The 279,342-nt window shown below is 36.5% G+C and overlaps 1 protein-coding gene and 1 long non-coding RNA gene across 9 annotated transcripts; one reads left to right on the forward strand and one right to left on the reverse strand.

Moving 5' to 3' along the window:
- Window positions 1-125,284: 125,284 nt before the first annotated feature.
- SNCA (synuclein alpha) lies at window positions 125,285-238,537 on the reverse strand. Of its 7 annotated transcripts, XM_030819126.1 has the most exons (8): window positions 237,188-237,273; window positions 236,975-237,017; window positions 236,693-236,761; window positions 235,771-235,916; window positions 228,465-228,506; window positions 222,627-222,769; window positions 128,426-128,509; window positions 125,285-125,892 (listed from the first exon to the last, which is right to left on the reverse strand). In XM_030819126.1, exons 4-8 carry the CDS (start codon window positions 235,889-235,891, stop codon window positions 125,860-125,862), a joined length of 423 nt encoding a protein of 140 aa, XP_030674986.1. In that variant the 5' UTR covers window positions 235,892-235,916; window positions 236,693-236,761; window positions 236,975-237,017; window positions 237,188-237,273; the 3' UTR covers window positions 125,285-125,859. The 7 variants fall into 7 exon arrangements, 6 of the variants coding, with proteins under 6 accessions (XP_030674986.1, XP_030674988.1, XP_003257587.2 ...); XM_030819128.1 differs by lacking the exons at window positions 236,693-236,761; window positions 236,975-237,017; window positions 237,188-237,273 and adding an exon at window positions 238,474-238,537; XM_003257539.4 differs by lacking the exons at window positions 236,693-236,761; window positions 236,975-237,017 and having other exon boundaries at window positions 237,188-237,424.
- On the forward strand, window positions 236,534-242,501 carry LOC115836715. 2 transcript variants are annotated; one of them, XR_004031738.1, is made up of 4 exons: window positions 236,534-236,966; window positions 238,483-238,625; window positions 241,541-241,601; window positions 241,915-242,195. It is a non-coding gene; the product is annotated as an uncharacterized LOC115836715 (long non-coding RNA). The 2 variants fall into 2 exon arrangements; XR_004031739.1 differs by lacking the exons at window positions 236,534-236,966; window positions 241,541-241,601 and adding an exon at window positions 237,764-237,926 and having other exon boundaries at window positions 241,915-242,501.
- The last annotated feature ends 36,841 nt before the right edge of the window (window positions 242,502-279,342 follow it).

Raw genomic sequence — 279,342 nt, forward strand, 5'->3', positions numbered from 1 at the left:
TTCAAACTTGAAAAGAAGTTTTTGGAATTATTAAAACTTTTTTTTTAATGGCATAGTTTCCCCAGAATAGTATATAATTGCTTTTGCTTTCTCCCCTTTATACCCAGTCTCTTTCCTTCCCATATTCATATATTTCTTTCTGTATCGATATAAAAGAGAAAAAAATGGCTGTTTAAACTGCACTGTATCTATTTCATGTTCTTGGCTTTGAAAACTGTCTTTCATGCTATGTGCTTTTCCAGAAATAGAAATAATTGGATACTGCTGTAAGTTAAAATGAAAAGTACATCTAAGTATTTCATAGGAGCAAAGGATGATAAATTGTAGAAAGAAGTGGTTTTTCATGGGCAAGTAATGCTCAGTAAGTACCGCAAAACTTTTCAACAACAAAATTCAAAACACAATACTTTTCAACAACAGAACAACAAAAATGTGAAAAAGTTTTCACATTTGACTAATGGCAATTTTAGTTTACAGTCAAGAGATAAAATCCCCTCTTTTTAAAAGGAATCTCACTTAGACACATTTACCATACCCTTACAACCTCATGGGCTATCTTTGACTTAAACTGTATTATGACTTCCTCTCTTTATTAATATTTCAGCCCTAGGGGCTAATATGAAAAATTTATTTTTATTCAATCTAGAACTTCCTTAACTTTTTTGTTTCTTCATACTTTACATATTTAGAATATCATTTGCTAGGATCTGATCTTCCCACCCAGGAAACTTCTGTGCCAAGTTTTCCTCTTTGCTTCTAATGCACCAGTCTCCTAATATTTGAAATGTGTTACTTTACATTACAAAAAGAGAAAAGTAAAGCATAACATTGTATTTTGTTATTATACCTAAATGCTAATAATTTCAGGGGTCATTTCTGCATTTGGGTTATATAGAAATAAGGGCATTTAAATTATAGCTATACTGGGATTAAAGATTCAGTGCAGAATAGCACCAGAGATAAATTTCACATATACCGTTGGTCAAATACACCTACCGTTTAGTTAATAGGTAAAGAATATTAAAGGATTGCTAGTTAGAATGTACAATACTCAGATGATTGTAGAAAAACAAAAGACTTGGACATTTTAAGGAAATTACTATCTAGTTAAGGTGATCTGCCAGGCGTGGTGGCTCACACCTGTAATCCTAGCACTTTGGGAGGCCGAGGCAGGTGGATTACCTGAGGTCAAGAGTTCAAGATCAATTTGGCCAACATGGTGAAACACCATCTCTACTAAAAATACAAAAATTAGCCGGGCTAGGTGGCAGGTGTCTGTAGTCCCAGCAACTCAGGAGGCTGAGGCACAAGAATTGCTTGAACATGGGAGGCAGAGGTTGCAGTGAGCCGATATCATGTCACTGCACTCCAGCCTGGGTGACAGAGTGAGAGTCCATCTCAAAAAAAAAAAAAAAAAAAAGGCGGTGTATTAAAATAAATGAAGAAGAAAATCTCCCATTAAGCAATAAATCAAAAAGATCAAATGTAATACAATATGATCCCATATCTAGGTCCAACATCACAAAAATACTTCTTGGAGGGTGTAGGCAGTCATAAGAAGCCACAGTAGCTGGAGAAAAGACAGAAAGAGGAAAGATAAGAAAAAGATACAGGGAGGAAGAGAGAAAGAGACAGACAGAGAAGAAAGCTCAAGACAATTTAGACAACATTCAAAGGAATGCATTACAATAGGGTATTGGCAGTCATCTTTTTTCTTTCTGGCCTACACAGGTTTGGAGATGAGGGGAGCTGATGTTGAAAGGAACAAAGATCAGTTTTAAGAGGCTAATAAAGATATTTTTGGAGGAAATTTTGGGGGGCTATATATTATTATAAAACTATGTGTGATATATTATAGCTAGGGTAGATATGAATATAGCACAGCAGAAGTCATACTATGCAAGCCACATTGTAGAAAATGAAGCCAGAGTTAAGAAGTTGGAGATTCAATCTGACAGATCTGTAACTAGAACAGTGGGTTCAAAAACAGAGAGGACTAGTAAATTAATAAGTACTGCAGTCCAGATAATCAGAGTGTAGAGAGTGAGTAAGCCAGAACATAGCACACAGATTGCCGGTAAATACGTTTAGATTCATCCATTTTTAAAAAATGGTGTGGGAGCATTAAATTCGTATATAGTAGATACAGAAAAATGATTCTCATAATCATCACAGACATTTCTGTTTCACAAGAAAATTATATTTTACATAAATTATACATAGTCATTTAAAAAGCTCAAATAGTGCAAAGAAAATATGGAGAATTACCTAAAATCATCCTACCATGAGAGAAAACCATATTCACCATTTGGTGATTATTTCTGTTAGTGCATGTCTTTACGCATACACATGTGCACATGCATACATAATATTATACAATTTATATCACATGAAATATACTACTTTTGCAAAACTTTAATTTTTCAAGTTTTTTTTCCTAAACTTTGTTCTTCCTGTTCTCTTCCTTTTTCCCGTCCCTAGGTTATCTATGCCATAAAACTCATGCGTATCTTTCCATGTATATCACCATGCTCACAAAATCATATATATATGAGGTTTTATTTCACTGTTCATTTAAAAAAAACTGAAATTATATAATACAGCCAGCCCTTTATATCCATGGGTCACACATCTGAGAATTCAACCAACCACAGACACATATTTTTTAAAAAATAACAATACAACAATAAAAATACAATACCGCAACTATTTACTTAGCTTTTACATTGTAGTAGGTATTATAAGTAATCTAGAAATGATTTAAAGTATATGGGAGAATGTGCATAAGTTATATACAAATAATATGCCATTTTATATAAGGGACTTGAGCATCTGTGGATTTTGCAGGGGGTTCTGAAACCAGTTTCCTGCGGAAACTGAGCAATGACTGTATACATGTTTCTACAACTTGATATTTTTGTTGAAATTCTTCTAATTGACTTTATGGGGCTCTAGTGCATTCTTTTTTATGGTTGTACAAAACCCCATGGTAGGAATGTTCTACAATCTACTCAGCCATTTCCCTACTGAATATTATTCTCTTTGTTTCAGTCTTTCATCATGATAAAATCTGGAATAATCATCCTTATATACATAACTTACTAATGCTTTTATTTCTATGTAATTATTTCCCCGGAGTAGGATTACTGGGTTTAAAGACATGTGCCTTTTAAATTTTTAATAGACACTAGCAGGTGTCTTTCCGAAAAGCATACAATTCACATTTCTACCCTTTTTTCCTACATCCCTGTTGGCAGTAGGTATTACTATTGTTTCATTTCTAGCAGTCTTATGGGTAAGCTGTTATTATTTTAATCTGCATTGTCTTAACTACTGGTAGCTGCCTGTTCATATTCTGGTCTATTTTTATTATATATCTGAGTATTAGTATTTAAATAAAAATAATTTAATATCCTTTTGTATCATGAGAAATACATGTAACATGTGAAGGAAGATAAAATTGTTAAATATACTCTGTGTAATAACAAGCATCCCATAAACAGTTATGATATCATTTAATGCTAAGGCAATTAGGAAGACATTTCCAAGGCTACTCTACTGAGATCCAGGGAGCATAGATGAATAACTTTGAGGGAATTCATTCCCTGGTAGAAAGCTGAACTCAAATAACATCTGTTCTGTGGGGTATACACAATTTTAAAAATAATAATACGTGTTTGGGTCAGAGAGTTTAAAAGATAGAAGGAAGCAATTTTATGTGTTGAAGGTAAAGGTCATTGGCCCCAGCATACCAACACAAAATGCACAAATCCTGAGAGGGAAAGTGCAAAAGGGAGATAACCATTCCAGAGACATGGTTAACATGAAAGTCCACAGGGCAGAAACTAGGGAGAGAATGTCCACATTCGCATGTCGACAGTGGACATTTGTGCTGGAGGTATCTTTGGAATGCTCCACTCCCCAAGCATCTCTAATTCTGCTGCAAAGCCAATGCTTCGCAGTATGGCTTCTGACAGTGAGACCTACCATGACCATCTGACTTCTCAACTCCAAGGCTAGTAGATTATTTTGTTACCTTTTAGTTGGCTATTTGCAAAGTAACTAAACGTTTTTAAGTCAAGTACTAGACTGAATTATTCTTATCAGTTCACATGTTTGACTTGCAACTATTATAGATTAATATATTTGTGTATTTTTAATTAATTCAAAGGTGAATTTTTCAAAAGCAGTTTGGCTGCCTGGCTTCTTCAAAAGCAACAAAATGCCTTTCACACACCACAGATGAGAGCACTCGGGATTCCTTAAGCTTTGATAATTCAAATGTGTCTTAAAGGTATTGATTTTATACTCAACATGACAGAATTTTAAGCAAAGAGATTTTTAAAAAGGAATAATAAAAATGAGTTGAATAGAATATTAAAAAACAAACAAACAAAAAAACCCTTATACTACATGCTTTGATTAAAGTTTGAAAGCATGCCTTCACACACAGATCCCCTTGGCAAGGGTGGAATAAGCAAGGCATTAAAAAAATTTTCTGGTTGATCATTGGATGCCTGCCCAGGTTATTTTGACACAAGAGTGCCCCATAGGTTTCAAAATAAAAACAAGACCTTAAGGGAAATAAATGCTAAGCAGAGAACTCAGTGGCTATGGCCATATGCTGTAGGAAATACAAAATCTACAGAATTAGCCCAGGAAACTCATCAAACAAATAAGCAGCAACAGCAAAAGCAACAATATTAAGAACAACAAAATGAGCAAGGAAAACCAACTATTATGGGAGAGGGATCAGATACTAGAGTTATTACAATGTTCTATCTAAAATGTCCAGTTTTCAACAAAATTTACAAGACATGAAGAAATAGGAAAGTATGCCACACACAGGGAAAAAGAAAATAGCCAACAGCATATATCCCTGGGGGAGTCCATATGTTGGAGTTAGAAAATGAAGACTTTTTTTTTTTTTTTTGAGACAGAGTGTTGCTCTGTTGCCCAGGCTGGAGTGTAGTGGTGTGATCTCGGCTCACTGCAAGCTCCACCTCCTGGGTTCACGCCATTCTCCTGCCTCAGCCTCCCAAGTAGCTGGGACTACAGATGCCTGCCACCACACCCAGCTAATTTTTTATATTTTTAGTTGAGATGGGGTTTCACCATGTTAACCAGGAGGGTCTCAATCTCCTGACTTCAGGTGATCTGCCCACCTCAGCCTCCCAAAGTGCTGGGATTACAGGTGTGAGCCACCACACCTGGCCAGAAAATGAAGACTTTAAATATGACCCAAGAACTAAAAAACTATGGTTAAATAATCATAAGAAGGTATGATGACTGTGGCTGGGCACAGTGGTTCATGCCTGTAATCCCAGCACTATAGGAGGCCGAGGCAGGTGGATCAGATGAGGCCGGGAGTTTCAGACCAGCCTGACCAACATGAATAAACCCCATCTCTACTAAAACTACAAAATTAGCTGGGCGTGGTGGCACATGCTTATAATTCCAGCTACTCGGGAGGCTGAGGCAGGAAAATAGCTTGAACCCAGAAGGCAGAAGTTGCAGTGAGCTGAGATTGTGCCATCACACTCCAGCCTGGGCAACAAGAGTGAAACTCCATCTCAAAAAAAGAAAAGAAGAGAAAGTATGATGATGACTATGTCCCACAAAATAAGAAATGTCAACTAAGATAGAAAATTTTTCTAACAAAAGAATCAAATGAAAAATTCACTAGTGGGACTTCACAACAAATTTGACCTGGCAGAAGAAAGAATTGGTGAACTTGAAGAAAGATCAGTGGAAATTATCCAGCCTAAGGAACAGAAGGAAAATAAAAACAGTAAGAAAATGAAGATTTTCAGAGGTGTGTGCAACACCATCAAGCATGTCAACATATGCTTAACAGGAGTCCCAGAAAGAGGGAGGAAAGATAAATGAGAAGAAAACTATATGAGGAAATGAAGGCTGAAAACTTCCCAAATTTGATGAAAATGTTAATCTACACATCCAAGATATTTAATGACCCCTAAGTAGAATAACATTAAGAAAACCACACCAGGAAACATCACAGTCAAATTAATGATTACTAACAAAGAGAGAATCTTGAGAGCAGCAAGAGAAAAAGAACTTACATCATACAAAGGACTTTCCATAAAATTAACAGGTGACTTATTAGAAACCACTGAAGCCAAAAGACAGTAGGATGACACCTTCAAAGTGTAGAAAGAAAAAGACTTTCAGCCAAGAATTCTACATCCAGCAAAACTCTCCTTCAGAAATGAAAAAGAAACTAAGACATTCTCAGTCTTAGAAAATTAGAGAGAACTAGGCGGGCGCGGTGGCTCACGCCTGTAATCCCAGCACTTTGGGAAGCCAAGGCAGGCGGATCAAAGGTCAAGAGCTCAAGACCAGCCTGGCCAACATAGTGAAACCCCATCTCTACCAAAAATACAAAAAAATTAGCCAGACTTGGTGGCATGCTCCTGTAATCAATCCCAGCTACTCCGGAGGCTGAGGCAGGGGAATTGCTTGAATCAGGAAGGTGGAGATTGCAGTGAGCCGAGATCACACCACTGCACTGCAGCCTGCGCAACAGAACAAGACTCTATCTCCAAAAAAAAAAAAAAGAAAAAGAAAAAGAAAATTAGAGTTTGTCACTAGTAGTAGATTGGTGCCTTGAAAAATGCTAAATAGTATTTTTAAACAGAATTCGTTAGACTGAAAAAAAAAAGGATAGTAGATGGTAATTTGAATCAATATGAAGAAAAAAGGGAGCACTGGTAAAGGTAAGTGCATAGGAAATATAAAAAACCAGTATAAATATATTTTTGTTTGTAATTTTTTTAATTTAAGAACAACTGCATAAAGGAATAATTATAAAATTGTGTTGATGGATTTAGTAAGTATAGATAGTGCATATGACAATCATAGAGCAAAGAATGTGGGAGGCTATGGAAGTATACTGGAACAAAGTTTTTGGAAATGATTGAAATCAAGCTGGTCTTAAACCAAACTAGATTATTTTAAGTTAAGATGTTAATTGCACTCTTGAGGACAACTACTATTGCCTATGCATTCATGGATCAAAGGACCAAAGGGTAGAAGTAAGGATGGCAGTGATTAAAATTACTGATTCACTTGCAAAATGTATTATTCCTGATCTGAAGTGGGCTGTGCTAATTTAGTACCAGTTATTGGTCATATGTCATTTTTCAAGTTACTTAAACTCTCTTTGCATTGAGTATCTCAACTTTGAAATAATAATACTAATTGTCATCATCATCATTATCATCATCATACATTCCTTATGTTGTTAGGAAATAACCACAAATTATTATTATTTTGGAAATATATATATATGGGAAGAAGGGTGGATGGGTATATAAAAGTATGGAGTACATCAGATGTTTTTTCCTGCCTTCTCTACAGCCACTTCATCTCTTTAACAGCACTCTGAAATCCTTCTAAAGAGTTACTTCTTTCTGACTGGATAGAGTCTGCTCGGACAATCAGGTACTCTACACTCCCCTAGGCTATTGGAGGCTCCTGACCTGGAATTCAAAACTTGAGAAAAGGGTAGAGATAAAAAATAGTTGGAGTTTATTTCTTCCAAGAGCAGTACCTAATTTGTTTCTGCTGTGATCACTCCTGCAGTTCCTGCTTCCTGATGCTCTGGAGCTGCTTTAGTTCTAGTCCTCCAGCCTTTCTGTCAACTCTGTGGTTCCTAATACTCTCCCAGTAAATTCCCATTGACTAATGTTAACCCAAGTTGGTTTCTCTTCTTTGCAAAGAAGAAAAAACCAAAAGCAATAACTATATTGCACTGAGTTCTACAGAAACAGATCTTGAGATGGAGTTTGAACATCAAGGCATTTATTAGGGATAAATATCTGTAAAACGGAAGGGGAGTAAGAAGGATTGGGCAGAGGGAGTCAAACCAGGATGCAGGCCAGTCAACCCCATGGGGAACTCTGTTACACATAATGCCTGTCAAGTAGTTTTTGGTTAACTGAAACAGCCAGTTTCTTTATGTTATCATCTTGGTTAGTCACTGGTTATAAGGAGCTCCAAGACTAATGAATGTGCCCATGGGGTAGGTGGCTCTTAGGAACTCCTGAAGGAGCTGATAGCTGGAGGTCATCTGCTGAAAGCTGGGACGATGAGTTCTTCCTTGTAGAGGGATCTGATTGGCACCTCTCTGGGCCCACCAGTCTACATCTTGCACCATTCAGATTCACTTCTTTATTTCTAATCTTCCTAGAGTTCTGGCTGGCCTCTCTTCTTGGGGAAAACTGGGAAGAGAAAAGTTATCTGGGTAAACTATAGCTCTTACCACTGTAGGTGATCTTGGAGGCACAACCGGCAATCATTACTTTTCTTTAACATTCTTCATTTTAAACTCCTCTCATCCTCAGCTATCACCTCGGCTGGTCTTGGTGGCAGTGCCTTATCTTGATATCCTGGTTTACCATGCCAAAGGGGTCTGAGCCTCTTTCTGATCACCATGGCATTTTGGGGTCAGGATTGCCATACTTATCTTTACTATCATAACTGGGCAAGGGAGTACCAAGAGGCACCTAAGTGGATCTGAGTGTCGCCCAAATTTCCCCTGCCACCATTGTGTAACAGTAGCCTGAACTCCTCCTGACAATCGTGGTCAATTACCACTGCCAAGTGGTGACTCTTTTCCTCGTCTTCTCATTCTTGGACACAAGGAGGTCAAAACACCAAGGCAGCAGCCATTCCTTATTATTTACTGGGACTCTTGCTATGGCCAATGGAGAAAACATGCTCACGTTGGGCACTAGGATCACTAACTTTGCAGATCCCAAAGTCATGGGAATGGAAACCAGAAAATCTCCCAGAGGGATGGAATTTGGGGAAGTACAATGACGTATTTTCCATTTCCATCTTCATGTGTTTGTTATAAACTACCAATGCAAGCAAATAAAAATGCAAGATTATACTCATATCCACTTTACACTTGTTTTCATATTCACATAGGAAATTGTTGTGCACCTGCTTTTATTGCTTAACTTGAAATAACTAATTAAAAATGCACAGTGTTGGTCATGAGGATAAGGGAAACATTAGGGTAGAAAAGCATTGGGATTTTGAGTGCTCTGTTTTTACATTTTATACATATTTTGGGTATACAGAATTAAATCCAACTGCCTTGTCCCTTTGTAACACATATGCACATATTTGTATAGGGAAAACAGTCTGTAAATTTATTAAATTTGCATTTTTATTTGGTAGGTCAGGAGGTTGCTGAAAATAGTATGTGTGCATCCGTTACACAGACAGAAAGGAAAAAGAAAGTTAAGACTATGTAAAATATTAATGCCAAGCACAATGACCATTGTACCTACTATATTTGTTTCTAACCTAATCTCACAGGAGGCCTTCGGGGAAGGCATTTTTAATAGTAATTTTGCTGATGAAGAAATTGGTGTTCAGAGAAAGAGAAGGTGGGTAACTTGACTAAGGTCATGTGATTTGCAAGTGTAACTAGATATTAAAACGGGACTCATTCCATCTCAGGTAGGCCACAAATAACATCATATGTTAGATATGCTAAGAGATTTTAAAATGGGTTCTTGAAGCATTGTCTCTTACAAGAATGGCACCTGACCAGTTGAGAAAGAAGGTTCTCTTGAAAAGAGTAAATGGTGGGAGTAGGGAGGGCATTTTCCCTCACCTTAAGCCAAGGTAGGACCCTAACCAAGAGGTGCAAAGTGGAATAGCATCCCTGGGGCTGAGGAGAAGTCAATATTAGTGAGCCAAAGAATACTGTCATAAAAATTGCAACGTTTCAATGCCAGATGGCAACACGTAAAACAGACATGAATTCTTTCTTCTTTTGGGATAACAACTGAGGAGTGGGAAATGGCAACTAATAAACAATGCTAGAGCTGGCAGGATAAAGAAAGTTCTTCCTCTAGGACCAGGCCCTACTCTCCCACTCTGGCTCCTCAGCCTGAAGGAGCATGAAACTTGGGAAACAGATAACTCTAAGTGGATTAAGGGTTTGGTGTTACCAGCTGTTAGTTAGGCCAAACTAGAGGTTAAAGAGATTGAGGTTATAGTCTTCCAGGTGGCCAAGTCCACCTAAGACCATTGACAGTAACTGTGAAGAGTTTACCAAACTGCAAAATCAGAGAGAATAATCCCCACAAGACTGCCTTCATTTCAGACACCAGCTGCAAATTCAGGGGTCCCTGGGGCCACCCTTGCTTCTAGCCAGCTGGTTATAAATCCAATAATGCCCATGGGCTCCCTCAGGTTTGATAATTCAGTAGAATGACTCACAGAACTCAGGAAAGTGCTATACCTATAATTACAGTTTTATCACAACAAAAGGATACAAATTAGAATCAGCCAAAGGAAGAGATGCAAAGTGCTGATTCTGGGACTGGTAGGGTTCCAACCTTGAATCTCCCAGCATCATTGATGTGTGCCAACCAAGAAAGCTCAACTGGACACAGACCCTCTGAAGGAAGCAGACTGCTCCTGCAGGACTCAGGAGGCCCACGCCCCCACCCAAAACTGCATGCCCCAACTGCAGAAGTGGGAAAGGGAGACCCTCCTCTCCTGAACACACGCCCCCACTGGAGAAGCTGAAGGTCTGTTTACAGGAGAAGTTTCTGAATTTATGTGGAGCTGGGTTAGTTTGGATAGCTGAGTGAAATACAGGGGTAGAGGAAGTAGCAGAAAGGCTCTGGGAGCTCACTGTGTCCCCTAGCAGCCCATTCCTGCCTGGCACCACAGGGATTCATCGAGTGAGTGACCAAAGGAGCAGGGGCAAAACTCCAGAGGGAGAAGGAAATCTCTAGCTGAACTTTGTAACAATTTGAATAGGGTGAGAAGCCTCCTGGCCAGAACTGGGAGGAGGGTGCAAATCGGATGTGCAGACTCCACAGTGGGGGAAGAACTAAGCCCTTTTCTTTCCCAGCTGGGAGGCAGGTAGCCTGGGGCAGGTTTTCAAGCCCATATTGCTCTCCACCTGGAAACGGTCTGGGGGCAGTTGTTAGGGGCACCGTGGAAGTGAGACCAGCCCTTCGGTTTATGTGGGAGCTGGGTGAGGCCTGTGACTGCCAGCTTTCCCCCAACTTCCCTGACAACCTGCATGACTCAGCAGATGCAGCCATAATCCTCCTAGGTACACAACTCCAGTGACCTGGGAATCTCACCCCCATGTCCCACAGCAGCCACAGCAAGACCAGCCCAAGGAGAGTCTGAACTCAGACATGCATAGCCCACCCCCACCTGATAGTTCTTCCCTACCCACCCTGGTAGAGGAAGACAAAAGGCATATAATCTTGGGAGTTTTAGGGCCCCGCCCACCACCAGTTCCTCCCCATAATACCACAGCTGATGCTCTATGGAAAGTGCCACCTCCTGGCAGGAGGCCAAGCAGCACAAAAATAGGACATTAAACCAGCAAAGCTAAGAACCCTCACAATGGAGTCCATTGCAGCCCCCACCACCTCCACTGGAACAGGTACTGGTATCCACGGCTGAGAGACCCATGGACAGTTCATATCACAGGACTCTGTGCATACAACCCCCAGTACCAGCCCAGAGGAGGATAGACTCACTGGGTGGCTAGACCTAGAAGACAGACAATCAATGCAGTTTGGCTCACAGGAAGCGACATCCATAGGAAAAGGCAGAGAGTACTATATCAAGGGAACACCCTGTGAGACAAGAGAATCTGAACAACAGGCTTCAGCCCTAGGGCTTCCCTCTGACAGAGCCTACCCAAATGAGAAGGAACCAGAAAACCAACCCTAGTAATATGACAAAAAAAGGCTCTTCATCACTCCCAAAATATCACACTAGTTCACCAGCAATGGATTCAAACCAAAAAGAATCCCTGATTTACCTGAAAAAGAATTCAGAAAGTTAGTTATTAAGCTAATCAGGGAGGGACCAGAGAAAGGCAAAGCCCAATGCAAGGAAATCTAAAATATGATACAAGAAGTCAAGGGAGAAATATTCAAGGAAATAGATAGCTTAAAGGAAAAACAATTAAAAATTCAGGAGTCTTTGAACACACTTTTAGAAATGCAAAATGCTCTGGAAAGTCTCAGCAATAGAACTGAACAAGTAGAAGAAAGAAATTTAGAGCTTGAAGACAAGGTCTTTGAATTAACACAATCCAACAAAGACAAAGAAAAAAGAATAAGAAAATATGAACAAAGCCTTGAAGAAGTCTGGTATTATGTTAAATGACCAAAGCTAAGAACAATTGGTGTTAATGAGAAGGAAGAGAATTCTAAAATCTTGGAAAACATATTTGGGGGAATAATCGAGGAAGACTTCCCCAGCCTTGCTAGAGACCTAGACATCCAAATGAAAGAAGCACAAAAATTCATCACAAAAATATCTTTGCCTAGACACATTGTCATCAGTTATCCAAAAGTATCTTAAGAGCTGTGAGACAGAAGCACCATAAACTATAAAGGAAAACCTATCAGATAAACAGCAGATTTCTCAGCAGAAACCCCACAAACTAGAAAGGAGTGGGGCCCTATCTTCAGCCTCTTCAAACAGAACAATTATCAGCCAAGAATTTTGTATCCAGCAAAACTAAGCATCATATATGAAGGAAAGATACAGTCTTTTCCAGACAAACAAATACTGAGAGAATTCGCCATTACTGAGCCACCACTACAAGAACTGCTAAAAGGAGCTCTAAATCTTGAAACAAATCCTAGAAGCACATCAAAACGGAACCTATTTAAAGCATAAATCACACAAGACCTATAAAACAAAAATACAAGTTAAAAATCAAAAACAAAAAAACCAAAGTACACAGGCAACAAAAAGCATGATGAATGCAACAGTACCTCACATCTCAAAACTAGCATTGAATGTAAATGGCCTAAATGCACCACTTAAAAGATACAGAACTGCAGAATGGATAAGCACTCACCAGCCAACTACCTGCTGCCTTCAGGAGAGTCACCTAGCACATAAGGACTCACATAAACTTAAAGTCAAGGGGTGTAAAAAGGCATTTCATGCAAATGGACGACAAAAGTCAGCAGGGGTAGCTATTCTTATATCAGACAAAACAAACTCTAAAGCAACAGCAGTTAAAAGAGACAAAGAGGGTCATTATATAATGGTAACAGGCCTTGTCCAACAGGAAAATATCACAATTCTAAATGTATATGTACCTAACACTGGAGCTCTCAAACTCATAACACAATTACTAATAGACCTAAGAAATGAGATGGACAGCAACACAATAATAGTGAGGGACTTCAGTACTCCACCGATAGCACTAGACGGGTCATCAAGACAGAAAGTCAACAAAGAAACAATAGATTTAAATTACACCTTGGAACAAATGGACTTAACAGATACATACAGAACATTTCATCCAACTGCTGCAGAATACACATTCTATTAACAGCACATGGAACTTTCTCCAAGGCAGACCATATGATAGGCTGTAAAACAAGCCTCAGTGAATTTAAGAAAATTGAAATTATATCAAGCACTCTCTCAGACTACAGTGGAATAAAACTGGAAATCAACTCCATAGGGAATCTTCAAAATCATGCAAATACATGGGAATTAACCTGCTCCTGAATAAGCATTGGGTCAAAAACGAAATCAAGATGGAAATTAAAAAGCTCTTCAAACTGAACGGCAATAATGACACAACCTATCAAAACCTTTCGGATACAGCAAAGGCAGTATTAAGAGGAAAGTTCATAGCCCTAACTGCCTACAATGAAAAGACTCAAAGAGCACAAACTGACATTCTAAGGTCACACCTCAAGGAACTAGAGAGACATGAACAAACTAAACCCAAACCCAGAAGAAGAAAGGAAATAACAAAGATCAGAGCAGAACTAAATGAAATTGAAACAAAAAAATTACAAAAGATAAATGAAACAAAAAACTGGCTCTTTGAAAAGATAAATAAAATTGATAGACCATTGGCAAGATTAACCAAGAAAAGAAGAGATAAAATCCAAATAACCTCATTAAGAAACAAAACAGGAGATATTACAACTGACACCACTGAAATACAAAAGATCATTCAAGGTTACTATGAACACCTTTATACACATAAACTAGAAAACTTAGAAGAGATGTATAAATTCCTGGATAAATACAACCCTCCTAGCATAAATCAGGAAGAATGAGATACCCTGAACAGACCGATAACAAGCAATGAGATTGAAACGGTAATTTTTAAATCACCAACAAAAAAAGTTCAGGACCAGATGGATTCACAGCAGAATTCTACTAGACATTCAAAGAAGAATTGGTACTAATACTTTTGACACTATTCCATAAGACAAAGAAAGAAGAAATCCTCCCTAATTCATTCTATGAAGCCAACATCACCCTAATACCAAAACCAGGAAAGGACATAACCAAAAAAGAAAACTACAGACCAATATCTTTGTTGAACACAGATGCCAAAATCCTTAACAAAATACAGTGTGGAGATTCCTTAAAGAACTAAAAGTAGAACTACCACTTGCTCCAGCAATCCCTACTACTGGGTATCTGCCCAGAGGAAAATAAGTCATTATTCGAAAAAGATACCTGCACATGCATGTTTATAGTAGCGCAATTCACAATTGTAAAATTGCGGAACCAACCCAAATGCCCATCAATCAATGAGTGGACAAAGAAACTGTGGTATATATATGCAGTGGAATACTATGCAGCCACAAAAAGGAATGAATTAACAGCATTTGCGGTGACCTGGATGAGATTGGAGACTATTATTTTAAGTGAAGTAACTCAGGAATGTAAAACCAAACATTGTATGTTCTCACTGATATGTGGGAGCTAAGCTCTGAGGACACAAAGGCATAAGAATGATGGAATGGACTTTGGAGACTTTGGGGGAAGTATGGGAGGGGGGTGAGGGATAGAAGACTACAAATGTGGTGCACTGTGTACTGCTCGGGTGATGGGTGCGCCAAAATCTCACAAATCACCACTAAAGAACTTACTCGTGTAACCAAATAACACTTGTACCCCAGTAGCTTATGGGGAAAAAAAAAAAAAAAGAAAGCTCAACTGACTTTGGTACCTAGAGATTTTATTGAGGTTTCCTTACGTAAGGAGGATTGATGGAATCATGGCCCATGGCCCACGGCCCACATGGTTGAACTGCATCTCTAGCCTCCTCCCTCCAGAAGTCACACTTATATTGCCTGGTTCTATGTTCCAACCATCTAATCACATGATTGTCTTTCTGGCATGACCAGCCTCCATCTTAAGACTGTGGGTGTGGCCAGCCTCACCCTGAGTTATCTACTTAGCATAAACTATCAGGTGTAATCCAGGGCCTCACCATGAATAACAAAGACATTCCTATCACTTGAGAAATTCCAAGAGTTTACAGATTACCTCTCAGGAAGGAGCTGGAGCTATGGCAAAGGTTAGATTTCTCTTTGGGTAAGATTAATCTTTCACTACATAGATATTACCCTTCTTTTAAGAGGTGGCACCTTCATGTTGAAATGGCATTCTTCTTGTGAAATGTGACTAAAAGTGATTAAGAAATTCAAAGACAGGGAAAGAACTAGCCCAATGAGAGGATTTGAAGGGTCAGTGGGGGAATGGATGGTTGCTTTAGATTATGTCCTCTTGAGTTCACTTCTTCATTACACCTGCTGCTTAAGAAAGGGAAGCATATTTTGAACCTGAGTTTGTACATCAAAGTCCAAAATCCAAATTCCTTTCATTATGCCATGTGGTGATATTTTATTTTTCTACAGAAATAAAGTTATAGTTTTAGATTCAGTAATGCATACAATTCCTTGTGCTTCACTTTTCTTATTCAGAATATAAAATGTTTATGAATACATTAGAAATGTTTCATTGTGTGGTTTTGTTTTTGTTTTTGTTTTTTTGAGACAGGGTCTCCCTGGAGTGCAGTGATGTGATCTTGGCTCACTGCAGCCTACATCTCCAGGCTCAAGTGATCCTCCCACCTCAGCTTACCCAGGAGCTGGGACTACAGGCATGCACCACCACGCCTGGTTAATTTTTATTTTTTTATTTTTTGTAGGGACAGGGTTTTGCTGTGTTGCCCAGGCTGGTCTCTAACTCCTGGGCTCAAGTGATCCACCCGCCTCAGCCTTCCAAAGTTCTGGGATTACAGGCATGAGCCACAGTGCTGGCGTGTGTAATTATTAACCGATTACAGGACACTACTGTTGTGCAAACTTCATAAATAATTCATAGGAGTTTCTTATGTTAAAAATAGAAAGACTAAATTAGCAATATGCCTCAATATAAACTACTTTAAAAGTCGTTTTGTGAAAATAAATTTAGAGACAGAATAGTGTTAATACTGCAAGATAGACACAACCCTGTTTATATCGCTGCATAGTCTGAATATCATCATTAGTGTAAATAAAAGTTGAGTGGGTCAGAAAGCCAATCTGCAAGACATATCGAATAAGCTCTAAGTTAGTAAACGCATCTCATCATGTAAAAAACATCATAGACTATAGCCATGTGAGAAGCACACATTGTCTTCATGTGAGCAAAAGGAGTTGATAATGAAAAAGATTGCTTTCATTCGACATGTTCATAATTTTTTTTAGGAAAACATATGAGATATTAATTTTAATTAGTGTGGGATAATTTGAAAACAATTCTTCAATTCAATTTAATAAGTACTAAATGTTATGCCTTCTTCCTTTGATAAACTGTCAATATTTCAAAGTAGAAGTTGTTACAACTATGAATTTCATATTATAAAAACAATGGAGTAGAATTCTCTATAGGTCTTTTTTTCCATTGTAGTATTTGATTTTTTTAATTGACACATAATAATTGTACATATTTATGGGGTACATAGGGATGTCGTGATACATATCTAGTGATCAGATAAGGATAATTAGCATATCCATAATCTCAAACGTTTTGAATTTGTGTTAGAAACATTCAGTATCCTCCTTCCAGGTATTTGAAACTATATATTATTGTTAACTATAGTCATCCTATAGTGCTATAGAAAACTAGAACTTACTTCTCCCGTGTAGCTATAATTTTGTACCTTTTACCAAATCTTTCCGTCTTCCCCTTCTCCTGACTCTTCCCAGTCTCTAGCATCCTCTGTTCTAATTTTTACTTCTATGACATCAGCTTTTCTTAGCTTCCACATATGAGTGAGAACTTGCAATATTGAACTTTTGGTCCCCGGCTTATTTCACTTAACATGATGTCCTCCAGTTCCATCCATGTTGCTGCATATGACAGGATTTCATTCTTTTTTATGTCCAAATAGTATTTCATTGTGTATGTATACCACATTTTCTTTTTCATTCATCTGTTGTTGGGCACCTAGGTTGAATCCATATCTTGGCTATTGTGAATAGTGCTGCAGTAAACATAGGGGTGCAGAAATCTCTGTAATATAATGATTTTCTTTATTTTGGATAAATGCCCAGTGGCGAGATTGCTGAATTCTTACAAAAGTCTTGTGTTGACTTGCCCATGAATGGGATACCAGGTGGCAAGGCTATGCCTTTAACTGACCCATGAAGAATGTTTATTCTAAGGAAAATCCGGAGGTTGATTTTAATCTGTCTTACTGCAGTATTCCACCTGCAGCTTCCTTTCCACATCTCCTCTAGCCATATCCTCTGCTTTTGCTTCAAGTCCAGTGGTTTCAGGCTGTCCCTAAGCCCAAGCATCTCTCTCTTTTGAATGTCGCTGTTCAGGGACCAACATTCTCAGGACACTTCCTGTCTGTGTTCCTTCTTATTTAAGATATTTGCCTGTTTTCAGTGCATTGGGCTCTGAGAATTAGGCTCATTGGTACAAATTGGTGAAAGTGCTTATCCATTCCAGATACCTGTTTGAATTTTAGCGAAGACAATATTAGAGTGAATCTAAATGCAGGAAGCTTCAGGTGCGGGAGCAGAATTCTTACATAAAGCAGAATTACTTTTTCTACTTGGAATTTACTTATTTCCTACTCATCTGAGTAGCTTTATGAGGCAGAGTTTAAAAGATTGGCTGTTGTCTGAGTATACAGCTTCATCTCTTATTAGCTACATGACCTCATGAAAATTATTTAAGCTTGTTATGCTTAATAAGGTTACCTATCTCATAGGTTTGTGGTAAGGATTAAACAAGATAATATACATAAAGTGCTTCTCTTGGTATCTCCTACACAGTAAATGCTCAATAAAGGTTAGCTGTTGTCATTTCTATTTATGTATCATCTTGAAGCACTTGGGAATACTAATGAATAGAACAGAATTCAGTCTTACTTTTTAAGTTCAAGAAATACCTATGTTGCTCTGGTTCAGCTAGCAAAGGTTAAATAATTACTAGATTGGAGCTGCTTGAAGAAGCATGTGACTCATGTTTTCTGCTCTGGTAGCCAGGAGTTTGGCTGCAGGTTTTTCTTATTAGCTGCTGCAACTTGTGCTCTGCGTAATATGATGGGGCCCATGCTGATTTGGATGCTTAGTGTGTGTTTGCGCATGTGAAGGGAATAATGCTGTCTTCTCCAAGATGAAAGGCAAAATTAGCTTTTGAATTGGAGTTTGCATTATAAAGAATAGTACAACTGTTCGCCCTGCCTCTTATTCCAGGCATATGTTAAGTAGGTGATTAAATATCTCTATTTCTAGTCCTAGTGCAATTTTTAATGTCTATTCTTTTCTTCACATAGTTCAAGTTGTTGTGAGAGTCATATGTTTACCTTAAAATGTAAACAATGATTAATTATTTGCCAGGAAATGTACTGTGGTAATAGAAATACAATAAATGCAAATTAATGCTGGTTATTCACTTTATGCCTAATCTAATGGTGTTGAAAAGGCTAAAGTCGCAGGCCTTGTTGCTTACCTTCATAGAATTTATATATAGTATTCCTGAAAAAGCACTTATAAAGTATACATTTTTTCCTCATTTAATTTTCCATAAATTTAATGATGGCTGCCTGAAAAAAAAATGTATACTATTCTGGCACAGAAGTTACCACTGAAATGAGTAGAAATGAAGATTTTTGAAACTAGATATTAAGTTCTTGAGCCATTTTGTTGCCCTGTTACCTAAAAGGATACCCTGTTCCTAGTGAGGCAAAAAAAAATCTGTTTATTATGATGATGATGTACCATTCAATAGCTATTTTCAGGTTGGTTGATTGATACAGCTCTGACCCTCATGAAATTCCTTAGCAATAGAGCCCGGAGCATGGCTTGACTCCCTCCTGGGAGCTGTGGTTATTAGGAACAGCAGCTCTTTTCAGATCAGTTGCTAAATATTTCATCTACTTTCAGAAAACCAGACTAAAACACAGTTCACTGCTCTTCAAGCAGTATAGGCTCTTACCATGCCTTCAGGGATGCCAAACTGCTACTGCTGTGGGGATTGCGGCATTTCAAAGGGATATTAAGACATAACATATTACATTATATGGTAGCAATGGGCCACTTCTCATTTCTTTTTTAAATAAAAAGAATGTAAAAGTGAAGAAAATGTGAGTATATCCCTAGAAGTAAAACTATATCTTTCTGATAAAATATCCCTAGTAAATTCAGAATGAGGAAAAGATTAATGTTTTGGCACTCTGGATAAATGGCTAATCTTTGTGAAAAACATAATTGTGGCAACCTAATGAAACACATTTATAATACCAGGTAGACAAAGCCAATAAGATTTATATCAGATTTTCTCACCCTGATTCAGCAGAAGAAAAATATTAGTTCTTCTTGTGACTCTGGTTCCATTCCAGCACTTGGTAGATACTACTGGTTTTTGTTCTAAGAACTATGCAGGTAATCTTGTGATAAAGAGAAGTAGACACAGCTATAACAAAACAAAAGGTAAAACACAACTACCCCCACAGGTCTATTTGCCTGTGTTTTCATTTTTGTAGAATTTCTGCAGTGGAACTCTATTTTGTCTTCACTAAAGACCAGTCCTCCTGTAGGCAACGTCTACTGCTACCTAATTATCCATGTACTCTTTTAAGATGTCTCTCCTTTTTGCTGAATTGAAGCAATCCTTTCAGGATGAACAATTTTTATTTTATATGACTTAACTTCATTTGCTTCTAACTTTGAATTTATGTAGTATTTCTTGTGAACAAAATCATCACACTGAAAAGGGTAGAAACCATTTTGGGAGGGCCCTCAAGTGTAGAGCAAGTTCTCCCACATCAGGCTCTGCTCACTCCTTTCTTTGCTCTCTTTAGGGACTTCAGCCTGGGCTTTTTCTAAGTGATTGGCTTTCATTACTTAAAGAGTCAAAGAGATGCCTCTTCTCGTCACCACCAGAAAAGCTTCTGCTCTGTGCTCACAGCTTTCATTTCTTTGAAGCCTCTGTGCACTGTTTCCTCTTGACCAAAACCACAGGGAGTTCAATTATCAAAGAATCACTCCCTTCTGAGAATTCTTAAAGAAAAACACTTCCATTCTGAGATAAGACAGCAAATGCAATAAGTTCCCCATTCACTCTGTAGGTTGCTAAACAATGTCAAATTGAATTCTCTGTAGTGGGAAGTTTGGAGTGGATTTTTTTCAGCTACAGAATGGTCAGGGCACATCCATATAATGTCAGTGGGGGCAATATTGCTAATCCATCCTTGTGTCAACTCTGGGACAATTCTGAATGCCAGACTGACTTCTCCCTCTGCCCAGGACATTATTGAGCCACTCTCATGGCTCTGCATTGGCACACTCCAATGCTTCCTGTCAGCAGGGCTAATGTCTTATTAAAAAGGGGTGAGGGGAGGAGGGTGTATCTTGTGATGGAGCATACCATAGTTGTTAAGATCAACACTTATTGAAACAAATATGCTTTGAAATGACACTTGGGGATCTTCTTTACTAATACAGAGATTTATATTTCAATAGAATTTTGAAAATTAAAGAAGAAAAAGACACTATGATTTGTTCAAGGTCCATTATATGTCAGGCATTCGTTGTCTCATTTAATCATAACCACAGTCCTGTAAGGTAGACGTTTGTGTTTCACTCTTTATGAAGGAGAAAAGGGCTCCAATGAGCTAAAAACCTTGCCCAATATCACAAGAATCAGTCTTTGAACCCAGGCCTCCCAGATTACTCATTCTGTGTGCATTTCACTGACCTGCTCACTTACACTAACATTTTAGTGCTAGGAAAATAAATCTGTCTTATAAAATTTAGACATTACAAAACCAGATTCTTGGTTACTGTATGCAGATCTGAAAATACAAGAACGCAGAATCTGTAGGTGAGAGTACTATGTTCATTGTTCTGTGAAGAATACAATTAAATTTGAAGACACAGACCAAACAGTAAAGTCGATTCTCAGGATATTCCCAGGAGTGTGGCCAAATAATAAATGAGAATCACCTCTTTGATTTTTTTTTTTTTTAGGAAATATGGCTATCTGTTTAATGTTCTAATTTAGTAATTAGAGTAAGAGTATACATACACACACACACACACACACACACACACGCTTTAAAGGGACACATCATATAGAATGTTGTCCATTCCAGTATCTCCAAACTCCCACTCAAAATGAGTTGTAGCTATGAATGTGGAGTCTAAAGTCTGCCTATTGGATCATCCTGATGCCAGCATTTACTAGATGAATGACTTTGGGAAAATTATATAGGCATCTTAGCATGGTTTTTCTCTTGTATTAAACCATTACTATGGTTTTCTTGTTGCATTAATAGTAATGCAAAAACCACAATTACCTTTGCGCAAACCTAATATGAAGTAGAGGTAAAAATAGCTAACTCATATGGATGTATATCAGATAGAATGTATGTGTTTTGAGCAACAGAAATCTCAACTAAAAATGATAATTTTACCCTCATGGAAGTGAATATTCCAAAAATAGATCTGGTTTGAGGTGTGATTTCACTCAGGACTCAAACAAGGTCATCAGAATCCACTTCTAGAATCTGGTTCCTTTCCATTTTGGCTCCAAAAACAGGCATACAGTGGGCTTCTGGCAAATATTGACTACAGCAGTTTCAAGCTCCAAATCCTTATGTCTGGTGAAGAACATATGAATCTATGCAGTCGAATTTCCAGAGCAAATATTAAGGCTCATTCTTATTTAACTAGCTTACATTATATACTTATCCCTAAATCAATTACTGTGATCAGTTGATAAGATACTCTGGTTTTAGCTATAACATTCTTAATAGAGGACTGGGCTGAATAGCATATAGAGGGTATTTAAACTTATAGGTTTGGATACAATCACTACAGAAGTATAGTGTCAAACCAAATAACAGACAAAAGAAGCTCTTTAAAAGAAAATAATATTTATTTGGGTATGAGCATCGAAATGGGAATGTGTGTACCATAGTAAACTATGTGGGTATTCTGGGTGATAAAGACAAAGTTTAAAAAAAAAAGGAAGATTCATAATTGTTTTGAGATAATTATCCTGGACTACAAGGATCAATAACAAAGGTTGTGCCAGTTGGAGATTGGACAAGCAGTTGCTGAGCAGATATTCTTGCAGAAATATTTTTTGTGTAAGGTTGAGATGGCCTTTGTGCAAGGTTGTAATTTTTAAGTCTTTTGTGATAGTTCTTATTATCAGACATTCATGCATGAGAAGCCTCTCTTCATGGCTTTCCCCAGCTTAATTTGTCAGAGCTTTTAACACAAGTGATTCCATTTTGATTTTGACAACTTTCATAGTAGATAGAGAATAAAGAAGGCCCAGAATTTGAGAATTATAACACTTTAATATTAAAAGGTTGAGAGAAGAGAAACCACAAGAGGAAACCAAGAAAGAGTAATCAATGAGGTAGGATAAAAACCAAGAGAACATGTTATCCTCAAAGCCAATTCAGTCACTTATAGGAGGACAGAATGACTAACTGACTGAAATACTACTGATAACATTAAGCAAGAGCAGGACCTACATCTAAGAAGTAACGAGATCGTTGATGACTTTGATAACAATGATTTCTGTGATGTGGTGGGAGCAAATGTCTGATTGCCATGGGTTTATAGAAAAGAGAGGAGAGAAATTGGAAAAATAGATAGACCTTTCAAGAGGTTTGTTGCAAAAAGGGGCAAAGAAACGGGAGCTGGTGAAATGGGTGGAGTAATGAAAAGTTTTCTCTAAGATGAGATAAATAACATTATATTTCAATGATGGTAAGAATATTTGGTAACGACTAAAAAGTTATTGATGAAGGAGGGAGGGGAAAACTACTAAAGTGACATACTAAAGGAGGTGAGAGGAGATGGGATGCAGTAGAGGGATGGGCTTTGGATAGAAGCATGGACACGTCACCTGAAGTAGCTGGATAGAAGGGTGGGTGGCAGGTCTGATAGGTAGGTGGCTAGATATCATGGTGGGAATCTGGTGAAGGTGCCTGTGGTTGCTCCAAGTTTCTTTGTGAAGTAAGAAGAAAGGTCATAAGCTGAGAGTGAGAATGGGGAAAGAGGTATCTGGGATTTTCAGAGAGGGGAGAAATCATAAGATGTATATATATATTTTTAGGACAATGGGAGACTGAATGGACACAGGGGATGTAGAAGATGATTATTGAGCAGCATTTTAAGGGCCTATAGGTAGCTATTTTCATGAATTTAAAATGAGGTCTATCAGCTTAGTTGCTTGTTTTTCCCCAGCTACATCTAATTTCTTAAGTACAGGCATGGAGTTAGAAAAGAGTTAGATTTAGCCAGGGCTGTGGTATCAGCACTATAATGAAGTGGAAAAGAGGCGACTGAATCAGGGAGTGAGGGATTTCATGTCACCTTTTTGACTTAAAATTCTGACTTCTCTTACTAAAATTACTGCAACAATTTCCTAAATGACATCTTTGCCTTGACCCTGCTCCTATTACATTCCTTCTCAGCATTAGAGCCAGAATTATTTTTCTGAAGAACAAATTTGAGATTGCTCTCTTCTTTAAAAGTCTTTAATAGTTACCCACTGCCATAAAGATAAAGTCCAAAACTTCTTAACATAGTTTCTATGGACCTTTTTGATCTGGCCTTTGCTTAGTTTTTAAGCCCTATTTCTTTCCATTTCCTCTTCACACTCTTGAATTCAACCAAAATTAATGGATTTTAATTCCATGCTCTTTCTAGCTTCTGGAACAATCTTCTCTTATGTTCACATTCTTTTCCTGGGTAACTCCCATTTGTCCATCAGGACTCAGCTTAAAACATTGATTCATTGGCTGGACATGGTGGCTCACGCCTGTAATCCCAGCACTTCGGGAGGCCGAGGTGGGCAGATCCCGAGGTCGGGAGATCGAGACCATCCTGGTTAACATGGTGAAACCCCGTCTCTACTAAAAATACAAAAAATTAGCCGAGCGTGGTGGCAGGCGCCTGTAGTCCCAGCTACTCAGGAGGCTGAGGCAGAAGAATGGCGTGAACCCAGGAGGTGGAGCTTGTAGTGAGCCGAGATAGGCCACTACAGTCTGGCCTGGGCGAAAGAGCGAGACCCCGTCTCTAAAAAACAAACAAGCAAAAACAAAAACAAAAAACATTGATTTCATCCAGGTGGTGTTCTCTGCAATCCCAAGGCTGTTTGTGGTCCTCCATTCTTGTTGGCTTTTACTCAAAAGATTTCCTTCGAAGAATGTTTTTGCCCTATTTAAAAATGAATAAAAAACAAAACAAAACTTGGAATAATACTAATCTAGATTCTAGATTAATCTTTTCATTTCACAGGTTCAAATCCATAGGTAATTAGTGGGAGAGCCAATTATCTCAGCAGCCTCAATTTGTTTTTCTTTCATTCCAGTTTCCTTCCACTCATATAACTGTGATCACTCCCCTGACTGCTGCAGTTTCTTTATTCTCAAAGATTCACGCTTACAAAGTGCATGGTACCATACCTAGACCTCTGGCAAGCAGGATCATAGCTGCTTTCAAAGAACTTCTAAACTCACAGGGAGAGAGTTATCAACTAATAATTATTACCTCATGGGGGAGGTGCAATATTAGGGATATGCATAATGTGTGCGTAATTTCTAATTCTAGTTTATTGCTGATTATTTTCTTGTGTGTTGATTACATTGATCAAACTGTAAATTCTTTGCATGCAAAGTGCATCTTTGTTTTTTTTTTTTGTATCTTTCATCATTTCTGCTTAATGTCTAGGATAGGGTCTGCCTCCTACCAGGACCTTAATAAAACTTACTGATAGAATGGCACTAATTCACTGCTTTCTAGTTCCCGTAAAGCAATGAATGTTTGGCTATACCAAGCAAAGAATGTAAAGAAATTTCTGAATCAGGTTGCCTCTAATCCTATTAAAAACGATAAAAATTATATTGAAGAAAGTTCAACTTAAAAGAGATAGTGATATAATACTAATAATTTCTAACACTGAGCCATGTGCTCCCCAAAGTACTTTATTTATACAACTTAATTTAATGGTCACAATGAACCACTTCTGTCATTATTATTATTATCACTACCATTTTACAAATGAAATACTAAAGCACAGAGACTTTGAAGAACCTTTTAAAATCACATGGCCAAAAAATTATGGAGCTGGGATTTCAACCCAGGCAATCTGACTTACATGCACATATTTAATAAAGTTACTGATCTCCTTCAGGTTCCAGTTAGCAGACCAGAACTTCTTTTCAGGCACTGTTTTTTCAAAAACTTACTTTGTCTTAGGCAGGAGGATTATATCTGGTATATATATAATAGTATATTATACATACTACAGTCAAGTCTGATTAGAGACATTTCCTTATATTTTGAGCAGCATTTATAGTTTTACCACTGTTGGTATTAAAATGATTACAATGCATGTGATCATTTACATTTTCTGAAGCTGATAATGAAATTAGAAAATTTGAAAATCAGATTTTTTTTCCTGGAAGAATTGAAAAGAATAATTGAATCGGAAGAATTGAAAACCTGATTAATCTGCATAAAATGCAATTGAGTATTTTCCCCAAATAAAACTATTACTAATTTAAAATCCTTTCTGCATCATGAGGTCAGTCTGTTATGCAGTGATTAATAGTTAAGGCAATTTGTTTTCCATCACGCAGAAGCTAATATTAGATAACCTGTACTCATACGCAGACAGGCTACTTTAAGCTTTCCTTTCAGAACTGGGCCAACTCTCCAGAGAACCCAGGCTCCCTTATTTGGAGATGGATCTATAAATTGACTGATACTCACACATACCAAAAAGGCTCTTGGGAAGGCCTTTGAGAAGGTCAACCCCCCACAGGCTACTCGCTGAAAGATAAATGAAGGAAAACAGCTTTTATTAGACATTTACTTTTTTGGATGAAGGTAGAAGTTCGTACTCACATATAGGATCTTATAGCATACTATAGTCACACCTAGAATCCTCTCCTACTTACAGTATACTATCTTATATTCGTGAATTTAGGCTTAGAATTCATTTTTCTGCTGTTAGGACAGACCTATGATACACATTTTCCTGAAATATTTAAGGTGTCTTAGAGGTGTTTCAGATGTTTTAAACAGCTACCCTGGCCTTTCAGTCAGCTAAAGGGCAAATGGAAAGCACTATTGCCACTGATAAAGAAAAAAGACTGAGAATATAAAGACGATAAAGATTTTTAAAGAACAAATGGCAACTTAACAAGACAAGCAGCTGTCAAATGTGCAAGAAAATCAGTAAAAAGCTATTGCTTTTTGAAACATCAGAGAAGTTCCTGCTTTAAAGTCTTAATCTTGTTAAGATAAGAATTTGTCAATCAGCTCAGTGGGAAAATTGGATTATACTTTGACCCATGGTTGGATGAGTTGCGGATTATCTTTCAGGACAAGAAATTAAATAAAACTAAATTCAATAAATTCAATTCTTCCTTGATGTAGGACATAAATATTCTCTAGCCACCATCTTTTTTTTCTTTTCTTTTCTCTTCTTTTTTTTTTTTTAACCAAAAAAGATAAAATGCTGCTTATACAAAGACTTTCTCCAGGGAATAAGCAAAGTCACTCTCCAGGAAAAATAAATAAATAAATAATATAAATTCCTCTACCCAATTGTCTGAGGCGTTCAAACCAGAGTGACTCCATTTTTGAATGAGGGCTAGGAAAATTAGATTGAGACCTGCTGGGCTGCATTCCCAGAAAGTTAGGCATTCCTAGCCTCCAGATGTTTACAGTTAAGGGAACAAATTAATAGTGTTTACTAAACAGATCCGGACTTGGGAGTGTCCAGATATCCCCATATCTGAAGAACAAAGGCATTCCTAATTTTGCTTTAAAGATAATAATATCGATTCTTGCAAAATATAGTGGTTAAGAAAATTAATCCTTTATCACAAACCCTTGTAGCAGAGCACATCTCCCCATATAAACAAGCATTGTACCCATGGTGGACGCGTTCCTCCTCTTACTTTCGGGAACATCCTATTCTGTCTATGGAGTAGCTGTTCTTTCAATACTTTACTCTCTTAATAAACTTGCTTTTACTTTGCTCTGCAGACTCGCCCTGGATTCTTTCTTGCTCAAGATCCAGGAACCCGCTCTTGGGTCTGGATTGGGACCCCTTTGCTGTAACACAATTATTGCTTAAAATCCTTCCACTATTGTTGTTTTCTTCCCTCAATTATAGTCCCTTGCATTTACATAGTCTTTTTTATTTTTCAATAACTCTTATAGACATTGGTGATTGTCTGCTTAAAGGCTATTTCCCTCTTCTTCTTACTAATGAAACTCTTCTGTTTTTAGGTGTTAGTATTCCTTTCCCTGAAGAAAAGGAAAGCTTCAAGAAAGGCTGGCCTTTGCCACAGGGCAGAAATCTTGATAACCCAATTATGTTTTTTTAGATAATTATGGCTTGACTAAGCCAATGTCGGTAATTCCATTGCCTACTGACCAGAATGAGTTAAGAAGTACCATGTGACCTAATTCAGGCCACTGGAGACCTAATTCTCCAATGAAACATAAGGAGATGGCTAAGGATTCAGAAAAAGATTTTTTAGATCTTAAATGATACACAAGGATTTGTTTTATTTTCCCTCTTTTTTTCACCTCTGGACATTGCTGTTTATGCATGTACTGCTATACCCATTTTGAGCCCCGTGATAAGAGCTGGCTGACAAAATGAGAATAGCAGAATGGAAAATAAACCTTTGAGTACTGATTTATTTTTTCAAAAGAAATCAAATTTCATCAAAACAATTTGAAATGACAGCATGAAGAAATAAAATCAATGTTTATTGATAGACATAAAGAATTTTTCAAGTGGTTTTCAGGGTTAAAAGAGAAACTACACAATGTCAGAACAAGCCAAGGAAATACATTTCTTCATCCTGTCTGGCACACAGTAGGTTCTGTTGGGGCTCAGAACTCTATTCCCCAAAGACTGGCAGTTGGATGTGATGGAAGGCCTTGGAAGCTGCCACAGAATCAAGGTCTTTCTAATCTTGTCTCGTCTCTTCCCTTCTCTCTAAGCACAAGGAAGGACTTTCTGGAATCTACTTATCTGAGCAAGAAAGCTTCTTTCCAAAAGAAATGCAATTGTCTTGAGACTTCTTCCCTAGGGATCTGATCAACTAACCAGAAAAGAGCAACCACCAGAGAAGAGACTGAGTTAAAACTACACCCCAGCGACTTTTTATCTATTCTTCTGAGGGCAGCTCCAACAGTTTATCTGGGAACTCTATCTGTATAATAAGGGTACCTTTGCTCCTAAGCAGCACTGTCCCTCACCTTTCCATAAGGTTTGTCTCCCACTTTCTAGGTTTATGCATCTCTCTTCTATGAAGAGAATATTTAAGCCCAATCACCTGGCTCCTCTTCAAGTTCATATTTTGTCTGGCTTCCATGAACACTTGTGCATGTAATAGTTGTGAATTTGTTCTCCTTTTCCCTTGTTAGCCTGTTTTATATTATAGGGATGTTTGCCATAATCTTTTACAATGGGGAGAAAAAAGATCATCCCATGTCTTCCCCTATAATTTTCAATATATCAATAATTAGATTCTTGTTTATCCTTTTTGTTTTGGTATTTTGTTGTATCTGGATGCCCTGTAAATGTTTGATACTCTTGCTTTCCACATAGAGAGTCCTCTGAGTTAGGTCAGTGCTGTTGGATTTTAGTCAGTGAAGAATGTGTCAGTCAGGAATGTGCATAAAAGCACCTTCCTACCTCTCCCTCTTCATCTTCTATGATTCCTCATACCCATTTGAATCTTTAGCTAAACACCACCAGTATATTTCTTTGACATTGATATCCTCTCTTCTGCTTCAGTGCCATTGTCTATTGTACGTGACGTAACCCTAAGCTACTCTGCTGCTACTATCAGTGGATGTAGCCTTCAAATGATATTCATGGGATTTGTGGAGTTACTGAACAATAGAAAAATCTGTTGTCAACTCTGATTACAAGAATGTAATGATTCTTCCTAAAAGGAGAAATCTTTCTCTTTAGCAACATGGGAGAAGATAAAAACAAAAATACAGCTACTGTTCTGAGCAAAGAGAAGAAAAGCCATTTCAAGGGTTAACAAGTAAAGTTTTTATTAAGCAAACAATTTCAGAGCAGATGGGTTGGGGGAGGATAAGGGAAGAAAGCAAAGTCTTTGTAGAAACCATTTGGTTAAGTCTTAGTTCTTGAAACAAACTGAACAATAGCAGGGACTCAACAGTAAGTCTTCTCACAGGATAAAATGAGGTTCCATCGCAGACAGCATGCGTTTGTACACTGGAGTGCACCAGGAGGAGCAGAACTTGGAAGATATGGTTTCTCACAGCTTCCTTAACTCAGTGGGTGATTTCAATAATTCTCAAAAAGTTCTTGCTGGCTGGGCGGAGTGGCTCACACCTGTAATCCCAGCACTTTGGGAGGCCACGGCCGGGCTCCCAAATGTCAGGAGTTCAAGACCATCCTGGCCAACATGGTGAAACCCCGTCCCTACTAAAAATACAAAAGTTAGCTTGGCATGGTGGTGTCCACCTGTGATCCAAGCTACTTGGGAGGCTGAGCCAGGAGAATTGCTTAACCGGGACCCCGGAGGCGGAGGTTTCAGTGAGCCGAGATCACACCACTGCACTCCAGCCTGGGCTATAGAGCAAGACTCCATCTCAAAAAAAAAAAAAAAAAAAAAAGTACTTGCCGTGTTCACAAAATTCATCCAGGTATTTTGAAGCATAAGTACTTTTACTGGGTACTTACTCCTACTGTTTTTAATAGGTGCTATAAATTAGCAAAATAAAATGATTAGAACTCTGATAGGTCAGTGTCCCATTAGGAAACAAAAAGCTATCAAAATAGGGTTCATTTGAGGAGCGGTTAATAAAGGGGACATTTATAAAAGTACCAGCAAGAGAAATCACAAGAGAGTGCTTGGGACCTTTCTAAACTCCCCCTATCATTCTTTTATCTTTTTACCTGGCTGTTCATTTGTATCCTTTAAGATATCTTTTGTAATAAACTAGTAATCTTATAAGTAAACTGTTTTCCTGAATTGTGAGCTGCTTTAGCAAATAATGGAAAGTGAGGAAGGGGTCATGGGAACCTTCAGTTTGTAGCCAAGTTGAACAAAATATTGGGCAACCTGGTGATCTACCACTTGAAGTTGGCCTCTGAAGGTGGGGAGGGGTGGGCAGCCATGTGGGTCTGAATCCTTAACCTATGGAGTCTGTGGTAACTACAGGCTGTTAATGTCAGAATTACTTTTATGGGAAACCCACATATCTTTTGTCAAAAGTGTTCCATGTTGAATGTGAGTATCAAGAAAAAAATAGTTTTTTTATACAGTTAGTAACAGCAGGATGCTACTGCCACCGCTAGTTCTAAAGGGACAAAGGGACAGAGAAGTCACTGGAACCCAGAGAAGAGGGTCACCTGTCAGGAGCCATGACCATTGGTAGAGGGATTCTCATAGGGTTAACAAGAATTGCCATAGTTTTTAGGCAGAATTATAGTTAGAAACTGACCGGGGTGTGCTTTGACCCTGAAGCTGCTGAGTAACAGAGAGTCATGCAGCTTGCTGACCACCTAATCCCTCATTGTTCCTATAGATAGAATCTCTGACACTGGACCTTTTTACCCAAGAATTGCTTAGAGTGTTTTTCAGATCCCGAATTTGCAGAATGGCTGACATCAGCCTGTCTGAAGACCCCCACCAAAGACCTGACTCAGCACAGGAATGCAATTTCGTCTTCCTGTCCCACAATTTCACCCCTCACTTCTCAACCAATCAGTGATCCCCGCAATACCCATCACCTGCCCAGACCCTTTAAAAGCCCTAACCACAGACCCCTAAGGGAGGCAGATTTGCGGTTTCCTCTGGTCTCTTCAATTGACTGCATGATGGTTGATTACTAAACTCTTTCTCTGCTGCAAGCCTCAGTGTCTCCATATATTGACTCACTGCATCAGGCAAAGGACTCGTCATGGTTATAGTATGCAGCCAGTCCTGACTGGCTCTTCACGGAAGAAGCTGAGGGAATACTTTTCCTAAACCTCCCTCTGTTTCTTCACTCTGATATTCTGCTGGTCCTTCCTATTGACTGAACCTAGCCAGAATGACAAGAGGCAAAGGAGCTTGTTGATCCAGTTCATGGAGGTCAGCCTGCTGCAAGATAGGGATAAGGGGAAACTAGAGATCACTAACGTGATTCATATTAGGATACCTCCTTCATAAGCTTTAATGGTTTAAATCTGAGTGTACTTGCAGTACATCTGAACATAGTATTTATTCTACCCAAAATGCCTCTTAATTCTCCAGTCTTCTAAGTCACAGCAACCTCCCCTCTGCTAACCCAAGCTCCATCTGGCTAAAGGTCTAGTTCAAGACTTAAATCAAGTGTTCCCTTCCTGAGAAGGTAGGGTCTGTTTGTGTCTATTCTTGATGACTAGCTAAACCAGTTAGAATTAAGATCAGCTGCATAAAGAAAAACACCTAATAGGAGAATGGCTTAAATGTGATAGAAGTTTATTCCTTACTTATGTAAATTTGATCTACTTAGAAAAACCTACAAATCTCAAGGATTTGTCCTGTAGAAAATGAATGAACTCACCGCATTTACTAGGATCCCAGGTTGAAGCAGAGTTGGTCTACAAAGCTCATCGTAGTCAGCTCACAACTTGAAGATGGAGAAAAAAAAACTAGTTTCTACAGACTTGTAATAATGTCCAAAGAATAATATAAAATAAAAAAAGTAATAAGAATAATGGTGAGAGAAAAGGACTTGAGAAACATTGCAAACACATTTTTTTAATAGTACACAAGAAATGTAGAGAAAAGGGGATCTGGTCATGCCAACTCTTTGAAAACAGCTCTCCAAATGATTTCTTCTCCAATAAGGGTAACCATTGCCCAATTATATGGTTCTCCAATTACAAGTACATTTGAGGAACTGGCACAGGAGGATAGGAAGATTTCTGCTAATGATGGTCAATGTTTTCAAACTACATAAAACCTTGAGTAATAGTTGAATGGAGACACATTTACCAGTTAACTTGGCTAATTGTACTAACTGCCAAGTAAATGGGGATACTGTAGCCCTGCAACCAGACATCACAAACAGGAGAATCATCTGTTCTTTGGTCAAGTAATATCGGACTTCATTTGAAAAAGAGGTAACACTCAGATATCTTGCTATCTGGTGTTACTGCCCTGGATTTTATCCAATTATATTGGCTACTCCATTTCAGTACTAATTTCAAGAATGTGCTATTCAAAGGACTGAGAGGAGAGAGAAAGAGCTGTGTCACATGCTTCTTCTTCTCAAAAAGATAACTTCAGAGCAAGTTAAATTCCATTTTAAAATGAATATTACAGACAGTCATTTTGGAGGATCTAATTTTGCTCATTAGTATTTTTTCAGTGACTCTTACAATGGTGGGGGCACTTTGTATGAAGACTGTGTTTATACTCTGGAATGTGGTTGGGATTTTTTCAGTAGGCTAAACACTTCTGCTGTGGCTTTCGTGATGGCTCTTGCTCCTGCTGTTGCTCTCTCCATTCCTTCCCACCCCATTTCCCCCAAATTCTGCTTATACCTCATATTGAGTAATATGCAGAGTTTTAAAAATTATTTTCTTTTGTGGAGAAGTAATCTAAATATAGCTTCTGGAAGAAAATAATTTGAACTCTCAGGAGAGAGAAAGGAGGTTGAATATTTAGATAGGTTCACACTTGAACACCAACTTTATTAGCTTATAAGAATCCAAGAAAGAAAGGAAAGAAAAGAAAGGAAGAAAGGGAGAGAGGGAGGGAGGGAGGAAGGAAGGACAAGAGTAAGGATGAGTGGGATGGAGGGAGAGAAGAAAGAAAAATATCCTTCAAATCACAGGAATGTTTGTGAACAACTAACTCAGTGAACTGATCCTGACCAGTACTGTGGCATTTGAGATTCGAGATAGCAGTCACATCATAACTTTTGAAAGTTATTTTACAAATCAATAAAGAAAAACTTTCAGAGAGAAATGTAATATTGCTCCGTAACATTTAGACATTTATTTGGTAGAATTCTGAAGAATTTCATTCAACTGGCAGAGACTTAACACAGTATACCTATCCATTAAATCTGAAGAGAAGAGATGAGAATAAAATTCTAACTAGATTTTTTACTGCTTTTGTTGCCATAAAAGGAAAATATATCTCTCTACTGATTCAACACTGTTGTATGGCTTGTTTTATAGAACCGAATTTAAATTAGTCTTGACTATGCAGGAGTTTTCTACAGGTGTTCCAGAAAAGAAGTATGAATTCTGGTTTAAATGTTAGTTCCCAAATAAAAAAGTGCCAGGTTTGCTTTCATATGTCTTGGTGGAAATCAGCTAGAAACAGTTTATCTGTCCTTGAGAAAACATTTTTAAATTGGCTGTAAAGTTTCATCTTCCAGATGGGCAGCCTTAAGCGGGCCCTGCTGAGATGGCACATTAAAGGCCTAAATATGCCATCCGTCTACACATGAATTCCCCAGGTTGACAGTAAATATTTAAAGAGTTGCTGGTGTGTCACGAAAACAGAACTGCACCTTGTGTCTTTGTAGGATGGTTTATAAATAAATCTGTTTTCTACTTTTTCTTGTCTAATCATTTTTATTTAAAGGAGCTGAGCCAGCTGCATTTTAAGGGCTCACCAGTACCTTGAGCCACATAGCTGAATTACGTCACCATTAGAAGCTACAAATAGCTGCCATTGTGTTCTATGGATGCTAGCAATATTCATTCATGTTTTCAGTAGAAAACACTGCTCTCTCTTATGGACATAAAATGATACCACTTGCTCAGCAGTGAGACTATAGTTATATTCACTCATGCACGTGCAAACACTGTTCTAGGCTCTGTTAAGTACTGAGTCTACAAAAACAATACTAGCAATCATGATAATGATAATATTTAGATCAACAGCTAAGCAACCACTGTCACCATTGAGTAACCATTGTGTGGTAGGCATAGCCTTTTACTTAATGCTTATGTAGGATTTTATTTAATCCTGTCCAAAAGTCTTTGAGATGGAGATAACCTCAGTTTTATAGACCTGAAATCTTCAGCTCAAAGGCAATATTATTATTGCTATACAATGGTCAACCATAGAACTAAGATATGTTCTTCTAACTGGAAACTTACTGTATTTTTCTGTTCATTTTAAACAAGTCAGTTACATTGATTTAAGGAAGGCACTTCCATCTGAGACAGATTGACCCATATTGAATTATGACAGACAGATCCCAAAGGCTGTAGCTATATAGGGGAAGGTGACTGCTAGGTGCAAAAAAATAGGAGAAGGCAGATGAGAGAAAGCAAAGTGTATTGATTCAATGAGGAATGGTATGCATAATGAAAGATACAGAGTGATACCAATCTAAGTCTTCATTCGGATTTCTTCAAAGTTTTAGACTCTAGAATTACCAAAGACTTCCTTTTAATTCTGGACAACAATAGAAAGACTTGCTGCGGCTTATTGAGTGCTAACTCTATATTAGGAACTGTACCAAGCGCTTACATACTACATTCAATTCAATCCTACCAAATGCAGTTCTGTGAGGTAAGTATATGTGCTCCTATGATTTACTAAGTCTTGGTGAGATAAAGCAGCTGCTTTAAGTTCATATAGTTTGTAATTGCAGACCCAGGATTTGAATCCAGTCGGTGCTCTTCACCACTATGCCTACTGCCTCCTATATAACTACATAACTAAGACAGGAGAAGAGTTATTTGACACAGAATTATATTCCACCCTTGCCTTAATCTCTATCACCCTGAGACATTTCAGATAGGAATCAAATATAGAAAAAATTGTGTTCACTCAATGAATGTATTGTGAGATGACTTTTTTTTTACTAGCAGTCTAAATTTCAGTGTTCAAAACTCCATGTTTTGTGTATGGGAGGTGATGGCAAATTTTAATATAGGATGTATTTAGTGCATCTTGAGTTTAACTCCCATTTTTAAAGGCAATAATCTATTGTATGGTATTTTTTAATGTAAGAAGCAAATTTCTAGACTTGCTGAACAGACAACTGCATATCAAAAGACAATATTTTGCCAGCAATTAAGCTAATTATAATAACAATTAATGTTTATTGAGGACTTACTACATGATAAGCCTTCAGGTATTTTATTTAATCTTGACAAAATGATTATCAGGAACATCTGAAAGCTGTTATAAAACAAATATTTTTGAGGACCTACTATGTGTTCATGAAACTCATATTCTAGAAGATGTTAAAGTAGTTAACTAAATATCTCAAGGTGAAGAATTAAGTAATTGAGCAAAGAAATCAGAAAAGAAGTCATTTTTTTGTGCCTTACTATCTTGAAGTCCTCTCTCTGAAATAATTCACTTTAGAATAACTTTGGGGCCAGTGATAAGACCAAACTTCACATTGAAAGATACACATAATTCACACACATAATAATGCAATAATGACTTTGCTGTTTCAAAAGGTAGAACAACCTACCGTTGCTTTAAATATGTTTTGTTAAAAAGAATTGAATGTGTTCCAGTGTTCAAATCTGATAAGTATAAAATTATTTATGTAATTGAAATATTCTTATTTTAAATAAAGTATTAAAATATCCTTTTCAGTAATACAAAATATTTCAGCAAGTGGGTGAGAAGCAGAAACAATTTGAAGATGATGCCACAACAAAACTTCTTTCTAAAATTCCACTACTAGGATATTTTTTCTTTTATTTTTGTCTAAATTAATGCACATGAAGGTTGTACTTACCTCTCTCTGCTTTTGTTGTCATTTTTACTACCAGTGAAATATCACTAAGTTGTCAAATGTTGATCTTTTGTGGAGTTCAAATGTCCTTTGAGAGAATATTCAAGTGCAAACAGAAGGGAGATGCATAACCAGCAAACTGGATCAACTGTGCAGTCTGAAGGAAAATAGCTTTGGTTGCTTTTTTTGTTTCATTCATATTACATACAGTATTCATTGAAGGAAGAGCAAATAATCACCCCCAAATTCTGCTATGAAATAACTACAGAAACATTTATGTTTATTATGGCTCTCCATCCTTTTTTAATGCATATAAACACAAAATATATGCAATATATATGGAAATAGTAAAATTGATTTTTTATTTAATATTTTATAACATTTTTTCAATATCAATGAATATAAAACTACATCATGAGTTTTTTCTCTATGTGCATAGCATTCTATTTTGTCATAGGATATTAATCATCTTTATTTGCAGATCTTTGTTTTTCCCCCAAATTTTCAATATTATAGATAATATTATAGCAAAAGTATTATACGTAAATGTCATTATATAGAAACATACATTTATATATATAAAACAACATTTTTATATAACTATGTAAGTAGGCATATAAAACAAAATTTACCAGAAGTAAAATTGTTAATTCAAATAATACGCTTACTCAAATGGAGTAATACCTACTACCAAAATGTCTACCAGAAAGATGGTACCATTTTATATCCCTAACAACAGAGTATAAAAGTACTGTACTAATGTTACTACATCTTGCTAAGACCTGGTATTACCATGCTTTTAAAACTCTTCTATACTGAGAAGTAAAATATAACATACTTTTCTTTTAAATGTGCATTTATTTAATTTCTAGTGAATTTGAACATACCATATAGTTCATGAATTAGCATTTTATATATGGGCCCATTGTTTTGTCTTTTGTTGAATAAACAAATTATTTGCCATGTGTATTGCAAACATACTTTAGTTTTTCATTTACACTTATTTTTATGGTAGTTTTTGTTTCAATAAAAATACTTGAACTTGTTCAATCTAATTTATATTCCTAACCGATAGTTCATTGCAAACTGCTTAAAATTAAATTCATAAATGGGATCATGTGTGATCAAATGTGCTTTGGCACTCGAGTCTGACACTCCTTGAAAACTTTTCACTATTAGTAGATTTTTCTACTATCGTTAGCTAGAGCATTAAGAGAACTTTGCTATCATTTCCTAATATTTTCCATGCTCAGTCATTAAAAATTCAAAAGCAATGGTAGAAAATAAACTGAAACTTCATGGGTGATGAAATAAAATTGAGCTAGTTATAAATACAACATTTTTTTTTTATATTAACTTGGTGCACTTGCCTCACTAGAAGTCTGGTTTATCAGCCCAATCCTTTATACTTCAAATTTTAGATTCCCCCTTTACTAGTTAAACTCATATTGTTATATAATATTATGACATTTAAATACTTTAGAGATAACTTGTCTTCTCATTTCTCAAATGACATTAACAACTTGCATAAGTTGTTAATAACTTGATCAAGATTACTCTGTAGCAAGACTAAAAACTAGGTCTTTTGATTTTTACACTGCATTATACTTCTCTTCCATGGGTCAACATTGGCAATATTTGCTGATTTTAATTTCAACAAATTGTTTGAATTTTGAAAAAAACAAAAAACAAAAGTAAAATTGTGTGGCGTGATCAACACATTATGGGATAATCCCAGAAAGAAATATGTTCCTTTGTTGACCAGAGTCCAGAATAAGGCTTCTCAGTTGCTTTATTGCTACTCCCAGCCCAGGAATCCAGGTTTTAATCAACAGTCCTAAGAGAAAGAGGGACCATACTTGAGAAAGAAATAGAAACTGAATTCACATTTTTTAATGAAATTCTTCATGAAAGATTGAGATATTATAAAATAAACAAAATTTCCAAAACCCTGTGCAGAGGACTAGAACTCAGTCTTATGGTTCAGGTGATTTGAAATATATCTGCAAAAGGAGCACCAAAGTGTAGCTGATGAGGGCAAAATAAAGTAAGAGTCAGGTGCAAAAGTAGGGATTTTGGGCAGGTCAAATGGATAAAAGTTGGCAACAGAGTCAAAGGTAGATCAGAAAGTAAAACTGGGTAAGACGTTCCATAAGAAAGCATTAGATCAATTGGACTGAGGTTCTGGCTTCAATCATCTCTTTCTTCACATGGTCAAGGGTTGGATGCCATGGGGGAGATTCTTGGTTACTGGCAGTCCAAGTCTTTCTTTTTTGTTGTTGTTTTTAGAGACAGGATCTTGCTCCATTGTCTAGGCATTGGAGTGAAATGGCCACCATGCTTGGCTAATTTTTTTTAAAAGTTTTTGAAGAGATAGGGACTTGCTATGTTGCCCAGGCTGGTCACAAACTCCTGGCCTCAAGAGATCCTCCTGCCTTGGCTTCCTAAAACACAAGGATTATAGGCATGAGCCACAACACCAGGTCAGCCCCAGAGCTTTCATTTGAGATGACCATTGTTCTTAGTCCAGTCACTTGGATGCCAATGAGCTAATCCTGCCCTCATTTGGTGTCAGAAAATCTCAGGTTCAAATCTCAGATTCACTGTATTATTAACTATGTGATGTATGGACAATTTGGGTATAGTCTTTCAACCTCAGTTTAGATAAAAATAAGTACCCCACTGGGCTCACATTAAAAATATTTGTATAATGTAACAAACTATATATATACATATATATGGCTTAGCTTCTTAAATGGCACATAGTAAGATCTCAATAAATAACCTGTAGAATGTTAGGACTCTTTCTGTAATAACTTTCATGTATCAAACTTTCAGATTGTTTTAAAATCTTCTAGTTCACACTCAGTGGTCCAATTAGGTTTCTTTTTATTATACTTTAAAGGTAAGTTTTTAAAAAAGTAACATAAAGTTAATGAAAAGATAAAAGTAATTCTGTTTTGGCTTACGTTTTGTGCCCCATGTTTACTTTGGTGCATGAATGGAAACAAATGGAAACAAATAAGATATTAATTCTAATTATAAAGTGAAGCTAGAATTTGAACAAACACAAAACAACCTCCCAATTTCCTAATAAGTCACACGTCTCAAGAGAGATGAATAAATGGCATCTTAGTCCTACAGTCATGTACATAATTCTCTTTTAAATTTCTGATTATAATTCTCTAATTTGTACAAATGATGAGCATTTCCCTGGTGGGGCTTGAGTTGTTCAGGACACTAATAACAGAAGACTTGCCTTCTTGTATTTCAAGATAAATTTTCATTGCAAATACAGAAGAGCCACATGTCCCTGGAATTTAGATATTACAATCACAGACACTGAAAAACAATAAGTAAATTTACTAAAGGCAGACACAGTATAAAACTGAATGTGATGAGAAAATAAATTCACTTATCATACAAAATATTCTATTAGTAATTGATTTGTATAACATTCATAAGTCTCTCTTGAAATTCAGATATAAAATTTATCAGACTCGGGCGTGGTGGCTCGTGCCTGTAGTCCCAGCACTTTGGGAGGCCGAGGCGGGTGGATCACGAGGTCAGGAGATCGATACCATCCTGCCCGGCATGGTGAATGGTGAAGCCCCGTCTCTACTAAAAATACAAAAATTAGCCGGATGCGGTGGCAGACACCTGTAGTCCCAGCTACTCAGGAGGCTGAGACAGAAAAATCGCTTGAACCCTGGAGGTGGAGGTTGCAGTGAGCCGAGGTTCTGGCACTGCACTCCAGCCTTGGTGACAGAGTGAGACTCCATCTCAAAAAAAAAAAAAAAAAATTTTATCAGACTCATTTTCTAATCTGTTTTATTCAGGTGTCATGAAAATTCTTAAATTATTAAAAGGCTTATTAGTCCTTTCAACTTTTGACTACTCAACAAGTTGTGAATTTTCTTTGAATAGTAAACTAATGTATAGTGAAATGATTAATATTATTATAATATATTACATGTTTATCCTCTTTTAATGACCACCAATATATCTTATTAGTGATATATTTAATATGCATATGTATCTTCTCCCTCTCTCTCACTGACTCAGACACACAAAATCACTACAATTTCCAAATTTAGGTTTAGAGCTCCAAATTACATTAATATTTTCTTTGGCATAAAGAGATTTTCTCAAGTTTCTAAGATAAATCTATTTTTAGAGTTAACATAATTGTAAAGAGGGAGGTTATTGCTACATGGCCGTACATTTTCTTTCCAGCATAAGAAAGGGAAAAAGGAAAGGAGGAAAGAAGGGAGGAAGGTAGAATGGGAAGTAGGAAAGGAGGAAGGGAGGGAGGGAAGGAGAGAGGAAGGGAAGGAAGGAAGGAGGGAAGGAAGGAAGGAAGGAGGGAAGGAAGGAAGGAAGGAAATAAATTATTTTTAAAGACAGAGCCAATCAGGAGACATGAATTTCAACTTCACAATTATAATTAAGTCTGGTGAAATGGGTGGGAAAGTAAATACAAAATAGGACCAACTTTCTGGGGGCAATTTGAAACTCTCCATCAATCTTCTTAAATTTTCATATATATATATATATATATATATTTTTTTTTTTTTTTTTTTTTTTTTTTTTCCGAGATGGAGTCTGGCTCTGTCGCCCAGGCTGGAGTGCAGTGGTGCAATCTCGGCTCACTGCAACCTCTGCCTCCCAGGTTCAAGCAATTCTTCTGCCTCAGCCTCCTGAGTAGCTGGGACTACAGGTGTGCGCCACCACACCTGGATAATTTTTTTGTGTATTTTAGTAGAGACGGGGTTTCACCATATTGGTCAGGCTGGTCTTGAACTCCTGATCTCGTGATCTACCCTCCTTGGCCTCCCAAAGTGCTGGGATTACAGGCACGAGCCACCGTGCCTGGCCCAATTTTCATATATTTTGTTAAATTAATTCCACTTCTAGAAATGTAGTTAATAGAGAAAGATCAGAGATGTACCAACATATTTATGAAAAGATAGTAAACATATCAATACTTTACTATAACAAATTGAAACATCTGAAGTATTTATTAGTATGGAATTAAATAAATTTTTATTAGGTCTGTTTACATAATGATAGGGACAGGAGGCAGGGAAATTTGGGGAAGAAGAGAGCGGGTCCCTGGCAAAAACCCCAGCCTCAAGCCGAAAAGCCTGATACCATGGCCCAAAGTGAGAACTTACATCCCTATTTTCCTGCTCGAATGTTGCCTTTTCCAAAACCACACATGGCCTGCCCCACCCCCTATCCTGTGCCAGTGAAAACCCCATCCTCAGCTGGCAGAGATAAGAGAAGCAGATGAACTAAGGCTGGACATCAGAGAGAAGCAGCTTGACTTCAGGGGGACAGCTTGACATTGGTACTTTGGAGAAGAATCTGACCAGAGATGGCCGGATTTCAGGGGAAAATTACCTCCCTATCCTGTCCCCTTTTCAGCTCCTCTTCCCGCTGAGAGCCACCTCCATCACAATAAAATCCCCCACATTTACCATTCTCCAATTCATTTTGTGACCTCATTTCTCCTGGATGCCGGACAAAAGCTTGGGTGCCACGAGTGCGGATACAGAAGGCTGTCACACTGACCCGTTGCCCTCGCTGGAGGAAGGCAGCTGCCTCACACAAAAAAACAGAGGGCCCCGCTGAGTTGTTAACACTTAAGCTGTCCGCAGACAGCAGAGCTAAAAGAGTACTGTAACACTTCTTCTGGGCCTCCAGGGGTCGCAGGCATCCCCCTAGAAACTGTTGCGGGGCCGGTATGGAGTTTGCTCCTGCTGGTGCCCAAAAGCTATCGCCCCAGCTCCTGCACTCGTTCACCTGCTTGCTCCCTCCAGCAAGCAGCGGAATGCAGCAGGTCCGAGTGAATGGAGTTTGCCCCCACCAGCACCGAAGCAGCTGGCTAGTTCCTGCGCTCATGTACTCCAGTTCCTGCCCGCAAAGGGGTCAGGGAAATATCCCGCTTTATCAACACAATACTATAGAGTATGTAACTAATTTTAAATTAATATCTAGGAACATGGAAATATGCTTATGATAAAGAGTTAATTGAAAAAAGAGAATGAACAGAACATTATAACCTCAATTTTGGAAGAATATCTGCCAAAATGTTAACCCTTATAATTATTAACAGATGATGTCATTAGGAGAAGCTTTTATATTCTATTTATACATTTCATATTTTCTGCAATAAACATATAATTTATCTAATCATAATAAAAAATGATACAGATGGCATGTAAAACTTGTACCTATAGCTACAATCTCTTACGAGCACTGGAACTTAAATTGGCAAATGGCTTCTGATATCACACTACAGATTATTTCTCTGATTAGCTCAAGCTCCACATATCCCCCAAATCTGCTATTTTTCAATAATTTCCTAATTCTGTTGTTTTAACTACCATCTGCTTGGTCACCCAAGTTAGATATTTAAATTCATCTTGATCTGTTTGTCATTCATCGTTCAGAAAAATTAGCTCTAAATTCTAGTGCATTGTTTCTCCTAAATGGCTAAGTACGTCTTCTCTGTAAATTAACGGCACCTACAGTTCTAAGCACGTTATAGAAAGTTAACAAATACATATTTGAATTCTATTTTTTAGAGAGTCCAAGCCAGACGTGTGCTTCAACCACACCAAATTCATCATTTCCTAAGCAAAAAAATACTGTTCTCCTTAAAATTTTTACTCACTATATAAAACAGCAAAAGTGTCCCCTCTCCCGTATTTTCCTCTGGGTAATCTTGGCGTTCAATCCTGGTAAACTGAACCAATTTTATAGCACCCCAAATACTTAAATGCACAACCTACTTTTAAAGAACTCAGCATATTGAATTGCGATTTTTTGCTTTCTGTAAGTTATGTTCACTAGATTGTGGTCTACTCTATAGAAGGGATCATGCTTTGAACCTCATCTTGAAAGGAGATTCAATCTATCCTTCCTGCTCCTAATACCAACAGAGGGTGGAATATATGGTAGGTATTCTGTAATTATTTTTCTTTATTACATTATTTTGGTTGTTACTCTATGTTGTACTCCTAAATTCAAACTGCAAATTTCTATTGATTTCATTGATAAACACATCTATTTCACTATAGTCTCAGTTCATACAACTCTTAGAATTTATATTGATGCCATTTAACCATGAAAAAAGTGACTTCCCTTTATGGAAGTTATCATTAAGATAATTGTAATAACTTTGGTAAGGAAACCTATCTTTCTTGAAAATTTTCTAAGTACCAGGATTATGCCAGACACTTTAGAAATTTTTTTTTTCTTAATTCCTACTTACAAATGAGGCAAGTGAGGACGAAGATGTTAAAAAAACTGATAAGGTTCACAGCCAGTAAGTGTCAGATCTATATAGGACCAAGTCTGTATCATTAGAAAACCAATTTTCTCAAATGAATTAAATAGAAAGTTTTTGTAATAAATAATACAAATTTGCTTATACGAGTGTTATGTGGGCATATGGGTATTTTCTGAGCTAGACCAGAAAAACTGTTATGGGGCAAGTAATACCAGTACTATAAAATTTCAATTATTTTAATATTTGTGGGGAATATTACTCAACTAAATAATAAATGTCTGATATGATCCTGAATTCTCTTATTTCCCCTTTGTGTCTGCAATTGACAAGATATTTGACAATGTGTCTCAAGATATCTTTTGGAATAATACAAAGAAATATGGGCTAGATGCTAATGTAATTAAGGTGGAAAGAAAGTGCTTATATTATCACACCAAGAAGCTATTAATATGTTGATTCCAATCTGTTGCCATTTTGCCCGTAATGAAGAATTAGAGAGTATACTTAATACATTTGCAGATGATAAGATTCATTGATATGACAAAAATACACTGGAAAAGCAGAATCAAATGATATATAGAGATTTGATGAATGGGCTAAATCTTCAGAAACTGCATTTGAAAGGAATTACTATGAATTCTTGTCCTTTGTTTCAAAAACCTAAGTAGCATATTCGGAAAAGATAATCACAAGCAGAGATGGAGAAATTCGAAAATTAGGAGGGTGTGTTGTTTCCTTTAGTTGTCACCTCAAGGTAAATCAAAAAGGTAATGTGGCTGCCTCAAACAAACACAACCATAGGCAAAAGAAAACTAGAATTTCTGTGTAACACAATCTGTGAAGGAATCATTTTCCTTAATAAATATAGAATCCTCTAGGCTTTAGAAGCTAGCAGCAAATGAGAACTCTCCAGGTGGGGAAGGGAATCTGACAAAAACAGATTTTACGAGATTGTCAATACATTTGGCCTTTTCCTTAGAACTCAGCCACTTAGAATACAGCTGCCTTCAGGAGGTTGGATAACTTGCACTGTTCCCCTCCAATCCAAGCTAGGACAAAAATATTTATTTTGCATATGCATCTCAAAATTGAGCCTGGTTGGAATTTTCAGAGATTTTTCTGAACACTAAGGGAAAAACAAAAGAGAAATGGCCAGACACCAAGAAATACAGAAGTAGTTTGTCTCAAAGATGCAAGCCCAAGACTCAGACTCTGCCTTAATCTACCGTTGTTCCAAAGTAGAGACACCTGCCTACTCTTCCAAAAGTTTCCTGGAGCTTAGTAGGTGCAAGGCCAAAGTTTCCTCTTTGAGATCCAAAGTTAGCTCTCGCTCTTGGTGAGCCTCCCATTGAGGAATGCCATTTTTTGATTCATTTTTCAGGAACCAGCTGCCTAAATACCTTATTTTCCTGCTGCATCCTAATCTTCTGTTCAGTTCAGCATTTAGGTCTGAGGAACATAAATCTTCAACAATAATTAGGCAGATTTACGTTGCATGAATAACTTCAATTTCACCTTTCAGGTGATTCTGTATTTCCTATACTTGGAAAGAAACTATACTTTTTCATGCACCAAGAGTAACAATATTCTAATTCAAAATGTGTCCTGCAAGACACTGTATGAAAAGTGTCTGGTGTCAAAAAATTTTGAAAACACTGCTCTGTGTTTATCCCTCAAGGAGTCTTGGACACAATTATAATAGCATCTTAAGGGTCTAACATGGCCTGCAATTTAAAAATCTCTTAAATTTAAATGTTCTAAATCTCAAGTTAACTGAAAGTTTTCCAAGCTAATTTGACCAGAGAACAGATTATGCATATAAATTGTGTTGTGTGTTCATATAGCACCTATTAACCTCCCATGGAAGGTAGTTTGTACAACACTGCTCTTACCAAAGAAGTATATAGTCAGATTTTACACATAACATACGATAAGCAGATCATTGCCTCTCAGAAGTTAGTTTCTGAGTCAAATCAAATGGGTCCTGCTCTATATGTTCAAATACATACTATTTCAGTTTTGAGAACCATTTTTCCTAGTAATCTGGACATGTATGATTTTTTTAAATGAGAAGAACTAGATTTCAAAAAATGATTGAAATCATGCCTTATGATATATATTTGGAATAACTGGGGATGGGATATCTAGTATGTAGAAGAGAGATGCACAGTGGGAAAAATGTCATTGAATACCTCAGTATTTGCAATTGACATAAATCTATGTGAAACCGGTTTTGGGGGGCCAGATATGGTGGCTCATGCCTGTAATCCCAGCACTTTTGGAGGCTGAGTTGGGCGTATCACTTGAGGTCAGGTGTTTGAGACCAGCCTGGCCAAAGTGGCAAAACCCCATCTCCACTAAACATACAAAAATTAGCAGGGTGTGGTGGTGCACACCAGTAGTCCCAGCTACTTGGGAGGCTGAGGCATGAGAATCGCTTGAACCCGGGAGGCAGAAGTTGCAAAGAGCCGAGATTGCCCCACTGTACTCCAGCCTGGGCAACAGAACGCAACCCTGTCTCAAAAAAAAAACGAAACAAAAAAAAAAAAACAGAAAACAACAACAAAAACAAAACAAAAAACAAAAACAAAAACAAATTAAAAAACCCAGAAGTTTTTATGTATTATCTCAAGATAAAGACAAGGGACACGAATGGCCACTATTTACAGCCCAGTATAACAATGCTTTGTAACAAAGCTATTAAAAATTTAATATGCTGACTCTCAAGTATGTATGGATCTTATTATTGGGGAAGGTTCTTTGATTCACCTGTATCCCAGGTGCTCACACAACTCCTGAAAATACAAAGGTGATTTCTACATATGCACTCTTAAGCCAGAAGCACACACATCACATACAGGCATAAAAGTATTCTCTATGGCTTTGACAAAGACCTTTTCAAAGCTCTGTAAATCTACAAAAGAGGGAGTGGTTAGTTCTAACTAAAGTCCACACCTGCTTCGCAGATGGTGTTTCAGCACACTCTGAAATATTTCAGCCAAAATACTGCAGAAAAGAATCTAGCTTTAGTGTTATAGTTGGATGATATGATTTTGAGATCTCTTCAAGACCTACTTATCATCAAATTCTATTTATTATTCTAATATTATTTTTAGTATTTTAAAACTATACCAAGTCTAATACTTTGATTTTTACCATTCATTTGCATTATTATATTCTTTCTTCTCCTACTGAATTTTATCAGATAAGAATGAGCAAACAAAAACTAACTTTCTAATTTGAATGAAATGTAACAATTAAATCCAAAGAAAATCCACAATTAATTATCTTATTGTTCAGGACTTCAGATTTTTCTTAAAAACATTTTCTTCTACTGTACTTTCCAAATGCAATCTTAATGAATACCATTTTTAAAAATGTCTATGTAAAGGAGAGGATAGACGATGAGAGATTTTTGGAGATGGAAGAATAAAAATATTCTTTTTCTTTAAAGTTAAAATATCATTTACTCAGTGATTTCATTGAAATCTTGGGCTGAAAGTTAAACGTGAAATTTTATTTTTTTGTATATATATTTTTATTATACTTCAAGTTCTAGGGTACATGTGCACAACATGCAGGCTTGTTACATATGTATACATGTGCCATGTTGGTGTGCTGCACCCATTAACTTGTCATTTACATTAGGTATATCTCCTAATGCTATCCTTCCCCCCTCTCCCCACCCCACAACAGGCCCTGGTGTGTGATGTTCCCCTTCCTGTGTCCAGGTGTTCTCATTGTTCATTTCCCACCTATGAGTGAGAACATGCGGTGTTTGGTTTTTGGTCCTTGTGATAGTTTGCTGAGAATGATGGTTTCCAGCTTCATCTATGCCCCTACAAAGGACATGAATTCATCGTTTTTTATGGCTGCATAGTATTCCATGGTATATATGTGCCACATTTTCTTAATCCAGTCTATCATTGTTGGACATTTGGGTTGGTTCCAAGTCTTTGCTATTGTGAGTAGTGCCACAATAAACATACGTGTGCATGATTTATAATCCTTCGGGTATATACCCAGTAATGGGATGGCTGGGTCAAATGGTATTTCTAGTTCTAGATCCCTGAGGAATCGCCACACTGTCTTCCACAATGGTTGAACTAGTTTACAGTCCCACCAACAGTGTAAAAGTGTTCCTATTTCTCCACATCCTCTCCAGCACCTGTTGTTTCCTGACATTTTAATGATTGTCATTCTAACTGGTGTGAGATGATATCTCATTGCAGTTTTGATTTGCATTTCTCTGATGGCCAGTGATGATAAGCATTTTTTCATGTGTCTGTTGGCTGCATAAATGTCTTATTTTGAGAAGTGTCTGTTCATATCCTTTGCCCACTTTGTGATGGGGTTGTTTGCTTTTTCTTGTAAATTTGTTTGAGTTCTTTGTAGATTCTGGATATTAGCCCTTTGTCAGATGAGTAGATTAGAAAAATTTTCTCCCATTCTGTAGGTTGCCTGTTCACTCTGATGGTAGTTTCTTTTGCTGTGCAGAAGCTCTTTAGTATAATTAGATCCCATTTGTCAATTTTGGCTTTTGTTGTCATTGTTTTTGGTGTTTTAGACATGAAGTCCTTGCCCATGCCTATGTCCTGAATGGTATTGCCTACTGGGTCCGTAACTAAACGAAGGCAGAAATAAAGATGTTCTTTGAAACCAGTGAGAACAAAGACACAACATACCAGAATCTCTGGGACACATTTAAAGCGGTGTGTAGAGGGAAATTTATAGCATTAAATTCCCACAAGAGAAAGCAGAAAAGATCTACAATTGACACCCTAACATCACAATTAAAAAAACTAGAGAAGCAAGAACAAACACATTCAAAAGCTAGCAGAAGGCAAGAAATAACTAAGATCAGAGCAGAACTGAAGGAGATAGAGACACAAAAAACCCTTCAAAAAAATCAATGAAGCCAGGAGCTGGTTTTTTGAAAAGATCAACAAAATTGACAGACTGCTAGCAAGACTAATAAAGAAGAAAAGAGAGAAGAATCAGATAGACACAATAAAAAATGATAAAGGGGATATCACCACCGATCCCACAGAAATACAAACTACCAATACTATAAACACCTCTACGCAAATAAACTAGAAAATCTACAAGAAATGAATAAATTCCTTGACACATACACCCTCCCAAGACTAAACCAGGAAGAAGCTGAATCTCTTAATAGACCAATAACAGGCTCTGAAATTGAGGCAATAATTAATAGCTTAGCAACCAAAAAAAGTCCAGGACCAGACGGATTCACAGCCGAATTCTACCAGAGGTACAAGGAGGAGCTGGTACCATTCCTTCGGAAATTATTCCAATCAACAGAAACAGAGGGAATCCTCCCTCACTCATTCTATGAGGCCAGCATCATCCTGATACCAAAGCCTGGCAGAGACACAACAAAAGAAGAGAATTTTAGACCAATATCCCTGATGAACGTCAATGCAAAAATCCTCAATAAAATACTGGCAAATCAAATCCAGCAACACATCAAAAAGCTTATCCACCATGATCAAGTGGGCTTCATCCCTGGGATGCAAGGCTGGTTCAACATACGCAAATCAATAAACACAATCCAGCATGTAAACAGAACCAAACACAAAAACCACATCATTATCTCAATAGAGGCAGAAAAGGCCTTCAAAAAAATTCAACAGCCATTCATGCTAAAAACTCTCAATAAATTAGGTATTGATGGGACATATCTCAAAATAATAAGAGCTATTTATGACAAACCCACAGCCAATATCATATTCAATGGGCAAAAACTGGAAGCATTCCCTTTGAAAACTGGCACAAGACAGGGATGCCCTCTCTCACCACTCCTATTCAACATAGTGTTGGAAGTTCTGGCCAGGGCAATCAGGCAGGAGAAAGAAATAAAGAGCATTCAATTAGGAAAAGAGGAAGTCAAATTGTCCCTGTTTGCAGATGACATGATTGTATATCTAGAAAACCCCATCGTCTCAGCCCAAAATCTCCTTAAGCTGATAAGCAACTTCAGCAAAGTCTCAGGATACAAAATCAATGTGCAAAAATCACAAGCATTCTTATACACCAATAACAGACAAACAGAGAGTCAAATCATGAGTGAACTCCCATTCACAATTGCTTCTAAGAGAATAAAATGCCTAGGAATCCAACTTACAAGGGATGTGAAGGACCTCTTCAAGGAGAACTACAAACCACTGCTCAACAAAATAAAAGAGGACACAAACAAATGGAAGAACATTCCTTGCTCATGGATAGGAAGAATCAATTTTGTGAAAATGGCCATACTGCCCAAGGTATTTGATAGATTCAATGCCATCCCCATCAAGCTACCAATGACTTTCTTCACAGAATTGAAAGAAACTACTTTAAAGTTCATATGGAACCAAAAAAGAGCCCGCATTGCCAAGTCAATCTTAAGCCAAAAGAACAAAGCTGGAGGCATCACGCTACCTGACTTCAAACTATACTACAAGGCTACAGTAACCAAAACAGCATGGTACTGGTATCAAAACAGAGATATAGACCAATGGAATAGAACAGAGCCCTCAGAAATAATACCACACGTCTACAACTATCTGAGCTTTGACAAACCTGACAAAAACAAGAAATGGGGCAAGGATTCCCTGTTTAACAAATGGTGCTGGGACAACTGTCTAGCCATATGTAGAAAGCTGAAACTGGATCCCTTCCTTACACCTTATAGAAAAATTAATTCAAGATGGATTAAAGACTTAAATGTTAGACCTAAAACCGTAAAAACCCTAGAAGAAAAATGTTCTTTAAAGGACCCTAGAAATAGTTCTGTTAATTAAAATGTTAACTGAAATGAAATACAAATTGATACACAGTTGTAGAAATCTCCATCAGAGCTCTCTGGCCCAAAAGCCTCAAATCCCACAATCACGTAATGAAATACAGAGGAAATATGAAGTTCAATTGAAATACAGAGTTCAATGGAAACCAAGAGATCTCAGAACCCATCAACTTCTGGGTACCTGGAGAAAAATAAAGGGAAATATGTCACCATAAAAAATCTGCAGAGATACCCTATTCACAGTGATACAGTTATATCTGGCCTATGATTGCTAGATACTGAAGCTGAGAACGTAGTTACAACTTGCTAAAAATATAAACATTGGCAAGGGGAAAATGGATATAAAGTTGCAGTATCTGTAATTAGAATAAGCATTACATTTTATTCTGGGCAGACAAAGCATGATGTATCTCATGTGAACCTTTTACATTGATCTTTATTTTTATGAATGGTCCTTCAAATTCAGAAGGAATAACACTACGACACTATTTGGGAGAAATGACCATGATTCTCTTGTATCAAGTAACTAAGGAAAACTATTAATTCATGATCAATTTTATACCAGCAAAGTTTGATTCAAGTCCAAATATAAACTAAGCTCTTCCTGTTTATAAATACATGTGTTTATTTACCTATTCAGAGGTAGTATATTTCATCTTAATTGTAAAAAAGAATAAAGGGAAATACCCACAAGATCAAATATCTGTTTTTTTCAGTCCGATTAATTTATATAAAATAATTTATAATTGCTTTCACCAGCTCTCACATTCAGATATGTCTTTTGGCCTACAACAAAAATAATCGTGTAAAAAGTAGTGAATTACCATGACAATGGGAAATTTTGCATTCTGTTTCTTTTTGGGAAAGCAGAGTAAAGAGATACTCATGTAAAGATGTGCAAGTTTTTCAGACAATTTGGTAAACAGAAGGAGAGATGGATTTTTAAGAATGCAAAAAATTGTTTAAAAAATTAAAAATATTCTATCAAGAGGTATTCATTTAGTGTTAAGTTTTTGTCTATAAAACCTAAGGATGGTGAATGTGTTCATGTGTGTGTTTGAGTGTGTATGTGTATTTGTGAATTACACACATGGAGAAAAGGAATAGAATTATATACTGTACTTTTGTAGGGATGCAAAATGTGTTATATTTTTTAACTTCTTCAGAATTTTCAAGATGTTGTATAATAAGCACATATTTCCATCATGGTTAAAAAGAAATTTTGTGCAACTATGTCTATTCATTTTTCATTTCATATATTTATTAATATATATCTCCCTCAAAAAAATGAAACACATACACGTTTGAAAAACATGCCAAACAACTAAGTGTAAAAGATCAATTAATTGGCCAAGGTAGAATAATAATTTTGACATTTTAATTTACACATCTATTATTTTAATAGTTAGTTGTTTGGTTTCACAGTGCAGGGACAAATAATATCTCTGTACTGGGAAATGCAAGATTGTCTTCTAGTCACTGAGCACTTGACACATTAAATTGATGTGAGGTGTCTTTTGGCTCAATCTGCTTAGGCTACTGATCATGATGTTGTTGCTGTCTGTCCCAAGTGATGAGTAACAAGGCAAAGTTAGTATGTGTCTGTTAAATCACCTTTTCTCAGACTTAAAAGCAACCAAATAGAACTTTTTATTCAAAGACTTCCAAACAAAATGAGAATTAAGTAATTAAATGTTAAATACAGTGGGTTAAATAATTAAATATTAAACACAGTTCTTAGAGGTTATTTTATTTAATGTTTCATATAAATATATACACTAGTCCCCAAATAATTCTACAAAGATTAGAAATATAATATAACCTATTCATTATTTTTCTGATATATTCTTACTGGAATTATTTATAGTAGTTTGTTGACTCCAAAAGAATATAATTTTCTTCCTAAAATTATCTATGTAATACATTTTTTCTTAACATTCAGAAAGGTAAATTTATTTCTAAGATAATTTTTATATATAAAAGTTCTCAAAAGGGTTTCCATAAATATAATCAACAACTTTCATAACCATCATGAATTATTGTTCCATTTTACTACTGCAATAATAAATATACATTTATACTTCAAATTAACTAATAATTATTTTATTAGTAAATATTAATAAGTTATTTTAGTAAATATTAGTGCATTATTTTATTAGTAAAAATTAGTAAATTGGTCCAGCACGGTGGCTCACACCTGTAATCCCAGCACTTTGGGAGGCTGAGGTGGGTGAATCACCTGAGGTCAAGAGTTCGAGACCAGCCTGACCAACATGGTGAAACCCTGTATCTAGTAAAAATACAAAAATTGGCTGGGTCTGGTGGCAGATGCCTGTAATCCCAGCTACTCAGGAGGCTGAGGCAGGAGAATTGCTTAAACCCAGGAGGTAGAGATTGCAGTGAGCCAAGATGGCGTCATTGCACTCCAGCCTGGGTGACAGAGGCTCCATCTCAAAAACAAAATTAGTAACTTATTATTTTACTAATAAGATAATTATTAGTAAAATAATAACTTTTATTTTACTAATAGGTTTCCACCCCATTACCTATATTTTAAAGTGAATAATGAGACATTAACAATAAATCTGAAGTGCCTATTCTTGCTCCTTTTTTTTAATATCACTGTTATTTGCTTAGATATGATGACAGTCTACGTGGTCATATTTATCTGATCACATTCATCACACACCTGTTGGAGATGACAGAAATATTGCAGCAGGCATTTGGCTGTTTGGACTTTCAAAGAATAAAAGCAAAGATGAACCCAAATGTTAGATTTTGACCAAATGCCAGAGTCTATAACCAAACTTTGACACATTCTTAAATTAGGTCTATCCTTTGGCAATTGTCTCCCAGATCACCATAAGAGTTGGGCAGTACTGCTCCAACACAAAATTAACAAAAAATCACTTGGATAAGTAGCACTCCTTGACCCAATGCTAAGGGCTTGCAAATATGACTTGATTGACTTGAACAATGTGTGCATATCTATATGTGTTCCCTGAAGCCAATGTATGTTACTTGAATGCTGTATTTATCTCAGTTTGCTTGCTATGTACTGTTTTTCTTTTACAGTCATTTTAATTTTTTTAGGTGTTAAAGTGAATTATAAAGTTGTAGAGTTAGCTTTATTAATGTACCTTCTATAATGAGATATTGAAGCTTTATTTTTTAACCCAAGCAACAGTAATATATTGTTTATTTTTAATATATTGTTTATATTTCTCTGCTGACAGAAAAAAATAATTCTTAATTCTGAAGCACTATTTTTAAAAGCTTTCACTATCAGTTCCCATGGAACCATTACTTGGACAATTTTTGAAATTACTAACAGTTATTTTTTAAACCCAGCTCTAAGTGATTACTCTGTCTCTTGCTTTTTGGTGTATTTAGACCAAGGAATTTTTTTTCTTTTTTAAAGGCAGCATTCACCCTGATCATTGACCTGGATTGTTTTAAATGCTCGGTTGGCATGGCTCAGTAAGTATTGTAGTATGTTTGGCAGTCATTGAGCCATAGGCCTAACAACCTGTTTTCAGAAGCCTCACTAGAGAGTGAATGGAAAAACCTCATGTTATTATATGTAGCTGTAGGCATATCCATTTTAAACCCTGCATTTGTGCTCCATATCTTGCCCTTTGACCTATTTGGATTCATGTGGGAATGTGACCTCTGCTTGAATAGGATGATGACATTTTCAAAGAAGCTGTAAGTATCTTTCATGAATATTTAGTCCAAAGATCAAAATAGTTGAACATTCTAAATATCCTCTAGCCTGAGTTTATATCTCAGGTTTATGTTTATATGGTCAAGGCAGGGTATTTTCTCTATTGTACATAGAACTTTCAACTTTTGATGCATTGCTTAGCTTAGCTGCTGTAATAAATTCCAAGGGCTTAGATGTCTTTAATTCACTTGCCAGTAAGAAATGCAATTGCTGTCTCTCAGGTCTTTGCCTACCCTAGCATATTCATAAAGCACATCCATTCAGAAGACACAGAAATAATAAGACAATGGGAAAATTTTCCAGAAGTGAATGAAAAAAGATTACATAAACTGACAACTAGAAGGCAACATTTAACACTGTACTAGAAAAATATTCATTGTCACCAGAATCTGTTCTAGAACTGACTCCCTCATATCCTGCAAAAACAAACAAAAAAAGCTAATATTCCAGGTATTGCTTTTAGCTTTCAGTGTATAATAATGAATTCAATGTAAATATCTAAATGTTTAAGTATTTTACTTAGCTATATTTAGAAAACTCATAAGTTTTTCTCCAAACAAAAACCAAACAAACCACATTAGCTAGTTTATTGTATTTTCCCTTTGGCTTATTTTTTCTTTAACTTAATAATTATTTATTTTCTGAGAATTTTTAGAATAGAATGAATAATTTACATTTTTTGCTTTTTTCCTGGTTCCAGTTTATTGATATAAAACCATTTTTTGTCCATAGTATTGTTGATTTTTTTTTATCTTTCTGTAGTGACAGAATTTTAGAAATATCTACACTTCCATTTTTAGACAAAAAGAATCAATTTGGAGAAATATTGATAACTAAGTAAAACCACAAAGATCCAAAAAACAAATATTATTTTAAAAACCTGTAGTTTTGAAATAAAGTATTGTTGATTATTTTTTAAGAACTATCATTATACATTTAAGAAAACACGTGGTAGACAACTTTTTCCTCAAAAAGCAGTTTTGCCACAAGGATACTTATATTTTCAAAAACAAAATGATATACAATTAAGAAATTAAATATATTTTTAGAAATATATATTTCTGGAACTTTATATACTTATATTTGCACTTTCAATGTATTTTGTTTAAATAAGTTGATTTCTTCTTTCTTTCTTTCTCTGTCTCTCTCTTTCTTTCTTTTCCACCAGAAATCTTACCAAAAATCAGATTCTGGTACGATTGTGATCAAGTAGTATAATAAAGCTAATTGTGGCTTGCAGAAATGGAAACTCCGCACCTGGACCCATTAATGCTACTTTCCAACTAAATGTGCCAACACAATCAGCCCAGGTAACACGTAAATTTGGAAATACTGTGGGAAAATTGTGTTCCTGAGGCAAAATGGTGTAGTGCAAAGGCCGCAGTTGCTGGGGTCAATTACAAGCATTTCTGCCTCCCTCAAATTCTAAGTGTTTAACCAGGATAATTTATTCTTATATTTAAAATAGACATTTAAAATAAACATGACAGGCAGGCCGGGTGGCTCTCACCTATAATGCCAGCACTTTGGAAGGTGAAAGCGGGCAGATTGCTTGAGGTCAGGAGTTTGAGACCAGCCTGGCCAACATGGTGAAACCCCATCTCTACTAAAAATACAAAAATAAAAATAAAAAAATAAGTTTGGTGTGGTGGTGCGTGCCTGTAGTCCCAGCTACTCAGGAGACTGAGGCACGAGAATTGCTTGAACGAGGCTGCAGTGAGCTGAGATCACGCCATTGCACTGCAGCCTGGGCGACAGAGTGAGACTCCATATCAAAAAAGACAAATTAATTTAAAAAAATAAAGATGACAATTCAGAATTTGAAAAAACACATCATGTATCGAAAACCTAGAACAAAATAGTATGTAGTATATTGTTTACAAAAATTAGTTCCCGTGCCGTTACATATCTAAAAACTGGCAAAGGGTGGCTACACCTTTAATATGATAGTCATTAATTAAAGTTTGTAGCACTATATGATACCAGTAATGACAACAATAACAACATTACCACTACTAGGAGGACACAAAGAGAAGGAGGAAAAAGGGAAAGAAGAAGAAGAAAAAAAACAAGTAGAAATAACCAGGTTAACTGTTAGTCACTTTCAAAAAATAATTTTGGATTTTTCTAAATGGTTGCCATCTAATACTTTGCCTTCTGTATTACTGGTACACAATTAGATTAATATGGAATTTAGGGATTGTATTATTCTTCTCGGGCTGCCATAACAAAATATCATAAATGAGTGGCTTAAACATGACATTAATTTTCTCATAGTTATGAGGACTGGGAGTCCAAGATCATGGTGCCAGCAGGGATGCTTTCTGGTGAGGATTTTCTCCTTGGCTCATAAGCAGTCTCCTTTTCTCTGTGTCTTCACAGGACCTTTCCTTTGTGCACATGACAAGAGAGAACACTGGTGTCTCCTCTTCTTGTGAGGACATCAGTCCTGTTGCATTCCTCCCTTATGACCTCATTTAACCTTAATTACCTCCTTAAGGCCATATCTCGAAATGCATTAACATTGGGGGTTATGAATATGAACTTTAGGGGCACACAATTCAGTTTATAACAGGGATAGACAGCAGAAAGGGGGGTCATAGGTGAGAATTTAGTTACTGCAAAATTAAGGAAACTAGTTAGACATGAATATAGTTTCTCTAATGCACAATTATTTACCAACCTCCTGTTCTCACAAAGGAATATTATTTAAAGGCTTGTCACGTATTGTTTTGTTTCATTGTATCATTTGCAAATAATAGGCCCTTTAAATTTTCATTTTTAATTTAACTTGAGAAAATTAATTAACTTAAGAGAAATTAGAATGTCAGTAAGGAATTTCTCATTGGCTTCCCATAGCTGACACCAACATTTGCAAAATGACCTTTTTCTCCCCCATTTTAAAATGATCATTTCCATTGGTGTTTATTACCTTTATCTCCAAAAGCTGTGGTGGTATTACACACTGCCAGTCAAAAGCTCTCATTGCCATATGGAAAATGTTTGATTTTAATGAAAAATCTGGATAATCGTTATGGGATGACTTAGCTTGATTAGTGACAGTAGCAGCTTCATATCACTTGAGATAGTGTTTTTCTGGACCCACTTTGATTTTAAGTTGTCTGTGAGGGCTCTTTAACCTGGGTGGCAAATACTGTGCGTGAATCATAGGTGTGCAGCTCGGCCTGCATGGACTCCACTGCTGTACTCTATGCTGTTGACTGCTAAGTCTCAGTTTCCACTACTTGGGAAATTTTCTTCCTTGGAAGAGAAAATTGAGTCTTGACTGTTCTACACTCATTTTCTATCCCCTCATGCATTTAATAAAATTTGTATCCAGCGTTTGATGAAGATGTAGTTATTATAGTAGTTCAATTATTTCTCCTCCTACATATTAGTGTTTACTGCATATTTTACTCAACTCTAACAGCAAACTGAACTTTATCACCATCTTAATTAGCCCAAAATTATGAAATGATTTTCTTCTTCAAATATTGATTTGTGTCTGTAATGTAGACTGAGTGATCAGAATGATCAATGTTCAACTCAAGCAGCTGATATTTTTAATATTCTGTTTTCCCATAGAATTATTACACTCAACCCTGATGATGAGCTGAGGGAAAAGGTTTTTACAATTTTTAAAAAATTAATCCATTATTGTGATGCCTTAAATTATTTTGAAAATAAAATTAAGTTTTGCCTTATTAGAAAACTGAGATTTAAAACATTTATGTTAAAAGCAATATTGAGTCTTTGAGATTCTCTAATCTGAAATTTATTTGACTAATTGCTAATCAGTTTTAGATGGATCTAAAACTCTGCAGCTGATTATATCTGGGGATTGTAATGAGGAATTGTAATATGGTTGCCTAGAAACTGTATTATTGACAAACTGAAATATTAAGGTCCCCATAATTTTAAGATTCAGTGAACAATGAAAGTGCCCGTAGGGGCTGCAGACCTCAGGAAGATAATTATCACGGGGTTGAATTTGAGACTGTCAGCCAAACTCAGATCCAATTGAGATATAATAAACCTGTCTTGTAAATATTTACTGACATGATTTTTATAGGAAAGTTACCATTATATTCTAAAGCTTTAATGCACTGACATATAAATTAAGCTTTTATTTGGGATATGCCATTGTCATCTAACTTAGCTGTTTTCTTTGTATTAGTATTTAAATCAATTCGTAGCCTGAGCCATGCAGCCTGATGCTTCCTTCTCACCACTGAGCCCCATACTGACAAATATACCAAGCAACTAACAGCCCCACCATTCTCCTAGGAGGAACAAGTCATTAATGATGGTGGCAGTAAAGATTCTATGTCCTGCTACCTTATTTTATTAGAAGCTAAAGTATTTCTTCTTATGTTGCAATAATATAAAAGACTATTTGGTGCCTTTAATTTATTACATTTCAATACAAAATTTTTCTACTAAAAAAATAGTTTAAAAAAAAGTTGGAGAAAGCTAATGAGCTTCAAGTCCTCAAGTTCTCAGTCACTGATAAAGATAATACCATTATTGAATTGAAACAGCTTGTGCTTTAGATCGGGGTCAGCTTTTAGCTCTTCACTCAGCTCTCATATGAGGGTGAAAAGAAGAGAATGGAATTAGGCGTGATGTGAGTTCCCACCAACATAAATTTTGCTTGATTCTGTCCTTTTAACGACAATTGAACCAGTAGATGGCACTATGTATTTCAGTGAAAACAGTAGACTTTCAGTGCCATAAAAATAAGCAATTAATTGCTGAATGTGAAAATGAGTGAAATGCTTCACATCTGATTGTGAGTTTCCCCCAGTTGATTTGTATTCAAATGCCTGAAAGGAACATACAATCAACACATATTTCCTTATTTAAGAATGAAGAAGCATACTTGCTTCTGGGACTTTGTATATGTTTTCAAAATAATGATGTACAAAAAGACAATACATTTAAAAATGTTAATTTGAGTGTTTTGTTATTAGCCTTGAAAATCTAAAGTACATGTATATACATATATTTATGTATAATATAGTTTTAAATATAATTCACTTTTATATAACTAGAAAATTGTTTTCTGAATGCATCAGCCAAGACAGCCATTTTTGGAAACAAGACAAAGATCTTTGCAGACCAGAAATGGAACTGAAACAGTGCTAAATGAGACAACATTCAGCTTGCCAGGATGTGGGGCCAGAAGTGAGCCTTTGCCACCAAAAAATGTTGATCCTATGGGATGATGGAAACTAAATCCATCTCCGGTGGGATAGGGGACAGAGCCCTCTTCAATATTTGACACCAAAGTCTTCCATTTAGGGGGAAGAAAACTCTGGAAATATCGCTGCTGCACTGGCTGGAGGAGGAGGAAGTAGGAGGAAGCTTCTCAGTTACCACCTGAGTGAAACTGCCTACTTAGTTCAATGACTGGTCTGAGATATTGTTAACATCACTCACTGAGGCACGGGAACTCCAAATCACCAGTTCTGCACTGGTTCCTAGGCAGAAGTCACTGTAAAACTTCTGCTGGAGGCTGGAGGGATGAAACTGAAATGAAAACTTCCAGTCAATATTAGCCTGCAAACCAATATTCCTGACCATATGAGGAAAATTTAGGAAAGACAGCTAACACTAAACAATTAAAATAATAAAACATTCTATTTTAGCTTTAAAAGAGAGGAACAGAATTCAAAATTTTAATAATTATTTTCCAGATTTGAATAAGTATATAAGTCTTAATTTTGGCAATTCATTTTGAGGGCTAAGAAGGAGAAATAAAAATAAGTCTACCAGACACATCCTACTGAAACTTCAGAATACCAAAAATAAAGAAAAAAAAGACACCCTGAAATCTATCAGAGGAGAAAGATTTCCACAAAACAACCATAATTAAACTAACGATAGTCTTCTCAGGTGTAACCAAGTGTGCCCCCAAACAATGATAATTTACCTTTAAAGTGCTGAGGGATGCCAATTGTCCACCCAGGATTCTATACATAATTACAGTGTATAGAGTATGCATAATTATACTGTAAATAAGTAATTATATTTTAAGCAGGAGGGAAAGGAAAATATATTTTCAGAGACATGGAAACTAAAAGAGTTTACTAACCATACTTTTCCAGAAAGAATGACCAAAAGATGTATTATAGCAAGAAGATGAAACCCAGAGAAAAATAATAGGAAGCATGAAAAAATAGTGAATATAAAAACTGGTAAAATATGTTGGCAAATTTAATTAACTACTGATGACAAAATAAAAGTTTTAGAGCTACAAAAGGTGAAACTGAAATACATGTTAATGAAAACAGATTCGTTTGGGCAGAATGGGGTTGGGATGGTAAAGCCAAGATCCTTGCCTGCTCTGGGAGGAAGACAGGTGTAAGGAATATGTATTACAAAGTATATATCCATTTAAGGAGTGAAGAATAAAGAGGGAAAATAGAGAAAACTTTACAAATGCATGGGAAGAAAAGATGAAAAATGAATGGGAAGAACCCACTCAGAACAGTGACTGCCTCTAAGGACAGAGGGAAAATCACAATGCAGGGAGTGAAAGGGAGGCTTCGAGTTATGTCTTTAACTTTTGCACATTAAAAGACAAAATGATACAAATTCAATATGCCAGAATGTCAATATTTATTTGTTGAACGTGGGTAGAAGTCATAAAGGCGTTCTTTATCCTATTCTCCATACTTTTCATGTTGACTGAAGCATTGTAAAATGTAAAATAAATGCCAAGGGGGAAAAAAAGAAAAAAATCATCTCAATGTAAATTAATCTATTCTTCCACTTTCTCAGGCCCTGCTGCTAAAGTTTGAGATATAAAATATGTACCTGGAGCTAATATAATGGAGATCCCTGAAAAAGTTTTCCTAAAAAAAAAAATTTAAAAAAAAACACAATGAAAGAAAAATGAGAGGTAAAATCTGCTCAATTCCTTGTGTATATTGTTTGTTTGTTTTACCTTTGAAATCCTTGGTTCCATGTTCATTTTACATTTGTTTCAACTGATTCCAGCTAATTAAGCAGATTATCTTAGGGACTCTGTGCTACACACACAAGTTTATCTGCCTGTGTAAGTGCAACTTGAAGACCTTTCTGCAGTGCTAAATTTGCCTTAGGAAAAAATACTGGAAGAATTATAATTCTGTATTTCTGTATTTGTGGCATTTGCAAAAACACCTACGTCAGCAGTATTACTAGTGAAGACAAGTTAGCCTTCTCTCAAATTTAAGGCTTACATGATACACATGACTAGTTTAGAACATAGCAAATCTAAACTTGGGCACACTAAAAGATATTAGGGATGACTCTTAGGTAGCAGATTTTATCCCAGTACCATACAACCTCTAGTTCTGATATGAATGAGATTTTTAGAATTTCAGCTTGAGTAAAACCAATCAATAATTCTCCCATGGAGGGAAAAACTACCTTGTTTATTTTCAGAGGCAGCCACAAATTATGCTTGGACCCTAGACAAAGTGAAAAAAATAACATAAAACCTTATAATGCCAATATGGTTTGAAAGGCCTTATGGGAAAAAATTAACTAGGATAAATAAATAAATTTTTAAAAATCAGTCGCCTGACTCAAAATGACAGATTGAGCAACGCACATTTATTCACTTTTCTGCCAGCCAATTCTACTGATGTAACAGAAAGAAAATATAATTATAGGGAATAAACCTGAAAAACAAGGACGTTTTTCAACACTAGGCCAGAAATTGTGAAAAATCCTAGAAGCTAGAAAGTAGATAGGATCAAATGTTAAAAAACAAGGACAGAGAAAGCTACAGCCAGAACGTACGCAGTGACAAGGTATTGGATGGGAAAGGGCAGCTTATTTCCCAGAGAAATTCCATGTTCAGAATAAACAAAAACATAAAGCAGGAAGGACATCTAGAACAACAACCAGGATTATTCAGCAAAGGCTGCTATCAACACAGTCCTTCAATTTAAGTGGTTTACATTGTGTTAAATAGGATTTATAAAATAGGAGTTATAATTAGACATGTCCCAGATAACTTTTAGAAACCTAATGTATTAGTTTCCTAGGACTATCATAACAAGTTACCATGAACTGAGCGGCTTGAGATAACAAATTTATTCTCTAACAGTTCAGAAGGAAGGAAGTCTGAAATCAAGGTGCTGATTCACTACTGCTGCTCCCTCTGAAGGCTTTAGGGGAGGATCCTTTCTTTGCCCTTTCCTTCTGGTGGTTACCAGAAATTCTTGGCATTCCTTGACCTGTAGACACATCACTCCAGTCTCTGCCTCTGTCATTACACGACATTCTCCCTGTGTGTGCCTATATTCAAAATTCCCTTTTCTTAGGATTCCAGTCATTGGATTAGGGTCTGCCCTAAATCGGTCTGACCTTCTCTTAATATGATTATATCTGCAAAAACTTTTTTTTCACAGGTACTAGAGATTAGGACTTGAGCCTATTTTAGGAGAAAAGTTCAACTCCTAACACCTAAGAATAAAAAAGCTCCAAAATCTTTCAGAATGACCATCACCACCAACAAAAATATAGGTTACCTGTACAGAAACAAAAATTAAATTTGCAATAGCCTTCACATCAACAACACAGCATACAAGAATAAAATGGAGTCAGGTCTTCAAAGTATTGACAAGATATAGCTTTAAGCTAAAATACGATACCAAAAACAAAAACAAAAATTATTACTCAAGTTGAGGACAAAATGCATACTTTTTTTTTTGGTATGTATGTCATCTAAAAGTTAGCCTGTTGGACAAATTGCTATTTCTTTGTGGACCCAATCCCCATTCCCCATTTTTTTTTCCTCATATTGCCCATGTATAATTCCAGCCAATGATAAGTGGAATTTTGCCATAAGATTTCTGGGAAAGTTTCTGATCTACTGATGCACATGCTACTCTTCTTTTTGTCATTTTTCCAACTAGAAAGCTTGCCTAAGATCTATAATGGTATCTATTCTGCAACTATCAGGAGAAGAAAATTGTAGACATAGTGGCCTGATACGTAGCCCTGAACCAAGTGTAGCAGCCATCTACATCTAGTCTTCTAGTTACAAGAAACAAGTACATTCCTATATCTAAGTTACTGCTATAAGGGTATCTTAGTTGTAGGTAAAGATGTCCCTAATTAATACATTCCCATTAGATCCTTTTTGAAATTATTATTTTAGAATTTACTTCCCAAAAGGAAAAGAGAATCTAAGAGAAGGATAAAATGGAAGGCAAAAAATAGTGATGAGCAAGAAATCAGTAAATGTATAGCTAACATTATGCAAGTGTTGATTGAATTATGAACAAATTAGTAACAATTTTGAATTCAAATCCAAGACACTTTCAAATATGTGAGGTGGCGATTTGCGAGAGTAGCAAAGTACAAATGGCATAAGGCTTTTGTTGTATTTGGAGGATTAATATTAATTGTTGTTATGTAGAATAAAATACAAGTTTAATTTTTTATTAAAAATTAAGATGATCACTAAAAGAATAAGAAATGGATTTAAGTTCCAAAACAATAGAGAGAAAAGCACAATAAGTAAAAAATTATTCCAACGAAGGTAGAAAAAGTAGAACAGGAAAACAAAATCATGCTGAATTAAAAAATATAAAACAAAATGCAGAAAAAATTTGAAACATTATCACTTCCCATAATAAATATTTGTCAAGTTACTCAATTTTTTAAAGAAGGGTTAATCACACTTGATAGTGTATGAAATATACAGCTACAAGCTATTTGCAGGAGCATAATAATATGACTTTATTACAAATGTAGCATTTTTTTGGTGGTTACTTGAGAATATTGTGCTAGGGTCCTTGAGTTTTAGAGGAGTGGTCAGGGTGAGTCTGAAGAGGGACTTACTGAAGGGCCAAGAATTGGGGAGTCCCTGGAGTGAAGGCAGGGAACAGGATCAAAGGGCTGCCGGGAAATGTTGGTGAGTTTTCTTGGTTTCCCCCTTCTTGGTTTGTTGGGCAGATCAGATAGACCAAGTCAGTTGGAATCTCATTTGATTTAGGTAGAAGGCCTACAGGCAAGGGAAAAGATTTCTGCCTTTAGTCCCTGGGGTCTTTCTTTAATAATGAATTTTCTTGGAGATTAGACTTGGAATATTAATAAGCTCATTCTGCTTGAGGATCTTAAAGAAGCTTTTTAGTTATTCTACCCCTTATTGTATAACGTGATTTTCTTAGCCTTTTTCTACTTTCAGGACAAGAGCCAGACACAATCGTGAGATGGGAAAAGTTTGTTTTTGGGTATCTTTTCCAAATTCATGCGACTTGCTTTCTCGCACCTACTCCACCAAATACCTGGAATATGCATGCGGCCTCAGCCCCATGTACATAGCCTCCTGTCATCATGATTGTTTTCCCTTGTCCATTCCCTAGCTAATCACTTCAAGGAATAATCTTTGCAGGTGTTGGAGGATGCTAAAAGTCAATGTACTATGCCTAGCAGAGCTGTTTACATTTTAGCTAAAGATACCTGAAGACTGAGAAGCCTTCTAATGTATAAATGAACCTTCAAAAGTAGAAATTCAGGTACCTGGGCTGGCTATGGCAGAGTTTTTTAAGCTTGAAAAAAAATATTTTGTGTGTGTGATTTTTTTTTTGTTTATTTGTTTAATCTACAAAACAGAGAGAACTGGGCCAGAATTGCTTTACAGGCCGTATGGTAACTAATACTATTTTGATCTGTATTACAAACGGAGTTTTGAAAAAATGTATTTCCTCAGGATATTCTCCTAATCCTAGTACAAAACAGTGCCGTAAAGCTGCACACTTCATCTGTGCATAAGGCTTACTCCAGCTACTGGCATCAGATATACAATGCAAACAATGCCAACAAATGGATTTTACCATTCTCTACCTTTAGGTCAAGAGAAGCCATATATTCCTCCATTATAGTTTTCAGGAGAGACACAAGAATACAATTCAACAGACTTTACAGTTTTCCTTCATTATGTTGGAATAGTTTTCCTTTATTTTGAGAGGAAGTCCAGAAAGGTGATGGCTGTGATAACTCACCTGGTGAATTAAAATAGCCACCTGTTTCAAAAAATAAAAAGCAATCTCAGAGGATCAGAAAGAAATATAACAATTATAGCCAAGATTGGTATTTATAGTAATTACATTCTTATTTGAATAATCCCTTTTTGTCATTCTTCAAAGCACAGTACATTCTATTTTTTTCATGACACATTTCTATCCAACTGCCTCCTTTAAACATGCCCAAACTAACTTCTGATGACTTCACCATTGCTAACAATTTAAAGATAATTCCCTGATTGACATGATTTTTATCAAAACACTAATTCCTCAACAATGAATGGTATCTAGTTTAATATCAATCACTAATTGTTGAAAAAATTTCTTCTAACAAAATTTAAGCCAAACCAACTAGTTAGTGATCTTCTATCATGCATTCACATTGGGATAACAAAATATAAAATGAAAGAAACCAATAGTTCCTGCATGTCTACTATGGTTCTAACATTTAAACATAAACAACCTCACTTCAAGTCAGAGAAGCCAGCTTCCCAAAGTTACATAGATATATAACTTTGAAGTATTAGATTCAGGGTTTGACTTCAAATCTGTGCAATTTGAAGACAGAAAAAAAAAAACAGCAAAGCATGCTGCCTCCAGCTATAAAAAGATCTGTCGAAGTGTAAAACGCTAGGGGTAAGACTAAAGAGCAAAGAGAATGCCTCAACAATCCAAAATATTTCAGACGATGGACAGAAGAAAGAAAATATTCCAATTGTCTATAATTCTGTGACAGGAAATGTAGTGGATCTTGCCCTTCTGGAAGTGGGGAGCAGAGGCAGGGACTTCCTATGGATCCAGATCCTGAGGGCCCGAAGTATGAAGTCTGTAGCTGAAAGAATGGATTCAGTGTTAGGACAAGAGGTGCTCTTGACATCGAAGATAAGCCAGGAGTGAGAAATACTGTCACGAAGTCTCTGGGATGCCCCTTGCCAGCACTACCCCATGAAGGCAATGCCAAACTTAAGGTTGTGTCTCCTCTCCAGCATCACAAGTAATCAGTAAGATTGGTTCTTTGGACATAGGAAGAGCAGCAACCTCTCGCTGGAGTAGTAGGAGAGGCCTGTGTCTGAGCACAGCATGTGGATGGTATAGATCATCTAGCCATGCCATATGCATGGAGAAAATAGATATCTACGTAGAAGTAGAGAACTAAAAATGCTGTACTTGTGAAATGCCCTAACACAGGAGGCTCAGGCCTTGGGTGGCATGGAGTGACTATAGCTTAACATAACTCTGGGAAAGAAAGGCATCTTTTCCCTTTCCCGAAAGGCTGCGGAGCTACTATTAGACCAGCAGTTCTGGTTTATGATTCAGTCACCTCAGGTGGTTGGTCCACCGCCCTTGTCCCACAGCTATACTACACAGCCTTTAGAACAAAACAGAAACAAGCAAGGGGTCTCGCCCGACGCAAAGGGCTGCTCAGATGATCTGCTTTTCCGTTGTGGGAATGATACTAATGAGGACAAATACCTTGGATTAAGAAAGTGCTAGAATCCTGTTATTTATCAGGGAATGTGGGCATGTAGAAAAGATGACTCAGAGCCACTTAGTTTTATATATTAAAAGTGACAGTTTGTAGCCCAAGCTTGTAAGTGCAACAAATCAGTTATAGTAGGTACCTTCCTTCCTATAGTATCTGTCTCTCTATTTCTTATTCAAATATTATAGCAAGCCAATCTAAACAGAAGCTTGTGAATATTTCTGAACTTGAACCCCAAATAAGAAATATATCTTAATTGTGAAGCAGAACACACGTACATATGTTTTAAATGGAAACAACATCTTCTGAAAACAATACTTTCCTTGATCACCTGCAGGGCACTCTGATATTTTCTCTCCTATTTTATTTTCTTTTAAGTATTGGTTAAGTATGTTGCTACCTGCAGTTTGAAAATCACTGGCTTAGATTAGTTCATTAAAAAGAAACTAAAACTATCTCTGTGTGCTTTGAATGGGTTTCATGAAACCATCTTATTTTCAAAGTGCTCATAAGCATCTTTACAGTAGATTCTTCTAGAATTTGGAACAATGTTAATTTCACTTAAAATTAATATTTTCCTCTGTTAGACATCTAATTTTTAGTCCATCTCTACCTTCCTACGTGTTTTATATTCATATACTCAAATTGCACTAACTCTACTTCTATGATAATATCTCAGTCTTCTTTAAGGCCCTACTTTATCAAAGCATTTTATTTGTGCATCTAAACTTATTTATCCAAGGAAGTTAATTGTTCAGCTACAATTTTTTAAACTAAATTTTTCTGTTCTTTCTAGCATGAAGTCATTACTGATCTGATTTTTTTTCAAAAATAAAATGTGGGGCTGGGCGCAGTGGCTCACGCCTGTAATCCCAGCACTTTGGGAGGCCCAGGCAGGCTGATCACGACATCAGGAGATTGAGACCATCCTGGCTAACACGGTGAAATCCTGTCTCTACTAAAAATACAAAAAAATTAGCTTGACATGGTGGCGGGTGCCTGTAGTCGCAGCTACTCAGGAGACTGAGGCAGGAGAATGGTATGAACCTGGGAGGCGGAGCTTGCAGTGAGCTGAGATTGCACCACTACACTCCAGCCTGGGTGACAGAGCGAGACTCCGTCTCAAAAAATATATATATATTTTATATATATATATATATATAAAATTTCAATTTGTCAAGAGTATATTTTGGATATTTTTGCAAGTTATTTTCTTTTCTACAAAAATCTGTCAACATATTGTTCAGGCTTCTCTCAGTAGCCACTTGAGAATCTTCACTGAAATTTTCCTACTTAAAGTTTTAGATATTTCACAAAACCTAAATAATAAACATTACAGCTTATAAAGATATTGATCATTTAAAGCTCATATCAGACAAATGTTTTTCTTCTTCCGAATTGTCATTCATACAATTATTTGGTAATTGCTAACTATTCATAAATGTTATTTATTTTTGTCATTTAACATTGTATATACTGATGGTGCTAATTTCCCCCCAAAAAAGTTTTAAATTTCCTGAGAAGAGGAAATAGTATAATACCATTCAGTTCAGGGTGAACTTTTAGGAATTTAAAAAAAAATTGATGTATAATTTACATACAGTAAATGCATTTCCTAAGTGTTCTATTTTGACAATTGTGGATACAACCTAAATAAAGAAATAGCACATTTCAATTAAGATGTTTCAATTTCAACCTTGAACCACAGAAAGTTCCTTCCATTGAGCCCCTTTCCAGTTACTCTCCTTTCCAAAGCCACTCACTTTCTGATTTCTGCATTGAGAACTGTGAAGGGTCTGTGATCTCACCCTTCTTGAAAGCTAATAAGTTATCCTGCTACAGTTTAACAGATTCTGGCAGAACACATGAGTTGTGATAATAATGAAACAGCCTCGGATTCTAAGCAAAGGAAGCACTAAAAATGATTAGGGCCATTAAAGCCAACCTCATAAGGGGTAGTGAGCAAATAATAGGAGTGTTCAAAGAAACATCATGGATTAGTTTGATGTTTAGCCAAACGACTTCTAAGATTCTAAGTTTCATCATTGGCTTCTAATCTTATTTTGAACTAAATTGATTTAAAAGGCAAGAGTCCAATTTAGCATACAACAAAATTAGAAAGACATATGTGAAATAATATGGTCTTATGAGTAACATTTTCCCAATTTACACATATAATAGCGATCTAGAAGTGCCTGAGGTTGACAGCACATGACAAGTCCTAACTGAGGTGATTGTCATCTCAAAAGGAGTCGGTGGAATTCATGGCTCAGGTAATTTATTTGGGTTAATCTATAGTTGTGCCTAGAAGAAAGGCATCTGACAATGTATCACATATATATCAAAACATCACATGGTACTTCATAAATATATACAATTATTATTTGTCAATTAAAAATAAGTAAATAGACATCTGTCTCTTTTCGTAAGAGCTTTCTAATTTCATTTATTTTTACTGACACATAACAAATGTACATATTTTTGGAGTATATTTGATAATTGATACATTCATATGATGTGTAACAATCAAGTTAGGGTAAAGGGAATATCCATCACTTTAAATATTTATCTTTTCTTTCTGCTGGGAACATTCCAATTATTCTCTTCTAGCTATACTGAAATGTACAATAGATTAATTTATAGTCATCCTACTAATCTATCAAACACTAGGTCTTATTTCTTCTACTTGAAAGTATATTTGTAGGCATTAATCAACCATCCCACCCTTTCCTGGCCTCTGGTACAGGCCAGAGGCCTCTACTCTTTATCTTTATCAAATCCCCTTTTTTAACTCCCACATATCAGTGAGAACGTGTGATGTTTGTCTTTCTGTGCTTGGCTTATTTCACTTAACATAAAGACTTTTATCCCATCCATGTTGCTGTAAATTACAGGATTTCATTCTTTTTTTCTTTGCTGAATAATATTCCATTGTGTATATATACCACTTTTTAAAATTCATTCATCCATTGATGGGCACTTTGGTACAGACTGAATTTGGCTATTGTGAATAGTGCTGCAATAAACATGAGAGTTCAGATATCTCTTCTATATACTGATTTCTTTCTTTTGGATATATATCCAGTAGTGAAATTGCTGGATCATATGGTAGTTCCAGTCATAGCTTTCTGAGGAATCACCATACTGTTTTCCATAGTGACTGTACTAATTTACATTCCCATCAACAGTGTAGGAGAGTTCCCCTTTCTCCATATCCCCACCAGTATCTGTTATTCCCTGTCTGTGTAATAAATGCCATGTTAACTAGGGTGAGTGAAGTCTCATTGTGGCTTTGATTTGCATTTCTTTCATGATTAGTAATGCTGAACATCTTTTCATATACTTGTTGGCCATTCGTATGTCTTCTTTTGAGAAATGTCCATTCAGATCTTTTGCCCATTTTTAAATTGTTCTTTTCACTGTTCAGTTGTTTGATCCCCTTATATGTTCTTGTTTTAATCCCTTGTCAGATGGATAGTTTGCAAATATTTTCTCTCATTCTGTGGGTTGTTTCTTTATTGATTGTTTCCTTTGCTGTGCAGAAACTTTTTAGCTTGATACAATCCCATTTGTCTATTTTTGCTTTTGTTGCCTGTGCTTTTGAGGGCTTACACAGAAAATTTTTGCCCATATCAATGTCCCTGAGTACTTCCCCAATGTTTTCTTCTAGAAGTGTCATATTTAACTCTTACACAGAACTCTTTGATTCATTTTGATTTGATTTGATTTTTGTATATGAGGAGAGATAGGGGGTCTAGGTTTTTGTTGTTGTTTTGAGATGGAGTCTTGCTCTGTCACCCAGGCTGGAGTGCAGTGGCATGATCTCGGCTCACTGCAACCTCTGCCTCCCAGGTTTAAGCAATTCTTCTTCCTCAGCCTCCTGAGTAGCTGGGACTACAGGTGTGCGCCAACATGCCCGGCTAATTTTAGTAGAAATGGAGTTTCACCATATTGGCCAGGCTGGTCTCAAACTCCTGACCTCGTGATCAGCCCGCCTAGGCCTCCCAAAGTGCTGGCATTACAGGCATGAGCCACCGTGCCTGGCCAGGGGACTAGTTTTATTCCTTTGCATACTGTTATACAGTCTCCCTCCTCTCTCCCTCCTTCTCTGTCTCTCTCTCTGACTCCCTTTCCCTTTCCCTTTCCTTTCCCTTCCCTTCCCTTCCCTCCTTCTTTTCAGAGTCTCACTCTGTCACCCAGGCTGGAGTACAGTGGCGCAATCTTGGCTCACCGCAACCTCCGCCTCCTGAAAACCAGATGATTTCATGTCTCACTCAGCCTCCTGAGTAGCTGAGGCTACAGGTGTGTGCTACACTAGGCTAATTTTTGTAGTTTTAGTAGAGACAGAGTTTCACCATGTAAACTCCCAACCTCAGGTGATCCTCCCATCTTGGCCTTCCAAAGTGCTGGGATTACAGGCATGAGCCACTGCACCCAACTGATTATCCAGTTTTCCAGCACCATTTATAGAAGAGACTCTCCTTTCTCCATTGTATATTTTTTGACACCTCTGTCAAATATGCTTCCTGTAAATGTTGGATTTGTATCTGGGTTCTTTATTCTGTTCCATTAGCCTTTTTGTTTTTTCAAGGTGTCTATCTCTTGACACTTGGCTTTGCAATATTTTTTCTTCAAATTTCAAAGTACTTTGTTTCAAACATGTTTTTTAAATATTAAAGGGGATGTACAGAATGATAAGTTGCAAAGTCAAGGACAAGGGTGTTTCTGAAAATTTAGCATGGCTTTGAATTTAAAAAGGGTTTAAAACAAAGTGAATGAACTAGCCTCCGAGTTTATGTTGGTTTATTCAACACTGAACACAATTTTAAAAGCCAAGACAAGTGAAGATCAAGATTCTATGTTTTCTTATTAAGCTTAAGGCATTTTGAGAGGGGTGTAAGTTGATCAGCATAATTGCTATTAAGAACTGAGATAACTTATAGAAAACTTATAAGGGCCACAGGGAAATTGAAGATGGCCAAATAAGAACAGAAACGGTCTGTAGCTCCCAGCGAGATTGACACAGAGGGCAGTTGATTTCTGCATTTCCAACTGAGGTACCCGGTTCATCTCATTGGGACTGGTTGGACAGTGGCTGCAGCCCATGGAGGGCAAACCGAAGTAGGGTGGGGCATCACCTCACCTGGGAAACTCAAGGAGTTAGGGAATTTTGTCCCCAACCCAAGGGAAGCTGTGAGGGTCAGAGCCTGAGGAACTCCAGCACAGATACAGCACTTGTCCCACGGTCTTCACAACCCACAAACCAGGAGATTCCCTCCGGTGACTACCCCACCAGGGCCCTGAGTTTCAAGCACGAAACTGGGTGGCCAATTGGGCAGACACCGAACTAGAGCTAGGTGCAGGATCTTTTCTTTCCACACCCCAGTGGTGCCTGGAATACCAGTGAGACAGAACCATTCACTCCCCTGGAAAGGGGGGCTGAAGCCAGGCAGCCAAGTGGTCTGACCTGGTGGGTCCCACCCCTACGGAGCCCAGGAAACTAAGATCCACTGGCTTGAAATTCTCACTGCCAGCACAGCAGCAATCTGAGATCCACCTGGGACAGTAGAGCTTGGTGTGGGGAGGGGTGTCTGCCATTGCTGAGGCTTGAGTAGGCAGTTTTACAGCCAGTGTAAACAAAGCTGTTGGGAAGTTCGAACTGGGCGGAGCCCATTGCAGCTCAGCAAGGCTGCTGTGGCCCAACTGCCAGATTGCTCCCCTCTGGACAGGGCATCTCTGTAAAAAAGGCAGCAGCCCCAGTCAGGGGCTTATAGCAGACTTAAACATCCCTACCTGATAGTTCTGAAGAGAGCAGCAGACCTCCCAGCACAGTGTTTGGGCTCTGCTAAGGGTCAGTCTGCCTCCTCAAGTGGGTCCCTGACCCCCATGTATACTGACTGGGAGACACCTCCCAGTTGGGGTGACAGACACCTCATACAAGGAGAGCTCTGGCTGGCATCTGGCAGGTGACTGCTGGGTTGAAGCTTCCAGAGGAAAGAACAGGCAGCAATCTTTGCTGCTCTGTAGCCTCCACTGGTGATACCCAGGCAAACAGGGTCGGGAGTGGACCACCAGCAAACTCCAGCAGACTGGCAGAAAAGGGGCCTGACTGTTACAAGGAAAAGAAACAAACAGAAAGGATTAGCATGTCCACTCAAAGTCTCCATCTGAAGGTCACCAACATCAAAGACCAAAGGTAGATTAATCCACAAAGCTGGGGAAAAAAACAGCACAAAAAGGCTGAAAATTCCAAAAACCAGAATGCCTCTTCTCCTCCAAAGGATCAAAACTCCTTGCCAGCAGGGGAACAAAACTGGATGGAGAATGAGTTTCACAAATTGACAGAAGTAGGCTTCAGAAGGTGGGTAATAACAAACAACTCCAAGCTAAAGGAGTATGTTCTAACCTAATGCAAGGAAGCTAAGAACCTTGAAAAAAGTTAGTTGAATTGTTAACTAGAATAACCAATGTAGAGAAGAATGTAAATGACCTGATGGAGCTGAAAAACACAGCATGAGAACTTTGTGAAGAATACACAAGTATCAATAGCTGAATCAATCAAGCAGCAGAAAGGATATCAGTGATTGTAGATCAACATAATGAAATAAAGAGAGAAGACAAGATTAGAGAAAAAAGAATAAAAAGGAAAAAACAAATCCTCCAAGAAATATGGGACTATGTGAAAAGACCAAATCTACGTTTGATTGGTGTACCTGAAAGTGACGGGGAGAATGGAACCAAGTTGGAAAACACTCTTCAGGATATTATCCAGGAGAACTTCCCCAACCTAGCAAGACAGGCCAACATTCAAATCCAAGAAATACAGAGAACACCATAAAGATACTCCTCGAGAAGAGCAACCCCAAGGCACATAATTGTCAGATTCACCAAGGTTGAAATGAAGGAAAAAATGTTAAGGGCAGCCAGAGAGAAAGGTCAGGTTACCCACAAAGGGAAGCCCATCAGACTAATAGCAGATTTCTCTGCAGAAACCCTACAAGCCAGAAGAGAGTGGGGGCCAATATTCAACATTCTTTTTTTTTTTGAGATGGAGTCTTGCTCTGTCGCCCAGGCTGGAGTGCAGTGGTGCAATCTCGGCTCACTGCAAGCTCCGCCTCCCAGGTTCACGCCATTCTCCTGCCTCAGCCTCTCCGAGTAGCTGGGACTACAGGCGCCCGCCACCATGCCTGGCTAATTTTTTTGTATTTTTAGTAGAGACGGGGTTTCACCGTGGTCTCCATCTCCTGACCTCGTGATCCGCCCGCCTCCGCCTCCCAAAGTGCTGGGATTACAAGCGTGAGCCACCGCGCCCGGCTCAACGTTCTTAAAGACAAGAATTTTCAACCCAGAATTTCATATCCAGCCAAACTAAGCTTCATAAGTGAAGGAGAAATAAAATCCTTTACAGACAAGCAAATGCTGAGGGATTTTGTCACCATCAGGCCTGCCTTACAAGAGCTCCTCAAAGAAGCACTAAACATGGAAAGGAACAACCAGTACCAGCCACTGCAAAAAATTCCAAATTGTAAAGACCATCAATGCTGTGAAGAAACTGCATCAATTAACAGGCAAAATAACCAGCTAACATCATAATGACAGGATCAAATTCAAACATAACAATATTAACCTTAAGTTGAATGACTGAATGCCCCAATTAAAAGACACAGACTGGCAAATCGGATAAAGAGTCAAGACCTATCAGTGTCCTGTATTCAGGAGACCCATCTCACATGCAAAGACACACATAGGCTCAGAATAAAGGGATAGAGGAATATTTACCAAGCAAATGGAAAGCAAAAAAAAAAAAAAAAAAAAAAGCAGGAGTTGCAATCCTAATCTCTGATAAAACAGACTTTAAACCAACAAAGATCAAAAGAGACAAAGAAGGCCATTACATAATGGCAAAGGGAACAATGCAGCAAGAAGAGCTAACTATCCTAAATATATATGCACCCAATACAGGAGCACCAAGATTCATAAAGCAAGTTCTTAGAGACCTACAAAGAGACTTAGAGTCCCACACAATAATAGTGGGAGACTTTAACACCCCACTGTCAATATTAGATGGATCAACGAAAATTAACAAGGATATTCAGGACTTGAACTCAGCTCTGGATCAAGCAGATCTAATAGACATCTACAGAACTCTCCACCCCAAATCAACAAAATATACATTCTTCTCAGCACCTCATAGCACTTATTCTAAAATTGACCACATAATTGGAAGTAAAACACTCTTCAGCAAATGCAAAAGAACAGAAATCATAACAGTTTCTCAGGCCACAGTGCAATCAAATTAGAACTCAGGATTAAGAAACTCACTCAAAACCACACAAATACATGGAAACTGAACAATCTGCTCCTGAGTGACTACTAGGTAAATAACAAAATGAAGGCAGAAATAAAGATGTTCTTTAAAACCAATGAGAATGAAGACACAATGTACCAGAATTTCTGGGACACATTTAAAGCAGTGTTTAGAGGGAAATTTATAACATTAATGCCCACAAAAGAGAGCAGGAAAGATCTAAAACTGACACCCTAACATCAAAATTAAAAGAACTAGAGAAGCAACAGCAAAGAAATTCAAAAGCTAGCAGAAGACATGAAATAACTAAGATCAGAGCAGAACTGAAGGAGATAGAGACATGAAAAACCGTTCAAAAAAATCAATGAATCCAGGAGCTGTTTTTTTTTTTGAAAAAGAAAACAACAACAACAACAACAAAATAGATAACCCACTAGCCAGACTAATAAAGAAGAAAAGAGAGAAGAATCAAATAGATGCAATAAAAAATGATATAGGGGATATCACCACTGATCCCGCAGAAATACAAACTACCATTAGAGAATACTATAAACACCTCTATGCAAATAAACTAGAAAATCTAGAAGAAATGGATAAATTCCTGGACACATACACCCTCCCAAGTCTAAGCCAAGAAGAAGTCGAATCCCTGAATAGACCAACAACAAGTTCTGAAATTGAGGCGGTAATTAATAGCCTACCATCCAAAAAAAGTCCAGGACCAGATGGATTCACAGCCGAATTTGAGGTATTGCTCTTCACACTTGAGGGCATTAGCTGCGGGGGTCTGCCTGCAGACCCTGACCCAAATGACGGATGAATAAAACGTACACTGACACACAGATACTTTGTTTTGCCAGTTCAGCTGAGTGTCCAACCACCTGCACATCAAGAGAGGTTTGTCACTGTTGCCGGCTAAAAACTTTCAATAAACTAGATATTAATGGAACATATCTCAAAATAGTAAGAGCTATTTATGACAAACCCACAGCCAATATCATACTGAATGGGCAAAAGCTGGAAGCATTCACTTTGAAAACTGGCACAAGACAGGGATGCCCTCTCTCACCACTCCTATTCAACATAGTATTGGAAGTTCTGGCCAGGGCAATCAGGCAAGAGAAAGCAATAAGTGGTATTCAGAAAGGAAGAGAGGAAGTCAAATTGTCTCTCTCTGCAGATGACATGATTGTATATTTAGAAAACCCCATCGTCTCAGCCCAAAACCTCCTTAAGTTGATAAGCAACTTCAGCAAAGTCTCAGGTTACAAAATCAATGTGCAAAAATCACAAGCATTCCTATACACCAATAACAGACAGAGAGCCAAATCATGAGTGAACTCCCATTCACAATTGCTATTAAGAGAATAAAATACCTAAGAATCCAACTTACAAGAGATATGAAGGACCTCTTCAAGGAGAACTACAAACCACTGCTCAAGGAAAGAAGAGAGGACACAAAGAAATGGAAAAACATTCCATGCTCATGGGTAGGAAGAATCAATATGGTGAAAATGGCCATACTGCCCAAAGTAATTTATAGATTCAATGCTACCCCATCAAGCTACAACTGACTTTCTTCACAGAATTGGAAAAAACTATTTTGAACTTCAAATGGAACCAAAAAGGTGCCCAAGTAGCCAAGACAATCCTGGGCAAGAAGAACAAAGCTGGACGCATCATGCTACCTGACTTCAAACTATACTACAAGGCTACAGTAACCCAAACAGCATGGTACTGGTACCAGAACAGATATATAGACCAATGGAACAGAACAGAGGCCTCAGAAATAACACCACACAGCTACAACCATCTAATCTTTGACAAACCTGACACACACAAGCAAGGGGGAAAAGATTCCCTATTTAATAAATAGTATTGGGAAAACTGGCTAGCCATATACAGAAAACTGAAACTGGACCCCTTCCTTACACCTTTTACAAAAATCACCTTAAGATGGATCAAAGACTTAAATGTTAAGACCTAGACCATAAAAACTCTAGAAGAAAACCTGGGCAGTACTATTCAGGACATAGACATGAGCAAAGACTTCATGTCTAAAACACCAAAAGCAATGGCAACAAAAGCCAAAATTGACAAATGAGATCTAATTAAACTAAAGAGCTTCTGCACAGCAAAAGAAACTACCATCAGAGTGAACAAACAACCTACAGAATGGGAGAAAATTTTTGCAATCTATCCATCTGACAAAGGGCTAATATCCAGAATCTACAAACAACTTAAACAAATGTACAAGAAAAAAACAACACCATCAAAAAATGGGCAAAGGATATGAACAGACACTTCTCAAAAGAAGGCATTTATGTAGCTAACAGACATATGAAAAAATGCTCATTATCACTGGTCATTAGAGAAATGCAAATCAAAACCACAATGAGATACCATCTCACACCAGTTAAAATGGCAATCACTAAAAAGTTATGAAACAACAGATGCTAGAGAGGTTGTGGACAAATAGGAATGCTTTTACACTGTTGGTGGGAGTGTAAATTAGTTCAACCCTTATGGAAGACAGTGTGGCAATTCCTCAAGGATCTAGAACTGGAAATACCATTTGACCCAGCAATCTCATTACTGGGCGTATACCCAAAGCATTATGAATCATTCTATGATAAAGACACATGCACATGTATGTTTATTGTGGCACTATTCACAATAGCAAAGACTTGGAATCAACCCAAATGTCCACCAATGATAGACTGGATTAAGAAAATGTGGCACAGGTACCCTATGGAATACCATGCAGCCATAAAAAAGGATGAGTTCATGTCCTTTATAGGGACAAGGATGAAGCTGGAAACCATCATTTTCAGCAAAATATCACAAGATCAGAAAACCAAACATCGCATGTTCTCACTCATAAGTGGGAGTTGAACAATGAGAACACATGAACTCAGGGAGGGGAACCTCACACACTGGGGCCTGTCGGAGGGGTGGGGGGCTAGGGGAGGGATAACATTAGGAGAAATACCTAATGTAGGTGATGCGTTGATGGGTGCAGCAAACCACCAGGGCATGTGTATACCTATGTAATAAAACTGCACATTCTGCACATGTAACCCAGAACTTAAAGTGTGTGTATATATATATATATACACACACACACATATATATACACACATATACATATATATACATAAAACTTATAAGGAATTTTTACACAAAAAAAAGTGCTGGGTAAGAATAGGATATGTGGACAGACTAAGAAACAATCAAAAGATGAGTGGGCTGGGTTTGTGGTGGCCAGGTTTGTGGAGCTGATTAAGACATTGCTTTAAAATGATATTGTTTTTAATATAAATTACTGCCTATATGAATATAATCCGTTCCAATTCCCCCAACTTTTGTAATTTTATTAAGGAAGTGATTTTAAGTTTTAATTCAATTTCTGTCAGTTTGGTATTTTTTGATCACAGACTACAGGGTGCTCAAATTTGGGAGAAGGAGGTTATGCACATATATTCGTATTTATTTATTTATTCACTTGTTCATTTTATTTTCCTGCAGTTTAGCGATCAATTTTGCTCTTTTATGGTACAAAATGGCTTTCTGCCGCCTTGGTAAAGAAAGCCAATTGTCTTTGAAGCTGGTAGTGGTCAGATGACAAAGCCCTGATCAATGATGCTTAAGTGGAAGTCAGTGGATGGTGCTCTCTCTGGGAGCTTTTTAAAAGGATCTGATTTATCTGGTTTGTTTAAATGGAATTATAATCAGAGAAATAATTTCACCATCAGAAATTAATTAAAGAAGGCCAGAGGACAGCATTTAAAGTGAAAATCTAAAGGACATAATTGGAAAGAAAGAAAAAAAAAACAACAGCTTGGGGGAAAATGTCAAGTGATGGATTTGTGGGCATTTACTAAGGCAGGGGGCAAGCCATTATACTAAAGAAAGTACATGGCAACTGAAAATGATCTTTCCACATAGAACTTCTTTCAGATGAAAATTTTTATTGTGTTTTTCAAATCTTATTTTTAAATTTTTGTCTCCTTTATCTCTCAGTATATGAGTGATTTGTTGAAAATCTCCCACTATGACTGTGGAACTATCCATTTCCTCTTGTAATCTGGCTATTATTTGTTTTACATATTTTTATAGATTCAACATTATAGTATTTTCTTGATGATTTATTTTATTGGTATAAAATGTTCTTCTTTTCCTTCTTAATATATTTCATCTGAAATTTCATTCTTTTCTGACATTAATATTGATGTACCAGCTTTTTTCTTATTAACGTTTGCATGCTTTCTCTTTTTTCTATTTTCAGCATTTCTGTGTTACTGCATTTGGTGTTTCTCTTATAAAGGATATAACTGGATTTTGTTTAGGTAATCTGACATTCCTGGCATTGGAAAGGTGGGCTTAACTCCTTCTGATTCTTGATGACTGTTCAGATGTTTTGACTTTTTTCAGCATTTTAGTTTATGTTTTCTGCACCATGCCTTTGCGTCTGGAAATGGTTCCTTCTAGTGGGTTCTTGGCCTCGTTGACTTCAAGAATGAAGCCACAGACCCTCGTGGTAGTGTTCCAGTTCTCAAAGATGGTGTGTCTGGAGTTTGTTCCTTCAGATGTTCACATGTGTCCAGAGTTTCTTCCTTCTGGTGGATTCATGGTCTCGCTGGCTTCAGCAGTGAAGCTGCAGACCTTCCTGGTGAGTGTTACAGCTCATAAAGGTGGCGCTTCCGGAGTTGTTCATTCCTTCCGGTGGGTTCGTGGTCTCGCTGGCTTCAGGAGTGAAGCTGCAGACCTTTGCAGTGTTACAGCTCTTCAAGGTGGCACATCCAGAGTTGTTCATTCCTCCCATCCAGAGTTGTTTTGTTCCTCGTTCCTCCCAGTGGATTTGTGGTCTCGCTGGCTTCAGGAGTGAAGTTGCAGACCTTTGCAGTGAGTGTTACAGCTCTTAAAGGTGGCACAGACCCAAAGAGTGAGCAGCGGCAAGATTTATTGCAAAGAGCAAAAGAACAAAGCTTCCTGAAAGTGGAAGGGGACCTGAGTGGGTTGCTCCGGTGGCCTGCTTTTATTCCCTTATTTGGCCCCACCCACATCCTGCTGATTGGTCCATTTTACAGAGAGCTGATTGGTCCATTTTACAGAGTGCTGATTGGTCCGTTTTTACACAGAGCACTGATTGGTGCGTTTACAAAGCTTTAGCTAGACACAGAGCGCTGATTGGTGCATTTACAATCCTTTAGCTAGACAGAAAAGTTCTCCAAGTCCCACCTAACCCAGAAGCCCAGCCGGCTTCACCTCTCACTTTTTCTGTCCATTTTTCCCTTACCCTATATTCTATCGATCCAATGAAGTCATTTCTATTCCCCTTTTTTCCTTTATAAGTTTAGAAGTTATGTACTTAATTCCAAAAATGCTGAGTTATTCAGGGATAACTCAGCATTTTTTCACTTATATATCATATTTATATTTTCTAATATTACCTAGAACCAGTTAGTCTGTATTCTTTCAAAGCAGAGAGATGTTACATTCTGGACTAAATCATGCTCCTATCTTCCATAATCACATGTGGAATATTTGTTACACATTGTTTTAAGCACAAAATACAGCTTTTCTAATAGTCAACGTCTTATTTTAATTTGTGAACATGTTTTGCTGCTTATTTTGAATAACTTTTTTCTCAATATTTACTCTTATTTGAGATCATTTTTATCTTTTTGCTGAAGTACGTTCTATAGTTATTTTTCAGTTAGTACATGTGATCAAAAACTGAGTATCTGAAATGCTTATATTTTATGCTCACTCTCGAATGATGGTTTACTAGGGCATAGAACTCTATACTGACAATCATTTCCTTCTAAAATTTGAAAATATAACTTCTAGATAAGGGAGGGTTCCCAGAGAATCTCTGACCTGCGCCACAAGTGTTTACATTAGATGCTTCTGTGCAAATGAGGGACCTGCCAGGGGCTTTGTCTGGGCATGCCCACAGCAGACTGGGGGCCCACCTGCGTACTGGGAGAGTGGGGTGGAGCCACCGGGAATTCACGCCTGATGCCCGGGGAGGAGTCTGGCCTCTTCAGCTCCTGTGTGGTGGCCTGATATTCAGTCTGTGAGCTGGGAGCCTGTTGGCAGGTCCCTCTTTTTATTTTCGCTGAGAGCTTTCTTTTACTAAATGCCACTATCCTTACCTTTCAATGTGTCTGCGTGCCTAATTTTTCCTCGTTGTTAGACAAGAACCCAGATTTTAGTTGAACTCTGGAGCAAAAATCCTGCATCATTTGTAGGTAATGTTTGTTTTCTTTGGTTGCTTTTATGACCTTCTCTTTATTCCTAGTATTTGGGCATTTCACAGAAACATTTATAAATTTGAATTAAAAAACAAACTGACCTTGCCAAGGACCCTACTGATCCCTTTTCATATAATTCTATCTGCTAGGTCTTGTGCTGCCTTCTAAGTTAGTTCATCAGTTCTATACTTCAGTATTTAATTCTATATTCAGCCATGTTATCAAATGTTTATTTCAACCTTTGAGTTTCTCATTTGTAATAGTATTTTTTCATTTTTATGTTTTTAAGAGTTCTTTTCTATTTTACTATTTTTGTTTAGTAACATTCAGTAGTTGATGCATAGAGTTTATTTCATCTTTATGTTTTTGAGATGTTTGCATAACACATTTAAAGACAATTACATATTGTTGTATGATTTCCATTTCCTTGGTCAAGAATTCTCCCATCTATTGCATCTCTGAAGAGTTTCCCAAGGTGGGTTAATCTTGAATATGGTAAACTTGCTCCCCTCAGTTTTTTCGTTTTAATACTTTATCAGTTGTTTCTTGTTCTTTTTTTTCTGGGCATATTATTACATCATTTGAAAATAATGACAATTTTGGCCTTTCCCTTTCAGATTTTGTAACTCATTTTCTTTTCTTTTCACATAGAGTTTGATAAGGCCTCCAGTACTTTGTGATATAGTAGCTGTGGTGGTGGTCCTTCTTGTCTTACTGCTGATCTCAAGTAATACGATCAAAGCTTCTCCATTATGTTTGTAGCAAATTTTTGCTACATGACTATTACAAGTTTAAGAGGTTACCAAGAGTTTTTATTATAAATATTTTAAATCTTAGCGAAGACTATAAAAACTGAGATAAACATGTTTTTCTTCTAAATAGGAATCATTTAGACAAATCACAAATGTGATATCAGATTAATGCATCCTACACTGTATGGAAACTGTAAATTCATGATCTTCAAAAATTGTAGGTAAATATTTATTTTACAAAATAATCTATCCATCTTGCTTTACCAAGAAAAGGCAAGGTCTTGTTTTTCTTTCCCTATGCAGTAGTAATGGCTCTTTGGTATAAAAACTTTATAGGACCTAAAGTAAAAAAGAAGACAAAAACCAGTTTGTCTTTCAAAGTCTTCAAATATTTTATTAACCTCATAGTGCCTGATCTCTGTCACCAAGGAAATAGTCTGAACTATTATTTTTCCAAGCTCAATTCAAACAGGTAAAGTTTTACTACAGTTATATCTGGCCGTCACTACAGTGTTTTCTCCAATCACTTCCAAAACATACCCCTTTTCTTTATCATACTGCCACCTATATTGCATAATACAGAGCTTAGCTAGTGAGGTACAAGTGATAAGGATTATCTCCCCAGAGTCTCCGGGCCTTGATAATTCCGAGACCACAGCACCATGCATTAGGTTATAGTCACAGGCCTCTATATAGTCTTCCACATATCCCATTACCTTTTAAATCCTATGCATACCCTTTATATCCTACACTTATCTGTCAAAATTCTAAGGTATAAGATTTTTTTGTGTGTGTATCCCTGCTGTTTAATTTTGAAGAAAGAAAAATATAAAAAATTTTTTTAAAAAGAGGCCTTTATGGATATCAAAGAATGCCAACAATAATGCTGAAGAAAGAAGTTATTCTCCAGCAATGAGGCACAAAGAAAAGAGTTTTGTAAACATTAGCCTCTTGGTTACTGGAGAACTATAACTTTTATGTAGTCATGCTTGGAAAACACTAAAGGGGAAATAGAGTCTATTTGACAATATTCTGTCTTCACTGTTATTCATATGTGTTGGAATATAACGTTCTATACAGTTAATATGAAGTTCTCTTTAGCATTTAAAACATGATTTGCATTTTTATGAGGTATTTTGGCTAATTTTATTGATTTCCTTATATTTCATAGTCCTTAGCCTTATGAGAATCTTACGTTTCTGTATGTTTTCTATGATGTAGCACAATTTCTGACACACAAAACATAGAATAAACGTGTTAATTTTTCTATCAAAGTCAGAATTTATTCATAAGGAATCTGGAGTAAGGTGTACTAAGCTTGTTTATGGGTTAAGTGATATAGCCAAATTCAAAACTTTACTTTTTATGTTGGTCTAGAAATATCTCAGATTAAAACATATCGCTTCTTAATTCCAATTAGATAAGGGAAATCTTTTATAGTAATGCCAGGATTGCTATAATCTGATAGGAGACAGCAATTTCATTTTGCTACAGGAAAATTTGGAGGACAAAAAAAAAAAAAGAAAACATAAGACAGAGGGGAGAAAATAGTAAGATGAGGAAGAAGCGAAAAACACAAGGCATTTAGATTTCTTAGGAAGGAATTCAAGTCAGTCAATAAAATGATAACTTTGAATTGTCTGAGAAAAATATACTCAGAACAAAATCAGGCACACTAAAGGTAACCATAATCTACATTACTAGGCTAAAGGTAAGTACAAACAAATCTACATGGACTAATTGTATCACAGACAAAAAGGGTAGCAAAATCCAGTAATTCCAATGGAGTAATAAAGTTGCAGACAAAGGAAAATTAATGTGTGCATTGCTTGAGATATGACTGAAATGTCATTAAAATAAATTCTAAGTTATGAATATTCATTTGAAAAGTTACAAAGTACACACTGATTTATATTTCAGAAGCAAGGATATATGTTTCTGTATAACTTAGTCCTAAATATAGTTCGCTTCCTATGCGAATGCTTTTTTCCTTCTTCTTACCTTCTTAGGTCAACAAGAGGCCAGGGCCTCCCAAGAAAAGCTTTACTAATGTAATAGCTTTGGCCAAGTCCACCCAGTATATTTTCCTCTAGGCAAAGAGAAACAAGCTATTGTCTCATCCTAGATTTCCTCTTCTTCCATGCCACTGTTATTCATGTTCAAATCCTGCCTGTCCTTCAGGGTCCAATTCAAATGATTATCGCCATTTTCAACTAATGTCATTTCTTCCTATTTTCTACCTTTTGTTAGCTATGTTAAAGTGTTTCTTTACCAACATCCCCCATACATTGTGTAACACAGTGCCTATGGCTTACTCATTTTTGAATCCTTATCATGACCTGACATAATGAAGATTCTTAGTACATAGTGATACATGTAAATATGAGTTAATTAGTACAAGATAGACTTGATTTCCAGAATGATTTTGTATAGTTGAATTGTGTAGTAAGGGGACATATGTGAAATTAAGACTTTAGTCAGTATCAAGAAGATATTTTCAGTGACTTCACATACCTGCCAATGATAAATCTAGAAACAATAGATGCTTGGGTAGGCGATTTCCTTTTGCCTTCTTTGTCATTGTTTTCCCAGTATTTCTTACATTCATCTAATTTCACTGGATGCCCATATACTTTATACTGGCTCTTCCTGTGAGGTTTGAACTGGTCCAGTCCATTTGTTTTCAGAATTGATTCATCTGGAGGGTCATCTCCTATCCTCCCAATGATATACCAGTCTGAGGACTGTGTAGAAGGGACTTCTCTTTCTACTCAGTATGACCAAAATAACTCAATTCTAGCTGTGGTGTGTGATTTATGAATATTTTCTCCTTTAGTTTGTGTGAGCCAGTTTTGTGCCATAAGAATTTTAGCCTCCTTTTCTACAAGAGTGATTTAATCAAACAAAAGTTGACAATCAAAGTTGTACATTTGTGTGACAGTGATTAAACGTGGTGTTTTTCTCTTAGCAGTCTGAGCAGATTTGGAAATGCCCATTCTGTTCTCAGAGCTCCTCTGCTTTAAGGGGGATGGACTTCCTGTACCACTATGTGGTGCATGAATGAGTGCCAGCCACTGGTATCTAGAACTGTGATTAGTGAGGAAACACTAGGAGGAACAAACAACCCAACTCTTTTTATCTAATCTGTTGACTCCAAAGGGAACTTCTGCTTATTCCAGTTACAACTCAAGTTGCAATTCAAAATGAAATCAGTATCTTTTTTCTCTACTTGTCAGCCAAGCAAGATGCTACCTTATAATTACCACGTAGCAATCAATCGCAAACATAGTGGCTTAAAGCAGCTCCTCTTTTAGCCTACATATCTGCAAACTGACAGTTTGGACTGAGCTCAGCTGGATGTTTTTTCTGAGCTGATCATGTGTGTAGAGTCTGCTGCTGGCTGGTTTAGACTGATGGTGGATGAGAAACCACATGAAGAAGAGAGGCATGATGGTGGCAGAGTTCTGAAAGAGTCACACAGAAGGCCCTTGTGTTCATGGCTTGAAAATAGCATCCTGTCATTTCTACCACATTCGATTTACCAGGCCAGCCCAGATAAAAAAGTGAAGAAACAGTCTCCATCTCTTGATGGGAGAAGTTGAAAATCAATGGAAAAGGGCATGGACAAGGAAAGGAGTGATGATTGTGGCCATATTTGTAATGGCCATATTTGATACCCTTTTCAGTTTTCCTAGCCACACTTCTCATTGGCCAGGAAAATTAAATGCATGTCAACACTGAAGAAAACAGATCTTGGCTAAAAGCAATGATGTAGCTAATATCCCATTCAGGTAAAAGATTACTTATATAGTGTGAGACAGGCATGAGGCAGAGAAGTGCTTACAGGTTGGTTTCTGCTTTGTCAGCAGATTTACTTTTAGATCATGTACTACTTTGCTGTTACTATTTTATTGAGAAAAAATAACAAATATTTGCAAAATTTTGCAGCATGCAACTCAGTGCTTCAGTTGGCATTCAATCAAAATTTCCTTGAAACAAAAAAAGACAAGAGAGAGACTTGGAATTATGACTATTCTAGTAGATTAGCTCCTTCATGTCAAAATCTGTCAAGTTTATGATTTATTCAGATAGCACTTGTTTTTGGTGTAATAACTAAACTGTTCCTTTAGAGTCTACTACATTCTCCTCTATTATTTGGCATTTTTCTCTTTATTATTTTGTTCAAGTAGGATATTGTGCTGAGTTGAACCATGAAATGAATTGTATTGAGCAACATCAATAACATAAATGTTCTGGGGTGTCATCTGCATTTTCATATCTGGCTGTTCAAATTCTTTTTACAGCTATAGCTTTGGTAATAATGTAATAGTATAATTTTTTTCTTTAGATATCAAATCATAGAAGAAGACAACAAAGATGTGTTTAATAGTTTAATATAAGGAAACAACAGCATCAGTAAAAGCATTGAGCACTAAATATCTCTTCCATTTCAGTTCTTTTACAGAAAGCTTTTGTTACGTGTTGTCAGCACATTGCTGTGATGCTCAAGGATGGCTCTTTTAACGTGAAAACCTGGTATTTGGGCATGGCTTGAAGCAGGTGAGAGAGTAAGCCATGCAGTTATTAGGGGAAAGGAATAATAGTAGCTGGAAAGATCCAGAGTTAGGAAGCTTCCTGGTGCCCTCCAGGAGTAGCAAGCTGGTCACTGTGGCATGAGAAAATTGAGTTAGGGAAAAAGAAGCAGATTAGGTCAAAGAGGTGAAATGGGAGGGAAGTCATGTAGATGTTGTAGGCCACTGTGATGAGTTTGATTTTACTCTGCAAGACAGGAAGACAACAATAAAATTTGGCCCATTAGAGTGAAATAATTTGTCTTTATTTTAAAAAGGATCACTTTGTCTCCTCTGTTGGAATGGAATGTGTATGTACTGGAGGGTGGTAGTGGATAGACAGCTATAATGGAAGCTGGGAGACAAATTAGAAAGCAACTGTTTTCTCCCAAATTCATTCCCTGCCCTTCCTCTAATTACGTCTATATCTTAGAGGTCTAATCCCTACAAAATATATTTCCCAGATTCTCTTGCTAATTGGTTTCAAACTAAATTTGGTCAAAAAGAAGCATTGTCATGAAGTTCAGGGCACCAAGAAGGACAAGCTGGGACATTGCTCCCTCTCTCTGATTGCTTTGGGTTGTGCCTGTGGTGACTGCTGCATGTGCCCCATGGCCAGTCCCTGCTGGGCAAGCTACTGTGATTGCCATTTGTATTGGGTGATCTCAGCTTTTCTTTTCCAATAATACCATCTCTAGGGGCAGCAGCTGGCTATAATAACTAATGTCTGGATTATCCTAACTCTTCTATTTGTTCTTTCAGGTATTTAACAATTTTGTGACTAATCGGCTTCTATTATTTCCCTAGAGTAGGTTCTGTTATGACCCTGGAATATATTTGTAATAGAGTGGGCTATTACAATCATGTAGGCTAAAGATTATGGTGGCCTGGAATAAGGTGGTAGCAATGGAAGTGATGGGAAGTCATTAGATGCAGAATATATTTTATAGATGGAATGTGATAAAATAAAAAATAAACTCGACTCTGGTTTCCAGCATATAGCTCCAAAAGACTGAAATTGAGTATTTGGAGTAATAGAGTATCTTTTGTATGGTAGTGAGAAAAGTGGTGGTTGGGAGCCCTTAGAAAGCTTCAGCATGAGGGTTAGTCACTGGAAAAACTATGACATGATCAGAGGGCTAGAACTTTCAGCCTCACTCCCTGACCTCTGAGGAGAGAAGACAGGCTGGAGATTGAGTTCAATCACCAATGGCCAATGATTTAATCAATATCATGCCTACATAATGCAATCTCCATAGAAACCCCTAAACCATGGGTTTCAGAGAGCTTCTGGGTTGGCGAACATATCAGGAGAGGAGCTGTGAGGTGGGCAAGCCTGAAGAGGGCTTGGAAGGTCCTGTACCTGCCCCTTTTCTTTGCTTTATGCCTCTCTTCCATGGGCTGTTCCTAAGTTTTATCCTTTATATTGCCAAAAAGAGTTTTGATATAGGTTGTATGAGTGTTTTAAGATAAATAGAAGTCAAAGATGACTCTAGTGTTTTTCCTGAGAAATTGAAAATGGCATAATTATTATTAACTAAGAAGAAAATAATGTAAATAAAACAAGTCTATGCTGGGAGAGATCCGGGGTTCAGTTTTATACATGGTGTGTTTAAGATGCCCATTAACTATCTAATTGGAACTTTTAAATGATCAGTTGTGTATATATGCATCTGGAGTCAGAAGTCCAAACTAGAGATATAAATTTAGGAATCAACAGCTTTTATTGTTGTCTATTCGAAGTTATGAGACTAGATGAGATCATTCCAGAAAGTGAACATATATAAAAAAGAGATTACCAACAGTGAATGAGGCCTCCATTTACTATACCTTCAATTATTTAAAATCTTATAAATTGGTGCTGTCCAATAGAACTTCCTGCAGAGACAGAAATGTTCTATATTTGCACTATCTGAAATAGTAACTGTATTAGTTTTCTATTTCTACCACAACAAATTGTCTCAACTTTAGTGGCTTAAACAACACTAGTTTATTATCTTATAAGTTCTGTAGATCAGAAATGCACCATGGTCTCACTGGGCTAAAACCAAGGTGTCAGCATGGTTGCATTCCTTTTTGGAGGCTCTGGTGGAGAATCTGTTTCTTTGGTGGATCTAACTTCTAGAGCCCACTTGCATTCCTTGGCTTGTGGCTCCCTTCCTGCATCTTCAAAGCTAGCAAGGCATGTTGAGTTCTCACAGCTCATTACCCTTATCTTTTCTTCTATCTTCCTCCTCCACTTTAAGTATCCTTGTGATTAGATTGGAACCCTTGTGGATAATCCAGGATAATCTTCCCATCTCAAGGCCTTTAACCTTAATCACATGTATAAAGTCCCTTTTGTCATGTAAAGTAACATATCCATAGGTTCCAGGATTAGAATGCATACATTTTTGGGAGGCCATTACTTTGCCTACCAGCGTGACCATTATCACCATATGGTGATTGGGCATTTGAAACATGGCTAGTGGAATTGAGAAACAACATTATTTTATTTTAACTAATTTAAATGGAAACAGAAATACATATAGGTAATGGCTACCTTATTGGACAGCACACATCTAGAAGAATAGGAGAGTAAATAGACTAGGGACATGTGGTATGATCACAGACCAACATTAAGAGCCTATGTATGATTTGTAGTTATAAATTTTAAGTAAGACTTTAGCATAGTTGTATTTCTACAGCCATGTTAACTACTGATGGCACTCTGTATTAGTCCATTCTCACACTGCTATAAGGACATACTTGAGACTGGGTAATTTATTTTTAAAAAGAGATTTAATGGACTCACAGTTTCATATGGCTGGGGAGACCTCACAATCATGGGGTAAGGCAAAGAAGGAGCAAAGGCACATCTTACATGGCAGCAGGCACGAGAGCATGTGAGGGGGAATGGCCTTTTATAAAACTATCACATCTCATGAGAACTCACTCACTATGACAAGAACACCATGGAGGTAACCACCCTCATGATTCAATTACCTGCCACCAGGTCCCTCCTATGACATGTGGGGATCATGAGAACTACAATCCAAGATGAGATTTGGGTGGGGACACAGCCAAACCATATCACACCCATAAAATTGCCTTGAAGATACATTATCAAAAAACGATAATTATAAACCAAGGGAGAGAAAGTTTTGAATTTAAGAAACAGTGATGAGCAAAGAGACCAGAAAAATTTCTCCTAACTCTAAATAATTGTTGAGGCTACCTCTCCAAAAATTAATATAACTTTTTTTTAAGATGAAGTCTTGCACTGTCACCCAGGCTGGAGTGCAGTGGCGCAATCTTGGCTCACTGCAATCTCTGCCTCCTGGGTTCAAGTGATTCTCCTGCCTCAGCCTCCCAAGTAGCTGGGATTACAGGCACCTGCCACTACACCCAGCTAATTTGTTGTATTTTTAGTAGAGACAGGGTTTCACTATGTTGGCCAGGATGGTCTCAACTCCTGACCTCAGGTGATCCACCCACCTCAGCCTCCCAAAATGCTTTGATTACAGGTGTGAGCCACTGCACCTAGCCCAAAATATCTTAAGTAGATGGGGTTTTGCCATATTGGCCAGTCTGGTCTTGAACTCCTGACCTTGTGATCCACCCACCTTGGCCTCCCAAAGTGCTGGGATTATAGGCATGAGCCACTGTGCCTGGCCATATAATTTTTAAAAGAAGATTCATTAAACAAAGGATCCACAATATAATAAAGAATTCCAAACTATCAAAAGCCAAATGATTATTCTTGACACTTAGGAAATAAACAGACTGATTATTTTGTTCCGAATTTCAGAACAACCAATAAAATAAGAGAAATAAGATATAGAATTTGCAAATCATTAGAAAGAAGTAACAAAGTTATAAACAGGGAAGTATTTTTAAATGACACTTGAAAACGCAAACGAAAGAAAACATAACACACGATGGCAGCAAAAAGTTTAAACATATTATGATTATAATTATGATTAGATAAGTTCCCCTGTCAAAGACAAAGAACAGTAATTAGTTGTTTGTAAGAACTACACTTAAATCAAATGACACACAAAGGTAAAAATTGAACAAGGGAATGAGAAGCAAAACAATACCTAGAAAGAGATTTCAGCAGAAGTGGGAGTCATTCTTTCCAGTATAGGTTTGAATTCACAATACCTGCAGGGCCTGAAAAAGCTCAAATTAAAATTTAATGTAAAGTGGCCTCCAATTAGTAGTTTCCCAGGATGTCTTGCAGAAGAGGCAATACAAATTCATTCTTTTTTTCTTTTCCCCACAAGGTGGGTGTCATTGTGACTGGCTGCTACCTCCTCATGAGTCTTCTAAAATAAAACCTGCAAATTCACATCTTCCCCATGCTTCCAGAGAATGCATATTCTTCCTTTGAAAAAAGAAAACCAGGTATGGTTGCATGTGCTTGTAGTTCTAGCTACTCAGGAGTACTCAGGAGGCTGAGGTAGGAGGATCACTTAAGCCTAGAAGTTCAAGTCCAAGTCTAACCAAGACATATGGAGACCCTCTTTCTGGGGGGGCGGGGAAAGAGGGCAACACTTAGGGAAACAGATTTATGTAGAGAGGGACAATAGAATTCTCAATTTATAACAAGGAAAAAAATGACCACCAGACACTTGTAAGACGTCAATAGCACAAAAGAGAAACACAACCAGATTATAATTTTTTGGTCAAAGATCTATAAAACGCTGGCTAATTCTGAGGATATGGTGCAAAAAAATATGATTTTGTTAATCACAACAAAAAGAAAGGTAAGAAATGCTAGGAGAAAGCTAAACACTCCATACTAAAATAATGGTCTTAATATTAAGCAAAGTAAAATGTGGTATGATTTTGAGTGGTCAGCAGAGTGTAAGAATAAATAATCTATTTGCACTTGATACTTTCAGCTATCACAGAGGTCATAGAATTGGGCTTATTGAGAAGGAAAGGTAAATGCTAGTACACTACTTGGCTCGGAAGTGAACAAAAGTGCAGTTTGCTCAAACAACTCTATAGGAAAAAGTCTAATCATCTGATGTAAAAATGGGCAGAAGATTTGAATAGATATTTCTCAAAAGAAGACATACGAATGGCAAACAGACATAGGAAAATGTACTCAACATCATTGATCATCAGAGAAATGTAAATCAAAACTACAATGAGATATCATCCAGCTCCAGTTAAAATGGCTTTTATCCAAAAGTCAGGCAATAACAAGTGCTGGTAAGGATGTAGAGAAAAGGGAATGCTTGTACACTGTTAGTGGGAACGTAAATTAATACAATCACTATGGAGAACAGTTTGGAGGATCCTCAAAAAACTAAAAATAGAGCTACCATATGATTCAGCAATCTCACTGCTAGGTATATACCCGAAAGTATATTGAAGAGACATCTGCACTCCCATGTTTGTTGCAGCACTGTTCATAATAGCCAAGATTTGGAAGCCACCTAAGTGTCCATCAACAGATGAATGGAGAAACTGTGGTACATATACACAATGGAGTACTCTTCAGCCATAAAAAAGAATGATATTCTGTCATCTGCAACAACATGAATGGAACTGGAGATCATTATGTTAAGTTAAATAAGCCAGGCACAGAAAGACAAACATCACATATTTTCACTTATTTTTGGGATATAAAAGTCAAAACAATTAAACTCATGGAGATAGAGAACAGATAGTTGGCTAGGAGGAGGAGTGGGGAGCGGGGAGTTGGTGATGGTTAATGGGTACAAAAAAATGGTTAGAAATAATAAATAAGACTTAGTATTAGATACGACAACGGGAGGACTATAGTCAAAAATAATTTATTTGTACATTTCAAAGTAACTAAAAGAGTATAATTGTATTATTTGTAACACAGGATAAATGCTTGAGGTGACGGATACCCCATTTACCCTGATGTGATTATTACACATCATATGCCTGTACCAAAAGATCTCATGTACCCCATAAATACATACACCTACTATGTACCCACACAAATTAAAAATTTAAAAAACTTAAAGAAATTACAGTTTGTTGGTTTTGAATATTTGACCAAATTTTTTACTAAGCACAGATGGATTGAATATAATTTTATCATCCTTTTGACATTATGATAATGAAGGCATCTACACAGAAGTCTGAGATGAGAAAAAAATGATTCAATATCCACCTACTACATGGTGGGTAGTTTATATACTAAAGTTATTGTTATGAGAAAGAATGGCTTAGGAATATTATTTAAAATTACTAAGGAGTGTTAAAAATAAAATACCAAATGTAAAAATGACAAAGGCAAGAAGAAACAGTAGATAATGTGAGTAAATCTTAATCTTTCCAAGAGAGGAGACAGTATTAATGTGTAAAATTGTTAAACCATAAAATAGAGATATAGTTATTTTATTCATAATTAAGGAGATAACTACTATAGCACGAAATAGTGCCAAAAATGGTTGCCTCTGGGAAATGTGATTATAGAGATTATAATATTTTGGACTATCAAAATCTGCTTTTAAGACAGAGGAAATACAAATAGGACAATATTTATTTGAAATTTGTATCCTCAGGGAATGTAAAGAAATTAATGTATCCACAAAATAATAATAGCTGCTATTTGAAAACATAGTTTTCTTGAAAGTTAAAATAGTGATAGTCTTCTAAAAATTTTGTTAGTTTTAGTTTTCTCTTTAATCTGAGTTATGTAGAAAAGTGCTTATTTCAAATTAGGTAGGCTTATTTTATTCCTTTTTCCGTCTTTTTTCTATCAACTAGAGTTTTATTGTGTTCAGAAAATGCCATGCATTAAAAGACTACTTTTGAGAATTTCTAGAGATTTTCTTTGTTACTAAAGAGATTTTTGTAATTGTTACATGGGATTTTAAAAAGAATGTAAATTATCCTTTTTGTCAAGTATAATGATTTCTGAAACCTAGCTGTGTCAGAATACTGTATAATACTGTAATACTATATTGTTTTTGGCTATGTGTACTTATTTCTTAGAGTGGTATGTTAAAACCTCGACCTTGTGACTTTGTTTATTTCTCTCTTTACATCTAAACATTTCCAAGACATGTTATTTGCAATACCAAGACCATAACTATTATGTATTTAATTGAAATAAAATATTTCAGCCCTTTATAATTCACCTTGAACTTTATTTTGTTAAATATAAATGTTGTCGATTATACAACCTTTCATTATCAATGCCTACATTTCTAATCCACTATAATTGTTTTAAAATAAAAGGAGAAGGGAAGGTTGTAGTAAAACCCTCCCCAAACTCCTCCTCCATAAAAGTAATGAGGATACTGGCAAAAAAAAAAAAAATTGTCAAAATCAACTTTTTCAGAACTCTGGAAACTAGCTGAAGCCTTTCAACAATCTGAGGAATTTTTATTTTAGAAAAATAATTGGATCTTGGTAACAATGAGCTTTGTGGTGCTGGAACTTAATTTATGCCCATTCAAATTCATGATATCCTTTGAGACCAATAGATTCACACTCACAGTAACTGAAAAACAACAGCCTAGCAGTCACTGGATTGGAAGAAGGGTTTAGAAATCACCCAAATCCACATGCGAAATGACCATTTGACCTGTGTGGAAGCTACCGGAAAAACTTCATTCTCAAGGTTTATTATTATTTTATTTAGTTAGTTATTCAGAGAAAGAGTCTCACTCTGTCACCCAGGCTGGAGTGCAGTGACATGATCATGACTCACTGCAGCCTTGACCTCCTAATTTCAAATGATCCTCCCACCTCAGCCTCCCAAGTAGCTAGGACTACATGTGCTTGACCAACACCTGATTAATTTTTTGTTTTTTTAAAGACAGGAGTTTTGCTATTTTGCCCAGGCATGTCTCAATTTCCTAGCCTCAAGTGTTCCTCCCACCTCGGCCTCTCAAAATGCTGGAATTATAGGTGTGTCAGGTTTATCTTTATTTGATAAAGGCCTGACTTAGAGCTTTCTCTGTGAGAATAGCCAAATTCCCAGGTGTGTGTCTAAAGCAACTATTGGCAATTGTTTAACAAGACAGCTTCCTTAAGCAGAGATCCCATTTAGGGCTAATAAGGGGCTATGAAACTTAAAAGGAAAAACTAGGGAATAAAAGGACTTTAGAGGATATTTAAAAGCTCCACACATTCCTGGGAATCTAGAAGGCCACATGCATGTGCAGGACTGTGAACATGTACAGAAAACACTGGAGAAGGCCTTAATTGCTCACCTATGGCTGACCTTTAGTTGCTGTAAAATCAAAAGTAAAGGTTAAGGCAGAACTGTAAGTTATCTGAAGTGTTGAAGATGTTCCTGAACATAAACACAGAGTCTGTCAGCAAAGGCTGTGAGACTTATTGGTCCAAGGTACATAAGGAGATCCCTGTCCGATCGCTAGCTGATGACTAAATTAAAGAATACAGACTTGACAGAATTAGTCCAGGAAATCACAAATAAATAAAAGAAAAATAAACAAAGAGCGGCACAACAAATAGCAACAGTATCAAGTCCTGGAAGTCTTATTACCATCTGATTTCCAGAGTTGCCACAATATGTTTATTTTAAATGCTTCACTTTTCAATAAAAAATCTTGAGATACCCAAATAAATGAGATAGAGGTATGCCCTTTATATAGGGTGTGGCGGGAAGAGGTGGAGGAATAAATAGTCAATAGAAACTATCCCTGAAAAAGGCTACTGGACTATTAAGACCTTGTACTTACTAGTCAAAGATTTTAAATCAGCTATTATAAATATCTTTGAGAACTAAAGGAAACCATGTTTTAAAAAATTAAATAAAAATATGTGACTATCTCAAATAGAAAATATCAATAAAGTGGTAGAAGTAATTTTAAAGTAGAAATAATGTACTTAAAAATTAAAATAAATGACATAAAAATTTACTAGAAGGACTCAAAAACGTATTTGAAATGGGAGAAGATGGAATCAATGGAGCTAAAGATAGATGAATTGAGATTATCAATTCTAAGGAACACAAAGAAATATGAATGAAAAAAGTTGAGCAGAGCCTCAGGGATATGTGGGACATCATCAAGCACACCAACGTAAGCATAATAAAGTCCCAGAAGGACTGGAGTGAGAGAAAGAGGCAGCAAGAATATCTAAAGAAATCGTAGTATGAATTGTTTCCTATTTGATAAAAAACACTAATTTGCACATTCATGGAGATTAAGGAACTCGAAATGGAATCAACTAAAAGGGATCCACACCTAGACAAATCATAGTAAAATTGTTAATAGCCAAGGACAAAGACAGAATTTTGAGAACAACTTATCACCTATAAGTGATCAATAAAATAACTTCCTATCTGAAACCATGGTGGCCAGAAATAGAATAACATTTTCAAAGTGTTGTAAGAAAATGATTGCCAACAAAGAATTGTATGCCCAAATAAATTTTCCTGTGAAAATAAAGGAGAAAATTAATTCCCAGACAAAAATTCTAAAAAATTAATCCCTAGCAGACCTGCCCTAAAAGAAATACTAAATGGGGCTTTCTAGACTGAAATGAGAGATACCAAAGAGCAACTCGAATTCACATGAGACACAAGAATTACTGTTAAAAGTTAACTACATAAATAAATATCAAAGACATTATAAATATATTTTTATTAGTAACTCTTTTCTTCTATCTGATTTAAAAGGCAACTGCAAAAAGCAATAATTATAAAAAAGTGTTGATGGGCTTATAATGAATATACCAATAATTTAAACTGATTTTACATTTAAAAATTATTAATGAATTCATTTATGGATTAAATGTTAATGCAGAAATTAAAGTAGACTTCCTCATCTTTACATGGGATATTTATAGAAAGAGACATATATATCACAATTAATAATAAACTATCAAATGTTTCCCATTAATATGAAATAAAACAAGAATTGTGACTACCATATTACTGTTATCATTCAGTATTTTTCTGGATTTTCTAGTGCATTCAATCAGACCAGTAAAAGGAAAATAAAGAGAGATATAATTATTACAAAGGAAGCCACAAAGCTGCAATTATTTTCAAACAATGATTTAAAAATACGTTTATTAGAAAATAATTTTAATGAAAACCCCCCAAAAGTTAGTGCTAATAGCTTAAGTAGGTGAGTTGACAAAATATTAGCTAAATATACAAAACCCAATAGTTTTCATATACACAAGTCATTACCAACCAGATAATACTGAAAAACAAATACGTAACTCACAATAGTACCAAGTGCATAAAATATCTATGAATAAATAAGAGCCCAGAATGAAATATGTGCATCCTATATAGTAGATTAAGTATTAATAAACATCCAGTAGAAATCAGCATATCAGGAAAATAGTACTTGTAAGTCAATAAGATAAAAGACACACAATACAGTAGCAAAAAAGCAGAAATATACAGGCAAAATTTCTTAGATTAAATAATTGATACTGAACAATAAACCACTTTAAAAGTTATAAAAGATGATCAAGCTTGTAAATAAACCAGATCCCATTCCGGGTATAGTTATGCAGTTCAATATGGTAAACACTAGTCACATGTGGCTTTTTAAATTTAAATAAAATTAAAAATTTAATATCTTAATTGCATCACCCAAATTTCAAGTGCTCAGTAGTCATATATAGCTAGTGGCTACTATATTAGACATCGTAGATATAGAACATTTACATCAATGCAGAAAATTCTACTGGGCAGAACTGGTCTACGAGATTTAAATTGGTTATGTGGGAAATGGGCCCTGGTTCACTATTGGTGGGAGCATAAATGTGTCCAGCTTTTATAGAGCGAAATGTGGCAATATTTGTAAAAGTTAAAAATGGATTAAGAACATTATTTTCTAGTGAGCTATCATTATATTTGTACATATGTACAAAAAGATAGTAAAAGGACACTCATAACATTTATAATACATAGCAAATAATTGGAAATACTCTAAATAACATTGACAAATATAGTTAGCTAATTTACATAACCTATTAAGTGAAAAAACAAGTGACAAAACAATATAAATAGTATATTATGTGTGTATGTATGTGTGTGCATTTGTGATAAGGTGAGACTTTGTGTCCCCACCCAAATCTCATCTTGAATTATAATCCCCATAATTATCATACTCCCCATGTGTCAAGGTGGAGGTAATTGAATCATGGGGGCAGTTTCCCCCATGTTGTTTTCATGACAGTGAGTGAGTTCTCACAAGGTCTGATGGTTTTATAAGGGGCTCTTCCTCCTTTGCTCCGCACTTCTTCCTTCTACCTTGTGAGGAAGGTGCCTTGCTTTCTCTTCACCTTTCCCCATAATTGTAAGTTTCCTGAGGCCTCCCAGCCATGCTGAACTGTGAGTCAATTAAACCTCTTTCCTTTATAAATTACTCCATCTTGGGCAGTTCTTTATAGCAATACAAAAATGGACTAATGCAATTTGTAAAATCTGTGTGTATTTGTAACTGGAAGAAATAGGCTTTCAAGGATGCTCGATAAACTTTTATAATAGTATTATATAATAGTTAACCTTAGAGAGAGTTGAAATTTAAAAGATAATGTCATGTTTTGCTCTTCTGCATTGTTAGAGTTTTATTCCTTTCATAATTAAAAAAAAGAAGTTTAAAGAAACCGTAGTAGTAGAAGCAGTGCCCTAAGTATTTTTCCCACCATTTTAGAGATTTCATCCATTTCAGAGAAATGGTTAACATTGTCACAAACACTAAGAAAATTATTAGTGTCATACGTCCACTTTCCTCAAGTAATGGCTGCAATTCAGATATGGAATTCTGAATAATAAAAAATTATACATAAGAAAGAAACATAAAAAATACTTTTATATTTTCTAATGTATTACTAAGTTCAGTGAATTCAAATAGAATCCAAACTGTGGCTTGATTGTATCTATACTGAAACAACAGCAATTTTTCATCTTTAACTGTTGTGTGTGCTATTAACTTTAAGCCTGATTCATCTCTTGAGGGCTGAGGTGACATACTCATGTAGAGCTATCCTAGAATACAGCCAAGAGCATGGAAAACAAATCTAATTGTTTTTGTAAAAGTGAGAAATATACATATATTATTTTAGCTGGAACTTTCAGTCAACTGGTAGAAAAATTCAAATTTCATTCTAATATCAGAACTTACAGTTAAAGCACTAAAACATATTTATCAGATTCTCCTTTAGTATACACAAATGATTTCTTGTGGGTATGAACATTTTATATCCTATATGTCTCTATCACTTGGCATGTCAGTTTTAATAATTTTAGCATGTTTTTGATAAAAGTCACACCTAACATTTACAAAGAATTTAATTTTACTATATAAATAACCATTTTTATATTTTCTCATTTAAATTTCATTAGTACACTTTCTGGGAAAATGCTGTCTTTGTGCTATTAATATCATTATGCTGATTAAGAAATACATTGGACAAAACAGTAAAGTAGTAAGATGTATTTCTAAGATGTCTTCTCTTAAGCCTTTTCAATATTTCTCTCCCTATTTTGGTCTACTGTCTTCCTCCCCCTATAACTCAAGCGTTCTGTGTTGTTTCCCACTGCAATGGCCTATGAAGACCAGTTCTTTCTCATCACGGCTTAATGTTTCCTTCTACAGAATTTAGTTATCCCATCTCTTATCATCTTAGAATGTTGGTTTCAGCCAGTTTTCTGTTTGGAAGCAATATAAATAGTGGTAACAAAAAGCTTTCTTTTGAAGTGTTTACATCTAAATGTACTTATGCAGCCAATAGGAATAAAAACATAATGGCAACGTTACAGAAAAAGATGCCAATCAAAGAGGTAGAGCATTTTGAGATGGGGATGTCTGGGGTCCTTTAAGACATTACCCAAAAGCCTCATTAGCCCTGTATAATGTGTCATACTGGATATTCCAATTAGTATGTTTGCAATGTGTTTTATTTATAAATGTTGAATTTTCCCATTATGTTTCAAAAAAGATATTCGCTACAACATTATTCTTTTCTATGGACAGTAAGACCTGATTCATACAACCTCTCAAAGGCATTTCTGTCAAAGAGCAGCAAGAGAAAACTGACAGCAGAAATCCTAAATTCTAGTTACTTATTCAAGCTTGTTCCCAATTTCTTTTTCTTTTCTTTTTTTCTTTTCTTTTTTTTTTTAGACAAAGTCTCGCTCTTGTTCCCAGGCTGGAGTGCAATGGCATGATCTTGGCTCACCGCAACCTCTGCCTCTCAGGTTCAAGAGATTCTCCTGCCTCAGCATCCCAAGTAGCTGGGATTACAGGCGCCTGCCACCATGCCTAGCTAATTTTTGTATTTTTAGTAGAGACAGGGTTTCACCATGTTGGCCAGGCTGGTCTCGAACTCCCAACCTCAGGTGATCCGCCCGCCTTGGCCTCCCAAAGTGCTGGGATTACAGGCGTGAGCCACCATGCCCAGCCACCCAATTTCAAGGTTATTTATCAACAGATACTTTCTTAAATTATTACATGAAAGGATTTTGTGAAAATCTATATTAGTATAAAGAATTACAAATACTGCCCAGAAAAAAATAGTCATCTTTGTAAAAGACTATATATACAAAATACAAGCAACCCCAGAGCTAAAAGAGAAAAGGCTACTTAGATGACAAGGGTCTCTCCTTAAAAATATATTAAATTTGTGTTATAAAACCAACCTGGAACTGGGACATCGTATATTTTTCTGCAGCTCTGCCGGTGACTATGTGTTGCCTAAATCACCTAATATCTTTGGGCTTCCTTACATCGTTTGTGAAGTGATGGAGCTTGAATAACAGAATTTCTAAAGATTCTCTCAGCTGAACCATTGTATGAGTGGAGATTCCTCTCCCTCTCAGTCTAGAATTAAAAAAATTAAACTGTTTGAGCTAATTGTAGATTCACACACAGTTGTACAAAGTAAGACAGAGAGATCCCATGTACCAGTTACCCAGTTTCCTCTAGTGGTAACACAAATATAGTGCACAAATATAGTATAATATTACAACCAGAATACTAGCATTGATTCAGTTAAGGCACAAAAACAGCTCACTATGTATTTAATTTCTTAGTATTAATCAGGAAAAGGTAGTATAATTTTTGACAGCTTACTGTATGGCGTGTTTTACATGCTTTATGTCATTTAGTTCTAATTATACGTCACTTTAAAGATAAGGCTCAGCTAAAAGCAGAAGAATCAGGTTCAAGTTCTGCTTGACTTCACAGCCCTTATTCTTTCTATTCAGCATGCAGCCCCTGAAACAGATCTCAAAGATCTTTATCATTGCTTCACATAGCATTACATTGTGCCACATATATCACTAGAAATATATGTATATTATGTGCCTCTGTTTTCCTCAGGAAAACTTTGTTTACAATGTTTTACAGAGGCACAGGCCTGGGAAGATTCAAGACATATCCAGGTCTAGGTCACCCCGCCCATCGGTCATTTGGCCAGGACTAAATTTGCAGCATCTATCTTCCAGGCTCCCTTCTTTCTTTTCTGCCTTTTACACCATAGCCTCATTTTCTGAATAATAAATGATGGCAGAACACAGCACAGAAAGAAGGGACAGTTTGAAAGGAGTCATTTATATGTTCCAAGGGAGGAAAAGTAATTTTATAATCAAATCTGCTCAGATGAGTTCCTTATTTCTATAAAATAAACAAAATCCCACTTACTTTTCTATGAAGACATAAACGCAAAATTGAAAACCATGCTGATTAGACAGTCTTCTACCATCCCCTACTAATCTACTAGAGTATAAATACCAAAGTCTTTCTGAGCCTGTAGGGACTCTTAAACCACTATAACTTGAGTCCCTTAGAAGTAACACTGGAGTCACAATTAATTTACACAATAAATATGTATTGAGGGCCTACCAACTGTCAGAGTTAAAATACTGAGTACATATGGTGAACCAGAAAGATACAGGTCTTCCGTGATATATATAGAATGTAAGTATATATTTATTTCATAATGAATAATTTTATACAAATATAAATTATTATACAAATTTGATTTGTATAATTATATAATTGTATAAGTAGACACATATTTGCATGTTATATGTGTTATGGAGGGGATTCATGAGGCATTATAATAACATATAAAAGGGCAACTTAATAGAATATGAGAGCTCAGAGAAAATTTCTTTGAGAATGGAACATCAAACTTGGAAACTGAAGAATGGGAATAGCTTCTGCACTTGGACAGAAGCCTGTGGCCTGGGGACTGGTATCTTTTGAGTGGCTAAATGCTTGCTCATTCACTTATCTGGAGATTATTCCTGGCTGTGCACTGTGTCCTTCTCTGGGGCTGTGAGCTGGAACACTTACACATGGCATGGCCTCTCCATGTGGCCTGGGCTTCCTCACAACATGGTGGCTGGGTTTCAAAGATGAGGAGAGAGAGAGAATGTGAGCCAGGTGGAAGCAGTATCACCTATTATGCTGCAGTGTCCTAGACTAGAAAGCCACTTGGCATCACTCATATTTCATTTTTTTAATGTAGTCACAAAGGCTAGCCCAATTTTATGGGGAGGAGAAATAGACTTTACACTTTGATAACGAGTGGTAATACTGTGGAAGAGCATTAAAACAGCAAAGATTGTATTTTTAGAAATTTTGGGGAAATGTAATCTACCTCAAATAACTATCATAGTTCAAACCTATAAAACAGAGTATGGTTTAGCTGCCACCTTTTAGCCAAGTGAGGAAAAGCTGCAAGTCCATTTTGTAGAGCCACAAACGCAAAGCCTAAATTTTAATTCTAGATTTCATGTTCAATAAAAATGCAATTTTCTCACATATATATTTTATATATTCATTTCCACTTGTTTAACTATGTGTCAGATATCAATTATATTTCAATTTCAATCTCTCGGAATTAAGTGAAAAAAAGGCAGATTTACAAATAGATTTTACCAAGCATTAACTGTTTTCCACTTTCTGCCACTTTGACCAAAAAATCATTTGCCTTCTAAATGAATTTACTCCATTCACTTTAACCAATGCCCCCTTCCTTTTCTTTTGGTTATCTCTGTCTGCCACTTTACTTATTACTGTCTGAGAAAACATAATATTGTGACTGCAACAAATGTATTCAACTGTCCTAATGGAAAGATTCCCAAGGGAAAATGGATGGGAATAAGCAAAGTGAAAAGAGAAACACCAGTGTGGCTAGTGGTTACATGCAGGGGCTCTGATTTCAACCACCTGAGTTTGAAATCAAGCTCCAAAATTTACCATTTGTGAGACTCGATTTACTTAACCTTTTTTTAACCTTGGTTTCCTTTCTGTGACAAAAACGGTTATTATAATAGGGTCAAGCAAATTGAGTTATTTAAGTATAAAACTAAATAAAGCTTATAAACCATGCCCAGTGTTAGGCATCTTTAAGCCCTCGGGAAAAGTTAGCTATTATAGCAAAATTATTTATATTAATACGAAAAAATGGTACCTAGCTTACCTATCCAATGGAGGTAAGCACACAGGGAAATGGACATGGGATTATTATCATATGATGTGTCCTCAGACATTCAGCCTTTCAGTACAGTAGGCTTCAGACAGCCCTGGGATAATAAATTAGTATCATCAGGAATACAGCATGAAGGCCAGTGACATTGGCCTCTCTTGTGTACCTAGACCTCTCATAGTTTCTCCCCACAAATCTGATTGGGTTAGCTTCATTATCATCTACAATGGTCTCTGCATTTCCGCCTAGACAGTTACTTTAGCTGTGTCCAGTAAATTGAGGTTTGTTTGCTTTATCACACTAGCCCAAAGACAGAATTGTTTGTGCTTCAAAGGAGACTACAGGCCTAGTAGGCTCCTAGAATTTTGTAAACTCTCTCTGAAAATAGGCATGCTTGTTCAAAATGGAATATACAGTTGGGTTCCTGTAGATCTCAGAGGAGATGGGGAATCTCTTCCTCCACTGCCCTTGCCATCACTGTCAGCCATCAAACATTTGAAAATCACCCCACTATGCTGTGGTTGCTATTGCTTGGCCTCCTGCCCTGATGACAGTCAAAACCTGCATTACCCATTGCTGACTACCTTGTGCTTCTCTTTGGCACCCAACATCAACCTGCTTCACCTCCTTATTTTTTCAACCATCATTCAAGTGTAGACTCTTTTGGGATAAGAGTTGTTTTGTCTTATTCTCCTATCAATAATGCTTTTTCCTTCTGTTCCTTGATCCCGTCTCTCTTCTGATCCTTCTAAACTCCTTCTCTAAGTCCACCATTCCATGATTAATGAGCTCCAGAGATGACTAAACTCTTTGCAAAGTACTTTGCACATCTTGGATTTAAATAAAATTTCATTCTCCCTGAAATACCTTGATTAACATTTTCTTCTTTCAAGCAAAGCTGTGTATTCTCCCATTTCTTACCTCTTAGCATTGAGAGGCAGGATTTGAACACTCTGTGCTCTTCATCATCATTTTCAGACCCTTATTCATCAGCCTTCTCATAAAACTGTCATGCATCTTCATGGCTGATGCCAACAAGCTGTGTTCTCTTCATCTCTATTATGGCTAAGGAACAATCCAGGAGATGTTCTACAAATGGTGTTTAATTCTCTACTGCAGATGACATGGTCATGTTCCAGAATCTTTAGGATTTATGCTGTGAAACTCCTACTAGGGCTTGTGAGAAATTCCACACAACATGTGTTTTTCCACCACAAATTATGTATAACAATTTTAAGTTTGAAACTGTGAAGGATCTGAGATGTTACTTCTGGATGAAAGAACACATCATTTATTTGCAGATCATCTCAGCAGTGCCCCAGTTCTCCTTTGGGCAACACAATGAGGACCAAATATCACCTGCACATGTAGAGGTTTTGCTACAGAAGAGGAATCCGAAAATTATGAGAATCAGAGCTTAAGTAGGGCATCTGGCACATCTATTCCTCCTCCTCCCTAGAGAAGGATTTTTGCTTTGCAATGTAAACAAATCTTCTCCAGGGAGAGGAAGAAAAAATCTCTAGCTTTTCTTTACCATTTTGAAATATAAGCAAATGGCTCCAGGGAGGATTTATCTTTCAGGTTGCTATTCAGTCATCCTTTACTCAGAAATCCTGGATCATGCAGAAATGAAAAATATTAGTTGTTTCACAACACTATGGTCTAGATGGTACAGTTATTCTCATAGCAGCCTGAATCTGCTGCAAGGTACTTTCCTACTCTGAATCCTATTCAAACGTGCCTGTATTCCATGCCATCCGCTGAAGGTTTGAGTACTATTCCCAGTGGTGGACTATTCTGTCTCTTGGACCCCAGGATGCTCTATACTTAGTGGTGGGCTGTGTGAGATGCAATAATTTGTCATTTATTTTCAAGGGGATGTCCAAGTATTGCCAAGACCTTTGGGACTCTCAAATTTTCCAATGCAGTTGGTCCTGATTCTTCATGGGGTTTATCTCCCATCTCCTGGAAGTCATGTGTCTAACCAAAATCATATTTTATTAACATATTTGCCACTTATTGCTCATCTAGTCCTATTACATGATGTTGTTGTCTATATAGTGGATTAATATGATATTCTGTAAATATTTAGACAGTATAGATCTTTTCAGACTATGTTAGGACTGACGACAGAAGAGTTCACACAGGCTTGTGGCAAGACCATGAAAGTACATTGCTGTCTGTTTCAAATGAATTTAAACTTATTCTGGTGCTTCTTCTTAACAGGAATGGAAATAAAGACATTTGCCCAAGTAATGGCCATACAGTACTCCATGTATTTGAGCCCATGTTAATTATTCCACATCCAGTACAGCAAACAGAATTTATCTGGTTGACTAGTGAACTAATTTGGGATATAATGCAGACCATCACCTTTGTATTTCTTAAGCCTTTAAAGGTGGCACTGATCTCTGCCGTTCTCTTCAAGATACAATATTGTTTTTTTATTTACTAACTCAGCCAGCGGGAAAGGAGTTGGTGAGTTTCAGAGGTTTCCATGTAGCCTTCCTCACTACAATGTATTCTCCCAATCAGGACAGAAACACTTGTGAGAGTTCTAATATCAATCCAGTATATCTACACCAATTACATAGTCAGGGCCAAGATCAGAGAAATGGCCACTGGTTGGTTCTGGGGACCTTGTGGACTCACTGTGTGACAACCCATGACAGTATTGCATGTATTATATACTCTACATTTGTGAGCATTTTAGACTTAGTCTAAGCCAACTTAGTGTCTAACAGTGCTTTAAATATTTTGTATTCCTCTTTTGTGTATGGTTCCTTGTATGAATAACTATAAGCCCCTTTGTAGAAAGACTGTGGGAATCACTTTCCTACATATTTGTTCATTTGCCTGTTCAGGCAGGGTTCTTCCTCCTGAGAACCCAGTTTGCCCTTCAGCTTATATGTTTCAGATCTGAAAATTGTCTCAGATATGGAAACAGACAAACATTTGAAGCATTTCATTAGTCCTGGTGCCCTCGGCCTTTACTTCTGATTTATTTTGATTATATGAACTGAGCAATTTCATTTTAGGTTACCAATCTATCTCCCCTTAGGAAGCTATGTTTTATTAACCATTTCCATGGTGTCCTGTGGTTCAGGACCCCAGATTGTCATGCCAGTCTTGCTGCTCAAACTCATTGCTTTATTTATTTATTTATTTATTTATTTATTTATTTTTCTTGAGACGGAGTCTCGCTCTGTCACCCAGGCTGGAGTGCAGTGGCACGATCTCAGCTCACTGTGACCTCTGCCTTCCAGGTTCAAGAAATTCTCTGCCTCAGCCTCCTGAGTAGCTGGGATTACAGACACCTGTCACCATGCCTGGCTAATTTTTGTATTTTTAGTAGAGATGAAGTTTCACCATCTTGGCCAGGCTGGTCTTGAACTCCTGATCTTGTGATCCACCTGCTTCAGCCTCCCAAAGTGCTGGGATTACAGGCGTGAGCCACCATGCCTGGCTGCTCATTGCATTATTTGTAACTTCCTTGCTTCGACAATAAAATGCCACCACCTAGTATCTATATTTTGGAATTCTGTCATTCCAAATCATATTATTGGCCCAGTTATGTAACAGTTGAGTCCAGCTGTGTAACAGAATCTCCTGCTGTTTTTCTTTACCAACAGAGGAAAAGTCACTACTGAGTTTCTCAATGATATTGGTGCCTCTCTCACCAGAGCACAATTTAGCACTTCGGTAAAAGAAGTGTCCTTCAACTCCACCCGTGGAACGTGTTCAGATGGCAGATTTTCTAAGCTTACATTAATATTCACTGTAGCATGCCTTTTTGCATTATCTGTCATTGCAGTTGCTCCATTTATATTTCAGTTACTATGGGCCACTGCTGTCCCCAAAAACCTCGAAGTGAAATCCAACCAGCATATTAGCACAGTATCTTGGTGTGCTTGCCAGGTAATTAGACCTGGTATTATGGGAGAATACTATGTCAATAAACTCCTCATTATTCAGACTTTTGTTCCAGCCATCCTCCAGTCTCTTAATCCAGCACCTGCAGGATCTAGTCCTATACATCATTTTCTGGTTGCTACTGGTATATGTTGCCTGCATCATGGAGCTTCTTTGGGATATAGTTCATTTATTCCATTTCCTCCTTTCTGTCTCAGTACTTCACTAGCCAGTTAATATTGTGGTTTGATGCTACTTATTGGTCTGGTGGTTAGGAAAGGAGGTGTGGCTAGGTTCTTAGGTGGGGTTGCAAGCTAGAGACTGCTGCATTGTCTTCAAACAGGAGGAAAGTGATAGTATTTAGCTGGAAGGAGTTGGACCTTCCTGTAAACCCAGAGAATTCTAGAGGATCTGGGGCTTCAATATTGTCTACCCACATGGAACTGTCGCACTTCTCAGAGTCTCACCCCTTTTCAACAAGAGCCTTGGCTTGATGCAGTTGAGACTTTGGCCTTCTCTGGTGCTCTGCTACTGGCCCTGATCCTCTGTTTTTTCTGTCTGTCTAAAGCTGTAAAAGATAACAGTTACTTTATATGCTGCCAACGAGGACCTCTGACTTTCACATTTTGCTTTTGAGGTGTGATTAATTACCCTCAACCTTTTGGTGTCTTCCTCCAATGCATCAGTTATGCTCAGCAAGAGCCATCTGATTCCTTTGTCTTTATAATTAGTACTTGCACTGAATCTCTCAAAAGTCTGATGTGTTGTACTAGCCTGTGCAGTTCCATTTTCTGGTATTTTGTTCCATTTCAAATAAGAAAGCTAATAGCCATCAGTGGCATCAAACTTCATTCTGTCTTCTTGTTTGATACCTTTCTTCTCCACCAGGCAATATTCAAAATGAGTTGCAAGTACTTAGTTTAGTGTTTAACACAATGTAATTACTCTATATATTGAACATATAAATATTAGATTTCTTTTAAGGCCTGTGTGATGACTTTCACTAAATCCAATAATTGGTTGCTTGTAATATAGTGTAAATAGAATGAGGCTAATTTTAAGGGCTGACATTGGAATTGGGTTCTGTCCACTGGAATGAATTTGATTCACAATAAGAAATAGATCACAGGTAAGCTAACAGTTATTATTGATCTAAAACTGACTTGGTCAGGCCAATCTGGTGTGTTGATGTGTTGGGGGTCTAATCTAGATGGCTCCAGGCTGCACCCCTTCTGTTCAAGCTTGTTGGAAGTAGACACTAGCATTCTTTGCAGAAACCTCTCCACATATTATAAAAAAAAGCTACAGTAAGAGCTCTAGGTTAATTTTAAATCAACTGTGTAAACATTACTAGCATCAACAATATTCATCACATGGCAAAGTTATCACGTTTACATACACACACGCATATATTTTCTAATAAAATTGAATTGATTATGACTCACAATGGATACCAGTGAAATTCCAGTAATGCTGCTTCAACCAGTGGAACATAATGGAATCAGTTTTCACAGCCTCCCTTATCTCTACTCACAGAAACCTCTGCCTTTCATTCCCAGTGCAATTCCTTTCAAGGCAGCATGGCATGCTATCACAGAGGGAATGTTATTCTAACTTGTTTACATCCTTGAGAGTGAGGGTCAAGGGCTCAAAGTATGTTTTCCTTCTCCCAAAGAAAGGAAGGATGAGGAAAATGGAGTTTTGTGGAGCTCCCTGGTGTTTCCACACATGCCATGTGGCAGTATACAAAACAGCAAGGCTTTCAACTCCTCTCAGACATCCATGCTTACTTCCTGTCTTACATGCACTGCTGGTATCTGGCCCTGAATCTAACAGCTCCTCTGAATGTACAAAGGATTCTGTTGTATTTTCTGTCATCTCTGTTCTTGCTTGAGCCCCACTGATGTTACCACAGCTCAGCAGTCAGTTGCTCCCACAATGAGAGCCTGTCTCTTCATCTTGCAATTTCCTGTTCTCCATTCTCCACTACCGAGATGCAACAAAGGGAATTCCTTAAAGGAGTTATGTGCTTGCTTATTTTCAGAGGCGGGAGGGGACAAATTTAGCTATTTTTGACCACAGAGGTCTTTCACAAGAGCCACTGAAGTCAGATCTTTCCTCAGTTAACAGTAATCATAAAGAGTCACTCCCCAATTTCTACTGATCACCTCATTATGCCACTATAGGATGGGCAGAAGAGTAACTATGGCTTTTGTTATTTAAAAATCAAAAACATATTAAGTAATAATTTGAAGGACTCAGTGTCTTCTTTGCTCCCTTATGTGCCACTTGTATTGTCACTGAATTTCTTGGTAAGTTCTAAATATTAAAAGCAAATATGGCTGACACATGATTACCAACTTTCCTGGAAAGCAAGTCAAATAACTTCTTTATTAACTTCATCACCTGCAGTTAGTAACAGAGTAAAATCCTTTAATCCAAGAGCAGTAAAAAAAAAAACTGTAATACCAGTCGGGCACAGGGGCTCACGTCTGTAATCCCAGCACTTTAGGAGGCCAAAGTAGGTGGATCGCCTGAGGTAAGGAGTTCAAGACCAGCCTGGCCAACATGGTGAAACCCTGTCTCTACTAAAAATATAAAAATTAGCTGAGCATGGTGGCGGGTGCCTGTAATCCCAGTTACTTGGGAGGCTGAGATAGGAGAATTGCTTGAAACCAGCAAGCAGAAGTTTCAGTGAGCCAAGGCCGTGCCATTGCACTTCAGCCTGGGCAACAAGAGCGAAGCTCCATCTCAAACAAACAAACAAACTCTCTTAATACCTACTAATGTGCAGAAGGAAACCCTAGCTTATTTCTAAAAAGGCATCAAACCCATATATTTCTAATGAAAGTATCATATATAGAAAGGTTATTTTCTTCTTTTATTCATACAGTTAAGTTGTACACTTTCTATAAAATTCAGTCAAGCTGAATGATTATATTTACATTCCAGATTTTGCAAATGCATGGAGTGAAAAAAAATTAAGCCAGTTGAGGTGAGATTTTTTAAAAATCAAAGTGCATCCTTATAAAAATAAAATTGAATACATTTTGTAATGCTCCTCTCTGTGTACTTCCAAGGAAGATTGAATATGCCTTTTAGGTTTATTGCCCAGTAGGAGGATAACCTGCTTGTAACTGGCAAACAAATATGAAATCTGAAAGATGCAACCATCAACTCTGATAGTCATTAAAACTGATCTAAAACTGACTTGTTCAGGCCAATCTGATGTGTTGGGGGTCTAATCTGGATGGCTCCAGGCTGCACGTCTTCTGTTCAAGCTTGTTGGAAGTAGACACTAACATTCTTGGCAGAAGCCTCTCCACATATTATAAAATAATCTCCATTAAGAGCTCTAGGTTAATTTTAAATCAACTGTGTAAACATTACTAGCATCAACTATATTAATTACATGGCAAAGTTATCGTGTTTACATACACACACATGCGTATATTTTCTAATAAAATTGAATTGATTATGACTCATAATGGATACCAATGAAATGAAATCTGAAAGATGAAATCATCAACTTTGATAGTCATTGAAATTTAATTTGATAAATGATCACACTCATTTGAGTTGTAGAATAACTCTTGGATTAGTGTCTAGTTTTCAAGAGTTCTCCTTTTCTGGAAACTGTCCCTGTTACAGTGAGGTGGGTCTCTACCAGCCATGGCACTGCTATATGACCTGCTTCACCTGCTGCAATTGATTGGGTTGATATGGATGCCTTATTTAAGCTGTGGCAATCAGAAGATCCTAGGAATTTAGAGAGTTGAGCTGAGAAACCAGAGGCTGGGAGCTTCTGGTAGCTCAGTTTTATTACAAATGCCAGTGGCCCTGAGGCCTATGAATTCCCACACCTGGAACCTGCTCTGATACCAGCCTATCTGGGACTGGGTCTTTCAGCTTTAGCCTAGCTTTTGTGGGATGTGACAACATCTTCCTAAAAAGTATGTCTATTTTTTTAATCTAGCTCCAGTTGGTGTCTGTTATCACCTTAAGTCTACTTTTGTCGGCTAATACCTTATGTATACCTTAAGCATATAAATATATTTCCACATTGTAAACATTAATATCTTTTTACATTTCTCCTGCCTACCAGAAAGTGTAGAACAAATGTTTTTCTCTGAAAATTTGTGGTCAGATTAAAATGTTTGCATTAATCATAATGACACAAAATTTCAAGTATCCATTCAAAATTTCAAGTATCCATTCCAAAAATTTCTTATTTAATATTACAGTTTACCAAAATAATATTGCTGAGAGAATATGTCCTTTAAATATATAGAAGGTATTCTGTCAAAATATAGTGAACTTAATTTTAAATACATTCAAGTACTATATTTTAGACAACTATATACTTAGAAAGCCCATTTCTACTGCTCAGTGTACCACATTAATTTTTGATAATTCAGTGCTCTAGCAGTGTAAAAAGATAGTTGCTAAAGAACAAAATATTGTAAATATCAGTTCAGCACTTTAAATATTATTACATGTCTAAAACAGAGCTTTTTTAACAATATAGGTTCCCCAAAATGTTCATAATTTTTTCTTAAATGTACAATCTCTTGCCCGTTTACAACTGAGGAGTAATATCAGCTTCCATAGCAACACTTAGGCCATATCAAAATAGCATTTTACAAATGGAGAATCAGGTTAGTGATGTCATATCTCATTTACTACAATGAAAGCCACATATTGAAAAATTTATCTTATTCTATGATAAAGTAGCAGGTATTTTTGTCCTTTGCTCCCTTGTGAGATTGTCAGTTTCCTTGGATCTTGGAAGAAACACATAATATTCAGTCTCATGCTTATCATGGATACTCCATAAAGTTGAATGAAAACTTACCTCTCTGGGAGGCTAATGAAGAACAGATGTAGGCAAAAACAAGATGGTGACGTTAGGAGAGAACTCAGAAGCTAAAATAATATTAGTGGGAGTAGAGCGAATGAAAGAAAAATACCAGTTGTCAGCTTAAATGGAGTTGGTGGATATAACTGAACAGCTGATAAAGAGGAAGGAAAAGGACAACCTGCAATCTCATTTTCTCTCTTTAGGTTACAGCTGTGATTTTGGTTGAAATAAAATGTGTTTCCTATTCATTTATAAAGAACATCAGACCTACAGGTTTTTAAAATCACACTGGAAGCAGTTACAAAGAATGTTTAGGTCTTAGGCAATATGACAATGAAAATTCACTATTACTGAAGTTTAACTAACAGCAGCATGTTTGATTCTCTGCTAATCATTTCTTTCTTTTTGGTTTTGGTTGTTTTAACGTAGGTTAACAACGGATTAAACTTCAAATTCTGGTAATCCTGAAGCTAAAATACAGCTCTTGGCTATACTTGTCACATTATACACAATTTTATCAATGACTGTAATTCCTAGAATTTGCAGTTGAAACATTATCTTTTATCCTTTCCACCCTATTTTTGCTGTTCTTAGTTCTATTTTTTATGTGTACTAGCTAACTAGCTAGGGATGAAATAATAAGGATCTTTGGGACAACAAAGCTAGACAAAGCATTCTTTAAAGGTAATTTGCCCAAGCGATTAAAATATGTGAAGAAGTATTTATCCATTTGGGACCTGCCAGTCAATTTACTTAGTGGTGTGATTATGGTTATTGCTCATTGGAGAGCAGCATGGTTCCAAAGGCACAGTTGCTATTTTACTCACTAAAAATTGGTTAGTTTGAATTTAATTATAAAATCCTTACTTGATTATCACTCAATGTTTGGTCATAAAGTGCAGTCTTAAATCACCATTTCTCCAAGCGGTTTCCTTGGACTATCACAGCCAAACAACACTGTGAGCTAAGAAAGCTTCCTTGGGTAGTCTGTGAAACTGCTTATTGTATCACACTTGTGGAGACAAACAATGCTCATTAAAATGTTAAGAGCTCTGCAAAATCCTGCAGTATAGAAGTTTAATTTATTCATCAAATTTTTACATATCTGTTTAACTCCCCAGGAACTGGTATTTTATGCAATGTATTTTGTGAAAATAAGGTTTTAGTCAGTTATTCTGAGATGCTTCGAGTAATTACACAATATTATTATTCTTTATATAGCTTCTTAACCCATTCTGGGTTACATCCACTTTAGAAGTGGATGAAGAATATAGATGTTTTTAGTTAGACAAAGCTATATAGACATATGGACATTAAATTTTATATAAAATGCAAGAAGTTACATCTTATTTAAGGATACTTAAAATCCACCATTGGCTCTATTTTGAGAAAACTTGAACCTTTTGGTTCGCTTACAAATTTAGCTTCCTTTTAGGGACTGTTACCATAAGGTATATTTAGCTGTTGACAACTTAAATTTTGCAGTTTTGCTACTGCCCTTTATTTAATGTGAATGTGCCTCTCACCTTTGTCATGGCCCTTTTCAATCAAACTGTAAGTGGAAAGTTATAGATATTATCAAAGAACCAAGAACGAGGAAGCCAAGGTTGCTTTTCCCTGCTTGTTTGTATTCTAAAATAGAGTATTTAGAACACAAAATCTTAAATGCATTTCTTTAGTGGATAAAGTTCCAAGATATATTAGATTGTCCTTATTCTGTTTATATCACTGATATTTAAAAGTATAACATTGAGTCAGTTGAACAGTCTGTAAAACATTTCTTAGTGCTCTGTTGTAGCCAAAAGAAATGCAGATTATATTTAGTTTGTGTACAGTCTATTTCAAACATATGTATAAGAATGTAGTACTTTTAGCTTTTCTATTACTTTCCTTTTTCTTCCATGTAAGTTAGGATGGTGTAAATATACAAATAGATGTTGCTTTGCAATTTGATTTCAATCTCTGTGTCTATGTCCTAACTAAATCAAAAGGCTTTTTGGAAATTACCAAATTCTCTCCAAGATAATGTGCAGAAAGATATTTATGCATTGGTAATAAAGATTGAAACTTTATTTCAAACACTTTTCATTTGGTTTCTTTTGCACTAAGATCTTATTGCTCAAAGTTTTTTTGGAAAATTTTTTCTTCTTTTTTTTTTTTTTTTTTTGAGACTGAGTCTCACTCTGTCGCCCAGGCTGGAGTACAGTGGCGTGATCTCAGCTCACTGCAAGCTCTGCCTCTGGGGTTCAAGTGATTCTCCTGCCTCAGCCTCCTGAGTAGCTGGGATTACAGTCACGTGCTACCATACCTGGCTAATTTTTGTATTTTTACTAGAGACAGGGTTTCACTATGTTGGTCAGGCTGGTCTCGAATTTCTGAGCTCGTGATCCACCCCCCTTGGCCTCCCAAAGTGCTGGGATTACAGGAGTGAGCCACCGCGCCTGGCCTCCTCTTTTTTATAATAGTCACCATAGTAATATAAGGAATTACTATATTAAAAGCCCAAACAGATATATTTATTTGACCTGAATATTTTTTTAAAATATTAATATCACTTTAACTCTATTACATCTTGCTGTTAAGATTTTGACTTTTCTTACACCAGTGAAGATGAGAAAATGGAAATAAAGAAATGCTAGGCATTATTAAGCGTTAATATAATTATAGTAGATCTCATTTAATCTTTAAAACAAAGTAGAGTGAATGTTTTAATTTCTAATTTATATCTAATTTTCAGAGGCTAATATATTTCCTAGGGTCACGTAGCTAGAATATTGTAGAGCTAAAACTTGAACCCAGAGATTCTGATTGAGAAAATAGCTATGTTTTTATTTTTTAATAATTTTGAAATAACTGGCAGGTCAAGTATTTGGGGAGAGGTTGTCAAAATAAGTAAGAATTTGCCTTTAGAGAAGCATATTCCTGAGGTTAAAAGCACAGTAACCTTCATAGATGGGAATTGAACAATGAGAACACTTGGACACAGGGCGGGGAACATCACACACTGGGACCCGTCATGGGGTGGGGGATGGGGGAGGGATAGCATTAGGAGAAATACCTAATGTAAATGATGAGTTAATGGGTGCAGCACACCGACATGGCACATGTATACCTATGTAATAAACCTGCACGTTGTGCACATGTACCCTAGAACTTAAAGTATAATAAAAAAGAAAATAATTAAAAATGAATATAAATTTAAAAAAAGCACAGTAACTTGAATTAGTTTGGACAGGAAACAGAGTTAGGTTTCTTCTTTTAACTTTGTTGTAGAAGTATTTCCTCTGTTTTATTTTGCTATCATCCATCTCCTAGGCTCTAGATCCATGGCATGTCTTATAGAAAGATACTAACATAGCTTTTAATGCATTTTATACACACACACACACATACACACACACACACACACACTTTTATATCTTTTCTAAAGTAAATCCATTCCCTCACCTCAAATGTGAAAGACCTTAAGTGGCTGGCCTAGTTTGGAATCTTGTCTCTTGTATAGCTGCTGAGTTCACACCTGCTGCTTCTCCATCTGCTACAATTTTAGATCAGTAAGACCTTCTTGAAATATGTGGAAAATGTCAAACATACTCCCAAAAAAGTGCTGTCTTCTTTTAAGCTGATGGTGTCCTGAGATGACTGAGGTTTTTTGTTGTTGTTGTTTTTTCCCCAATGATTAGCACTCACCTCTTTTTTTTTTTTTTCCAGTGACCTACAGTCTCTTTATTTAAGGGATCAAGACAACTTGGCCATGGTTTAAAGAACAGAGAAATAACATTTCAAGAGTAAATGTCATTGTACTTGACGGCAGTCACTTGAAAGGTCATCTATTCTATACTTATAAGAAATTAATTGTACACCTGAATGATACAATAATTTTTAGCCATTAAAAAATTTAGTGAATGTGCAAATGGGTTTCTTTTCATCTCAATCTTAATATATCCAGTATAATAAATTTTGTATTTAAGAATAACATCTAATAATGATGTTTGCACATTCATGCAGATGTTTACTCTGAGCAAGATTCTACTAGCCATTGTAATGTAAGGGCTCAAAAACGTAATCAGTAAGGAACTTGATGAAATTATATTTGCATGGGTATACTGGTGGTTCTTGACTTAAATATTAAGTTCTTATTTTTTGTGCTAAATATTTAGACATGGAATTTTGTGTTTGTTTTCTTATACATTTATATATATATTTTATTGTACTTTTCTTAGATTACTTCAAAAGTACCTTGTTTCCCACAGCAATAAGGAAGGTGCAGGGGTAATACAGTGGCTCAAAGGAGCAGGAAGTGGTGAATCCTTAATTTGTTATATAGGAAAACTGCCCATATTTAAATGGGAGCATTATTATGCTTCAAGTGTATGTTGGGGTTTAGTGTTAATATTTTGTGTTCCTTCTATAGATATATTCTGGAATATATCTACAGATTTAGGATGGAATTCACCAGTAATAGTTTTTGTAGCGGTAAAGAATCATTCGTTGAACGTTTGTTTTAATTCTATCCAAAATGACAACACACCATGTAATCTTGGGTGTTCACTTACTTATAAAATAAAGGCATTAGACATCTATAAAGTTATGTGACTCTTTGATCTTCAGACAATCTGCAGCTTCGGGGTCACACTGGGGCAGGGCTTCTTTATCACTGGAAATGGCTGATGGGGGACAAAAGGAGGAGATGAGTCTTCTGGGAGAGCTGTCAGCACTAATGGTTTGCTAGACCCTGACGTGTGGAATTGCTCAGACTGATTTTTCTTCCTACGTCTCTGTTAGATCCTAAATCTTGATCTGGTCTCACTGTAATTTTTTTTGTACCTTTTAACAATCTAGGCTGTTTTGAACTGTACTCTCTTTGCTGTCACTTGGGGCATCTCCCTATGGCAATCTCACTCACAACTCCTGTCTGAACTGAATAGTATGAACACATCTACCAAGAAGAAAATTAATTAGGTAGCCACAGGCAATGTAAATACAGTCACGATTCCACCTAGAAATCTAAACTTTTTCAAACATGTGCTTTGAGGATTTTCAGAATGCACAGTGCCAATCAGTTTACTTCCTGGAATTTGTATGTTTGAGTGCTTTGATTTTTCCCTGAAAGAAAACAAAACAGACAGTGAACTGAAATGTGCGATGCAGTTTAGAGAATGAAAGGCCCAAGTATCTGGCAAAATAGCATTTTACATATTTCTGCTTCACCTTGGCCTCAGATATGTATGGAAACATTTGGTTCTAAACAGAATTCTCAACAGCAACACCAACCTTTCTTAAAAATGTAACATTTCTCAAAGTCTCAAAAGCATGGTAAGAGCTTTGCTTATTCTTTTGCCAAATGCCTGTGAGTCAAGGCTGAAATTTTGGGCTAGTTGATATGGTGATAAGGTATTTTAAGTAGAGCTTATTGTTAATCTCTTCAGGATGCTAGTCTTTTGGCCTGTAGTCTAATTTTAGTCTTGCCAATTCACAGAAGGTTCCAGAATCTCACTGCTAAACCCCTGACTTGGGTAGGGGTGGTGCTGTTTGCTGTCAGTCTTCCCTGATTCTGCCTGGGTGAATAGCACTTGTTTCCCTGTTATCAGTGCTGCTTCTCCGGCATGCTTCTAGCTCCTTCTTGCTGGACCTTTAGCTTACTGTCATTTGTTGTATGGTCTCCCTGTTGTCTATATCTGGACTGCTTCCCAGCATTTCCTTCTTCCCACAGATGAGTAAATTTCAAAAGGTCTTTTCTCCTAACATATCTTGTACTACAAGCACCTGAGTCTTCTATACATGAATATTGTGGGATGCCTTCACCGTTTGTACAGATCATTCCACTGGGCCTTTCTCCTAAGGAAAAGGAATGCTTTTAATTCTGTCACTGGGTAGGCAGAGCTTGGAACTTTGGCTAGCTGCTTCTAGAAACACAGAAGAACTGACAAACTGAACCTATCTATTCTGCCCATCCTGTGTAGGGCCTGCACTAAAAGGGAAAATGCCATAGTTTATTCAGTACTCCATCATGAGGATGTCCTGGGACTGCCACTATTTCTTCCTCAGAAAAGATACCAATTGTGAATATGTCTTTGACTATAGGGAATTATGATTTGGAAGGCTACCATTTGACTGTCATGTTTTTAAAAGAGCTGTTTGGTAATAAGCTGCTATTGAATATTAAATTGGAAAAAATAAATGCAAAATAATCATAATCACAAACAATAACAATAACCAAATGGGTTCTTTCTACAGACATTGAAAACTATGTGATCTTTGTGTTGCTTTTATGGATTTGGCTACTAAGAAACTTAGATCTAAGTGTAGGATGTAACTACACTGTTCTGTATCATATTCTCAGTAGTCTCATTTCCCTATTATATATGTAAGTGATTTCTCGCTTACGAAAAATTTAGCTTTATTTCATAGTCAGTGTAATTTTTTGTTTGGTGTTTTGTGTGTTTATTTTAAGCCAGGTCAGTTTTTTGTGGGTAAGTGAGATACAAATAAAAAATGCATTCAGAAGTCAGAAACATACAGATATCAAGTGTTAAAGATTAGCTATTAACATTTTCATATTGAACACATTCCATAATTATATATGAAGACTACAGGTCAGTCTTTCCTGCACTGCTGCTGGGTGTGTATGGGAGCTGGATGGAATGGTTTGTCAGAAAAGATACTGCTCAAAAAAAAGAAATTCAAGTCAATTACCGACTGTCAATATGAGTTCTCATCTATAAAAGGGGACTATAATGTGGAAATCATTGTTATTCCAGAAAGAATTACTTCAAATGAACTGTTTCTAGCATGTCCAGAAATAATTGGCATGAAAATCATGACTAAAACCTATACCTAACAGCCTGGAAGTAGGTCTGATCATCAAAAACCAACACAGTGTAACATTTGAATGTCTATTCTCACCATGGGCAGTGAAAACACAGCCCTGCAAACCCCATAATATTGATTTACAGAGCTGTTCTTAAACATAACTTTGGATTGTGTTGGACTCCTTCTTAGAATGGCACCAAGTATCCACCAGTATTCACCTCCAAACATTGCTGTGATAGTCAGAGCTCAGAATCAGTTGTTAACAATACATAATTTACAGTTCCTTCAGAGATACGTCTTCTTTTGCTTTAGATGAGATCAAGAAAATTGTGGAAAGGTCTTTTTCTCAGCTGTTACCCTTTTGCCCATTGATCTAAGACAAATGGCCTAACCTAGCTAAAGGATGGCACAAACAGCTAAGGATGCCTAATATGGATTTCCAAGGAAGTTTGCCAAAAAGACTTGCCCCATTTCTCATCATTCAACATGGACACTCCATCTTCAACAGCAGGAGTCAGTGCTGCCACATTACTAATGTTTGGCAGCCTCTCAAAACTTGCTTTGACCATTTCCATAGAGATTTGGATGACACCTTACACAACACATAGTATGTTCTAGAGGCTCATCTGTCCGTATTTAGTCTTCATTTGTTTTTTCACAAGAGTCGATTTTGTTAGGAAACATAGTATTCAATTATAATTTTCTGCTACTGTCAATTCCTAGGCAGTCGTACAGTGTCCAGAAGGCAAAAGGACAAGTATGCACTGCCCTACTGACCTACTTTCCACACTGCTGCACAGGAAAATCTGACAGAGGACAGTAACAAACATCTCACCAGCTCATGCGTTCTCTTTTGATCCTAATTCCGAGAGACTCACCAAAGACATGAAGAGAAAACAAACAATACTTTTCTTGGAAATATTGTAATTGCTGGTATATTTGTTGTTCTGGCATAAGGTAGAAATCGTCAGGTAAACATTGCTTCCTTTTGGATCAAAAAAGAAATTTAACCAAATAAAGGCAAGAGGTATGAGGGAAGATAATGGGAAATAAATGAGATTTGAGAAATCAGTGGAGATTCAAGTGGTTTTTTTTTTCTTTTGTAGTTGATAATACTCTGTTTTAAATCAGTGAATTTTACTTATATATGCTGGTCCTTTTTTTTTCTAGTTACCAGAACAATACTCAGTGAACTTATGAATATATGGTAAATATTAAACACATCCCACTTGGATAAGAAGATATGTGAGTTGATGAGAATAGCTAAGTCTAAAGTCAGATGTGTTCCATAAACATAGTGTTTATGGAGTTGGTGCATATTCACTTCTCAGTAAGTTATGCTTTCTTAATTTCTTTTTGGTGCTAGGTGATATTCTGCTAAGTACACATAAGTATAGTAAGGTTGGTTAGTAAACTAGTAAAATTCTCCCCTAGCTATTAGTAAATAGCTTCTGCCTTATGTCTCCAAAATATCTCTCCCATTATCCTGATCTTGATTGCTATTTTATATTAAAAGAAGACATGTGAATGTATCTGAACATTTAAAATTTTTTTTATTTCTTATTTATCTTTAAAAATACAGTGTGCTATACTAGTACTATGACTAATAAATAGCATCATTGACTCCTTGATCACTTACTATCAGCCAGGCAGTCCTAAGTGTCCCACTTATATTAACTCACTTAATGCATGCAACAATGCCATGAGGCACTATTTTTATCATTTGCATATTTACATATAAGGAAACAGAGACACTAATATTAAGTAGCAAGTGAAATAAATGGGAGTCGAAGTTCCATAGTCTATTTTTTTTTTTTTTTTTTCTTGAGACGGAGTCTCACTCTGTCGCCCAGGCTGGAGTGCAGTGGCGCAATCTCGGCTCACTGCAAGCTCCGCCTCCCAGGTTCACGCCATTCTCCTGCCTCAGCCTCTCCGAGTAGCTGGGATTACAGGCGCCCGCCACCACGCCCGGCTAATTTTTTTGTATTTTTTAGTAGAGACGAGGTTTCACCACAGTCTCGATCTCCTGACCTGGTGATCCGCCCGCCTCGGCCTCCCAAAGTGCTGGGATTACAAGCGTGAGCCACCGCGCCCGGCCTCCATAGTCTATTAATAGTTTTAGAGTTCAGGATAGTCTCTATTACTCTAACCTACCTCATTAAGCAGCATCCTTGACTATTCTAGGTAAAGAGTATTGTATTCTTTTCTAACATAAAAACATGACTTGCTACTATATTTGTTTAGATTCAACTTTACTGGAACACATCTTAGCTTTGACATTTACAGACATGGGTTAGCTTTCATTTTGTTGCAAGATAAAAGGCAATCTGATATTTAGTTTACCTGCAAAAGACAGTTAGGAAGCCCTAGAGGAACCTAATTAAAATGCAGCACATTTCCAAGGCACCATATCTTGCTGTGTTGCCATAGAAACAACGAGGATTTCTGGTCACTGACCTTCGAGGGAATCAGGATATATTTTCATAAGGTTCATAAGAGAAGCCATCCTAGTACATTAACCTATAGTTGCAGATCAACTATAGGTTATGGAAATTCCCTATGCAATTCTAGCCAATTTTAAAACCAAATTATACTAGCAAAACTTACTAGAGGCTCAAACTAAGGGCTCCTTGAAGGAATGTGGTTTAACTGCTTCCAATATAAGATTTCAAATAACTAAGGACACTGTAGTAGCAGCAAAAACATTAAAGAAAAGCTCAGGTAATTACACAAAGAACATTGGAACTAAAATCATATTTAGGAATCGTTTTAGTGTTATATCTATTCTACTGCATTCTGGGTTCTTCAATTCTAGGCTTACTCAAAGGATAAAATGAACATTACTGCCTCAAACAACTACACCTAGAAAATCAAACTTTATTATGCAATATTAAGTTGCTAATATTATTTATACCTATAGATTCTTAATTCATGTCCTTTACTATTTATTTATAAATTCATTCATTCCATTACTAAATATGTATAATTGACAATCCTAGTTATACCTTAATTTATATTTTTTTGGCTATTTGACATAAGCCAAGTACCCATGCCATGATTCAACATAGAAAATTACAAAGCCCACCTTACTGTAGACTGCTGCTCTTATTGTATCGACGTTCGTATCTTCCACTGAAAATAAATAACTTAGTTCTATAATCAGGATATGTCTGGTTTAGTTACAAGGAAATATCTATCAGGTGCTAATTTCTCTTAGAATTAGAAATCTTGGCCAGGTGTGGTGGCTCACACCTGTAATCCCAGCACTTTGGGAGGCCGAGGCAGGTGGATTACCTGAGGTCAGGAGTTTGAGACCAGCCTGGCCAACATGGTGAACCCCGTCTCTACTAAAAATACAAAAATTAGTCAGGCTGAGGTGTTGGGTGCCTGTAATCCCAGCTACTCGAGAGGCTGAGGCAGGAGAATCGCTTGAACCTGGGAGGTGGAGGTTGCAGTGAACTGAGATTGTGCCATTGCACTCTAGCCTAGGTGACAAGAGCAAGACTCCATCTCAAAAAAAAAAAAAAAAAAAGAAGAAATTTCTCTATATGTATCTATAGATAAAGATATATGTTTATAGATATATAGAGAGATATATAGAGACATATATAGAGATGAGAGATATGTGTACACATATATATAGATACACATTTGTGTGTGTGAGTGTGTGTGTGTATGTTTGTCTTCAGGCACCTGAAGAAAAACAGATATACTAGGAAAACTTACTAAAGGCTCAAACTCTAGTAAGTTTTCTTTAGGTGCCTGACGAAAAACAAATATCTAATTATTATACCTAGAAAAGTGGGGCTATCACCCCATTTCCTAGACTTCTGGAAGTTTTCTTAAATAGCTGTGTGTCCTCACTCAGACACTATGTGGCCAAGGGGCTGAGAGCGTAGACTGTGGTGCTGTAATGTTGGGCCTCTTGGCTCTGCCACTTACTAGCTGCGTGGCCATGGGAAAGTTATCTAGCCTGTGGGTGCCTCTGTTGGCTTATGTATAAAATTAGAATCATAATGGAACCTATTAAGGTTGTTTTGAGAATTAAATGACTTAATATTGATAAATCACTTACATGTATATTTGACACATAATAATTTGTCTAAAGTATAGCCAATAACAGGGACAGAGCTCCTATGAAAATGTCAGCCCTGTTGCACTCTTGCCCTGCCCTAGACAGAAGGAACAAAGTGGGATGAACGCATTCCAGATAAAACACAGAGTTCCATTAGTGTATGGACAGAGGCAGTCTGTCAGGTTTACAGACTTGAAAAGAAAACGTGTTTTTTTCCTCAGTATGGATTTAGACAGCACTATCTTTGAGAATTAATGGTTGTCTTTGAGATGTGTGAATGCATGAGTGTGTTTGTGTTTAATCCAGTAGTGAAAAGGAAAAGCTGTTTTTCTTTCTATACACTCACTCCCAACACTCAATATTTCCAGAACACTTCATTTCTGACACCACGTGTGTGTGTGGGGTGTGTTTTCTACACCAAGCAATTCTCCCATTCTTTGTGGCTACCAACTGGGTATCCCGTAATTCAGATCGGACACTATCTACCTGGAGTTAGCATTGACCCACAGGTTAAAGGCTCAGTTTTACAAGATTTTTCCCCTCCCCACTGAAAATGACAATCACAAGTGATGAGTCCTCATGTTACTCATAGCTTCTGTTTGACTTGTCTACAAATCCAAGGTCTCCACGGCCCTCTCCTCAGGTTTGATAATTTGCTAGTGTGATTCACAGACTTCAGGAAAACAGTTTGCTTACTAGATTACCAGTTTGTTATAAAAGGATACAACTCAGAAACAGCCAGATGGAAGAGATGCACAGGGAAAGGTATGGGGGAGGCGTGGGGAGCTTGCATGCCTTCTCTGGACACACCACCCTTCCCAGCACCTCTGCATGTTCTCCTATTTCAAAGCACTCTGAATCCTGTCTTTTAGGGATTTTTATGGATTCTTCATCATGGAAGCATTGTTGCTTATTAACTCAATCTCCAGCTCGTCTTCTCTCCCTTCCCCAGAAGATGTGAATGGGGCTAAAAGCTTCAAGCTTCTTATCATGGCTTGACCTTTCTGGTGACCAGCCCCTATCCAGGAACCCAGCAAGAGTCACTTCATTAGAAGAGAAGATGCTACCCTCACCCAGGGACTAAGGAGCTCTGTCAGAGAGCAGGGTCACAGACCAAATATTAGAACAAAAGATGACCCTAGCACCCCTACCACTAGGGAAACTACAAGGGTTTTAGGAGCTCTTTGTAAGAACTGGAGGCAGAAACCAAATACATATTTTCATATATGTATATATTTATTATGTCACAAATAGCTACATACTGGATGAGCCAGAAAGATGAAGAAACATATTTGCACCTCACACTAGTGCAGAGATTCTGAAAAAGACCCCACTCGGAATACCAAACCACACATTAGATTATTCTGCTCCCAATTGTGTGCCAAAGTGCACTCTGAACCGTTTTGGTAAAGCCCACCATGGAGTCATATGAAGCTGAATAACTTGGGAGAATGTATGTCTGCAAAATAAACCTAGGACCGGATTGATCCTCAGGCCACTTGGCAGGTGAATGTCTCAGGAGTGAACATGAGACAAGCTTCCTGAAAAGGCTTATATGACTTATAGAACTTTTTGTTTAAGTGCTTGGTCCCAAATAAACTATTAAGGTATATAAAATAATTCACTGCTCATAAATAACTGTCAGATAAATATTAAGGGAAGAAACACTTTAAAGGAGAATTTGTATCCACATAAATCCTTAAATTCATGGTCACAACTTTCCTAATCTCAAATTGTTCTAGGTCACTGCTATCAGTCTAGTTCTGTCCTATATTTCTTAATTTAATATCAATACTTTTACATTTTTAAAATATGCTGCTTTAGGTAGATTTAAAATATATCCTAACCACCATTTTCTAACCTTCCTGAAATATACTGTTCAATAACAAATACTTTCCTTGCTTAAGCATAACTTAAATAAAACAAGAAACTTACCATTTCTCTCTAGTGTAAGATGGCACATGCAGCTTAGCACTCTGTAGTAGTCTCTTTTCAATTAGGTAAAAAAGGAAGTTTCTATGGTAACCATCCTTATAGTCACTCATTCCTCCTTCCTTCCTCGCCAGTGCCCAATATATATCACATTACTCATGAATACATATAAACTGCTAGCATGTCTAGAATATTCTGTCTTGAAATTGTACTTTCTACTAGTGACCTTTAGAAATGACTATGCCCCAGAATAATTAAAAAGAGAAACCAAATAATTTTTAAATTAATTTATATAGAGTTTTTCACCATCAAGTTTATTTTCAGCACCCATGGGGAGTTAATAGATCTTCCCTGAAAGAGAAAAACCTTTCCCAAGGAAAAATCCTAGAATTCATATATTTGGCAACATTTAAAGGAGACCATGACATTTTTATCAGTCTAGAGAATTGATCTCCTTTAAGGTGACTCTGGTAGTTCCAACGATGTTTAAAGGCATTTCCTGGAAAAAAAAGAGCGAGAGAAAAAGAGAGAGAGAGAATTTCTGATGATTTAAAAAAAAAAGTGGGGAATGCTGAGTTAGACAAAGTTAACCACATTCTCTCAGAGCCTTGAATGTGCTAATATGTGCTAATGTGTCTTATGGATCTCTAAGGAGGATGTAGTCAAAATCGTCTTTTACACTGCTTAGTTCCCTGGAACCCACTTTTTTTTTTTTTTATCACAGCCACTTAAGGAACCAGTGCATACCTAAACACACTTCTGGCAGTGTTGCTTCAGGGAATTCCGAGTGTAGGGTTAATGTTCCATTTTCTCTACCTCTTCTAAAATTCCTCCTTCTTCAAATGGCTATTAATAACTTTACATTTATGTCCATTGTGTCAGTTCTTAATTCATGTTGCTTATAAGCATGATTTTTATTATTAAAGTGAGATGGGATAAAAATAAAATATTTTTGCAATGAGATAACATTTTATTTTAATTCTCACAATTTATATACAAACACAAATTAATAAAACACATCACAAAATGGTAAAATTTCATATTTAGTATTTATAGGTGCATAGTTTCATGCTCACATATTTTTAAGTATTATATATATTAACAAATTTCACAATACATCATTATTCTTAGACAGTATCATTAAAAGACACCTAAAAATCTTATAATATATGATAGCAAATCACTAACAACTTCTGAACAACAGCAACAAAAAAATAGTGAGGATTTAGAAATAAGTGGTAGTCACTTAGGTGTTTTTAATTTGTTTTAACATCATAGATTGAAGCCACAAAATCCACAGCACACAAAGACCCTGCTACCATGTATTCACTTCAGTGAAAGGGAAGCACCGAAATGCTGAGTGGGGGCAGGTACAGATACTTGAATCACTGCTGATGGAAGACTTCAAGATACACTGTAAAAACTTTGAGAAATGTCATGACTGGGCACATTGGAACTGAGCACTTGTACAGGATGGAACGTCTGTCAGCAGATCTCAAGAAACTGGGAGCAAAGATATTTCTTAGGCTTCAGGTTCGTAGTCTTGATACCCTTCCTAATATTAGGAGAATCAAAACAACAGCACACACTGTTAGTATAAGTTTCAATCACGCATCAGCACTGACAGCCAATGAGATAGGAAATGGCTCCCTACTTACAGTAAAATTTACAATCAATGTTTTTGCAAATATTCTGCAGCAAACGTTGTCTTATTTTTAATAGTTGTGTCTTCCTTGTCCGATATAGAAGTGAATTACGGTAGTAGTCAGAGTTAAAATATCTAGGTTCTAATCTGGATGTGCCATTTAATGATCATATACTTAGTTTGGTAGGACAAATAAGTTGGACTATCTGGTTCTCAGTTTCTTCACCTATAAAATGTGAGAACAAAATCAAGCGGTCTATAAAGCCTTTTCCAGATGAAGATGCTCTAATTCTCAGAAGGAAATTAAGATGTTTGAAGGCAAGGTACATTTTCCCTACTTTCACTCTCCCAGTTGCAAATTTCATCTTCATTTATGGCTTCAATTATTACTTGTATTTCAAACCTCAAGCTCTCCAAACAGTATCTGGATAGCATCCACAATGCAAATATTAATGGATTTAATTAAAGGGGTCAGATTATTCCTCCTAAAGAGTAACTCTAATAATATCAGGATTCTGCTTAAAAACAAACAAATAAGCATACCTTCAATAACTCAAGTTGTTTTCTGAATAGAATACAAACTGAAATGACAAGATTGTCCTAATACTCTATAACTTGTCTTTGACCCATAGCTGCAAGTTCAATCTATCACCATTTTCCTTGTTCCTAACCGTGAGTCGTAATTATTCACTGTTCTCAGGCATATCCATTTGCATTCTCAGACATATATGCTTTTGCTTCTGATATTCCCTTGTGCCAGAACGTCCTCTGTTTGTTTTGACCTACCATATCTCTTACCTTTTCCCACCCAGATCAACATTACCTCCTCAGTAAAACTTCTCCTGATTGATTGAAACAGATCCTTTAAAATGTTATACTTTTTAGTATATCTTATATATTTTTGCTCCTGTGATGCCTGGTACATCGAAGACAATCAATAATGTTTGTTAAAGGAATCATAATGAAGAAATGAATGAATGAATTTCTATTTTTTTCATCAAACCTACCACACTGTAAACTCCTTATGTCCTGGTAATGTCAATTACTCTATAGTTTTCTATAGTGTTTAGTACTGTGTCTTGCATAAAAGACCCCAAAATCCTGGAAATTCTTATTAGGCAAACAAACAATTTAATCTCAATTTCTATAAGTTGAATTATTATCAATATGCCTTTTGTGTGTTTGTGTGAGACAGTCTTGCTCTGTTGCCAAGATTGGAGTGCAGGGGTGCCATCTCAGCTCACTGCAACCTCTGCCTCCTGGGTTCCAGTGACTCTCGTGCCTCAGTCTCCCAAGTAGCTGGAACTATAGGCGTGTAACACCATGCCCGGCTAATTTTTGTATTTTTAGTAGAGATGGGGTTTCACCATGTTGGCCAGACTGGTCTCGACCTCCTGGCCTCAAGTAACCTGGCCACTTTGGCTCACAAAGTGCGGGATTACAGGTGTGAACTGCTGCGCCCATCCTCGACATGCCTTTTAATAATGCCGTGAGGAATAATACATAACCAAACTACAACATACTTGAACTCAATTTTTAATGGAACCATTATATAGTTTCTTTTCTTGTGATATCTTCATTTGGTTTTGATTATCAGGGTAATATTGGTCTCACAGAATTAGTTGGGAAATGTCTCCTCTTCTGTGTTTTGCAAGAGATATTAATTGGTGTTAACTAATTAGTATTAATTCCTCTTTAAATGTTTGGTAGAATTTACCAGTGATGCCATCTCGGCCTGGGATTTTCTTTGCAGGTAGTTTTTTTTTATTATTACTAATTTAATCTATTCACTGTGTTACAAATCTTTTCAGATTTACTATGTCTTCTTGGGCCAGTTTTATTCATCTAACAGTATTTTCTAATTTCCCTTTTGATATATTTTCTATTAAAGATACTTATATTTTCAATCAAAATAAAATTAACAATCAAATTATGTTGTTTAAAACATTATACTGGAATATATCAATTGTTGCAAATCATGCATTTATCTTTTCATTCTATAACTTTTGTGGGTAACTTTTATTTTACTATGCAATCATCCCATTGGACATGTATGGCAAAAAATAATTACCTTCCTTTGGCATTCCATTGATTTCCATAACTTTCCATTTAGAAATTTATTTTAGAATGTAAAGTTTCTAAAAATATATTCTCTAATGCAGGGGTTAGTAAACTTTTCCTGTAAAGGGTCAAGTAGTAAGTATTTTAAGCTATGTGGACTACATATGATTTCTGTTACATCCTTTCTTCCTCTTCATCTTCCTCCTCCTCTTTTTTTTTTAAGGACCCTTTAAAAATGTAAAAACCATTCTTAACTTGCAAGTTGTCCACGTAATGAGCATGTAGAGAGCAAATGATTCTCACTAAGCACTAATGAAAGAGAAATGTGACAATGACTGGTTTTGGTTACTGTCTGTTAGAAAGATTCAGCTTGGACTCCTACCTCAGAAGGCATTTCATAAGCCTCATTGTCAGGATCCACAGGCATATCTTCCAGAATTCCTTCCTGTGGGGCTCCTTCTTCACTCTAATATTTAAAGTAAGAAGCACAAAAAGAACATGATGAAATAGCATTTTTCACTTTTAAAAATCAGAACCATGTTTTGGAAAAATCTTACATATAGGGATGCTGGCCAGGGATGTTGAAAATGGCACACCTTAATATTACTACTGGCATTCTAAACTCCACAATGCCTTCGGGGAAACACTGTGGCAACATGGGTTATCAACCCTCAAAGTATGTAAACTTTTTGCTCAAGTAATTCACTATTTAGGAAATAATCCACAGCTATAGTCCAAAGATATTTTACACAAGATCAATGACAGCAGGAAACAAAATTTTTAGAATTGTTAACTAAATGTTCAATGAATAATGAAGAGTTAAAAAAATTATTGCTGGGTGCAGTGGTTCACTCCTGTGATTTCAGCACTTTGGGAGGCTGAGGCAGGTGGATCATTTGAGTCCAGGATTTCAAGACCAGCGTGGGTAACACAATGAAACCCCATCTCTACTAAAAATAGAAATAAATAGCTGGGCATGGTGGAACATGCCTACAGTCCCAGCCACTTGGGAGGCTGAGGCAGGAGGATCACTTGAGCCTGGGAGGTAGAGGCTACAGTGAGCTATGTGCATGCCACTGCATTCCAGCCTGGGTGACAGAGCGAGACCTTGTCTTAAAAAAAATTATCATTCAACTACTCAGTAGCTTATGATAAAGACATATATTACTATTACCTGAGAACTATGTAACAACAACCTACTTATGGTATAATTAGCAGGCTATAAGGTATTGTCTATATTATAGATACAACCTACATAGAATTCAGATGCAAAGGTAAAAAGTTGGGAAGAAAACACAATAAAATATGAAAGTTATTTTGTTGGATAGTTATGTATGTTATTTTGACTTTTTTTCTAAGTGTTTAACTTTTATAACCACTTATAATGTGAAAGCATACATATTTAACACATTAATTTTAAATGACAACAAAGAAACAAATTCTTTTCTGAAATTTGAAGACTGAGACTATATATATTGAAGGAAAATAATCAAATACATGGTCAGAAGATTTTTCTAGGTATCTCTTCCTAGACAAAGAATACTACAAAACTCAGCCTGAAATGGTCATGGCTTTGTTGGTATTCTTCACTAAATACCTTTTGTTGCTTTGCATTTATTTCAGCAAAGTAATTATAAGAAGATAAAGGTAAATGAAAATTCAAAGAACAGAGAGGCCTAAATAGACTTGGAGGAAGAGATCAAATAATCCCTCAGCCAACGCGGCTGACTTTCAACAACATGTCTGATGTAAAAAAGTCTCCCCATGGCCGGGCGCGGTGGCTCACGCCTGTAATCCCAGCACTTTGGGAGGCCGAGGCGGGTGGATCACGAGGTCAGGAGATCGAGACCATCCTGGCTAACATGGTGAAACCCAGTCTCTACTAAAAATACAAAAAATTAGCCGGGCGTGGTGGCGGGCACCTGTAGTCCCAGCTACTCGGGAGGCTGAGGCAGGAGAATGGCGTGAACCCGGGAGGCGCAGCTTGCAGTGAGCGGAGATCGCGCCACTGCACTCCAGCCTGGGAGACAGAGGGAGACTCTGTCTCAAAAAAAAAAAAAAGCCTCCCCATGTCTTCACATGGAAGTGACTGACAGGGACGCAGAAGTATAAGAAAATGGCTGACAGTAAGAAAAGGTCAAACTGAAGATCATGCTGATGGTAGGTGGGCAGAGAAGCTTATAGATCATTCTGCCTTTGCCAATGCCCTTTTTATAAACTAGAAAAAATCCAAATAATATATAAATTAAATAAAATATAAACCACCCCAAACTACCTCACTTTAAAATGTGGAGTAAAGATATTGTTTTCATAGCGTTTCACTTCTTGGTAGATACGGGCTCTGCTGCAGGGTGGCTAGGCACAAGGCCTTCCATGTCACAGGACTTGAGCTCAAGTCCTAGCTTCTCTAGATGACAGAGCTTTTGTGATGCTGAGAAGTTTCCTATGCTTTTTCTGAGTGTCAATTAGCCTTAGTGATCAAACGGAGCAGCAAAACCTTCTTTACAACGGGGAGAAGCAAACGACATCATTAACTTTCTCATTAATATTTAGATTACTGTTACGATATCCAAGTATAAGGGAAATAAGGCAAATTTTTTTCCATGCATTTTGAAACTGACAGAGATTTGATTTTCTAATATAATTTGAAAATTTTGATATGGACCACACAAGTAAATATGGCGGACCTACCCTGTTTGTTGTTTGATGATCAAAAAGGAGTTGTTACGTCGGAACTAAGACTGATGGATATTACTGGATATGTTTATATGTTATTTGGCTGAACTTTGAAGGATGTACGCAGATGTGTAGGTTAGGTGAGTGTGTGTGTCTGCATGGTTCCAGCCTGGGTGAGTGGGTGTGTACGAGAGCGCCCTGCAGTAATGGAACGGCGTCCTGTCCGGGTGGGTTCCCATACTGCTCCCTGAGCTGCCAGAATAGGCTCTAGCCACCTGCGGTCTCCACTGAAATAATTAGGTAAGTTATTTGACTTGTTTGTATTAATCTTTCTTAAATGTATATATAGCTCACATTAATTTCAATGTTTGATGTCAGAAGTGATTTATCTTTATTTAGGAGTTTGATGGTGTTTTGTGTCCAGAAATTTGCCATAGGAACTTAATTCTTGCTTATATCAATTAGCCAATGGTAAAACTGGTTTTGTTATATGTTGTTTTGCTTCAAGTCACAGTTTCCAGAAACTACTGATGAAGTTAAGTGAGGATTTACTGTATTATGTGCCGTCTGATGGAAGTACATACACATCACCGTCTTAAACCAAGACCGTACTAGTTTAAGTGGGCTATTGTTCACTGACCCAATAACTTCATCAAGTGGGAACAAGTTACACTAGGGATAACAGCACATTCCTATCCTAGAGTCCAAATCGACAATAGGGTTTACGACCTCAATGTTGGATCAGGTCATCCTAATGGTGTAACTGCTATTAAAGGTTCGTTTGTTCGACGATTGAAGTCCTACATGATCCGTGAGGTCAGGAAATCTATAGCATCCAGGCCAACATGGTGAAACTCCATCTCTACTAAAATACAAGTTAGCCTGGCGTGGTGGTGCGCCTATAGTCCCAGCTACTCAGGAGACTGAGGCAGGGGAATCACTTGAACCTGGGAGGTGGAGATTGCAGTGAGCCCAGGTCACACCATTGCAGTCCAGCCTGGCGACAGAGTGAGACTCTGTCTCAAAATAAATAAATAAATAAATAAATTAATTAATTAATCAATAAATAAATAGAAAAAGAAAAAAAAAGAAAAGCCCTACGTGATCCGAATTTGAATTTGATTAACATTTAACTATCACTGACAACTTACAGCAAATATAAGGCGGTGAAAAACATGTTCACTGTTCACAACACTGGCTACAATCAGCAAATTTTGCACTGTGAAAAACTACACAAGACAAAGAATACATCGAATTTCAACAAGTAAATTGTAACTAAAAAGAAGTTAGCGGGAACCTGCCGCTTAAAGTAGAAGTGAGAGAGCATTAGCCAACTGCAACCTAAGAACTTTATTTCATTCTTATTGGGATCCCGACATAAGCAAATTGAAAACACATATGAGGTAGTTGGGGAAATTTGAACACTGACTGGATATTTAAGAATTATCGTTTATTTCTTTAGGTGTGATGATATATTCCAGTTTTACTTTAAAAAGTTCTTAACTTTTACAAATTAATTAAATGTTTACAGACCAAATAAGGTATCTATCTAGGTTTGGGTGGGGGAAATAGGTGGGATATAGAAGAAACATGAGTTTAATATTTCATCAGTTTTAAAAAGTATATACAGTAGTCTTCTTTTATCCGTGGTTTTGTTTTCCATGGTTTCAGTTGCCCCCCACCAACCGCAGCCCCAAAATACTGAGATATTTTGAGAGAGAAAGAGAGGGAAAGAGAAAGTGAGACCATACCCACATAACTTTTATTACAGTATATTATTATAATTGTTCTCTTTTGTTATTAGTTATTGTTGTTAATCTCTTACTGTGCCTAGTTTATAAATTAAACTTTTTCATAGGTATGTAAGCATTGGAAAAAAACAGTATATGTAGGGTTTGCTACTATCTGCAATTTCAGGTGTCCAAGTGGGGGTTTCAGAATGTATCCCTGTAGATAAAGGAAGACTGCTGTATGCTCATTTCAATAGTTATTTCTCTAACTATGTTTTTCTGAATATGTGATCGAAATTTTTTGACTCTATCACATTCATAGATTTTAAGCATACTAAAATATTTGGCAGCTATTCCAAGAGAGAATATAACAACGAACACTTCATATGACCATCAGACACAATTTTATCCCTATACCTGTATATTTACTGTTTCATAAACCTATCTCTAAAAACATTAAGTGTTATCTATAAAGAAATATTAAATTTCAACTCCAATTTACAACTGTGCCTAATTATAGTTTGGCTGTAACAAAAAAAAGAACATTAAAATTTGCATTTTATGAGTATTCATGACTTGTTTTCAAAATGTAATCATACTTGAAGGTATGAAATGCACCTTCTATTTATTTTTACCACAAACAAGAAAAAAATCTACCAATATAACAAATGTTAAGCACTTTTGAAAATATCAATTTTTTCTCAAATTTTCATTATGATATTATATTAACACAGAATATGATAGGGCAATAAAATAAATGAGAAAAACATCTGGATTTTTGTATATGCCTGTATGCTTAATAAGAGAACCTACAGGGTAGGATATAGAGACATAGTAAGAAAATACCTTTTATTCTCTGTCTACTAGGCCCTATCCCTGGAATATCTGTAGACTTTTTTTTTTCAAATGGTATTGTTTTACAAACAGTGAAATAGACTCAGTTCAGTATCTTATATCTGCATTTGACACACAGAAAGAAAAATGGTTATCAAAAAATTACAATGGAATGGCCCTCATTGCTAATAAGGAAAGACTTAAAAGCTATATTAGGAAACAGAAATGGCTGAGACTGACCTCTTTCTCCCCAAAAAGCCTATTCAAGTTCTTTTTAAATAAACCTGTAGGGTTGAATAGCTGACATAACTGATTATCAGCTCGTACTCATCCCAGCTGAAGTGCTCTATAAAACAGATCATGAGACGAAGCTTCACTGCTAATAGCTTATTGGGAAGTACAATTCCAGGGAAGTGAAAGTGAAGGAAAAGGGAAGTGATACAAAGAGAAGTAGGAAAAAATTTCAGCTACTGTCTTTAGGAATACAACTACAGAATTTACATAATCTTTTTTAATTCCCTGTTTTGAACCATATTGTATTTAGATACCTAGTAATACTTTCTGTAAGGAAATTATCTTTATTCAATTCCATGACTTATAACTTTAATTTTAAATATATTTAAAAGGACACATAATAAAGGCAAAAATTGCTTTCCAAACCAACTCTTCTAGAATCATCTAGGGCCCTTGTTAAAAATGCAGGTTTGTAGGGCCTTGTGAATGTCTTGTTAAGTATGTTCCTTGGAAACCACTGCCCGACATCACCAATTGTTTGTAAACCCTGTGGTATAATTTAATATAGAGTATACCAATGTACTTGCTGTCAGTGTGAATAAATTTTTTTAAAAAAAGATATGTTCATTTTGAAGTCCATCAAAGGTTGGCAAATGGTAAGGGTTATGTGAAGACACTGGGAAGTAATCCATGGTGATCGTTAAAATGGCAAGGTTTCATCAATTATCTGGTATCTATGCTTTGTCAAAGTTAGAAATGTAGAGATACATTTCTAAATTAAACCTTTTATGTGGGAAGAAAAATTGAAATTCGAGGCTGGTTGGCCTTTGGTATACCCAAAGAACAAAGAGGAGGTTGAAGGTGTTCTAAAAAAGAGAAATGATACACACTGCTCTTTGAGAAAGTTCATTGGCACTAGAAAGGTTCTGGGGAGCTAGTAAGCTTCAATTGGTGAGTGACAGTGGTGGGCAAAATTAGTCCTAGAGCTGCAGCAAGTTTTTTCAGCAGTTACGGAAAAAATTGGTCCCAGTTTACAATAGTCAGCTTCAGCATGCGGACTTGTAGAAAACGACACTTTTGGAGCAATGTGATGTTTCTTGAATGCTTTTCTTCCCAGACTTCTTGATTGTTTTAGTTGGGTATAACAAGAATGACTCAATTTGTGTGATCAACTTTCACGGCCTTAAACATTCAAAGCAGCAGAAGCGCACTTTCTCTTTTCCCCACTGCTTTTACATCAAAGATATTTGGGGTAGAACCATTGTTTTGCTGCATTATTGAACAATGTCACTTAGCCTCAAATAATGGAATTAATATCTTCACTCAACAGCTCACACCATGAGGATGAAGGAGAGAGATAGTAACCCAAAAGATAAAAGAAGAAACTAAAAAAGAACTTTGACTTAAGAGGAAAAAATGGTTCAACTTAAGCACACACCCACGTTCCAAAATGAAATGAAGCCCAGAACTCGTATTTAAATAAAAACAGCACAGACGTTTCAAAAATGTGAATATTCTATACTTCTCTACCTTAGACGGGGGAGTACATAGTGTAGATAGCATATTTCACTAAGAGAATTACCATGTATTTTATTGATACACTTAAAAATGAAGGAGATAAACATGAATATCTTGTTAAAAAGCAAGGTAAAGATATATTTCATATGTTCAATTTTCTATTATCAATTCCTAGTCTGCTCATAATGCCATTTTGGGGTGGGGAGCAAAGGGCATCTGATTCAAAATCAAACTAATCTCAAAATTTAAAAAAAGCTAAGGAATTTTATTTTTAAAAAATTGAATTAAAGCAAACTTTGGATACTCTGGTTTCTCTTGAGGTCATAAATCTTCTGGCTTTTTAAGAGATCTATGTGGAGAGGAACAACTCTGGGTCTTAAACGAATTATTGAGGTCTTGTTTTGGAAAGGCTAGATATTTTGTTAAAAAATATAAGATTTCAAAAAACCTAAAACTTTGGACAATGTTATTTAATCATCGAAAGCAAAACAATATGCATATTTCAGAAATAACACTATATTTTAAGTCTTACTATTATGTATAAGAAAGAACAATATAAAAATAATGTAATGATTGTATTTATTGTTTACAGATTCTACGGAGTATTTAACTGCATCCTAGTAAGTATATTCTGTCACATGAGAAGCCATAAAAATTGGCATGTTCTGCTGTATCCAATGCCCAAAGGATAATAAAGGATGATAAAATTACACTTAATGAACCCAACCTCCTTTTCCAATTACATACGGTTAAGTTAAAATTCAAATTTTAATTTTTGGGAAAGTACAGTTATGGCTTAGATCTAAGGTAGAATTAAAATGACCAAGGGACTTGGTTCATTTAATATTCTATAACTTTAGAAATGCATCAAAATGGCAAGCCCAGCATTAAGAGCTATTTGTCACTAGGGGCCTGTGGTTGAAGTCCATTGGATCCATCTGTTCTTTCTGAAACAATATGCAGGCAAAAGGTAAGGGGAGGTGCAACATAATTTGTAATATTTGATACATTATAATACATGATAAATTATAATATATTATAATTATAATTTATAGCATTACATCTAGTGAGGTAGATGTAAAAGTGAACAGGTAAGTGAAAGGGCAAGGCATAAGTCTTGTATAGAGTGACAGGTCTGGTACAGTCCTACTACCAAATCTATAACTATAGTATTTTGAATATTTTGCACTATTTCAATGTAGCAATATTTTAGGTTTGGTTGGCCTGACTTTACAACAAGATAAAAAATTCCAAGTTTTAACAATGTAGTGATGTACTGTGTTTTAGATGTCAAAATCTATAATTTTCTATCAACATTTGCTACTCACCTGTAAAAGACATGCCTTAGAATGTGGGAACATACACAAATACATACTCACAGACACATACACACAAAGTACAGTAGACCACTGATGATCTCTGGTGCCACTTCCTGAGATCATTTTGAATGTTCTAACTAAAAAGTGCAAGTATAATTTTTCATCATAAATTATACATGCTATGCTATTATATATGCTAAGCCAAACCTAGCAACAAGGCTGAGTGAAGATGTGGCTCCTGGGTCATATGCTAGGCTTGCTTTCAGCAAATGGACTTACTCTCCCTCAGTTATGTTACGTACCTACTCAGATCAGGTCTCAGCAAATGTACAAATTACTATGTCATCAGCCATCTGGATCACTTGGGAATAGTCACATTGGTGAATGCTGTAAGTCATATCATAAATACATTATACATAATCCATACCTACAGATTGAGAATGCAAATCTATTTTAATTAAATGATGCCTTTAGAGAACCCAGTCTTACACACAAATAACATATATTTAGAAGCCATTTATGCTCTGCTTTGCTTATCTTTTGTTTAGAGGCAGGGTCTTGCCCTATTGCCCAGGCTGTAATACAGTGATACAATCATAGCTCACTGTAGTCTCCAACTCCTGGGCCCAAGTGATCCTCCAGCCTCAGCCTCCTAAGTAGCTGGGACTATAGGCTTACACCACCATGCTCGGCTATTGAAAATTTTTTTTTGTAGAGATGAGGTTTCACTATGTTGCCCAGGCTGGTCTCAAACTCCTGGACTCAAATGATCCTCCTGCGTCAGCCTCCGAAAGTGCTGGGATTACAGGCATGAGCCACTGCACCTGGGCCGTGCTCTACTTTGGATAATCTGTTACTATCTTACTCATTTGCTTGCCTTTTGCCCTTCTAGCTATTTCTTTAGTCTTGGCAATTACCTTAGAGAGAGAGAAAAAGAGAAAAGATGAAATAAAAACTATTTATTTCACTGTTTTTAAAGGTTTGGCAGTGGAGGAGAGAGTAAAGCTAATATGTTAAATATATTTGGGGTATTGTGGGGAGCTATTTACTAGTCTTATCCCTGAATTCAGGTTTAAATGCATTCAACCATAAATTAAAATATAATTGGTGGATAAATCAGGAATCGGTGCAAAATCATTTTTAAGAAGAAAATGTCATTATATAGCAAAGAGGTAGTATGCTGCTTTAAATCCTCATTTTCCTTGGCAAGCCTAACAAGCAGTGCAGTGCCTGCTGTATTTATGGTGTGCCATGTAATTAGCTGCCTCACCTAATAAGACTTCACAGCACAGCAACAATTGCCAGCTTTTTTTGTCCTGTTACTTGGATAGACTTGGTTGAATATACTAATGCACAAAGGGAAATCTGGGAATAAACTATTTTCACTTTTCATGTCTAAGGGCTGATCCTCCTTTTCTATAAATAAAATTTATTATGTATGTTAAACTATATTCAAATTTGTTTACTATTTTAAGCTTTCATGGATTAGATTCTTGAAGGTCAGCCCCTTGGGTAGTGACTGAATAAGTCATCAACAGTGTGAAGATGGGTCAAGCTGAGAAAGGTTTGCTCCTGTGTTGAGCTCAGAATCAATGAGTCATTTCATGTTTGCAAATACAATGATATTTGGAAGCAGGTCTTTTTTTTTTTTGAGACGGTCTCGCTCTGTTGCCCAGGCTGGAGTGCAGTGGTGCGATCTCAGCTCACTGCAAGCTCTGCCTTGGGGGCTCACACCATTCTCCTGCCTCAGCCTCCCAAGTAGCTGGGACTACAGGCGCTCACCACCACGCCCGGCTAATTTTTTTGTAATTTTAGTAGAGACGGGGTTTCACTGTGTTAGCCAGGATGGTCTCGATCTCCTGACCTCGTGATCCACCTGCCTTGGCCTCCCAAAGTGCTGGGATTACAGGCGTGAGCCACCATGCCTGGTCGGAGGCAGGTCTTAAAACTAGCAACTGGGTGAGAAATCAGTGGGGAGGGTAGGCTTTGACAAAGTAAGAGATAAAGAGTCTGCTTTCATATTTTAGAAAAACCCAGGGAATGCTGAAAAGCCCATAGGAAAGAAGAAATATGCTGTCAAGATGTTAGTGAGCCAAGGCCCAGGAGTTTGCTTTCAAAAATAGATGAGAAATTGGACTTAATATCTGACTGGGAGAAAGTACTTTAGGCAAAACAAACTACTCATATACAAAAGGATGGGCTCTGAAGCAGAGAGTGAAGGCAATAGTTTAAGATCAGTGGATTTATAAACCTAGAAGTATCTTCTCTAAAAGATAAAAGATTAAGAAAGGCTTTAAGATAGCTAGAGCAGGAATAAAGTAGTCAAGTGCATGTGATACCCCAAGGTCCCAGAAGTTTCCATACTAATAGAAACAGACACTAAGTGAAGTTTGAGGGTCCCTCACAATCTGGATAGAAAACTCTTCAAGTAGATCTCAACCTTCAGGCTGGAATATCTTTGCTTAGCTGTCCCAGCCAGAGGACCATAGTGGTTGATTTCAAAAGGAGTTGCAATTATTCTATCTTGTAAATTCTCTCATTGTTAAGTTGTGTCACAGTTTGTTGTTGCTACTTTCTTTTAGTTACCTAGAAAATGTTTTCTCTGAAAACTTCTATCCATGGCTCAACAGATCGGAGACAAAAAAGGAATCATCTTACAAGATTATCAAGAAAGATAATGGGCTAGGTGTATCCTTAAAAGGTCATTCAAATGAAATATTAAAATTCTTACTTTTCTATGTTATTCGGACATGGAATAACAATAACAGTTAATGTTTATTTGGTGCTTACTCTGTATTTGGTACCATTTCAAGAGTTTTATATGCATTATTTGATCTTAAAAAGCAACTCTATGAGGAAGTTACTACTGTCTCCATTTTATCAGTGAATGAACAGAGATAGGAAGTCTGGCTCCAAAGCCCACACTCTTAACTATTATGCAATATTAGTTGTCAAATGTCTTGAAAAAAAATCTGTGTAATTACTAAAATATTACGCTGGGCTGCTTATTAAGGTAAAATTACGTTTCAAAAAATTAATCCTTCCCAAATGCAATGTTAACTATTCTACGATGAAATATCAGAACTATCTCTAGTACCAATATTTTTATTGGAAGAAAATAGGAGGTTAAAGGAAATGTTTATATATATATATATATATATAAAAATGTGTGTATACACATATGTTTATATATATATATATATACATGTGTGTATACACACATGTATATATATATATATATATACACAATGCACACACACACATACATATATATGTGTATATATATGATTTTTTGCAAGGGCAAAAACCAGATTTTTTTTAAACACATAATTATTAAATCTGCAAAAATCAAGTTTATCAATTTTTTGTTACAGAAAAAATTAGTTTATTATAAATTCAATGCATAGCATTTTCTGGTTTAGACCTTTCCATTATTGTTCTGACAGAATAAAGACTATGAGGTTGTCAGAAATAAATTGTTCATTTTGTTTCCTAAATATGTGGCAAAGACACTGTATGTTTTTTGTTTGTTTGCTTGTTTGTTTGTTTTAGAATAGTTTGAAATATCTTCAAACCTTTCGACCAACCAAGAAAGCTTTTGCCTGGGCACAGGCTTTATCTTTCTTAGCATTACACTAGAGATACTAATCCCTCCCAACAATTTCATTATGATTATCACAATAAAACATAATGATCCATTAAGTCCATGGGGCAGATGTTTATTTATTTATAACCCTGCCTTATTCCACAGAGAATTTAAAGAGGAATAAAAGATTATTTCCTCATCGCATCAAATGAATATCTTTTATTTTGTCTAATGTTGTATTTTCTTTTTCTTTAATTAGGCACTAAATGTTTATTTGAATTCTTTTAATTACTTTTAAAGCATCCATTATTTCTGGATTACATTACTGAACTCTCAATAAATCAATACATAGTTCTGTATTTAATTTTTTCAACATTTTTTCCTTCTTTAATTTGGTTCATTTGTATCTCCCTTTGCTATTTATTGAGTAGAAATTCTGATTTTTGTAGCAGAGGGAGAACAAACAAACAACACACAGAATATTCTGTATTTAATGCTGCAATTGTCTCTATGGTTGCAATGTGTAGGTGGGGTGCATTCAAGTGGGCTTGTGGTATTTGTGTGTGTGTGTGTGTGTGTGTGTGTGTGTGTTGCAAGAATATATATTGAGGATGATTCCTAATTTTATCACTTTGTTGAGGAACTGAAATTGTGGCTACACAATCACTCTAAATGTTTTGTCTCACAGTCCCCTCCCTTCAACAATTATATACAGTACACTATTTGTTGGAAGCTCAGGAGAAAAAGGGCATTTAAGAGCATGAGATTTGGTGGCAGACTGACCTAGTAGTAGATGGTACCAGTGAGATCTTGAGCAAGTGAGATCTTGAGCAACGTAAATGTTTCAACTGAAAAACGGTAACAGTAAAGCATTTTTCAGAGTGATGTTGTACTAAATGAAATGATATACATAAAGTAGCCTATAATGACCCATGCACAGTCATAATATCAAATATTTACTGAGCATCTACTATGTGCTAGATTATTTTAAGCACTTTTGAAAATACAAGTATTTTGATAAATGTCTATCATATATTGTCTTAATAAGATTATATTGCTCTTATATTTCAACTTATTGCTAATTTTGGAAAGAATTGAAACAAAAAACCCAACTATTTAAAAATGGAAACTTTTGGCCGGGAGCGGAGGCTCACACCTGTAATCTCAGCACTTTGGGAGGCCGAGTGGGTGGATCACAAGGTCAAGAGATTGAGACCATCCTGGCCAACATGGTGAAACTCTGTCTCTACTAAAAATACAAAAATTAGCTGGGCGTGGTGGCACATGCCTGTAGTCCCAGCTACTCGGGAGGCTGAGGCAGGAGAATCGCTGGAACCCAGGAGGCAGAGGTTGCAGTGAGCCGAGATAGCGCCACTCCATTCCAGACTGGTGACAGAGTGAGACTCCATCTAAAAAAAAAAAAAAAAAAAAAAAAGGAACCTTTTGCCTTACTTCGTTTGCTAGCTACATTCAAGTCTGCAATTAAGCTCGGTGCTTTGCCTTTCTCAAACTGTGCACAGGTCCTCTTCTTTGTTCCCCTTCTCTCTTGCCTAGGAATACAGCTAAAAACTTGAGTAATAGATGATAGATGGGTCTGTCACTAAGCACATCCTGGTGACATAGATAAGAAGCAAATGCTACAAAATTATAGGTGCAAACTACAAGTTGTGTTTTAATTGCTTTTAACAAGTACTTATAAGCAGAAGAACTGTGAAAAGTCTAACATTTTGTCCTACTTGCAAGCCTGCCAGTTTTTTGGGTGCTGGGCAAAGACACAATAGTGCTGGGTCAGAGACAATTGACTTTACTACTCACATTAATAGCATTAGCAAGAGTATCATGATTTTCTTGCACTGATTCCTCAAGCCCCAATTCCCACAGAAAAGCTCAGGTGACACCTACATGCTCAGCGGGTTGCATTAGAAAAGAGGAACCCAGAGCTCAGGAAACATGTATTTTTTATAATGGCCAGTAAAGATGTCCCTTTGCTTCAGAAAGAGGCACTACCTCTATCCAAGGCTGCAAGCACACCTGCCTTTTGTTTTAGAAGGAGAAATGATTTCTATCTTCCAAGACTGTTCACTATATGAAAAGAACGTCCCAAACAAAAGGCAGTTACTGACTTGCTTGAAAAATGTGCAGAAATGAGACCCTGCTTGAATGCGGACAGCTGACACAGGGACAAGGAGTAAAAATGATTAGGTTTTGAGCTTGAACAACTAGGAAGATAATTATTCACAGTAGAGAAAAAAAGAACAAAGTAGATTTTGGGGCAGATAAGCCAATTTTTAGATAGGTTGAGTCTGAGATGCCTCCACAAATATAAGTCGAAAATATGAGATTAGAAGTTGAGAGACTTCAGAAATACATATTTTGAGTAGTTACACTACAGAGGTAAGTCGTCAGAGTTCATAAAATTAAAGTGAGAAAAAGAGGCAAGTGAAGAAAAACAAGATGGCGTCGCATGAAGAACTTTCTTAGGAAGGAAGGCAGCAAAGAGGAAAAATTGGAGGCATAGTCAGAGATGGAAGATGAAAAAGGAAAATAACTATTTCAGAAATGAAATGAAAAAGGTCTTTTATTAAGTAATTGGTACTACTTGTCAGTTTCAAGTGCTGTAAAAAAGGTGGAAAGAACCACACATGTGCACTTTCAGTACTATGTATTTTATGCTTCAGGGATTCATACCTGTTTAACAAAAGTATGTTTTTTCTCTAAGTGTGTTGAATAGTCCAGAAAAAGATGGAGGTAGAAGTCAGACTTCAGGAGATAAAGGAAGAAGAAAGATCATTGAAGACTGTGATGGCAGAAAACATTTTGACAAAGAGTTGTGCAATGAGAAAGTTGGGGTTGGGACAATTAATTTTGAGGGTAACAGTTGGGGATTTGAGTAGATTTTTTGCTTCTGTTCTTTAATGGTTTCATCTTCCTTTTTAAAGAAACCAAGAGACTGTTAATGTAGTAGGAGTAGAGTTTCACAATACAGAGCAGAGAGGGGGTTGGTTGATAGAGAATTGTCTCAAATGAGAGGAAAAGAATGGAGCCAAGAACAAAGGTGATGTTTAATTTGGGAAAGGTGGGACATGTTAACATGAGTCCAGAGAACTGAAATGAGCCTATGACATGCAGATGCTGAAGATGAAGAAAGGAAAGGAAGGAAAAGGAGGAATTTATATTTATTTATTGAATAATCTTGTAAAACTGTTAATCACCCCTTTTTATTGAAGATAAGACATAAATGTCAGAGGTGTTTTGCCTAAAGTAAAAAATATGATAGTCAAGCTGGGTTCAAAACCATATCAGTCTTACGCCAAAGCATGTTTTAATTGCTGTTGTGTGGTTGTGATTTTAAGGGAAGAAGAAGAGTTTTATAATGGACTCTCTGAAGAATAAATTATCAATTAGAAAGAAATAAAACAACTGCTGAGAAGCAGTGCATCCAAGCAGAATCTGAGTATCATCACTTTTTAGTTAAACTAACCAGTCCAATATCCTGATTTTTCTTTAACAGGCAAAGAATTTTTGAGTCTTTCCCATAGACAGCAATAATGGCATCCAATCCAATAGATAACAGTAACAAAGCTGCAGACCATTCTGTTGCCAGGGTTTCTCCTCCAGGGTGGCTTTCCAGCTAGTTTGTAAACAAATAATTCAGGTGGCCCTGTCATGTTACATTAACTAAAAACCAAGTCTAAAGCACACATATAATAACATATGTGTGTGCAAACTGGCTTGCTTTCAAATTCCTAAATCATACAATTAAATTTTAAAAATAACTATATTTGGAAACAAGAAAAAAGTCACTTTGACACCCAACTGATGTATATAAAGGAGACTGTGCATATGGGTTTTAAAATGAGATGAAAATTGAAATTTGATCTTTGAGATTAAAAACAATGTTATGTAAATCTATTTTTATTTAATTTTTCTGAAAAATATTGTATTTGTTTTATACCCTCTTGCTATACAAACCTTTATTATTTTGCTTACCCTCTTTTTTTATTCCTCGTACTTTTTCTTAATTTTGATATCTCTGAATTTAAAGTCTAGAGAATGATTCATCTTCACTAGTTCTATCTTTTCCAGTGCTAGTATTTTTGTTTTTGAGCTGTGGCTTCCCTATTCCATTTTTGAGATCTCAAACTATAATTTGGTGTCGAGTACCCAGGTATCTCATCTTTAAAGTGAAGACGTAGGCAGCACAAAGATGCTTCTATTAGAACGTCCACTAGATCAGAATGACCAGTGCACAAAATCTATTTTCCTAGCAGACTCACCAAATTTAACCTGGAAGAGAATGTCTGACTCTGTTGAATTTTCTTAGGCAAGTACAATATTTGAAAGTCACTGAATGGTTCAAATAAAATGTAACAACATTCAGATAACAGAACTGTGTTATTGTTCTCATGTGTTATGCCCAGAAAATAAGCAGATTGGAGCTTCTCTAAGATTAAAAGTCAAAGCAGTATTACAATTCCAGCCCAGATTTGACTATCTAATCATTTAAACCTTTGTATCATCATCATCATCATCACCACCGTCACTGCATACTCAATAAGCAAAAAAAAAAAAATTCCTCTAAAATAAATGGAAAAGAAAATATCTGTGTAAATAGATTAAAGCGATTCCTGCTCACCACTCCCTTTCTCCCTGGGGCAGGAGACTTGAGCACATCAAAGGAATTCATAGGGTTCTTGGAGTAAGTGTGAAAGCCACAGTGATGAACTAAATGAATGTGCTTACATCTAAAGAAAGATATAAACATATTACATTAAAAGGTGGCATGATATAATGGTATATCACTGATTAAGAAATGTGAGGCCACTTTCATGTGCCACTGATAAATCATTATAATTTGACATACTAGATAATGTCCCTATATTTCATCTGCATACCTGGAAAATGAGGACTTTCAAAACATATTCCTGCCAGTTACAGTCAGGTGTTGCAAAACAAGCATTTAGTGAGCATCTGAACTGAAGCTTAGAACTTCAGTTTTATGGCGGGGCGCGGTAGCTCACGCCTGTAATCCCAGCACTTTGGGAGGCCAAGACAGGCAGATCACTTGAGGTCAGGAGTTTGGGACCAGCCTGGCCCACATGGTGAAACCCCGTCTCTACTAAAAATACAAAAATTAGCCAGGCATGGTTGCACGCACCTGTAGTCCCAGTCACTCGGGTGGCCGAGGCAGAAAAATCGCTTGAAACTGGGAGGCGGAGATTGCAGCGAGCTGAGATCCTGCCACTGCACTCCAGCCTGGGCAAGAGAGTGAGACTCCATCTCAAAAAAATAAAGAACTCCAATTTTATTTTCTTCATGGCATAGCATAATAGATGAGTTAACAAATTAATGAAACAGATTGACATGTGTTAATTGCAATCATATACAGAACAGAAATCATTTCCATAAAATATTTAACCTGCCTGTTACTTCCCCTAAATCTCTCTGTAGCTGATGCCCCAATTTCACTATTAGCTCTTCAGACTTGGATGTTAAGCACTGTGCCTTCCCCTGGACCTCTCTTTAAATGTCACAGCTATTTCTGGCAGGTAAGACTATTGCTTTGGTTAGTGTGAACACACACCACTCTGGATCACAAGGCACCTGAGAGAAAAGGATGCCAAAAGTAGGAAAATAACTCAGAAAAAAGAAAAAAAACACATGGTGCTGAAAAATACCACAGATATGCATTTGTATACTTAGGATCTAATTTATGTCAGTCATTAAAAGAAAATAAGGTGTTTAGAAAATACAGTGCTGTCTATGGTTATATTTAATATTGTGACCACTTAATACAAAGCAAAGCATTCTTGCTTGCTCTCATGAAGGAGAGTGCAATTTAGAATTCAGAGCTCAATTTCTAAGGAGGGTTTATGCACTCTATCTTGAGGCACACCAAGGAGATTTAGTTTACCAGTTTAGAAAGCACTGCCATAATTCAAGTCAGGGAGAGGGCTGATGGAAGATTTTTTAAAGATTTTAAAAGATCATGAGGGCAAGCTGGCTTTTAACAAAACAAAATATTTCCATGTGGCTTCTGGCTGACTGAATTAATAAGGCCCAGAGACTGATCTGAAGGCAAAAGCCTTTATTTTTTATTGCAATGGAAAAAAACTGAACATTATTTGACTATCAATTGTGAAGTTTAGTAAAAAGATTTTCACTAATGGGTGGTTTTAGTATTTATGAATGTGATGGTTCAGCAAATTTTCTCCAATGTTTTGCAAGACCACTAATTAATAATCATCTTTACAAATGGAACATGTAATTGTCTGATACTATTTTTTTCTTTGCCAATGCTTAATACTTATTTTGAATGTTTTATTAGTTTTTTCTAAATTTCTCTATTTATTTCTACCTGAGCATTTCTTAATTTTTTTAGTCAGTCCTGTTATTCTCACTGTAGGATTTTTAAAAGCTGGTATATTATATTAAAATCCTTCAACTGTGAATTCAGCAATGTTTTGAGTTCCAGGGATTCATCTGGCATTAGGCTGACCTTGTCAAGCATAAACATCAATATTAAAGAAAAGATTTAAGAAATGAAAGGGCTGAATCAAAATAAGCGGTCAGATTTTCCAGGGTGTTTTGTCTTGAAAATCTTTCTGCTGTAATTACCTAAAGACTGTGGTTAGATAATTATTGAGGGACGTTCTCTACATAGATCACCACATTAATTAAATGAGAGTCTCACTAAGGACAGGTTGCTGTTCTGCCTCTTTAAGTATTTTTAGTACTTTATTTTCAAAAGATAAAAAAGAACCATTAAGAAGAAGATTGCTTCTCAGCCAAATTTTCTGATATACAGATATTCTCAAAAGACAAGCACACACACATGCACACACACACACCCCCGCCCCAAGGCTCTGGAATGTGCGTTAACAATCTTATTTTTGCACATTTTAAAAAGGAGGTCATTATGAAATTTGCACATATTTTATGACCTATAATGTACTTCTCTGATCTGATTTCACTTGAGCTAATAAAGAAATACAAATCAGGTGCTTGCTGTGATCAAGATGCTAAAGTTATATTTACACTGCTTCATAAATGTAAGGTGTTAAAGCTTAGTGAGACAAGAAGTAAACTGATAATTGATTAACCAGGGTGCTATACAAATCTACCTAGAGAGTGCCTTCCCAGGTTAATGCAATTATGGGAGAAAGATCCTGGCTCCTGGCTACAGAAATGCCAACTAAAGTGTTATTCACCCCATCCTTTACTTTGGAGGATGCGTTAGGATGACATTGCGCTGTGTCAAAATGAAAATACAAACAAAAGCAAATAAACTGAGTGATAAGAACTGACTCAGTTTCCTTACCCATTTCCCAGTTACCTTTTTTTTTAAGGCCAGTCTGCATGTCCACTAGAAGAAAAGGGACCTGGGTTGTTCATCAGCCCATCCTTAGATCCTGGTACACGTATGCACCTAGTAAGTGCCGAGCAAATATTCAATGAATGACTGCACCTTTCCTATGAAGTCTTCATTGATTATCCTTCAACAGAGCTAACCTCTCTTTCCTATGTGCTCAGTCAAATGCTCTCCCATTGTATTGAGTGCAGCATAAACTGCCATGTTTTGAGGTTTTGAGATGATTGGTGTAAGCGAATGTCCTCTCCTGAGTTGTGAGACTCTAAGAGCAGGACAACATCACACTCATCTCTACTTTCTATAGTTCTTTTGTCCACTCTCTAATAAATAATGCCAAGTGAAAAAGGGAAAAATGAGTGAATAAATTTTGTAAGATGCCAATGGAAAAAAACAGAAAATCAAGAGTTACTAAAAGAAACCACTGACTCCATTTAATTGTTTTAGACTAAGAATCCCTCAGTGATACATAGCCAAAATTAGGATTCAGATCCAAAATAAAAGATACTGTTGCCCCAAGTAGATATCATAATTTGTTATAATAAGTAAAAATGTATATTATTCAACACTAAACTTTTATACCACATTTCAAGTTTTTAAAACTTTATGTTCCTTTTATGCATAGATAGTAGTAGAGCATTAAGAACATGCATGGCTATCACCTGAGTGTTGATTGTAAATTCAAATTCCTAGGCTTTGTCTCTTAACTACTGAATCAGAATCTTTGGGAGTGAACTGACAGGAATCTGAATTTTAAAAAAAGGTCTTCAGGTGATTCTTATGCATCTAAAGATAACTGCTTTAATATATAACAAAGAAACCCAAAGAGGGACACTTGAGGATTATTTCAATATATCTTCTTTTGCAGAGATTAATAGTGAATGTTGTTTTATCTGCTGTTCAGAATTTTACATATGCATTGGATGATACATCTTCTTTTACTGACAAAAAGGCTTTTCTCTGGAGAAAATAAAAAGGCAGCTTTCCCTGAGAGCACACACTTCTAGCAAAGCCCCAATCCATGTGACTCTAAGACAGAGAGTGATTTCCACCTTCTAGTCCTTACTCTCTTGCAAAAGGGGCTTTCCAATCTCATTACTGATGGTCCCATCTTTTATTACTGGTGTTATCAATGGGATGCTTGCAGCAGCTTAAGTATGTGGATAAAGAAGGAATGCACAATATACAGTACTGAATATTTTTAGAAAGTGGTCTTTCAGAATATGTCTGTATGTGTGGGGGCCCATGCTTAGGCATATGTGTGATACCAGTGTGTTATTTATGTTGAAACCAATGTTTTACATTAATGGCTGGAATTCCAGAAAAACAAGAAAATATTTGTATTTTCTAAACCATTAAAAGTTTAGTGGAACTCATTAGCAGTCTGTATCATCTCTCTGTGTATTTCAGAAGTACATTTTAAGTGTAACAGCTAGGGGTAAACTTTTATAACTGTATGATTTGAACACAAGTACAAGAAATATTCAAGGTTTTCTTTTTTCTTTTTTTTTTTTTTTTAGATGAAGTCTCGCTCTTATTGCCCTAGCTGGAGTGCAGTGGTGCGGTCTCAGCTCACTGCAACCTCCGCCTTCTAGGTTAAAGCAATTCTCCTGCCTCAGCCTCCCTAGTAGCTGGGATTACAGGATCCTGCCACCACACCCACTAATTTTTGTATTTTTGGGAGAAATGGGGTTTCACCGTGTTGACCAGGCTGGTCACGAACTCCTGACCTCAGTTGATCCACCCGCCTTGGCCTCCCAAGGTGCTGGATTACAGGTGTCCACTGTGCCTGGCCAATATTCGAGTTTACACAGGAAAAAGAATACTTTCTCTACGTAACCTTTACTTATTTACTCATAAGCCTCTAGTTCTCTCTGGATTTGACTTTAAATCTCAACACATTTCCCAGAAACTAATATCTTCTGGCTGACTTCTATTAAAAATTCAGACAAAGAAAAAAACTGATTACAATGGAGAGAGATTATACTACTACTATTCTCCCATTCTCTCTCTCTACAGCATATCACCTCCTCCAAAATCAGTTCATATCTAACTCCTAGCATATTTTTAGTTAAAAATATACATGCACAAAATGTATGCGTAAATATGCATGCTGATATCACACATATGTATGTGTGTGTATATATATATATTATACAAAAGCAGATATATATATATATATATATGCTTTCTTGCAGGTGATACAATGCTTTTTTGGAGGTGGTTTTGTAGGCCTATGTAACGTCTCTATTGTTATATTTTAAAAGTTTCTTTTTTGTTTGTTTGTCTGAGATGGAGTCTCCCTCTGTAGCCCAGGCTGGAGTGCAGTGGCGGGATCTCGGCTCACTGCAACCTCTGCCTCCCGGGTTCAAGTGACTCTCGTGCCTCAGCCTCCAGAGTAGCCAGGATTACAGGCGCGTGCAAGCACACCCCACTTTTTTTTTTTTTTTTTTGTATTTTTAGTAGAGATAAGGTTTCACCATGTTGGCCAGGCTGGTCTCAAACTACTGATCTCAAGTGATTGGCCAGGCTTGGCATCCCAAAGTGCAAGACTACAGGCGTGAGCCACCACGCTCCACCAAAAGTTTCTTAGCACTCATTCTCATGAGAAAAATTGCTGAAAACTTGGAAATAAAGAAACAGAATGACTACATGTCCTTTAAATGTTATTTTTAAGGGGCTCAATCAATGACTATTAAGTTATCTAAGATAAAACACCTGATTTTGACATTGCCATTAACTTTTTTATTAGAGCCCCCAGATCTGCAGGTTATATGTGCAGATGTGCAGTGGCTGCTTTATTTCCCTTTTCAAGAGCTTTTCTTATACAGCGTGTATCCACTCTCCTATAGAGATGAAGTTAACTCCCTGGACAAGCATCACCTGTCCCCAGTCCCCACCCCTCCACTTGACATACAAACCCAAAGAGATTCATGCTCATTTATGCTCAGTAGAAAACATAATTCCATAGGTTACTGCTATTATTAATCAAATATTTACTAGATTTGTATCTATTAGCCAGTTCTTTTTAGAATTCCTTTGACTCACTGTTTCTATAAATCTTGATTCCTCAGATATTCCTTTAAACCAGTCTTACCAGCTTATTGGCTCCACTATTAATTAATTAGTTGAATAAAATCTTTGAAATGTGTTTATTTTTGTATAAAAACCATCTTCTTTACTTTTCAAAAACTATACTTGAGCACACTGTGAAAAGATAAATTGCTAGGTTCAATTGAGGAATTGAATAATTTTTTCCTCTTTTAGTTTTAACATTCTACACAATTTAAATTATTTTAAAACTCAGAAAATGCTTTAAGCTCATATTTATAGACTTCCTAAGCAGTACAATCTGTTAACTGAGGTAGGTAAGTAAATGTCCTTGAAAACTTCCATAAATGATGGTGAATAAATTACAAAGGTGGAAACAATTTTCCAGGTCTGTGAGCCATATTCAATATAATGAATCCTGAATAGGAGTTCAGTGAAAAGATTAGGTAGATTTTTTTTAAAAAACCCATATCCCATGGGATCTTGCTGTAAGGTACTTTTATAAATTATACTGATTATACTGTCTGTTTCTCTCTTTCTGTTTACCATGTGTTATATACTTTGGTGATCTTTGAGAAAGCATTTAACTTATTACAGGCTTGTTTTTCCCTAAAGTACAAGTAGGTATGCCAAAAGAACAGCAAGGACAATGTCTATCCATCCAATCTGGTGGCCTCAGAAGGACAAAAGCCAGAGGTAATCTAAAGCAATGAAGGAGTCTGACCACCGTGGAAGCCCTGAGGAAGTGGCTGCTTTATTTCCCTTTTCAAGAGCTTTTCTTATACAGTGTGTATCCACTCTCCTATGGAGATGAAGTTCACGCCCTAGACAAGCATCACCTGTCCCCAGTCCCCACCCCTCCACTTGACATACAAACCCAAAGAGATTAATTAACATTTGTTCCAGGAAGAGACACAGACAAAAACATCCGATATTGGAATATTCCTTTGTGAATAAATATAAAACTTATGGAGAGGGAGGAAGATATTTTGAGAGGAAAAAAAATCATTGGACTTTATTGCTCAAAGCCAAAAGAAATTGTTTTTTGTGGCAAAAGTAAAACAAGGTAATTTCGTACTGTGTGCTGTATTTCTGGCAATGATCTGTTATCTTAAGAGGCTTACATAGAAACAACAATTGTACCTACTTTTATAGCATGCTCTGAGCATCTAAGGACCCTCAACAAATAGTTTTCATGCTACAAGCAGGCACATATTTAGGCACAAATAGGATGGGATTCTTTTTTTAACTGTAGTATAAATAATTTTATATAATACAGTTATATAGGCTTTTTAAAATAAAATACAGTCAGATTTCAAATCTCTCTATTCTAAGATAGACACTTCACAATTTGAATTCAAGACTCCTTATTTCTTGAAGACATCTATGAAAGCAAATGCTTTTGAGAACTTGGCTGAATCTGAGTCCATTCTGATTAGCAGATTCCACATTCACTTTTGAGCCATGACTTAGAAGCTATCAAGACATTATCTAACAATTTTTTTCTCAGTATTCCAGGAAAATAAAAATGTGCATGCATTAACTCAATAGGTATTCAGATGTTTCCCATTAGTAAGTTGTGACCATGCAATAAAAATCATGCTCAACAATATTCCCCAATAAACTTCAAGATTTATAAACTCATGCATACCCACATTTATGTTAAAATTTGAAATAATGAAATATTTTTACATTGTGAAAAATAGATATATATGCATTTTATGACCAAAACCATCACCACAGTTCCATTGCTGTTCTTCTTCTTCTTCTCGTTATTATTATTATTTTTGGTTTGTTTGTATCTGGCACATTTGGGGTTATAAATCAAAAATAACATAAATAGGATAATGTTAATCTCCTTCTTACAAAATCCAATGGCTTCCCACAAGTCTATATATAATATGCAAATTTCTTATTATAGCTTAGAAGATCTGGAATAATTTTTCCTATCTCCAGCCTTCACCTCTTCTCACATTCATCATATTCCAGCTATTCAGGACTCTTTCATGTCATAAAATATGCCAGATTTGCACACCCTTAAAGCCTTCATATACGAGTTTGTTCTGCCTTGGATACCTCTGTTCCACATTCCCGAACATTCTCTCTCTCATCACACAGCTGGACCCTTTCACCCTCCTGATCGCAATTGAAACGTGACCTTCCTGTATAAACTTTCCATGAGCTGGCTTGTCTGACTGAACCCAAATGGCTAATGGATTTTCTTTCCCATTACATGCTCTCTAATTTACGATGCTTTGCTTGGGGGGAAAATGAGAGCTGGGAGTCTACGGAACATGGAAGTCCTCTTGCAGAGGTACAAGAGTGGAAATGGCTGTTCCCCAGCCTGGCTCTCTGAGTCAGACCTGACGTCCACAGAGAGAGCACTGCAGTAGCAGTAACTGCCAACGCTTCTGTTTTGATTGTGGTAATTGGAACACTCAGGGCACAAGCCGCAAGGTCACTGGCAAGGGTAGCAGCAGCATGATTCCTCCCTTAGTAATTTTAAAGCAGCAGATTTCAAAAAGGAAAACCAAGCAGATAAAAGTGAGCAGACTTGGTCTTCAGCACATGTGAGATACCCTTGGAGATGCCAATAAATCACTGGAGAGACTGTGAAGGAGGCTTAGGCCCTGCAGATGAAGTTAGTGATGGAGGGAAATCGTGTTTATTCTCGGGCTGTCAGGTCTGAAATACCTGGGTTAAGTAAATGACCTCTGGGATGGTCACAGTCAGCAATTATTAGCAGTTACAGATCCATCTCTATGCCAAAACAGGTAACAGCATCCAGGAATTATCCAAAGTCACAAATCAATCTCAGTGTCTTGTCATGCACCCACGTAGTGCTTTTCCCTTCCTCCTAGTTACTTAATGGATAATGGCACGTTGTCAAATAGACAAACAAACAAGTGAGGATAAATGTTGCTCTGAAATTTAAGGTGAATCATTAGTCAGACTTGGTATCGTCATGGAATTTGGTCTGTTTTCTAACTAGCTTTATTTTAGCACAGCCATAAATCTGGCTGTAATTGTCTTTAACTCCGATGACTCATACATCTAAGCATTTCATTTAACTTTCAACCGTGAAAAATTCCAACTGATTTGGCAATATGAATGTGCTCTTACTCACATGCATATGATCATATGATGCTGTCAGTACAACATCTGTTTTTGTTCTTGGGATGTTGATGGACTATCATGAACCATCTTATAACTTTCCCAGTCCCCTTTTAAGTCCAAGAGGATACAGCTGAGAAGGCAGGTAGAGTTTTTGGTCAGTGGCTAGATTTTTTCTGAATATCAAACAAATTGCCTGGTATGAGAATTTAACAGAATATGACCACAATTTTTTTTTTTTTTTTTTTTTTTTTTTTGAGACGGAGTCTCGCTCTGTCACCCAGGCTGGAGTGCAGTGGCGCAATCTTGGCTCAATGCAAGCTCCGCCTCCCAGTTTCACGCCATTCTCCTGCCTCAGCCTCTCCGAGTAGCTGGGACTACAGGCGGCCGCCACCACGCCCGGCTAATTTTTTGTATTTTTAGTAGAGACGGGGTTTCACCGTGGTCTCGATCTGCTGACCTCGTGATCCACCCGCCTCGGCCTCCCAAAGTGCTGGGATTACAAGCGTGAGCCACCGCGCCCGGCCGACCACAATTTTGTTAACAGATTTATCTACTTGAAACATTGCCTCAGTCAATGAAGAAACTTATGTTCTATAACTAATAATAAAAGATCATTTGTAAATGAAATGTAACAAATTGCTGTTTTAATCATAAGGATTACCATTTAGAACAGCTAGGTAAACATTTACTTTTTAATCTGGAAATAAGTTAAAGCAAATAATAAAAATTTATATTTAAATCACACAACATGTTTTATCATGAATAATAAATGTTTTTAAAGTTTAAACACGTATTCGTTACCTTGTGGGTATTCCTGAACATGATTAGGATTTTTATTTCTCCAAGTATTTTTATTCACTCACAGAATCAAAATGTCAAGGCTATCTAAGTTTTCATCAAGTGCTAATTTAGCATCTAAGTTTTTATTAATTAATTTGTAAAGGAAACAATAATGAGAGTCAAAGGAAGAAGCATCTCCTGTGGAGAGCTCCATTTCCAGATTCCAACGAAACCATTAAAATATTTATGGCACTGAGGCTGAATCAGACGGGTCTTGTGTACTCTCTTGTGTGGCCATATTGTGTAGCAATAGGGGGTTTCGAATAATAAGATTCAGTCATCCATTTAGACTCCAATTGGAGCTCAGGCAACTTCAATTTGTGATTATAATGATTAATTTCAAAAAGATGCACTATTTGTAGACCTATGTTGAAACTTATGCAGTGGAACTAAAAAGCCACCTATTTTCATAAAAAAAGGCACAAATATGCAAATGCAAAAGAAATTCATTGGAAAATTTTGAACGTTTCAAATATAATTATCACAAATGCAAATATAAAATAACAGAATATGTTTGTTAATATTATACTTTCATTTAATCAGTTCTACTAAGACAAATATATGAATTTTTTAATATACAAAAATGCCCCCCAAAACTCCGTTAAGTATACCTATATGACCATTGGGTAAGATTTTTTATGATTATTAGCATGGGAAAATTGTGACCGTTTAGATATATTAAATATATTAAGTAATATATTTAATGATTTAAGATTGTTAAACATTTTAAATTAAAATTGAAACCTCATTTTGCCCATATTAAAAATTTCAAAATTTAAATACATACGACACCAATACATACAATGTTACTTTGTCCTGAACATAAGTTTTAAAAGAATTTAAGTTTAAATATTCTCCTAAATGCTTTGTGAGACTTAAGATAAAAACAGTTCCTCAGAACTCCTGACAAAGGGGGGCAGTAAAGAAGCAAAAAGATTTTTATGGAGTTCAGGGAAAGCTGAAAGGCCTTTGTGTACATTCCCTATTTTCTAAACAGTAGATGATGGATTGCTTTTCAGGCAGACTACAAAATTGCTAAAATTAAATGTTGTGATGGAAATGTGGAATGCAGAGTTTGCTACCCCCTTTTACTTTAATATTTTCAAAGAATTAAGAGAAATTATTATATTTTATTTTATAAAATATTTAAAATTACTCAATTCTAAATGAATGTTATTGCAAACCTAGGCTTATAAGAAGAATGCATTTATAAGCCCTAGACGACATACAATATAAAAATAATAATTACAAATTATGCATTTGTTTTCTTTTTCTTTTTTTTTTTTGAGATGAAGTTTCGCTCTTGTTGCCTAGGCTGGAGTACAGTGGCACAATCTCGGCTCACTGCAACCTCCGCCTCCTGGGTTCAAGCGATTCTTCTGCCTCAGCCTCCCCAGTAGTTGGGATTACAGGCATGCGCCACCATGCCCGGCTAATTTTGTATTTTTAGTAGAGACAGGGTTTCTCCATGTTGGTCAGGCTGGTCTCGAACTCCCAACCTCAGGTGATCCACCCGCCTTGGCCTCCCAAAGTGCTGGGATTACAGGCCTGAGCCACCGCGCCTGGCCTGTTTTCATTTTAAGTGTAGTTGTCTAGCATTTTCAATACATTCCCCCACTTTTGACAAATTTTATCTTGACATTTAGCTAATGGGCAAGCAAAAAATTAAGTGGAATAATTGGAGAGAACAATTATCTGGTAACCTAAACAATGGTAATGTGAGATAGGTATTTTATGCATTGTTTGGACTTATAAACTATCTAGTGTTCTAATAATAGACATAATGGTTTATTCAACTAATAGCTACTGTCATCCTTAGAAGTTATTAACAACTCAAAGTAGTGAATTACATCCAATTAAAGGGTGCTTTTGTATAGACATTTGTTCTTATTGCTGGTCACTTATTCTTCAAATATCTTTTAGGCACCATTTACAAAGATGACCAGAGATACAAAATCTGCGTATATAATAGAAAGAGCCAGGTAGTCATTCAATAAAAGAAGGTATATACAGTACCAGGAAAAGATTTTTATCTTAGCCTAAGGCAATCTGAATTCTCAAGCCCAAAGTACATAAATTTGTTGGAATTATTTCAATTTCTAGTCATTAAAACTGTGACACACATTTACACCAGTGGTTTGGTTGATTACTCCTCTTCAGCCCTAGTCTCTTAAGCACAGGTATACACACTCACAGCAATATCTCTGCATACAATATTTTTGACAGAATGAAAAAGTTAAAAATATTGATGTTTATTTCAGCGATTCTGAAATGGTTTATAAAAATTCTATGACTATAAGAAATTCATGAGGAATGCAATATATCAGGAAAGAACAGTGTCATCTTTACATAAAAAGGAAGTGTGTGAGTAATTTGAGAGGCTGGAATCTAGTGACAAATGTGTCACTTTTTAAGGTGTGCTTGATTCACAGCTGACAGCTTTGATTTGAAATTGCCTTTAAAACAATGTCTATGTATTAATGCAATGAATTCTAACCAAAAGTTTGTTGGCGCTAACCATAGTACCTATATATTCAATATGTTTATGGGAGGAATGGAAGATTTGATATTTAGGCACTAAAGGGTTGCTATGATAATTATTATACACAATTAAGTTTAAAATGAATATATGTGTCAGTTCTATTATTAAATGTTATAAAATATGAGGGAATAATAAATGCTATGTAATTTATAAACTACAAGAAAATTTATATCAGAAAGCTGCTAATTTCCTAATACATGCACTATCTTCAGTGTCTCCAAAACTGTCAACTCTGCCAATGTTACTAGCAGATGATGAGCAGGCAGTCCGTGTGATATTAGCAATTACACAGTCAGAAGTCTGAGTCTTTCTTTCACCTTATGAGCTGTTTAGGAAGAAGGTGTATGTGTGTGTAACGGGGAGCAAGAGGAGATTAACTTGTAAGCCATTATCTGATGCAAAAGCAGACATTTACTAAGTCATCTATGAAGAGATGGTTCGATAATAGCTAAGCATTCATATAAATCTTCAGGGACTCGGATTCTCTCAAGTGTGACAGAATACTCCTCTCAACTGCCAGCGCTCCTGTTGTAAAAAATCACATTTGGCAAAGGGCTCTGGTGTTTTGAGTTCTACTCAGTGACAGGTTTGTTTTAAATAGATTAATACTATCTGAAGACAATAAAATGATCTTCTATTAAGACTCCTTTTAAATTTTGTCTACCTGATTTCCACTATGGTTCGTATCTAGCTGTACTCTCTCTAAGAACGATCTTTAGAACATTCAAAGGTGATTATGAGAGAGATATCTAGGAAGTCATAGGAAATAACCACTACTCAATGCTGTTCTGTACACCATTAGTAAACCATAAGAGAGGACAAACATTTATCCAAGAAAGACACTATTACATAGCCACCAGGATCCAATATGGATTCAGCACAATTGAGCAGTACATGTAACAGATTTGTGGTGAAAAACAGGTGCTGCTCAATTGCTTAGTCTAAAGTTCTCCCTCAATTCCTTCCCATCACCTAATTTGTTTGACATCTAGTCTTTTTACATTATAATATAGTATATTAAAAAGTTCTTATTATAGTTTTTTTCTTTTTTTGAGACGGAGTCTCGCTCTGTCGTTCAGGCTGGAGAGTAGGCTCACTGCAAACTCTGCCTCCTGGGTTCATGCCATTCTCCTGCCTCAGCCTCCTGAGTAGCTGGGACTACAGCCTCCCACCACCACGTCTGGCTAATTTTTTGTATTTTTAGTAAAGACGGGGTTTCACAGTGTTAGCCAGGATGGTCTCGATCACCTGACCTCATGATCTGCCCGCCTAGGCCTCCCAAAGTGCTGAGATTACAGGTGTGAGCCACCGTGCCTGGCCCTTATTATAGAATTTTTAGGTATACATTGCACATTTTTCTAATTGTGCTTGAATAACCCCAAACAAGTGGGCAAATGCTTCACTGGGCTTCATTTGCATCCCCGAGTACAATTCCACATTGGTTTTGGTTTTGTGAATTTTGGAGTAATTTATTTTGAGAGGTGCCCCTGGAAATAAATAATGCTGATGTTTTGGTGTAATTTTATTTATTGTATTAATGGAATATGTAAATACAATCTATCAGCATTAGACAGAAAATATTTCAGAGATATCAAATTCTTTTGCCAAGAAAGGTAGTAGTTTGCCAGGAACTACAAGCTTTCTAACTTAACTTTTAAAAGCAAATTTTAATTTTTAATTTTGATAGATCATCATAGTTGTACATATTTAAGGGCTATCTGTGATATTTTTGTACAATACTGCCATGTTTACTGCATCACTATTCACAATAGCCAAGATGTGGAATCAACCTTTGTTCATCAACAGAAGAGACAAACCTGACCTTGGTCTGTGCTGGCTGCAGGTTCTGGAGAGCTGTTTGAAGTGACGAGATGGCAAATGAAAGGGTCAGTTGGTTGCCTGGTGGGTTATTCGTCCTCATAACACTTTACCTATAAATTTTGCCTTTTCTCACGAAACCATAATAATGGAAAAACAGCATGAACCTGGATAGGCACAGCCAGTCACTATCCTAAGGTCAAGTTGGTATGAGTCACATAAGTAGAGGACTAGAAGTTTTATCTGAATAGTATTGTCATAGTGGCTAGGAATGAGAGTGAAAAGTAGACTAGATGTGTGCTTTGATATGGCTTGGAGCAAAAGGTCAGGTATTAGGGGCACTTCTGAAATGATATCTATTATTTAGGAACTGGGTCAGGAAAATCTATAATTACGTTCCTACTGTATTTACATACCATTCATTCCTAAGAGAGCTCTTCCAAAAAAAAAAAAAGAAGAGATGTCAGTGCATAAAAAATAAATTCCATTTCTTTCTCAAGTCCAAAGTACATAAATCTTGAAATTTTCCAGCTAAAACATAGGCATATGTTCTAGCATCAGCTTTAATTTCTCCCACATTCATTCTCTGCTACAATAAAGTGACCAAGCCATTCATATTTTATGCATATTTGTTACATCTAATTACCTGTTTTTCAGTTAGATAAATATGCTTTATATCCTAGGTACCATCAGAATTTCAAAGCTCAGAAACTCACTAATGAGAATGGAAGGAATTAACCATCATGCAAGCAGAAGCATGCAGCTACCATGCTACATTGCTCAGAGTTCATGCAGCAGTTTAATCAGGGTAGCAGCTGTGCAATGAGCTTCATTGGAACTGGAGTCTCACATCCTAAATGTGAAATATCTACTGTTTGAAAGGGTGATAACTTTATGCCTTGCAAAGAAAATAGTCCTCAGGTGTTATTTTTTAATGAATTAACCCTTTATCTTTCCTCACACCTTTTCTCTTTTCTTTTTTTGCCCTCAAAAGTATTTAAAGGATAATCCCATATGATAACTCAAACTGCCTAGCTTCAGTACAACGTCTCATACATTGCAGGCACTCACAAACATTTGTTTAATGAATGAATAAGTGAAAGTCGAATGGAAAATTACACTGTTGAATTTAAAATGGTTTTAGAGGTACATCTCTAAATTTATTGATTTATTTAGGATTAGTACATTGTTACATTTTCACTGCTAAATTTCATATTATTCACTAAAGAAAGGTAGTGTTGGAGAGTTATATAGTTGACAGATGATTATCTGTAACTTCTAATATACTCAGACAACGTAAATTTTTCTAGCATGCAACTTTTAAAATATAAACTCTCCAACATTTAAAGCTATAACACTTTTTAGTAATTTTTTAAGAAATGACAGATTAATAGTAGCTTTCCATAAATAAAAGCCTATTAATTTGTATAACATAACAAAATTTAGTGCAACATAAATTTATATAGTACTCCTACAAGAAATCTATAGGAGTAAAATTATGATTATAAAAATCAGCAGACTTAAACAAATAACACCTTTCGATTAAGTTTATAGATACCAAAGACATTTAACCTTTAACATCCCACTGTGTAAAATCAAATGGGAAAGGATAAAAGGACCAAAGCTATGGTTAGTAATAATTGATTGCTGCCTACCTACAAACTAATTTGTTTTAATATCTGTTCTAGAACCAGTATGTTACCCCTTTTAACCTTAGCTAAATAATGTTTATACAAACCTTACTATGCAGAGCTATCTTTTTTTTTTTTTTTTTTTTTTGAGATGGAGTCTCGCTCTGTCGCCCAGGCTGGAGTGCAGTGGCGCAATCTCGGCTCACGGCAAGCTCCGCCTCCCGGGTTCACGCCATTCTCCTGCCTCAGCCTCTCCGAGTAGCTGGGACTACAGGCGCCCGCCACCACGCCCGGCTAATTTTTTGTATTTTTAGTAGAGACGGGGTTTCATCGTGGTCTCGATCTCCTGACCTCATGATCTGCCCGCTTCGGCCTCCCAAAGTGCTGGGATTACAAGCGTGAGCCACCGTGCCCAGCCCACAGAGCTATCTTTAACAAGAGCATCCCATTGAGGAAAAAAAATATATATAAGAAAATTTTCACTTTTTTCTAATACCAACAGATATCACTTTATTGATATTCCATTTCTGTATATAATGACATAGAATATGAGCATTCCCTGTAGTTCAGTTTTACTGAGAGTAACATTGCACAAATCATTTTAGGGCTATGTGCTATGCAGAGACATTGTACAGTTAATTGGCATCATTAAGTAACATTTTGAAATGATGATGTGTTCAAATGTAGTAGTTAAAGGCTTGATTGGACATTGCTAAATTGTGTACTAGATCTCTAAAGAGATGGAATTTGCCCCCAGTAGGCTTTATCCTTTGTCACCTGTCTCAAATTTGGAACTTATTTCTTTTAAGTTGAAAATTTTATGTTCATGTTGGAAATTTAAATTTTAACAATTAAAAGATTACTTGAAATGCAATGCTACCCACGGCTGCCTGTCATTTTGGGGGTTTGTTATAGATTCTTTTTAGGGATAAGAATTATGTTAAAACCAGATGCTAGAATTGCTTTAATTTTTATTCCCCAATTTTTCATTTCCATTTTGACAAAGAGGCCCAAAACATGAATAGCCTTTTGATCTGTTTTTTTCTCCCATATCAGTTCCCATGAGACCAGTGACTTCATTCTTTCTGTTATTGCAGGTTTACATTTTGCAGTCATCTTTTATTCTTGCATCACTATCTTCAATCATTGTGGCCAATTCTTTCCAGGTCATTCTCCAACCTCCATATCAAAGCTATAGATCAATAACTATCAGAACAAGTTAAACATTAAGATAAAGTTAATCATCTTTTCTTTATAATAATAACCACCACTGAATTGCAATTGTTATGAGGTATTATGCTAAACACTTTATCAAATCTTATGAAATAGGGGTAATTTTTATTCTCATCTCACATGAGAACTTGAGGCACATAAAAATTAAGGCATTTTGCCCCAGGTCTCATGGCTGGCAAGTGGTCTGTCTGAGAGTAGAGAGCCGGCTTCAAGCATTGTACTATAGGGCCTCTGTGTCATGACTATAAACCTTTCACGGCATGGTCTATACATTTGGGTTCTTCAGCTTCAAATTTATCTATCATGCAGGCATGACACTAGGTTTTCACTTGCACTGGAAGTCAACTGCTGGAAAATTAGTCTGTAGAAAACCGTAGGCCACAGAGTTCCTGAATGTGTTAATAAAAGGCTTAGATTTTATTTTGGATGGGCTGGGAAATAAGTAATTGAAGGGTTGTAACAGGGAATGTGCAGAATTGCATTGTGGAGAGATCTAATTGGAGATTGGGGGAAAGATGAGCAGGCCCTGAACTGTGATAAGGTTGGCAAGCTTGAGGGGAGGGACAGAATCAGAAAATATTTGTAAATGACATCTCTAGGCCCCTGTGATTTACTGGATGGAGGATGAGCAGGTGAGAGGTGTTTGTTTTGAAAAAAGTGATTGAAAAAAGTGATTTTGAAGAGAGGGCAGAAAAATATTTTCATTTTTTTACTTCATGTGTTCATGAGTTGGGGAGTCGGGGTACAGAATGAAAGACACGTGAAGCCAGGGACTGACACAGAGACCAGACACACAGTGGGTGCTTCTTGGATAGCTGTTGAATGATTTGTGAAAACCAGATAGCAGTGGTGAGGGTTTTTATGCAAGTGAAAAACAAATGAACTTCTCAAGGTGCCATATCTGAGTTGTGGCTTTGATCTGGTTTTGAATTATTTTGTTCCTATGAAGTACAGGCCTTGGTAATAAAAATCCACCATACACAAAATCCCCTGGACTTAAGAACATCTCCACAAGTTATAAGAATTGAAACTGCTTAGAAGAAACAATTGCTTGTACTCAGCCAGTCATCCTCAGCTGCATGAGATGAGTCTCAAAACGGGGGTGGAGAGTGTCTACCTCCTCCAGAAAAGGTTTTTAGAGCAAAATCAAAGAGACTGCCTCTTCTCCACCAAAAATTATTTGTCTTAAGATGGGGACAAGAAACCTGGCACCCAGGGATAAGGACACAGACATGCTCTCTCATTTTAAGCTGAAGCTGAACTGTCTTGTCCTAAAAACATATGCCCAGACTCTAGAAAAGCTCTCTTAGACAGACTGCTAATTTCTCCATTTCTGTCACTTAAGAGGATTTTAGGGACATATAACTTTGAGAATTCCATTCTGCAGCTTTCAGAGGTAATACAATCCAATACTCATTGCAGGCTTATGGTGTACCCGGCACTTTTCTAAACACTCTACTTGTTATAGCTTGTTTAATTGAGGTAAGTATTCTTATCATTCTCCATTTGGGAGATTTGAGAGAGAGGCAAAGTATGTGCCTTAAGATGACACAGTTGGTAAGCAGGAAAGCAGAACTTTAACATCAGCCATAAAACCCTGAGACTATTGTTTTAATGTGTTTAATAAATGCCCCACTAAGAAACCAGAGCAAATTAAAAGTATACTGTGTCCTATTAATTTGATACAGGCAGAAGAAATCTAAAAACAATAAAGATCTGATATTTAAGAAGAACTCTATTTTAAGTAGTTGTAGGACATATGCTTAAACTGAGTGAACTTTTTACGAACTTTTCATCAGAGATTGTTTTTTAATTGTTGTTTTTCTCCTGTGTCTGTGACTGAATAAATGGCCTCTGTTCACTGGAATACTTCACATGCTTCCTTTCTCAATTGTAGGTGTGTTTATTTCTATTCAGACACCAAAGGCCTATGGGTATCTGCAAATTAACAGTTTCATTTGCTTTTATGTTCCATCATTGTGAAGCAGCACAGGAAATTAACATATCTGTAACCACGCCCTTATTATATAATATGAAAGTGTAAATTAAAACATGCCGTGTTCATTAAACTGAGATAAAACCACATTTTGAAAATAAAGTTTAGTGAGTGGATACTTAGTATCGCATTTGTGATACTAAGCTTATGACTTGCTTTTAATATTGGGATGGCAAATAAATTTGGAAGCTAATGTATGGAGTACAACAATAGCGAAAAGCATGGGCTTTGATGTTAGACATGGCTATGCATCCGAATTACTAGGTCTTTGATCAAGGGCAAGTTATTAAACTTCTCAAAATGCGTATATCACTAGTTACTGTGAAAATTAAAAGATGCAGTGCATGTAAAAGCCATAATCCTGTGCCTGGCCCATCTTTAGAGCTCAAAATATGTCAGCGATTATAAGGATTTGTTACCAAGTCAGAGTAAACTCTGTAGTTTAAAATACTATGTTTCTTTGATTAAATGACACACATTTTTTCACATATTTTTTGTTTCTGATATTAAGATGCATTTTTAAAATTAGTGTGTATATTCCCCTTCCTGTCTCCTCAAGCCTTTTCAAAAATATCATTAAAGCCACTATGTATCTTATTGTTGGATATTAGATTCAAGAACATTTCGGAATAGTAATTATGTTGTATTTGATTCAGTGGCTGAGATTGAAGGGCAACTAACCAACAGAGGAGAAGATGTTATTGATTGTTCTAAAGATTTATCCTCCAAAGCTTTCTTTTACCCTATCTTGTTACATCTTTTTTAAACAATGCTAATTGTGTCCCTTGTACATATTCTTATTCAACTCTTCAGCAAACATCTTCTATGTGACCAACATTCTGAGAGGTGCTGGAGATGCAGGGAAAAGTAAGATGCTATCTTTGACCTGCAGTATCTTGAAGCTAGTTGGGGTAACAAACCATTAAGACATTCAGCAGCATAGCTGTTGTCTGCAGAAGCAGATGGGGATCCAAGGCTTGGAAATAATACAGAGGAGAGATGGATTCATTTGAAGAGTTCTCTTGTTGCATGCTTAATGTAATTAAAGTGCCTAGCCACTAGTAAATGACAGTTTTCTAATTTTACACATCATGTAATCCCCTTGGTCTTGAAGATATTGATGGTGTCAATCACTTGAATGCAGTGACATTAATAATTTCTTAGATAAAAAGTATGCTGTTCCCAATCATAAATTCCCTGCCTCCCAGACTCTCTATGAGCCTCACATGGATAAGTGGAGGGAAGGACCTGCTGACCTAAGAATACCCCTAGTGTCAAAGAAGTAAATGGTCAAGTAAGGTTGTCCTAAGAAGCCATGTTACCCCTTCTGCTGGTGAGCACAGAGCCCAGGTGTAAAATCTTTTTTTTTTTTTTTTGAGACAGAGTCTCTCGCTCTATCACCCAGGCTGGAGTGCAGTGGTGCAATCTCGGCTCACCACAACCTCCACCTGCCGGGTTCAAGCGATTCCCCTGTCTTGGCCTCCCGAGCAGCTGGGACTACAAGCACATGCCACCACGCCTGGCTAATTTTTTGTATTTTTAGTAGAGACGGGGTTTCACCGTGTTAGCCAGGATGGTCTCGATCTGACCTCGTGATCTGCCCACTTCGGCCTCCCACAGTGCTGGGATTACAGGTGTGAGCCACCGCGCCTGGCTGCAGAATCTTTACCTAGGTTACTCTTGTCTGTGTGGGTAAGAATCTTGACATCTGAAGAGTTCATTGAATAAAAATTTTTATTGAATATTCTTCTAACAAAATCTGAAAAAAGTACAGAGCTATTTTTGAAATGGATGAGAATTTATGGTAATTTAGCTAGTTCATTGTATGTATCCTGTTTTCAGTTATCATTGCTACCGAATTATTTATCTTTAGGTGTATAAATTATAGTCAAGATGCTTACAATTGATTAAGGAAGAATGATTTTAAAACACAGAGCAAAATAAGTTATTTTAAATACAGAAGTCTATTCTCCTCCATGAATAACTGGCATTCTGTTTCTATTGTATAATAAGTTGAAATATGTGTTTTTGTCATTACCAGTGTTTCCACAGGATAAGACTGAAGTCACAAGCATTTAATATTTGCTGAAAGCACTTAAACAGAAAAAATATTGGCTAGTGAGATTAAGAATGAAATAAGGTAGACAAATAGCTGGCTGCAAAAGAGACCTTAAAAAGTTTCTCAGGCAGGGCGCAGTGGCTCACGCCTGTAATCCCAGCACTTTGGGAGGCCGAGGTGGGTGGATCACAAGGTCAGGAGTTCGAGATCAGCCTGGCCAAGATGGTGAAACCCCATCTCTACTAAAAAAATAAAAAATTAGCGCATGGTGGCAGGTGCCTGTAGTCCAGGCTACTCAGGAGGCTGAGGCAGGAGAATTCCTTGAACCTGGGAGGCAGAGGTTGCAGTGAGCTGAGATCATGCCACTGAACTCTAGCCTGGGCGACAGAGCGAGACTACATCTCAAAAAATAAAAAAAAAATAAAAAATAAAAAATAAAAGTTTCTCAGAGCCTGGCCAAAATGGCGAAACCCCATCTCTACTAAGAATACAAAAATTAGTGGGGTGTGGTGCCATGCACCTGTAATCTCAGCTACTCGAGAAGCTGAGGCAGGAGAATTGCTTGAACCCAGGAGGCAGAGGTAGGTTGCAGTGAGCCAAGATCGCGCCACTGCATTCCGGCCTGGGCAATAGAGCAAGACTCTGTCTCAAAAAAGGAAAGTTTATCAGTCTATTGAGAATATACTTGATTTTTACAAGAAGAATCAATTGCTTTACAAAGTTATTTATCTAAAATGTGTGAATAAAAATGTATAACTATAAACATATCTATAAAACTGGTAAAGATCAAAAGCTCAGGTATCTTTAACTTTCTCTACTTCTACTATTCACAAAAATATTTGCTCAGAGACACAGAAACTCATCTTCAAGATTTATTTTTATCTGGGTGGAGTTACAGAGTTGCCTTGGTAATAGCAACTATCACCAAATTAAGTGTTAACAACACATTTTTAAACATTTTTAACATTTTAAAAATGCAGATGCCAAAGGAGAGCAACGTCAGGAGAGAATGTTGTAAGCTCCCTTTTCCCCACATTTACTTGACATTACAAGGTTTGTACTACTTTCAGAAATTTTCCAGTGTTTAAAAAATGCGTCTATTAACACATATATACACAGAGCACTTCTTATTGAAGTAATCACCTTAAGAATTATGTAATGCAATGAAAACCACAATGGTTTTCCTACCATTGACTAAGAAAGCAAAGGACCTTTCTTCTGAAAGTGAGTAGGACCTCTTGCCTCCTGTCATTTGTGAATAGAACTCTGTAGTCAGAACCAGAGTATTTCTGGCATTTGGTCTAGAAGCATTCTGAAGGGCAAGCCTGGTGCTGTGTTGCTAAGCACAAACAATTTGGCATTTGGCTCCAAAAATATGCTCGAGATTAGTTCTTCCCTCAGCAACAGGTGCTCAGCCAAATAATTTTTAACCAACTCTCAGAGCCCAATATTGCTTGAGCTACTGAGATCCTGTTTCAAGTTATTGCCATCAAGATATGGAGGAGAGTGAAATACTGACACTTGTGAGATCCCAAGACTTACACTAAATCCATACAATTTCTGTCCTGAATTAAAAATTTTTAAAAAAAGAGATGAAAAGTGTGACATTTCCAAACCACATAATTGGTTTCTTTCACCTTAAACTCCAAGTTAGAGAAGTATTTTGTTGTTGTTTGTTTTGTTTTAAAACTAGACTTGGTGGAATACAGAACATAAACATTTTAAACAAAACATTGAACTTCTAGAACAGTGGATCGCTTAAAATGAAAACCTTAAGACTTTCCTTAGACTGAGTTTTTTATTCTTTAAAAAAAAGTAAAAGGAAGTTGAATTTTATTTCTAAACCGTGCAGGACAAATGAATAAAACACATTTTGCCTCTGTCATAAACAGTACAGATACACAATCTCTTTAACACTATGTAAAAATTCAGTCTTTCTTTGGTTTCCAAACAACAACGAAATGAAACATTTTCCTTTAATGTGTAATTAGTGCAGTTTAATTAAGAGTTATGGAGCATCTTTCCACCTCATGGTGTATCCATGTAGCTGAATTTCTTCAGCATTTGCTTTTTTAATCTGTATAAGGAGTAACTGTTCCATATCTTAGAAATCTTTGAAATTAGAAGTTGATCTAATAGCATCTCTAATGTAGTCTCTCCTTGAATTTTAATATAATAGATATGACCTGTTTTTAAAAGATGTAGTGTTTACTGTCATATAACAGTTGTGTTAAGAATTTTTCACTGAATAAAATATATTTCCCTTGAATTTTTGTTTTATGGTCATATCTCATAAGCCACCTCTGAATCAATGAACACTTGTATTGGTGGAGAAAACAAAGATCCTTCAGACAGACTTTCTGTTTCTTTTCTAATAACATTAACTTACATTTTAAATTATTATAATTCACTCTTTTCACAAATCATCAAATCATACTCAGACATTTAAAAATAAATTTTATTGTATATATTTACAGTAAACAACATGCTGTTATAAGATGAATGTATTAAGTGACAAAAATTAACACATCCATTATCTATCTCACATAGTTACCCACTTTTTCCCCTGTGGCAAGAGCAGCTATAATCTACCCAATTAGCAAAAATCCTCAATACAATACACTATTACTAACTATAGTTGTCATCCTGCATGTCAGCTTTTTAGTTTCTCCTACATATCTGCTACTTTGTATCCTTAGATCTACATCTCCCAGTCTCCTCCCTGCCACCTTACTCATGGTAACCACTGTGTGGACTGTGTTTTTTGTTTTGTTTTTTATTTTGAGACAGAGTTTCGCTCTTTTGCCCAGGCTGGAGTGAAGTGGCGCCATCTCGGCTCACTGTAATCTATGCCTCCTGAGTTCAAGTGATTCTCCTGTCTCAACTGCCCAAGTAGCTGGGATTACAGGCACCCGCCACTACACCCGGCTAATTTTTGTACTTTTAGTAGAAACAGGATTTCACCATGTTGGCCAGGCTGGTCTTGAACCCCTGACCTCAGGTGATTCACCCGCCTCGGCTTCCCAAAGGGCTAGGATTACAGGCGTGAGCTACCACGTCCAGCCGGTAACCACTGTTTTATTCTAACTTTATATTTGATCTTTTTCTTTTTAGATTCCACATATAAGTGAGATTATGCAATTTTGTGTGTGAGTGTGTGTTGGACTTATTTCCCATAGCTTAATATCCTCCAGGTCCATGCATGTTGTGGCAAATGACAGGGTCTCCTCCTTTTTTAAGGCTGAATAATATTCCATTGTATATACATATACCACAGTTTCTTTTATCCATTCATCCACCAACACATACCTAGGTGGTTTCCATATCTTGGCTACTGTAAATAATGCTGCAATGAATATAGTAGTGCAGATATCTTTATGAGGTGATGATTTTATTTCCTTTGGGTACATACCCAGAGGAGGGCTTGCTAGGTCTTAGGTAATTCTAATTTTAATTTCTTTAGGAACCTCCATACTATTGTCCATAAAGACTGCACCAATCTATATTTCCACCAACAATGTACAAGGGTTCCCTTTTCTCTGCACACTTATCAACACTTAAACTGAACATGTAGACTTTTTCTTTTCATTATTCTCTAAACAATATAGTATAAAAACTATTTACATAGACTTTACATTGTATTGGGCATTATCAGTAATCTAGAGATTATTTAAAGCAGCAGTCCCCAACCTTTCTGGCACCAGGGACTGGTTTTGTGGAAGAAATGTTTCCACAGACGGGGATGGTGAGGGGAAAGGGAATGGTTTTGGGATGATTCAAGCACATTCCATTTATCATTAGATTCTCATAAGGAGTGCGCAACCTAGATCCCTCACATGTGCAGTTCACAATAGGGTTCGTGCTCCTATGACAATCTAATGCCACCACTGAGCGGACAGGAGGAGGAGCTCAGCTCTTGCTGTGCAGCCTGGTATCGAACAGCCTAACAGGCTATGGACCAGTACTGGTCATGGCCCTGGGGTTGGGGACCCCTGATTTAAAGTATATGAGAGGATGTGCATAGGTTATATACAAATACCAAGCCATTTTATAACAGGGGCTTAGGAATCTACAGATTTTAGTCCCCAAGGGAGGTCCTGAAACCAATCCCCTATGGCTACTGAAGGACAACTGTGTATCATTCTTAACAGAAAAAAACAAAATCTGTTTTGTAAATAAAATTTTTTTCATTATTTTTCCATTTCACTCTGGAATTTAGTTAGAAATTAAGATTAACAAAATATTAATTGACTACAAAAATGTACCAGTACTAGCAGTACATACCAAAAACTAATACTAATATTCCAATAATATTAAATAATGATTGCATTTGTATTTCATCTGAGAGTGGCTTATGGTTCTTCCCCATAAGTGGCTGATCTATTGATGGCCATTTTTTCTTAACTACTGGTCTTTCTCACAATCACAGAAAACAATCCCTTATCATACAAATAAAAAAGTCATCTCACCATTCCTCTGTACCTTTTACCTTAACAGACTTGTGTTTTGAAATAGTATTTATACTATTTTTTTATTTTTTGAGACCGGGTCTTTCTCTGTCACCCAGGCTGGAGTGCAGTGTGTGATCTTGGCTCACTGCAGCCTCAGCTTCCGGATTCAAGCAATTCTCCTGCTTCAGTTTCTTGAGTAGCTGGGATTACCAGCGCCCATCACCACACCCAGCTAATTTCTGTATTTTTAGTAGAGATGAGTTTCACCATGTTGGCCAGGCTTGTCTCTATCCCCTGTCCTCAAGTGATCCCTGCAACTTGGCCTCCAAAAGTGCTGGGATTATAGGCATGAACCACCATGCCTGGCCTTATTTATACTATATTAACTCTAATAATCACTATGCCACTTTCTGTTGTAATTCTTTAGGCACTTCTTCTTTGTATGTTTTTAATTAGCACGTAGTTATATAGTTATATATTTATGTTTAGATATATCTCCAAGTAGCCAATATTCTACATGAAGTGATAAAGGATTTCTCTTTATCCCTGAAATTATGAAAAGTCTGCCTTGTTTTTTCTTTCTTGCATTGTGCTACAGCACACACACACAGACACACGAATGCACACACATGCACACTGGGTTCTGCTAATTATCATTTCCTTAGTTCCAAATCATCCCCCAACCCCTAAGCCACCTGTGTCCATACCAGTCTTCCCACTGCCTACCAGCCCCATGTCAGATGACCTCCATCAGTAGTATCTCCATTTATGGTGTCTCGCTTTTCTGACACATCGTAACAAGTGAGGTGTTAAGACTAACAAGAGAAAGAAGGCATTATTCTTATCTGGCTAGAGAGAAAACAATCAGTAAATTGTCTTTTATTTAAGGGAGGAAGGCTTCACTCTACCACATTTTCAAGATATTCCAAAACTGCAACAGACCCTTTCAATTATTTTACTTTCATCTTTACCAAAAAGGCCAATTTTAGATTGAGGCAATGAAAACTCAGAAACTTTTTTGGAATGACCTTCAGATTTGAGATGACCACTGTTTCAACAATATTTCAGCTACAATTCTTACTCTATATTCATTTAGGGAAATTGGATTCTGAAAAATACAAATAGCTTCCTTTCTCTTGAGCTAGGACTGTATTTAGAAGGGAATAAATCGTAGATTTTATTCAAATTTGATGACATTTTCTTTTTTTGTGCTACTACACAGTAGCAATGTAGATTGAAGGCTTTTACATGTATTTTTAAAATTGCCATAGAGAATTATTTGTATTAATCGTAAATTTCCAAGGCTGCAAAAGCTAAATAGTAAAGCATATAATAACGGTAGCGTTAATTGGAAAAAAAATTCCAACTAGCAAAACATGAGCTAGATGTAGATACCATATTCAAAAATCACAAAGCAGATTGCCAGCAAAAAATTGAACCAAGTTTTTCCCTTTCAGAAAATTAGCTTTATTTTAAAAAAATTTCCTAATATTTAAATTGATTTACACATTTATAACTATATAAGGGTTTCCTTGTTTCATCAAATAAATAAGTATGAATGAGCAGAATGTTTTAGTATAAATGTTTACAAAGTTTATTCACACTCAGAACAAAGGAATAAGTAGGAAAAAAAAGAGCAAATAAAAACAAATGAATTCTTTTCCGCATCCCTCTCATTTGTCTCCAATCAGTTAAATCCTTTTGATGATATAAGTAGCTTCATGCTTTAGTTCACATTGATGATATTCTTATATCTGCATATTAATAATCAAAATGGTCTTTCTGTCTTTAGTTTTGCTGTCTCTAAGTCAGAGCTCAATAATTGTTGCTCTAAAATACAAATGTTAAGATGATTCTTCAGGAGCTTCTCATCACCTGTACTATAATGCTACTAGCATGAGAGCACCCACCTCGCCTTCTTATCTCAAGCCCTGCCGTGCGACTCTTTTACGTATATCCCCTCTCTAATTCACCCTTAGACAGAGACAGAGAGGGCCACACATCCTGCCTTTTCCTGAATTAATACGTGCTTTTTGCCCCATGCTTTAGCACATGTGAATCCATTTGTCCAGTATGCCTTTGCTCACCTGTGTATAGGAAGAGCTACATATCAGATCAAAAGGAACATCAAAGGCATCGCTTCTTACAGTCTCATGCCCATTCCTCCAATTCTCCCCACTTCTGGATGCACTGTTTCTTATGAGCTTCCTTAAATATGCTGTGCCTTTTTGCTTTCTGTGTATGGGCATCTCCAGTGCCAAAGTAAGAGGAGATTTCTGCAGAATTTCAGGAAGTTAACATCCTAGTGGCAGCTCTCAGACAATGGGAGACAGGAGCTAATGGCTGTTTCTTCGTTTTGCCCTTCAGGCTGATAATTCAGAAAACCAATCTGCACAATGCTTGAGAAGGTGCAGAGAATTAGAGCCCTCATTGCCCTCAATGCAGTATCTTTATATTGGCTTTTTCTCCTTATTCATCACATGCTCCTGTTTCCCGAGATTACCACCCCCATATACTATTTGCACCCTACACTATATTTCAGGCTCTGCCTTCAGGATAATGAAACCAAGCTAAAGGGAAAATCCAACTTCTGTTTAAACTCATCCTGCTTCTGAGCTCCCAAGATCCCTGAACCTACTTCTCTTATAGAATTTATTATAGAAAGTTCTTTAAGCATCTTTAAGCACGAGATTTCTCTAGTTTATCTTTGAATCTCCACTGTCAATATAGTCTCTGGCCAATCAAAGCTGTTCAGTTAATGTGTGGTGATTCAATACATGCACTCCTAATTCTCATTTATGAACATTTTGTTAAATCGTGGCCTATAGGAAATAGGCATGTAAAATGCACCTGTAAGTTTTATAGCACCTAGTACAGAGTGACAGCTCAAAACTATTTGTAGAATGAAAGAAAACAAAGGAAGTTGACTCACCAAAACAATACACATGGCCAAAGCCTGGAAAAAAGTAATAGTGTCCCAGTGTAACTTCTGGGAGGTGTGAGGAAGAAAGACAAACAAGATTGGCATCTTTTCTCAGGCTTTAGACCAAGAGATATTAACTTGGAGAGGGGAAAGCATATAGTCTGAAGAGAAACAGGGCTAAGGAAGGTATCACTTTCTTTTACTATCTCTCAGACAGATTGCAATGCAATCCCAAGGCAGCACTGCACTGGACAAAGTACCAGGACTCTGACTATTCATATTTTTATTCTTTTTTTTTTTTTTTTTTGCGACAGAGTCTCACTATGTCACCCAGGCTGGAGCGCAGTGGCAGTATCTCGGCTCACTGCAACCTCTGCCTCCTGGGTTCAAGTGATTCTCCTGCCTCAGCCTCTCAAGTAGCTGGGAATACAGGCACCTGCCACCACACCTGGCTATTTTTTTTTGTATTTTTTTGTAATTTTTTTTTGTATTTTTAGTAGAGACAGGGTTTCACTATGTTGGCCCAGCTGGTCTTGAACTCCTGACCTTGTGATCCACCTGCCTTGGCTTCCCCCAAGTGCTGGGATTACAGGCATGAGCCACTGGGCCCGGCCCATATTTTTATTCTTAAAGAACCAGAACTATATGTATCTAGTGTTCCCCAAGATTTCTTCTTTGTCTTTTAACATTCCAGGAAAACAGATATTGAGTGTTTTGCTAGATCATGCATAGTTCCATATCCTTTTGACCCTCTGTTTGCTGTAGCCAGCTTTGATTCTTTGGATTCATGGTCACCCTATACCATCTTCACTAATCCACCAATGAAAAGTTACATAATTTATAACAATCAACTCAGAGTTTTCTAATGACAATCTTTATCAATGTTCTATAGGCTTGAAAATTAATTTAATAATTTATACCATTGTGCATAAAATATAATAAAAACTTTAACTTAATAACGAAATTCATGCATACTTTTACAACCTTATCAGTCATTCAGAAGTAAATGTGGACTTCAGTTTTGTGGGTAGGGGCTTACAGAAGCATGTTTTACTAAAGTTTGGAGAAAAGATCAGTATAAAAATATGAAATTATACCAATAGCATTATTAGAAATAGTTAAAAGACAAAGTTTAAGTATTTTCGTAATCATATCACTTTTTAAGTGACTGAACTACTAAAGAAACATTAAATTAATTCTAAAATATTGTTGTAAAATTTCTATGTGTTTTGAGGAAAAATACTTTTATTCCATCATAAAATTTTCAACTTAGAGAAACAATTTGTTTACTTGAAAAATTATAACATTTTCAAGTAAAAACGGTTATACTGACAATTTATTAAAACATAGATAAAAGTTCTTCCCACACTTAGACACATGATTAGAAAAAAAAAAGGCAATAAGATTTTCATATAGAATTCTGGGGTTAAGTAGAATTCACTTGCATTTGCTGGTCTAAGATGCAATGGAATTTGGAGGCAATGGGGCTGGATTCTATCAAATCAGCCACACGGAAGAGGTTATAACATGAGAATTTATATTTTTTCATTTTCTCAGCCCACATTTGAAATAACAATTTGCAAGAGTTTTGCTTTTCTCAATATTAGGCCTGATTAGCTAAAATGCTCAAATTTCCATTCAATCCTTAAAAACAGATCCACACTTAGTCATTCTTCACACCTCTCTCCCTCGCCCTCTCACATCCAAATTGTTAACTTTTTTCTCTAGTCTCACATTTATAGTCTGGTTCAGACTTCCGTGATCTCTCACTTGCTCTTGTGGTTAAATTTCTGAAGTGAAATTCCCATCTCTAATCTCTTCTCTTAATTCTATGCATGTCATCAGACTTGCAATTTTTTCTAAACCCAAATGCGATTTCACTAGTCCCCTGTTAAAAAACTGTCAACGCATCCACATTGCCCACTGGCTATAGAGTTCAAACTAGAGTCATTCACTACTTGGACAACCAGCTTCCCAGCTCCACCTCTGGGTATTCTTTCTCTTGCTTTCAGAATGGTGTTGAGGATATAAGGTGAATGCAACAGCCATTGCTCTCAGTGAGCTCATAGTCTAAGTGAGGAGACAGATGAGCAGATCATTATAAAACAAATTGGCAAGTGCAATGACAGAAGTGTGCAAAGGTGCTATGGAAACCAAGAAGAAGGATATATAACAAGCCGGGGAAGGAAGAGAAGATTCCGGGAGACTTACTGGAGGATGAAATGCCCTCAGAAAGTCTTGAAGCGTAGGTAACAGTTGGTTAAGAGAAGCAGAAAGAAGGAAAAGGAGACAGCAGCACAGGGTGCCAAAGTAAGAAACTTTGGGTAACACTGCCAAGAGAAATCTACAATTAAATGCAATTCCCATCAAAATACCACCATCATTCTTCACAGAACTAGAAAAAACAATCCTGAAATTCATATGGAACCGAAAAAGAGCCCACATAGCCAAAGCAAGATTAAGCAAAAAGAAAAATCTGGAGGCATCACATTACCTGCTTTCAAACTATACTATAAGGCCATAGTCACCAAAACAGCATGGCACTGGTATAAAAATAGGCACATAGACCAATAAAACAGAATAGACAACCTAGAAATAAACCCAAATACTAACAGCCAACTGATCTTTGACAGTTGCTTTGACAAAGCAAATAAAAACATAAAGTGGGGAAAGGACATTTGATGTATTTTATGGGTTACATAAGATCGATTAAGTGGAGATGGAAATTTTACAACTTTTTGTTGTATCTTGTAAACTATTTTTAAATATTAGAGGCAAAAAGACTAATATGGATAAATATTCCCAACAATTTGATATTTGATGTCCCAAACTATTGTGAGATTTGTTATAATAAAAAACAACAAACTACCCTGCTGATTTCCCATGAAGCTTAACCCTCCCTCACATTTCAGAACCAGCCTGACTTAAGGCTCTACATACTTAAACAGCTTCAAATGCCTATCTGAGACAGCATTGTAATGGGTCTCTGCCCCTGTTTCTCTGTCCACAAGAGGTACCAATTCACTTCTCTTCAGTTGTTACACCTAGGACACAATAGACACCAAGTTACATTTCTGTTAGGTGCATCTTGGAAGTGCCTGAGAACTGATCACTGGGCACCTACCTTTTTACCTAAGTCTCTGTCAATGTTGGTCTGTTTACCTGTTAGTGGTGGAGCCTGGTGCATAGAATTATCTCCTTGCCATCTGTGTCCCACAACACATATATAACCCCCTGCATGGCATATGAGGCCCTTTCCTGAGAGGGGTGCTTTTAAGCCAATATTCCAGACACCTAGTTCCTCTGCCCCAGATGCCTCAGTTTTTACACCCAGGATGCTACTTTGAATCTTCTCCTCAATGACAAGTATCTGTACTCACTTAGTTTGGGTCCATCCCATGTTACTGCGGGAACTGAAACCCACCTACTCCTTGATGGCCTTCCAGGATGCTTGTCTGTACTATAGTGGACCTCCCTTCCTGCCTCACGGATGTCCGTGTGTGTGTGTGTGTGTGTGTGTGTTTGGTTTTTACTGGATTCCTGAGGAAGGCCTTCCACTGAACTTCATTCATGTACTTTGCTACCTGTTAGAAAATGTAAACTAATGTAAATGTAAACCTCTGGTGCCTCTAGTTTTACTGACTTATGTTATATAAATTTTGGTTCCTGGTTCTTTCTGCTACCCTGTTATGAGATGTATCACCCTAAGCCAAGCCCAAACGCTAAGATAACAAGTGCTAAAGATGACTAATATTCTGAAGAGTTTTCAGGACACACAGAATTGTTTGTGGCCAGCACCTCAGTACCAATAACAGATATTTCATATTATATAGTGGGGTCCTTAAGGACTTATTTGAGGGAATAATCAAGAAAAACTTCCTAGTCTTGCTAGAGATCTAGATATCCAAATATAAGAAGCACAAAGAACACCTGGGAAATTCAATGCAAAAAGATTACCACCTGGGCACACAGCCATCAGGTTGTCTAAAGTCAAGATGAAGGAAAGAATCTTAAGAGCTGTGAGGCAAAAGCATCAGGTAACCTATAAAAGAAAACATAGCAGATTAATAGCAGATTTCTCAGCATAAACCCTGCTAGCCAGAAGAGATTGGGCCCTATATTTAGCCTCGTAAACAAAATAATTATCAGCCAAGAATTTTGTATCCAGTGAAACTAAGCTTCATAAATGAAAGAAAGATAAAGTCTTTTTCAGACAAACAAATGCTGAGAGAATTTGCCACTACCAAGCCAACACTGAGAAATGCTAAAAGGAGCTCTAAATCCTGAAACAATAACTTGAATACATCAAAATAGAACCTCCTTAAAGCATAAATTTAACAGGACCTATCAAATAATAACACAATTAACAACAACAAGGTATTGAGGCAACAACCAGCATGATGAATAGAAGAGTACCTCATACCTCAATACTAATGTTGAATGTAAATGGCCTAAATGCTCCACTTAAAAGATACAGAATGGCAGAATGTATAAAAATCCATCAACCAAGTATCCGTTGTCTTCAAGAGACTTGCTTAACACATAAGGACTCACATAAACTTAAGGTAAAGGGGTGGAAAAAGATATTCCATGCAAATGGAAACTAAAAGTGAGAAAGAATAGCAATTCCTATATCAGACAAAACAGATTTTAAAGCAACAACAATTTAAAAAGACAAAGAGAGACATTATATAATGATACAATAATTAGTTCAACAGGAAAAATTTACAATCCTAAGTGTATATGCATCTAATTCTTGGGGTCCCAAATTTATAAAGCAATTACTACTAGACCTAAGACATGAGATAGACAGCAACACAATAATAGTGGGGGACTTCAGTACTCCACTGATAGCACTAGAGAGGTCATCAAGACAGAAAGTCAACAAAGAAACATGGACTTAAACTACACCCTAGAACAATTGGACTTAACAGGTATTTACAAAACATCCTACCCAACAACTACATCCTTTTCATCAACACATGGAATATTCTCCAAGACAGACCATATGAACAAGTCTCAATAAATTTAAGAAAATCAAAATTATATCAAGTATTCTCTCAGACCACAGTGGAATAAAATTAAAAATTAACTCCAAAAGAAACCCTCAAACCTATACAAATACATGGAAATCGAATAATCTGCTCCTGAATGATCTTTGGGTCAACAATGAAATCAAGAAAGATGAAAATTTTAAAAATATTTGAACTCAACAATAATAATGACACAACCCTATCACAACCTCTGGGATACAGCAAAAGCCATGTTAAGAGCAAAGTTCATAGCATTAAATGTCTACATCAAAAAGTCGGAAAGAGCACAAATAGACAATCTGAGCTTACACCTCAAAGAACTAGAAAAACAAGACAAAGCAAACCCAAACCCAGCAGAAGAAAAGAAATAACAAAGATCAGAATAGAAATAAATAAAATTGAGTCTTAGTGCAGTGGCTCACGCCTGTAATCGCAGCACTTTGGGAGGCCAAGGCAGGCGGATCACTGTAAGTCAGGAGTTTGAGACCAGCCTGGCCAACATGGTGAAACACCGTCTCTACTAAAAATACAAAAATTAGCCAGGTGTGGTGGCAGGCACCTGTAATCCCAGCTACTCGGGAAGCTGAGGCAGGAGAATCACTTGAACGTGGAAGGCAGATGTTGCAGTGAGCCGAGATCCTACCGTTGCACTCCAGCCTGGGTAACAAGAGTGAGACTCCATCTCAAAAAATAAAAATAAAAATAAATAAATAAATAAATAAAATTGAAACACAAAATACAATACAAAAGATAAATGAAACAAAAACCTGGTTCTTTGAAAAGATAAACAAAATCAATAGACCATTGGCAAGATTAACCAAGAAAACAAGAAAAAAGATCTAAACCAGTTCAATTAGAAATGAAATGGGAGATACTACAACTGATACCACAGAAATAAAAAGATTATTCAAGGCTACTGTGAACACATTTACGTACATAAACTAGAAAACCAAGAAGAGATGGACAAATTCCTGCAAATATACAACCCTCCTAGATTAAAACAGGAAGAAATAGAAATTCTTAACAGACCAATAATGCATAGTGAGAGTGAAAGAGTAATAGAAAAAAATGTCAAGAAACAAAAAAGTCCAGGACCAGATGGATTCACAGGTGAATGCTATCAGAAATTCAAAGCAAATTGGTACAAATTCTATTGAAATTATTCCAAAAGATAGAGAAAGAGGGAATCCTCCCTAAATCATTCTATGAAGCCAGTATTACCTTAATATCAAAACCAGGAAAGGACATAACAAAAAAAGAAAACTACAGACCAATATCCCTGATGAACAGAGATGTAAAAATCCTCAACAAAATACTAGCTAACTGAATCCAGCAGCATATCAAAAAGATAATCCACCATGATCAGGTGGGTTTCATACCAGGGATGCAGGGTTGCTTTAACATATGCAAGTCAATAAATGTGAAACACCATATAAACAGGAGTAAAAACAAAAATCATATGATAATCTCAATAGATGCAGAAAAAGCATTTGACAAAATCCAGTAGTTCTTTATGATTAAAACCCTCAGCAAAACTGGCATAGAAGAGACACACCTTAAGGTAATAAAAGCCACCTATGACAAACCCACAGCCAACATTATATTGAATGGGGGAAAATTTGAAAGCATTTCCCCCTGAGAACTGGAATAAGACAAGAATGCCTGCTTTCACCACTTCTATTCAACATAGTATTGGAAATCCTAGCCAGAGCAATCAGACAAGAGAAAGAAATAAAGAGCATCCAAACTGCTAAAGAGGAGGTCAAACTGTTGCTGTTTGCCAATGATATGATTGTATACCTAGAAAACCCTAAAGACTCATCCAAAAAGCTCCTAGATCTGATAAGTTAATTCAGTAAAGTTTTCAGATACAAAATCAATGTACACAAATCAGTACCAGTGCTATACAGCAACAGCAACAAAGCTGAGAATCAAATTAAGAACTTGACCCTTTTTACAACAGCTGCAAAAAAAAAAAAAAAAAAACAACTTAGGAATACACCTAACCAAAGAGGTGGAAGATCTCTACAGGAAAATTACAAAATATTGCTGAAAGAAATCACAGACAACAGAAACTAATGAAAACACATCCCATATTCATGGACTGGCAGAATCAATATTGTGAAAATGACCACACTGCCAAAAACAATCTATAAATTCAATGCAACTCCCATCAAAATGCCACCATCATTCTTCAAAGAACAAGAAAAAAAATCTTAAAATTCACATGGAACAAAACAACAGCCCACACAGCCAAAGCAAGACTAAGCAAAAATAACAAATCTGGAGGCACTAGATTACCCAACTTCAAACTATACTACAAGACTACAGTTAGGAAAACAGCATGGTACTACTATAAAAATAGACATGTAGATCAACGGAGCAGAATAGAAAATCCAGAAATAAAGCCAAATACTTACAGCCAACTGATCTTCAACAAAGCAAACAAAAACATAAGGTGGGGAAAGGACATCCTATTCAACAAATTGGCAAGCCACATGTAGAAGAATGAAACTGGATCCTCATCTCTCACCTTATACAAAAATCCACTCAAGATGGATGAAAGACTTAAATCTAAGACCCAAAACCTTAAAAATTATAGAAGATAACATTGGTAAAACTCTTCTAGACACTGGCTTAAGCAAAGAGTTCATGACCGAGAAACCAAAAGCAAATGCAACAACAATAAAAAAGATAAATAGATGGGACCTAAAACTATAAAGCTTCTGCACAGCAAAAGAAATAATCATCAGAGTAAACAGACAACCCACAGAATGGGAGAAATATCTGCAAACTATCCATCTGACAAAGGACTAATATCCAGAATCTATAAGGAACTCAAACAAATCAGTAAGAAAAAACAAATAATCCCATCAAAAAGTGGGCTAAGGACATGAATAGACAATTCTCAAAAGAAGATAGACAAAACAGCCAACAAACATAAGAAAAAATGCTCAACATCTTTAATGACCAGGGAAATGCAAATCAAAACCACAATGTGACACCAACTTACTACTGCAAAAATTGCCATAATTAAAAAATAAAAAAATAGACGTTGGCATGGAAGTGGTAAAAAGGTAACACTTTTTTACACTGCTGGTAGGAATGTAAACTAGTACAACCACTATGGAAAAGAGTTATGGAGATTCCTTAAAGAACTAAAAGTAGAACAATCGTTTGTTCCAGTGATCCCACTCCTAGGTATCTACCCAGAGGAAAAGAAGTCATTATATGAAAAAGACACTTGCACATGCATGTTTATAGCTGCACAATTCACTATTGCAAAAATATGGAACCAGCCTAAATACCCATCAACCAATGAGTGGATAAAGAAAATGTGATATATTTACATATATATATAAAACATAGGGGTGTGTGTGTGGACGCTATGCAATACTACTCAGCCATAAAAGGGAACAAAATACTGGCATTTGTAGCTATGTGGATAGAGTTGGAGACCATTATTCTAAGTGAAGTAACTCAGGAGTGGAAAGCCAAACATTACATGTTCTCATTTGTAAGTGACACCTAAACTAAAGGATGCAAAGGCATAAGAATGATATAATGGACTCTGGGGACTTGAGGGGAAGGGTGGGAGGAAGGTGAGGAATAAAAGACTGCACATTGGGTGCAGTGTATGCTGCTCAGGTTATGAGTGCACCAAAATCTCAGAAATCATACCTAAACAACTTTTCCATATAACCAAAAACCACCTGCTCCCCAAAAACTATTGAAATAATAATAATAAAGTTAATCAAAAAACTATTGTCTATAACACCAATATATTATTTTTATTTATTAATGCATTCCTTTTAATGTATTATTGTCACTAATTAAATTAGTAGTTACACTATTAAGCGATCTGTTGTTATAATTAATTAATTAACCTCCCTTTATCAATTAGATTATAAAGCCCTGAAGGCAACTGAGTAGAGGCCCAATAAGTGATTGCTGAATTGAAATGCTGAACTGAATTATACTTCATTATATAGACAGACTCATGTATAGGGCCTCACATATACCCTTACGCAAAATATAAGAATCCACTACAAATCACTTCATCGATTAATCAACTGGCTGTATTTTGTAACAAGGTTTGCACAAATAAAATATCTTTCAGGAAAAGTGTAAAATATATTTCATTAATCTGTAAAAATGCAACTGGAAGTTTCGTGGCTTCCTAGTTTGAATTCCGCCCAAGAAGGCAAAACCTTTATAGACCCATAGTTTCCCCTCTAGGTACTGCTCTTTCACACAGCTCTAAGCCTGACTAGATACATTGTAACATAAGCTGTGGTCACATGAGAGGTAGGTAGGTATCTCAGTAACACGCAACACCGTCATGGAAAAACAAAACTGTGTCCAAATGAGTGCAGAATCCTGATTCCAGCTCACATTTACTCTTAAACAAGAGGCCCTCTTCTTATATTCTCAGGTAAGTGACTCTAATAAGAGGATTGTGTAGCATTTACCTAACAGCTTTACTTTAGGACTGTATACCGTCCTTAGATATTTTTTAAACTTTTTATATTTCATTTCTAAATAAGAATATTACAAAAAATTTCCTAACATTTATATAACATAATTCTCAAAGTAGATATAGCCAAATAACTGACTTTTGCTAGTTTTTTTTCCAGATATTTGTCTTTTATGTACATGGCCAGAAACCACTTAGAACTTGTATAAAAATAAGTTAAGAAGCAAAATGTCAGTTGGTTCCTTTCTCTATCCCAGAGCACAGTGTTTCATTAGGAATTTTTCAACAAAAATAATAATGTAGAAGGTGTGACTTTTACAGTTTTTCATGTCTTGATATATGGTGAAATTGTTTGAGCAATGTGAGAACAAGTGTGATCTAGAAAAGAAAAATATCTTTAGATTTGAGAACAGATGGTTAACAATAGTCATGACAGTGATTCAAGGTTAATGACTTACATGCTAAATTTGTTCTAATTTTTAAAAGCCATTACTAACTGAAAACGCCCTGCTTTAGCTGAACCAACACTTACAAGCATTTTTTAAAGATGTCTTGATACCTTCAGAAAAGTTCTCTTGCTGCTAGTTTTCTCTGGAGCAACAGTGGGAAACCCCGGGTGGTTACTCCTTCGTGAATATAAGCATCCATATGAAATTGGTTGTTTCCACATGCATGGGCAAACATGTTTTGTTATACTAATGTCTGAAGTACAAATTATTGTAGAATCATTTTATTCCATAGACTTCCAAGCCTAATTCTAATACTAACTTCCATCAATGGTTAAATTATTATTTATCTTTTAGCCAAAGGCTACTTGAAGGCCCTATCACTTTGGTGTGAGAAGAATCAGGTAAGACAATAAGTTAGGCTTGCACCAGTTATCAATAGAATATTAAGAAAGATTTTTTAAGAAGGAGAATAGCAGTTCCAGGTTCCAGATATTTGATACTTTTCACCAGAAAATAGGAAAGACAGATTGGGTCTGCAGTGTATTTTCAAAGTCAAACTTCTATTCTTCTATTTAATATATTTTTACAGAGATGACTTGAGAAAGCACACATTTCTTCTGAATCTTTATGTATATATTTTTGACGGATCAGACACTCTTACTTGAGCTAGGTGGTCTCACATCATTATCTATTGCTATGTACTATTGTTTCTGTAGCCAAATGAATGGGCCATTGGCAATCAAGCCAAACAAATTTTGCTTTTACACCCGATTTTAGCATTAATCTACAGACACGGCTTTTCAATAGTAGAAAAGATATCTCCCATTTTTAGTCCAAATTTAAGTATAGTTAAAGCTACATTTTGGGAAAAATGTTTTATCATTTTTTTGTTCACTTGTGGGATGAAAAGCAGGATTAAACAGCCCATTATCTCTACCTTCTCTAACTGCCTTTACCAAAATTTTGAAATATTTCTTTTGAAGAAACAAAACATAATATTTGCCATTAAATCTTAAAAGTATGACAACTAAATGGATGCTAAGGCAATTGTGTTTCAACTGTGGGCTTATAAACTCTATTGAGAAACTCATTTATGATCATGAGTTTTTTCCAGGATGGACATATAAAGATGGATTTTTAAAACACTGGCCTGGAGAATAGGGAGAGAGGAGGTAATAAAAAAGCATTTATGTTACTTATATGAGACATATCTTTTTATAAGATCTATATTTAAAACATTTTAAAGTATAAATATTTCTGTACTATAATACAATATACAGTATTATAGTTTATGGTCTGTGATTTATGGTAATCACTGTGGGTCATTTTTTCTGAATTAATTTTATAAGTGAACAAGCAAAGTAACCAAGAGAATGATCTGTGATGCAGAAATAACTTCCAATGATAAACAACCTGAAGTACAACAAAGAAGTCAGAGGCAGGGCTAGACAAAATGGAACTAAATATACTAAGAAGGCGAAGAAAAAGAAGAGAAGAGTATGTTGTGGCTTAACCCCATATTTCCCCATGGCAGAAGGACAGAAACTAAATCTGAGGGCAACTCAATAGTAGTCAATAATTATCAGCCAAATCAATGGATGAAGAGGTGGATGGATGAATGCACGGATGAATGTTTGTGCCTGGGAACTCTTCTGTCATCATGCATAAGCAGCCTGAGTCTTAGATAATACCATATGACATGCTTTCTTCACCGTGAATAAACAGACCTAAAGACAGGCACTAGGAGACCCTGGGACCACAAAGCTCAGATTGTTATAACAAAAGGAGGGAAACAAAGCTCCTTGTTGAAGAAAATTTTTGCGCACTTGGTATACAATATTTCTACTAATAAACAGAGAAAGCTTGACTTGAAAGGACACATTTATAATAGATGTCATCCCTATCTGGATGCCATTACTATCAAGCATCTGTCAGGTAAAGGAGATGAGATGCCTGTAATGTTTTCTTTAAATATTGTTTTTTCTAAGTTGGGTTGGAAATGGGAAGTTGCAAGTTTGTATTTCCATTGCTTAAAAATAGAAAACAGATGAAGAAGGGAGATATCATCAGCAGAGAGGGCCTTCAATACTTTCAGAACATAGAAGGTTTCATAATACAGAGGCTATAACACTAAGAAAATGCGATATTTATTCTAGTGCCCAACCTACCATGAGAAAGTTTTGCGACTTTGGGCAAGCCATTTAATTACTCTTGGGGTCTGAAGATGAGTCTGCATACAAGAGCCTATAATGGTCCTTTCCAACACCGGGACTGGTGGGTCTGCAGCCACAGTTACGTCTGGAAACTCCACTGGTGCTTTTGGAGCTTCCCAAGAGTATCAGGAATTCAATATGCAGTCATAAAAAATTTTGGGTCATTTTCTCTAAGTACAACACTGCCATGTGTGTGAAGAGATATCTTTATTAAAATTTTTCTTAAGTTGTTCCTTCCTAAGGTAGCGAAATCTGAGCAGATCTTAGAAATTCATTTAGAATTCATATTACTCAATTACACTTGACTATAACACTTAAGAATCTAGTTATTTTCCTTTTGTAGTAACAATATATTTTATTTGAAATATGTGAATGGTTACTTAGCCATTTTAATCTACGTGAAAAATTTAACCTTAAAGTAACTCTATTTTGGAAATATGAAATGAGACTGTCAATCAGTATTTATGAAGCAGTGTTTGTTCTTCTAATATAGTGTGGGAAGAGAAATGTAAAAGTCTTGCAACACAAAAGGGATTGTTCTCACAAATCATAGGTTTGTGAGATGGGGTGGCAGAATCTCATTGTTTATAAAGAACCAAGCTGTTCTTCACGAGCAAGAACACTGAATTCCCTGGTTTTCTTTTTCTAGTCACTATACTCCTGGCATCATAACACTACTGTCAATCAACTGCATCCAGAAGGTAGAATAAAATGCCAAGTGATACTTTCGGCAGAATTCCAGAGATTCTCAGATGGTTTTTTCTTTTTCCTCTTAAAAACTGCACCATATGAGTTAGGTTTATTTTGAAATGTCCATGAGAAAGAAGTCAGATATTTCTTAAAATTGGCCCCTCTTAGATGTTTCTGGGGAAGCTTCATGTAATTCCATTTGTTCATGTTATTCCTTTTCATCATAAATTAGTCCTCTATAAAGAGCTTCAAATTTTCACTATGTCTGATGCTACTGTAAAAATATACCTACTATGTTTGATCAAAAGACAGTAGTCAATATATTTATTAGGAGAAATACTTTATTCACTAATCTTAAGAAATACTAGAGGAAATCCAGTACAATCTGATGTTAAAACTAATGATTATTAAATGAATGTTACCATTTTATTAAAAATTAATAATAGTAATAAAAAACTACAAAGTACTCTCACATTTCCATTTGACTCTCACAATAACTCTGCTATTACACATAAGCATATATACTTACTAACCTGTATACATGTACGCATATTATGTACAATAACCCTCTTACTACATGTAAGATTCAGAGAGGGTAAATAGCATGAATAAGACCACAGGACTCTTAAATTATGTGCTAGTGATTATAATTCCTACATTATTTCTATAGGATCAGCTGACTTCACTGATATCAAAAGATTATATATAGTTATATAATTTTATAAAGTTCTGCTAACTTGGTGACTTTATATGCATTTTTCAGGAAACTTGCAAAAACAAGAAGGTGAATAAACTTCAAAATGAGAAGAGTTCACTAAGCATAATGCATTTATTTTGCATCAGGATTTTTCAACGTTTTGATTTTTAATTAAAAAATTAAAAATTTTTAATAGCCGACATACATCTCCAAAATTTACTTCTCCAATCTTTCCAAAAGAATTGATGAAAATGTAAACCAAGATTTAGATGTAAGGATGATCATCATAACATTATAACAAGCAAAAATTACAGAAAAACACAGTATTCAAAAACAGGTGTTGATGAAGGTATTTACTTTATTCACAAGTAAACTGAAACCAGAGAGATCACATGATTTGGTCGCAGGCACAGCAACAGGTAGGAGCAGATCTGGGATCCAAATCCATGTTAGCTATCTCCAGACATAGAACTCTCTCCACCAAAACACACTTCAGACCACACTCTAACTATGGGACCGATGGTTTGCCCCATTGTTTGTTGCCTATGGTAATGGGTTTGTTTATGTATAACTGTGATTAAAATCATTATCCTTCTAAATAGAAAGATGGGATGGGTGAGTAAATAGATTATAGCAGAACCAAACAGTAGATTGCTATTTTGCCACACATAGCAAATATTAGATAATGAACTTCATATTAAAAATCTTATCTAGGTCTTTATCTTCATCATAACTCACAATGTTGTATGATGCTCTGGCAGAAACTAAAAACTATGCTTGTAGAATGTCTCATTTATATGAGAACAGAACGACTGAGTGAAATGGAGCTCAAAATTAAGTCTGTTAAGAGGTTAGGGATAAGCCAAAGACAGAGTGAGACTTCGTCTCAAAAAAAAAAAAAAGAAAAAAAAAGTAACTCACAGATAAATAAAAGTAAGTTCTGAGCTGACATCCATAAATGCTTTGTGGCACTAGATGCTGCTAAGAGTGAATTATTTCCATGAAGCCAAGATCAAGCTGTTGCACAAGCTGTACATTAATTACTTGAAAAAAATTCCCAGTAGGGCAATGTCTAACTATATTTCCATGAGAATAGTATATATATTTGTTATAAAGGTGATGATCTAGCCAAGAAGGTGTCTGACCTCCAAAATATATCCACTAATAAAAAATCCAAGGAGCATTTGGTTAAGAGTGGTTAAAAAAAATTGCAACACAGATGGATTTCACATTTTGGGCATGACTACATACGTGGCCAGATCAATCCCAGTGATCCTTCCATGCAAAGATGTTAGTGTGATTAGTTGATTGTAGGAAATGTGGCATTTGCATTACTAACATGTTTTGTTCTTGTCATGGTTGTAAAGACAGTCTTTACTTAGTTAGCAAGTATAAATGTTAGCAAGTATAAATATGTTTAAACATAAAAAAGTAAGACTAAACAAGAATAAAAACTGTTTTTAACTATAATTATCAAGTCTACAACCCCAAAACATCTTTTTCCCATCCTTGACACAATAACATTCAAACATGATTTTTAATGATCTCGTAGTATATTTATTGCTAAATTGTCCTCAAAATAATGTTTCATTTTACTTAAGTGGCACAAGCCCCCTGTAGGTATGATTATGTTCCGCATACTAACTCTTCATGAGCTCACTGACAGAACTGACTGTACCTTCTTATAAAATTTCTATACTCCCACGATCCAGCTTAGTTTCACCGAAATAAAAGGCATTCAGTTTATATTTGCTGAAGGGAAGAGAATCTCCGTCTAGTTAGCATCTATCCACACACAGTGCTTAATAACAGATTGTATCAGAGTTTGCTAGTTGTCCACCAAAATCTGTTCTCCCTTCTTTGTCAGGGCATATGGCTATATACTACAATTTTCTATCTACTTTGAATAAATTGTGGCTGGTATCCAAAGGAATGAGAAAGGAAATAATGTATGCTACTTCAAAGTGGGTATGGATGCATCCCCTTAGAAGATGGTGGGGCTGCAACCTGGGAGGAGTCTAGGTTCCTCAATCTCCCTGAGGGAGAAACTCACCCACCTGCCAAAAACACCTACCATGGACTTACGTAAATGAGAATCAACCTCTACTGTGTTTGAGCATTTTAACTGACATTCATTTAACACTATTTAATATACAGATGTTCAGTAGATGTTCACTAAATTAATTAATTTTTTGTAGTTTGGTTTTCTGAAGAATTTGAAACAGATCAAATATATAAAGAAGTTTCAAGAACAGTCAAAGAGTCCCTCTATCCACTTCACCCAGAATTCCTAATTATTAACATTTTACCTCATTTGCTCCCTCTGCCTAACACATGGATGTATTTGTGTGTGTGTGTGTGTGTGTGTGTGTGTGTGTGTGTGTATCTTTTTCCAGCACAATGGTGCATTAACCCTAACTACTTCAGTAAGTACCTCTCTAAAGCAAGGATTCCCTTCTACGCTAACACTGTAAAACTGTCACAACCAGGAAGTCAACACTGATAGAACACTGCCATCCAAGCCAAAGGATGATGAAATTATTATGTGCTTATTGGGTGCTCAATTGGGTGTTCAGCATAACAAGTATCATAACCATCATAATCATCCTGGCTTTCTCTTTCACCCACCATCTCTGTCTTTCTCTCTTTTCCCTCCTACTTCCTAGGCTGCGGGGCACACTGCCATTGACCTCTGCTTGACATCCCCTTCCTCCCCTTGTCAGCAGCCTTGCTCAGACATCAACCACCAGTGTTTGCATGTCCCTATGGCAAGAACGAGGGGGAAGGAGTAAGAGGGAAAATTAGTAAGGACAAGGGAAGGTGGATGGATGAATTCATTTTTAATATAATGCTACATGAAAAGAAATGCCAGAAAGTAACATTCTGAAAATCACTGGTAAAAGCATCCCCAAAGTCTACCTGATATGGACATTTAAATTCACTAAAAAATTCTGAGTTTAAGAAAACAGCTAAGAGGTTGAGAAATCAGAGTTGACTGCCCAACTTACAATTCTCCTTGCTGACCAGCATCTTTTGGCTGCCTCTCAAAATAACAGGATTAGGCACACAAAACTGAATTATTCACTTGGATTAAATATGAATCTTCCTTCTCTTATTCCTTTGCTTACAAAATATCTTCCTAGGCTTGAGACAGCCTAGAGACCACCTGAGAGCAATGAATGTTCCTTTCGAGTATCCACTAGCATAACTCATATTAGCAACAAGGCCTTACTTATGTGTGCTGAACATTTTTATATTTTTGTATCCTTTATCACAAACCAAACACTGCTTACTTATAAAATATATGTGTAAGTCAACATAATTTTTTTTTTTGTCAAAGCAAAGATTTTTCTCCAAAATATAGCTACAGAAGAAAAGGGGCTTATAAGAAGTGTATAGTACACATTCAGAAACATTTTGTTTCATGGATGTTTCAGTAAATGCTTCATTTCTATGTAGGAGGTATAAGATTCCTGCTAAAAATACGTTCCCTTCCTTGAATATTCACAATAGCTTGCCAAAAATTCTCACAAATGAATAAAGACAGAACTGATTAACTGTGTTAAGTGTCCTACTTAATACAATAATAATTCAGGTTTTAAATAATTTCAACATCAGTTCATTATATTAATTAATCCTATAAAAGTCTCCCAAGTAATGTACTATGTATAAATTTTATCAAGTGCTTTGATGAATTAAGAGGAAGGTAAAGGTTTTCATCAATATCTGCAATAATATGATTAAATTGGGCTGAAAGGAACCAAGACAAATGAAGATATATAAGAAAACTAATCAAGATTTTAGACTAAAACAGGAAAAGAACATAGTTATCTAGGACACCGTCTCCTTAGTTTTTAATGTTTCTTTCCCAGATGTGTTTGCACATCTTTTGCCTGAAAAAAGAACTTATTTCCACCATATAAATTACATTAAATACGTCTTTTAGCTCCTAGGGAGCTAAAAGGCAAGTCCAAAATGAACTTTTTTATTCGTTATGTCATGAAACTATAACACTGCATTATTAATACACCTCTAATCAATAAATCCTAAAAATCCATTCCCAAGAGACCCAGATTTCTCTACCAGTTCTAGTTGTACTAGTTATACTCATTCTCAGCGCTAAGTTTTCCTAGTTCTTAATATTGATATGAGAAATCCAGAGGCTCCAGGTGGTGGAGGAGTTGCTAGCTAAAAGGAGAGGGTCCTACAGAAAGGGACAGTCTCCATGAGCAATGCTGGATAGCACCTGTGGTCCAGTTCTTGGCATGTAGTGAGTGCTGCCTAAGTCTTGGTGCCCTAGACCTCCAGCAGCAATCGGCGGGGAAAGGACCATGACTTCGGTGACAAAAGAGATGGCAGAAGAGTAGAAAGAGGGATGAGTGCTGATTAAGGACAAAGAAACCAGGGTAGAAGGAGAATTCCAGCAGCAGCCTATCTGAATAACAGAATCCTTATCTCAGGAAAACCATCTCTACTGTGAATACATACACACGCATATATTCATCAGGTATCGATTTCATTACTGATTGGAACACTGTAAGCTTGTTCAAAATAGCGGTTATTATTCAATATCTTCAGCTGTCCGGATTCAGCATTTCATAGCATGCTCTCTGACATTAGTGAGAATGAATGGTACTCTACATATTTAGGTAATGGTTTGGTATACAGCTGCTATTAAAGATTTGTGTGCTATGTTATATTTGCGGTCTCCTGTCACCCACCTCAGGAGACACAACTGATGTAATTGAGACAGCTCAGCATATCCTATGGAAAAATCTCTTATTAAATAAAGGTCAATGATTAAGTAGTATAGTCATTGAATTAATTTGTTTTCCTTAAGAGGAGCTCTCCTCAGGTCAAAATTAAAGTCAGGGATAGATAAGTCCCTCATACTGTTCCCCCAGTGTGAGAGGAGCAAGCTGTTGGTTTCCTTTGGTGACTTTTTTCTTGTCTCAGAAGAATAAATTAATAAATTCTGCACAGCTGTCATTTTGTGTGACAAAAATGAAGAATCTGTGCCTCCGTTTACAAAGCAATGCAATGGGAATCACCTCCCCTGGTGTCTCTTCCCCATCACCACCACTTAGCCCGCTGAAATGTTCTTAACCCCAACCACCATAAAAGGTGATGATATATTGTTGCTTCAAACTTATGCTGATTGAAATTTTCCAGCTATTTTTAAATACACCGACTACTGGATTTCTTGCTTCTATGTTATATGACAATGTTTCTTTCAGGTGAAAATGTCCTGGAAACAAGTAATTTTTACCCGGCTACCTTTAAACATGGATATTGACTCCTCCAAAATGCTTTCACCCTTGAAAAAAAAATGAAAAAAAAACCTCAAAAATGAGAAGGGCTTTCTGACTTGAGGAAAGCAAATCTTTTTAACTTGCACTAAGAACATCACAACATTTTCTTGCCTCTTAGATGGTTTGTATTTTCGATGCTTCTGAAGAGAAACAAAGACATATAGAATTTAAACATTATCTGTGTTTATTTGTAGAATACTTATTTTTTGTATTTTGTTTTTTAAATGAGTATGTCTGATATCCCATACATTTAGAATATTCGTAATAGAATAGCAAACTTCCACCGTGGAGTCAGTGGAGAGCTATGCAATTTAACAACTGCAAAGAGCCTTAGAGATCCTTAGAGTAACACATCCTCTTATTTACAAATGGGGAAACAGGGTATACGAGTAGAAGTGACTTGCCTAATCCATAAGCTAGGGGTACAACAGGGTCATTAGGGCCATCCTGTTCAATTTCTCCCTGATATGATCCTAGTGATGGAATGCCTATGAACTTTCTTTACAACAGCCCAACGTCTAATATGAGAATCATTCTGTGGACACTCTTCCAAATTGAAACAATCTCCCTGGATTACTCCTGGCACAGCTTATGTATTCTCATAGCCAATCCCCTGGTCATGACTCTGACTCTTTATCTAAGTGTCACTCTAATCTCTTGATCTTTTCATCACGCCTTTATTTTTACACATGCAGTACTCAGAGTCTAAACAAACCTTAGCTTGTATTTTCCTCTTAAAAGCCTACCATGGATCTCTTACAGTTTTGTTGTTGTTGTTGTTGTTTTTGAGATGGGATCTCACTCTGTTGCCAGGCTGGAGTGCAGTGGCACAATCTTGGCTCACTGCAACCTTCGACTCCTTGGTTGTTCAAGCAATTCTCTTGCCTCAGCCTCCCAAATAGCTGAGATTACAGGCACGCACCACCAGGCCCAGCTAATTTTTGTATTTTTAGTAGAGACGGCGTTTCACCATGTTGGTCAGGATGGTCTCGATCTCCTGACCTTGTGATCCACCCACCTCAGCCTTCCAAAGTGCTGGGATTACAGGTGTGAGCCACCGCGCCCGGCCTCTTACAGTTTTTAAAATTAAATTTAATTCAATAAAACATTTAGTTTGCCTTTATTTGGAATTTGTTATCTATTATTATATACTCTATTAATACCTCCTCTTCAGCAAGGAAATTTTCTTGTATCTGCTTACACGTACATCATTTGTTAGAGCCCCTAAATATTGGTAATGATGATGATGATATTATAGCATGAATTACTTTATGTTGAACATTGGCCTAAGTGCTTTAAACACATTATTTGCCTAGCATTTACAACAGTTTTGTAGGTATTATTTGTCACAATTACATTTTCTTGTTCTATGATATAACTTGTTTTGATATCGTATTAGTTTTCTATTGTTCCCCTACTGAATTACCACAAATTTATTACATTGTGGGACTGCAAGTCTGAAGTCCAATAAGGGTTTCACTAGCCTAAAGTTAAGGTGTCAGCAGGACTGTGTTCTGTTTTGTAGACTCTAGGAGAGAATCTGTCTCCTTGCCTTTTTCAGCTTCTTGATGCCATTCATAGCTTTTATCATGATCTGGCATCCTATACGTTATGCTTATTTTCTGATTATATTTTGCCTAACCTCTGTGAGAATATTAATTATTTGAGGGCAGGGATTTTTATTTATTTGTTCATAACTATATCCAGGTGCCTTAAAATGATGCCTGACACAAAATAGGTACTCAATCAACATAGGTTAATAAATGAATGAGCAAAAAGTTGTATTGTGCATATTAACTGTTACCTGGGGGAATATACTTAGACATCTTAAGTCTCATATGTAAACTTGGGGTATTGATATCAACATGCCATTCTGAGGATTAATTGAGGTTATGTTTATAAATACCTACTAGCATAGTGTCTAGCACGTAGTATGAAAACATTGTATTATTACTGTTTATTAAAATGGCATTTTGTTTTCTTTATAGCACCTGCCACTATCCAAATTACCTTTTCTGTTTCTTTTCTTTTTACTTATTTCTTAATTGTTTCACAAAGGCAGAGTCCTGTATGCTTTGCCTCTGTGTCTTTAGTACCTAGAATAGTGCCTGTTTAAAAGCAGGAGCTGAAGAAATGTTTGCTGAATTAATATTAATCATGTGTAGGAAAAGAACCTTGGGAACGTTATTCTACCACCCACAGCTGTGCCCACTATTATGATGGTTGTTTTGTGTGTTCTTCCTCAAAGATTCACTTTCAGAACTCAAAATGGGATGTAGAGTGGTGGTGGCGCCAGCAATGGGGATGGGAGAAGCTCGATCTCTCCCTACAGTAGAAGTGCTTACTGCTCTATGTGTTCTTTAACCCTATAAGAACCAATGAAAGCCATCCACACTTCCCTCGATATTGGACATCCCTTACATACTCACAGCAGTCTGCAAAACATATCCAAGGGCCCACTGAGACACTGAAGATGACCCATTGATTTAATACATATTTGCAAGGCTCTGATTGAGAACCTCTGGACAGGCGCTTATCTAGAGGTTACAGTGTGTGACTAACACGACACAGTTTAGGATTTATGTAACAGGAATATGCTATAGGGAGAGAAAGAACTGAAGACCTCAGTTGACACTGTGGAATTGGAGTAAGAGAGATTTCCATGAAGCCAAGTAAATAGTGTTTTGGAGAGTGAAGGAGGAGAAATCATCCTTAACTTCAGTTTTATTGTCCTGTGTAGATTCATACTTTGTATATTTTTTACTTAAGAGAAAAAATAGTAATAATATTCGCTAGGAGAAACACTTTGAAGAAAGAAGTAAGTCCAGGAGCCCTGTAATGTACTTTTCCTCTATTTATTTCCCACATAAAATTAAAGCTGTTTTAGTTCTCATTGCATTTATCATCCTGAACTCATTTGCCACATTATTTTATTTAAATATTCCTTAACCTATAGAGAGTGGACTTAACTGCGAAAAAGTACATAATACATGTTCCCAAGGAACTGCTTCAGTTACCACTGCACAAAGGTTTGTTTGTTTTTAATAATACAGTATTATTACTAGAAGTATCATCAAGTCATGGAATGGTCAAAATATTCTTACTTCTATTGCTAGGGTGTTAGAAAGGACTCTGAACTACTTGATGTCTAGATGCAGATAAAAAAAAGCAGCTTTTCACTTCACATAAAGTAGCCGCTACTGCTTAAAGGTAAGGGTAAATCTTGTTCACTGTGGATGAAGGTTACTAAAGAGAAGGGCTAACATATAAAATACGTTCAAATATATATGGAGATATAGACTTAAAAAATTAAGACTTCGCCTTCAATTAATATTCCAAGAAAAGAAACTCCATATTCCCATCTAAACACAGAAGCTTTTCTGTAATGGTATTCCAGTGAAAGTCATTTACATTCGAACAGAAAAATTTAACTTGAGATCTGCCCTTATGAAAAGTGTTGAGAATTCAAATAGCTCTCGAGCCCTATTTGTCATATCACTTTCTGAAAGGATACTCAATCTTTTAATTTGTTTCTATTATTTTGTACTTTATGGAAAAATATTTAGGAAGATTATAGAAAGAAAATTTTTAGGAAGTAGCATCTATAGTTTTCCTAAAATTTATGTCAAACCCAGCATTATTTATTTTACATATAAAAAGTTCATAACTTTTACTCTTTGTTAAAACTATATTAAAACAAAAGAGAAGCAATGCACTAAATAATAATTGATTAATTTCATTTGGAGGTCTTCTATGTTTAGTATGTTTATGGACTTTTTAAACACTGAGGATTCACTATTTTTTTTTTTTTTGAGACAGGATCTTACTTTTTTGCCCAGGCTGGAGTGCAGTGATACAATCACAGCTCACTGCAGCCTCAACCATCCAGGCTCAAGTGATCCTCCCACCTCAGCTACCAGACTAGCTGAGACTATGGGGGTGTGCCACCATGCCAGGCTAATTTTTGTATTTATTTATTTTTTGGTAGTGACAAGGTCTAACTGTGTTGCCCAGGCTGGTCATGAACTCCTAGGGCCAAGTGATCTGCCCACCTTAGCCTCCCAAAGTGCTGGGATTACAGGCATGAGCCACCATGCCAGGTGAGAATTTGCTTTTAAATGAGAAAGACACAATACCTGCCTTCAGAAAGTTCCCTGTCAAATTTTAGAAATAAATAATTAAAGTTTCTAGGCATAATAAGTCATAATATTCATGAAAAGATATGCAGAGGGTTCCAAAGGAGCACCAATCAACCAGAGGGGAAAATATGGGGGCAACAGAGGCAAGAGGTGATGTGAGAGAGAAAGCCTGAGCTGGAACACAGAGCCAGGTCAGTAGCTGGGACAGTGTGCTGAATCTGAAGGCAGGAACAACTCTGTCAGCTGTGAGACATGAATTTGGAAGGCTGCTGGGAGAGAAAAGCAGAGATTAGTTGGTGCAATTACCTACTTAAGATATTTTGGGCTGGACGTGGTGGCTCACGCCTGTAATTCCAGCACTTTGGGAGGCTGACGCAGGTGGATCACCTGAGGTCAGGAGTTCGAGATCAGCCTGGCCAACATGGTGAAACCCCATCTCTACTGAAAACACAAAAATTAGCCAGGCATGGTGTCAGATGCCTGTAATCCCAGCTACTCAGGAGGCTGAACCAGGAGAATCGCTTGAATCTGGGTGGCAGAGGTTGCTGTGAGCTGAGATTGCACCACGGCACTCCAGCCTGGGCAACAGAGCGAGACTCCATCTCAAAAAAAAAAAAAGGGTATTTTGAAGTCTAGAGATGAATTCCAGAAATAAGGTATACAGAAAGTGAAACTGCAGGACTTTGTGATTGACTAGAACTGAGGGACGAGGGAGAGGGAAAGGGAAGAGTTGAAGATGATGGAAACAATAGATTACAGGAAGAGGATCAAATTTAGGGGGAAGGAGGTCAGATCATAATCAACACAACTTCATTCCACATGTTCTGAAAGTTAAATATCTCCTCTAGCCAAAAGATCCTTCCTATTTTACTTCTCTGGACCTCTTAAAGTTCCTTTGATGTTTATTCCCCTGCGCAAATAATTTAACCCCTTTACATTTCATAGTAGGCAATATTGTAACCCCCTTGGAGGCAAATATTGTAACCCCCTTGAAAATGTATGTTATGAATAGCCTTTGTAGGTGATATTTTTGCAGTTTGGTAACTTAGGACAAGGTCCATTTTCCTGTCCCTTGCTAAATGTCACAAGACTTCATCTTCTCTACCTATATAACACAAAGTACCTTCTGCTCTGCTGATCACAAGGTAATTAAGTTTTGGAGTGGAGGAGTGTCTTAGGTTTATGCTCATGTATTAAATATAAAGAAGTCAATGATTTTTAAAAAATTAACTATATTGAGGCATAATTCACTTACAATCATATGCACTCATTTTAAATGTACATTTCTCGAGTTTTGATGCATTAATAAACCCATATAACGACCACCACAATTGAGAAATCGTATATCTTCATTATTTTCCCCAATTTTCCTTTGTGCATTTTTCTAGTTAATTCCTTCTCCTTCTCCTCCACCTCCACCCCAACCCCATGGGGGTAGCCATGAAGGTACACCTCTTGGATCTTTTCTCTCCATTTAGCTGCCAGGAGTGCTATTGGCCTCCTGCTGCAGCAGCAATGGGATCCACCGCAGCACAGGAACCCAGACTGGCCTCCAGCCAATGACTGGGAGCAGCAAGGAAACTACAGCCCAGACATGTCTGTCTAATGCATGACTCCTCAACAAGTAACCTTTGTTGGAAGCCAAGACTTCCTTGTAACTGCACGGTAATCTGAGGCTATTCCCACCCAATTCTCCTTCCTTCTGCCTCCCTTTGAAGTGATATCACAACTACATTGTGGTTTTTCCTTGCCTGGTTTTTCTCCTGTTCTCTTTCTACCTTTCACAGGTATTGCCTGCAATAAATCTCATGTGGATGGTTGTAATTCTAACACCATCTTGGAATCAGCTTCCTGAATGACTGAACTGATGCCTCTACCTCCAGCAAGCATGGATCTGGTTGTTACTATGGATGACATTTGTCTTTTCTGGAATTCTAGTATGTACTGATTTGTGCCTGGCATCACACAGCATGATAGTTTTGAGATTCATCCATGTTGTTGAGGTTATCAGTAGTCCATTCTATTTTTGTTGCTAAGTAGTATTCTGCTGTATGAATACAGCACAATTGTTGATTGAGTATTGTGTTGTTACCAGTTAGAGCTATTAAGAGTAAAGCTATCATGAATAATTCTGTACAAGTCATTGTATGAACATATGCTTCCATTAATCTTAAGTAAATACCTAGGGGTAGAATTTACAAATGAAGAAATAGAAGTACAGCATGTAAGTAACTTTGCACAAGTAGGCAGCACAGGTTTTCTGACTTTAAATCTCTGCTCTTAACTCCTATGCTGTATTGTTCTTCATGGGAAGAAAAGCTATTTTTCTTGACCCATTTAAACTTTCCATAATGTTTAATCAAAATATTCAATATTTAGGTTAAAAACAGCAAAATCTGGGATACAAGGTGTACCAACCTCAAGTAAACATGCCAGGTGTTTGTAAAAGTAGAAGAATAATGAACCTTACTACATGCAAACTGTGCAATAGTTACATGTAGAATGCATCTCAAAAAAAAAGGTTCCTGGAAACCTCAGTGCTATGAAAAGATAATCATAGAAAACAAGAATAAATTTGAATACCACATACTCATTTTAAGAAAAACTTTCACTGAGAGAAAAAATTTGAAGCCAGTTGACAGCACATAAACATTCTTGAAATTCTTCAAGTGAATACAAATTAGTTGAGTTAAGCATTCAGATAATTTGGGTTCTTCTCAGGTGGCCTAGCAAGTTAGTCAAAAGATAAAACCTGTAATCAAGCTGCCCTCTCCCATTACCATTGTTAAACTGCATAGGTAGACATAATAATCGACTTGAATAATGTACCATCAAACAACATTAAATAGTCTATCAGATCACACTGCTTATAGTACACATTAACTAATAATATGCTTTACTATCTAGAGCAGGGTTGTCCAGTCTTTTGGCTTCCCTGGGCCATATTTGAAGAAGAATTGTCTTGAGTCACGCATAAAATACACTAACACTCATGATAGCTGATGAGCAAAAAACAAAAACAAAAACAAAACAAACAAACAAAAAATTCATAATGTTTTAAGAAAGTTCACACATTTGTGTTGGATCTCATTCAAAACCATCCTGGGCCGCTTGTGGCCCATGGGCCATGGGTTAGACAAACTTGATCTAAAGCAATACTGTCCATTGTAATTATTCTGTGAGCCAATTATGTAATTTTAAATTTTCTAGCCACCACATTTAACAAATTAAAAAGAACCGGGTGAATTTTATATTTTATTTAATACAACTTATTCAAAATATTATAGTTTCTACATGTAATCTATAAAAAAATTACTGATAAATTTTATGGGTTTTTTTCATAATATGTCTTTGCAATCTGTTGTGTATTTTACCCCTATATCTCAACTCAGGCTAACTACTTTTGAAATGCTTGATAGCAACATGTGTCTAGTCGCTATTGTATTGTACAGAGCAGGTGTAGAGATCAACAGGAAACATTTATTGAGTACCTATATAAGAAACTGTACTAGATACCAGGGAAACCAAAAAGAGAAAAAGTCATCTGTAAGAACTTTAGCAGGAGCAACATAGTGAAGCGATTCCAGCAGAGATTATGGCAGAGATTACTGTGATCTTGGGCAAAAGTGTGTATCTTAGGAATTTAAGATTTAAGAAAGAATTTTAGGCATGAACTATATGACAAACATACATAAAGGCAGGAAAAGCCTGCTGTGTTCTGGTGACAATGGATCAACCAGTATTAGAGAATTCATATGATAGATACTGATTTCCTGGATGCTCAATGGTTAGCTAAGTCTTAAGTTTATGAGTGAACAAATGACACAGGATACAACATTAGAACGAGGATGGAGAAAAAATATAAAAACTTTAAAATATCAGTCAAATGACAAATTCTAGCTTCTTACGAATGAAGAGCCAGTTAAATATGTTTGAATGAAAAATGATGTGTGAAGTGATATATGTGGCAGTTAAAGTTAACCAGGAGAGAAAGCTAAACTACAGCTGCACAGGCTCAGAGTCTGATGCACTAATCTAGGCATGAGTTGTGTCCTATCCACACCTTCATAATGGAAGAGATGGGGGAGAGAATGAAAGAGAGATTGGAAAAGACAAGGATCCTAAAATCATCTTATGGCTAAATTTGAGAGGGACAGAACTATGGAGGCATCAGTGATTTATATGGTTTATACTGTAGGTCATGGGAAGTCATAAGAAAAATTCTTGTGCCAATGGTGATAACTGATATGAAGGGACTCCGCTTGAAGGAAAAATTAAGTTAAACTGAGACCTGTTGAAATCAAAGTAGTAGTGTGATATCTAAGTAAAAATGTGCAGTGTGCAAAGAGAAATATAAGAGTGTGTATCAGGCAAGAGATCTGGCTAGAAATGTAGGCAAAGGAATAAATAGCCATAAGACTACAAGGCATTGCTGAGGGAAGAGGAAAAGCTTAGAGAATGAGTCAGAAATCCACACAATAGATTAAAGATTTAAGTTGTGAGAAACAGTTTTTATGGAGAGTGCTCTGGGGAATAAATTAGAGATTAATAAAAGAATAAGAAATCAACCAGGTAGAAAGGGCATGCATCCTGGTGTGTGCAAACATGTATAGCTGCATAAATGTCAAGTTTACTATCTTGCGTGGCTGTATCACTATGCAAACTACAGCCTTTCACAGTACATAAGTGAAAGCATTAGAGGATTGTCTGTGTAGTCCTAAAATCCTTTGTGAATACATCACGTTGTCCTATTACATTCTTGCCCATGTTTTACATAACCAGACTGACTGTAATATGAGTATTGTGTGTGCCCTTTATTAATAAATCCTTGTATAAACCCCACAAGGATTTCTCTAAAGACAAACCTGGCTTGCTAAGTATTACTCACTCCAGGCTAAATTTTAATAAATTCCATAAAACACTACCAGATATATTCCTAAGACTTTTGTATTTTAAGTGCTGTCTTTTCCTGTCTGGTATTTGCATTGGTTACTTTTGTGGGGCGTGCTGGTTTCTTCCTTCTTCCCCTTCAGAAACTCCACCCCACTCCTGCACTGTGCCTGGGGAAGATGAATTGTATTGACTACATCACACGTTTTCAACCTTGGTACTAATGACATTTTTAAACTGGATACTTTGTTGTGGAAGGATGTCCTGTGCATTGTAGATGTTTAAAAAAATCCCTCAATGAATCATAGTAGCACTCCCCTCGTCTCCCTTCCTCCCCTGAGCTGTGATAACCACTAATGTTCCCTGGGAGCAAAACTGCCCTGGATTAGAACCACTGCTACATCAATGCACTCCTTTTGTCTACGCTGTGAGTTTGGCCAGTGGAAACACCACAAAGAGGAAACAGGGAGGGAGGAAAGTAAGGTCAGGTGATCCATTTTCCAGATATTGACTATTCACTACCTGCTAGGCCAGTGCAGGCAGGTGGTATCAGTCCAAAGATCACACAGCTCATGTCAGGCAGCCATCTTCACATAGGACTTGCTTGCTCATATCTCCTTCCTTCTCCCTCTTTTTCTGATAAATGGTAATCTCCCTGTTCATTTAGTTCATTTTGGCCTAGTGGTTATAATGGTGCTCACTGTTGCCATCCTAAAGTATTGCACTATTCCGTGTGTTTTTCCTAACCCCGTCTAAACCTTCGTAATTAGTCCCTTTATAAAGTCTCCATCTACCAAATTTGTGTGCACTGTTTGTTTTCGGCAGGAGTTATAATTGATACAAGGTAAGTACATATCAAAATATTTACAGAAAAGCAAAATTCCAAATATTGAGATGTTTTCTCTGTATTGGCCCCAATCATTGGAATGTTTTGTGCATACAACTTTATAATAATCACTGACACCTGTATTTTCATACTTTGATTTGCTCAATGAATGCTAGTTATAAAAAACAAGATCATTTAAAATGCTTCCTTGCCTTTATTATTCTCAGGTGAAATGGAGATATGAATTTATAATAAAGAGTGACAAGTTAGTGGAATTGTAAAATAACATTATACTCAAGAAAGAAGAATAGAGATTGTAAAGAAATTGAGTCCGTAAGTAATGTATAACTGTCTCAGTATTTCACTGTCATGCCTTATAAGTAAGCAGGGAAGTAGAAATAGATGTGTACTTATTAATTTAGTCCTGCAGTCACTCATTGAGTCAGTCAATTCTTGAGGCCAATTGTTTTTGAAGGCATTGATTGTGCTAGATACTGTGGATGTTACAAAGGTGAGTAAAATGTCTTAATCTGAGGAAGAATTTAAAATCTACACAGGCATGAAAAAGCAAGGAAGGGTGTAGGTGAAAGTGAAATTTGAATGTGAAATCACCAAGTTCACAAAGCATGTCTCCTCAGTGCTAGCGAAGGACTATAAAATAGGCTCACAAAAATATTTGTTTAAAATGTAATTAAATGAAATTTGAAGAAAGCAGAAAATGTCTCACAATGCTATGTGGAAGTTATTAGAATAACACCCCCTTCCCAGTTTCTAATTGCATTCCTGGCATATCTTATGTACCTTAATCTATAATTAAATGAAACATGAACTGCTTTATTAATGGCTACTTTAGAAGGAGTGCATTCATTAAGGATTATTTTGAAATACAAATAATTCCCCCATAACTCTTAAATTCACATATTTGGATACTGAGTTTTACCCAAGTGGCACACAACCATAATTTGTAGGACAGGTGAAATAAAGCTCCTACTATTCTGGTACTGTATCTAGATTGAGCTTTACATATTTTTAATAGCTTTGTGTTTTTTTTTTTTTTTTGAGACAGATTCTTGCTCTGTCACCCAGGCTGGAGTACAGTGGCGTGATCTCACCGTACTGCAACCTCCACCTTCTGAGTTCAGGCGATTCTCATGCCTCAGCCTCCCAAGTAGCTGTGATTACAAGCATGAGCAACCACGTCCATCTTTCTTACTCTTTTTTTCTTTCTCTTTCTTTCTTTTTCTTTCTTCCTTTCTTCCTTCCTTCCTTCCTTCCTTCCTTCCTTCCTTCCTTCCTTCCTTCCTTCTTCTTTCTTTTTTGTATTTTTAGTAGAGACAGGATTTCACCATGTTGGCCAGGCTGGTCTTGAACTCCCGGCCTCAAGTGATCTGAGGGCCTTGACTTCCCAAAGTGCTGGGATTACTGGTGTAAGCCACTGCACCTGACCAATAGCTTGTGTTTTTGAAAGAAGTTTTAGGTTTATGGAATAATTGTACTGAGATTATAGTGCATTCCCATATACTCCATTACCATTCCCCCAATTCCCCTATTATTATCATTTTGCATTAGTGTGATACATTATTAAAATTGATGAAGTAATATTGATACCTTATTACAACTAAAAGCCATAGTTTATATTAGAATTCACTCTGTATTGTACAATTCTGAGTTTTAACAAAGGTATAATGTCATGTATCCACCATGACAGTATCATAGAGAATAGTTTCACTGTCCTAAACATGCCATGTGCTTCACCCATTCATCCCTCTGCACTTTCTCAGAGCCCCTGGCAACCACTGATTTTTTTACTGTCTCCAGAATTTTGTCTCTTTCAGAATGTCATATAGTTGGAATCATATAGAATTCAACCTTTCAAACTGGCTTATGTACCTAAGTTTTCTCCGTGTGTTTTTGTGGCTTGATAGCTCATTTCTTTTTATCACTGAATAATATTCCATTGAGTAGATGTACCAGTTTGTTTGTTCATTAACCTACTCAGGAACATCTTGGTTGCTTCCAAGTTTTGGCAATTATGAATAAAGCTGCTATAAACATGCATGTGCAGGTTTTGGTGTGGACACAGTTTACATTTCATTTGAGTGAATATCATGTAGCATGATTTTGAATCATATGGTGATATGGTTAGGCTTTGTGTCCCCACCCAAATCTCATCTTGAATTATAAACCCCATAATCCCCACATGTCAAGGGAGAGACCAGGTGGAGGTAACTGGATCACGAGGGCAGTTTCCCCCATGCTGTTCTTGTGATAGTGAGTGAGTTCTCACAAGAGCTAATGTTTTTATAAGTGTTTGGTGGTTCCTCCTGCATTCATTCTCCTTCCTGTCAACTTGTGAAGTAGGTGCCTTGCTTCCCCTTCTCCTTCCACCATGATTATAAGCTTTCTGAGGCCTCCTCAGCCATGCTGAGCTGTGAGTCAATTAAATAAACTTCTTTCCTTTATAAATTACCCAGTCTCGGGAACTTCTTTCTAGCACTGTGAAAATGGACAAGTATATATGTTAAGTCTAGTTTAGCTTTGCAAGAAACTGTCAACCTATCTTCCAAAGGTACTGTACCATTTTGTATTGCCAGCATCAGTGAATGAATGAAAGTTCTTGTTGCTCCACATCTCACCAGTATGCTGTGCTCTTGGTGTTTTGGATTTTAGTCATTTTAATAAGTATTTTGTGAGCTTTACTGTTTGATAGCTGAGTTACGAACTGGCAAGTATCCAAGCAAAGAACAGAGAACTGGAGGTTTGCTTTTCTACCGAAGGAAATATGCTGAGAATATAGGAAAGTTTTATACTAAATGTAAATAATTTTTTACAGTTAAACTAATAATGAGTGATTGAAAAAAGTTGACTTGTGACTTACAAATGGTACAAACCTTTCACTGTCCTCTCTTTCATGGGTATTAATATTTCATTCAATAAAGATTTAAGTACTAATGACTATCAGTATCTGTTGATTGCTAGCAATTTTGAGTAGAACACTTTTTCTGATATGTATGAATATATAGACAAGAATCATGTGATACATCTGGATTGTGTAATAGTCTTTATGATGCAGTAAGGCAACCACTGAGCTTGGAATCAGTGAACTACAATTTGTTTCTTCTGGGTCCCTCACTAGCCCTGTGACTTTGGTTTATTTGACTTCTGTGAGCCTCAAAAATGCATTTGTAAAATGGAAATTAAATTTTTTTCTGCCCATCTTACTGTGAAACTGTTGTAATAATAATATTGACAATAGCAATAATGATACTAATAAAAAGCACTTTACTGTGTATTTGAAATTATGCAAACAATTTGAACATCATAGCACTATATAAAATGTAAGGTCACATTAGTGTTGGAGTTTACAATTTGGCAGGGAAGCTATACAACTAACCACGGCACAATCTGATGAGCCATAAACTTCCTTTGGAGTATACGGAGAAATGGGGAGGACTATAAGTATTAAGCTCTTTTGTGCCAGGCTCTGGGACCACATTTATCCCATGTAATCTCCATCACACCTTGCAGATGTAAATTTTCTTATTATTATTTTATACAGATGATGTAACTGAAGAACAAAGCAACTTGTCCATGGTCACACAGCTAATAATGATAGTATTTTCCTATTCCTCATAGAAAACTGGAGACGGCCACAGTATATATCCTTAACTACAGGGATCATTTCTAGAAATCAAATTTCTAGAATTCAAGCCATACCACATACAATATATTACCCCATAGCTTATTGATAGTGCTAAAATATGGGATATCTTTGCACAGAGATCCTTAAATGGTGCTACAATATGAGATCTCTTTGCATAGAGATCCTCTTGCATAGAGAATTCCTGCTACTCAAGAATCAATGTTAGACATTCACTCTGTGCTCACAGTGTTCTTTTCTCCTCTGTCAAAAAATAAAAAACAACAACAACAACAATCTTATTCTACTTGTGACCTTCAGTACCAAGTAAGACTGGATAGACTATCAAGATAAATTTGTGACAGATTTAGTGTCCTTTCTGTCGCATTATCATGGTTGCCCAGAAGTTAAGAGGTTTGGAATGATTCCAGTCTGATAAGGAGAACAAGACATTGAAGTAAGTGTCTGGAGTCTAAAATAGATCTGGGATAGCTATTACTTTAGCTTTTCTGAGATTTAATATGGGAATGAGGCGTAAAAGAAGAGTTGAAATAACTGTTACACAGAGATGCTTGTTCCTTCTTCCTAAGGCCTAAGAACATTTCTCACTCATTCTTCTATCCTAGAATTTATAATGGTATATGGCACTGCACAGAAATTCATTAAATGTTAGTGAAATATTACATGTGAAAGAAGGTAGTGATGTAAACAGAACCTAATATAATTTTTTGTGGGCTCATTTATGTTCTGCATTTTCCTATAAAATTACTTTTTAGATTGTTTTGCTGCTCGAATCATCCTTGGTTGCTATCTAGGGATCACCTTCAAACACCTTTCAAAATACAATGTTTAAAAAAATAAAAACAAGGGCCTGGCACAGTGGCTCACACCTGTAATCCCAGCACTGTGGGAGGCCGAGGCAGGAGAATTGCTTGAGCCCAGGAGTTCGAGGCCAGCCTGGGCAACATAGAGAGACACTGTCTCTATAATAAATAAATATATAAATAAATATTTTTAGAAAAACAAATGCTGTTAAAATGCATTTCTAGCTTAGGTCACATAAAGGATCTGAAACAGGCATGTAAACAATGGCAAGTTTTTATATATATCAATTAACAGGTCTTGAAAAAAGTAGTAACTCTACTGGCTTGTGTGAAATTTCCCTGAATGAAATCAGACAATGGTATTCTCAGAAACAATGCATCTTAGAATAGTTAATATCAGCCAAAGACATTATATCATACTAACTTCTCTCCCAATAAAATGCCTAGAAAACAATGTATCTCTAACAAGAAAAAATTCAATGCTGTGTTAACTGGCTATTCCATTTAAAATATTTTCAAACACATTCCATAAGATAACAAATATAATTATTAAAAGCCTAATAAATCTTTTAATTATCCAGAAAGAAACATTTAGAAGACATTAAGAAAGACATATTCAGAATTCAGACAGAAGCTCATAAAAGCTAACATAAAAAGCAGGTTAAAAATCAATTTCTACAAGAAATATATAGACATATAATCAAACAAAAGGGGGAAGTACATAACAAACACTAGACAAATGCAAATTTTCAAAGCTATATTTTACCAAATTTTAAAAATTAACTTTAAAAGAAGAATTAACCTTGGTGGCAGCAAAATCCATGTCTGTGTGTCTGGCTGATTTGGGTTCAGTTAGAATCTTGGGTAGAGAACACTTAAGTGAAAATATAGGGCAAAAATAATTCCATACAAAATATAATGAATAAATTGAGCAAAATTTCACATATAACCAAATTCCAACATTTTAAGGAAGGTATTAATTTCAAGCTAATATCCAAATTTGTCTGGTAAGAAAAAGGTGAGCATGATCCCTATGATAGTGGTTGCCATTACTTCTACTTTTGTGAGGCAGAATGGGTGGGACAGCTCTAGGGCTCTTCTGATTTTATTCTATCAATTATAAGAGGTCTGAGAACAGGAAATGAAAAAAGCTATGACCCTCAAGCCATCTAGCTCAAACGATTCCACTGGCATCTAGGATCTGATATATTTTGGATTAGGGAAGAGTAAACACATGCAAAATTTGCATTGGATGTGAAGCTAATGGCCCTTCCACATAATTTTGCTGTAGGATATCAATTGATTCCCTGTTTCAGAGGAAGGATTGTTAAGCTAAAATGGTTTCAACCAGATCAAACATTAAAAGTAGGGAGAATTTTTCAGTAGATTTGACTAGATTCTTCATTTACTATAAAGATCTGCCACACCCAAAATACCACCTGAAATTACAGTTTTCTAGTTAAATCAGTATAGACTATGGATAAAAGAAGTTATGAAGACAACCCTCTTAATCTTGATCAATATTCAGAGATGACTACTCCCCATCACAAAAGCTAATTCATTTTTCACGTTTTTCTCTGCTCCTAATGAAATCTTTTTTGCTGAAGTGTTCTGAAGAAATAAATAAAGAAGCCTGGTGCCTCTCAGAGTTCTGCATAGCTGATGAGTCCAGGCAGTGACAAGTGACACTGTATTCCTCAGCATGCAACCTTTCTCTCCCTCCCATCTTCTTGCAATGGAACACTGCTACATTCCTTGCAGAAGAAACGTACTGTACATTTCATAGCTGTCACCTTGGCATAAAAGGCAGAGGGAGGGGGAAATTCTTCTTTTGGTCTGCCTGAACATTTTACTTTAATTTTTATATATCAATAACCACGAGAAAGTATTGAGTAAGTTTAGATATAAAACACAGAACTTTGTTTCGGAAGGCATTACTTTTCAAAGGAAATGCATCGTGGAGAGTGAGGAGCAAAGGGTCAATGTTTTCAAGAGCGATCGGAAGCTCCCTGCCTTGATGTGCCTAATCTTCTTTCTGGCATCTTACGCTCACCAACTGCCTAATAGTGGATGCATGTGGTTCTGCCCATCTGTCCAATTGTCATTCTAAATTATGTGGTTTACTAAGAAAATACTTAACATTATATGAATAATGTATAATTTTAAGTAGTTTTAAAATCTTCAAGATTTACCTCATGAGTGAAATGGTTGCTTTGTTCTTAAGGAGAAAATTAATTTATTTCCCACGTATCCATGTACAATAAATAGAGTTGTTATAAACATATGAGAAAATGAGCTATCATGATAAGTATACAGCATAGAGTTAAGTTCATTAGAATATCCTCATATTCTATAATATACAAAATTACTAACATGCAGTGAAATCATACGGAATTCTGAAGTAGTGAATTGTTTCCTTACTGTTTAACACATTCTTGCAGTTTGTCTTTTTAAAATTAAAGTCAGGAATTCTGGGCAGTTAGTTGTTTTTGAAGACAGTGTCATTTATCTTTGCTTTAAGAAGGAAACAGTCTACATTTAACCAACAATTCATTTTCTACGTATTAACTGAGCAGTGAAAATATGGTTGGCAGGTCTAAAGAACAGGGAAAAAGGCAGTATAGTTACAGTGTAGTTGGAGGGTGGCATACAAGGAGAAAAGGGATAGGAAGTAAGAAGTTACTGAGGGCCAGATAATGCAGGGCCTTTAAAACACGGTAAAGATTTGCATTTCATTCTATGTATGATAAGAGGTCACTGGATGGTTGGGAGCAGGGGGGATGTGATCTGGTTTCTCTCTTAAAAGAATTATTCCGACTGCTCAAGAATGGACTAGGTTGGGTGTCTAAGTGGAAGCAGGCAGATCAGTTCAGAGGTTAGGGAAGGAGTCCAGGTGAGAAATGATGAAGGCCTGGCCTACGGTGGTAACAGTAGAGAAGGGAGACATGGTAAGACTGGGGATACATTTTGAATTACAGTGTAGGTAAAATTATTAGCTTAAGGGTTAGATATAAAAGGTATGAAAGGAAAAGGATCAAGGATATGTACGGTATATCTGCAAATGCTACAAGATCAAAGCGAAATTTCACATAGTGAAATGACTGTGTTTCAGCAGTTAGAGATAACTTTTTGGAGTTCTGGAGGCTTGGGCTGGACTTTTTTGCATGGATAAAATTCAGACAGGAGACATAAAAGCCTTCTTAGTGGTAAGACAGTTATTAGATAATTGGGAAGTATTTTGAAGATACTTGTCTACCTAGAATGAAGAGTTTTGTTGAGTATTTGAGAGATAAATGACTGAAAAGAAAGAGGCCAGATAAAACAAGGCCCTGAGTAACAAGAGTAGGCCTTGGGCCTTGATTCTATAGAGAGTGCAAAACCACTGGCTAATTTTCTGTAACTAATCTGGCTAGAAATTTCCAGATATCCAGCACACTATATTAAAGGAAGTACTGCCAAGAAACATTTCATGGATTCCAAAGATACAGATCAATGTAGATGCATTTATAGGATGAATGAACTCTGGGAAGACCAAGCAGATTTCTGAAAAAACACTACCATATACTTCACTACATACACACACAGCTACACACACACACACACACACACACACACACACACACAATACCCTGAACATACCCTACACCCTACATAATGGTTATATATACACATGTTAGTGCTCTGCAGTTAATTTTTATAAGGGCATCAATTAGTTTCTAATAAGAAAAAGAAATGTGTAAAGGAGAGAGGAAATTTCATTCTCTCCATGAAGAATAAAAAACACAAATATTTGTTAGCTGTAACAAATATACATTTTTTTTCTCAAATCGTTTCAGGATATTTATCACAAGAAAAATGGGTTCTTTGGGGAGATTTTCTCCTAAAGCCTTCATTTTTTCATATATAGTGGGATCTAAACAACCAATTTCTATTTACAGTTGAATTCTACTTCCAAAAACATACAATTGTGACTCAATCCTTGTTACCTTTCAATAAACTGTTAAGCCCAAAGATACAACTTATTTTAAAATGTGAACCTAGACATTTGGGATGATCAGGCATGCTAGTTACTACTAAGAATAGCAGTAAGTACTAATAAGATGATATTCAGAGATTATAAGGGAAGCACTAATGAATAAAAATGACCCAAACTATATATAAAGTCTTTGTTCATACACAAAATAAACCCATGCACTGTAGATGGGGCTCTCTAATAACAGTAGAAGTAAACTGGCAGCTAAAGAGCGTATCAAAAACTGCACTTCTACAGTTTCCTATATATTGTCAGACAGGTTAACAAAAGTATTGAAAAATTGGCATACTGTGGATAAAGTACCTTAAAATGAGAAAGGCAAAGTTTTAAGGATACATGGAAATGAAAGGATGGCAACTACTATGTTCAAAATTCATGTGATAAATCGTAATCACCAACGTGATAGTATTAAGTGGTGGGGCCTTGCAGAGGTAATAAAGTCATGGGGGCAGAGCCCTGATAAGTGGAATTGGTAACATTATAAAAGGCCTTGAGGGAGTGAGTTTGCCCTTTCTATCTCTCCACCATGTGAGAACACAGCATTTGGTCCTCTGGAGGATACAGTGACAAGACACCATCTTGGGAGTAGAGAACCGGCCCTCGGCAGACACTGAACCTGATGACGAATGCCTTGATCTTGGAGTTCCCAGCCTCCAGAGCTATGAGAAATAAATTTCTGTTGTTTGTAAATTACCCAGTCTCATGTATTTTGTTATAACAGCACAAACAGATTAAGACAACAGCTTTCTCAGAGCCCAAAAGACTTATAATAGTAAGAATTTGCAAAATCAAACAATGAGTAAAGCCTCAAATGATCAGCTGTACTTGCTAAAAATGAAACAACAACTAAATCACTCAACTGACTTGGGCAAGAAAATCCATTATTCGTCTAAAATTTTTGTTAATAATTTTCTGATTTACTCTGTAATAATACTGCATACCATTAACCAATTACTCCTACAAATTTTTTTGTTAATAATTCTCTGTTTTGCTATTTACTAATATTGGATATCAGTACTGGTTATCTAAAATGGTTTGATAGTTGAGAACAAAGGGGATAAAGGAAAGAAATGTACTATAACCAGAGATTTTTGAAAAATAATGAGACTGTACGTACTATGATACTTGACTCAGAAAACCTTACTTCAAACTTAATGGGAAGAGAAAAAGATTGGGGAAGAAGTCTTCAAGCAGGGTCCATAATATTAATAGATAGACTCCTACACATATTCATGGTTGACAGCTAGATGTCAATGCCTAGAGCACAACAAATAGGTCTTGATGATACTTGGCATAGTTTCTTTTTTTTTTTTTTTTTTGAGACGGAGTCTCACTCTGTCACCCAGGCTGGAGTGTATTGGCATGATCTCAGCTCACTGCAACCTCCGCCTCCCAGGTTCGAGAGATTCTCCTGGTTCAGCCTCCTGAGTAGCTGGGATTACAGGTGTCTGCCACCATGCCTGGCTAATTTTTGTATTTTTAGTAGAGACAGGATTTTTCCATGTTGGCCGGGCTGGTCTCAAATGCCTGACCTCAGATGATCCACACACCTTGGCCTCCCAAAGTCCTGGGATTACAGGTGTGAGCCACCACACCAGGCCGGTGTAGTATTTTATACACAGCACGCATCAACAAAATGGATCAGATGGATGGGTGGACAAATGGATAATTGAAAGAATAAATAGCAGAAATGATAACTCTAACTTTTAAGAGTCTATCAAGCTAAAATGACTTTTGAATCAGTTGAATGAATGTACGCGGGAACTGTGAACTTAAGAAGGAGAAGGAGCATAAATTACAATTGTGGCTAAAGCAGCAGAATGCTTATTTACATAAGTTTTAACCAGTGCAGAATATTGTAATTACCATTTATGATGCTTTTTTATGAATCCAGTACATGCTTATTAAAGGGAATTGGAGAAAATAAAAATAAGAAAGGAACACAATAATCCAGACTGTAATCTAAGACCCAGTAATAGTTACTCAGTTGCAAAATTTCCTCAAGGACAATATGAGAGACCATTTTGTGCTTGTTGCCATGCTGGGGGGGCCTACTGGCATTAAAGAGGTAAGGCCCAGGGCTTGTAAACATCCTACAATGAATGAGAGTTCTCCACAGCAAAGAATTACCCAGCCCAGAATGCAAAATGGGCTTCACTAAGAAAAACTGAGTACCTTGTGCATTTATTCCGCGTCTTTATACACACATAAGCCACATACAGGTTTTTTAAAAATAAAAATATTATGCTGTACAAACTGCTTTGTAATTTGTTCTTTTCACATACTGCAACAATAGCATCCTTCCACACCATTAATAATTATTCTACAACATTTTAATGGCTGTTCAGCAAACCACTGTATGGATCAACCATAATGCATTTAATGAGGCCCCTATGGTCAAACTTCTAACACTTTTTTTTTTTCAATTTTGTTTTATAATCAATTCTGTGATAAATGTCTTCATATTTAAACTTATGATCATATTTAAATTCTTAGACATGAAACTGTTTGGTCAGGGCACGCATAATTTCAATGCTTTTAATAGACTTCCAACATGTCCTCAAAAATGACTTTTATTAGTTTATTCTCTAATCATATTGTTGCTGATTGATGGACATCTCTAACATAAAGTTGCTGAAAATACGAAACATCAGCTGAGGCACTGTGACCCTGGGAACTGGTTGGTCCCTTCCTAGCCCACATCTTAGCAGAAGATGCAAAGGTTATTGTGGAAAACGTCTGCGGGTTAAAAATCATGTATCAATTCTAAATTCCAAGTGCCAGACCCTTTCATTATCTTTCATTAGCGAAGTATAAAAAGAAGAGGGAGAAGGGATTTTCAAGGAAGGTAATAAGAAGGGAAGTATTAGTGGAACATCAGAGTTTGTCTCTGGTCCTTCCTCTGTGGAGGCGAGTGGGGACTCGTGAGGCTTGGTGTTGTCTGAAAGCAGGAAGGACTTGGGTCTTACTCCCTGGTAGGATGCGGCCTCAGGAGCAAGGCCTGCAGTCAGAGTGTGAGCAAACACTCATACAGACGTGGGGGCTGACATACCAAGTCGGAGAACGTATGCTCACTTCCCGTCACCCCCATACACCCTGGTTCCCAAGAGTTGAGGCAGTTATGGTAGGGGTTCTTTGGTTTCCCATAGGCTCAAATTAGGCCTCGGACGGAAGTGAAGGCAGTGGCTGGCTGGGTGAAATATGGCGGACAGAGTCAGTGAGTGACAGGAGAGCATGTTATCCCTTTTAGACCCCTGAAGTATTAGAGAGGATCAGCCAGGCACGTTTAGACCATACGATGTATCATATTGTAGATTCACCCCAAGGCATTCGTGGCTGTGCAGTAAAAGTGCAGGATGAAACCAGACTCTCTGAAGGGTAAGGATATTCCCGTCCCTATCCCTCATCCTTTCCCCCTTTGCAGATAAACCATCCCACTTTCAAATGAACTTGGGAGGAGGGGGCTTTGAACTGTGCTTGGGGTTGTTTCTCCTCTGGAAATGCTTCCATTCTAAAAAGTTCTGGCATAGGAAATTGGCCTAAGGAAAAACTCTCAGCCCTCCTTCCCCTTAATGGACTGTCCTGCCTTTGGGTGTGAGTAGAAAGAGCTGAGATCATTCATAAGCCAATTTTACAGCTGCAATCTACTTAGACCTGCCCCTATCTAGGTCACCAAGGATCTTTGTCAGCATTTGGTACAAAGCCTATATGAATGAAGATGGTCATTTCTTTGGTGTTGTCCCAAGAAATGTAACAGAAAATGACTATAAAAGAATGGATTCTGATATGGGATGCTGAGTCCTGATAATCTCTCTAAATGTCTTTCATCTAGGACCTGAAATCAGCCATTATTAAGAAAAAGAGAGAACGATTGCAGGGGACAGTTCCAATTAACCTGTGGCATCCCAAATCTGTGTTCTATTGAACACCTAGAACTATTCTCCACGGGTTTGGCGTCAAAGAGGCATTAGGAAAGATGGTAACTATTCCTCTTACATACAATATTAAGGACTCTGAGATTTGCTTCAGCTTAACAGAGATACTTTTAAACTTTGTTAATTTCAATGTTTCCCAAAATTATTTGAGCAGAGAACCCATTCTAATTATACCATGTGCATAATACTCAATGGAATCACATGACTTTGGGGAAATCAGAGGAAAACTAATAGTGATTACATTTTATTTAGCTAAATAAAATGGCGTGTTCAGTTATGCTTTTCCCTCTTTGTGTTATATAATTTACTTACTTAATATCATCAAACTACAAAGGAATATGGAAAAGATTTTCTATGATCATACATCAACACACTTCTTAGAAAAAATAAAAGTTCTTAGCAAAATATTATAACTGTATAATGCACTACAATTTTTAAAAATCTTTTGTCTGCATTATCTTATTTCATTCACACTCCAACCCTGGGCAGTTGGCTGGCCAGTTACAGATGAGTAGCTATGGTTTAGAAAGGTTAAATAAGTTGCCAGGAGTCTGGCAATGCATAATTGAATACATTGTCTTAAGATTCAAGCTATTAAACACAGACTGAAAGCATTTTGAACTCATTTAATTCAACATTTTTATTTCACAGATAAGAAAACTCATGCTCAGAGAGGGGAGATGACATCATCTGGTAGAGTGAGAGAGACAAGACCAACTCTCTGTTCCCTGAATTCAATCCCATGCCCTCCACATCAAGCCATGTTTTCCCTGTATATGGCCAAACAAAATGGTGCAGTTAAACCAGGAGCTGTCATGCACAGGAGGGCAAGCTGGCCATTATGCAGGATCAAACAGCAGATATAGACCATCTCTAGTAGAACGCTTGTGAATTGCCTTTGTTTCAAACTCTTAAATGTTAGTATACCTTTGTAGAAGGACAACCATGAAAGATGAATTGCCACTATAAGCAGTCATTAGTATTTAGTGGAGATTATCTTTTAAAGGTGCCTACTTTAGATATGTCATAATATTAGAAATTAAGGATGAAGTATTTCTATCTATCTATGCTTTGTAGGACAATTACATTAATCCCAAAGCTACGTGACATAAGTAGGAAGCACATGCCTCTTCTGATTTCCCTCAAGTAATACATACTCAATCCACTGGGCAAAAATTGGAGCCTCAAGGCAAAGCTGTATGTACAACCTCAGAAAATCTGCGTGGCATGAAATACTGTAATGTACACTGAAAGGGCAATTTTTATTTTTTGTGAGGATTCCCAATAGCCAAATAGAAAAAAAGTGTGTATACATGTGAATTGGGATGACTCGATATTAAGGATTGTCAGACTTATGTCACCCCATTGTAAGCATAGATAGTTAAAATCTATTTGATTTCATTAAATTAAAAGTGTACATTATTCATCACAATCCATAATGTAACTGAATTCATTCTTGTGAACTGAATTCCAATTAGATTTATCATATTGTTGTTGTGAACACCAGAGAAATGTAGGAGAGTCCCACATCTAAGCAGGAAGATAAAATATATATCTGTTCTTTCTTTCCATTTTTTCACTTACTTGTTCAATAAATAATCTATTTATTCAACAAGCAAAGTTTCTGGCTCAGTATTCTTTGCATTAGTATTCACTATGGCATTAATAAGAATTAAATTCTACTTTGGAATTCTCACAAGTAACTGCTTAGTGATTCCAGAATCACCTGGTAGAGGGGGCTATTTAAATTGCAACTTAAAAATCCAAATGTTGTTAAAAGTTTTAATAAAATTTCTTATAAAAATTACTTCATATACGAGTTGACAAATTGTTCATTTTCTCCTTGTAGAAGAACAATTAAATTGATGAGATGTATCATCTAACTCTCATAAGCATAATTATATATTTGCATGAAAAACACAATTGGCATCTAATTTACCTTATTTCTGTACCCTTGAATATCACGTAAACATATTTTGTCCTAATTTTTAAATACTTTGAATAGTTTGAGAACCATAAGACCTCTTTCGACAATTTCCTCTTGATAAAGCAAATAGCATCATCAATGTCTCCCTAAAACTTAAAAACTAACAGCCTATGCTTGAAGGGGCAGAAAAGTCAAATTATTTCTTACTTTTTAGGGACAAACAGGTTGTTTATCATTGTAGTTGGAGACAAGATATATGGAATAATATATAAACTCATCTATCCTATTTATGCCTGTCACCTAAACATGTAAATGCTATTTTTCCAAGTTTATTATCAAATTACAAAGTGGAAATATGGCTCAGATGGTAATAGAGGTAAAAACAAACCTAAGTCATGTAAGATGAGTAAGTCTAAAGATCTAATGTACAACATGAAGATTATTGTTAATAATATTGTAGTGCATACTGGTAATTTTTCAAGAAAGTGGATTTTAGGTACTGATAGTAAAAAAAGAAAGGTAACCATATGATGATGGGTATGTTAATTTGCTTCGATGTAGGAATCACTTTTATATATGTGTGTATATTATATATATATATAAAGATAAGTATCTCAAAACATCATGCTGTACAACTTAAATGTATACAATTAAAAATAATTTTTAAATACACCTAAGTTTGAAGTCATCCTACGTTTAATAGTATCTCATTAATGAAACCAGCAAAATTATCATGGCATCTTTGCAAGTGAAGGAATACTAACAATAGACGTTAGCACATGCACAGTAAAAATGGGTTCATAAAAGTGTGGTAATTGCTCTCACGTTGCAGTCCACAGAATTTTAAGCTATGTTAAACATTTATGAAAGAACAAGGGAAGTGCACGAATATGACTTAAACCTATTTGTTGGTGTACCATGATGCAGTTCTATCCCACTCATCGTATAATACATTTCTTTGACAAACAAAACTATAATCACAATCAGTTTTCTGAATATTAAAATTGAATGTATAGTCACGTATACGTTGTGGGGTTGTAATGCTTACAGACTATTAACCACTGATCCTAAGATTTGGGTGGAAGTATTTGTCTCTATATCTAAACAGCTAAAATGTCATGGCTACTATCTGTGTGTGTGTGAGGTAATTTCAGTCTACTGACAAAAACACAATTTAATGTATGATATTTATTGAGAGTATCGGCCTCTCTCATTTCTAAGGTAAATCTCTTTTTTCCATGATGGATATATACTTGTTACAAACCATATTGTTCTCAGAGACCACAGCTACTCCTTTTTTCCAAGGGTAAATATGTCAGTCTCCCTGCCTGAACTGCCCATTTCTTGAAGGCAGGAGCCATCCATGTGTTACTGTTTTGTATTTCTCATGGTGCCCAGCTGAGTGTCTGGCACATATTAAGTACTCAGTTAATGATTTTTAATGAAAACATAGCAGTAAGCCTATTTTCCTTATAATTTTATACATAATTACAGAGTACTTTCCCACCTAGAACCTTACAGGATTATGGGTCATTAGAATTTACTATCCATCCATCTTGAACCCAGTGAACTTTTGTCAGATACAAAGAAAGGCCATAATATTTGTGTTTCTAAGTGGGGACAGTTTATGTACCATTAGTGGGTTCTCATTTGAGTAAAAAATACCAACTTTTACATACCACATTGCAAAATGTCACTGTTACATATCTTTAGAAATAAATCAATCTTTTTTAAAAATTTTATTATTATTATACTTTAAGTTTTAGGGTACATGTGCACAACGTGCAGGTTTGTTACATGTGTATACATCAATCTTAAATTTTTCTTTAATAATCACAGTATGCTTTAATCTAAGATTATAATGCCAGTAATAGTATGTGCCACTCGAAACACTTATACAAATCAGGCAATTCATTGTGCCTCAAAGCTTTTAACTTAGGTCTAAATACACCTAATAGTCGTCTGGTTATCTTCTGAAGTCAAGCACAAGGACAAGGACCAAACTTCTAATTATTTGAGGCAATGTATTATATTAACAATTATTAGACACTTAAGGTGAAAGTTTACTATAAATTAAAATATTTCTCCAGTCCTGACATCTCTTATTACTACCTTGTTATAAAATTATTTTAAGATTATGCCTGTGACCTGTGTGTGCTCCTTCAAAGAAATCTGAAATGTTGCCTGTGACCTGTGCTTGTTTGTGAAATCAACATTAAATGATTCAGCTGATGGCAACATACATCATCTGATTAATCATTTAATCAGAGGGTCCATAACACTCAAGTGTTTAAAAATAAATTTGCATGAAGCCCAACATGACAGCCATAGTAAGTCAAAGGAAATGAGTAAAAGGATGCTTAGATATTATAGTTCATGGTGTCAAACCTGACATTTTAAATCCTGCTTTTGTTTTATTCATCTAGCACACAACTGGCTAGCTATCCTTTTATGAATTAAGTCAGGATTATTACAGAATATACACGTGTTAATCCACTTGAAATGAAGATTTAAAAAAAAAAACTGTTCATAATCTATTGATCTAATTTTCCAAAATGGCATTGCTTAGGAACTTCATTCTGATTTTGAACAACAATAAATAACATCGCTGAAACTGGATGTTTTAAGTATCCGAGGCAACAGATATTTCAAGCTTATTTCTTGCATGAAAACTATTAATCATCATGTAGATAAGTCAGTGTCTAAATGGGATATGATAATGAAACTGACTGCTGTATTATTTGTCAGGCAGTGGCTTCACAGTTTATTCAGGACTTTTGCTCTCTAAAACTCCAGAAAATTACAAAAATATAAAAACTTCAGGATCCAATTCTTTTAGAGCATTCCATATGGCATGAAAGAGGTGCTCATTAGTTCAGCCAGGATTTATTTGAGCACCAGCCACATGCAAGACACTGTTGAGGAGCTGGGATAGACCAAGTGTTCTAGTGGCTACTCCACACTGCATGCATAGTAGCATTACAGAATAACGCTGATTCAAGTCACTTTCTTTGTACAATATTCTTAGAACAAGCAGATCTTTCTTCCTCAATAGAAGTAGGAAATATAAATTTTCTCTATATAACATCACTGTTGCTTTGCACTTAAAATTTCTGCCAGTGCATTTTTAACCTGTTTCTACTCTGCCAATAAAAGGTATGAACTTCAAGAAAAGAATTGTATGACTGATAACTTCTTATGTGCACCTGAGTAAAAATATAGATCAAAAGATCTATTATTCTAATGTACTAAACACAAGAGTTAATATTGTTCTGTAAAACAAAATCTTATAATTCAAGTTAACTCATTTGTCCTTTAACTAGTCTTATACTTAGAAATTATTACTAAGGGCAGCTACATTCATATGATGAAATTAACAAAACAGGTATCTTCTTTGATTTACTCTTGATTTATTGGTTGTTCAGAATTACGTCATTTAATTTCCACATATTTGTGAAGGGAGAGGAAATTTTCCCCCTCTCATCAACTAGATGATGATGGACCAAATACCCTCAAAGGGCATGAAAGGTGAAAACCGGTGCCACTACTCCCTTTCAGTGTTCCTGATCTTAAAGCACAGCCATTAATCCGCTTCTACAAGCTAGACATCCGCTACCCCTACTTGTCACATCCCTCTTCCTCCAAGTTTCTGGCACAGTGTGAGCAAACATTCTTTCTTGAATGATGAATGAGTGTCTCAATGCGGTCATTAATAAGCATTTCAAGCAAAAAGAGTTTGCTTATTTCTATTTGCCAGGGTCATTTTATCAGAGTTTAAAATATGAAATAAATTATTTCAAAGTTCATAATGAACAAATTAAATACTTTCATTGAAACCATGCAGATTTTTTAGCATCCCATAGATGTGACCACAATTGCAGACATTTATTAGAGTATTCTTTGAATTACTATAGAAACTCAGAACTTTATTGCTAAATTAGACTTCAACAATTTTCTAGTAGAGCTTCCTTGTTATATGAGAAAGACTTTTAGGAGATCTGCAAAAGGTTATCCAGTCAGGTGTGTATGAGCAGAGAGGAAGACTAGCCATTTTCACTCTCAGTCCAATGTTTATTTCCACAACTATGCTGCAATTTCTAGGTTCTATGGCCTCATTTTCATATTAGAAATCAGTAAGAAACTGTACTACGTATAAGGGAAATATCTCCAAATGATTAATTTTGTCACATCACTTAGATTTCTGCTTTAAATATTAAAATAAATCACAATATTTTTAGATGGGTGGAAAGCAAACTCAGTTTTGTAAAAGATTAAGCACTTCCATGCTCCATTTGCAATTTATATTGTATGCCTTAAATGCAGGTGAATAAAAGATGGTACATGTTTCCCTGTTGCTTAATATTCTGCAGCAATAAAATTCTCTAGTTAAATCTAGTTGTCCATAACTGAATGTATAAAGACCCAAAGGAAGGTAAGTTTTGAGGAAGTGCTTGGGGAAGTGATACAGTGGCTGGAAAAGTACTATTGGTGTCCAGTCTATTCCAAATGATCTTGGACTACCCACTTCCTCTGTAGATTTCAGTTTCCTCATCTCTACAATCAGAAGATTGATCTGAACAGAGGGTCTGTCGATGGACTTCCCATTAAGCCCTTTGGTGTGTGTATGTGAGTGCCCATTTTTCTGAAGCTAAGAGGGTCCATAGCTTCTATGAGCCTGTGAAAAGGGTCTGAGACACAAAACTGGTTAATTGCCTGTGTACTAATTTAATCTGAGGTCCCTCTTAACTTGTGAAATCCTACAAAGCTATAAATAGAATTAAAATTTTAGATGGAAACCAGGAATTAATATAATTATTATCCCTAATAAGATTATTTGAAAAGCATATTTTGTACAAAGGGGTACCAATATGACCAACCATGCATTCAAGCATTAGCTGAAGAACTTCACTAGAAGCCCAGTAAGGATTTGCCATAATTAGCATCCATTGCACCGACACTAGACATGTAACTACATGTAGTAAATCTAAATATATCACAGATATTTTTGTTCTGCCTTTTTATCATCAGAGTTTTAATGGGCTATCAAGGTAAGGCTGCTACTTAGGATTACATGAAGTGGAAACAACCCAGAATAGTTTGCCAGCACATAAAACTTCTTTCTCACAATTGTCAAGATATTCATCCAAAATCATTTTGATTGTAACTTTTGGATAGCTGTTCTTTTACTAAGCATATGATTATAAAAGACCCAGAAATAGAAGGTGTTCTGCTTACTCACTCACTTCCTTCCCTCCTTAATTTAATAAATGTTTGTTAATTGTCTACTGTAAGTTGGAAACTCTCCCAGACACTTGTGAAATATCAGTGAACAAAATAAATATATTTCACTCTCATGGTGCCTACATTCTAGAAGGGAGAAATAAAATAAAAAAAACATACATTGAAGTAAGCACATTATGTATTATATTTAAAGGTGAATAACACTTTGGCAAAGAAAGGAAAAAGAAAGAAAAGGAAAGAAGGAAGGAAGGAAGGAAGGAAGGAAGGAAGGAAGGAAGGAAAAGAAAAAGAAAGAAAGGAAGGAAGGAAGGGAGAGAGAGGGAGGAAGGAAGGGAGAAAGGAAGGAAGGAAGGGAAAAGAAAGAAAGAAAAAGAAAGAAAGAAGGAAGAATGAAAGAAAGAAAAAGGAAGGAAAGAGAAAAAGAAAGAAAGAAAGAAAGAAAGAAAGAAAGAAAGAAAGAAAGAGAAAGAAAGAAAAAAAGTAGGGAGACTGGGAATACCAGAGGTGAGAAGAATGGCTCCAATTTTATATAGATTAGGGTGGGCCTCCCCAAGAACGTGTCAGGGCAAGGGTATGCTTGATTTATTCAAGAAATAGCAAGGAGGCCATTGTGGCAGGGAAAAAGCAAAAATTATTTTGCTGTTGAAGTGGTGACATTTGTAAAATTTTATCATTGTTGACACCTCATACTGTATTAGTTCCATATTTAAAATGAAAGTTATAGTATCTTTGGTATAATCTTATTCGTGTCCCATGTTTGTCAAAAAAATTCAGTCAAAATTCTTCTCAGAATTTTAAAATCTACCTCAAAACTATGATCTCTGGTTGGTATGTATTTTAAGTCTCTCAGTTCCCACAAATATGTATTTGGCAATGAACTGTTATGTAATATGCAGATATGCCATTTAATAAGAGATTATGTCACTATAAAGAAATCAAGTAAAAGAACTTTACTTTGGAAATTAGGAAATTAGGCACAAAGGGATTTGTTACTCCAAGGAACAGAAATTCCAGGACTTATAGCTAACATGAAAGCCCTCATTCTTTCTGAAATGTCACTGTTCCTTTGGCATTTTACTAAATTTTTTGTTTCATTAACTTTCTTCCAGAAATTGAAACAATCATGATAATTGTAAAATTTGCATGGCATTTATCTGGGTTAATGCCTGAAACAAGCAAGACCAATATAAAGGTAGCACTTTTTCACAAGGGGAGGGTCAGCTAGCCGTTCCCCACAGTAAGTATCTTGCTCCTGCCTCCAGGCCACACATGAAAATGAACCATAATCTCACCAGCTTATAAATGTAACACAAAATATACACAGCCATACCTTGCCCAACTGGTCCTTTTTGACAAAGCCAGTGGCTGCTGCAATGCTCCCTGCTCCCTCCACTGTCTTCTGGGCTACTGCTGTCACACCTGTCACCACAGCTCCTCCAACATTTGTCACTTGCTCTTTGGTCTTCTCAGCCACTGGTACAAATAAAGAGCAACAACAGATTAAAGGGTGATAGAATAACAGTGACTTAAAATCATTCCACTTCCACTAGCCATCGAATTCCATACACGTGTATCTACACATGCCATAGATAACAGAGGGGTCAGAAGAAACAAAAGCCACCAAGATGTCCAAGTGAGTGTGGTTCAACCAAACATTGAATCTTGGCTAAGATATTTTTGCTAAAGTCATGCAGTATTAAAAAGTGCTTCAAGTTTAACAATCAGGAATGTAAAGCCATGAGTGATTTGGATTTGGTTTATACTAACGAAAGTTTACAGAAAGCAATTCTTACAGGTGCAGTTATACTTGAACCAGACTCAGCATGAATATTTCTTTATTTCAATTCAGTGCCAATCCTTTGATCTCACTCAGCAAGTTAATTTCCACCACACCTTCTAAGCAACACAATACACACTTCTATTTATTTATTTATTTGGATGGAGTTTCATTCTTGTTGCCCAGGCTGGAATGCAATGGCACAATCTCAGCTCACAGCAACCTCCGCCTCCTGAGTTCAAGCTATTCTCCTGCCTTAGTCTCCCAAGTAGCTGGGATTACAGGTGCCCACAACCACGCCTGGCTAATTATTATTTTTTTTTGTATTTTTAGTAGAAACAGGGTTTCATCATGTTGGCCAGGGTGGTCTTGAACTCCTAACCTCAGGTGATCCACCCACCTTGGCCTCCCAAAGTGCTGGGATTATAGGCATGATCCACCGCACCCAGCCCCTACTTATTATCTATGTGTTCAGGTGTGGTATTATCACATATGTATGAATAACAGCATAAGAGGGTTGTGAAGGAACTTGGATCTTTTTATAGAACTTCAGGTAGTGAAACAAAGGGTTCTTAAAAAGCTAAATTTGCAGTAATTTTAATAGGAGCAAAGGAGCTAGACCGTATGAAAATGAAGAGGCTATTGAGCACCCTTACAATTTCTTTTCATAAAACAAAATGAGATACGGTCATTCAGTAGATTTATTAAAATAAGTTAACATTTTTGAGAAGACAGTGTAAATAGTTTGAATTGAGTTTATAAGCAGAAGTTTAATTTCATGTCAAAAATTTTCTTGTTCAGTTAAATAAGCCAGAAACAGGCAAACAACCACATGATCTCACTCATGTGGAATTTAAAGAAAAAAAAAAAGTTGATATCATAGAAGCAGAGAGGAGAACAGTGGAGGACAGTGGAGGATGGGGACACTCATCTAAGGAAATGAAGGCACATTTTCTTGACATGCTTTGTACTACCCAGATAAGCCTCAGTCTGAGAGGAGTTACACCATGTCAGCTGTTCAGTGCTATTCACATGATTATTGTATAGGTTTCATCTCACCAGTTGAAGAAGCCAATATTCATTTATTTATTTATTTATTTATTTTGAGACCGAGTCTTGCTCTGTCACCCAGGCTGGAGTGCAGTGGCACGATCTCGGCTCACTGCAAGCTCCCACTCCCGGGTTCACACCATTCTCCTGCCTCAGCCTCCCCAGCAGCTGGGACTACAGGCGCACGCCGCCACGCCTGGCTAATTTTTTTGTATTTTTAGTAGAGACAGGGTTTCACCCTGTTAGCCAGGATGCTCTCCATCTCCTGACCTCGTGATCCGCCAGCCTCCGCCTCCCAAAGTGCTGGGATAACAGGCGTGAGCCACCGCGCCCGGCCTGAAGCCAGTATTTAAATGGTGTGGACAAAGCAATTCGTTTTCAAATAGACGATGTAAGTCGTAGAAGCTAAGGGGGTCTGTAAGGACAAGAGGCTTTCTCCTTAGTTCAGGCAATGTGGGGAAGCCTGACATAGCCACACAGCCCAAGACCAGAAAGGGTCCACAGTAGTGTTGCTCCCTATTTGTCTTTTAGGCTAGAATTTTCTACAACTACCTACCAACTCCGTGCCACTTCTAAGGATATGGCTGATGTCTCCTTAAGAGTAAGAGCTATTTACAATTCAAAGTTCGATTTAAATGCCAGTGAAAAGCTGTACTGAAAATCTTATGTTTTAAAACATTTCTGAAATGTTGATCCTTTAAAAATAGTCAATTATGTGTTTCAAGTTGTCATTTTTTTTCTTTTCAAGGATGTGAATTGAAAATTTTGCTTGAAACGAACGTTTTCTTGTTATAAAATCTCAAAGCAAGATTAAAAATAGGTTTTGAATTTTTTACAGATCCAGCCATAAATTTTATAATATCTAGATAACCTTTCATAGATGTATAAATTTTAATCTAGTTTTAATGCAATACACTGCACAGTAAAAAGTATTGTGCACATTATTATAATTTCATTGTTTTATTATTATAATCATAAATAAAGTGGTTACATTACAAAATGACTGAGTGTACGTGTAGCAATAATCGACACATTTAAAAACATTTCCGTAGAACTGATTTCTCTAGTAGGGTCTCTGCTGAACTTTAACCTCTATTTTTCCCCTTGAGGGCCTTTCACACCATTTCTCTACTCACTGACATTACAAATGACGGGTGACAAAACAAAAGGAAAAGAGACACACTCATATTAGTACATTTTGGGTCTAATAAATGGTATCTGTTTTTCAGCAATTGAGTTCTTTGAAGTCAGGGATTCTGCTTTATTTTTCTTTATATTATTTCACAGTAAATAATAAATAATTTAGAATATACTAAAATTTAGTGTCTATCTCTAATGTCTGCATTAATATAAATAATAGGTTTATATTTGACTTTAGCTACTTTAAAAATAAAATTCCAAAAAGGAAATGTGATATCAACTTTTAGAATAGATATAGCCAAATCTAATCTTTGACATTAAACAAAATTATAAAATTAATATCTAGTTTTGAATTGCTATACAAGTGATGGATTTAAAGAAAATAAATTTAAAACAATTTACTAAGGAAATTTAAATCACAATATGTTGAAAATTAGTTTTGTTCATTATGATGTAATAAATTTATAAGAATCAAAACCTTCAGAAAATCTCCAGTGTTAGAAATTTCTTTATACTATACTTGCATGAAAAATAAGTAACTTTATATCATAGTTTACTTTTAAAGTACCTTAAAAAACATATCATTCAGTAAGTTTAATTAAACCCATTTTCATATATTTCTATAATATGATGCATTAAGTTGATAACTGAAATAATTTCCTGAGATCAAACAGCCAGGATTTAAGTTGGTGGATTTTTCATTGATATTATCTAATTAGGATAATTTATTTTCCTTGAACTTTGTAGGTAGAAAGTTCCCAGCCCAAGTTTACTGAAGTCTATATTTCTCCCCCGCCCCACCGAAAAAAAAAAAAGCTAATGGGATGAATTTAGGGGAAATTGTTTCTTTAATATTAGAAGATAATATTAGGTACTATGTAATAGTTTCTTGTTTCCCTGCATTAAAACTTGTAACAAGAACAATTAACAATTAGTTAGCACTTAATATGTACCCATAATAAACATTTTACATCAGGCATAATATGCAAATTATTCTCCCTCTCTTTAACCATTGAAGTGTAATTATCTTATTTCTTCTTATAATTAGACTTAAGCACTTTATATTAAATAACTCTATTCAAAAAGTTAATTCATTTATCTGATGTGGGGGAGGAATGATTATGATAGCAGCTGATTTATCCCAATGTGTTTCTCATAGCCATACTAGTTATGACAGCATTTTTGCTTATTTCACTACTGCCAGGGTGGTTCATGGGTGCAATTGCTGTAAATATTGCCCATGCTGAAATCACCGTGTCCTTACTGCCTGGCAACATTTCCCATAGTTTTCTGTGAAACACTAGTTTCATTCAACCCTAGTAACTAATGAAGAAAAGTTTCAATAATCAAAAAGTTTGAATAACCCTGATTTTAACTATGCAATGCAAATTTCTTTACTGTGGGACATCTCAGATTCCTTAATATACTAAAGAGAAAATAAAGTATGCAAAGTCTCCCAACATTGTACAATGTTAGAAACTTAAGATTGTGGGCCACTGTCCTTCAGAAAACATTTTATAAAATGTCTAATTGTACAAACTTCAGTCTCTCTCTCTCTCTCTCTCACACACACACACACATACACACACACACACAGATATGTGTTTACATTTTGCCATTCTGGAGAAGACTAAAAAAATTCAGCCCATCTCCACAGTCTCCATTAGATCATTAGGTGACAGTAATAATTGGGTTCTTTAATTTTTACCACTGACTCCAAAACTTGCCACATGCTTGTCTGCTTTCTAAACATCATGGGTTCTTCCTCAACTACTAAATGGAACACCATTCATCTAGGCTGACCCTCTTCAGATAGTGGAGTCTCCACCTGTCTGTTATCTAGTTCTTATTATAATCACGCTTCATAATATCATATTTATAGGAGGTCCCTAGAAGGCAACATAGTCCACTTACTTACCTAATTCCCTGTTGGATTGCAACAGAGCCCATTAAAGGTGCACAATTAACTTCTAAGAGAGCTAGTTTCAAAGGAGTCTGTTTTATTTTTACACTCTCATTTTTAAATCAAAAGTATTCATTTAAAGAAATATTTTTCTCCACTAGTTGTAAAAATGTTGCAGAAGAAAGTTCACCATAAAACTATAAGTAACACTTATAAAATACATATTGTTTGCTTTTGTTTTCCAGATGTTTTGTGTACATTAATTCACTGAATTATTTTATAGATGAGGAAGCTAAATCACATAGAGGTGAAGAATCTTGCAAAAAACGCACAGCTGGTAAGGAGTAAGCAGGAAGTTGAACCAAGAAGATCTGACTCCTGTGTTTTTAGTCCTATCCACAACACTGTATTAAGATTCCCATATCATTGTCCTCGTTTCCATTTTAGAAGTCAGTGATAGGAACATTTTATTTTTACAGGCACTATTGTGTTTAATGCTTTCTGATCATATAAATTATATTTCTGATTATATCTTTTGCTTCACCACATCTGCCAGGAAACGTGGAGTACTTACAACAGAAAACGTAATTACAGCAAGTCTGCGGGCTTTTAATTTGTTAAATTTTGGTTCTCCTTTGATTTTTCTATTTCTGGCACTCTCATCCTCATCTTCCTCAACATCTGATGATGATTATCATCATTTTCATCACTTTTGATATTTCTTGATTGTAAACCTAATTGACTTATTCAACTTCTTGGTAAATTTAGGCCAAATGAATAATATAATCAGAAATGTAATAATTGTACAATAATATTTGTACAAATAGCTATACCATAACAAGACAAATATAAATACAATAAACAATTTACTGACTGTCCAAGGGTGTTTCCTGAAATGCACTCTGAATTATCAAAGGAATATTATAATCAACATAATTTAAAGTCAAAATATTTTACTGTAATCAACAAAAATTTTACTCTTTTTTTAAAATTATGGCAATATTCACATTTTATTTTTGTCCGCAGTTTGTCAATACATTTTTGGTCAGAATATTTAAATGTCCACTTACTATAAATTAAACGTAGCTTATCAATTCAAACCATCATTATTCTTGGCAAGTATATTTTTTATTTATAATCAATATTTACCTATTTAAAAATATAAAGAATTCAGTTTCAATAAGACTGATATGCTCAGTGATTGTTTTACAATTTCATTTGGAATGTTGAATACTGGGCCACACTAATCACTAGATACTTTAAATATCATCTTTGGATATAAGCACAATGGAGCTTACCTGTTGCCACACCATGCACCACTCCCTCCTTGGTTTTGGAGCCTACAAAAACAAATTCAGGACATAAGTCTCAAGCTAGCCTTAAACTGCTCATTAGCTAGTTTTCAATACAACTAATTTAAAAATCTCAATCCTCAGAAGTCTATATATTATTGTATCTTCAGGGAAAGAAAAAAAAATATATATATATCCTAAAACTGGAAGAAGGAACTCCAGTAACCACCACAATAAATAGAAGAAAGCCCAGCTAACAGGAGGTCCTCTCAAATTACGATTTTAGCACAAAATAATGACTTTATCCCCTTTGTTCCCACATCACATATCAACTTACAGAGGAGAAAAAAGAATGAGATAACACTGGGGCCCAGTGAGAAGATAATTTTGAATTCAGAGCTGTAGAAGCTTTAAAAGTGCGGCACTAGATTCAGATTAGTCAACCCATGAAACAAAAGTGAAGAAGGATGGAGAGAAGGCTTTAACATGTGCTGAACACCCATTATGTAAAAAACATTTTAGACCGGGTGTGGTGGCTCACGCCTGTAATCCCAGCACTTTGGGAGGCCGAGGCGGGTGGATCATGAGGTCAGCAGATTGAGACCATCCTGGCTAATATGGTGAAACCCCGTCTCTACTAAAACTATAAAAAATTAGCCGGGCGTGGTGGCGGGCGCCTGTAGTCCCAGCTACTCGGGAGGCTGAGGCAGGAGAATGGTGTGAACCCGGGAGGCAGAGCTTGCAGTGAGCCAAGATTGTGCCACTGCACTCCAGCCTGGGTGACAGAGCAAGACTGTGTCTCAAAAAAACAAAAAACAAAAAACAAAAAAAAACCATTTTACATATCATCTTATTTAATCTTCATAACATCCATTTAATATAGTTATATTATGCCCATTTTAAATATCTGATGAAATTAAAAATCCGAGTTAAGTAATTTATGTAACATTACACATGTAATAATAGGCTATAAGCACATTCAAACTAGGGTCTCTACACAGGATCAGAATTTCTTCCAAACCTTGACCATTACTAAACTTGAATACAAATAATTATTTTGTGTATTATTAAAATTATGCTTGTGAAAAATTTTATTCATATCCTCTCTAATGTTGGATTTTTCAGTGTAATTCACACTGTATAATTTATGGAATAGGCATGATTTTTATGTTTTACAGAATTATCATACTCCTTTTTAAGTTTGGACCAGTTTACAAAATGTTACCATTTGAACTTTAATGTCATGATATACTGACAGTGTATTTAACATAAGGTGTATTTTTCAGCATCGCTTCCTCTGGGACACCTTCACTCTTTATCACAACCTCTTTCCCCATTATACGGATACCTTCACCTCAATATGTTCCTCTGACTGCATAGAGTCTCCTGAATTGCAGCAGTGACAACATCCTCAGGGTGGCTACTTCTTGTATAAATCAACTTATGTTTGATTCAAATTTTACTTCTAGCATGTTTCACTTCCTTTGTTTGCTACTGTTTCATCTTTACTGGCCAGTTTTCTCTTTTGATTGTGCATTTTTGTGAAACATCACATGGGCTCACCACTGGGAGACAATGTGGCCACGCAAGTACGGGCATTGCTGTCTGTATGAACTGCATAACAGATGTGAAGCAACCAATCTCCAAAAAGCTTTGAAAGAAGTGCTGTGGTTTTGTCACTGATTATAATGGGTTTCTGTTATTTATGTAATGATTTGAAGGCTGAAGAGTTAGCAGCAAAGTTTGCACTTTATGCAATGACTTTCAGCATACTGTGGTAACAGAAATTTGAATTGTGTTGTTAGGGGCTGGTGTTATTTAACTAACCATGGTAACTGGAATTTGTGTGTGCTGGGACTATGCAGAGTGAGAACAGCTGATATTTAAGAGAATATGTTTCAATCTCTATCTCTCATCCTCACCCCCTGCACCCCACGTTGTCTTTGCCTTAGCAGTACCTAAGAATTTGACCTTTGGTTATATTATGAAACATATTCTGAATCAAAGACAATGAGATAGAAGTAGAGAGTAGAATTATGATTATTAGAGGCTGACAAGGGTAAGAGGGAGGGGAGGATATGGAGAGGTTGGTTAAGGAATATGAAATTGGAGCCAAATATGAGGAATATGTTCTAGCATTCTGTAGTACTGTAGGGAGATATACTTAACAATAGTTTATTGCATATGTTCAAAAATCTAGAAGAGAGAATTTTTATTTTTTAATGTTCCCACCACAAAGGAATGATAAATGTTTCAGGTAATTGATATGTTAATTACCCTGATTTGATTATCACACATTGTATACAGGTATAGAAATATAATTCTGGATCCCACAATTATATACAATTATATGTTCACTAAAAATAAAAGAAAAATTAAAAGTAGAGTAGCATATGACCCAGCAATCCCTCTTCTGGGTGTAGATCCACAAGAAAAGATTTCAGCATATCTGTTCCCAAGGGCCCAACACAGTGGCTCTTGCTTGGAATCCCAGTGCTTTGGGAGGCTGAGGCAGGAAGATCACTTATAAATATATAAGGTATTTTAAAAACACTAAAACTAATATTTATTTATTTAGCAAACCAGAATTTAAAACATTAAAAATTAAAGTGTTTTATTTCTTTGTAAAAAACTTTTCAACAGTAATGTAAATAGTGTTTTTCTTCTTCTCATTGTATAACTTCCTATAGGGAGTGGACATGTTTTTTATATTTTACAGAATCGTCATACTGCATTTTAAATTTGAATTAGGAGTTTTAGACCAGTCTGGGTGACAGAGTGAGATGCTATATCTACAAAAAATATTAAAAATTAGCCAGGCATGGTAATGTATGCCTGTAGTCCCAGCTACTTGGGAAGCCAAGGCAGGAGGATCTCTTGAGCCCAGAAGTTTGAGGTTACAGTGAGCTATGATAACACCACTCCATTGCAGCCTGGGTGACAGCAAGACCCTGTCTCCAAAAAAGAAAAAAAGAAAAACATAATAGCCACAACTAAAGTGTTTACCGATAGATAGGTAGATAAAAAGACTGTGGTACATAGATACAGTGGAATATCAGTCAGCCCTAAGAAAACAAGATCCTGCCATTTACAACATAGATGAACCCAGACAACATTATGCTAAGTGAAATAAGCCAAACACAGAAAGAAAAATATTACATTATCTCACATATATGTGGAAGCTTGAAACAAAATTCAAATATACACAGACGAAGTAAAAAAACAGGGTTAATAGGGGTGGAAAATAGGTAGAAAATAGGGACATATAGGCCAGAGGATCCAAGCAAGTAGCAGATGCATAGGATGAACAAGTGTACAGATCTAATGTATGAGGACTATAGGTGATAAAATTGTACTATATTTGAGATTCATGATAAATAAGTGGATTTTAGCTGCTCTTGCCACAAAAACAACAAAAAAGGTAACTATGGGAGATTATGAATATATTAATTTGCTTCAATATAGTAATTTTTTAGTGTCTAATGTATCCCATAATATCATGTTGTATACCTTAAATATACACAATTAAATTTATTTTTAAAAAAGAATGCCACTAGGCCAGGTGCAATGGCTCACGCCTGTAATCCCAGCACTTTGGGAGGCCGAGGTGGGAGGATGATGAGATCAGGAGTTCGAGACCATCCTGGCTAACATAGTGAAACCCCGTCTCTACTAAAAATACAAAAATTAGCCAGGCGTGGTGGTGCGTGCCTGTAATTTCAGCTACTCAGGAGGCTGAGTCAGGAGAATCACTTGAATCCAGGAGTCGGAGGTTGCAGTGAGCCTAGATCATGCCACTGCACTTCAGCCTGGAGTGAAGTGACAAACTGAGACCCTATCTCAGAAAAAAAAAAAAAAAATAGAATATCACTAAACCAAACCATTAGAACTTATAATTAATTAATTTTTATAAATATCTTATGCAACATATTTTATATTTTTGTAGTGTAACCCCAAACAAAGAGATATGTATATAACTTTAAAAAAAAGAGGTAAATGAGAGTCCTCATACGGTTACCATGTATCAAACCAATCGGCTGTTCTTTGAAGTCATAATTATTTACTAATAATCTGTAATTGATGGTTAGCCTTTAATTTATGATTAATCTGTAATTGATAACATACAGCTACAAAATAGGTGCCAAGTGGTTATGTGACTAGCAAGGTATAAATGCTGTAGGGACACCAGAGCTGATGGCTTCCCTGAGCGGAGGTGTCCCACACCCACCCTATCTTGTCTTCCCAACCTCAAAAGAGCACAGAGTGGAGAAGAAAGTCAGAAGTAATACCTGAGAGTTTTGAGAACTCAGCTATCCCTGCTGTGCATGTTATGTTGACTTTGTCAGCTTAGTGAGTTGAAGCACATTTTGACTTGGAATTTGCTATCAATTTCACTGATGGCCACTGCCACTTATTGAGCAGAGTGGCATTGGAAGAGACTCAAAAGATCATCATTTTCTTGCATTTATTGCATTTATATTACTGAGCATTATATAAAGATAATTAAATCTTTCTGCTTTTGGATTTAGATCTAATTAATTTCTGAGTTATTTGAAGAAATTTTTGTCTATTAAATTGAAGTATGTTGATTGAAAATTTGTGTACACAGATAACAAAAATGGAGGGAACAAAACCCACAAAAATAACACTGATCATTAAGGTAGTTCTTCAATGAATTAAAAAGTAGTTGTCAAAAGTATATTCTTATAAAGGAATGAGATTACTTTTCTTATGAGGCTTCTACCAAACATCTTCGGCCATAAGTGAAATTATAAAATGGTCTTTGGTCACCTCCAATCTTTCAAACTAGTTATGTAATGAAGGACAAAAGAATAAATAGAAAACATGTTGGCAAAGTAATTATTCTGTTGGAGAGTTTACTTGATAATAATAACCATGGTTCCTATATATAAAAGTGTGCTCAATTATTCATATGTCCTGTCTTATGATGACATTCTCACAAAAACTGCAAGGTAGTTGCAGTTTTCAAAATCATATTTTTTACTAATCAGGGAAGTGATGCTCAGAGATGTTAAGTATGCTTCCCCAAGACCCTAAAGGTAATAAGTGATGTAGTCTCAACTAAAACTTTGGTTTGTGTGATTAGTGCATGTTCTTTCCACTCTATCAGTAGTCAGCAAGCTACAACCTACAAGACAATTCCAGCCCACCACCTGTTTTGATAAATGAAGTTTTATTGGAACACAGCCACACTAGTTATTGTTTATGACTACCTTCACACTTCAACAGCAGAATTGAGACATAGATTTTTTTTTTTTTTTAAGACAGGGTCTCACTCTGCCACCCAGGCTGGAGTGCAGTGGCTAGATCTTGGCTCACTGCAACCTCTGCAGCGAGCTGTATGGCTCAAGCCATCCCCCTCCCTCAGCCTCCTGGGTAGCTGGCAATACAGGTGCATGCTACCATACCCAGCTAATTTTTGCATTGTTTGTAGACACAGGGTTTCACCATGTGGCCCAAGCTGGTCTCAAACCCCTGCGCTCAAGTGATCCACCAGGCTTGGGCTCTCAAAGTGCTGGGATTAAAGACCTGAGCAACGGCACCTGGCCAAGACATAGATCTCATGGCTTAAAATATGTGCTATCTGATTTCTTACCAAAAATTTTGCCAACGCCTGGACTATACTATTTGTCTTCACATGGTCATTTTTTATCTTAAATTCTGTGTATAAGTTCAACTCTCAAGTAGAACTCAGAATGTAACCAATAAATAATTTATAGAATGTGCTATGTGTTAAATGCCATGAGAGACATTGAAGGTAACTAAGTCAAAGAAACTTGTGCTTGCAGAACTTGGAAATCTGAGGACAAAAGCAAAGATATGGATAAACTGCATGTCACTGATTCAGTATTCCAAATTCCATCTAAAAAGGTATAATTCACACTTCGTAAAATATTTAATATTAACTCATAAATTTTTTCCTCTTGTAACACCCTATTTCAATGACTTTCTGAAAATATGTTTTAAGGTAGAAAAAAAGTAATTTAATTGAAGATTTGTGGGAAGATTAAGTCAACATAAGAAAAGTCTAAATAATGAGGCAATGGCACATGCCTATAATCCTGGCTACTCAGGAGGCTGAGGTGGGGGCATGACATGAGCCCAGGAATTCAAGGCTTCAGTGAGCTATGATAACATCACTGCAGTCCAGCCTGAGTGACAGAGCAAGACCCTGACTCTAAAAACTGAAAATAAAAAACTGAAAAAAAAATGTGTTGTGAACTTCGACGAGACGCATTCATATAAATCATCCCAAGTATAAAATTTCCCCCACTGATCTATCTTGAAGAGATAGTGTAGCTTTCTTTCACTTTGCAGACATAGACGGAGCACGTGTTTCAGCTAGGCAACTCAATGTGCTCATCCTCCACCTGACTGTTCACCCTTTGAGTCTTACTGCTATAGTTGCCACCAGAGAATGTGAAAAAGCTCAGAGAAAGAAGAGAGGAAGAATGGGCAATGTGTCTATGTTGAGTGTGTGTGTCTATCCCTGTGGATGAGAGCGTGTGTGTCTATTCTTTTCCAAGGAATTCAAAGTGGTTTGTAAAATGACACTCAATTGAATACAGTTCAAGATCCAGAAAAGAGAGTCAGAATTTGGATGTATACCCCAAGGTGGAACTTTAGGAACAAGAGGTAATAAGCATCAATTTCTTTATTCTTTTAGTATGTGTGTCATTTGATGGATGAACTATATAAATGTTTCTGAGAGATTAGTAGCAGCCCTCAAGCACTTTTATCTGCCCTCAGTGTTCACAGAGACCAAATGATCACAAGAAGTAACTCTACCAAAGACTAATCTGTTCTTTCCATTTTAGGGCCACAAATAGGTCTCTTTATACACATCACAGGGGCATATCAAAGTCATATTTTAAAAATCAGAATGGATTAAAATTGACAAACATTATTCAGGATGGTAAAAGAAATCACAGACCCATCAATGATTTTGATTCTTAAGAATATTCTTGATACTTTTTAAAAGACTATGAGTTTTTAAAACTGTTCTCTGAAATAGAATTATGTATGCAGAGAAACATTCATTTTTAAGAAGTCCTAAATATTAGGGCAAAATTAAAAATCTGGAAAAGCAAACAGCTGCATTTTTTACTATTAGCTCAAATACACACATTCACATTCACCTACCTACACATACCTCTGACTCAGTCCACCTTTTTGACAAGCAATGATGCAAAAATGAATCAAGAGAGAGAACTACCAGCATTTAGAGTATTGATTATCCTAACCCATCAGTCATGAACAAACACCAAAGTGACATTTGGGGTTTACCTACCTACATAGAGAACACCCTCTTTTGTCTTTCCTGCTGCTTCTGCCACACCCTGTTTGGTTTTCTCAGCAGCAGCCACAACTCCCTCCTTGGCCTTTGAAAGTCCTTTCATGAATACATCCATGGCTAATGAATTCCTTTACACCACACTGGAGAACATAAAATACACTTTGAATGAGAACTTTTGGGGAAAAATAAACAAAAAACACTGAAAAATCATGAGAAACCCTCCAAAGTGTGAGACTCTTTTAAGTGTACACTCATTTAACCATTGGACAAAGCAGACATTTTTAGCTCTGGCATTAAAAATTTAGCATCTCCCATCCATCTTGGCTAGTAAAAGTCTAGCCACCTAACCATGGATTAGGATGAATCCCCTGAGTTGTTATTACTGCATTTCAGAAGTGGAGTTGCATGAAAAGATTCACCCCTTTTTTAAATTCCCGGGGTCTAAAGGGTAACAGTATGAGTTAGAAGCATGGAAGCTGGAGGCTTAGGGTCAGGGGCATCCTTAACATGAATCCCAGAAGAAGGCTAACAGGTTGATGGTGGAGAGGCGTAGGCAAGAGAACTAACTACTCACTCTGGGTGTGGTTCAACCTCAGGCAAACAGCGAGCCCAAGGGTGGTGATTCTAATCCATCCGAACATCCACCCCCGCCCTCAGCTATCTACCCTGAGCAGGCGCCGCTCACACTCGCGGGCCGTCTCCAACCCCGCGCCAGCCACCCGAGGGGGCGTTCTCAGCCTCCACCCTAGCGAACCCCCGCGCCCGCACTTGTTAACCCTTTACCACCTGTTGACTTGGCCTCCCTGCACTTCCATTTCATTATTTGCCAAACGCAGCTTGCTTACTTTACAGACAAAAACCAAGAGAGCGGGCAGACGGATTTTAGGTAAGAGAGAAATAAAAGTTGGATGCTCACGCTCCATGGAGCATCCTCGCGTTTCCCGGGGAAAAGCGGATCCCGGAGAAGCAGCCTAATCTCTCAGCCCTTGTGGAGAAGGGAATATCAGAAGCAGGACGAAAGCCAGGTCAAGTCTCTTTCCTTAGGCTCCCCAAAGGGACAAGTACTCACTTCCCAGAGACCCGGCTCAGCGGGTCCTAACCGCAGCACCACCCCCTCCTGGTGCCCTCGACCATTTATCTCCCACCCGGCGTTCTCCAGGATTTCCAAAGACGCCCGTTTAGATCCACAGGTACTTACCTGAGTCCCTCTGCTTCTCCACAACTCCGATTCCCCCCCACCTCTTTAAAAAAAAAAAAAAATTAAACAATTCCCAAATAATATTTAACAGGGAAGGAGGAAAAGGAGCGCACAGGAAGGGCGGAGGCGGCACCGGGAGGGGGACTGTCCCCAGAGGAGGCCGCTGTGAGCCGGCGACGCGAGGCTGGGGGCGTGGGAGGCAAACGCGCTAACCTGTCGTCGAATGGCCACTCCCAGTTCTCCGCTCACGAGGATGGAAAGACAGAAGGCTTGAAGGGAAGGCGTGAGGGAGCGCCCAGGACGCTCTCGGAGGGGCCGGGCCGGGGTCTGCGCTGCAGCCCGCACGCACCTCACTCCCGCGACGCGGCGCTCGGTCGCTCGCCCCCTCTCTTGGGCCCCTTCTGGTCGTCGCCGTCCTCCTCCTCCTCGTCCTCCTCCTTCTCCTTCTCCTCGGCTCTCCGCCCCCACCGCTGATTTGTCAGCGCCTCTCCCCGCCCCTTTCCCGGCGCTCGCTGCTTTCCCTGCAGCGTGCTCTTCGTTCCCTATCTCGGATGGGGATGGGGCAGGGGGCGCAAGGTGAACCATCGACTCCAGCCGCCTGCCTGGTCGCGCAAGGCGGGAAAGTGGGGGCGCTTTTGCGCCTCACCTCAAGTTTAGGGTCACGAGCACTCTTGTGGTGATCGGGAGCGGTTGGGCTTGGGATGATGCCTCTCCCTCTTTCCCATTCCCCTCCCTTCTTGTCCCCGCCTTTCCTCTGGGTCCTCCCGGGACCACCCCCTACCCCTCGTCAGAGTCGACCTGGGAGAGCCGAGGGCCTGAGGGTCGACCACCAAGGGCAGAGCCTATCCCTTGGGGAGCTGCTGGAGGAGACAGGTAGCGCAGGGAGGTGGCTCACACCGCACCGCCGAGAGCACTTTGCCCTCGCATAGCTGAAATTTAATCACGGTCACAGGTTACAACGTTAGGGGTCGCTTTAGTTCAAATATCCTCAAGGTTTTCGTTTGCTCTTAATCTAGGACGAGCCGGAAAGGGTCCTGCGGATGAAGCGGAGACTACTAAGGGAGAGTTACAGGTTGAGGAGGCAGGAGAAGGCTCAGCAAATCCTCTTCCCACCCTACTATCACCATTTTCTTTTCCACCAATCAGCGCCTGCCAGACGCTGATTTTCCCATCAGTGGAACAAGGAATAAATATTCCCCAGCCGTCTAAAACAAGCTGTCCTAAGGCTTTTAGCTCTAGAAATGGGACTTACTTTGCAGATCTCCCTTTGTCTGGGAGAAAAATCCGGCTTGATTTAGCCTACCAGACCATCATATCCAATTTCTTCTTCAGCCCCTTCTGCAAGGGAGATGCTACACACCACTCACCTTTCTGACTTCTGATTCTCGTTGCCCTCAGAATTGACACCTCGTTTTCTCTCCCCCCACCCACCACACGAACAGACACACAGACACACGCGAACTTCAAGACAATTTTTGCATCGCTTAACACATTTTCACCTCTTTCAGAGCTGGAAGACAGCTGTTCCTGGATCGGACCAGAATGGAGAAGCAAGCTCCTCCCACTAGCAGAAAGCCTTTGCTTTCTGTGCCTGGATTCGGAAGATTAGTTAAGCACTGGAAGAGGGGGGAAACAACAACTCGTTTTTGCTGTATGGTTTTTTTAATTTTTTTTATATTTATAGAAAGTTATGCTTTGTCTGATTCTTGCACTAATTTGGGTTCTGAAATTTGAGTAAAATCAAATTTAAACATACAAAACAACTTTAAAACCACAAGGAACAGTAAGCAAATGATTATACATAAAAGACATATAGAAGATAATGCATATATGTTCAGTGGAAAATAGAAAAGCATGAAAGTAAGATCACAAATATTTATTATTTAAACTCTTCCTTGAACTGTTGGTCTGCCCTTTGGAAAAGCAGACTTTCCACAATGCAGTAGCTCATATTAATATTTTTTGTTTGCTTAGGACCAGAGCAAGAAGGTTGGACTTGGGAGCTAGTTTGCTGTCTCGCTTTGAGACCTTGAACAAGTTATGTTCTCCTTCTGTTTCCAGGTTTCTTTTTTGTAAATGAGGAGATTAACTCATGTGATCGCTCTATTTTCAACTTTTTGTTATGGGAAATATCCAAACATATGCAAAAGTAGACAGAATAAAGGACTCTCATGTGAAGATCACCCAACTGTTACATTTTTTCAATGCATGGCTGATCATGTCTCATCCATAAGTCCACTCACTTTATCACTACCAATCCTCCCTCTTTTTTTTCACCAAATTCAAGCTTTATATATATCTTTTCAGCTGTAAACATTCAGTATACATCCACAAAATTTAAGAACTGTTTAAAAATAACCACAATGTCATTAGATGATCTTTTTAAATTGCAGTGTAATTTACACCTAGGGAAATGCTCAGATGTTGTGTCCCTTTAAATCAGTTTTGAAAAAGCCATGCATTAGTGTAACCCACACTATTTTGAAGACACAGGACATTTTCATCATTCCAGACAGCTACCTTGTACTTTCATGTGCATGTTCTAGAATGTCATAAAAATCTAATCCCGTAGTATAAACTTTGTTTTATATCTGTCTGACTTCTTTTACTCAGCATAATATTTGTGAGGTTCATTCATGTCGTTGCATGAATGAGTGGTTTGTTTTTTATTGCTTTTTGTTATTTCTTTTTACTACTGGTAATAGCATAAGTTTTCCATTGTGGCTCATTACAACTAGTACCTCAATAGAGTATTACAACAATTATTTAATATATTATTTCATATGACATATTTATAGTATAACATTGACCTCCTTGAGACCTGGTGCTTTAAGTCAAAGAGGTAAATAAAATGAGATATTTTAGGTTTCATTACCAGACCAATGTGAGAGAATTATTTTTGGACAGTTGCACTTCTTACAAACATTTGACATGATTCCACACTTTTATTTGGTAATTTGCTAGTCCTTTGGCAAAGGACTAATGTACTTTGTTTTTTAGTCATAACAAGCAGATAAATTACATTTTATGTAACTTTTATAGACAGAGAAACTGAGCTCCAAGAGTTTTGGTGATAGGCTGAGATCACCTAGCTTTTTCAAGTGGCAGAGCTGAGACAATTTAGCAGAAACTGTTACAGAAGGCACAATTGTCTCCTGAATTAGCAGTTTCTATCTGAAGCCTCACCCATTGGGTGTGGTAAAGAGTGAGAAGGAAAAAGGTATAGCACAGCTGTGTTAGAAATAGCCTTCAAATTTGGATGTGACACTAGAAATCAAGAAGAACTTATGTTATTATAAAACAGTTCATTCATATTTAAAGTTTTGCCTTTTCTATATTGGTATTCCTCAGTAGGGGTAGATGATTTCTCACTACCTACAAAAAAAGAAAACTGTAGACTAATTTCATTGTCATTTTGAATTACAACTATGTGTTTAACTCTTGTCACTCCTCAAAATGCCTTGAACACAGTAAACATCCAATGAACTTTTAATTACACATAATATTGATAGCGATATTGCATATGTTCTAGATCTGTATTCTTAAGGAGGCAAAGCTGCTCAAGTACAAAGAAGGGAACTAGAAGTTAAAATAAAGTTTTTTTAATTTTTCTTTTCATTATTGATGGACAGCATGGTCTTCAGTAAATCTTTAGCCTCTCTGAATATAACGTTAAACTAATTGAATGGCTTGTACCTCATAAGAAATATGAAGTAATAATGTATTTGGAAGCATTACTAACATGCATATTCTATTCATAACTACAATATTCATGTTTGGTTTTCTCTTTGCTAAGTGAAATATAAATATTTTACCACACCTTAATAGGATTATTTTATCTGGATTTAATTCATTAATTTTGCTATAGATTAACATTCTATGAAATATATGCTTAACCTAGACTTTGTTTACCCCCATAGAACAACTGAATTTTTAGGTATGGTATGTGGTAAACTTGTGCTATATCAAAGACAGCAGAGTAGAATGCCATGAAAATAAAGACGCTGCCCATTAACAAGTGATTAAAGAGAGGACTGATTTAATGCGGTTAAGTTAAGAAAATACAATCCTTATTATCTTTGGATAATATTCCGTATTTGTTGTGAACACAAGGGGTGATGTAATGTTGATGTTGGAGCCACCTGCTTCTTATTCTCTATCTGCACCTTCCTTTCACCTTCTGTAAACATATGAGAGAGACGAGGTAGTGAGATCACGATGGGCTTCTCGTGTAAATTCATAGTGGGTAGAGTAGAGAAAGCCTAATGCATACTGCTGGGAGTGAATTATGTATGATTTTGGAAAGGGGGTGAGCGTGAGATGGGGGAATAGGGTTACTGTGAAGAAATATGAAGAGCAATCAAGAAGAAGCATAGTATTCAGATTCTCTAATTTGACCCCATGGCCAACTTCCTATTGTTTCCACTAGATATCATTTTAAATATTCCTGTGGTTTTGTGGTCCTAAGAATATGAAGGCACGCAAGATTCCAAGATTAAAGATATCAAAGCCAGATAGAAAAGACATTTAAATATTTCAAAATCTAACAAGTTCAAATGACTTTAGTATTAGAAAGAAAAAGAACACATTAATGAGCCCAAGAAATACACTCAACTCTGCAACTCTGGTGAGCATGATAGACTTCTAAGAGTAAATGTACTAGATACAACCTAAATTCAGGGACTTATTAAAGCTCTGCTACTCATTACCAGTGACTCAGAGCAAGTATCTATAACCTCTCTAATCTCTAGTTTTCTCATTAAAAAATGGGCATGATATTTTACTTGTCTTGTTTGATTGTTGTAAGGAATGAATAATGTGGTTCATAGCAAAGAGCCAGGCAGAGTGGAAGCTCTCAGTAACAAGTGGCTATTGTTATTATCTAGCCTCCATGTTTTGGGTGTCCTAGGACATGGTTTTTTTTTTTTTTTCCATTGCAGTAGATTTCCACCTATTCCCATCCTCCACAGCCTCCCATCCCACCAGCAACACACATGAGATATCTGATGCCTTGCCATCAATAACTCTCACTTAGTATGGGTAAGCAAAAAATTTCCAACCAGGGCTGGAAGTTGTGGAGAGATAGAGTGGGAAAGGTCAAGGAGCATTGATAGGGATCATTAATTAAAAATCTACCAAACATCTCTTTCTCTCCCTAATGTGTGAGTTACAATAACATCACTCAAAGCAGTTTGCAGCCACAGCTTGAAGAAATACAGTAACAATGACAGAATTAACATTCACTAACTTTATTAACATTTTTACATTCTTAAACCTGGTTTCTTTCAAAAGACAGTGGCATAGTTCTGTATGAATTATGTGGATCTGCCAAGAGAAACAAATAAAATGATACAACAAATGGTGTTCCAAGTTTGACAGACCCTTTGTGCCAGTGGCTCTGAAAGGCTTCAGAATGAATATCCAATTCAGAAATCAGTCCCTAACATTTCAGATTAGTGAAGAATCAACAGATTGAACAGCATTTGTATTCAGAAAGGAAGAAAATAAATGAATTTTTAAAATATCAAGGGAACTTATGTTTTGTGTATTGTTTTGAATTGAAGTAACAGTACTGTTACAAACAGAGTATATACAGCAACTAAGTATGTTCCTTACAATATCCAAAATACCCAGGAATCTAATACATTTTCCTTTCTAGATAATTTGAGAGTATAAAGTGACATTTAAGAAACTTTTTAGGTCGGGCATGGTGGCTCACGCCTGTAATCCCAGCACTCTGGGAGGCTGAGGTGGGCAGATTACCTGAGGTCGGGAGTTCGAGACCAGCCTGGCCAAGATGGTAAAACCCTATCTCTACTAAAAATACAAAAATCTGCTGGACCTGGTGGCAGGTGCCTGTAATCCTAGCTACTTGGGGGGCTGAGGCAGGAGAATTGCTTGAACCTAGGAGGTGGTTGTCGCACTGAGCCGAGATCACGCTGCTGTGCTCCAGCCTGGGCGACAGAGCAAGACTCCATCTTGGGGGAAAAAAAAAGAAAGAAAGAAACTTTTTAACACTATATAAAAAGCACACCACTAATGGTTTGAAAACTTGGTTTTCCATATAAAGCTGGAAATTTATGTAGTTAAGAAATTTAGAAAGCAAATTATTCAAAGAAGTTATCTCTTAATGGCTATTTGATAAACACTGTAGTATAAAAACATGTCCATGTCAATAAATACGGATTTGTAACATCATCTTGACTATAAAACATTATACTCTATCATATATTTCTTTAATTATATATTTTTAATTTACCGTTACTTTTTACTTTCATATACATCGGTTGAATTCAGTTTTTCTTCTTTTGTCTTCCAAGAATAAAACGCTTGTCTATATACCCAGTCTAATAATTCTTTAGATATGTTAAATATTACTAATAAGTTCATCTTAAATCAATTTCTTTATAGTAGACAATGATCCTTCACTAAGTCTTACTGATTCTTTTCTGAGTCCATTTCTATTTAAATTCTCCTTAAATTTCGTCATTAAAATATTGAAATTAAAGTTGTGTGTGCAGGGTTGCTTTTTTTGGTCACAATAAAAAAAACTCCAAGTAATCAGATTAGACACAAAGGGAAATTTTTGTTAGTAATGGCTATTAAACACTTGAGAGTTGAATAATAAAGTTACAAATTATTTTAATTACCAAAATTTAGAATACAGAAATATACCTGTTTACATATGTAAAACTGATTCCTATAGGACATCTAGCTAGATGTTTCACAGATATAAGTATACACATAACAAAGAAAAAACAGCATTCGGATATCTTCGTATAATGTAATCATCAAAAGGAAAAATTGATTTATATAAAAAAGTCACCAATATTACTCAAATATGTACAGCTCATTTTCACATAAGCAAGTAGCATATACATACTAGATCATTAAGATATAGACAGAATGGTATACACATGCACACTCACAATATTATGATGTTATGTATACTAAAGAAAGCAGTAAGGCTGGGCACGGTGGCTCACGCTTGTAATCCCAGCACTTTGGGAGGCCGAGGCGGGCGGATCACGAGGTCAGGAGATCGAGAGCACAGTGAAACCCTGTCTCTACTAAAAATACAAAAAAAAAAAAATTAGCCGGGCGCGGTGGCGGGCGCCTGTAGTCCCAGCTACTCGGAGAGGCTGAGGCAGGAGAATGGCGTGAATCCGGGAGGCAGAGCTTGCAGTGAGCCGAGATTGGGCCACTGCACTCCAGCCTGGGCGACAGAGCGAGACTCCGTCTCAAAAAAAAAAAAAAAAAAAAAAAAAAAGCAGTAAAATTATTTGCCACGTCTTTTCAAATGTAAAAGAGACATGTGTTTAATGGCTTTATCTCTGTGTAAGTGTCTGTGGCAACACTCAATTAAATGAGAATTCAATCTCCTTAATCATCTTGGATTATGCCCTTAACCTGTAGGGAGCTAAAATAACATCTCAAGGTAGATTAAAAGTCAAAGTGGGTTTCAAACTGGACAGGACAATCTGACATGACACTTCACAAATATAATCATCCTTTATTTTCTGTTATATGAGTACTATATGCTCATTAAAGAAAAGTGATTAAATGCAGATAAGAAAAAGAAAAAAAATCAGTATGCCTAGCGATAAGAAATAAACTTCTACTTTCCTACTAAAAATTACCTTCTCTAAAAGATAATTTAAAAATATGTGTCAAAATCCCTCAATATGCATCTTGACTCAGCAATTCCATTTCTAGAAAGATATTTTAAGAAAATAATGTCATTTATCAAAGAAATAAATTTTATGCCATCTTATAAAATTTTAAGAACTGTATTCCTGCATATTCCATAAAAAGTTTTTATCAATCCAATTGTCCAAGTTAAATTTTTGGTTAGTTACACTCTCTCTTTTTGTGATATGTCACACAACTGGTAAATGATGAGGCACTTTGACTCCATATTTCTTCTTAAGCAGCACACAATACAATCTCAAGCACCTGCAGTTGACCTTTTTCTCCACTTGTTCTCTCTCTTTAAGAAATAAAAGTTAACTTTATCTATCTCATAAATTTGTGAAAATGAATCGCGCTAGTGCACGTAAATAACTACCATGGTGGTGTGTGAAAGGGCTGCTCCCACTTAGCTTCTAAAGCAAGTTTTAGGAAGAAAACAAGAAAGAAAATCATTTTGCTGCTCTTTTCCTAACTGGAACAAAAATACATATACCAAAATAATGCTCACAGAAGTAAAGGATATATTTATCTGTGGACACAGAAGAGCTACTAATTGGATGAAAAGGAAGTGGGGTTATAAAAACTTTTCCAGTCAGGCAGAAATACACCAAAACAAAGGTCAAGATAAAAAAAAAATCTACCTAGAGCAAAAGAGAATTGACCCAAGTGTGAAAATTTGAAACAAACTAGAAAAGTCAAAATGTAAGTCAGAGATAAAAATTTTTGAAAACATTAAACATGGTCTTCCCTAAAACAATTATTTTCATTTTCATACCATAAAATATAGTTCTATTAGAATAGCTTCAAACAAAAATCCATCAGATTATAACAGTACAGTCAGGTCCATCTTGGGAGTCATCAGTTGAAATAGTTGAAGAGCTTTCAACTCTGTTTTCATATATACAGTATTTGGTCAATAATCTCTCTCTATATATAATGTAATTATAACTGCATGAATATATGTAAAATACGCTGTTTTTCTTCAGAGAGTTGATAATCTTGCCTGAGAATATTGCAAGTGTTCTCCTCTGTTTATTACACAGCTACAGAATGCTTCTTGTATTTGCAATAATGCAGAGAGACTTATCCAAAGACGAGCAGAGGCTCACGTCTTATATTGTCAGGGCCTGAAACCTGCCTGGCAGGATGGCAGAGAAGTAGCTTAGCAGGCCATGCCATGTGCTCTCTCCATTGTAGAGAGGGTCAGCATCTGAGAGACTGCTCTCCAAAGACTTATGTCTAGGTGGAGTCCCTTGTCCCCATCAGAGAAAAGAGCATGCTCTTCAGTTCTTACCTTGAGTGAACCCTAATCTAATATGACTGATATCTTTATAAAAAGAGCAGATTAGAACACTGACACACACACAGAAGACAATATAAAGACACTGGAAGAAGACAGCCATCTACAAGCCAAGGAGAGAGGCCTTAGAAGAAACCAACCCTGCTAGTACATTGATCTCGGACTTCTAGCTTTCAGAATTGGTAGAAAATAAATTTCTGTTGTTTAAGCCACACAGTCTGTGGCATTTTGTTATGGCAGTCCTAGCAAACTACTATATCAGAGTGATACTTATATTTGTATATAAAACCGCATATAATTTGCATATAAAATTTACATATAAAAATTCTCTTTTGCTCTAGGTAGAATCTTTCTTTATCTTGACCTTTGTTTTGGCATAGCTACATAATGAACATTATATACTGCTTTGTCCAGAAAGCCTAAAGTTTGTAGAAGCTACATGACTGGCCCAAGATTAACCAACTGGTATTATACCTATGGATGATGTGAAGACTTACATAACATATATATCATATATATCATTATATCCTATATATATGTATGTGTATATACACATGAGATATCTGATGCCTTCCGTGTGTGTGTGTGTATATGTGTATATATATATATATATATATATAGAGAGAGAGAGAGAGAGAGAGAGAGAGATCATAGCTACTAATCCATCCTTTTGTCTACTCTATTGCAATCAAATATGCCAGGGGATAAAATACATAAAATTAGCACCATCATCTCCATTATAAATGCTTGTTTCATACTCTGCGGGCTTCAGAAAGTGGAGAACAAAATCTGGACATAGAAAACATAAGCTGGCACTACAAATATTTTACAATAAATATGCACAACTAAAAATAAATTTCCGAAGCTTGAATTTGAGGCTCTAAAACCAGTCCCATCAATATCATACGGCTGTTATAATTTCAGCGCTCACTCTTTAAAAAGGGTATTGAGGGGAGGTTAACTTCAAAAATCATTAGTGTAGTAAACAAAGTTTAGGTCTGAGAATGTACAAAATTGGATTATAATCAAATTATAAAGAATATGCTGTTGTATTTAGAAGCAACTGGAAGAACAAAAGCATCCATTAACTCTTGAACTTCTTACCCTGTAGGACTTTCATTCTAAGCTGTCTAGAAAACTCAGTAGAAAATGTGGAAGGTTGATTGCTAAACAGGGCATAGACAATAAAGAATATTGCTGTATTCTAAAGGATTGACCTTTTAAATGTATTTTTCTGGGCTTTGAAATTCTCATTGTGGACTGATGTGTTATTAAATATTCAGTGTGAACTGATGGCTATTTGTTGAACAATTGAGGGCCACACATTTCTTTACATCTCCAGTGCCTGCCTTGTGTCCAAAGCAAGCATCCAGGAGATTCCCAAGAGATTCCTCACCCACTGATCTTCAAATCATAGCACTCAGCCTCTCCTTTGATGTCATTTTTTCTTATTGTAGCAAATGTTCTACTTACCCAAGGGATCCCTGTTAGGGCTAGGGGTCTTCTTTGGTCTGGACAGGACCTGTCTTTAGAACTTAGCAATTTCTTTCAATGGCTTCCTAAATGCAGACTTCTTTCTACATGAAAAGACTACTAACAGTTGACTTGAAATCTTATTGAATCATTCTAGTTCAGCTGTTTGATATTTTGATGGCAGTAAAGCTGGTTTAGGCATTTTAATTATTTCCCTTGTCTTACCCACAGTTTCCACTTTTACTGACGATATTATTTTTCCATTAAGGAACCAAATTTATCCAGGTGGTAGAATTATTTATTTTAGTAGAGTGAAGGAACTTACCAGAATGAGAAAAGACAGCTTTAAGGAATTCACTCATCTTTCTCCATTCCTTTTACCTGGTTGTTGGATTATTTATTTCCCAGACTCAGTTCAGAAACTGTTGCCAAAAGACAAAATTACAACTTATTTAAAGGTCTTAATTGGCTTTTATCTGTAATTCTAGAATCAGGCAATACTTCATTGTATATAATATAATGAGTTTTTTGATAAGCTGAGCAGAGGAGTTTGGTTTTATATACAGTAAAAGGCCAAGGAAAGCAGAAACAGAGAGCAAAAAGTAGATTTCCTATTTCAAAGGTACTTTCCTTATAAAAGTTAATGCAGAGGGGACTTCCTTATCATGCCAGCTAAAACTGGCTCCTCTAGGAATCTGGCTATTATCTCTTGCTCTCTTGATTTCTAGGAAGGTCAGACAAACAACTTAGTTTTGGCTTGATAATGTGGGACTGTAACATGAGTCACTCTATTTTTGTTCGGGCCTAGTGCAAGAGCTCAGTCCAAAGCCATGGCTCCCATAAATTTTATTTCACACCATCAATCCTGGCAGAAACACTTTTCAGTGACAGAACTATTGAACACTCTGTGAAGAAAATGAAAACTTGAGAGCAGCTGTCCAGTAGGGCGTGAATTCATGGACCCTTTGGGAAAAATTAGGCTACTCTTGTTACTACATTAGTTTTATACTATATTCTCCAAATTTCCTGTCCTTCCAATTGTGATAGGGTATGTATACTCCTGTCCTGATATGTATACTCAGTGGATAAATTGTAATTCAAGAGGAACCTTAAAATAAATACAGTTTTATAGATGCTGAAATTGAATGCCAGGGCCGGGCATATTGTCTCATGCCTGTAATCTCAGGACTTTGGAAGGCTGAGGTGGGAGGAATTTGTGGGCCCAGGAATTTGAGACCTGTCTAGGCAACAAAGGGAGATCCTGTATCTACAAAAAATTTAAAAATTAGCTGGGCTTGGTGGCATGCACCTGTAGTACCAGCTACTTGGGAGGCTGAGGGGGGAAGATCACTTGAACATGGGAGGTCGAGGCTGCAGTGAGTAGTGACCATGCCGTTGCACTCCAGGAGCTCGGGTGACAGAGTGAGGTTCTGTCTCAAAAACAAAACAAACAAAAGCACAAGGAATAAACATGACTATACAGGCAGTAAGGATTTTGACAACATGAAGGGACTCTGAATACAAAAACAAATATTTATGGTCCTAATCAAATCACTGGCACATTTTTCCATGGATGTAGTAAACAGAGGAGATTAACATTGTACTGATTCAGGATATGGAATACTTCTGTTTGAATAAATAACAGCAGAATATTTATACAGTAAATAATAATAATAAATTTATTAATCATTTTATAGGGTCCTAGAAAAGACGACGTATCTTATTGATGAATATTTAAGGTTTGATAGAAAGTAATAACTTCTGAGAATTAATTTATGTTTTACAACTAGATGTCATAGTTGGATAATCAATTGAAATGATGATGATATCGACTGTTCTCTGTATTTAAATAAAGACATTAAACGTTGAAATGAAAATTATACTCAGATATTAGTTTGCTTTCCATAAACACCAGATACTCAGTTCTTTTTGATGGATTATCACAAAAACAACACACGTTAATATCTAAATAAGTGAATTTGCAGAACAAAACTGATAAAATAAGAGTTTTCTAAACTTAAGAAATGTCACTATGCTAGTTACAAAGCCATTGCTCTTTAAGTCTATTTTTTTCCCTTTTCTCTCTGGCACTGGGGCTAAGGTCTACAAATTATGTTCCTGTACCATCTGGCTTTCTGTGAGATTCTGCCAATTAATGACCTTAGAAGACAGTGAAAGGCAGGAGAAAAGGCATTTGATCCTTCTTATTTGATAGTTGTTACTGTTAGTGGCACCCCCACTCTGGCCATCTTCCTTTGTTCCAGTGGCAGCAATTGGTTCCAGTCTTTAACTTCTTTCTACGTGTCCAGAAACATTCTTATTGCTCCTGTGTTAGTCTTTTTTAGTGCTGCTGATAAAGGCATAGCTGAGATAGGGCAATTTACAAAAGCAAGAAGTTTAATGGACTTACAGTTCCACATGGCTGGGGAGGCCACACAATCATGGTGGAAGGCAAGGAGGAGCATGTCATGGAGGGCAACAGGCAAGAAGAGAGAGCTTGTGCAGGGAAACTCCCATTTTTAAAATCATCAGATCTTATGAAACTTACTCAATATCAAAAGAGACAGCACAGGAAAGACCCACTCCCATGATTGGATTATCTCCCATCAGGTCCCTCCCACAACACGTGGGAATTATGAGAGATACAAGATAAAATTTGGGTGGGGACACAGTGACAAACCATATCATTCTACCCCTGGCCCCCCCCAAATCTCATGTCTTCACATTTCAAAACCAACCATGTTTTCTCAGTCCCCCAAAGTCTTAACTCATTTCAGCACTAACTCAAAAGTCCACAGTCCAAAGTATCATCTGAAATAAGGCAAGTCCCTTCCACCTATGATACCATAAAATCAAAAGCAAGTTAGTTACTTCCTAGATACAGGCATTGAGTAAATATAGCCATTCCAAATGGGACAAATTAGCCAAAACAAAAGGGCTACAGGCCCCATGTAAGTCTGAAATCCAGTGGGGCAGTCAAATCTTAAAGCTCCAGAATGATCTCCTTTGACTCCATGTCTCACATCTAGGTAACACTGACACACAAAGTAGGTTCCCACAGTCTTGGGCAGCTTCGCGCCTGTTGCTTTCCAGGGTACAGCCTCCTTCCTGGCTGCTTTCATGGGCTGGCACTGAGTGTCTGCAGCTTTTCCAGGCACATGGTGCAAGCTGTCAGTAGACCTACCATTCTGGGTTCTGGAGGACAGTGGTCCCCTTCTCACAGTTCCACTAGGTGGTGCCCCAGTAGGGACTCTCTATGGGGCTCCCACCCCACATTTCTCTTCTGCACTGCCCTAGCAGAGGTTCTCCACGAGGGCACCACCCCTGCAGAAAACTTCTGCCTGGACATCCAGGCCTTTCCTTACATCCTCTGAAATCTTGGCAGAGGTTCCTAAACCTCAATTCTTGACTTCTGTGCACTTGCAGTCTCAACACCATGTGGAAGCTGCCAAGGCTTAGGGCTTGCACCCTCTGAAGCCATGGCCCAAGCCCTACATTGGCCTCTTTCAGCCATGGCTGGAGCAGCTGGGATGCAGGGCACTATGTCCCTAGCCTACAACAGCACAGGGACTCTGGGCCTGGCCAACAAAACCATTTTTTCCTCCTAGGCTTCCAGACCTATGATGGAAGGGGCTGTTGTGAAGACCTCTGACATGTCCTGGAGACACTTTCCCCATTGTCTTGGGCATTAACATTCAGTTTCTTGTTACTTATGCAAATTTCTGCAGCCAGCTTGAATTTCTCAGAAAATGGGATTTTGTTTTCTATCACGTTGTCAGGCTGCAAATTTTCTGAACTTTTATGATCTGCTTCCCTTTTAAAATTCAATGCCTTTAACAGAACCCAAGTCACATCTTGAATGCCTTGCTGCTTAGGAGCTTCTTCTGCCAGATACCCTAAATTATCTCTCTCAAGTTCCCAGTTCCACAGATCTCGAGGGCAGGGCAAAATGCCACCAGTCTCTTTGATAAAATATAACAAGAGTTACCTTTGCTTCAGTTCCCAACAAGTTCCTCATTTTCATCTGAGACCACCTCAGCCTGCACTTTATTGTCCATATCACTATCAGGATTTTGGGCAAAGCCATTCAACAAATCTCTAGTAAGTTCCAAAATTTTCCACATTTTCCTGTCTTCTTCTGAGCCCTCCAAAGTGTTACAACCCTGGCCTGTTACCCAGTTCCAAAGTTATTTCCACATTTTTAGGTATCTTTTCAATAGTGCCTCACTCTCCTGGTACCAATATACTGTATTAGTCCATTTTCATGCTGCTGATAAAGACATACCTGAGACTGGGCAATTTACAAAAGAAAGAGGTTTAATGGATTTACAGTTCCATATGACTGGGGAGGCCTCACAATCATGGCAGAAGGCAAGGAGGAGCAAGTCACATCTTATGTGGATGGCAGCAGGCAAGGGGAGAGAGCTTTTGCAGGGAAACTCCCATTTTTAAAACAGTCAGATATCATGAGACTTATTCTCTATAATGAGAACAGCACAAGAAAGACCCACCCCCATGATTCAACTATCTCCCACCAGGTCCCTCCCACAACACATGGGAACTAAGGAAGCTACAAGATGAGATTTGGGTGGGGACACAGAGCCAAACCATATAAGCTCCCCTCAGGGATTCCAGGACCTCGAATGCAGCATCCTCTCCTCAGATCTCTGAGGCCCAACAATGTGGGACTCCTCTCCTGCGCATCTGAGTAACCAGCACCAGCCATCCATGCAGTGCATCTTCCTCATGCATCTGACTGAAGCTCTTCAAGGCTTCACCTCGTGCCTCCTGAGGTGCCAGCACCTCACCTCAGAAGTATAAGTGCCAATTCTACAGAGGTATGGCTTTAAGCTTTTTGGTTTTAATAACCCCAACCTCTATCTTTCATTGCTCTTCTCTTATGGGAGATCCCTGCTTCCTGCATTTATTAATCTTCCTGTTACTCCATTATGTCCTTTGGCAGTCCTTCAGTACAGTTAGAGAAATTCTTATATTAAGTTCTATCTTTGGAAAAAACCACTATTTTTTCCTGATTTTTGAAAGACTTTATTGATATACTCAGTGTTTTGGATGTATTCGAATAAGACTATTCTGAATATATGAGAGTAAAATTATAAAGCAGTTTACAAAAATTTCCTTAAGACCATGATAAACAGGTTGAGTAAACAAAGCTTTTAGATCAGTTTTCTTACTACCTACAATAATTAATAATATGCATATTAACTAATCAAACATGCAATAATATTTTCAGTATGTAATGTAAGAGAAAATACATTTTAGTCTCTACCTGAAAAACTAATTAAAAAATTTGGACTAAGGTGATCTGAACAATAACAAAAAAAGTTTCAAAATTACTCAGTAAAAATTCTGCTTATACTTGTATATGTATAGAATTCTGTTTTATTATTACACTCACAAAGTCTGCAAGCTAATACTCATACTCTCTAGTATAGCAAAGTCAATGAGCAAGGATACTTTGAAAACATCTTTTCTCCAAATCATAGATTTAAATGACTAAAGATGGTATCTTGCCTTTCCTCTGCCTATATGTAAAACAAACAAGAAAATGCAAAAATGTTAAGAACCCAGCACCTCTCAAACTGAGTAAGAAAAGCGGTAATATTTTTTAGCATTAATTGTAGCAAGCAATATGTTTCTTGCCTCTTAGAATTTAACCCCCACATTAACCTTTAAGGTAAGAATAATGAGTCCCTCTCTCCCTCTTACTTGAAACATGAGGAAAGTGAGTCCTTAGGGAGCTTTAAGTATAGGTCCAGGATTTGAACCCAGCTCTCCTGTTTCCAATGCCTATGTTTTTCTCTTTAATGCATTCTTAGCCCAGTTGGTGCTTAGTACCATCATTACATGAAATAATGAGTCATATCTCCAGTTACCAATACGGTTCCGTTCTCTATCCAACTCTTTTCAGAATGCACCAACTTATCACAGTTTGTTTATCCAAGGCATATTTCTCATTTCCTTCCTTTCCTTTTTCTCCAGCTCCTTCTCCACTTCTATATTCTCTTCTTCCTTCATTTTTCAAATGTTTGCATTTAAAATCTGTGAAAAGTTGACGTTGCTGTCCCATAATGCATATTATTTTTCAAATTCATGTAATATATAGCATTTATTGTATACGTGTGTGTACATGTATCTATAGTAAACTCATTGACCAGTAACAATTTATAGCAACAGCCACAATTTTCATCACCTATATTAGTTTTTTGTTTTGTTTTTGAGACAGAATTTCACTCTTCTTGCCCAAGCTGGAGTGCAATGGCGCAATCTCGGCTCACCACAACCTCCGCCTCCCAGGTTCAAGCGATTCTCCTGCCTCAGCCTTCCTGAATACCTGGGATTATAGGCATGCACCACCATGCCCAGCTAGTTTTGTATTTGTACTAGAGACAGGGTTTCTCCTTGTTGGTCAGGCTGGTCTCAAACTCCCGACTTCAGGTGATCCGCCGGCTTCAGCCTCCCAAAGTGCTGGAATTACAGGCATGAGCCACCGTGCCCAGCCCCTATATCAGTTTTTTAAATGACCAATCCCCCAGTGGTTCCCTTTATTTTTTAATTGGCATGTAATACGAGTTACATCATTTTAATTAAGAATAAAATTAAATTTCTGTTTTTTTGTTTGAACAAACATTTTGTTTAATATCAACTATTGGGAAAGGTTTTAACTCATATCTTTTTCAGAAACAGTCATAAATATTAATATGTAGATCTTATGTTTCTTTAAGTTTATTTTAGGAATTTGATAGAGCCATTATTGAATGTTCCAGTTATGTCACACATCCTTTGCTGTTCTTTTTTAAAGCAAGAAATGATTCTTTATTATTTATTGACAAATACTTGCACTTTTAAAAATCTTGAACTATGTCTTGAGGTCATTGAGATTTAAATTTTTTTAATATTGCGGCATTTTTATTTCACCCAATTAAACTTTCAAAGCTAGCAAGATCTTGAAAATCTCAAAATGGCGAGAGGAGAGCTGACATGCATTAACACTCAGTGTTTACTTAAAATGAGAAATTCCCACAGGACAAAGTCCTAGATACTTTCTATTCATGGAATACGGTGAATTTAAAGGGATCAACAGTAAAATAATTGAATTTATAACGCTAGATTTAAAGGTAGATTTTGTGACCACAATAATAACCTCTCTTAATAAGCACAGAACGTTCACATATCATCAAAAGCTACTAGCAACTGATGAAATCTGAACGAAGTAAATTGAGGCCAAGGATGTTCTCATACCATGTACAGGCAACCAATGCATAAATTCATCTCTGTTTACTCTAAAAGGAGTGGAAAGGAGAAGATATTGCCAGAGACATCACACAATTCTGGCCTAATGTGAGGGAGGAGAAAGTTTTGAATTAGTTTACCACCTTTTGGAGTAAATTTAATAATTGAATTTGTCAAAGTTATAATCTCTACTCAGATTAAGGGATGGGAAAGAGAAAGCAAACATGGTATGTGTCTTAGTTCACTTGTGTTGCTATTAAAGAACACTGATAATTTATAAAGAAAAAAGATTTATTTGGCTCACTATTCTGATTTTGAAAAAAGTTTAAAATTGGCCATCTGCATCTGGTGAGGATCTCAGGCTGCTTCCACTCATGGCAGAAGGTGAAGGGGAGCTGGAATTTGCAGAGATCGCACGGTGAGAAAGGAAGCGAGAGGGACAGGGGAGAGAGGTACCAGGCCCAGCCCTTTTTAACAACCAGCTCTCCTGGTAACTAATAGAGTGAGAATTCACTTACCATCACCATGCCTAAGGAGGGGATTAATCTATTCATGAGGGATCTGCCCCCATTACCCAAACACCTTCCATGAAGCCCCATTTCCAACATTGGGGATCAAATTTCAATGTGAAGTTTGGAGAGGTCAGATATCCTAATGATAGCAGTATGGCTAAAATAATAAAGAAAATTGAAAAGCTTCACAGTTATACTCAGTCTAGGTAAGGCTGGTCAATGAAGTAGCTACCATGGTTGATGTGTCTGACTTGATTTTCTAAACTGCCAGCCCTTGATTCAGACCTAGGTCTCATCCACGTGCATAGGCACAGCTAAAACTTGAAAATTAGAAGAAATGACTCCAATCAATGTGGGATATAAATGAATACATTTTTACACATTATGGCATGATTTTGGCAAAAATACAATTGAATTCAGATGCCTATATATTAATATAATTCTTATTCTGAAATAACCTTTGTTGACCTAGGGCAAGTGTCTTTTTCTTTAAGTATGCTTGTCACACTGCTACCAGGCTGACTTTTATGAATTTTTATACTGTTTCTCTCTTTCTCTTACACGACACCCTTTAGACACTCATCGTTGTTTACAAGGACTGGCCAATAATCTCCTCTGAGCTCTGACCTCAATGTAACCTGTCTAGGCTAATCCATGGCTCCTCTTATGTCCTACTGCAGTTCTACTGATTATTTACAATTGCTCATCTTCCAAGACTGCCCAAAAGTCATTTCTTTCATAAAGCCATTTTTTCCCCTCCACTCCCTGAGAGTTGATAACTTCCTCTTTTGTGTCCTCACAATATCTTGAATCTAATTCGGACATCTTCCTGTGGGAATTGTGCCCTCATTTACAGATGATCCCAAACTTATGATTTTTTGACTTTACAATCGTGTCAAAGTGATGCCCATTTAGTAGAAATGCACTTAAAATTTTAAATTTTGATCTTTTCCTGGGCTATTGATATGTGATATAATACTATTACCTGAGATATTCAACACTTTATTGTAAAATGGGCTTTGTGTCATGCACAAACATAGTGTAGTTTAGCCTGCCTTAAAGGGCTCAGAATACTTACATTAGCCTACCCAACTGTAGGAGTCCAAATTTGTAGGTTAATGTGAGTGTTGTGAGCATTTCAAGCTAGGATAAGCTAAGCTATAGTGTTTGATAAGTTAGGTGTTTAAGTGTATTTTTGATTTGCAATATTTTTAATTTATGATGGGTTAATTGGGAAATAACATCACTGTAAATTGATGTAATTAGATGGTTGTTTTTTCAGTTTCTCATATCCAAGCATCAACAGGATATTGCTCAACTAGAATACATATTAAGTACTCAGTGATCATTTTATAAATGTGTAAATAAACATGTTAAAAAGAATGTTGAGTCAGTGAGGGCGGTTCCAAGCTGGCCAAATAGGAACAGCTCCAGTCTACAGCTTGCAGTGTGAGCAATGGAGAAGACTGGTGATTTCTGCATTTCCAACTGAGGTACTGGGTTCATCTCACTGTGGCTTGTTGGACAGTGGGTGCAGGACAGTGGGTGCAGCGTATCAAGCATGAGCTGAAGTATGGCAAGGCATAGCGTCACCCTGGAAGTGCAAGGAGTGAGGGATCCCCTTTCATAGCCAAGCAAAGCTGTGACAGACGGCACCTGAAAAATTGGGTCACTCTCACCCAAATACTGCACTTTTCCAGTGGTCTTAACAAGCGGCACACTAGGAGATTATATCCTGCGCCTGGCTCGGAGGGTCCCATGCCCATGGAGCCTCACTCATTGCTAGCACAACAGTCTGAGATTGAACTGTAAGGTGGCAGCGAGGCTGGGGGAGGGGCGCCTGCCATTGCTGAGGCTTGAGTAGGTAAACAAAGTGGCCAGGAAGCTCAAACTGGGTGGAGCCCACTGCAGCTCAAGGAGGCCTGCCTGCCTCTGTAGACTCCACCTCTGGGGGCAGGGCATAGCCAAACAAAAGGCAGCAGAAACCTCTGCAGACTTAAATGTCCCTGTCTGACAGCTTTGAAGAGAGTAGTGGTTCTCCCAGCACAGAGTTTGAGATCTGAGAATGGACAGACTGCCTCCTCAAGTGGGTCCCTGACCCCCGAGTAGCCTATCTGGGAAGCACCCCCAAGTAGGGGCAGACTGACACCTCACATGGCCAGGTACCCCTCTGAGACGAAACCTCCAGAGGAACAATCAGACAGCAACATTTGCTGTTCAGCAATATTTGCTGTTCTGCAGCCTCTGCTACTGATAGCCAGGAAAACAGAGTCTGGAGTGGAACTCCAGTAAACTCCAACAGACATGCAGCTGAGGATCCTGACTGTCAAAAGGATAACTAACAAACAGAAAGGACATCCACACCAAAACCCCATCTGTACGTCACCGTCATCAAAGACCAAAGGTAGATAAAACCACAAAGATGGGGAAAAAACAGAACAGAAAAACTGAAAATTCTAAAAATCAGAGCACCTCTCCTCCTCCAGAGGAACGCAGCTCCTCACCATCAATGGAACAAAGCTTGACGGAGAATGACTTCAACGAGTTGAGAGAAGAAGGCTTCAGACGATCAAACTTCTCCAAGCTAAAGGAGGAAGTTCGAACCCATCACAAAGAAGTTAAAAACCTTGAAAAAAGATTAGACAAATGGCTAACTAGAATAACCAATGCAGAGAAGTCCTTGAAGGACCTGATGGAGCTGAAAACCATGGCACAAGAACTACATGATGAATGCACAAGCTTCAGTAGCCAATTCGATCAACTGGAAGAAAGGGTATCAGTGATAGAAGATCAAATGAATGAAATGAAGTGAGAAGAAAAGTTTAGAGAAAAAAGAATAAAAAGAAATGAACAAAGCCTCCAAGAAATAAGGGACTATGTAAAAAGAACAAATCTATATCTGATTGCTATACCTGAAAGTGATGACACAAGATACTCCTTGAGAAGAGCAACTCCAAAACACATAATTGTCAGATTCACCAAAGTTGAAATGAAGGAAAACATGTTAAGGGCAGCCAGAGAGAAAGGTCGGGTTACCCACAAAGGGAAGCCCATCAGACTAACAGCTGATCTCTCAGCAGAAACTCTACAAGCCAGAAGAGAGTGGGGGCCAATATTCAACATTCTTAAAGAAAAGAATTTTCAACCCAGAATTTCATATCCAGCCAAACTAAGCTTCAGAAGTGAAGGAGAAATAAAATCCTTTATAGACAAGCAAATGCTGAGAGATTTTGTCACCACCAGGCCTGCCCTACAAGAGCTCCTGAAGGATGCACTAAACATGGAAAGGAACAACCAGTACCAGCCACTGCAAAAACATGCCAAATTGTAAAGACCATCAAGGCTAGGAAGAAACTGCATCAACTAATGAGCAAAATAACCAGCTAACATCATAATGACAGGATCAAATTCACATGTAACAATATTAACCTTAAATGTAAATGGGCTAAATGCTCCAATTAAAAGACACAGACTGGCAAATTGGATAGAGTCAAGACCCATCAGTGTGCTGTATTCAGTAAACCCATCTCACGTGCAGAGACACACATAGGCTCAAAATAAAGGGATGGAGGAAGATCTACCAAGCAAATGGAAAACAAAAAAAGGCAGGGGTTGCAATCCTAGTCTCTGATAAAACAGACTTTAAACCAACAAAGATCAAAAGAGACAAAGAAAGCCATTACATAATGGTAAAGGGATCAATCCAACAAGAAGAACTAACTATCCTAAATATATATGCACCCAATACAGGAGCACCCAGATTCATAAAGCAAGTCCTTAGAGACTTACAAAGAGACTTAGACTCCCACACAATAATAATGGGAGACTTTAACACCCCACTGTCAACATTAGACAGATCAACGAGACAGAAAGTGAATAAGGATATCCAGGAATTGAACTCAGCTCTGCACCAAGCAGACCTAATAGACATCTACAGAACTCTCCACCCCAAATCAACAGAATATACATTCTTCTCAGCACCACACCACACCTATTCCAAAATTGACCACATAGTTGGAAGTAAAGCATGCTTCAGCAAATGTAAAACAACAGAAATTATAACAAACTGTCTCTCAGACCACAGTGCAATCAAACCAGAACTAAGGATTAAGAAACTCACTCAAAACCGCTCAACTACATAGAAACAGAAAAACTGCTCCTGAATGACTACTGGGTACATAACGAAATGAAGGCAGAAATAAAGATGTTCTTTGAAACCAATGAGAACAAATACACAACATACCAGAATCTCTGGGACACATTTAAAGCAGTGTGTAGAGGGAAATTTATAGCACTAAATGCCCACAAGAGAAAGTAGGTAAGATCTAAAATTGACACCCTAACATCACAATTAAAAGAACTGAGAAGCAAGAGCAAGCACATTCAAAAGCTAGCAGAAGGCAAGAAATAACTAAGATCAGAGAAGAACTGAAGGAAATAGAGATACAAAACACCCTTCAAAAAATCAGTGAATCCAGGAGTTTCATTTTCGAAAAGATCAACAAAATTGATAGACCGCTAGCAAGACTAATAAAGAAGAAAAGAGAGAAGAATCAAATAGATGCAATAAAAAATGAAAAAAGGGATATCACCACCAATCCCACAGAAACACAAACTACCATCAGAGAATAATATAAACAGCTCTACGCAAATAAACTAGAAAACCTAGAAGAAATGGATAAATTCCTGTCCATATATACCCTCCCAAGACTAAACCAGGAAGAAGTTGAATCTCTGAATAGACCAATAACAGGCTCTGAAATTGAGGCAATAATTAATAGCTTACCAACCAAAAAAGTCCAGGACCAGATGGATTCACAGCCAAATTCTACCAGAGGTACAAGGAGGAGCTGGTACCATTCCTTCTGAAACTATTCCAACCAGTAGAAAAAGAGGGAATCCTCCCTAACTCATTTTATGAGGCCAGCATCATCCTAATACCAAAGTCTGGCAGACACACAACAAAAAAAGAGAATTTTAGACCAATATCCCTGTTGAACATCGACGCAAATATCCTCAATAAAATACTGGCAAACTGAATCCAGCAGCACATCAAAAAGCTTATCCACCATGATCAAGTGGGCTTCATCCCTGGGATGCAAGGCTGGTTCAACATACGCAAATCAATAAATGTAATCCAGCATATAAACAGAACCAAAGACAAAAACCACATGATTATCTCAACAGAGGCAGAAAAAGCCTTCAACAAAATTCAACAGCCCTTCATGCTAAAAAGTCTCAAAAAATTAGGTATTGATGAGATGTATCTCAAAATAATAAGAGTTATTTACGACAAACCCACAGCCAATATCATACTGAATGGGCAAAAACTGGAAGCATTCCCTTTGAAAACTGGCACAAGACAGGGATGCCCTCTCTCACCACTCCTATTCAACACAGTGTTGGAAGTTCTGGCCGGGGCAATTAGGCAGGAGAAATAAATAAATGGTATTCAATTAGGAAAAGAGGAAGTCAAATTGTCCCTGTTTGCAGATGACATCATTGTATATCTAGAAAACCCCATTGTCTCAGCCCAAAATCTCCTTAAGCTGATAAGCAACTTCAGCAAAGTCTCAGGATACAAAATCAATGTGCAAAAGTCACAAGCATTCTTATACACCAATAACAGGTAGAGAGCCAAATCATGAGTGAACTCCCATTCACAATTGCTTCAAAGAGAATAAAATGCCTAGGAATCCAACTTACAAGGGATGTGAATGACCTCTTCAAGGAGAACTACAAACCACTGCTCAACAAAATAAAAGAGGACACAAACAAATGGAAGAACATTCCATGCTCATGGATAGGAAGAATCAATATTGTGAAAATGGCCATACTGCCCAAGGTAATTTACAGATTCAATGCCATTCCCATCAAGCTACCAATGACTTTCTTCACAGAATTGGAAAAAACTACTTTAAAGTTCATATGCAACCAAAAAAGAGCCCGCATTGCCAAGTCAATCCTAAGCCAAAAGAACAAAGATGGAGGCATCATGCTACCTGACTTCAAACTATATTACAAGGCTACAGTAACCAAAACAGCATGGTACCAGTACGAAAACGGAGATATAGACCAATGGAACATAACAGAGCCCTCAGATAATACCACACATCTACAATGATCTGATCGCTGACAAAAATAAGAAATGGGGAAAGGATTCCCTATTCACCAAATGGTGCTGGGAAAACTGGTTAGCCATATGTAGAAAGCTGAAACTGGATCCCTTCCTTAAACCTTATAGAAAAATTAATTCAAGATGGATTAAAGACTTAAATGTTAGACCTAAAACCATAAAAACCCTAGAAGAGAACCTAGGCAATACCATTCAGGACATAGGCATGGGCAAGGACTTCATGCCTAAAACACCAAACGCAATGGCAACAAAAGCCAAAATTGACAAATAGGATCCAATTAAACTAAAGAACTTCTACACAGCAAAAGAAACTACCATCAGAGTGAACAGGCAACCTACAGAATGGGAGAAAATTTTTGCAATCTACTCATCTGACAAAGGGCTAATATCCAGAATCTACAAAGAACTCAAACCAATTTACAAGAAAAAAACAAACAACCCCATCAAAAAGTGGGCGAAGGATATGAACAGACACTTCTCAAAAGAAGACATTTATGCAGCCAACAGACACATGAAAAAAGGCTCATCATCACTGGCCATCAGAGAAATGCAAATCAAAACCACAACGAGATATTATCTCACACCAGTTAGAATGGCCATCATTAAAAAGTCAGGAAACAACAGGTGCTGGAGAGGATGTGGAGAAATAGGAACACTCTTACACTGCTGATGGGACTGTAAACTAGTTCAACCATTGTGGAAGACAGTGTGACGATTCCTTAGGGATCTAGAGCTAGAAATGCCATTTGAACCAGCCATCCCATTACTGGGTATATACTCAAAGGAATATAAATCATGCTGCTATAAAGACACATGTGCACATATGTTTATTGTGGCACTATTCACAATAGCAAAGAGTTAGAACCAACCCAAATGTTCAACAATGATAGACTGGATTAAGAAAATGTGGCACATACACACCATGGAATACTATGCAGCCATAACAAATGATGAGTTCATGTCCTTTGTAGGGACATGGATGAAGCTGGAAACCATCATTCTCAGCAAACTATCACAAGGACAAAAAACCAAACACCACATGTTCTCACTCATTGGTGGGAATTGAACAATGAGAACTCATGGACACAGGAAGGGGAACATGACACACAGGGGCCTGTTGTAGGGTGGGAGGAGAGGGGAGGGACAGCATTAGGAGATATACCTAATGCTAAATGACAAGTTAATGGGTGCAGCACACCAACATGGCACTTGTATACATATGTAACAAACCTGAACGTTGTGCACATGTACCTTAGAACTTAAAGTATAATGAAAATATATATATATACATATATAAAAGAATGTTGGAAAGCATATGGATGCATTCAATAATCTAAGGACGTTTCACTTAGAATATGATTAATAACAAAAACTTCAATTTTAAATGTAACTATTTAAAATTTAATAAACATCATTACTTGCCTATTCAATGGCAGGCATGGTGTTAAATACTAGTTGTTTTTAAGACATAATCCATGATTTTGATGAACTCAAATTGTAAAAGGGTAAAGCAGTGTGTAAGGGCAATCTTGCATCTCTTAATGGCAGGACTCACATTATAAATGAAGACTTTAATGTAAGATTATTGAATTCAAACAAAATAATGAAGGCAATGAGAAGGCTAACCATATAATTTTTAATTCAGAGCAAGCACTTCTGAGAGTGAAAGGAGACACTCCTGACAATTATGCTAGTCAGCAAGTATAAAACTGGAATATCTACATTTGGACAAACTGGATGCATATTCATCCTAGTTAGAGGAGCATAATAATAAAAGATTTAAATAAGAGAAAAATGTGATCTGATTTGTTTTGCTTAAAGAGCACTGTGATATCTTGCAGATATTTGGAGGGGGTGAAAACTAGATTTGGGGGAAACAATTAGGATGTTATCTAGAAAGAAATTAGGAGATGCAAAAAGAAGGCACTGACAATACAAATGTTAAAGGAAAAAATAATTTGAAAAACATTGGAAATGCAATGGATATGACTTAAGGATGCTTGTATGAGAGAACCGAGGAAGAGGGAGATGTCAAAATGGTTTGCTAATTTCTGAGTTGGGAATATGTGAAGATGTTAAGGGCCTCCAATAAGAAAATGGTTCCCAGACACCCTTCATAATACTTTTAACTTGAAGAACATTTTATTTAAAGGAAAGAATAAGTGTGACTTAAATCTATTTTGCTTTTGAAAACATCATCTGAACTAACTTGAATAAGCATGCTGTTTATTTTATGGAACATATGGGTGTTTATTGCCCTTTGAAAACACATTTAGCACTTTTAAAAGATATTCAGCCCTTCATCACCTTCTCCTAAAAACCTTTTCTGATCTCTCAAGTTGGCCTCAGAATTCACAAGCCACTGTGTGTACTCTCCTATTGCTACACCTGTGACATTATGTGAAAGTAATATATTTTTATATATATATATATAAATTTATATATATAATTTAGATACATATATAGATATATATATCTAAATTATATATATATATATAAATTTATATATAATATATATATATATAAATTTATATATAAATTAAATAGGGATGATATATATATATCTAAATTATATATATAAATTTATATATATATATATAAATTTATATATATATATAATTTAGATATATATATATCATCCCTATTTAAGTGCACACTACTTCAGTGTAGGGAGAAAATACTGTTATTATTTCTACCCCATGCTTTGTTCAATGCCTGTAAAGTATTAGGCAGTCAATAAATGTGTATTGAACTGGGACAAACACCAGGCATGTATTATTTTTGCAGGAAAAGACATTTCACATTTTTAACTCAGAATGTTGGTGTTTATTGTGTGCTTTTTATGTGCCAAGTGCTGTAAAAATATGTGAAAATATGAAGAAATGCTGTTCTAGGCAGAGGGAACAGCATGAACACAGAGCCACCACTACTAAAATAGAGAATCTCGATTTTTAAGAGACACTTCATCTTTGGGGATAACGGGATTGGAAGTCTCTCTGGATTCTAAAGCAGCAGTGGAGGTTTCTGCTGTGTAGATTGAGAAAGAAAAGAGGACTATATTGGTGACTACGTTTGGATGGAAAGATAAAAGAGAATAGGCTAAGAACTCCAGGGGGAAACAGTTCTGAAAAGGCAGGGAGGGAGACTAGGGTTCAAGGGAGAAGGAAGACAAGAAGAGAGACATACACTTGTATGTAAAACATGCCCAACCCTGTACAGTTGAGTTCCGGGATGAGTATTTCCCCAAACATAGACCACCATACAGGAAATTCATTGTGAAAAAATTTACAAGTTTAATTTTAACAATACAATCAGATCTGGTTTCTGTAAGAGGAAACTTTTAAAAGTGAAGAGAGGTATCTATCAATATCAGAATTATTTTTTTCCTGAATGAAGCTAAGTGTTTTGATTTTTTCCTTCTGGATACACTAAATCCGTGGTTTTCATATGGGCCTGTGGTGGGGCCTGAGAATGTGCATTTCTAACTCATTTCCCAGGTAATGCTGACAGTGCTGGCCCAAGAATCATGCTTGGAGAAGTACTGCAGTTAATGGACTAAATATCCAGGTGGTTGCTGTCAAATACAAGCTAAAGTAAATTATAATTTTACTAAGTAATTTCTATATTTTAGCATGTTAGATCATTTTATAAAAAATATTCTCACATTAATCCTATAAATATGTTATAAATATACTTATATACTTTATTATAACCTATATAAGTACTTGTATAAGTATATTCCAAAAGTATAACTACTTACACTTATATAAGTTATAAATATATATCTATAATTCCGTCACTCAAATAAATTGGAGTAATTGCATCACTTAAATAAAAATAAAGATTGCTAACACCAATAGTAAGTGTTTATTGATAGCTTATTATGGCCCAGGCTGTGACCTAGTGTTTTTAATTAATTAATTAATACTTGTTAATTAAGTTAATTAACCTCATTCAATCCTCTGAATTGTGTTGGATATTCACAGTAGTATTTACTCTGCAAATCAGGAAACAGTCACTGAGGCCATAGTTTGAGGCCGAGGAGGACCCAAGCTGGGCTGATCCAGAGCCTCATTCTTGGCCACGTGCTCTTTCGTTCTGCCTCAGAAATGAAGCAGACAACAGATTCACAGAGGGATCATGGACATATCCTAGAGCTGCTCTTCTCCTTTTCTAGGACTAATGTAATTCTGCTTTGAAATATAAGGTCTTTTTTGGCAGTATCACAATATAGCAGCATGCTGTTAATCCAGTGAAAAGTGCACTGAGCTGCTGTGCATATTGATACATTTAAAAGGCATTGGGAATTATATATTTCACTTTTATGGTTCACAATTTATTCTCTGGACAATAACAGAACCTTGTGTAAATCCCATTTATACATTCTGTGGCACAGATCCCAATCTGATGGGGAGCAATATACCTCAGGAGTATTGTACAACAATGCTCTGAACTTCAGTTTGAAGGCTGCCCTCCTTTCACAAGGAAGGGGAGGTTTGTGGCTGATATCAGCCATAAAATTAGAGGTCATCTAAAGCAAGAAAAACTAAGATTTAGCCTTTTCCAGGTGATTTTAAATTGGGTCCCTTTTAATATGCAGCAGCACACTGTTGAGGTAGCAGGTAGGCATGCACAACTGAGGTATTTTGTACTTTCAAATGAGTAGTAAGGAAGTGAAAACTTTTAACTTAATTATTAATTAAATTAAATAAATTACAGATCTACAAAAACCTGTCAAATTTGTCAAAACTATGTTTTTGCCAACTGAGAAACAAATGTGCCTTTATACTCTGGTCATTAGGCAAACCCTGCAGCAATTTTTAAAAAATATATAGTTAGAAATGTATTATTGAGGGTGTGAAAATAATACATACATTTCACCATTCCAGTTACCATAACAACAGAGTATAATGCATTTTATACATTTAATACAAATTTGTGTTGGGCCACATTCAACCTACCGTGGGTTGGACAAGCTTGCCTTAGACATTCCTTAGTTTTATATTGGTTTGTTTTTGAGAACATCATGACATCCCAATATAATTAATGAAACCCTAGAGTTTTGCACAACCAAGAATGGAAAGTGACTACTACTTTAAGGCTTTTGTTTTTCAGTCTTGGGAAAATAGAGTTAAACCTTACTCTCACTGTTACTAAATTAAAAGAGCAATTGTATATTGCTCATAGTGCACTCAAAATAATTGAATAATCCATTTATCTAAGTTCAGTAGAGAAATAAAAATAGTGAACATATAAACTGAAGTAGGGGGCTCGTCCAAGCTACACATAAAGAAATATCCTAAAGTGGAAAAAAATATTAAGTGAGATTAAAGTGGTTTAGTTATATTCAATACCTATTTTGTCAAGCAAAATAAGAATTTGAAAGGATAGATGTAGGAAAAATGGAAAAGGATAAATTATTAATACTTTGCTAAGTAAGGAGAAAAAAGATATGTGATAAATTATTCTTGAGTGATAAAGAAGACATTAGAGAGAAAAAGTTTGAATTTTTTTTAGAGAAAAAAGATATAAAGAAGAGAAATGGGATAATGAGAGATCAAGAATATTTTAGGCTAAATTTCTAGAAGGTTGTTCTAAGAAAGAACACTTGATACAACAGACTGGTATATCACTAGGATTGCTAAGAGTAGGATATAAGGGAACACATAGATAAATAAATGGTTGAAATTGGCAACTCTACCTCCAGCCTTACCTGGCAGTTATGGGGTGGACCAGAATAGGGGAGTCATGGAGATGAAGTTGCTGACTGTAGGCACTCCTGCCAAAGAACTCATGTCCATAGCAAAATTCTACAATAAATGAGTCTGCTCTTCCTATACCAGACTGGGGCATTTATGTTCTGCGAGAACAAAACCATTTTTAAAAATCATTCTTCCTTCTCAGCTCTGTCTCCAAATGTCCTACCCTGACTATAGTTCTTGAGGGAAAGAAAAAAAAAAATTGATCGTTTTATTATTTGATCTGATTTGCATTTTAAGTTCTATGTGACTGTCAGATATTGCGCTTCCCAGAGGCTACTCAGTTCTAGTGTAGTCCAGGTCAGCGTCTTCCCTCACAGAACATCCTTATCTCTACTGATGCTCAGAAGAGAATATGCTAGTTGTAAAGTGGAGAATTCAGTTGCTCTTGGTGTAAATCAATTATGAGCATTGATTTCATTTGTTTTGATGTTACTACTTCTAAAATTTGATCAGCTTTTTAACTACCATCAAATGTTAATTTTGAAAAAGCAGTATTTTATTCAAGATCCTACAAATATTGTGCTTCAAGATTGAATGCCAGTAAAACTGTAATTCTATAATTTAATCTACTTGTGTTTCTGAAGCTAAGACAGTTATGACTTTCTTTAATTTTAAAAAAGGGAGAAAAATAGAAAAAAAAGTTAGTAAATCTAGAATTTGATAGTGCCATCTGTTGTTTAGAAACAAAATTGCATGCCATTAAAAGCTACAATTTCTTTCTCTACTAATTTTCAAGGAAAAGTTAAGACTAATTTTGTCCATGTTCTCAATTTATTCAAGAGAAAAATTTACAAAGCTTTATTCATGCTGTATTTCCAAATACAAAGGCATTTGTCATCTCTTTTATATTGATTGACATGTAGAATCTTGAAATTGTTAATAAATATGACGTATTTGCCTAAAAGTTAGCAACTATTAAAAATATGCCTAGTTCAGATTATGCTTTAAAATAATAAGTAAAATAATAGATATGAGAGATAAAGATACTTTCAGTTTTGAAAGGTAATGCACCTTAATTTACATTCAATTGTTAAGTGGCTTTTATTTCTAAATAATGAAGATAATTCTAGATTCACTAAAAAAATTTTCCTATTCTTCTTTCTTTTTTAATTAAAAAAAGTCATTCTTAGCCTCAGAAACACAAGTAGATTAAATTCAACTATGAGTAAACATGTGACTATGGCAACACATAAATATATATCTTACACTTGGAGGAATAAAATTAATATTTCAAAATATTTAACTCTTTTGATAATGTGAATTTTATAATTTCCTCTCTTTAAATACTCCTAATTTTTCAAATGTTTTATGTAATTAATCTTACAGATGCAGAGAAAAGTAAAAGAATACCTTTATTAAGAAGAAGCCAGCCACACCCCCATCGCACACCCTGGCAAGGGGGACAAGGGAATATTTCCCATTACATTTACAAGGAAAAAAGATAGTTCAGATTACACATGATTGTTTTTTGTGATTAATTTACTACTTAAAAATTTTAAGTATTTACTTCAGCGTTTTAAAAAAAATTCTAGAATAGGCTTTATAATTTCAAAGAAATATGTTGAACTTTATTTTATTTCGTTTTTCATAATGAGCTAATATATTTCATATATACATTATTTATTGCTTCATCTCTGTCACTTTCTTCTCCACAGTTTGTCAAACAGATTTGTTGGTATAATAAAATTGTTAACACACTAACAGATAAAAGGAAATCCAGGAAAGTTCTGAACAATTTGTTTGCAATGTTACAGAAGGATCCTTAGCCTGGGTTACATTTCAGATCACTTTCTTAATGCTGTTGTTCACAGAAGTAGTTTAACATTTCATAGTAGGTTATTTCAACTTAGTTTGAGGCAGTGTTTTCTAATGTTATTAAATTTACAAGTGAAATTGTAAACTCCTTTTTAGAATTAGATTGTTCTCTGTAGTCATTCTAAGGGTAATTTTAAATTGTAAAAAAGTAGAAGATTCCTGATTTTATAAGAATGAAGAAAACGTGTTAATCTCCCTGCCATTATTGATAGCTTGCATAAGAAAAGACTTTACAAAGATTATTATCTCTTACATTAAATTCTGTATTTATTAGTAATAAACTCTCAGAAATGAATTAATTCTAGAATATTTTAAGTATAACTTAAATATATGCAGGGCAGAGTACTGAAGTGAAGAATGCTGCACAGACAGAAAGCTCCAGAGAGCTCCAGAGGTCTATTCTCAAGTATTTAGTTGAGCACTGATGAACATACACATATGAAGAAGGAATCTGAGACCAGAAGATGTTTTTTAAAAGCCCAAATTAAGCAATGCCTGAGATGAAAAATATACTGGAGGAGATTAAAGCCAGACAAAACATTGTAAAATAATATGTTCATCAACTTGAAAATTGTAATATAAATTATCCATAATGAAACACAGAGTGAAAAGCAATTGAGAAAAATTAACGAAACATCAATGAACTATAGGATAACTGAATATACGTGTAATTGAAATTCGCAAAGGTGGAGGAAGAAAAATATATTTGAAGAAATAATGGTAATTTTTTTCCAGATGTAAAGAAAACTTTGAACACAAAGATTCAAGAACCACATGTACAAGACAACACAAAAAGCACACCAGTGGACATCACAATCAAACCATTTGAAACTAGTGATAAAGAAAATCTCTTAAAGGCAGCCGATAAAAAGATACATTCTGTACAAGTGAGCAAGAGATGTCAGCAGAGGTTGTTGGTGAGGAGGGGTTACAAACGATGCAAACTAGAAGATTTTAGAGCAATCTTTATAGTACTTAAATCAAATTTTTTTCATAAAAACTATTAATTTGGTATTTGATAGGCTTTTGCTCTGTCCCTGCCCAAATCTCATCTTGAACTGCAGTTCCCATAATCCCCCACGTGTCGTGGGAGGGACCTCGTGGGAGATAATTGAATCATGGGGGCGGTTACCTCCATGCTGTTCTTGTGATAGTGAGTTCATTCTCATGAGATCTGATGGTTTTATAAGGCATTTTCCCCCACTTTGTACTGCACTTCTCCTTGCTGCCGCCACGTGAAGAAGGACATCTTTGCTTCCACTTCCGCTATGATTGTAAGTTTCCTCAGGCTTCCCCAGCCATCTGGAGCTCTGAGTCAATTAAACTTTTTTCATTTACAAATTACCCAGTCTCGGGCATGTCTTTATTAGCAGCGTGAGAATAAACAAATACAATTCTTTACACAGCCAAAATATCTTTCAAAAATGATAGTGAAATTAGGCTTTCAGACAAATGAAAATTGAAAGAATTTATCATTAGTAGACCTATGCCATAAGAGATACTAAAGAAAGTTCTTCAAGCAAAACGAAAATATTGGATTAAAAATATGAATCTATACAAAAAAATATAGAATACCAGAAACAGTAACTATACGCGTACATATACAGGCTTTTTTCTTCTCGTTTCAATCTTTTAAAAACATAATTATTTAATGCAAACATAATCATAATGTATTGTGTTGTTTGTAATATATACAGAAGGAAAATGTATGACAACAATAACACAAATTCTGGAAGAGTAGAAAAGGAAGTATGCTTTTGTAAGATTCTTATACTTTACAAGAAGTAGTACAATATTACTTGAAGGTAAGCAGTAATAAGTTAAAGATGGACACTATAAACCCTACAGAAACTAAAATGAGTCTATGAAGAGTTATAGCTAATAAGCCAACAAAGGAGAATCATAAGTAGTATCATAAAATATACTCTATTAATTCAAAAGAAGGTAGGAAAAGAAAAAAGAGGAGAGGCAAAGAACAATTAGGACAAATATGAGACAACAAGACAGGAGGCTTAAATTCAACATGTAACAATCACACTAAATGTAGAAGTCTAAACACTGCAATTAAAAAGCACACAATATCAGGTTAGATAAAACAGCAAAACCCAACTACATGCTGTCTATGGTAAATCCAACTTAAATATAAAAACATAATTAGGTTACAAGTAAAGAGATGGAATAAGATATTCTATGCAAACATTTATCATAGAAAGTTGGAATGGACATATTAAATATAAGACAATGCAGATTTCATATCAAAGACTATTACCAGTGATACAGAAGATGATTTCATAATGATAAAGTGTTCAATTAATGAAGAGGACATAATAATCTAAAATGTTTAGGCACTGTATCAGTTTTGTTTTGTTGCATAACAAATTACCAGAAGCTTAATATCTTTAGAAAACACCCATTTATCAGCCCACAGTTCTGTGGCTCAGAAGCCTGAACATAACATTCTCGATTCAGTTTCAAAAGGTGAAATCAATGTGGCAGCTAGACTGTATTCTAGTCTGGATTTCAGGAGCCTCTTCCAAGCCCACATGCTGTGAGAGAATTCAATTTCTTGCAGTTATAGAACTGAGGTCTCCATTCCTTCACTGGTTGTTAGCTGAAGGTCATTCAGCTCCTAGAGGTCAACTCTATTTTGCCACATGGCCCCCTCTGTTTTCAAAGCCAGGAACAAGGAACCCTTCTCACATGGAATTCTTCTAATACTTTGAATGTCTTTCACCAGATCCTTTGTCCCTTTTAAGGACTAACCTGATTAGGCCAGGTTCACTGAGGATAATCTCCAAGGATTATACAGGGCATGCACATCAGGGAGCAAGATCTTGGGGACCACCTTAGAATTCTGCCTATTCCAGGTATCTAATAACATGAAAATACAAGAAGCCAATACTAACAGAACTACGAGGAGTAATAGACAAATGCATGATTATAGTTACAGATTTCAACACACCTTAACAATATATGAAATAAGTGGACAGGAATTCAGTAAGGATACAAAAGACTTAAATAACACTATCGATCGACTTGATCTAATTGATATTTTTAGAACACTACACCTGATGTCAGCAGAATAAATAGTATTTTCAAATGTATATTGGACATCTTAAAAGATAGATCATATCCTGCACCAAAAAGCAAGGCTCAAAAAATATTTTTAAATTCAACTCATACAATACATGTTCTCTGAACACAATGGAATTAAATTATAAATCTTATTTCATAGGATCATGTTGGTAGCCCACCAAAGTAGCCACAGAGGGAATACTTATAACAGTGGAAATTGATCAGAACCGGTAAGTGATACACATCAGGCCTTCCCTCTCTCTGGCTATTTGTCACCTGTGAAAGGTTGTTAAAATTTTTCGAAGACATGATTGACATTAGGGATCATGAGTGGAGCCCCTTCAGTTTATACCCAACAAAACATAGGCCCAGTAACTTACCCCAAACACACTGCCAACTAGTCAAAAAGCAGTTTAGAAAACCAAAACGAGAGTTTTTTAAGTGACTAGTTACCTTCATTTAATAATTTTTTTATCTTTTGCTTCTTCTCTTTCCCTTCTATATCCCTTTTCTATTGAACATCTCTTACTAAGGAACTTTGTCTCTGTTTGATACTTATTGAAAGAGGTGCCTAAATAGATGAAGCAAAATTATAGGTGATGATAATCTTGTCTCAGCATCTAGGTGTAAGACAACTCAAGCATACATTTAGGTGCACAATTTTGGAAAACAGTAAGACATTAAAAAATAAGGATATTTCAGTCAGAGTTTAGGTCTATAAAATGCAAGATTACACATTTATACATTTTAAAAACAGAATAAGTATTCTGATTTCAGGTTTTAGAAATCAGGCTGGTCTCGAACTCATGAGCTCAAGTGATCTGCCCGCCTCGGCCTTTAAAGGAATTAATTTCTTAACCATAGAGTTTTGTTATAAAATTATAATTGACTTAAACATTAACACTATATATACTTCAGAACCTCACTGCCACTTTATCCTTTCTATCCATTTCCTAGTGCTTATTTGTCTAAAGTTCACCGCCTCACCTGGTATATTCCAACATGGTCTCATCTTTCATCATATTCCCATTAAAACGTTCATCATTTCTTGATTGTCACAGAATCAACTATCTAAACTTTCATCATGAAGTATAAGAAAATAAAAGTTTAATTTTCCAAAAGGCTTATTTTAAAGCACAACTTGTGAATCTAAATGAAATTTTAGGGTGTGAAAATTTCTCTGAGATATTTTTGAACAAGGGAATATTTCTGCACTTTTTGGCCTATATGGGCTGTGAGTCATATTTGCAATGTTGCCTTTCTTCCTTCAATACCTTTTTTCATTCTTTAAACCTTTGCCTAGTAACCACAAGCAGAAATATAGCTACTCTCTCATCTTTCAGAATCTGTCCTATTACTTTATTCAGCAAGTACTAGAAATATTGCTGTTAATAGAGCAGAAGTAAAATTCTGCCTTAATAGAGTTTACATTCTACTGAGGAGGGGGGCAAATAATATACACAATTAAAAGTAAATTGTGGCTGGGTGCAGTGGTTCATGCCTATAATCCCAGCACTTTGGGAGGCTGAGGCGGGCAGATCACTTGAGCTCATGAGTTCGAGACCAGCCTGAAATTAGCCAGGCATGATGGTACTCACCTGTAGTCCCAGCTACTGGGGAGGCTGAGATGGGAGTATGGCTTAAGCCTGGGAGGCAGTTTGCAGTGAGCCAAGACAGCATCACTGCACTCCAGCCTGGGTGACAGAGCCAGACTTTGTGTCAAAAGAAAAAAAAAAAGTAAATTGTGTAGTGTATTAGGCAATAATAAGCACTATAAGAAAAATACAGCAGGGAAACATATACAGAATATTAGGGGAGGGTGGTGGGTATTACTGTGTAAATAAAATAATCAGGGAAAGGCTCAATGAGGTAACAAATAAAGAAAGACTTGAAGGGGTGAGGGAGCAAGCCCTGTGGAAAAGCCCTGTGAAACCTGGGCAAGAGTGTTTCTGAGAGAAGAAACGGCCTCTGCAAGGGTCCTTAGGAAAGAGCCTCCAAAGCAGCCAGTGTGGAAGCCAAATGGATGGCATTTTCAAAACTACTGGCATATTTATTTTTTATGCATTTCCAAGCAATCAATTTTTCATTGATTTTGTCTATTTACTCAGTTCTCCATTTTAAAAATTTAGAAAAAAAGAAAATAATAAATTTCCATATACCCAATACCCAAATGAAAGTATCACAATTTTGACAAAATTGTGTTTTTAAATCTTTTTTCCTTTTGCTGAAGTATTTTAAAGCAATTCTATATCACTGCATTCCTGTTCTTCAGCATGCATCTCTAAATGTATAGCCATATTCTTATATAAGTACAAAATTATCACATGGAACTAAATCAAATTATTCCTGTTTATCTAATACCCAGTCCGTAACTAAATTTTTCTGATTTTCTTAAAATGTCTTTTGGCGATTGATTTGTTTGAATCAACACCCAAATTCGATGGCATTTTTTAAAGTGAAATGACAATTTCCTTAAGTGTATGCTATTTTAAAAATATTTTAATCTTTCTTGAATATTAAATTAAGGAGATAATCGAGCAGCTATTTATAATTATAAATATTCTAAAATTGACACTATATATGACTTCAAATAAAGGTGCATAACCCAAATAATGCATTTGTATGATTTTTATTATTATTATTATTAATACAACTAATTTGTCATATTATCATTTAAATCACATATCGGTGATTTTTTTTAATCATAGAGGAGTTAGCTCACATCGGTACAGCTTAGATGCATTTAAACATTATATGAAACAGCTAGAGAAAAGAAAATAGCAAAAGCAGCCCAGGTGATGATGACAGAGCACAGAAAATGAAAATGGTCCCAGCAGGAGTAAGTGGAGACCCAGTATGCTTTCAAACAAGCATTTGTTCAACCTATTACAATTAGTAATGTCAGGTATTAGTTCCAACATTATTTCAACGCTTTAACAAAGCAACATTTGATTCGGGCCACATGAACACTCAGTAATAAAATCTGCCAGGATTTTTACAAAGCCTTAAATGTTTTCTTTATATATTTCCCTAAAGGTTAAATAAGATTTTCATAAAAATAAAAATTGTTCTCCTTTCTCAGTTCAAAATCAATGATAGCATCTCCTTCTTTTCATATATGTATTGAGTTTGGCTTTCCTTTATTAAACAATCTTCAATAGCAAATCACCTGATGTAAGGTGGGTAGAAAATGATTTGGTGCTGATCATGCCATTCATCAAATCCCAGAAAAATATGATTTTGTGTCATTTTCCAATGCTCATTTCCAAACCCAAACTGAACAAAAGAGACTCAACTTTAATTAACCATCCTATCCTTCTATTCCAACAATCATATGCTTACTGATGGTGAATTTATCTGTCTCATTCAAATTTGAGAGAGAGATTTTTGGAAGATGATATTTGAAAATTCTGAGATATTCAAGTCACCATATAGTTTTCATAATAAAGGCAGATACCTGACTGGTGTTGGATTATAAAATTAATTTCTAGCATCTAGAATTGTTTTTTCACTTTTGCAGCATATGTACATATATACATATATATGTAATATTTTACATGCATATGTACATATATACATATATACGTAATATTTTACATATAAATGTAAAATACTGAATTTTTTTCCACTCTCATGGATAAATGTTAATTATAAGGTTTTTTAATACTTTTTTTTTTCATGTTTTATATCTTTTTCTTGCCAGTGGTTCAGTATGGCAAAAGTATCCTTGAATTCTTTTTCGTAACGGTGTTCTATGGATTTTTTCATAAATAAAACCTTTACTTTCAATTCATTTTTGTCTTAAATACAAAAATAAGGCATTATATCCACTCAAACATATATCTCAAATAGATGCTTTAATTCTCTCTCCTAAGCTAGAGCCTTTGCTTGGTAATATACAGAGATAGAGAGAAAATAGACATTACTGATAATGTTTTTATCTAACATTTGTTAAATATTTTCTACATGGAAAGTCTTTTGCTAAATCCTGTTATTTTATTTACATTTTGTAATAATCCTGTGAAGCAGGTATTACTGGCAGATGAGGCAAATGAAGATTGTAAAGTTAGATGAACTTGGTTATCAGATACTTTGCCAGTACTGCTTCTGACAAAGAGACAGACCCCACCTCCATCTACCCAAAAAACTCAGTGTCCTCAACAAAAGTTTCATAATGTTCAATTCAAAGTTCAAATGTATTAGTACGTCTGTCTATATACCAGCAGAATTATAGTGTCTTAGAGTGTGACACCAGGAGTTGCATGTACAGTGATTCACATCATCTACCACAGCAGATAGCTAGCAATATGTGTCACCAGTGCTATAGGAGACAAAGAAGGAAATCGAAACATATGCACTGGACTCATGGAGGACCTTACATTCCAGTTACATTCCAAATCACTTTAATACAAGGTAGACAGAATGAAGTGCTTATACCACAATACAAATAAAGAGCTATGGGAGTTCAAGGTTACTTTTCACCACTCACTTAAATATTTATTAAGCACCTACTGTATGTAAGATATCATACTAGGCAGTGTGATCAAATAAATGAACATGATAGACATGTTCCTTTGCCACTATGGTATTTAGTGATTCAAGTGGGGAGAATGATTGAAAACAAGTAATAAGTAAAGGAACAACTAATTGTGATATGTGGTAGGAAGGAAATGAACAGTAAATGAATGACTAATTGTGAAATATATTGTTTTTAAGGAGATACTTATAGAGAAGAGGGAGTTATATAAGCTGAGAATTAACCATGAGAAGGAAGCAGCCATGGAGAGAAGGGAAGATAGAGTTTTAGGCAGGGAGCAGAAAATGTTCAATTACTAAGAGGCAAGTTTGAGAATTGAAGAATGCCAGTGTGGCTGGGACTTAGTAGGCAAAGGAAATGGTGGGTGTGAAGATGCAATTGTAGTGGTAAGAAGACCACTTTGTGCCTGAGAATCTCAGCAATGTTTTAGGCACAACGGGAAGATAAAAGTTTAACAAACACAGGAGCATACATATTCTGATTAACATTTTCCATAAATTACCCCTGGCTGCAGAAGAAAAAGTAATACTGAGAGATGTAAAAGGCTTCAGAAAAAAAGCCGGGTATGGTGACTCACACCTGTTATCCTAGCACTTTGGGAGGCCAAGGTGGGAGGATCACCTGAAGTCAGGAGTTCAAGACCAGCTTGGCGAATATGGTGAAACTCTGTCTCTATTAAAAATAAAAAAAATTAGCTGGGGGTGGTGTAGGGCGCCTGTAATCCCAGCTACTCGGGAGGCTGAGGCAGGAGAATTGCTTGAACCCCGGAGGCGGAGGCTGCAGTGAGCCTAGATCGAGCCATTGCACTCCAGCCTGGGCGACAAGAGGGAAACTCCATCTCACACACAAAAAAGGGCTTCAGAATATGTGGCATTACTTAGTTTTTGAGAACTGCTTTTAGCATTCGTTCAACAATTATTTATAAAACATAGAAATGTGCCACTTTCTAGAAATACAGTGATGGGATAAAAGACAACGTTTCTTGCCTTCTGACGCTTACTTTTCCAAGCAGAGATTCTCTCTCTTTCTCTATACGTGCGTGCGTGCACACGCATGCACACATACACACACTCACATACACACACTCATTTGTAAAGATGAATGAATGAAAAGAAACCTCTGAAAACTTCCATAGCTCTTTATTATTTTTTGTTCTTTGTTCTTTAAAATGCTTATTTCTTTCTATATTTTATTGGTGTTATTTAGTATGTGTGCACATACATATATGTGTGTTCACACTACACATACACTAAATTATGTATGTATTCTATATGCTATATGTGTATATTATGTATATATGTTTATATATTATATGCTAAATATATAATTCTACGTGGATATATTACATATAATATACTGTATATTAAATTATGCATTGTTGTTTTCATCTTTTTGTAATATTTGAGTAAAGATACGAATTTTACTCTAATAATTAGCACACGGTGAGCTCAATTTTGTCATGCCTGATACTGTGCCTCATGGCCACGCAGTGCTCTCTGTCAAATTCACAGACTTGTGTTTTATGTTGCTATGAAATTACAGCAACATTAATAAAAATATAAAATGTATTAATAAAATATATTAAAAATATGAATATAATTTTATATTTTTATTTTGCTGGATAATTACTGTTATAAATATCTGCCTTTTTAAATTATGTGAAAATACATCCACCTAAGCATAATTTATTTTTAAAGGTAATGTTTAATCAAACGTTAGTGTCAAAGCAAAAATATTTTTACTTATAACTCATTATTAATTTAGTCTACTTGTGATGGGATAATGTATTTATAAAGCAATTAAGAAGTTATGTACCCTGACTCTAAATAGGATAGGATAGGACCACGTGGAGAAGAGCTGAACTCAATGCTGTTCATGAATTTGGTAAGTCATGTTTGCATGGAATTCTGTGATAGAATTTGTATTATATTATGAGAGAGATTTATGATAGTATGTTATGGTTCTACTCATTTTATAAAAGCAAAACAACTAGTGGAATGCCTGCTTCACTTTAAAAATGAATACCATGTTCTAGTTTTTCTTTCCTTTGTATAGACTCTGTCTTGTCTCTCAAAAGTATAATATTTTAAAACTCGCTGAAATTTAGATACAATGGCACTTCCGCTTTTCAAAAGGGTTCAAGCAGAGGGATCTGAATGTGCAAAGCCTGGAGACTTTTTCAGCAATGAACAGCCTGGAGACTGTTTGTCAACAATGAACAATGTGCTTAGTCGGGAGTCAGCTGATCAGTGAAAAATCCATAAGAGCAAAATACATGTGGGGAAGAAATCAAACTTATGTCACAGATTCCACCACTTTGAGCTACAAAAGCAAATAGGAAGTCACTTCAATTCAAGACATTTATCAATCACCTGTCATGTGCAAGATTGGACCTTTGGTATTAAAAAGATGAGCAAAAGCACAAGTCCCTCCCCACCACTAATTTGGAGAGGAAGTTCTGGTTACTCAGCAGAAGAAATAAGGCAAATGTTGCAACAGAGAAGGACGCTAAGTATAAGAGATTCAGCTCAGTAGAGCTGACTGAAGTTTTCTTATGAAACAGACTCTGGTAATTCATTTTCCATCCACTTAAAGAAGCTGTATAAGAAATTATGAAATACTTTAGCTAAGTCTTGGAGATTTTATCAGTGACTTGTAGGTGACTATGAAATGCTCTCAGGAATGTAATCCAGGGTTGCAATAATCTTGTTAATCAAAAAGCTAGAGCAGGAGATTACCTCAGCTTCCATGATTTTTTTTTGTTTCTAAACTGGGTGGAATTAAACATTTAAATCTTAATATATAAGATTTATCT

This window comes from Nomascus leucogenys, chromosome 9 (assembly GCF_006542625.1).
Source record: "Nomascus leucogenys isolate Asia chromosome 9, Asia_NLE_v1, whole genome shotgun sequence".
Taxonomy (NCBI): domain Eukaryota; kingdom Metazoa; phylum Chordata; class Mammalia; order Primates; family Hylobatidae; genus Nomascus; species Nomascus leucogenys.

Bases quoted from the DNA above. Each gene is read 5' to 3' on its own strand.
- SNCA (XM_030819128.1), bottom strand. From the start codon at position 235,891: ATGGATGTATTCATGAAAGGACTTTCAAAGGCCAAGGAGGGAGTTGTG. The intron at 222,770-228,464 runs GTAAGCTCCATT...TATTTGTACCAG, and splicing joins GGTGCATGGTGTGGCAACAG to TGGCTGAGAAGACCAAAGAG. The intron at 128,510-222,626 runs GTATGGCTGTGT...TTTAAATATTAG, and splicing joins AAAAGGACCAGTTGGGCAAG to AGTGAAGAAGGAGCCCCACA.